Raw genomic sequence first — 282,120 nt, forward strand, 5'->3', positions numbered from 1 at the left:
TTTCTACCTTCAGAATCTGGGCTGGAATAAATTAAACCCAAAGTATGCAAAAAGGAAGGAAAGTTTGAAAAAACAAAGGAACCATAAAGCACAAATGTAGAGGATTGATAAATCTCTGCAAGGCTGAGAGAGAAAATGAAAACTACTACTGATAAGGATGAAAGGTTACACTATCACCACAGAGCCTAGAACAATAAGGCACTATTACAATATTGACACTATGCCATTATTGTTAGCATTTTAGTGAAATTCATAAATAACTTTAAAAATATAACTATTAAGAAGTGTGACAAAGGGGCTGGGGATGTAGCTCAGCAGCATAAGCGCCTGCCTTGCAAGCAGGCAGTCGTGAGTTTGACCCCTGTACTGGTAAAAATGCAAAAAACAAACAAACAAACAAAAAAACAAAACAAAAAACAAAGAAGTGTGACAAAGAAAAATGAAAAATTCAAATGGTCTTATTTCATCAAAGAAATTGAATTTATAAAGATGAATTATACCATGAAGTTGGAGAAGAAATCCAACACCAACCAACCCAACACCAATACTTTATTTTTTTTAAGGCTTCAAAACAAGATAATGGGGAATCCTGATTACCACATACTTTTATGTATTCTTACCATTTCTCATACTAGGGAAACTATTCGGTACTTATACATGTGACTTGGATTTATTTCGCTTACGAGTGTGGTCTCAAGCTGCACCCATTTATTTATAAATATCTCAATGTGATCATTCTTTATAGCTGAGTAGTACTCCATTGTATAAAAATACCACAACTTTTCTATCCATTCCTCAGTTGATGGACACTTAGGTTGTTCCCAAGATCTGGCTATTACAAATTGTGCTGCTATAAACATGGGTGCGCATATATTACTGTGGTATGATGTTTTTAGTTCTTCTGGGAATATGCCTAGAAGTGGAATAGCTGGAACAAATGGGACTTCCAATCCCAGCTTTTTGAGAAATCTCCAAACTGACCTCCACAATGGTTGCACCAGTCCCAGTCTACACTCCTACCAACAGTGCAGGAGAGTTCCTTTTCCCCAAAGCCTCTCCCGCATTTATTGTTGGTAGTTTTCTTGATCCTGGCCATTGTTTCAGGAGTGAGATGGAATCTCAGTGTGGTTTTTAATTTGCATTTCTCTAATGAGTAATGATGATGAACATTTTTTCATGTATTTATTTGCCATTTGTATTTCTTCATCTGAGAATTGTGTATTCATCTCAGATGCCCATTTTTGGATTGGATCTTTGAATTTTGGGGTCTGATTTTTTAAAATTCTTTTTATGTTTTAGACAGAAGTCCTTTGTCTGAGGGACAATTCACTAAGATTTTTCCCAGTTTGTGGGTTTTCTTTTCACTATGCTGGAGATTTCTTTTGACATACAGAAACTTGTTAATAAGATGTGATCCCAGTTATCAATTCTGGGAAGTATTTCCCGTGCAGTTTGATTCCTGTACATGAATTCTCTACCTACCCCTATGTCTTCAAGATTTTTACTCAATTTGTATTTCAATAAATTTGGTGTTTCTGTTTTAATATTCTGATCTCTGATCCATTTAGATTTTAATTTAGTACATGGTGATAAGCATGGGTCTAGTTTTAGTTTTCAGCATATAGAGAGCCAGTTTTTCCAACACCATTTATTAGAGACTGTCGTTCTTCCAGTGAGCATGTTTGGCCCCTTTATCAAAGATAAGGTGGTTGAGTGTGTTTGTAGTTGTGGTTGTATCTTCTAATCTATTCCCCTGATCCTTGGCTCTGTTTTTATTCCAGTACCATGTTTATTTTACTACAGTTGCTTTGTAGTCTAACTTCAGGTCAGGGATTGAAACACCAATACTTTACAATACTAAAAGGACAAAGGAAAAAAATCCCCAAGTTGTTTTATGACATTAGCCTTATCCTGATATCATAACCAGAAGAACTTAAAATAAAATAAAGACATAGGCAACATTAGTCATGAATCCTTTCCAAACAATGGCAAATTTAATTAAACAATTATAAAATGGGTGAATCTTGATGTTAAAATATTAATCCAATGTGGCAACCTTAATGCAACTGTTTTCCATAAATTGCTTAAAGTTCAGGAATAGTTGGGTTAAAACAATCTATATTTAAATGTAATTAGTGAATGACTAACTCTTAGCAATAGTCAAGAGAAGTTGACAAGTTTTACCTTGAGCAATCTTGACAGAGTGAAATCTCAAGTTCTAAAATCCTGTTCTTAAATATTCAGAAAACCTGCAAGCCACTGCCTTTGCTCAAACATGTTGGAATTGCACAAGGGGAGAAATAAGATCATGTAAAATCCACACAAAATATATAGAACGTGCTTTATCGTTGCCGTAAGCACAGAAGGATAATGGGAATCTGTGGGCCTGGTGTAGAATAGGAATCATTCTGTTCTTATTCTTCCAGAAATTTTCAAGGTTCTTATAACTAGCTCATTCAAAATAATTCTTTTAAAATATGATTTTTTTTCTTTAAAAAATTTAGAAGTTAGATTCTTTCCCTCTGGCCAGCCTGGTTGCCATTTTTGAAATTGTCATAGAATTATTTTTTGTGGCTCCCTCTATCCAGTAAAGTACAGCTGGTTAATTTCAGCAGTGTGAGAGCCTTCTTTAGTAATAGAATTATGGCTGGATTATTTTTTATATTTGTATGCATCATAATGGATCAAGAATTCTTTCACTGGGTATCTCCCTGCTCCTTTTTTGACACTGGGAATCAAACTCAGGGCCTTGCACTTGCTAGGCAGGCACTGTGCCATTGAGCTGTATTCCTGGCCCTCCCTCTCCCCTTTTATTTCTAGTTGATTCATAATTTGTACAATGAAATTTCCTTATTTTTGAATTTTTCTCAGGGCTATTTTTAATATTATCTCTCCTCTTGCTGCTATTGATCTGCAAGCAAATCTTTCACTAAATATGGTAGAATCGTGCTTTCTAATCTCTATTAATCACTGCTTTCTCATAGTGAATGAATGCTTGACTCTGAATTTAAGTTCAGTGAACACCTGCATCTGCAACAAATGCCTCACGATATAATTACATCTTGATAAAACCATTCTGAGGTGAACATTTCTGTGGACCATGAATATAATGCACTTAACCTTGTGAACATCATAGTGTAACCTACCCTAACTCAACATGCCCAGGATGCTTGCATCCACCTGCAGTTGGGCAAAGTCATCTAACACCAAGCCTATAAAGGGTTTACTGTCACATGTAATTTTTGAATACTATGCTGAAAGTGAAAACTAGAATGGCAGTGTGAAAACACAGCATCCAAATAACAGTGGCAACAGAGCACCAGCATGCTGGCTGTTACTCCTGATGATCATGGGGGTGGCAGAGAGCTGTAGTCACTGCTGCTGCCCAGCATTATTAGTGAGGATCAGAGTGCTTATCACTGACCCAGGAAAAAATTCAAATTCAAACTTTAAAGTACAGTTTCTACTGGATACATATTATTTTCTTTCCTTCTTTCTTTTTTCTTCTGAGACAAGGTTTCACTATGCAGTTCAGGCTGGCCTTGAACTCACTTTGTAGCCCAGGCTGGCCTTAAACTCACAGCAATCATCCTGCCTCAGCCTCCCAAGTGCTGGGATTACAGGCATGTGCCATGACACCTGGCCATACATTGTAAAGTTGCCTTAAGTGGAACCACGATTATCCAGAGAACTCCTATTTTTGATATTCCTGGGTGGTAAAGGACATGGTACCTGAGTTTGAAGAGACCAGATGGTACCTGATTCAAACATTTGAGATAAAAGTAATTAAGATTCAGAAGTGGTATTGCTATGGCAAACAGAAACACCAAAAGGACACCCAGGGCTTGGAGGCGGATTTATTTTACATTGGACTGGCACTGACAGGAAATCAATCCTTATAAAAATGTCAGGCTACAAAGGCTCAGAGAGGTGCAGAATGTGGCTGTCTCTGAACTGGTTTTTACATTATGCATCACAGTGACCAGCTGTTTCTAAGAAACAGAAGTAACAGGGACTATAACCAGTTTTACCTGGGCACCTAACAAACTGAGGTATACTGGCTGGGGGAGGGATCTGCTGCTGCATTTCCTCTCGCTTTTAATTTCCTCAGCAAATCTTTGCTGGGCATGTTACATATGATCTTCTGAGACAAAATCCAACTAGAAGCAGTAATATTGGGGCTGTCAGTGATGCGAGGATGGGTCCTAGCCAAAATACCCAAGACAGAAAATTCTCACCAGGAATTTGTGGTTTGTTTTATTACTATAGGGTTTCTCCCTAAGGGCCTTACTGGTTGTTTTCTATTCTTTTGGGGCAATCATCCATAGAGCTAAGGCAAAGCAAGGGCTGAGGTAAGAAGCATGAAATGGCACAGATGTCAAGGGGCGTAATGTATTGATGTATGGAGCAGTCCTGTGAATGGGGTCCTCGGCTTTCAGCCATGCATGGACTGGTCAGCATCTGGAGTGACCAGAGCAGGGCTTTGAGTGCATTGTCTCTTCAGAGTCTTGGAGAAGCTATCTAGTCCAGGTAAATTCTCCAAAACTCTGGAATGGTAGATCTAAAGCTGAATGTTTGAAACTTGTAGAGGTAGTTAACATGTGTGTGTGTGCACGAGTGCCTACAGGTATAGCTGATCTTTTAGCTAAACTTTGTGGAGCTAGTTACAAGCTGATTCTGTAGGGTTATGTTTTATTTTCTCAGGTTTTTAGAGCTTGTGATCTGTATGCTGCATATAGTTTTTATTTTATTATCTTTGCCACAAATGCAGACCTGTTGTCACTGCCAGTGATCAAGAGAAGGCCATATCTAGCGATGATTTTTCACTGCAGGACCCTACAGTGGGTAGGTTTTATTATCCTCTGAGCCCAGGTAGGAGATGCCTCAGGCCAGCCCAAGTAGGGGTAGATGAGGACTAAATCTATCTGTATATCTTTACATGGGGGAAGGGCAGGACCAGTGACACTAGCCTAGTGACACAGATGCTAAAGCCTGAGCTGGCTGCAGGGGTATGGGTGTCAGCACTGTGGCTTGAGCTTGCAGAACATACAGTGGGGGCATGTCAGGCTCTGATTAAGATGAGTCTTCCAGGAGTAACATGTAAAGTTTTTCTAGCTGGGGTTGATGTTTCAGTCAACTGAATCCCCAAAGAGGGCTGAGGAGCACAGTTTTGGTGGTGTTGGTGGCAGGTTTCCAAACAGCAGCAGGAAGCAATAGCAGTAGCAGCAGAGCTTTGGCCAAAATAACTTTGTCCAAGGTGACGATAGAATATCTAGCCTGTTTGATTCCACCCCTAACAGAGCTACTTCCATCTGTAAACAGGGTGCACTTAGCATCTGTCAGGGTGTCTACTTTTAGGCTCAGTACAAGTGGGACCTGGACAGTTAGGCCTTGGCCTAAGGTGAGACTGTCAGTTTTCTTGCTCAGAAAGACACTGACTGTTAGAGCATGAAGGCAAACAGGAGAGGTAGCCCTTAGAGACTGGGTCCAAATATTTGCACAGGTAGGCCCCTGGGTGCTTCCAGGGGCTGACAGTCTGAGTAAGCATCATTGCTTTTGTGAATTTAAGGATCCATATTCTATAGAAGCCAGCAGATCCAAGAAATTTGTGGAGTTTCTTTCTTGTAACCAGTTTCATCTAGATATTGCAGCAGAGCTTTTGTTCCTTTCCAGCAGGCAGCTTGGGTGTCATTCATCAGAAATGCAGTGATGTTTCATGGTAGGAAACTAGCAAGGTCAGCTGTAAGGGCTTCTTCAAAGAGAGTAAACAAGTTTTTGAACTTCTGGGAAATGAGTCCAGATCAGTTTATTTTTGAGTCCAGAACTAGGGTCTTTCCATTTAAAGGTAAAGAGGGGCTTGCTGGCAGGAGGCAACCAAAGGCAGAAGAAGTCATTCTTTAGGTTGAGACAAGTGTACCAGCAGGCTGTGGATGGCAGAAGACCAAGGTGGCACTGATAATTCAGAGATCTTGAACAGCACAATATTTTTCACTGAGTTTCTTTAAAGGCAGAAGAGGTGTAAGTGGGGGTTGGCCCAGATGGACAGAGAAACAGGCTGTCTTGAGTCAGAGCATCCCCCAAAATAGTGGGAGAGTTCTTAACTTCTTGTGGTAATTGAGTCCAAATGAGTTGTGTCTTGTCTTCCCAGTTGAAGAGGCTTATGGGAAAACTTGCAAGCAGAGGAAGACTTCTTTTAAATCTAGACATGCAAACCAGGTGGCATCTGGAGATAACAGTCCAAAAAGGGTATATGGGCTGGGAACTGCAGATTAACAGTCTAACAGGATCCCAAACCTGCTTTAGGTGGCTAACGTGTGGCTGGATGTCTGTTTGTGCTTCTCATGACATAGGATATGGGAGCATGGTTGACGACCAGCCTCAGAGGCAATCCTTTGGCCCATACCTCTGGGAGGAGAGTTTCTAGAATTTCAAGGTTGGGTTATTTGTCTCATCTTTGTCTCAGGGAACAGTCAGTACTGGAAGTGCAAGGTTAAACAAGAGGGAGGCTGACTGGCTTGGTGACAAGGAGTGGTCATTTCTAACCTGAAGAGGAAGTTTCTTCCCAGAAGTGAGAAGTGCTCCTAGGCTGCAAGTTTGTGCCTGGCAGAAAGGGCAAGAGGCACAAGTCCTAGTAGACTCAGTGATGGTTCTATGGGCTCCTGGTATCCCAGATGAAGAAAGGAACCCTGTCTGGATTAGTCTGAGCCCTATCAGACCAATGAAAGGATTGTCATCTGATAAGTTTTTCATATTGTTGGGCTTTTTGCCCTCTTCTTTGATGTCTTTGAGAAATGCTTGACTGGGTTATTCTAGGTGGAGAAACCTTTGGGAAAGGTTGTGGCAACCTATTTGTTAGGACTGATATTCCAATTTTTTCTCAGTCAAATGTGGACATTTCTGTGTTGAGTAGACTCACAAGGAATTGCAGACAGTCATATGAGATGGGCCTTGGATGATGCTGTCTGACTGGGATAAGCATGTAAGCAGAAAGCTCCAGAGGGAAGGCCTCTGTGACTGAATGCAGGAAATGCCTAGCTGGAACCAGTTCAATTGATGGGACGTAGATGTCAGGAGGGGAAGAGCAAAGCTATAGGTGTTGGCAGCAACTGCAGTTGGCCAAGTGTGCCAAGGTGGAATCTTCAGGAATAATAGATCTCTTTTTTTTTCATATGCAGGGAGAAGCAGTTTAATTTCATTTTAACTCCATCAAGGACCATGGATTTGGACTAATTAATTCCCATTAATCAACATGTGTGTACTATACCCTTGAATGGTGGTGCAACAGACAAAGGGTGGGCACCCCTTAGAGTGAGACCATTCATATGCCGCCTGGCCATGTCCCTGGTGGGGCTGAGGTAAAACTTAGCTAAGGAGGGTGCAAGGCTTCTGTTATGCCATATGTTGATCACCACAGAACCACAGCTGAGGGCCCAGTCAGCCGGTGTTTCCCAGTCTTGGTGCACAGGCAGAGCAGCCTATTGCTTTCACTGTCTGGACCACTTACTCACGTATTCATTCAATAGGTACTCAGATGTTAAACATTCCAACCCCCTTCCCTCAAGGATGGTCTTGACTAATGAGAGGTGATCAATTTCTCCTTCTTCTTGAGCTGAGCAGGACTGACAAAGTAACTGGGATGCTCCAGGGCTCCCCTTGAAATCAGGCAGGCAGACAGACAGATAGATTGCTCCTCTCTTTGGGGTCTGATGTGATCTGCTCTAGTAGGGAGCCAGGGATCCTTTTTCCAGACCTCTAAGGAAACTCAAGAAATCTCAAGGCACACCTTCCTGTTGGGACCTGGAGAGGTCCTTGCTCCATCTGAGAGGGCACGACTTCTATGGCAAACAGAGATGTGAAATGACACCCAGGATTTGGAGGTAGGGTTATTTTACATCAGACAGGCACTGACAGGGAATTGATCCTTATAAAAATATCAGGCTCCAAAGGCTCAGGGAGATACAGAGGTAGAGTACTTGGCTGTCTTTTATTGGTTCTTACATTATGCATCACAGCGACCAGAAGTTTCTAAGAAACAAAAGTAATAGGAACTGTAACCAGAACTATTACCTGGGCAACTAACAAACTGAAGTATACTGGCTGGGGGAGTGTCATCTTGTGCTAACGTACTAATTCTATGTGCGGGAGGGACTCAGAGAATGAAGAAATCTAGGTGTGCCCAAGATGTTGATCTAGATGTGGTGGCCATGACAATGTACTTAGTAGACTCCAGCTTCAAATGTGTCGTTGACCAAGGGCCCAGCTGCTGTGCTCTGAAATCAGAGCAATATCTGTCCTAATGCAAAGGTATCTGTGGGTTACTTTGAGCTAGTGACAAAGCAAACAGCAGCATAAAATATTTCTTCCTATCTGCCTTCTTCCCTCACAGTCACACATTGGGCTCTCCCAGCCTTATTGAACTCATTCCTCATATCACCCACAGGTATTTCTCTGGGTAAAATCCTCATATGTGTAATGCCATCTAATGACTGCTTCTCAGAGGATCCAGATGAAAAAGCAAATTTCAGGCAGTAAGTAAGACTTAGACATGACCTTGAGAGACAGATAGAGGGAAATTAGAGGGCAGGACATCTGGAGCCATGGAAGATCTTGACCAAATCATAAAGTCAGGTCATGGACAATTGTCTGCAATGGACAGAGAAGGGTGAAATTGAACAGCCAAAGGTACACATTGGGGAAGTTTGGGAAATAAGACATGGCCAGATTGTGCAGGGCACTACAGTATTGTGTTGAGATTGAACTTGCAGCAATGAAAAAGCTTGAGGTACTAAGTCAAGGAAATGGTTCCACAAAAGTAGTCTTCAGGGAAGACAGATGGAAAGTGGTGTATAGGTACAAGGGATGGGAATCAGGATAGTCAGCTAGAAAGCTGATTCAGTGAACTGGGTCTGAAGTTAAAGAAACTGCTGTGTCAGTTGGTGGAATGAAGAGAGAGTGATTTTATAGGAAGATCAGCAGGACTTGACACCTGAGTGGAACGGGGGAACCAGGATTCTGGATCTGTGATGGGATGAGACATGAGTTTAAATTAGTTCCATGGGGTGTAGCCTGAAGGGGTGGAGTCACAGCTCTGTCACTTGGGATGAGGACATTGGAATGGAGGAGGGCTCCGTAGTCCTTTGAGGCCTCACTTTCAAAATGTTTCTTCATCATTCGTTGTTAAGTCTCATAGAACGATCTGGTTTGGGGAAGACTATAACTGGGAAAATATAGAGGGGTGTGTGTGTGTGTGTGTGTGTGTGTGTGTGTGTGTGTGTGACTCAGTAAGTAGGTGATGCCTTCTGATTCAGCCTAACCCAGAATTTATGGTGCATGCAAATGATACAATTTCTTAAATGGTTCTAGCCTTTTCCAGTAATCCTTATGTATACTCAATTTTCTAGGCAAATATCATATGCTTCTGTTACCCCATGTGACACTAGCAAGATATTTCACATTAAATGGTTTATTTTATCAGGTATAACTTAAAACACTTGTCTATTTCAAGAAATAGTTAAGAGAAACTTACTTAGTATGTGTTACATTCAGAGCACAATATGTGGAGCTGGAGAATTATACAGACCTTTCAGGGGACAGCTCAGAGGGCACTGGACACACGTGCATACATCAGTGCTCATGAACTGTGTGACTACTGTCAAAGATCCTCTTTCTAAAAACAAGATCCTCCTTGGGAAAAGAGTTGATATCCATGATGACAAACATGTTGAACGAAATGCTTCCTCCTTGGCTACTCTTAGGTATTTCTGCCTATTCTAAGTTAGTCTTCTCTCTTCTTAGTTTTTATGAGAAATATTTTGATATTTTATATAATCCCTAATATGTATCCATTCTGTAGCCTTTATGATAAAAAGCAATTCTTATGAATCCAGGACAGGGCAAACTGTCGATACTGGATCTGACAGTTGAGCTGTGCTCCAGCTGCAGAGGCCACTGTCTTAGCCTGTGACCTCTTGGGTCACTGGGAAAGTGACCCTCATTTATTTGAGAAATTCTTCAGAGTGACACCTGCATTAACAGAGAAACTGCAGGGATTGGAGTTGCTGGAGCCCCTTCTTGCTGCCTTATAACCCGCAGAAAAATTCCCACATCAGTCCCCTAAACCTCTAAGGATAACAGACCACCCCCATGCAAGCTGAAAAGTCAATCAGCTCAACACCCAAGAGAACAGTGATGCACAGAAGCAGAAGGGAAGATGAGTGACTAGAACATTCCTGCTCTTTAATTCAAAGGCAGAGGGTTGACTCCAGTCCTCAGATTGGAGCCCGTGGTCTAGAATTCTGGTAAAAGGGCGACTGGGTTAGCACAGTCATCCAGCTGTGGAGTACAACAGACAGAAGAATAGACGTGGTGGGGTGTGGGCAGACTTTGACAGGCTGAAATGGTGAGAGCTGTAGTTTTGCCAACTATAATCTGGGCCTGCAGTGAAGAGCTAAGTAGCCTGGCACACCCTGGAAGCCCAAGGGGCTCCCCCTGTTACACCACAGCGCAGGACCTGTGATGGTGACCTCGTACTGCCAGAAGTGAGACTGTGTTCAGAGTCATATGTCTGAAAGACACAATTCATAAATGTTAGAAATATTTTTAACAACACGAATGCAATTATTTTCATTATACTTATAGACATCAGAATTTTCTTTAAAATGTGCTTAGGTTAAATAGCTCATTCTTTACTCAGACTTGACATTTTAACTGGGACAATCACAAAAGGTATCATATGCTACGTTAAGGAGGTTATGTTACTCTGGTAGCCATGAGGAACTTTTGGAGGTGACCTGTTGGTTTGTGTTTGCTTGCCTCTTTGTTGTTGTTTTTTTTTTCGGGGTGGGGGGGCAGGGGGTCCCTGAGGAGTAGTGCCAAGAATGGAGGATGTAGGGGAGGCCTGGAGCTCTGGAGGCCAATCAGGAGGCTTTTATGCTATCCCAGGAAAGGTGAACCCCAGCTGTAGGGCAGGGGAGACAGATGTAGATTTACTTACAGTGTTAGGTAAAACCTGGTGATCAATTTAGATGTAAGATAATACCAGTATGATTCAGATTGTCCTAGGCAACTGGGTGGATATTTGGTGACATCTAAGAAGGAAATGAAAGTAGGGAGGGGCCAGGATGAATTTGGACTTTGATGAGCTGGGTCGGAGCAGCTTGGGAAATGTCCAGGCTGGGCTGTAAGGACTGACTCAGAGGTAGCAGTGCTCATCTCGAGACCACGTCCCGGTACGATAAGAGCCCCAAGGGCAAGTATGTAGAGCAAGGAATGGAATAGTGACTAGGGATTTAGGAAAGAGAATGGAGTTCATCAGAGGCCTGGAAAGTTATTGGGTGATGTGGGTCTTTGGAATGGAAATGCAAATAAAATTTCCTACAGATCCCAGGTGTCTCCATTCAGTGATTTATCTCCACGTTAGTGGTTTTAAACCTTTAAACTCTTTATTTAAACTTTTTAATGTTTTAAGTTACCCAAAATTCTTTTTGAAAGTAGGTGAAGTATGAAGTTATAGATTTTACATTCTTGATTCTGATAATTTTTAAATCTAGCCTTTGTTCTTGAATTTTGTGTATAGAAGAAACATCAATGTCATTATACTGATTTTAAAATTAAATTAAATTTATATTAATTTAATTTTAAAGAACAAGACAGAACAAAGCCAATCAAGACAATGCAGCGAAATTGGTACAGAACTTCACAGCAGGATACCAGGATAACAGTGATAGGTACCTAGTACATCTCATTATCTTCATAGTAGTTGTTCAATTAGGTATAGCGAAATCAAACCAAAACCAGAACATTATAAAACCAATCGAAAGAGAATATTGAAGACAGCAAAAACAATTAATCATAAGGAAACAAAACAGTGAAAACAATATTTGCCTTCAAACAGAAGATAAAAGGAATCTCCCCTATTTGCTATATTGCATACAGTCATCCTCCCAAGAGATCCTCAGACCTCTGCCCCCAGTTGTTAATGGAGGAGGGAAGGGTTGGGATGTTTGATTCTTAGCCCGGCACCCGCAGGCTCACAGGAGCCACTGACTGGGTCTGCTGGCTCATTCCGGGGCGCTTCCCAAAAGGGCTGGTGAATTGCTTTCTTGGTTGGCTGCCTAAGTTCCACCATCTGATTTTTTAATTTTAAAAAGCTTACCACAGTCATTTAATTTATTCAAACAAACATTGTCTTTGTCAAAAAATGACATTTTCAATTTTTTAATTATGTTTATAGTACATAATAACTGCATTCCTCATGCAGAGTTGATACAGGTACATATAACACATCTAAATTCTTTATTTTTTTGTCTTCCTCCTCTTTGCCTCCTTTGCATTACATCTCTCAGTTCTCTTCTGATTTGCAAAAAGATCTATCTCCTAACTTTTGTTATTTTCTTTAATTTTGCTCTTTACTTGTGTTTTGGTTTCTTCATATAAGAAAAACCATGTCGTGTTAAAGCTTATGTGTCTAATTTATTTCACTTAACATTATGACTACAAGGTGTATTCACTTTCCTTCAAATGACTCAAGTTTATCTTTCTTTATTGCAAAGTAATAGTTTATCATGTGTAAATGGCATGTTTTTTATTTACTGATCTGTTCATGGACATATAGACTGCTCCCAAGATTTAGCTATTATAAATTGTGCTGCTATACAGTGAGTATGCATGGATCACTATAATATGATGGCTTTAATTCTTCTGAGAAGATACCAAGGGATATTTGGGTCAAATGGAAGTTCTAGTTTTAGTTTTTTGAGGCATCTCCACAATGATTTCCATAATGATTATACTAGCTGACATTCTTACCAACAATGTATGTAGTTTGTTTTTCCCAGCACTTACAAACATTTGTTATTATTTGATTTCTTGATAATAACCATTCTTTCTGGAGTGAGGTAGAATCTGTGTTTCAATTTGCAATTTTCCAATGGCTAGCAATGTTGTACATTTTTTCAGATATTTATTAGCCATGGATATTTTATTTAGGGGCAGGATCTAAATTTTTGAGGATTGTTTTTATTTTAAAGAGAATAAAACACAAAACCAATCAAAACAAATCAGTTAAAAAGTTATAGGACTTCAAAACATTATGAAATCAACAACAGTCACCATAATGCCTTTTGATGTCTCCACAATCACTGCAGATAACTTTGGACATAGTAAAAATCAAACAGAACATAATAGAGTAGAAACAATAAAAACAAAATAAATGAATGAATTTAATGATTGCATTAAAAAGACTTCAAAACAAGTCTATAGTAAATCCAAAATTGCTACCATAATATTTCTTGCTATCTTTGAAATAGCTGCTCTTGCCATCGGAGTTGACATAATCAAACAAAACAAAGGAGAATAAAATCCAACCCAACAAAACAATGGAAACAATAAAGGACTTCCAAAACAAGGCCATAGGAAATCAACAATGACTACAACCCTCAGACAGAGATCCCTTCTGGACGCCACACTGCCTACCACTATCCTCTGAACTTGTGAACTCTGAACTCTGGCCCTAGTCCTGCAGTGTCAGTGAAACACCAGAGCACCGCAGGCATCCAGTTGCATTTCACCTCCCTGCTATCATCCCAGCCTGTGCTTCTCTGGGTAAGCCGGTTCCTTACAGGGTGGTGGTGGGTGTGGCAGAGGTGGGTTGGTACTTCTTGTTTGCCAGTCTTGCCCCAAAAGGGGCTGTTCCAGCCTGGGGACAGCCTGTGCATGGCGCTGGTTCCCCGATGGGTTCACTTGCTGGTGTAGCTTTGTTCTCTCTACCCCCAGTTTGCGGATGGTGCTGACTCATGGGGAAAGGCTGGGACCTGTCTGCTCCAGTCCAGTGGCGGGGTTCCCAGATTGGGCTTGCTTGAGGTTTTTTTGTTTTTGTTTTTACTATTTTCTAAATCTTTGATCTCTGTCTGAAGAATAGCAGCAGCACCTCCCCACCAGTTTCATATGTCTCTTCATTCTGTTGGTTGTTGTATTTTATGTGCAAAACATTTTAAATTTGATACAACCCATTGGTTGACTTTTGATATTGTTTCTTGTGCAACCAAGGGTCTATTGAAAAAGTCCTTGCCTATACCTATGTCTTTGAGAATTTTACCTGTTTTATCTTTGAGCAGATTAAGTGCTTGTTTTAACACTTAGATCTTTGATCCATTTTGATTTTAGTTTAATGCACGGTGAGAGATACAGGTCTAGATTCAATCTTCTGCATGGGGATAGTCAGTTTTCCCAGCACCATTTATTAAAGAGACTGTCTTTCCTCTCATGTTTTTGGCCCCTTTGTCAAAGATCAGCCAGCTGAATGTGCCTGGAGCTGTTTCTGCTTTCCCTATTCCAGTGGTGGTGAGCCGATGGTATGTGTATTATTTGTTTTTCTTTTCAAAACAAAAGATGTTAATATATAAGTTGTTTTTTCTAAACCAAAACCTCAGCTTTTGAGTTAACTGCAGTGTTTGTACTTAGGAATAAATAGATGGGTTTAGAGCTACAGTTTGGGCACTCCACTAAAAGGCCCACCATCACTGCTCACTTCTATTTCATTGTTCTTTGTGCCTGTTTTTTTTTTTTTTTTTTTTTTTTTGCTTCTTTATCTTATTTCCTTTTTTTTTTTTTTTTCAATGCCTTGCTGTTTTTAATCACTGTAGCTTTGTAGTATAACTTGAAATCTGGAGTTGTGATGCCTCTTGCTTTGCTCCTGTTACCCAGGATTGCTTTTGTTCTTCTGGTTCTCTTTTGATCCCATATGAATTTTAGGCTTGTTTTCTCTAATTTTGTGGAATGCTATTGGCATTCTGACTGGGATTACATTAAATCTCTCTATCAGTTTTAGAGATCTGACTCTTTAGACTATGGGTTTGCACTATCAGGGAACAGGGGATATGTTTTCATTTTCTGATGCCCTCTTTGATTTGCTTTTTCAGAGTACTGCAGCTTTTGTTATAGAAGTCTTTCACATCTTTGACGCAGTTGATTAAGTCTTTCATTTTTCTTGAGGCTAGTGTGAATGATACTGTTTTCCCTAATTCCCTCTCAATGAGTTTATTATTTGTGTACAGGAAGGCTACTGATTTTTGTGTACTGACTTTTCATCCTGCTATGTTACTGAATATGGTTATTAATTCTAGGAGTCTTTTGGTGGAATTTTTTGAGTTTTCTGTCTAAAGGATCATATCATCTCAAACTAATAATAATTTGACCTTTTCTTTCCCTGTACACATCCTTTTAATTTTTTTCTCTTGCATTACTGCTCTGGCTAATGTTTTGAGAACTGTATTGAACAGGAATGGTGACAGCAGATACCCTTGTCTTGTTTCTGATTTTAGAGGGAAAGCTTTCAGTTTTTCCCCATTTAATAGAATGTTGGCTCTTGTTTTGTCATAATGACTTTTATCAGATTGAGATAAGATCCTTTTATACCTATAATTTTCAGGGTTTTTATCAGGAATGGATGTTGGATTCTGTCAAAGGATTTTTCCACATTGATCAAGATGATCACAGTTTTGTCCTTGTTTCTGTTTCTGTGATGTATTACGTTTATTGACTTTTGTATGCTGAGCCATCCTTACAGCCTGCGGTGAATCCGCTTGGTTTTAAAGCATGCATGTAGGTCTGAGTTAGCAGATTTTCCATTCATAGCTTGAAACACTTTACCTCAAGCTCTCCTTGCCTTTAAGGCTTGTGTTGAGAAATATTCTGTGATTCTAGTGGTTTACCTTTTAAAGTGGCTCATTTGTTTTATATAACAGTTTTTAAGGATTCTATATGCCTCACTTATCTGTATGTTTAATTCTTTTCTTATAGTTGGAATCTGTTATTATTCCTGTAAGCAGGTCTTCACGGTATTGCATGTAACCTCCTCCTCTTTTTTTTTGGCCCTCGCTCTTGCCAGGCAGGCACTTGTGCCCTGAGCTACATCCTCAGCCCTCTCCTCTGATTTTTATTAATTCCAACTAGTTTTAGTGTTCTTTGCATCACCCAGCAGCTGTTGGGTCCCTTTTGTGAGTTCTCTTCTGGTGTCTAAGGTACCTTTGAATGACTTATCTTTGACAGCGCCTTGTCTTCTAGTTCCGACACTGTCCTCACATTGGTGGCTTCTGCTCCCATGCTGTCAATAGGGTTTTTAACTTCCTAGATTTCTGATGAAAACCTTTTCACAGACTCTTAATTCCTTGCTAAACGGGTCATTCATGTTTTTATCATTTTGTTGCTCTCAGCTAGCTTTTTGTTAATGTCTTGTACAAATTCCCTGATTCTGTTGTTCATTATACCTCTTATCAGTTGAATTATGTCTTCTCTGAGCTCACAGAGCACCTTATTGGCCGGTTTTTAAATCTCTTCTGTTATCCTCTCAAATCATTCAGCGTGCAGTCCTCATTTTTCTCTCCCTTGATGCTCCAGAGACACCTTTGAAGGCGTTAGGAGTTTTTGGAGGCATCTTGTTGCCTTGTCTTCTCATGTTTCTATTTTTTGTTTGTTTTGCTTTGCGCTGAGGTTTGTGGGTATATAATGGAAAGTTTTCATTACTAGTATGGATGACTTTTTAGTTAATGTCTGATTTTCAGTGATGCATCTGGGAGTAGCTGATTATTGACCTTTGTTCCAAAATGTGACCACCTCTGTTAATTTGGGAATGGAAAATGGAGTGTAATTGGGCTAGCACCTGATTCTCTTGGAATTAATTGTAATATTTTCAATGACATGAAAGTAATCTTCATATTGGAATACAGAGAAAACCTATTGATAGCACCAACTACATGATCCTAGCAATAGCAAGTAAATCAGTAACAATAATATTATCCAATACAAACCAGATATTGACATATCAACAAAACCAATAATGTACTGCTCTTACCCATAGAAAAGTAATAACCATAATACAAACACTCGACAAATCAATTATTGACGAATAGTAAATGTCTACTAAATGTGGCATCTTTGCCTCCACTAACAATAGAAAAGAATTCAACAGTAAAAACATAGTGTTAGCTAACATTTAAAGATTAACGATTAAAGATTAACATTTAAAGATTAGTAGTTACATTATAATGATATTAGGGTGGAGAATGAGAGACTGAAGGAAAGAAACCTTGAAAAATTTAGTAATAAAAGAGGAAAGAAAAGTGAGATAAAGGATTCTATTAAGGAGTAAAAGAATATTAGTAGAATTGGATAAAGGTAACAGAAAGGAACAAACAAGGAAAAGACAATAATAGAAGAAAAGAGAGAAAAATATAAGGAGAAGGAGAAAAGAAAAAAGAGAAAAGAAAAAAAGGGAATAAAAAAAGAAATTCCTCAAGTCCCCCAGAAACCATTGATAAAGACAAAAGGAAAGAGAAATGAGAATGTATATGTATGTTTGATGTCTGTCCTATCTATCTTTTATTTTACTTTATTTTGGTACCGGAGATCGAACTTATGACCTCATGCTTGCCAGCCAGGTGCTTGTGCTGCTGAGCTAAACTGCGGCCCCATCTACTCATTTTAGACAGAATCTCACTTTGAGTCCAGGCTAGCCTTGGATATTTCTCTGTTTTTGAATGAGTGGTTTCTTTCCAGGAGTCACCATGTTGGAACCCAGGAAGTCGCGGTTTCCCCTGCCTTGCTGTAGGCCTCAGGTTTGTGAACTGCCCCACCGTGCCAAAGGCCGCCTCTTGACCCCAGGTGTGGTGGCTGCCAGCCTGTGACTTGTTAACTGGGGAGAGCAATTAGACTCTGGTTTCTCATGCACAGACCACAGGGTGGGGCCGCAGCAGGCTGTTGGACTTGATGCCAGCACCTCCGATCCAGTCCTCTCTGAGTGCCCCGCTCGCCTGACCTGGCTCCTTGCCGTGGAGGTGGGGGCTTATGTCCTCCCCAGCCTGAGCTTCAGCTTCGCAGGTGCTCTGTATCTAGTCCCGCTGCTGTAACAGCTGCCTCCTGTGGCTGCTGCTCACCCGGTGGGAGCTGTGTTCCAGTTGCTCTGAGGCTCAGTCTTAGTTAATACCCCGCTTCCTGAAGAGCACTTGATTAAACACTCGGGCATTACGGCACCAGATTCCCCGGACGCTGTCGCCTGCCACCTGGAAGAAGTCACTGTGGAGTGAAACCCCACCCTGCTTTTGCCATTCTTGACAGCCTGGGCTCCTTCTGGGGCCAGCACCGCCGACCGGTCCTTGGAGCTCCTGGCCCGGTGTTTCCCTGGTGTCTGCAGAGCTGGGTTCTTCTGGGAGCTGGGGCTGAGCTCCCAGATGCTTTGTTCTTCCCTCTGCACTGTGGTCTATTTCTCTAACTTCTCTATAGCCTATGGTTTTCCTGTCAGTTCTTTCCCAATCCCGTGACATCTAGGTTTGTTTGTTTTTTTTTTTTCTCTTAGCCAAGCTGTTATTTTCCAGGTGTCTGGATTCCAGGTCTCAGAGGGGTTGAATTTTGCAGCCTGTCACTGATTTACATTTTCCCATTTCCAAACATCACTGTTTAAAAAGCAAACGCAAGGGCATTGTGTAATGGATACCTTTGTTTTCCAGTACTTCTCATATTTCCATTTGGAGTTTTTAAAATTTAGCAAAATTTAGTTAAGCTTTTTCTCTGTATGTATTTGTAATCACAATGTGATTATTATGTTTACAGTGTCTGTTTGTCCAACAAATACACTGTCAAAAATAGTTGTGTTACTTAAGGAATTTTGCTTTTCTTTTTGTGTAGTTTTAGATGTGGCTGATATTTGTTCTGTTGACCTGATATCTCACCACTACGTATAGTAGTAACGTAATTTATTCTGGGAAGAATTCAGTATCTAGGTCCACAATGAACTAGGCCTTTAAATGCTTACTGAGTGCATAGGAACCCAGGGAGCCTGTACGGCCATGTATTACTTGATGATCTAATATGTAACTCAGTCCCGTGGCAGGAGCTCCCCTGATATGAAATGCATCTGAGTAGGCTCCCTGTGATGGTTCACACTGAGCAGTGTACCTGACTGCTTACCTGACTAGGAAGGAGAAAGGAAACGACCAGTTTGCATTGTATACACGTTCTCAGGCTGAGGCTGGATGATCAGGGACTTGAGAGGAGCATGATTGGAAAACTGGAGACCAGGGGGCCTGAGGGGGAGAGAGGGAGGTAGAACTCTCTGAATGGATAAAAACATGCAGATATACCTGAGTACTCACCAAAGTGTGGTGCAGAGGAGGAGTTTAATGATAGGTGATCTGGAGGATGCATTCTGTGGGTAACAGGCACCTTCTTTTCTAGACACCTATATCATTATCCAGGGGACTCATGAACGGAGCAGCCATGGCAGCAGGGTTGGAGGTTATGTTCACTGGTGATGGCCGCAGTCGAGTACCCCACCTGCCAGTGGCACAGATCATCACCGAGGCCCCAGTATGGCACCCTCCCCAGCAATCCAGCATGTGGATTATACTGGACACCTTCCCTCAGGGAAACAGCAGAGTTTCGGAATAAACAAATCTCTAGGCACAGATTTACCTTCCCAGCATGCAATGCTTCTGCCAAAATGACCATCCACGGATTTGCTCAATGTCTGAGCCACAGTGTGACAACGGCACCTGTTCAATGGAACTCAGATGTCCCCCATCATCCTGATGCAGCTGGCTAGATAGGATTGTGGAAAGGCCTTTGGACAACTTAGTTCAAGTGCTGCCTAGAACTCAGGACCCTGCAGGGCAGAATCAAGATTCTCCAGGAGGCCAGTGTATTTGGAGTTAGCATCCGATATATGGTGCTCTTTCTCCCATAACCAAAATCTCTGAGCTCAGGAATCAACAGTTGGAAAGGGGAGTGGCACCATAGTCACCCACTTGCAAAAATTTAGCTTCTTGTTACTGAGACTTTATGCTCTGCTGACCTAGAAGTCCTAGTCCAGAGGGAGGAATACTTTCACAGCAGACACAACAATGCTTCTATTGAACTGGAAGTTCAGAATACCACTTTGGGTATTCAGTCACTTTGGGCTCCTCATACCTCAGAATCGACAAACAAAGAAGGGAGTTACTGTGCTGGCTGGAGAGATTGTTTTTGACCACCAGCGGGAATTTGGTCTGCTGTTCCACAATGAAAGTAAGTGAGTGTATCTGGGGCAAAGGAGAACCCTCAGGGCATCTCTTGGTGTTTCTGTGCTCTGTGAAAACTACAGCACAATTCAAGTAAGACTATCAATGGCCCAAACCTTTTAGGAATAAAGATTCAAGTCACCTGGCAGGTAAAAATCATCTGCTAAGATGCTTACTCAGGGAAAAGGGAGCACAGAATGGGAAAAACATGGATACAGACATCAGCTGTAACCATGTGAACTCTTACAAAGGTGGGATTTTAATAGTCATGAGTATCTCTTATTTTTTGTGAATGTTAATATATAATATATTTGTTTTATTCTTTTTCATTCCCCTATTATGTTACATAGGAGAATATATTAACTTGATAGAATAGACTAACCCCCCCCCCAAATATTAACTTTTTGTGATAATATTTAAGTCATGAGCTATCAAACAGATGAGTGAACATCATTCAAGGGTTTTGGATTTTGTAAAAGAGTGTATGTTTTATTTTATGTTGGGTACTTGTATCGCTTTAGGCTAAAGAATGATCTGGTCATTACTGGAAAGTTAAGCATAAATTAAGGAGCTGTGTATGGTCGCCAGGTTGAGGGTGGACTGATGGCGGCTGGTTTCCGGTGTCGCCTTGTCTAAGTCATAGTATCAAACATTATTATAGATGTTTTTGTGAGGGTGTTTGCTTGACAGTTTTCCTTTACTGTGACAAAATATCTGAGATAATCAGCTTAAAAGAAGGGGAGCATTCTGTCAGTGGTCACCTGGCCCTGATGCTTTGAACCAGCAGAGGCTCAGTATATCATGGTAGGAGAGTGTGGTGAGGAGGCCTTGCTCGCCTAAAGCTTCTACTGCCTCCCAGTGTCTCTGCAGCCTGGACCTTGGGGAACATCAGATGCACACACACCAGTGTATTTGGATGAGATTAACATTTAAATGGATGGGCTTAGAGAAAACTCCTCTTCCTAGTGGTGGGCCTCCTCTATCCACTGGAAGTCTGAAATGCACCAAAAAGAGCTCCCTTGAGAAAGAAGAAATTCTGCATCAGACACAATAATGGTTCCTCATCTGGGTCTCCAGCCAATATTCACAGTCACCATGGTCATGTGAACTAGTGCCTTGACATAAATCTCTCTCTCACAATTCCTAACAAGCCATGTAATCATCCAACCCCTTGTGGTTTAAGCTACAAATACAACCACAGTTTTGCAAAACTTTGGAGCACATGTTCAACACTGCTGGGGTCTGTGTTTCCCAGTTTATAATCTTACTTCACTGCAAACAATGTAATTTTCTGTTCTTGACTAGGTTGATTTTATTCTTGGTCAACAGAATTCAAATTGTTAAAGTATGTTACAAATTTCTTTTGTTATTCATTGCTGAAAATCACCTAACAATGGCTTCATGTCTGAGTTCTCCTGCTCAGAATATCTTTTAAAACTGTATCACCTTTATGAGATTCCTGGACACTTGGAAGAATGTTGGGAGCCGCGGCCGAGCCCGGTCGCCTTACTTGGCGGACGTGAGGCCTGTAGGAAGGAGCAAAGCCTGAGCTAGATTACCCCTCCCATCGAGTGTGCTAAGATGGCGCTTGTCTCCTGCTTCCTGCTTGGTAAACAACCCGCTCTGTAAGATAGTCTGCCTAGCAACAACTGATGTTAGCCAATCAGCCCGCATCGCGCGCTTTGAACTGATTGGCCACTGTAACCTTATAAAAGTGAGTGCCTCTCCCGCCAGAGAGAGAAGCACGGAAGGAGCCGCGGAGAGCGGACCGGTAGAGGCTTCGGGGCAGACTGTACGGAGAGAAAATAAAGAAAAGCCTGACCACCGCCAGATATTGTTGCGTGTTCTTCCTGCCGGCCGGGAGCGACACCGACAGAAGAATAAGTGGGGAATAAATTTTTAAAAGTACTGGCTTTAGGGACGGGAATATAATTCAGCGGCACAACGCCTGCCTGGCAAGCACAAGGTCCTGAATTTGATTCCTAGTACTAAAAAACAAAAATAAAAACTAATAGATTTAATGCAAGAATTGAACCTGCATACAGACACCAGGGCAAGGTGGGAGGGAAAGTCGAGATGCCAAGGGCAAGAGGGAACATTAAAAAAAAAAAATTAAAAACACTTTCTTCTTTTAAATTATCATTTAAATGTATCAACAAATCTCTCCTTTTTCACAAGATGCCGGAGGCTAGCTTGGGAACTGCTGTGGTGTGGGGCCTAGACTCCTCTCAAAGAGTTTGCCTGGTGCCCTGTGCAGCCCCAGGTGGTAGAACCTTAACGAGCTGGGTGTAGTGGATGAATTTAGGTCCCTGGGGAGGCACACTCTTGAGTAAGAATATTGAGACTGTACCTCCTCCCTTTTCCCTCTTGCTTTTTGGCCACCATAAGGTATGCAATTTAGCTCAGGTTCCTGCTGTGATGTATTGTGTTATTGCAAGAACAAAAGCAACAGGGCAAAGTGACCAAGGCTGAAACCTCTGAAAACATGGGCCAAAACAAACTTCCTGTTGGTAAGTTTATTTCTTACAAGTATTTGTTACAATACCAGAAAGTTGACTAAGGTAAGAACCCAGTAGAATGGGGGCTGAGCCAGGCATGGTGACCTATGCCTGTAGTCCCAGCACTCGGGAGGCTGAGTCTGAGGTCAGTCTGGGTTACAAAGTGAGTTCCAGGCCAGCCTAACCTGCCTGGCAAAACCTTATCTCGAAAGAAAGGGGAAAAAGGAGGAACAAATTTGGGGTAAGTTAAAGAAAGTCCTTCCTATTCTCATCAGAGTAGGGCTCTGGAGGCAGGACCAAAGCGAAGATCTTCGGAAGATGCATGTAGTAGATAAACAGTAAGAAATGCCAGCTGTTTTTCCAGTTTCTTATCTACCAGGGCATGTGTGAACCTCACCAATAAATTCTCAGCGATTTGATGTTTCCTTTCATAGCTACTTGTTGAGAGCTCTTGGGGCTGGAAACTGACCCAGGATGGGAGCCAGATGTGATCCTGCATTGGCTGAGCAGCTCCTTCCTCCGGTCGGGAGGGTAAGGGCTCCACCTGACCTCAGCTTTGTCTCTTCTTTATTTTTCTCATCCTCTCACAGTCCTTTACCCCAAAAACCTCAGGAGCTGCATGGGTCGTGGCATGTGGCGCCAGAACGGGATAAGAGATTGAGGGCGAGGGACACTTCTCATGTGCATGCCCCTAGGGGCGAAGTGCATTGGTCTAGGTCAGCAGTCCTCACTGGAGGGTGTTGATAATGGCTTCATCAGGTATAAAGAGTGGGGCATTGAAGCTCCCTTATTCTCGAGGGCCAGTTATAAATAGGCCTGAGAGAAACCCCTTCCTCCAAAAAGAAAAAAAAAGAGGTATCAGAGATGGCTTATACCAGCTATCTAACTGTGGGACAAACTTATTCAAAAGAATTATAACTATATAAGAAACTGTTTGCTGCATGCTTGATTCCAGTATTTACATTTCTTCTGTGGGTCATAATAATCATAAGCTTCTTGAGACAACCACAATGGAACTGGCTCCAGGCACTGTTTCAGAATCAGGTCCAAGCAGGGAAAAGATGGCAGCATGACCAGCACCCTGGTAACCTTAACGGAGCCACTAACTGTCCAGCAAAACTTGCAACTGTCTGTCCAAAGTGTAGACGACTGTATCATTGGGCCACTCGATGTAAATTCAAAACTGTTACAAAAGAAAATCTTCCAGCCCTGCCAAAAAGTAGGGGTGCTACAGTTTGGGCAGCTTCCCTGAGATGGCACGGCCCTGCTTGGCCCCATAGGCTCTTAATGGTTGGGGGTAATATGGTCCTGATTCGTGGTTTGCTGATTCCTGTTTACAAAATGGCAGTACAAAAGACAACCTCAAATAACCAACACGACAACAACTGACCTTAAAAACTTCTAAAAATTCACCATTTGGCTTTCACTAGCTGATAACAGGCCGGCTCCAGCATATCACTGTCTCACTGTGGCTCTGTGGGGGTCTTGGTATATGGTAGTGTAAGTTCTCATTGTTTTTCAAAATTGTTTACTCCAGGGGTCCTTGTTTCACATTCGCTATTAATGTAACTCTACATTTATTTAGGCCCCTTCTGCTTTCTTAAGTCAATTTTAGTTGTCAATGCACTAACACTACACAGCTTGCTAAATTTCTTGAGTTTGTCTCCAGAAGAAGAAATTTACAACACTTGGGAGGAAATTGGAAAACACTTTAGAGGAAGTCTAGGGAAAAACAAACCAACACAAACCAGCTGCGCCTCTACAAATTTTAAAGTGTGATCATCAGGGAGACTCTGCCGCTTTCTGCTCCTCTCACTTCCCCCAGGCCCCAGGCAGGGCAGGGCACCAAAGAGCTCCACCGAGCCTGAGCAAAGAGAGGGTGTTGCTCGTTTCATCTGCAAGGAGAATGCAGGGTTATGGTTCAGTCTACTCAAAACACAGTTCAAATCTCCCTAGATTATTGGATTGCTCAATTGGTTATTCTTCCCTTGACAAACACTGGAAAGTCTGTAAGTAAGGAAAGGGTACCTACGGATTCTGGATCTTCTGACACGTGGGAGGTGGGACACGGCTCTGGCCTCCCTGAGCCATCCAGTTTTCCCTATCGCCTATGCGCGTGCTTTATGTTTACACCGCACTGGTTCTCAGATCCCCAACAACAGCGCAGCCTCCAGCCCAGAGCAGGAGCACCGCCTGCATGTCACAAGGAGAGCCCAAGGTTCCTAAACACAAAATGCAGTTTCCATTTTCTTTATACTTTACCACTAAAGTTCTTTATAATCTTCAGGTCTTAAAAGGAGTTAAATGTGCTCACAATTTAAAGTTCAAAGAGCAAAAGGGAGGATTCACCTTGTAATAGATTTCACTTGGCAATATATACCATTTAAAATATTTAAATGCTAATAAAGATGTAACTGCCACAGCAAAAAGATAATGCAATCAAATAAAGGCTAAAAAGAGTCCACTAGAAAGATCTTCATACTGGACAATAAAAGCACCCAGACCAGTGCTAATGTGGGGTCAATGATATGCTTATGTTTTTCCAGGAAAAGCTAAATGGTCTATCTAGTTGCCAGTGGGTGCTGTCCAGCTGTATCATGGACCCAAACGCAGAAAAGGAGTTGATTCCTCTCAAGAAGATGATGCCCCATCCTATGACAGTGATGCCTTGGAGACCACGCCACAACCCATAGAAAAGGATGAAGCTAGAACCAACTTTAATTGACCCAAGATGTCCAGAAGATGGTAACAAAAAACAAAAAAGTTCCAAATAGATGATATAAGTGCATGCTAAGTCCTATGACAAAAATATATGTTATATTTGCAGTACATACCATTTAAAATATTTTGTCTTTTTCAAATTCTTTGAGATCTCTGTTAATTGACCTACAGCAAATCTGACTAGTCTATTTAAAATTACAAATTCTACAATTATAAAAATTTTGTGTAATTCAATTTGGCTAAAATATATTTGAGTGCACTCTGATTGTGTCAGATATTTGTCAGTCTGCCTTTGTGTTTGTCTGTCTGTTTGTCCAGTCTGTTAAGCTGCTGTTGGAAGTCACTAGCGATTGTTCACATGTGTGGAACCAGTAGCACAAGCACTTGTGCAGGAGTGCCCAAGTGGCATGGGACACCTAAGAAATGCCCTGAAGGCAGGGGTGCTGGAGATAACAGGTGTTTCAACCCCAAAGACACAGGGCCTAAGAAGCAAACTAGCTCAGTAAAGAGGCTTGAAATAACCCCCAGGAACTTGGAGAGTTCTTGTGGACACTGACAGTTTGTTTCTACATCTGTTTGAATTTGTACAGATTGTCTGTCCATGTGTGTCCATTTGTCCCTTCTATAAGCAGCTATTCCTTTTTTTTAAGCTCAACAATTCTATTTTCTTTTCTTTTTATAGTTTTGGATCTTTTAATCAAGGTTTATTTGGGTTATCAAATTACAAAACATGCTTCCACTTGGTCCAAATGCCATCTGGGTGGCCAGCTGGTCCAAATAATGCAAAGATTGGTTATGTAAGTGTAATATATGTTGTTGTTTACTATTGACTTGAGAGTCTTTCGTTGTTTAAAAAATTAAATGGTTAAATGTTATAATTGGGTTTTTCATAAGTCATTAAAAATTATATTGAGATAATTAAAAGTCCGTTGGGGTTGAGATTACTGGACAGGGCTTCAGTTGATGAACAAGAAAGCAGCTGCCTGGTAACATTTTAAACCAGTTCTTTTTCACTGATTGGAGACCTAATCATCTCCACAGCTTTATGGGAGACACCCGAACTACAGTTAATTAGAATACGATTAGATTATATTATATATTGATAATGACATTGGTCATCATCAAAAGAAATAATACAATAAGGTTTTTGATTTTGAAATGCCCATGCAAAGTTTTTCCTATGGTTGTGACAAATGATTGTTGATAACTTCATGATTTTCACGCTTCCAGACATTCTGGTTTCCCAAAATATAAAACAGGGAGTGTTTATGGTGACAAAATTTTGGTTCAGATTCAGACCTCTGCCTTCAGCAAATGCTTATTGAAAGCTACATTCCACTAAACATCGACAAGTTAGGGAAAAGCTTTTATGTATTAGGTAGGGATAATTGGCTAAAAGGAGATATTTGATGTCAAAATGAAAATTTAAGTGTGTTTAAAAAATGTCATCATGATTGTTATAACATCAGGTATGGTTTTGACTTCTCATTTTCTGTGTAAAATATGTAACTTAATATTCTACAGGTATTCAAATGTTAAAACTTCCATGATATTTAAAAAATAATGGTTTTATTTTATGTTCTAAGATGTTTGATATTTAGGTAAGATAATAGTGTTAAGCTTACTGTGTCTACTACATTGTACTGTTATCAGTTTTTTCTTCTGGATGCTCAACAACTGACGTATAGAGACCAACAATCAGACAGACAGATGGGCTAAGGGGACAGCCACTATTTTGGCCCTGGCCCTCCAACGTCAGTGAGGACCCAGGACATAAGGGAACCTCTGCTGCGTCATCCTATACTCAGTAAGTCCCTGGTCTTCTGATCAAGAAGACAGTGAGACCACTGAGGAAAGTGATCATCTGTGTGTGGTGTGCCTACGGAGAGTCACCAGGAGAAAAGATCTTCCGAGCTTTCACAGAAAGCACCTTGGTCAAGCAATGGCCGTGACTCACCCGAACGGCTGACACTGACAGAAGAACTAAGAGGTGCTATAGCTGGTCCAAGGCTCCTGAGGAGACTTACCTGACCTTGATAGATAACAAAAATTGATTGTTTTTAAAACAGGTCTCACCTTAGCTTGGTCTTGAACATCCTGCAGAAAATCATACAGCTATTAGAGGTATATAAAACAATGCTGAAGCAGGGGCATAAGCGCCTGACTTACAAGCGCAGCTGTGAGTTTGATTCCTGGTACCGATAAAAAAAAAAAAAGCAAACAAAACAATGCTAAAGTAACATATTATAAAAGAAAATCAAATCACTAATACCTTTTGAAACTACCAGCTGCACTGGTAGTTGCCTACTGTCATAGATTAATGGATTGCACAGGGTTTGAATTGCAGAATGCAGGGGCTTAAAATCCTTGGACTGCACTTAAAACAAAAGATCTTCTAGAGTTCTCCACCACAGCTCCTCCAGCTTCAACTGACCACCCATTCTGTGCTACAACAAAACAAAAGAGATGGATATGTTGGGAGCCCTTGAAGCTGGAGATTGACCTAGGGCATGATCCAGACATGATCCTACCAGAAAAACAGAAAGCTGCTGGGCCAGCCAAGTGCAGAAGTTCCTACCGCCCAGGCCAACCTCCTAGACAATCCAAGCAATGGGCTGCTAGGTAGAGGCTGACACTGGCATCATCTTTTTCGATATATAAATAAACACGCTGCGGTGCTTGAGCATCTCCTTTCCTCCCATCTGGAGAACACAGACTCTTCCTGACCCCAGCTTTGTCTCCTTCATTTTTCTCATCCTCTCGTGGTCCTTCACCACAAGAACTTCCCTGGTGCTGCACTGGGTCACGGCAGCTCCTCTGTGGTGCAGAGTGAGTACTGAGAGAACTCACAGGTTTATGATGCTGTGGAAAGATTTACAAAGCATCAAGGTGATGTAGGAGGCAGCACACAGCAGAGCTGGCCCCGGAAATGGGTGTGGCCAGTCAGTTCCAAGAGCCCAGGGCCAAGTCGGAGTCTCAGACTCCACATACAGAGCTTCCAGTGGACTCCCATGAGCTGTGACAGCCTGCGGGAGACCAGGAGAAGCCTGCTGCCCTGGCTTTCCATGAGAGTGATGCAGGGTGCAATTTTATTTTTGCTTTTATCCTTTCTTTTGTTTTTCTCTTTCTCTTTCACCCCTCACCTTTGATATAAACTTGTGGAACTTGGAATACTTTGATTTGGTGAGTCATTTTTAAAGGAACTACTCAACAGTATAAGTACACTATCAAGGAAAAATTTGGAAATCATATTGTAAGAAGGTAGGAAGAACTACTACAACTCAACAGAAACACCAATAACCCGATTTTTAAAAAGAGCAAAGGACTTGGATAGACATTTCTCCAAAGAAGATATGCAAATGGCTAATAAGCACGTGGAAGAAAAAACTCAGCATCAGTAGTCATTAGGGCGATGCACATCAAACTTCTTGGAGATGCCACTTCAGTAGGACGGCTGTAATAAGTACAAGGGGAGAAAGAAATAGCAAGGTTGATGAAGATGTGGAAAAACTGGAATTCTCCCTACATCAGTGTAAAATGGAGCAGCCACTCTGGAAAAGTTTGGAGTCTTCAACATGTTGCAGAAGTACTTTGTGACTCAGGAATTCCACTTCTAGAGATATATTGAAAAGAACCCAAAACCAACACTTATGCAGCATTGCACACTAAAACAACCCATGTGTCCATCTAAAATGAATTAGTCAAACTAGAATACATACACAATATGTGTATACTAGAATACATACAGTTCTGACATAATAAGACACGTTTGGTCTATGCCCTGTATCCTGGCACACATTTCCCCAATCGCATGAAAACACCAAAGGAATAAGTGTGTTTTGCATGCTAATAGGATGACTGGTGGCTGGAAGCTTGTGGACAGCCTCAGGGTGGGGACTGTTGCCAAAGAAACTAACCCAGTGATTACAGGGTTGGAATATTCAGCACCATCCCAGCCCTTTGGGGAGGGCTGAGAGGTTTAAGGCTGGGCTGGTCACTAAAGTCCAATAAAATGGCCAGTCAGACTTCGTAAGGAGCCTCCCTAAAACCTTAAGAGGGCTTCCAGGTTGCAGGGGTGGGGTGGAAAGGGGGTGGGGAACACACATGGGGAGAAGACCCATTCCCAAGTGTGTTGCTGTAAGCCCTAAGAGTCTTCTTGCATTTGACTGTTGATGGATTGCATCTCTTATAATAAATTATAAACATGAGCTCTTCCCTATTATCTGATCTATCCTAGCACATTACTGGACCTGAGTGTCACACCCGATGGGTGAGGCCATTGCTGACAGGCATGGTGAAAATTCACAGAAGAGCAAAGCCATTTCCCTCTGCAGCGCCTGTGCTGAAAACACGTGACCACACACATCTGCCCTACATGTTCTCTGCCCCCCTGTCTCTGCCCCCAAATCCCTCAAGGCAGCAGGCGCTCCCCTCCCCTTTCAATCCCTCTTTCTATCCTCACTTCTTGCTGTTTCCACTTTCCAAACTCAGCCTGCTCCCACAAGAGTGAACAAACAGCGTGGCTGCTCATACAGAGATTTCTCAGCTGGTCTCTTTCCCGCTGAAGAGGGGTTGCTGTGGGAAGTCTGAGCTCCCAGCCAGTCAGTAACAGCGCAGAGGCCTAGGCCAGCCAGGCTCTGAGGAGCAGCAGTGTGTCGGCCCGCTTTTCAGTGCTCCAGGCCTGAGCTACTTGAAGTCCTGTTAGAATTACACTAAAATGCAGGGCATCCAGTTAGAATGGACAGAGACCAAGAGAATTGCTTGCTGTGAAAAAACAACACACAGGGTGTCAGAAATAGTTCCTTCTGAGGACTGTTAATTAGCCATGGTAAGGAATGTACCGCAAGACCGTAATGTTAAGTGAGGACAGTCAGACACAAATGGTGGGCAGACACACGCTGAGACAATATGCTGCACAATGTTATGGGTGTAATCAAGGCCTCATATTGAATTTTACACTTAACGAAGTGGCTAAGGGAGCAAATTGTCTGTTATACATTACTTTACAGTTTACAAAGTTAATAATGTGTTGTTTCCCAGAGTGGTGAATTGTATGGTTTTTAAAGCAGATCAGGGACAGGGAAGGCTTTACCAAACACTGCTGAGCCTGCCTTCCCAGGGCGCTCTCGGAGGCCTCCCCTGCCACGCAGGCACGGTGCACCGTCTGGGAATTTTCTGTTTTGGAGCCATATTTACCTTGCAAAGACATTGCTGGGTTCAGCAGAATTTTCCATATCCACTAGTGTTTTGCTTGCTATTCACTTTCTTACAAAAATGGACAATTTAGATAAAGAAAACAAAAGGTCCAGTTACTATTCATTTCACCTCAAAGCAAAACAAGACTTGTTTTCACTTTTTTTTGGTAGTACCAGGGATTGAGCTCATGACCTCACACTTGCCAGGCAGGCACTTACACTCTGAGCTAAGTCCCGGCCCCCACACTTTTTAATAGGAAGAAATGCCAGACCTGTTTAGAAGTGCTGGAGATGCCCCCCAGACAAGCGTCTTCCCCATGAGCTGTGTCTGCGGGTGATGGTGGGTAAATGCTGCCCTCAGTGGCTGCGAGGACTTGTGAGGCTTCCATCCCTAGCGACACACTGAGGTCAGTGTGGTTGCACACTGTCTGTAGCAGAAGTCTCTAGGGTGCTTGTAGTGTAGGGTCACATCTGCAGTCTGCATTTTTAGCCCGTGTCTACAGATTTGTAAGTGTGCCTGAGAACTACTGGTGTGAAGGCTTTTGGTTCCCAGAGAGATTAAGAGGCTGAACTCTAAATTTAGCAGCTTTATAAAGTGACATTGCCCGTCTCAACTGTAAGCAAAAACCTGTCCTGAATGAACCCTCATAGTAATGCCCTTTGCTACGGTCTGAATGTGTCTCCCCCAAAATCCACTGGGGAAACTTAATCCCTATGGTCATAGGCAATGGCATTTAGAGGTACAGCCTTCAGAAGTGGTTAAGATGAAATGACAGTATGTGGGTGCAGCCCCCAGGACAGCATTAGTGGCTTTAAAAGAGGAAGAGCTCCAAGCTAGCAGTCAGTGACAGAGGCAGGAAATAGAGTAAAAAGACCCTCCTTTCTCCAGCCTGTCCTGTGCGCACGCCATGACAGATCTGTTCATGTGATCTGTCATCTGCTCTGTGCCCTGCTTCTCCAAGCCATTTCCAGGCTGCTCTTGGACCCCAAATTGCCCAAGCCTGAGCTTCAAATCCCTGGTGTTCACCAGGCAGGTTGCCCTAAGCCATTTCCGGTCACGTGTGGCAGAGTAGAATTTTAAGCAACAGAACTGTGCAATGACTTCAACGTAAGGACCGCACGCACCCTGAGGATATTCTCACAAGGCTTTAGGGGTGACACCAAGAGTCAGATGCACCCCCTACCTTTGGGACGAGTCCTCCAGCACTGGCTGCCAATGAACTCATTTAGAGTTGGGCTTTTCTTTGTTTTTTGTTTATTACTAATGCTTCAGTTTCATTGCCTGTTATTGAATTATTCAGGGTTTTAAAATCTTGTTTCCATTTTGGTAATTCCTCTGTACCTGGAATCTATTCTTTTCTTCTGAATTCTCCAATTTATTAGCATACAAGTTTGTGAAGTAGTTGTTAATGCATTTCTTGATTCTGGCAGTGCCTATCATGATTTCATCTTTTTCATTTCCAATTGCATTGATTTTTTTTCTCCTTTTTGGGTTAGATTGGCTAAATTTGTCTGTTTTGTTTATTTTTTCCAAAGAATCAAGTTTTTTGTCTCCTTTCATTGATTTCTGCTCTGATAGTTGTATTGTCTTCTGTTTACTAGCTGTGAATTTGGATTATTCTTGTTTTATCTAGGATCTTGAGGTGCACCAGTAGGTTATTTATTTGGGCTTGCTGTTTCTATGATGGCGTTCACAGCTATAAATTTCCCTTTTAGGACTGCTTTCAGTATATTTCCTCAGTTCGGGTATGTTGTACTGGTTTTATTATTTAGTTTTAGAAACTGTCTTATTTCTTCTTTGATTTCTTCTAGATCTCATTGTTTATTTAAGAGTATTGTTTTAGTTACAATTTGTGTTTTATTTTGTCATGGATTTCTAACTTACTTGCACTATGACCTGACAATATGCATGGTATAATTTCAGTTCTTTTACATTTACTTAAGTTTGCTTTATTGGCTAGTTTGTGGTCTAGTTTGGAGAAGTTGCATACACTGCTGAAAAGAATATGTAGTTCTGTTGTTGGAGGAGCCCTCTGTAGCTGTATTTTGAGTCCATTTGTTGGCAGGTTTGGTTCAATTCTAATATTTCTTTGGGGGGATTTTTTTGTCTAGATGATCTGTTATGGTGTGATAGTGGGGTATTCAGGTCAACCATTTTAATTGTCTTTATGCTTATCTTTTTTTTATGTCCAGTAGGGCTTGTTTTATAACATTGGATTTGCCACTGTTTGATGCATGCATGTAAAACATTGTCCTCTCTTCCTATCGTTTCATTAATCAATGTACAGTGACTTCTCTGCCTCTTTTAACCAGGTTTAGTTTAAAATTCACCTTGTCTAAATATTGGATAGGTATACCTGCATTTTTGGGCTTCTGTTGCATGGAATATTGTTTTCCATCCTTTTCTTCATAGTCTGTGAGTTCTTTTTGAGCTAAATGTATGTTCGTCCCCAGCATATCATTGGATTTTGTTTCTTGGACTATTATGTCAGCCTGTGCCTACTGATTGGGGCATTGGGGCCGCTCACATTGGGAGTCATTGCTGACAGGCCTGACGGTCCTGTCATTGCTCAGTATTCCCTCTGCTGACCTCGTCACACACCTGGTGTGTTCTAGTAGACCTTTTGTTATTGTTGGTTTCGCTATCTCTTTCTAGGTGTCCTTGAGAAATTTTTTTTGGAATGCTGGTTTTATGGTTATGAATTTCTTTAAGTGTGTTTTATCATGAAAGAAATCTCCTTCTCCACAAATTTTGAAAGATAGTTTTGTGGGATATATCAGTCTGGATTATAGACTGTTTTCTCTTAAGGCTTGAAACACTTCACTCCGAGCTCTCCAGGCTTTTAAGATTTGTGTTGAAAAGTCTGATCTAATTCTACTAGGTTTTCCTTTAAAAGTGATTTTGTTGCTTTTCTTTAACTGCTTTTAAGATTCTATCCTTCTATTAGCCTTCTAGGATTTTGACTCTCATTAGTCCTAGAGAAGTTATTTTCTGAATGTGGCTCTTTAGCTTTCTACATGCCTCATTATCTGTATGTTAAATTCTTTCCCTTATTTGGAAAGTTTTCTGTGGTTATGTCAGGAAACAAGTTTTTTTAAAAAATGCCATTTATGGTATGTTTTGATTTTTTACTAATTACAATTAATCTTAGCTTAGTCTTCTTTGTATTACCTGGGAACTGTTACCTCCATTTATCATGTTATCTAATTTTGTCATGAAGGCAAAGAAACATAGGTCAATCAGACTCATGTTTATTCTTTAGGATATTTCTATTGATGAACTATTAATTGTTAATTTTGTGAGTTGTATTATGTTAAACAGTGAGTATGTAACAGGAAAATTATCACAAAAATAAAGTGTTGAATTTTTAATATTTATTGAGTGTTTATAAAAAAGTATCAACATTTTCAACATCAACTGTTTTTTGTGTACCAAATCTAAAAAAACCCAACACAATAAATTCTCATATAAGACAATGAAAATAACAATAGCATTTTACAAAAAAAAACCCTTTTCTTCAGTTATGATACCTAGGGCAGTCTGCACACATGACAATGGCATGTTGCATACACATGGATTGCTTACGCTGACAGCACATGTCTTTTGCTTTCCTGACCTTTTTGTGGGACATACTTGACATCTCAGTGGTCTTGCTATTTTGTCAGGAGGTACTTATTATATTGTACAGTGTGTAATTAACAGGAACATAAAATGTCAGCAAGATAAAGTATTAAATTCTTAATAAGTACTGTACATTTAGAATAAACAACATTTTCATATCAGCTGTGTACTTGCTTACGAAACCTAAAAGATAACATCAGAAATAAATTCCAGTCTGAACTAGAACGAAAATATCTGTGGAACTCTACCACAAAAGTAAGTCTTTCTTCAACCGTCACACCCAAGTCGTCACACATGACAACTATGTGTTCCTTACACAAGTGCTTACACACACAGCACCTATGTTGCTTTCCTGTGCCTTCTCGCAGGGCACAGTCACTCTCCTGTTGTCTTCCTGTTGTAGTAGGTCTTTGTGATGCTGTGCCTGCCTGTTCACCTGTCAGTTCACAGTGTGCTCCACAATTTTTTTTGTGTGTTGTTCCCTGGGCAGAAACATTTTGCTTTTCCTCTGCTATAAATGATCTACTATAACTGTCAGTCCCAATACTCTAAGAAAATTTCTCTGTGGTATCTTCTTTTTTTCAGAGTCTTACTATGTAGTTCAGGCTGGCCTTGAGCTCACTTTGTAGCCCTGGCTGGTCTCGAACTTGTAACAACTCTCCTGCCTCAGACTCTCAAGTGCTGGGATTACTGGCATCTCTGTGATATCTTGCACTTATTTTCCTTGTAAGCTATTAAACTATGCCACACATGTTTAAGATCAAGTAAAACACAGCCAGTGGCCAATGCTCTGTGTTTCAAGTGACATCACAGTTGCTGCATAACTCATTAACAACATCTACTCCACCTTTGGTTTTGTTGTAGAAAGTTGCCATCTCAGCTTCCATTTATTGAGGTTTCCCTATCAGTATTTCCATCATGGTGAACTGCTGACTTTAGCAGTACCAGTTTCTTTTCTTTACCATATATGAGGTCAGTGTTGTATCTTTCTGAAATCCAAAGATTGTACTACACAATTCTCTGATTTGAAAGTACAGCATATCACTTGGAATTCCTTTTTTTTTTCTTCTGCACACAGTTCTTATGCTGGGCAACTTGTGCTGTTACATCGACTGGAAACCATTAAACCAATTGCTGAATGTCACATTCCAATTAGTTTGGGAGATGGGAGCAACAAGTCTGTGCACATCACTCAGTTTATTACTACATAAATAAGGGCTCGATGGCTGAGTTCCATTTAATGTCTAAACTGAAAGTGTAATAAGTCTTTGCAACTACAAGAGCATAAATCTTTATGCCATATTTTGACCCATCACTTTCAATAAGTCTTCTACATTCCTGCAATCACCGTGAGAAATCCCTGCTAAGTACAGCAGACCCCTTAATGCTTTCAGTTCAGCTAGCGAGGTGTCCTAATACAGACATTTTTTAATATGGTTACAGGTGCACGCAGAGTGTTTTACTTGCGTAAAACAGCCTTTATGTATTTCATAGCATCTGGTACCATTTTGTCGGTTACACTTTGCAGCAGTTCTGGAATGATGTAGGCCGTTGGACCCACTGGGACACTCAGGTAAACACATGCTAAATAAAGTTATATGGAGCATAAGTTCGGTAAAGAACCTTGTTTTGTCACTTTTGTACACATGCAAACACCTTGCCACTTGTCGTACCAAATGGATAGACACAGAGACTGTTTCCTGTGTCCCCCACCCAGGCAGAGGTACTGAGACACACAGCCAGTACCCATTATACTACAGTACAAATCTACAGTAGAAAAGTAAAGGGCGCCCCTGCTGAACCCACTCTTACGCAAGGCCTGTCTCATTACTTGGTCACAAAAACCGGCCCTATCCTGTGATTCGGACACTCTGTCCTTACACTGGTTATTTTCGCTGCCCATATTTTAAATACTTTTTTGTTTTGTTTTGTTTTTGAGACAAGGTGTAGTCCAGACTGGTCTTGAAATCACTAGGTCGCCCAACCCAAACTGCCCTGGAGCTCATGACAATCCTCCTGCCTCAGTCTCCCAAGTGCTGGGACTATAGGTGTGTGCCACCACACCTGGTAAGAAACTTCGATTTCCTGAATTTATATTTGGGGCATTTTTATGGTCTCTAATTCTTTTCTCTGCTGCTCACCCCTGTTTTTCTTAGCTCTTCTTACTTTTTATTAGTGTCTCCTATAGATTTCACTGTTTGTTTTGTTTACATGGCCCAATGGGTTACTATTTCTACATTCTATGAGTTTCTCAAATGCCTTACTGCTGTGTTTTGTTATCTACCCTGATTTCATTTCAAACAATCGTGTGGCTTTTGGTTTCTTCCCCTTTGACGCCTCATGGATCAGCTTTGGAAAAGGTAGAAGTTTTCAGAGGCTTTTTTTTTGCCTTGTATTTTCATGTTTCTTTCTTTTTTGTATGTTCTGAGGCTTGCAGGTTGTTTATGGTAGAAAGCTTTGTTTCTAGTGTGGAGCTTTCTTAGTTAATATCTACTTTTCGGTGGTGATCTTGGGGTGCAGTGAGCTTGGCCTTTGTCCCGTTCGAGAATCTAACCACTTCCATTTGCTTAACTTGGGAAGGGGTAGCACATTTGGCCCAGCACCCAGCTTTTGAGAAATGGGCCCCACATTGTGAATGACCCAAGGCAATCCAGATCTCGGTATTCCAAGAAAAGCATTCCTAGCAATGGCTGTGTCAGCTTGGCTATAGTAATAAAACCAGCATGCTTTATAGTATCAAATATGGATGAGTATTGTCAAGCCCTGAGTACCAATAAAGTACAACCTTTAATCATAGAAAAAGTGATTTGTAAGTATAGTATGAACTCTAAAACAAACTAAATATTAACCTCTTAACCTACACTAAATATTTGCTAACTGGAACAACTTTACTTCTATTAACAATAGAATAGTACTCAGTAATAATGTAAAGCTAACTAGGATTCTGGAGATTCCTAAAGATTAGTAGTTATACTGGTAAAAATAGGTGCTAGAGGGAATTGGTGAATGAGAACTGCAAAATCTAAAAAATTAATTAATTATGTGAAGGAGAAGAGGAAATTGAGATAAGGGCTCCTCTTGAGTGAGTAAAACGAAATTAATAGTGATGGAGAATGGTCCCCTGGAGGGACCAGTGAGAAAAAGAAGGATAAAGATCAACAGACGGCAAACACGGGAAATAACAGGGAACACCGGAAAGGAAAGAAAAGCGGATAAAAGAAACTACAAGAGGAAAAAAGGGAGAAAACCCCCAAAACCAATGAAAGAAACATGAAAATAGTGCTAAACAGAAAAATCAAAAAGACTGAGTCAAAGAAAACACTTTGGTGCTGCTGCATGAGAGGTTTCTAAGGAGTTTCTGGAGCGCGTGATGGCAGCCCGAGCTGGAGCCAGCCGGCTCTGTCCCAGGGCCTGTGACCCGGGCCCCAAGCAGGACTGTGGGGCCTCAGCGTCCTTGTTATTTTGCTTCCCCTCTGTGGCAGGAGGTTTCCTACTAAAGTTGTTTAATCAAGCCAGAAAGCCATTAGGAGGAACCTCACATACTCAAAGGACCCCAACTAATGGGCCGCGTCAGCAGTGCCCTGTGCAGCTCCCGGGGTGCGGGGGTTTGTCTCCCCTCAAAACAAACACTCTGTGCTGTTCTTACCTTTATTTTACCTCTAGAAGAACGCTAGGGCTGAATAACATGGACTCAGTCCTGTGGTGGTTTGGGGAATAAACAGGTCTTTTAGGACATGAGATTGCGCTTTGTTGGGGCTATTTTTTCCACAATTATTGCTGGAGAACATTTTATGTCCTCTAGAGCAGCGGTGCCATTAAGTCAGGAGTGCTACAGGCACACGAGGTCACTGTCACAAGCGCTCGCTATCTGTGAAGCAAATAGAAGCAGCAATTTCAAAATCGATTTGTGGATATTTAAAAAAATCAAATAAATCACCAGAGTCTGCCTCTCGGTGGGGACTGGCCTGGAACAAACACAGGGAATAGCTGAAGGGCAAAGAAAAGTTTGCTCTCGGCAAGTAAGGAGACCACAGAAATTGTTTCCAAAGCTGGGCCCCTCCCAAAGCTAGGGAGGCAGGCCATGTTACTTGAGGAGAGGATGTTCACTAAAAAGAGGTGAAGGACAGACAGGATGGTACAGGCCTATAATTCCAGCACTCTGGGAGGCTGAGGCAGGAGGATAACAACTTTCAGCCCAGGTCAGACAACTTAGAGACTTGCTATCTCAAAATAAAAAATAAAGGGCCAGAGATACAGTTCAGCGAGGAGGTCCTGGGTTCAGTCCCCGCACTGCGAAGAAAGGGGGTGAGGAGGGGGAGGGCCAAGTCTGGCACCATGTGGCCCCTGGGTCCCACATCATAGAACGGAGGCTTTCCATCCCTCCAGCATTACAATGAGGCAAAGGTCGCCTAGTGCTCACTGTTACACGCAGTTCTGACCGGTTCTTATCTCTCATCAAGGAATCTCTGAAAAACAGCTAAGAGGAAGTTAGCTGAAAAACAGCTTCACACAGAAAAGCACCTACAAAGGGCATCACCCGAGGATTCCTCGGCCAGGTTTGCTAACACATCCAACACCTCAACTCCCCAGTGTATTTGGACTCTGAACACTAACCCAGAACTGTTAAAAACAACCAAAATTACCCCAAAATTACAACATTTGGAAGTCACTCGTATTTCTTCTACTTCTCAGTTGTTTAGAGAACAAATGAATTAAGTTAATGTCTGAAAGAGTTTTGGCCCAGACAGGACACTGTAGCCGGTGAAGCCTTAGAGGCAGAACCAAGGAGCTCCATCTCCCCCACCCCTAGGAATCTACCTCTGGTGCCAAACCAGTGCCAATGGGCTACCTGTGCATCTCTAATGCCCCTTAGTTCCACCCCAAACCTAGGCTACTTATATGCCTCCACTCCACGTGTTCCATGGAGAGATCGCTGACCTGGGAAGGGGGCAGGTAGATGATGCACCCAGGGGATGGGGGTGTCACTCCCCGCATTCTCAAAATAAAGGTCATTTATATTTCATACTTCTTATCTTTTCAGCCACCGCTGGTCCCCCACAGTTCTATCAATGTCCATTCATTAGTATTGACTTGTCACAATTTTTTTTCATAGCATCATTCTTAAAAAAAATAAAGGGGACTGGGGGAGTTTAGCTCAGTGACGTAAGTGCCTGCTTGGCAAACACAAGGTCGGGAGTTCGATCCCCACTACCAAGAAAATAAAAAAAAAATAAATAAATGACTCGATTACCACTTGATGGTAAATTTTCAACTAGAAAAATCAAACAGTTGGCTTCTGTTTCACATAAATGATCATAAAAACAAACAAAAACCCATGAAAATGTTTAATTGACCTTCCCCAAGGCTCCTGAGAGCTCAGCAGACCTCATGATGATGTGGACTCAGACACACTGACATAGGGGAATGAAACTCCCGACCTACTATGTGTCTGGAGTAAGTTCATGTTCTCCAAAATGAAGTGTGTCAGTTTTCCATTGCTATAATGAAGGACCTCAGAAAAATCGTGAAAGGAAGAAAGATTTATTTGGGTTCATGGTTTCAAGGTTTCAGTCCATGGTAGCTTTGCCTCATCACTGTGGACCTGAGGTAAGGCCCTATGGGTGGGGAATGTGTGGACATCAGTGGAGCAAAGCTCTCACCTCATGGCGGTCAGGAGGGAAAGAGAGATGAGATGGAGATGGAGATGGAGATGATAGAGCTAGAGATGGAGATGATGGAGATGGACATGGAGATGATGGAGATGGAGATGATAGAGATGGTGATGGAGATGGAGATGATGGAGATGGACATGGACATGGAGATGATGGAGATGGAGATGATAGAGCTAGAGATGGAGACGGAGACAGAGACAGAGACAGAGGTAAAGGTAGAGGTAGAGATATGAGCGAGAGACAGAGACAGAGACAGAGTGAGAGACAGAGAGACCGACCCAGGGTCCGCGGACTAAGTACATGCTTCAGTAGCTTGCGCCCTGGCCGTTTCCTCACCTGGGCTGCATTGGTTGTGACCTCGCCAGCGCTATCCCCACCCAGTCCCTCTCTCAGGCCCCACCTCTGCACACGGATGCGCGGTGATCGGGCCTTTGATTCAGGACTTGGAGACCTTTGGTGTTTAAACCATAATGTAAGTATGGGAAGTGACACTTCACTCTTGCTCTTCATTAATTGTGTCTTGATACAATGTTCTATTTTTTTTTTTTTTTTTTTTTTTTTTTTTTTGGTCTTTTTGAGACAGGGTCTTGCTGTGCAGTTGGGGCTGGCCTTGAATTCACTTCATAGCCAGGCTGATCTCGAATTTGCAATGATGTTCCTGCCTCAGCCTCCAGAGTGCCCGGATTACAGGAGTGCCCCACCAAGCCTGGCTATAATGTTCTAATTTATCTTAGTATTTTAAAAATTCAGTGATATTAGTTAATATATTCTCTAGGCTTTTAGCTTCATGGCAGCATTGCCTGGTGGATAGAGACCACGTGAAGGTCCCGTTAAGCTGGGCTCAGATTCCGGTTCGAGCCCAGTGCGGCGGTGCACACCTGTAATCCCAGAACTCTGTGTGGCTGAGAGAAGATGACCTGGCTGGAGGTCAGCCTGGGCAATCTAGGGAGACCCGGCTCAAAATAGAATTTAAAAGGCTCTGGGCTCAGTTCTCATTACCACAAAATAAATCTTCAGCTCTGCAACTTTGGTCATTTTGGACAGAATTGCTTAGAATAATCCTGTCCCTGAAGGGCTAATGACAGCGAGTCCACACCCTGGGGCTTGGCCCAGGGGTCTCAAGGAGTCGGCACTTGGCTGGGCTGTGATTTGCCCGGCAGAGCAGAAGCAATTTGAGAGTGACCAATGAGAGAGCGAGTGCAGGCGTGGAGACTGTGAGCGGACCTCAGCCAGGGAAGCCCCGCTGTGCCAACGCTGAGCAGTGGCCCGAGTGAGCGGCCTCCCTGGGGTGTGGGCAGCCTCGTCCTCCCCTGAAGTTTATGGATTTGGTAACTAAGTGGCTTGTGCGTGTCCTGGGGCGGTGCGTTCACACCCGAGCCCTGACCCGCAGGAGTGGCGCCTGCTGTGGAGGAGTTAGGCTGGCGGCGGCCTCCGGCGTGCAGCTGACGCTCCCCCTACATGTCCTGCCCTACTTTCTGCACCTCGAAGCTGGTCCAGAGCGCTCCAATACTTCCGAGCTCTGAGTGCTGCCTGGAGAGCAGGCTGCTGGTGCCCGGTACCCTCAGCACACACTGGGGAGATCCCTGGAAAGAAGGGCTGCCTGCGCAGCAGGAGGGTCGCTCTCCACTGAGACGGGAAGGCACAGCTGGGTGTTGATGGCAAGTTACTTAACTTCTCTGAGGCCCGATTTGTGGTCTTTAATGAGGGCAGCTGTGAGTGCCGCAGGCCACGCGGAGGTTGTGAAAGCGCTGGCGGTGCTCAGCACAATAGCAGTCAGAGCTTCATTATCAGTGCGGATCCGGGTGAGGAGCCGGCAGGGCAGGTCCCGGGCGCACTGGGTCACCCCCATTTCACAGGACGGCGGCGTGATTCACGGGGTGTCACCGCCTGCTGGGGAGCGGCGACAGAACGGGCCTGATACCCATTCAGTGCTAGCACAGGGAAGGCAGGGCCCCCGCTGACGCTGTCTTATTTCTGGCTCATAGTTTAAGCATAACGAAGCGCTGTGATTAGATGCTTCCCCTCAGAGTCCTTATGTACCTCTTATCTGTGTAGCTGTGTGCCCATCCCGGGAAGGGCAGCGCACTGCCCACGAACAACCAGAGGAATGGAAGGAAACACACCAGGGCATGCCTGGACGGTGACCGTGGTCACTGCATTGGCTTTACCAGCCTCCTGTGTGTGAGCGTGTGCCTGTGTGTGCATGTGTGTGTGGAGACTGAACCCACAGTCTGCACTGAGCCTCATCCTCTGCCTTTAAAAAAATATTTTGCCACTTTCTGACATAAAACACAAATTATACAAAGCTATATGAGTTGGTAGAAACAGAATTTTAGAATTAATTTGCATAGCTTTGTTTTTTATATCAGAAAATGATTAGATGTAGATATAGATATCTGTGAATTTGGGGCCAGCTCATGTATATGAAAAGGACTCACGACATGTGGTTTTGGAGTTCCTTTCTAGCCGAATGAAGGGAGAATCAGTCATTTCCCTGGGTACAATTCCCCGAACATAGTAAATTAAATACTCAACAACTGTGCGTTAGGTATGGGTTATTCAGGAGCGCTGGGTCTCACTGCCTGTAAAACATGAAAGAGCACAGCTGGGGGGCTGGACGTCTGAAGGTCTGGATTTCCGTCTGGTTGTGCATGCACAGCCTTGGGATTCTGGCTTCCTTCTTTAAGCCCTCAGCTCCACTTCCCTGGGCAGCAGGAGATGGCCAGCAGGGCCCACCCACAGACAAGGGCAGCGGGTACGGAGGGTGGTGCCAGTGGAGACGACGCCCAGGTATGTCAGGCCAGGGCAGAGGGGCCCAGTGGCCTGGGCGCCGGCCTCCCAGCTGGAGGGCTGCAGACCGCACATGTGCCATCACTGGACTGGGTCGCCTCTAGGACCTTTTCATTTTATTAATCTGTAACCGTGAAGGTGCTTGGGTTCAGAATTAATTTAGGTGGCTTTGTGTAATTTGTGTCTTATCCCTGACAGTATCTTTTTCTCTGGATTAAGAAATAACAAGCCAGAGACCAACTCACAGGGAGACGTGTTAGTTAACAGGTGAAAAACTCTGCCCAGGTTCTCCGGCCGGCTTAGCAGCCGGATGCTGATACTTTGCACAGCGCTATTTCTCCACTTTGAGGAGAAAGGCTTTGAGTCACGCCAGGTGCAATTGTCTGCCTTGGGTCATCTGCAATTCTGGGTGTATAATTTAGGTCACAGAACTCGTTCAGGTTTCTTTCCCCATGACAGGAGTCGCAGCTGACTCAGGCATCCGCACCTCAGTCCTGCCGCCTGTCCCCCGCGACTGTCACCCACCCTCGTTACCAAAGAACCACAGAGGAATGAACTTCAGTGCAGTTTAACTGCACAAAGAAGGACTGTCACATCCGGCAGCCCTCCAGCCAGAGCAGTTCTCAGACACGGTCAGGGCAGGAAACAGAAGCGCCACACAGAGACTGCCGAGTCGGTGACAGCCTGGCATTTGCCTTCCTTGAATCAGCCGGGCTCAGCTCTGGAGTCAGGAGTCGCTCTGCTCTGTAAGGATGGCATCCACTCTGGGAAGGGCAGCAGGTGGGCACCTGCTTCTGGCCATCTGAGAGCCGCACAGCCCGCACCAGTGCACGTCAGCCCAGCCTGGGCCTCCATGTGATCCAGAGAGGCAGGACAGGTGTGTGATGCCCGTGGGACTCAGCATTCTGTCCACAGTGAACCTTTCAAAATACTCGGGCTCCAACCCAGTGATAAGCGCACAGGGAGCGCAGGGGCCAGCAGCATCCCACTGAGCACTGTGGTTCGGAAGCACGATGTACTGTGTGACCTCTCGTGGCATTTCCATATGCCCAGCAGGGCGGTGGTGCCACCAGATCCATGAGTCCTGTGTGTTGTTGTGCCCTCACTGGGCTACACGGTCACTGTGTGACAGGAGTGCTTCAGCTCATGTTGTCTTCCATGACAACCGTGGTAGCCGCAGCCCTGGCCAGGGACCTCCCTGGCCCTCTCCTAGAGTGGGCTTCTGTGGGTTCCTGGATAAGGTGGGCTGCAGCCTGCCAGGGAAGGGCGTGAGCACAGAGGCTTTCTCTGCCCGGACCCGCCCATCACACTGGACCTGCTGTCTCTGGCAGATGCCTGCTGTGCCCGGCTCCCCGGGGAGGCCTCATTTCTTCCTCGGCACCCGTGATTCTCACAGAAGCTTTTCTGACCAAGCCCTGCATCCTCCTATTTCTCCCCAGGCCACCACCCCTGTGCAGCTGCCTCTGCCAACAGCGGCTGGCGAGGAAACGTCCTATAAAGCACACTCTGCCCTTTCCCCAGCTCTGTTTTCCCTTTTTTGGGGGTGCTGGGATGGACCAAGGCCTCGCACATGTTCGACACCAGCTGCACCCAGCCTCCTCTCCGTACCTTCACGTCAGCCTGGGCCTGAGGTCCCAGCATGTGGACCGGAGCCACCTTTGGAAGGCACAGACACCGCACCACAGAAAACTGGGGGACCTGGACATGATTCCGGGTTTCCTCTTCGTTGGCTGCGTTACCTGGCTTCCTCCTGAGCCGACAAGGGCGGTGAGAAATGAAAGGAAGAGGCGTGAAAGTGCGGGAACAGCCCTGAGCGCCCATCACAGGGGTCCAGAGCGCTGGTTTCCTCCTCTCATTAAAAAAAAAAATCATATCACGGAATAATGGCTTCATGCTGTCACATACCAAGAAACAATCCCGAAGCTAAAAGTTCCTGAAGTGAAAAGCACATGATGGTGCCTGTGGCCGCTGCTGGTCAGCAGCTCCTGCCCCACTGGAGAGGAACAGAGGTCTCCGGAGCCCGTGCAGCTGGTCAAGAAAGGAGGCCACGGGAGAATGGAAGCAAGGGGAGGCCTCTTCAGATGAAGTAAGTATATGAAAAATAAGTATATATTTATAAATAAGCCAAATAATTATATGAAAAATGTTCAACATCATTGGTCATTTGAGGTCTGAAGCTTGAAGCAACTCTGAAGTTGCATTTCCAGAAAAAGTGGCTATTACCAAGAAGTCAACCAGTAACAAATGCTGGCCCGGCTGTGGGGAAAAAGGAGCCCTTCTCCACTGCTGGGAGTGTAGACTGATGCAACCACTGCAGAAATCAGTGTGGAGATTCCTCAAAAAACTAGACCTAGAGGTTTCATTTGATCCAGCTGTTCCCCTACTTGGTATCTTCCCAAAAGGATTAAAAGCATCATACCACAGGAATATATGCACACTCATGTTTATAGCAGCACAATTTATAATAGCTAAATATTTGAAACAAACCAAAAATGCATCAACCAATGAATGGGTAAAAAAGATGTGGTTTTTTATACACGGGAGTACTACTCAGCCATAAAAAAGGATAAGCTTGAGACATTTATAGATAAATGGATGGTGTAAACTTAGCACCACACTTGACTCTCCAAGCCCCCAACCTACTTGCCATCAAGACACTATTCTCAATAGGGTACTCAGTTCAGCACCATGGCTGTCATCAGCAAGCACAGGGCATCATAAAGGAAATAAAAAAAGGACAGGAATTTTGTAGGTCCCAGGACAACTGGGATGACTAAAAAATTTACACTGGATGCTTTGGACACTGAGACACAAGACTTCAGACAACTTTAACCGCAGATGTTTATTAAAATCTTCTAGCTAATATCCTTTGCCCTCTTTTAGTCCCTATAAAAGGGGTCCACTTTCCTTTGTTCTGGACAGATGGCCTTACCGCCCTCTGTCTGTCTGCAGCCTGTGTGTCTTGTTGCTTCCACAGAAGCCTGTGGGGTGGTCTCTGCCTCCTCTGTTCACTTTCTCCAGTCATTACAGGTGGACCTTGAGACCACGCTCTTAGGTGAAATAAGTTGGACACACATGTGTAAACCCTGCGCCGTCTCTCTGGTGTGAGAAACTAAAAGTGAAACGCTAAGAACCACAAAACATAATAGATATTGTGAAATATCAAGAAATTGTTCAAAAGGAAAGAAGAGCTAGGGATGTGAGAGGGGAAAGGAAGGAAGGAAAAGAGGAGAAAAGAAGGACAAAATGGAAGCAAAACTTTGTAAATAAGGAGGGGGAGAAGGATTGCAGGGAGGGGAGGACAAAGGGGAAAAAGAGGAGTCGAGACACATCGTGTGCAGGCACGGATTCCGTGTGCTGAATGTGATCGTCACGTACATCTAAACTGTACCAGTAAACTTAATTTAGAAAAAGCGAAACATAAATTAATATGCTAAAGGAGGTAAACGGTGCAGGCCAGGAGTGGTGCTGGACACGTTTTCATATTAGTGCTTTGGTTCTCTGCACACTGTGTTCTGAGAGGTGCAAAGAGGAGCAAAAAACCAAGCGAGCTGCTCTGGCTGGGGAAGGTGGCGACCCACACCGACAAGCTCTGCTTCACTGTCAGAACCAAACGGTACTGAGCACCAAACTCCACGGGTTTCAAAGCAGCTAGGACCCGGCATGACTGTAGTTGCTTACACCCTCCACTTGGCTGTAATGAGACCTCCCTAGGAAGTCGAAGAGAGGAGCTGGGAGGGCGGCTGCTGGACAGAGATTCTTCTGCAGAGTCAGACCTCCGGGGTGTGCTCCCGCCTGTCCTGGAGCAGGTCTGGGGGGTTGGAGGGCAGCCCCCGAGGGCAGCTTGTTTGAGGTCCAAGGTACAGGGAGCTGGCTGAGACTGAGCCCTCTCAGGCAGATGCTCAGGGCGAGGGCAGCATGGACTCAGGCTGCACCCAGTTCTCAGCCGCCTTGTCACTGTGCTGCTCCTCGTCTGGAAAGGAAGGGCGTGGAGGCTGCGGTTCCGGACCCTGCGGGAAGGGTCTGGGTGACCACCGAGCCCAGCCCGCCCAAGCACCGAGTTCTTTATAGAGAGGAGAGGAATGTCCTAAACGTCCCAGATCCTGGCCTCTGCCCTCATTTCGGTAGATTTTTGGTTCACTTGTCCTGTTTTGGAGACAAGAAACTGAGACTCAAAGTTGTCACAATCACTTGTGCTTTGCATTTGGTGATTTTTCAGTCAACAGTGACCTCTCTGAGAGCCAGAAGCTCAGCGGGAGGACAGACCAAGTGACGCTCCTGTGCAGGGTGCCAGAGAACTCGCATGACTACGGAACAGCTCCAGCACACGGTGGTGCCTGGCGGGGCACCGCATTCCCTGGCTGCCTGTGAAGATGGGGGCGTCCTCCCAGAGCAGTCTGGGGTGCCGGTCAGCGGCCTTGCCGTCCTCCTGCCTTTGGCTTGGGAATTCTGTTTTCTGTGGCCATACTAGGAAATAGCAGAGCTTCTGGCAGAGATCTAAGAGAAAGGCTACAGTCGGTGGAATTGTTTTCTGGCGGCCATCAATGGTCCTAACGAGAGGAGCCCAGGGCTGGAGTGCCCTGAGCAAAAACTCCTTGTCACCACAACTTGTCCTCAGCCCCGGTCAGCTGCTTTTCAAAGCCCGTCTTGTCTCTTTCCTTCTCATTTTGAAGCACTCAACAAGTTATGATGCGATTCAGTTTAAAGTATAGTGTGGAGTCTACTAAATACAGTCTGCAACATCTTCCAGTTTGTAACATAAAGGGGGAATTATTTTTCCCCATCAAAAATCACCACCAGTGAATTTAAGGCAAATTTGCTTTTCCCTTGTATCTGGGTCTTGGTTAGGAGGAGCCTCTCTGCAGGTGCAAGTGCACTGGGAGGGAAAGGGGAGGAGACCAGGGTTTCTGGGATCCCTGCCGTGGCTCAGGGGTTGTGCTGGGTGCTTTATAAGCCTCTGCTCTCCTGGGCTCAAAAGGGACTCAGATAACGGCTTGCATGGGCACAGCATGAAAGACTGTTTCCTATGCTAAACAGGCAGAGGGGTAGACACCTACAAGGCATCTTAATGCTCACGTCTCTGGCCCAAGAAACCCCTGTGCTTACGGATAAACTTGGGATGGGTCTGCCTGGAAACCACTCCAGACACTGTGTAGGTGCCTTGTTTTCCACTCATCTATTTCATGTTTTAAATCCCATTAGACTAACACAGTTCCTACGCCTACTTAAGATTGCTCTAAATCTCCAGCTCTGGTCCTTCCATCTGGATACCCCTAGATGAGCATCATTTGCTTATTGTTACAGCTCTATAATGTCATGAATGGTATTATTCTGTAGTTACAGCTTCCTCTCTATTTACTGGAACACATGAAATTTAAATCCGGAGTCAGGTCACAAAAGCACGCCATCTGGATTTTGACTGGCACCACATTAAACACTTTCTGGGAAATTTTTGCATCGTCACATAATTGTCTTCACCTAGGTGTAGGAAGATGCCTGTCTGTTTGTTCCAATCTTCTTTACTCTGGTATTGATGAACACATCTTTTACAGTCTAGTGGGGAGACTGACAATTTAAAATGTCCTGGCCGACATGTGACATACCAGTAACTGCTGCGATGCTCACAGGACATTTCAGGTCACCTAGTCTCTTGCCTGCTAACACACACAGCACCCGCCCACGCCTGTTCACATGCACACTTGCACGCATGTGCCGTGTGGCCCCACCCCTGTGCCGGGCCATCTCCTCGGTGTGGACTTCTGTCCCTCCGTCCCCAGTCCTCTGCCCTGTTCCCATATGGCCTCTATGACCATTTGCTGTCCTTTGAACGCTGCCCAGGGCCGCCGGGGCTCTCCCCTCTTCTCCCTGCTCCTGGTTCTCTAGCCCTGTGTGGCCCTCGAATCGCCCACGAGGCCCACACCGTGGGTTCCTGGAGCAGCAGGACCCGGTGTGTAGCACTGGGCAATACCCTCAGCATGTCCCGTGCTGAGCTCCTCACCCTGTGGCCTCTTCCTTCCCCTCCACTTCCCCGTGTTGGCCCAGCTCACAGGCTGGCCAGCGTCTGTCCATGGCCAGCGTTGTGCTTGGCATCGAGCCTTCTCCTAGAGCCTCGAGAGCAGATGCATCCCAGGGCACTCCGGCTCCACACGCTCTGCTTTCCTCCCAGAGCCGCTCCCTTTGCAAAACTCTGCTTCAAACAGAAGGCCTACAGAGCAGCAGGCCCTGCCCTCCGGGGCCCGTCCCTCTCCACAGGTGCGCAGCAAGGGCCCTTTGTCCAGAGGGGGCCGGCTGTGCAGTGAGGGCCCATCCAAATATTAGCTGTGGACTCTGTCCTGCCTTAAGAACATGAGACGCTCTGTACTCAGAGTCCTGCCCTCCGGAGAGCACATTCACGTCTGTTTACTTTCTTTCTAGGGGATTGAGCTTGACACCAGCGGTCACCCAGCTTCCCAGGGCTCACGGCTTTGGAAAGTCAGTGCTTAGGGCTGCTAGCCTTGCTTTGCTGCCTGGCTCCCTGCCAGCAGGAGGGAAATGGGGAGCAGGACAGGCGCCTCTCCACAGGTGTCCCGGGAACCCCAGGAGGCAGAGAGCCTCCGGAACTGAGCTCCGCCTCAGGGGGGAGGTTGCCCTAAACTGATGTGCAGTGTTTGCCTCCTGTACCTGGTGATAGGGTGGTTCCAAGATGCACCAACCATCTGTGACCAAGATCAATATTTTTGTGTCCCTATCTGATTACACAATGAAGGTAAATTTATCAACTTAGAAAAACGTTGTGCAAAGGGGGCAACATTGAACCATGAGTTTTCCTAAAGTGGATCCAGCTGAAGCCAGCTTGTGGCTTGTCAGGTTTAATTACCATTTTCCCAGAATGAATTTTAATGCCAAATTGATCTGTGTGTCGAGAACAGCCAGTTCACACTCAGCACAGACTCTAGCACAGTTGTATGTGGATTCCAGAGGGACCAGCTCCTGCCAGCTCAAACCCCAACACCGGTCCCCACCACGAGCCGGGGTGATGCACCAGGGAGGGCAGGTGGCAGCCTTACCAGTAAGTGGACAAATGTGGCTACACAGAGAACCAAGTGCTGGTGCCCAGTGCAGTGTGAGGAGCCTTCAAATGACAAAGAAGCCAGTCTCAGGCACGTGCTGGCCGCTGCGTTTACCTAGCAGGGGCGGCCACAGAGACCGGAGGTGGAGCGGCTTCCAGAGGCTGGGAGATGGGGGTGACCAGTGCTGCTCACGGTCATGGGGTCTCTTGGAGAGGTGATAAAAGTGTTCTACAGTTGGTTGTGGTGATGTTTGTGTCAGTACCCAAGTATACTAATAACCACCCAACTGTACACTTCAAGCGGGTGAATTGGGTGTTATGTGACCCAAATTGCAATAAAACTGATTTTTAAAGAAGCTACATAGCACCCATTATATATACAAATCCATTTAAAGCAATTCCATTGAACAAAGAGTTGATCGATGGTTACTCTTTTTGAATTTTAGTTCGTGGAACAGTAAATATCTTACTTACTCTTCCATCCAAAGATCTATTTGGTCAAAAACAGGAGTCCTAGATATGGCTAAGACTCAAAATAAGAAGGTGCAAATAACCCCAAATATATCAGTCACGGCGATATCAGCTCGCCATTAGAGACAGTTTCCAAGCCCCCGTGCTCCCGCTGCTTTATTGTCCTGTTTGTCCCACAGCTGGCCTCTGCGGCCCACACTTCTGTGCCCTTTCCCGCCTCCCGGGTGTCTCTGGGAGGAGCGTGGTCAGCTCGGAATCCTTGGTGTCCTCTCAGGCCCTCAGCCCAGGCCTCCGCCCCAGCAGGGCTCCCCTTACCTCAGCCCTCTCCTTCCTCCCACAGCTCTTCCCCAGCCAGCTGCCCAACAAATCCTGCCGCTTTTTCTCTGAAACTATCTGTGTCTTTTCCACCTCTCCCACCCCACCAAGTCCGAAGCTTCCAGGTTTTCTCTCACAGGTCCAGAGATGCTTCCTGTGCCTCTTTTACCCTCAGAAGACAGAGTCTTTAAATTACAAAATACTGTAATTATAACAGTACACACTCTATAGTTTAAATGTACCATATTTATATTTAAAATAAAATAACCCATGCCAATCTCTCCCTCAGTGGAAGATTTAGCATGCATTCTTACAAACAGGACCTCGGCGCCTCGTTTCAAGCCCCTGGAGGCTTACACTAAGCTTCATACACAATCCTAACTTCTCTCCTCCCTGTACTCCTTTTGTGCTCTTGTGCCTCTGAGTCACTGGGTTCCAATCTCAATGGCTTCCTCTCTGCTCCTAGAGCATGCCCCAGGGTCTTTGCACACATGCATGGTTCTTTGTGTCCTGAAGCCCTTGGTTCAAATGTGGCCTTCCCAAAGGGGTCTACCCCACTGCTTTATCTTAACAGTATTTTCACGAGTCATTTCATTTCTTTCCAAGTGCTTATCACCACCAAAGGTAATTAATTTATTTTGTTTATTTTCTGTCTCTTTCCCATAAACTCCATGAGAACAGAGGCTTGTTTGTCTGGTTCTTCCCAGGTGTCTCCTCAACGTCTGGGATGTGGTTGGTGCTCCCCAAGCATCTGTGGAGTAAACATGCAAACCCATGCATCTGAGCGCAGTCATAAATGGTGCCTTGTGGTTAACACTGCCTTGTTTATAGTTTCCCTGAGTTCTTTGTTTTGATCCCAGAAACTGTGTAAACCTTAGAGGCAGCACATTGGTCCTGCCCCCCAAATCCGGCTGAGTTTGGAGCCTGAGAGGTAACTGCAGGTTTGAGACTGAGCCCACACATCTCATTCCTTAGGGAAACAGGCAGGTGAGTCGCCTCTTGTTTCCTAAGAGGCCGCTGGAGGCCTCCCTGGCCCGGGTGTTCCCCACTGACTCCTCCAGTGCTTTAAGCCACCCGAGGTCATCCTGTGTTTCCCAGCGAGATTAATGAATGCTGCGCACACTGTCTCTCTACGTTCATGCTGCTTAGGCCACCGGTGGCTTTAGGCCCTGAAATGACCTCATAGTCCCAGGCCACCTCTCATGGTCCCGCTCAGTGGCCTGAGCTTCCCCGCCTCCTCCAACTCCCTTCTGTGTCAAGCAGCGCCCCCTGCAAAGGCCTGGCTACAGCTGGACATAACCACAGTGAGCCTCAGACTTCAGGGCACACAGCGCTTACCTGGATGTTGTTTTAAAACACAGCTTTGTGGGCTCAAGCGACAGTTTTGTGAGGTTCAGTTAAAACTTGAATTTGTACCTTTTATTTCATGCCACATCAAGTCTAGGAGGTCAGCGGGCAACACTCAGGAGGACCCCAGGAACTCGCTGGCATTTGCCAGGGTTCAGACACACAGCTCCTCTTCTCAGGCCCAAAGGAGCAAAGCTTCCAACCTGGTGCCCAGCGGGCCGGCATTGGGGACGTCAGCCCCCTTCCCAGCCCCACCGTCTACAGAAAGATTCCGCTCTGCATAGGTAAAAATTTATTAAAAGTTTATGTTGCCATATCTTATCTCTTTTAACAGACTTTTTTAAAGGAGCAGTTTAACTTTACAGAAAAATTGAGCAGAAAATGCTGGGAGCTGCCCCACGATCATTTCCCTTCTTATGAACACCTTCAGGGAGCGCCACACCTTTGGGTGGAGGTTCCCACTGCTCTCCGTGTCCACGACTCCATGAGCGTCGCCCAAATGTCACGCATTCTGCACCTTTGACAGGTGCCTGATGACATGTGTCCCACAGCAGACTCTCACTGCCCTCAGAGTCCCCGGGGCTCCGCTGCCTGTCCCCCTCCCCCTCCTCTACCTGCAGATGCCTGCAGAACCCAAATCAGCTTCACTATTCATCTGCTTTTTATAAGCATCTTCCGTCAGAAGCTATGAACCTGGATTAGTCTTTGAACTTGATATAATTTATTGGGTTGCCGCAACCAGCGCCTCAGCACCTGAAAGTCACCTGCAGCAGCCTCTGGCCATTGCGGGGTGCATTCCAGAGCCGCGCTGGTGGGCGCTGTGTGTCTTCCTCAAAACGCCTCCCCCGACACCCCTGTGGCAGGTGCGCACATGTCAGCGGACAGCTGGGACAGTCTCTCTTAGTAGCATCCCAGAGAATTGTATTCCAAACTCAAAAGTGTAAATATCACATGCTATATGAGAAATAAAAATATAAACCACTTAAGGAGCAAAATAAAAATAGATGATATGAAATAAGAAGATAGGTCCTCTGCAAATGAGGAGGGGATCAGAGAGAGGGAGGGCAAGGACACGCTGTGTACGGGGCCAGTGCACCACAGTGAACACAGCGCTCGGAAAACAGCAGCGTTCTCAGCTGGAATCCAAAGCCCAAGTTTAGGGTACAGCAAGCCCTCCCCAAACACCTCGCTGTGAGTAGGTCCGAGGAGTTGCCTGGTGCCCTCAGGTGCTGGGCCCAGAGAGCAGCCTTCCCCCTCCAAAGCGCTGGGAAAGGATGAGGGCTGATTCCCCGCGCTCCTGTGGGTGGGGTCTGTCCTCAGGGTGGGGAAGCTGGAAGCAATGGGTCTCAGTAAACCTTCGAGAGGCAGTCGCAGAGCAAGCCATTGGGTCACTGGGGCTGCTGACCTTGGGAGGGATCAATGCCTTTCATCCACCTGGAACTCCAGTTAGTCCCCAAGAGAGCAGGTGCGGTGACAGGTGAGGCCTGGCACTGAGCGCCTGTGACCTCCAAACCTGCTTTCACTGCGATGCCACCCACCATGCCATGACATGGCCAGAAGGCCCTCACCAGAGTGATGCAATGCTCTTTCAACCTCTAAAACTGTGAGCAAAGTAAACCTCTTTTCTTTATGCATTACCCAGCCTCTGATGTTTTATTACAGCACTAAAAAGACAAAGACACCTGGGCTGTCAGCTTCTGCTCCCAGTTACTCTGTAAGTGGTTTGCAGACTCCCGACCCTCCAGCCTCCTAGGACCCATGTTTGACACCAAAATGACGAGGCATATGAGTGTTCTGTGTTTCCAGGGACAGAAAACACCCGTATTTACCATGCAGTCCTTGTGGATGTTACCTCTCCAAAGCAAGAGCAAAAGGGTGTGAACATACAGCCCCTATTCTTGCTGGTATTTTGAAACCTTGTGTGTGCATCATTCTATTTTTAAACAAAAGAAAGGCTACATAAAGAACAATAAATAAGCCTTTCTCCATATGGACAGTGGGGTTCAGCGTCTGCTGCACCCTCTGTGTCCTCTCCTAAGGCCTAGGTGGTTCCTCTGCCCTCAGACCAACCTCACCGCCCCCCGCCAAGGTGCACTGTGTGAGTACACCCCAGCCCACACCAGGGCGCTGCCACCTCCTCTCCCCCGGGCAATGTTCTCAGGGCATCGTTCTGCAGGAGCCAGGGTGAGCAGGGGGCTCCGGCCCAGCGGAGGTGGCCAGGTCCCCAGCAACACTTTGCTGGCACAGCAGAGACCTCGCACACCAAACCCACGGGCTCTCGAGTCTCTCGGGAGACTGAGGCACCCCGGGCTCTCCAGGAAGAAATGGTTCTGGCCTGTGGGGGTGCAAGGAGGAATCCGCATCCAGCCTTTGGCCACGTTGGGGTGCAGTGCGATCTGCAATCCCCTCACCCCAGGTGGGCCACGCCATCTCCTGAGGCAGCAGCAGCCTGGGACCCTCAGACCTGATTCTCTGTCGCTGAGCAGGAGCTCCGGGTGGGGAAAGAGGACGGTTCTGGGAACCCCACGCTCGTGGCGGCTTGGAGCCACGCATCGGGCTTTACGCCACGCTGCAGGGAGACCACTGGAGAGACCACGAGGCACACAGAGGTGACCTCTACTCTGCCCTCAGAGGGCGAGCAGCAGGGGAGGAGCCCTTGTCCCCTCTGCCTGTGCCTTGTTACTGTTTTTTTTATTTCAAAGAGAAAAATCCTGAAATTTCAAGACAAGAGCAACAATCATTAATACATTGGATATTGTTATCTTTTAAAAAGTCACTCAGAGTGCAAGATACAGGCATTTAATTGTGGGAACAATATTAGCACAATCCTTTCTTTTCAATTAATCCTTTAAAAAACTTTGTAACCCATTTTTATTTCTTTATTTTCAAATCCATTTTATTTCAAAGAGGAAAAATAGAAAAATAAAATTTCAAAATCCATCAACAATGGGGGGCAACAATGGTACATACATTACACATTGTCATCCCCAAATCATTCACCCAGAGCACAAGACATCTGCATTCAATTGTCCAAACAATACCAGCACAGATCTTTCTCATCAGTGAACTCAGAGAAATCAGTAGTATAACTATCTTAATTACACACACACACACATACACACACACACACACACACACACACACATATATACACATACACACACATATACATGTTGTTTCTTTCAGCTTCTTACACTAGTGAGACAATACGATGTTTACACATGTGGGTCTGGTTTATTGTACTTATGAGTGTAGTCTAAAGTTGCATCCATTTACCTATAAAAGTGTCTGGTTTATCCTTCTTTATGGGTGAATAGTACTCCATTGTATAAAAATAACACATCTTTTTTATCTGTTCTTAGTGGGCATTTAGGTTGCTTCCAAGATCTGGCTATTAAAAACTGTGCTACTATAAACATGGGTGCCCATATATTGCTGTAGTGTGATGCTTTCCGTTCTTCCAGGAAAATACCCAGAACGGGAATAGCTGGGTCAAATGGGATCTGTGTCCTGGTTTTTTGAGGAATCTATACATTGATTTCCACAGTGGCCGTACTAGTCTGCATCCCACCAACAGTGGAGAAGGGTTCCGTTTCCCCCACAGCCCCTCCAGCATTTGTTATTGCTTGACTTCTTGATAGTAGCCTTTCTTTCCTGGGTAAGGCGGAATCCCCGTGTTGTTTTAATTTGCATCTCTCAAATGACCAGTGATGCTGAACATTTTTTCCTACATTTATTTGCTGCTTATATTTCTTCATCTGAGAAGTGTGTATTTATTCATCTCAGATGCCCATTTTTAATTCGATCTTTAAATCTGGGAGGACTAATTTTTTTGAGTTCTTAGAATGTTCTCGATAGGAATCCTTTGTCTGAGGAACAGCTGGCAAACATTTCTCCCACATTGTGGGTTTTCTCTTCACTCCGTTGGTAGTTTCTCTTACTGTGCTTTAGTAAGATGAGATCTCAGTTGTTGATTCTTTGTGATACTTCTTGTGCAATCGGGGTTTTTGTTCATAAATTCTTTGCCTACACCAGTGTCTTCAAGAGTTTTACCTTCTCTGTCTTCCAGCAGATTTAATGTTTCCGTTTTAATATTAGGATCTCTGACCCATCCCAGTTTTAGCTTGGTGCCTGGGGAGCGCCTGGGCCCCGTGTCACCACAGATCACCGGGAAGGAGGCAGGACTGCGACCAGAAAAGGTGCTGAGAATGCACGTCCTCACCCCGCCCCGCCCTCAGAGCTCCACTTGCACTAGGAACAAAGACTTCATCTTATTTTAAATAAAAGCTTTACCGAGCCACATGGGCACATCGCTCACGGAGTTTATCCTTAGGGTGCACAGTTCCCAGTTTTCATCGTATGCAGAGCTGTGCAGCCCCTCAGCCGTTTCAGAACATTCTCATCACAGACACAGAAACCCTTTCCGTGTCTCTGTCCTGCTGCAGCCCCCGGCGGGCTCCGATCTCCGTTCCGGCTCTGTGGGTTTACGTGTGCTGGACACTTCTCAGGCAGGGAGCGCCCTGGCTGTGTCCCCCTCAGTGTGGCTGCAGCTTTGCCCGCAGTGACTTTGCTGCTGTTTAAAGCTGAGCTCCTATCTCGGGCGATGACGGCCCTGGGTGCATCCATTGGTCAGTCAATGGGCTCTGTGTCATTTCTACTTTTTGGTTCTTGGGAATCCTACTGCTTTCCCTTCTCCAGGTTGTGCAGAGGAGGGGAACTGCGGAGGTCGGTTGTTTATTTACTTACTTACTGGTACCAGGTCTTAAACCTAGAGCTATGTCCCCAGCCCTCTTAAAACATTTTTTGTTGTGTCTTGAGACAAGATCTTGCTAAATCACTAAGAAGCCCAGGCTGGGCTCAAACTTGCGCAGTCTTTTCAAATGGGAGGAATTTGCAGGTGTCACTGCCGTCATGTGCATAATCTGGCTAAATATGCTGGGAATGTGACCCCATCTCTCCCGGGACGAGCCCGAGTGACAGGTGGTGCGTGTTACTGCACACTCCCTGCATGCCAGACTGTGCTGTGTCCTGGGGCGGCGTCTGAGTGAGACGGAGTCTCCAGCCTCCCTTCCGGATCCCCTTACCACTCTGTGCCCCTCCCCTGCCGTGCTCCCGGCGCTGGCATCACAAAGTCTTTAAGGAATCACCTGCCTCTACTTTTGCTCCTTTAGCTCATTGGGATAGCAGGGCAGCCCCTCTAACATGCCAGCTGATAACCTATCACCCTCTTCCCTAAGCCCTGAAGCAGGGCTTCATTACTATGCCTCACTGAGGCTGGCACTCACTGGGCCCAGATGCCAGGAAGGATACAGTCCTTCCTTCTTTCAGATGAAACCAGAGCTCAGCAGCCCCGAAATGTCCCCCACTGCACAGAGCAACCTTCCGCTCTTCACCAGCTCCCGGCTGAGTCGGGCTCTGGGAACCCCTTTCCTTTCAGTCACCCATGAGCAGCAAACACTGGGGTTCGGTGGAAAGCACACGGTCACAGTTCCCTTGAGCTTTCTTCCAGGGCCACCGATTAGTCCATCGAGGCTGCCTGCCTTCTGGAAACTGCCACGAACTTCCATGTTCCCTCTGAGCCTGGAGCACTGCAGGAGGGAGCAATCAGGAGGGACAGACGAGCCCTTGTACTTGGGGAGCAGATGGAGCTCAGATCCCACCTCAGCCTTGGCCCAACTAAAATTTCAGTGAACGTGCAGCTCATTTGTGGACAGCACATGGAGGGGCAGTGCGTGGGGTACATGGTGAGCATGCAAAATGAGCAGCACACGCCTCAGTCCTCTCAGGAAGCTGCTGCGAGGCTCACACTTGTTTTGATCACTGCTTGAGCGTGTTGCGGGTGAACGTCCCGCAGCCTTGTCACGTTGTATTAGTTTGCATACACGTTCCTTCTCCTCAACTCAAGAAAAGAGGGCCGGAACTATTTGTTGTTAACTTTGGAATCTCTCCTCCTAGAACCTTACCGGAAAATAAATCATCAGTTTTCCTTCTGATTAATCACACGTGAGAGACAGAGATCAGATCTCTGCTCAGCAGCTCAGTGTTTCCCTGTAACAGGCAGGATGGGCCCAGGACACAGAGAGGGCGTGGGCGGCTCACAGCTGGGCCCTGCTAGGCTGTCCCGGGACAAGGGGCCTGTGTGCACTGTGGTCCCCACCCAGTCACCGAGCCCCCTGACCTCCTGCCTCCGTGCCTGCGTGCCCACGGGCCTAGCTGCCCACTCCTGTAGAGCTCAGCACACCGCTGGGCCTTGGTAAGCCGGTTCCAGGAGGAGCCCAGTAAAGCCTCTGCTGGGGGGCTGAGCCCCCCTTCACAACAGAATCACCTGGATGACGCCAAAGCTTTGGTCACTTTTGCATGTGTGAGTCACATGAGCATAGAGCAGCTGTGGGCCACAGAATGGGAATTAAAGAGACTCCTTCTGAATACTTCTGCGTTTGTGTCTAGATGTCCCCTCAAAGCCCCACGGGTCCCTAGGGGTTTTTGGAGGTGGCTGAATCTATAGTGTGTGATTGATTCATCCTGCAATGCTGGGGTGAGGGGTGCTGGGCTGAAGGGTGGGTGACTGCTGAGTGGACCGACACCGCCCCAGCCCTGGTGGACTGGGCGCAGCATAAGCGATGCAAAGAGCCTCACCTTCCCCTTCTGCTCTTGTTCCTTTCGCTGTCTTCTGCCTCCATGAACTGCTGCCCGCTGCCAAGCCACCCTGCCTTGGAGCCAGCTGACTATGGACTGAAACCTCCACAGTTGTGAGCTAGATAACTCTTTCCTCCTTTAACCTTAGCTGTTGGGTATTTTGTCTCAGCGGTGAGAAAAGTCATTGAGACAAACATTAGGACAGGCAGGCTGGCAGCTACCACTACAACCCTGAGATGGAAAGTTCTATTTGGTGAAATAATGTAGATTTTCCCATATGGAAAGCCACTTTTTAAAACAAAGAAATAGAGAAAAAGGGAGTTATAAAAAAACTGAAATGGTATTTGCTCCCAGCTTCTCCTCCATTCCTAGCGCTGCTACCCAGCGGCATTGGACACCTGGTCTCGCCCATCCAGGCATCTGTTTTGCTGTTTGGCTGTCAACACCCACACACGCGTGTGTGTTTTGTTGTTGTTGTTTTGGGTTTTTTTCAGAACTAGAGATTGAACCGAGGAACTTTGAGCTACATTCCCAGCTCCTACCCCTTTTAAAATTCTAAGACAGAGCCCAACTAAGCTGCCCAGGCTGGGCTGGGCCTTGCAATCCTCAGTCTCCCAGAGTACAGAGACTACAGATGTGTGCCACCCAGCTGTTTCACTCTCATGCTTTGGAGAAGTTTGGAGACATAATCCCTGACTGCAGGCAGCTTTGCTCTCAGGGGCAGCAATAGACCCCTCAAAAGTGACCAATACCTCAATCTCTAGACACAGTATTGCACAGGGGTAGGAACAAGGTGCCAAGGGGGCACTGGGGAAGAGGAAATGATTCAGCCTGGGATACTGGGCAAATCTCTGAGTTGGATCTTGGGCAAGTGAACACCGAGGAACAGCTTCCAGGTGGGGCAGACATCTGTCCTCCAGGCCAGGTGAGCATCAGGTGTAAGTATGCTGCAATGGGGCCACAGTGGAGGCGGAGAGCGAAGAGGGCTAGGTCCTACGGAGGAGCAGGGGCAGGCCGTGAGCAGAGAACTGGCAGGGAGGACCCCAAGCAGGGAGAGGGCAGGGGCAGGCTGCTGCACTAGTCCAGGCCAGAAGCCTCCATGAGGCTCCGACCCGGGAGCGCCTGCATCAGGGGGACTTTGATGGAAAGTGGAGATGCCACGAAGACCACTGCCAACTGTTTAAAGGCAGCGCTGGCTGTGCGGCAGAGCACAGGAAGGAACACGATGTCCTCTCTAAAGTTGCTGCCCACACATCCAGGGCTAATGCTGCGGCTGCTGGACGACTCGCTGTGCCAAACACAGCCACATACGTGGAAGAAATAATGAGACAGGAACTCATTTCTCCCCGATCGTTTGATAAGATGCAGAAGATACGGCTAATTATCAGGAGCCTGCTCTGTCTCTCTGCCGTGCCTTCAGGGAAGTATGTAATTGTCTTGGCACTGAGCCAGGGATGGGAAACCAAGTGGGAGAACTGTCCCTGGAGTCTGCAGGAAGCCTGGCCCCGCACCTGCGGGCCATCTGGGTGTGGGGGGCTGCAGCTGGCCCCGCACCTGACCTGCGGGCCATCTGGGTGTGGGGGGCTGCAGCTGGCCCGTCAGGACACAGCTCCCATGGTGACCCCGGTGAGGAGCTACCACAGAAACACAAGCGGTGAGGGCTTCATCTGTAACTTCGTTTATTCTCAGGGCCCCCAAACGGGCACCATGTGACTGGGGCGCTGGAGCCCAGGGAGGCCGTACCAGCAGGTGTTGTGGACCTCAAGTCTGCGTTAGCAGGAATAGATTCATCAGGACACTCACCAGCTGAGTGCAGAGCCAGCAAGCCCCGTCCAGATGTGGGTCTAGAAGTGCTTCAAATTTTGAACTTTTTCATATTTTGGAATATTCTCATATACAAGGTGAGACATCTTAAGGGTGGGATCCAAGTTTAAACATGAAATTCATTTGTTTCACCTACATGCAGCCCGGGGCCACTCTGCAGTGGCTCTCCTGCACCTAGACTTTGATTGCAGCTGTCCTCAGAGGTCAGGCCTAGAATTGTCCATGTTAGGATTCGGACTTCTAGATCAGGGATGCTTGGACTACATTACAGAAGGATTGAAGAAACAGAGCCAGGGTTCGGCAGTTACTCCCAAAGCCAGGCCATGGAGGAAGCCTTGCCTCTCCCGGGTGCGGGCACACTCCACACATGCCTGAGCGAGCTCTCTGCTGCGGCTCCCGGAGCAAACCGCAGCTGCTGCAGGCTGCAGCTCGAGCACGTGGAGTCCTGCTGTCCGCTCCTCCTGTTGCCCCGCTCTGTGCTCGGCTCCCTAGGCCTCCGGGTCTCCCGGGCTCCGGGCTCCAGGCTCTGAGCTCCGAGCCAGCAAACAGGGTCGTGCTCAGGTCTGAACTGCAGGGAGCCAGGGAACAGCGCCTTGTGCGGACTCTGCAGAGAGGGGAGTGCGTGCTGGGCCACACCTCGGCAGGCCCTGCAGTCCAGAGGAGGACGGAGACCTTGGGCTGGCCCCCTAGGGCTGGGCAGCTTTGGGCACCTCCTCACAGCAAGCCCTGCTGCCGCCTGGAGTCCTCCATGCAGGCTGACCTCCAGCCTGTGCTCCCTCCTCGGAAGAGACCACCTGACCTCAGAGTGTGAGCCAAGCCTGCAGGGAAAACTTCCCCACTCCGCCAGCCTCGCCAGGCCTCTGCCCCAGGGCACTGTGTCCTCACCATCCCTCCCAGCAAGCCCATGACATGGGTGTGTGAGGTCACTGGCTGCCCTCTATGGGTGTCCTGGGTCATGCTGAAGCTCCAAGCAGGTCAGGAATGCTGCAGGAGGGACCCGGACCAGCCATCTCTGTATTCCTGACAGTTAGGAAGTCAGTGTTGAAGACAAAAGCGAGTCAAACTTTCCTATTCCCAGGAAAGCCTGTTTCCTGCATTAGAGAAGGGGAAATAGTGTTTGTGCCCCCACAGTGTGTGTGTGTGTGTGTGTGTGTGTGTGTGTGTGTGTGTGTGTATGTGTGTGTGTGTGTTGGTGTGTGTGTGTATGCTTTGCTGGATTCTGATCAGAAGAATTACTATGCAAGGTAAAACTGCTGGGATCGGTTCCCGCTGCTGAGTGAAGCCCCAGCCTGAGACCCGGTGCCAGGTCCGGTGCAGGCGCCGCCTCACCTTCGGGCTCTGCCCGCTCTGCCGAGACTTGCTGGGCCACGTCTCCGGCCAAACAGCTGAAGCAAAGCCAGGGAAGCGTGAGCAGGAAGGCGAGAGGCAGACAGCTGAGCTGGCTCGGGCCTGACTGCAGGAGCTAATGAGGGTTGGCAGGACGCAGCTCTTAGCCTACGCGCTGCTCCACGCAGTGGGGCTGGGTAAGAGGGCCTTCCTTCAACACACGGGCGCTGAGCTCTCCTTTCCTCTCCAGGAGGTCTGTGAGGCACCGGAAAGGCACTCAGTCCTGGCAGGCATGGTCTTGGCCACTCCCCAAGCAGGACCAGACTGGCTGTGTGGCTGGTGGGATCTGATGGCAGAAAGATGAAAAAGTTGAGGGACTTCCGTGGTTTCCTTACACCTTTCCTCTCACCCCTGGGACAAAGGGAGAAGCAGCCTAGTCCATTTTTATGTTGCTATCATAAAATACCTGAGATCAGAAACATAGTAAAGAAAAGAGGTTCAGTTAGTTCACAGTTCTGCAGGCCCAAGAAAACGGTGCATCATTCGCCAAGGTTTCTTGACATCTATTTCCACTACTTGTCAATCCCTGCCTTTGCTGTGCTTTTTTCTCTCCTTTTTTTGGAGGTGGTGGGCATGGAACTCAGGGCTGCAGGAATGCTAAGCATTGCTGCTGAGCCCCACCCCAGCCCTCCACGCAGACTCGGCCCATAGTAAGTAGTAGGGCTGTTTCCCAGACCCTGTGAATAACTAACTGCGGCAAAATACCGTGAAAGATAAGAGTGGGTCTCAATATTACAATCCAAGGTACAGGCAGTGAGCAGAGAGTGGCTGTGAAGTTTTATATATTCATTCAAGAAAATGAGCCTGGCTCAGGAGGTGACACCCAACACACGGAAACATGGTGAGGGAAGCTTGCTCAGTGACCCATTCAGTTCTGGAGTTCACAGTGTCACAGTGGCCTTTGGGGCTATGAAGAGTCTGGTGATTTTTAAAAAGTGTCCAGACCCAGAGTGTGGGTGGCCCCCGGTGGAACTTGGGGCATGCAGTGTCTGAAGTGGGTGTCTGCGCAGTGGGAGGAACCTTGCTGCGTCATGAAACATTGTGTGGAAACTCCGGCCGCTCTTCTCGGCTTGAGGGACTCATGCAAAGGAGAAAACTGGCTTCTGGTCGAAGGACATTTTCGTGTTTCAGCTGGGCTACACCCTTCTTTGCCTCCTCAACCGGACTCCTGTCCTATGTGTGGTTCTTATGCTTTACAATCTCAGTACTTTCAAAGCGGTTACAAGTAAGGCACAGATCTTGTGCGGATGCGGCATATTTTAAATCTTCAGTTGTCAAAAACAGGGAAGGAGTTGTTTCCCCATAATGCAGTGAACCAGAGGATCCACAGCCCAGGGTGGGATGAACAGTCTTGAATTGCTTTGAATGACAAGATATGTTGGAGGAAAAGTTAAGATTTTTTTACTATTACGTCTTTTCTAGAAAAAGCAATACTTTGTAAAAGTGCTAACATTGTCATAGTTGACAAGAATGGGTAAGATGAAACCCAAGCATAAATTTCTATGAAAGGGACAAAGACTCTTCCAAGGACTATTAAGAAAACCACAGACTGCAGGATACATCATTTTCCCAGGAACCTCCATCCAAAGTGCATAAAGAACTATAAATCTGTAATAACAAGAAATCCAGAAAGAATCAAGATTCTGAAATCAGAATTTCATGCAAGAAGATGTGTGCATTGCCAAAAAGCACATGATAAGATCTTTAATATCATCATCAGGAAAGTTTAAATTTAAAACCACACTAAGGTATCTTTACATCCTCTAGGATGGCTAAAATGGAAAAGATTCACTATACTACATTAAGTGCTGACCAAGATCAGAGCAACTGAAATTCTCTCACATTGCTGATACAATATAAAATGGTCCAGCCACACTGAAAAACAGTGATCATTTCTTTTTTTTTTTTTTTTAACCAGTGATCAAACTCATGACTTTGTGCTTGGCAGGCAAGCATCTGAGACACTGAGCTAAATCCCTGGCCCCTGAGTGGTCATTTCTTTTGAAGTAAAACATCGACTTACAATATTGCTACAGTTTGGATCTTGAAAGTCTCCTGAAAGGCCCACGTGTGGAAGACTTGGTCCACAAGCAGTGGCACTGTTGGAAGGTGATGGAGCCTTGATGGGCTGGGTCCCCCTGGAAGAGTTAAGATCATTTGGGGTCCGTGCATTCAGGGCACATCAGGACCATGGCCTTTTTCTCTCTTTGCTTCCTATGGTGAGCAGTTTCTGGGCCTGGGACTCCAACCATGATGTTCTGGCTTGCCATAGGCCCCAATGTCGAAGATTCCCTTGACTGTGGACCTAGACCTCTGAAACTGTGAGCCAAACTAAATCTTTCCTCCTTATAAGTTGTTTATTTCAAGTATTTTGTCATAGTGACAGAAAGCTAACACAAGTAGAATTCATTAGTTGCATTTCAAGATAGAAATAAAAACACATTTTCACAAAAAAGACATGTATACAACTGTTCACCAAAGCTTTATTCACAAAAGCCAAAACTTAGAAGAAAAATCCAGCAGTCTGAGTTTTCACCAAGTAAATAAAAAAACTCCAAACTCTTTTGTAGGTGCACACATTGGAGATAACCTTGCAGGTGGTTCTCAGAGCACAATGATGAGAGCCAAAGAAGTCAGATACAAAAGAATTGATCCTGGGTGGATTTAACTGCATGAAGCTTTAGAGCTTGCAGAATACACCCAATGACAGTATCAGGTAACTAGCTGTCTGAGGTCCATGTGAGCGGTAGAATCCACTGCAGAGAACCCAAGGGAACTTCACATGGCGAGGGAATGGTGTCTGTCTGAGTCGTGTGGTGGTTACAAGACTGAACGCTTTAGTCAAAATCCCTGCAACAGGGCTGGTTGGGGCTCACTGATAGGTGCTCCTCTAGCATGCTGGAAGCCCTGGGTTCAGTTCACAGCACTGCAAGAACATAAAAACAAAATTTTCACTGAAACACACGCTTAAACATGCACCTCAGTGTAGGTGAACTACTTTATTGGCACATAAAACAAAGACTTCTGCAGAATCAGCCACCTGGGAAAGGTTCTGTTTCCTTCAGTGTGGCAGGTTTTCATGTGGACAGGAAATTAATCCTTTCTGAGATTTAGTTCCGTTATGATATCGATCAGGATTCACATTTAGCATATGCACCTGGAAGTCAGGAAGTCACACTGTCCAAGACAGTCCAGAGCCGTCCTCAAAAGCACTCACTGTAGGCAGTGCTTTAACTGCTCTGGGCAGTGCTCTATGACTTGAAGGAGCTGCTGATCTGCTGAAAAGTTCGTCAGAAAGGGCTTTTTTTTGTACTAGGGATCAAACTCACGACCTCGTGTTTGCCAGGCAGCTGTCACTGAGCTAAATCCCCGGCCCCAGAAAAGGGCATTTTAAGAAGAAAAATTCAGGACATTGCTTATACAGTTGTGTGTATGGGAGCTTTCTCCTCGATTTACATTGTATTTTCTATTGAAAACAAGGCTGTAGAAATAATCTGCAAATACTGTGCTGTAAACGCGCTTTCAAGAGCAAGCACATCTCTGCCCACAGCCACCCTCACATCTTCGCCCTTTTACCAGCACCCCAGAGAGGCAGCACGCGCAGGGTGGCGGTTTTTTATGAAGCGTTTCTTCACAAATCCTCCAAAGGTAAATTCGGTATGCAGCGGGGAGAGGTGACCAGCAAGGTAGCGCAGTGGGGAGCTGCGGGGCCGCTAAGAGACTGCTGGGCTGAGGCCACGGCACAGAGCAAACCTGTGGGTTCAATCCCCAGCACTGGGGTGGGTGGGTGTCAAGGTTTAGGGCTGCCACTGCAGTTACATTGCAGAAAACTATGAAAAAGAGGCATCACAAAATCAGTGTGGCTCCTTGGCTGCTTTGCTCAGGCACAGAGGTGCTACAGGGAGACGGCCAGGAGCCTGGCGGAAGCAGCAGTTCAGAGGCTGAAAAGCTGCATCCCAACAGGTGCTGAGCGCTCAGAGTTCTGGGTTCAAGTTCCAGGCTTAGGACTCAGCAGGCAGCACAGGCTCTTCCTGACAAAACCAGAAGGGCTGCTCCTGCAAAGTAAGGCTGCATCAGGAACCGAGATGGCAAAGCTAGAGCAGACGTGCAGCCCAGACGCAGGAGGAACAGAAGGCGCCACTGTGGAGAGGAAGCCACGGGACTCCTGGTCAGCGCAGCCACCAGGAGCGAAGCCACACTGACATGAGAGAGACACCCCACGGGAACAAGGAATAAGCCAGGAGAGGAGACCATGACCAGGAGAATCCAACAGAGCTATGGATGCTGAGTTTACCAGACAAGCAATTTAAACCAGGTATTATAAACACATGAGGGGATTTACAAGAAAGGATGGAGGAAAAGGGACAAAGAGAAGCAGAAATGCCAAAAGCGGAAACAAGTGAAAATGCTAGAATTGAAATTACATGCTACAACTATTTTACAAAATCACTTCCTAGACCTCATTAAAGACTACACAGCGGATGAAAGGACCATGAACTTGAAGATACAGCCCTAAAAGGCATCCACTCTCCGAAGCATAAAGAGAAAAGAAATTTCTAAAAAACCCTGAAAATCATCAGTACCAGTACTCTGGGAGGCTGAGGCAGGAGGATTGCAAGCTGCAGTTCAGCCTGAGTACTTTCACAATTTAGAAGAGCCTGTGATAAAATATAACATGATTGGAGACACAGATTGATGCAAAGGCCCTGGTGTTGGAGAAAAAGTTAAGAAAACCAAGAGGAGAAAAGGAAAAGGGTTCCGGGGAACAGCAACAGAGGCTGGTCTAACATACACACAGCTGGAGGCTGGAAGCAAGGAGGAGACAGAGCAGTGAGAGAGCTATGTCTGGTGAGAAGACGGTCTTTTCCCCGGAAAGTGAGATAATGAGACCCACAAACCCAAGGCCTCAGTGACCCAGACACGAGAAATAGAAAAGGACACGGAGTCAAACTTCCGAACAAGAAAAAGAAAAAATCAGCCAGGACAAGCATCGTGTTCCATCCAAAGAGATGACAAAAATAATTACGGCCGGCATCTCAAAGAATAATGTCGCAAGACATTTAAAAGCAACTTTAAACCTACAGGGAAAAAATAATGCCGATCTAGAATTCTGTGGGGAGCATAAATGCCTTTTGAAAACACAGGCAAATAAAGACATTTTCAGGTAAAGAAAAATTGAGAAATTTGTTGTTACTAAATCTTCACTACACGCAAGGCTAACACATTTTTTTAGGCTGAAGGGAAATGATTCCAGGTGCAAATTGATATCTACAAGAGACTGAAAATCACTGTGAATAGTAATTCTTTGGGCATAAATAAAAGGCTATTTTTAAATGTTCTTTAAAGTACTTTTATCCATAAAGTCCAAAAATAAGTACAAGTAACATGTACAAATGCAGTCACGGCACAAAGGGCCAGGGTGATAAACGGAACCCTAACATCACACGCCACACTGCAGAGGTGTAACAGCCACAGAAAGCCTGTGAATGGCTGGGAACGCGCATTGTAATCTACAGGGAACCGATAAAACATCTTGGACAGGCAGACTTCAACCCCGAAGCATTTTAAAATCCTAAAAATGACTTGACTAAACCACAGGACGGCAGAAAGGGAGGAGCCGTCACAAGGCAGTAGACGTCTCTCCACCCTGCCTCTAGCCCTGTTAGATGTGAGTGAGCAGAGCAACTTCCAGCTGTGACAGGCCAGCTGCCCTCTGGGGTGAGCAGGCTAAAGACTGCACAATTGCTTGACCGATACCCGTGCACATGCCTGTGGGCTTAGAAGGAGACCTTGACAGAGTGCAAGGTCTCCCTGGATCGGGAAGACAGAAGTGGGGCTCAGGGAGGTTGCAGCTTGTCAGAGATGAGAGGCTGTCATGGTTTATGTTGGTGGCCCTCAGGCTTCATGTACTTGCATTGTGCATTTGTGATTGTTTCATTGTCTAGAGCTTGGATTGATGGTGTCAGTGCTACACCCACATAGGGGTGGAGCCAGCATACAATGAAATGGCAGGAAGACGGTGTGTCTCTCTCTCTTGCCAGTTTCTGCCTTGCTGTTTGCAGTTGCCATGACCTGGCAGCCTCGCCATGCCACTCTGCTTTGGAGCCAACTGAGTGTGGACTGAAACCTCCAAAAACTGTAAGAAATCAACCTTTCCTTTCCCAACTTTGAGCATCAGGTATTTTGTCTCAGCAACCCGTAAAATGTAACTAAGACAGATTTTGGTACCGAGGAGTGGAGTTGTTGCTGTGACTATATCTGACCATGTTTTTCAAGAGGCTTTGTAAATGGCTTGTGGGAAGAGTTTGGAAAGGTTTGGACATGTTGCCTGGATGCACAGAGCTGGAGCAGCTTAGGCTGTTCTGTATAAGAGATTCTGGTCAGAGCTCAGGAGACCAGAAGGCTGATAGCCTGACAGTAAAGATCAGGCTTGGGAGGTTTCTGCTGGGAAGAAGGACTGCATTGGTTGTTGGACTCCCCACGATGTGTGTTATGGCTTGGCAGATTAATCAGTCCATTGCCCTTAATCTCAGTCTCAGGCAAAGTCTCTGGGCATGAGCAAAATGCAGACTAACTTTCTCCCAAGTCTGGTCTTTACCATCAGGAAATTCAAGGCAGTCAAATGTTGACTTGGCTTGGCTATTGTTGGGGGCTTTTAGCCAGCTTTATGTTGCAAAAAAGTTTTAAAATCTTAGACATGCAGGATAGAATCAGAGGGGAAAATGAAGAATATCATCAAACTTTATGCAACTGGCCACTCCTAATTACCTATAGAATCTTCAGCTCTGCCTGCAGAACATGAGGCTCAAGGCCCCACAAGTCCTTCCTCTCTGCCCACAGCCCAGCTTGACCTGGTTCTGCCAGGAGTGAAGCTACCAAGTCCATTTACCAGAAGCACAGATTTCCCACCCAAGCAGAACCTCTCTTCACACAGAGCAGACCCGACACCCACATCTGTTCAGGGTCCACTCTGCAACTCCTGGGAGCTGAAGGATACCCTACCCACCCTGGAGACTGGAAAGATCCCTGCTTAGGCCCTGCCTGTTTGAGAGAATGTCTGGCAGAGCTGGACCTTGGAATTTCTTTCATGACTGTGCCTCCTTGGTGGTTTCAAGTCGTTGGCTGTTTGAATGTGAAAGTTCTCCCTGGTCTGTTCTAGACCCTGAGCAAGCCACCCAGCACCCTGGGAGCTCAAGGAGAATCTCAGCCTCCCCACAGAATAACAGGACAATGTGACTATATCTGACAGGTTGTTATGAAAACAAGAGAAAAATGTATGTGAAACATTTCCTAAGCGATCAGTTCATTGCACTTATTAGAAACTTAAAAAGATGTTTTGATATGCAGATAATACACAGATCGCATAATGGTGATAAATGCTAAAGTATGCACCTGTCATGGTGCCTTGGGAAAATCACTTCCTACAGTCTGCCACGGCGCAAAGATGGACTTCCCATAGACCCTCTCATTTTGTACCCAAAGAAACTGAGACATGGAGAGGTCACCATCAACTTAGAAATTATGCACAATGTCACGCATGGGAAGGAGAGCTCAAATGACAGCCCAAAATCCGTGTCCATGCCCTAAGCCTCAGAACCCACAAATGGGATTCCTTTTTGGGAAAATCTCAAACTGAGATAATCCCTGGACTACCTGGTGAGCTCTAAGCCCAGGAATAGATGTCTTTATGTGAATGAGGCAGGGAGTGATGAGAGAGATGGACACAAAGACATGGAGGATAAGGCCACGTGAAGGTGGTTGCTTAACGCTGAACGATGTTGCCACAAGCCAAGGACACTTGGCACCACCAGGATCCAAAAGAAGAAAGGAAGGGTGCTCCCCTAAAGCCCTTGAAAGGAGCATGGCCCTACTGTGCTTTGGTCTTGAACGCCTGGGTTCCAGGGCTGTGAAGAGCAAGTTCTGGTCCCAAAGCTCCTGTGTTAGGGCACCTGTTACGGTGTTCCTAGGAAACTAACGCAGACAGCAGAGGCCAGAGCATGAAGTAAGGCTTTCTCTACCACAGCCAGGGTTTGAACTTTTGTATTTTTTCCTAAAACATGACGTTATCCTTCCAGGGTAGGAATGTAGGCATCAAAAACATTCACCCATAAGGTGACTTTACAATTCTACAGCAAAAGGCAGGGATGTTGGCTCACACCTGCAATCCCAGTGCTCAGGAGGCTGAGGCAGGAACATCACAGGTTCAAACACAGACTGCACAATTAGCAAGATCCTTTCACAAGAAAAAAATGAAAAAGAAAGGAACCTACAGCAAAGTCTCAGATCTACACGAAGCCACCTTTGAACTCGCAGCCTTGGAACAAACCCTGGTGCTACCTTGTTCTGTCTTCCCATCTTTCTCTTCCTCCTGTCTTTTACTTGCCGAGGCTTTGTGTTAGGAATCCAGGAAAGAGGCCATGTCTTCTGTGAAACAAATGCTTGAGCCTGAAGGAGCTCTTGGGAGGAGGCTGGGTTGTTTGCTGTTCCCCAGGAGGAACTCAGAAGCACGGTCCTCCGATGATAGAGGGGGATGCTAACTCATGACCAGTTCCTAGTAAGTGACCAGAGCACTGGCTCTGCTACAAACCCTGCCCCAGCTACTCATGAAGTCTGTTTATTCACAGTGGAAACACACACACACTTATCCTGAAAGTGGGAGAACATTCAGGAAATAACAGAAGGGAAAGAACTGGCTTTGAAGAGCTGGTTCTGGGCTCTGATCTCCTTTGCAAACCGGTCTTGAAAGTACCTCCTTCCAGAGCTGTTTCATGAGCCAGAAAAGATGTACACAAATGTCCCTGTTACAGTGCCAGGAATGTGGTAGACAGTACCTAAAATGACATTCGATGTGATGCTTGGGGACTACTCTGGTTTGGATAGTTTGTGCATTTTCTCCCAAGAGCTCATATGTGGGAAGCTTGGTCCCCCAGACAGACGCTAAGAGGCGAAGGAACCTCTAGAGGTGGAGTTTGGAGCCCGTGCCTTTGGGAACACCCCCCTGGATCCTGTGGGGGCTTGGTCAGTGTTTGAGGCTGTTCTAGATCATGCCTGCTCTCCTGGCTCACTGGCTTCCTGTGTCACCATGTGACCATTCTCTTGCATGTTCTCCTGCCATCATGATGCCCTCACTGGAGCAGAGGGGGAGCCGGGCCATCCCGGGGCCTCCACACTGTGAGGTCGGGAAACTTCTTTGCTTTCTAAGTGTCTGATCTCAGGTATTTTATTGTAGGGATGGACAATGACCTAAGATGGGGGCAAGGAAGCCAGTGATTCAGTCCAGTTCTACCACCCCTGTAACTCACACGCAAGGTCCTTCTGTAACATAGGACGAGCAGCCATAAAGGTGAATCATATCCGAGGTGCCAGGAGGAAGCACTCTGATCTTTGAAGTGTCTTCGAATCCCAGTGGTATAAAATGGGATCTGGTGAATGGGTGATGTAGGTCTTACCATGATGTAGACTGAAATAAGATTTACCAGTGAATAGAGTTGCACAGCCATTCAGATGTTGTTGCAGAGTAAGACTTTACTCTGAGCAGGGTGAAAGGGAGCATGCCTAGAATCCCAGTACTTGGGAGGCTGAGGCAGGAGGATTGCCATGAGTTCAGAGCAAGCCTGGACTACATAGTGAGTTCAAGGCTTGCCTGAGCTGCAAAGCATGACTCTGTCTTTAAAAAAACAAACAAAAAAAAAAAAACTTTACGTTGAGATACATACCTTCTGTAACATCCCAGTAAGTTTTCAGTTGCAGGTAAAGCAAGACAAAGCTGCATTTAGGGTGAAAGCTAACACTAGCAGCACTAACACTGTTACACTAGAAAAGCTGGTCCTCACAGCCCTGATGTACAATGCTCTGTGGATCTGCAACCCCAAATCCTCCTGTTGAACTTTTCTGTCAAGCGTCATCATGATATTATGCCTCATCCGCCTGACAAATCCCTTCTCATCATAAGTAAGCAAGTTTTGCTGTTATGGGCTAGAAATGAGGAAGGTGGACTGGCTGAGGAGAAAGGAGATTAGATTATACACACAAAGAACCCTCAATTACTGGTGAATGTAAGTGTCATCCCCCGCCTGCAGGAGTTCGGCATCCTCCCACAGAACTCGGGAGCCCTGGTTTACTCAGCTGTGCAGACTGAGCGAAGTGAGCATTGCTGTTATTCTAAGCACAAGAGTAACAGTGGCCCTAGCGCTAGATGGGCACCCCTCGGGGCGCGTTGTGTTTTCCTGCATCATGCCTGAGAGACTTTCCGGTCTCAGTGCTGGGCAGTGCTGCCAGCTCGGCTTCCAGGGCCAGCTGCCCTGGACACAGCGTCTCTTCCCACATGCAGGCCTCACTCTGCGCACCGATTTCGCAGTGCGGCGGGGACGCTGGTTTCCGGAACCCAGGCCAGTAAATACTTTCCTACCTCTCCCCTTCTAAACTGGGCTGCAGTGAGGGGCCTCTTCCCGCTCTGGGTACCCACAGTGCGGCCAGGAGCACCGGGCCAGGGCTTCTGGGGTCCGAGTGGGCACGCTGGGCAGGTCTCCGGTGCTGTCGGCCTTTGCGGTGTGGACACAGGGTGGCTGCGCGCTGCCTGCACCAGGGCGTGGGCCTTAGCCACGTGGTTTCCTGTGGCTGTGTTTTGTTTTGCTTTGCTTTGTTTGTGATACTAGGGATTGAACTAAGGACCTTCAGGGGGGCCACATCAATAGGCCCTTTTAAGATTTTTTACATTTCTATTATTTATTTATTTTGGCACTACTGAGCCTTTATTTTGGCAAACTCAGGGCTTTTGCTCTGAGTTATAGCCCAAGTTTTTTCTTCTCTTTAAAATCTTGAGACAGGGTCTTGATTAAGTCACAAATCGTCCAAGCTGGGCTCAAACCTGGGATTGTCCTGCCTCAGCCTCCCAGAGTGCCGGGATTATAGGCATGAGCTGCCGTGCCCCACCTAGACTGGTTACTTTTAGGGTACAGAAAGACATGTATTCGTTGCTTTAAAGGAAGAAGCTAATGAAGAGATGGAAGCATCCAGAGGCAGAGAGACAACTGAGGAAAGTAGAGGAAAAGAAGACAGCAACCAGCGAGCGGGGAGAGCGCACTGGAGTAGAGGTCCAGGCAGACAGGAGCGCGGGTGGCCAAGTCACCCAAGAGAGGCGCAGGGAGAGGGATGGAGGCGGCGGGGACGCGCTCCTGAGGCGGAGGTGCTGGGGCAGCGGCCGCGCACACATTCAGTTCTGCACAGCGAAGGGATTCTCACCCTGGACGCACCCAGCCGTCTGAAGGTGAAATAGTACCCGCAGAAAGAAGTCATAGAGTATCAGTGCGCGTTTAGTACAGTCAGTAACTAAAGGTCTGTGACCGCCACCCGCCAAGACAGGACACAGGCCGCTCTCCGTGGGTCCCCAGGAGCGAGCCCAGCGAGTCCACACGGAAGCCCCTGCCAGCTGCTGGGTGGCCCCCGCCTTCCCAGGCGGGCCTTTCCATCCGTTCTCTCTCTTTATGATAGGAATATCTCGTAGATACTCACCTGTGCTGTACATTATACGGTACAAATGCCTGGCAAGGTTGAACTCAGGAGCCCCTGGACCTTTGCACTGAGCTACACCACAATCTCTTTTTGGAGGGACAGGTCTACTAATTTGCCTAGAGAATTTACTCCAACTTGCAGCCCTTTGTCTCAGCTCCCAGTGCCAGGATTACCGGCGGGCACCACCGTGCCTGGTCTCTTTACATTTTGATAATCAGAAACTCGAAGTGTTAACTAATCACGTGTAAGAGACTTCCCCCTTATGGTAATCACTTGGGTAGCTTGTTAGGGAACATCTACCCTCAGCCAGGAGCACATCTGTCCTGCCACGTGCTCAGGAGGCAGAACCAGGAGCATCTCAGGAGAGCCAGGGCAACTTAGACCTCATCTCAAACCAAAACAAAGTTAAAATGTGCTGAGGGTGTAGCTCAGTGCAACATCAGCCCCGGTACTGAAAAAGCAAAGCAAAACAAGAAAGAAAACTCTCTATCTTTAATATCACAGCTAAAAACATCCTGTACTGCTTTTTGCTCCCCTGGGTGTTGGAGCCAGAGCCTCCTGCGTGCGAAGTCCACGCCGTGCCTGAGCCATGGCACCTTGCACTCCCTTCCAAACGCTGAGGTTTCTAACTAACACTCCTTTAGCTAGTGGGGTGTTTTCTTTTCTTTTTCTACAAGTGGGTACCTTTCCCCTCATTCCTTCATATGATCCTTCCTATAAATCAAGTGCACACATCTGCTTGAATTTGTTCTAAGGAACAGAGCGAAGGCTATTTAGTTCCAGTGACCTATCTTTGTGCCAAAATCATACTGTTTTGATGAAGTTTTATAATAATCTTGACGTCTGGTAAAGCAAACCCCATCTTCTGCTTCTCCTTCCTCTTCTGTTCCTCCTTTTCCTGTTTTCCCTTCCTCTTATCCCTCTCCTCCTCCTCCTACCCCTTCTCCAGATTGACTGGGAATTTTTTGCCATTGGCATCTCCAAAAAGACCAGAAATAACTTACTGAGCCACGTGCCTGCAACACAGCCCCGCAGGGCGGCACTTTGGATCTATGTGACCCTCCATGGGCCCGTGTAAGGCTTGGTCTCCAGGAGGGCAGCAGTGGGGGTGGTAAGCCTGTGGGGGGGGGCCTGTGGGTGTTTCAGTGTTTGCCCTTGAAAGGGGTAAGTGGGCCCCGTCTCCGGCCCTCTTCATCTGCATCCCTAGACATGAGGTGAGCAGTTTTTGTGCTACTGTGTGAGCCTTGCACAGGGCCCAGACCAACAAGACCTATGACCAAAAGGGCTGAAACCTCTAAAACCCTTTCTCTTCATAAGACGACTTGTCTTAGGTTTTTGTTACAGTGATAGAAAGCTGGCTAACATAGGGGAACCGACATGATCATAAGATCATTGTTTCCTAATATATGAACCTGGTATACATCTCCATATATTGGTCTTTCTTAACACCTATCAACAATGGCTTTTAGTTTTAAGAGTACAGTTGCTCTGCATCTTTAGTTTGCATTTTCTGGAAACTACTTGTTTTTGATGCTATGACAAATAGTATCTCTTTTGCTATTGTTTCCATTTCTGATTCTTTATATAAGTACAGACTAATTCCTATATATTGACTTCCTATGCAGCAGTCTTGCTAACCCTCATATTAATTCCAAAACTGCATGTGCATATTTGCTAGAGTTTCCACAGAGAGAACCCTGTCGCCTGTGAACACTGGTACTCTGCTCCGTTTCCCTGCCACCCTCTTCCTTCCTCTGCTAGGCTCTCCTGAGGCAGTGTGATGGATTCTGTTAGCAAAAAGGAGAAAGAAAACAAAGGCAGGAGCTCAGGAGGACATGTTTATCTCAGAATGAACCCGAGAGCACCCTGGCTCTCGGAGCTGTATAGGCTGTAAGCTGGGTGTAAGGAGTCGCGGACACCTGCCAAGGGCAAGGTGTGAGGAGCACACGGCGGTGGGTGCCCAGGCAGGAGTCTTGGGGGAGCACAGGGAGAAGCAGGCTGCTGTCAGTAGCAGGGCTGATTAGGATGGGAGCTAGGGGTGCAGCTGTGCTGGGTGGGGCTCAGAGCAGCCTCTGGTCAGCCTAGGAAGACAGTGGTTGGATTCCTTCCTTTCAGATCCTGGGGGCAGCAGCAGTCAGGGTTTCATCTGGACAGAAGAAGAGTGGTCTTTAGCAACTACCCGTGAAGCAGGCACAATCCTGTTGGTGAGAAACCTTTAAAGCAGATTGATTAGACATGGCAATAATAAACAGGTGAGTAAAAGAGGGGACCCACAAAGGGAAGAATCCGCGACACAGTAGTGGACTTCTACGAACCCCATGAACTTTACAGGGAGTCCGGAGACATTTGATGGATTGCCGAACCTCTGTGAATATTTCCTGCAGGGCTGCAGTTACATTATCATGATGATCTGGAATAAAAGTACGTGCTACATGAAGCATGGTGTGTGTGCCCCCTTATGCAACTATGAGGTAATATTAGGCCATGCGATTTTATGAAAGGATCTTTTCTACTTGGTATGTTTCACTCACTAATAATGTGATAGCCTGGTGAGTAGTGTTCAATGCACGGGCTAGGCCTTCACACCCACCTCTACCTTACCAGAAGCTACTCTTGGAAGGGTCAGGGGCTAAAACCATCAGAGAGTGCATTTTTCATGGTGCAATTGTGGCAAACAGCATCCCAATTTGGGGTTTTTCTGGTCTGAGTGAGCTCTCTGACCTGGTCTTGCGGTGTCCTTCCCATTAAAGCCCTTGTATGTTTCAGAGAAAAGTTGCCCTGTTTTAGCCTCTGCTGGAGCAGACACCAGAGCAGACTCCCTCTACACTGGGGGTGTTTCTCCACTCATAGCAGTGGGCTTTGTGCGAGGGCAAAGGATTCCAGGCACCTTGGCGCTGTCTCCATCTGCTCGACCCCTGGATGTTTGGCAGACTCTCGATGAGAGTCAAGAAAATTTGCCAAGAGCTGTTGATAGAGGCATGAGCACCACAGTGGGAAGATAGACGGGGGAAGCAGCCGTGGTCAGACACTGTTCTTAGGGGACAGGAATAGCAATTGTAACCAGCTGGCTAATGGACCTGTCCACAGATGTGGAAACTGTCAGCAGGGTCAGTGATGGGAGCTCCCTGTTTATTTCTAACCTTTGTTACTATTAGTTTTAAATCTTTTTGTACTTTTCTGCTCAGCGTTCAAGCCCAGGTAAAAGTGAAACCTGTGTTAATCAAAATTAGCCTCTTGCTGTCAATCAAGGTCAGTGAGGTTCCTTAGGCACTAACTACAAAGCCTCACAGTTCCTTTGTCAGTGCCACCTGCTGGGATGTGTCACAGCTGTGCTCGACCATGTGGTTTCCCAGGGAAACAGTGCAGATGTGGCTCTCCCTGGTGATCCTCCTCCTGAGCACAGGGTACACTTTGACTTCTGTCTTCCGGGGTCCAACACTCTTCCTGTTTAGAATGTTGGGGGCCCACCAAAGCTGTAGGATCTTGTGGTCCTCTCATGTCCTAGATCCTTATTGACCTTGAAGGTCCAGTACCAAAGTGTTGGCCATCTTTATAGCCCAGTTATCTTTTTTATCTCTGGTCTTCAAGCCTCAGTTGTTGAACATTCAAGAGATCAGCCATATCACTACGGCAGTGGGAGCAGTTGATCTGACTTCATGATCTTATCTAGATAGCAAGAACTTTGAAATGTACTATATGATCAGGGAACCATTAATTCCTTATAAATGATGGTGGTCTTAGAAGTTGAATACTTACAGAATGTTAACAGATAACAATTATAAAGTTTAACCAAGCAAACTTGAGATCAAAGGCAACATTATGTTTTAGCATAACAATCATGCTGACATCATTATATTAAGTGACATAAAGAAACTTCGATGGCTGTCTCATGTTAGGTTGATGTGCACATCTCATCAAAAGTAGCTGGAAAAAAGGGAAACACTGATGCTTGGGCTTAAAATTTTACCACCATAGCCAGTGCAGTGATGCACACCTGTAATTCCAGCATTTGAGAGGCTGAGGCAGGAGGATTGCCATCAGTTCAAGGCCAGCCTGGACTGCAAAGTGAGTTCAAGGCCAACCTGAACCATATGGTGAAACCCTGTCAAAAAAGACAAAAAAAAAAAAAAAGTTTACCATCATAAATAACTTTAGTCTGGAAGTTGCTAGTATGAAATGTTCTTCAATTCTGCACTTCTGAAGACCTGTACACTTGGGAAGTATAAATACATTTAATACACCAAAAGTCACAGAAAATTAATGTCATGAAGCTGGTGGGAACTGTCCAAGGAGGCGGCTCTGTCCAGTTTCCAATCACTAGTCTAGGTATCCCTGCTAGTCATGCCAGATAAGCTCACATCCAGTATCAGTTTCAGAAATAAGAGCTACAGCCTTTATCTGAAAGCATCACCGAGGACAGTCTGGACCAGGGCAGGAGTGACTGATGACCTGAGAGTTGGGGCCACTAATTCAACAAGGAGCTTTTAGAAGGAAAAGCCTGGGCTCAACCACACCCACAGGAGATGTATTTCTTTCCACAAACTGCATCCTCCACAAACCTTCTCTTGACATATTATGATCCCTCTAGTTTTGCTATTTTTTAAAAAACTTTTTTTGTACAAAATCCTCTCACATAAAAAAATACATCTCTGTACTTACAGCTGTCTCCATTTATCTTCTTTATTTTGCATACTATAATGTTTCTCTAACAAACCTGGCATTTGCTGCTTGGATTTCAAAGTTCTTTTTTCTCTCTCTTTTTTCTGAATACTCTGGTTGTCATGTTGCAAATCTGACCAGTTGCCAGTGAAGTCTCCAAGCAGCCATGTACCCTTGTCTTTACTGAAGCAGCAGCAGAACATATTAACCCTGTAATTGTAGCCTAAGAATTTACAAAGCAAAAGAGTTTTAAGCAAGTCAATTAAACAAAAGTACCAGTTCAAGTTGGCTGATTTGAAAACCTATATAAATGGAAATCTCAAAAAGAATGAAAAAGAGGAAAAATTGTTGAGCTCAAAGCAGCAGTAGGTGTTGTAACTGGTTACTAGCACAGGTTGAACAGATAGTAAACACACACAAGAAAACTGCATTTACCAACTAGCATTTAGTATTGTAATTTACAGCCTCACCTCATCCTTTCTTCCAGTGGTCTACGTGTAACTTCTGTCTGTTTATTAGTCCTTGATTGGACCTTCTCTCCAGGACAAGTGGAGCAGTTTTGGCAGAGAGACACAAGCAGAAAGCAAAGAAAGCTTGGGTATAAGGACTCGCTGTTTCTCTGCATTTAGTTATCAAAGTCACAAAGAATTCAGAAATCAAACATGCCAAATCCAGGCCACTGTCTAGCTTGTAGCGAGGCCAAGCCATGAGAGAATAAAATAGGAGACCTTTAGGCTGAATATCTCCTTTTAAAGCCCACTCCAATTTCTCCACAAGTTCATTGCAGAACCTGGCTCTGCAGGAGCAGAGGCCTGGGATTCTCGATGTGGCATGCATGGACCGAGGAGGTTTTTCCAGGATACTGGGCTGCCATAGTGACTGCTAAGAGGGAATCTGGGAGTCTATATAGCCTTATTCTGGAGCATGTCTCACACAGGACTGGGGACCCAGAGATTCTCTTGTGGACATGGCCTGACCATGTCTGAGAATTTTCCAGAAGACTGGGCAGGCTCCAGTTCCTGTACAAGTCTACCACAGAGCTGAGCCCTGTAGAAACACCCTGGGCTCTGCGATGGGGACCTACACTCCCATGTGCCTGGAGAAGGCAGGGGTCATCTTACCAGTCCAGGGGTCATCTTACCAGTCCTGGGCTGGATGATGGGATGTGCAGTCTTGGATAGGGGTTAACAGAAAATGGAAATGACCTGGAGCTTGTGAGCAAAGGAAGAGGTGGGAGACAGTGGGGTTTACTCCCTGCATGGGCCACCAACATGTTTGGAAAAAAGAAGAAAGAAATGAAGGCAGGAGGCCAACAGGAGAGGTTTATTTCAGAACAAACCTGAGACGGGGGCCCAGTTCTCTCGTGTGGGTTATAAGACCTTTTCAGAGTCACGAGGGGGAGAGTTCAGAGAAAAGCAGTCACGGACACCTGCTAAGGGCAAGGTGTGAGGAGCGCCAAGGACAGTGGTTGCCCAGGCAGGAGTCTTGGGGAACACAGGGAAAAGCGGCTGCTGTCAGTAGCAGGCTGATTAGGATGGGAGCTAGGGGTGCAGCTGTGCTGGGTGGGGGGGTTCAGAGCAGCCTCTGGTCAGGTTCCTCAGAATCTGCTTCTCCTGCCTCAGTGGGGAAGTTTCAGCCCTTCGCTCTAGGGGGCTCTTGCTGCGGGTTTTTGGCTGCCTCTTACTGTAAGTTCTTGAATACCCCTTTTTTGCTAACTTTATCCAACAACTTTCCTGTAATAATTGAGAGGGTCTTTCTCTCCTTTTATGTGCTAATGTGGTCACTATAGTGTGAGAAATTTCTGTATCTGAAACCCCAAGTTCACCCCTAAATTCATATGCTAATGACATTTATGGGGCCAAAGGAGGTCATTAGGCTTAGATAAGGGGTGGGGCCCATGACAGCATTGGTGGCTTTATAAGAAAATAGGCCCAGGTAGTGGGAAAAAAATGGCAGCTTGCTAGGAAGCTGGATAGAGAACCTCTCCAGGGAAAACCGCCCAGATGCTAGAATCTGACAACATGGAGAGGGCCAGACGATTGGAGAATGATTCTCACTAACCCAGGAGGAAACCGAAAGAAAAATAAAATTAGGAAGAGGAAGGAAAAGCACAGGTGGAGGGCTGAAGCCCAACATGCTCACTAAGACCCATTCAGCGCTGGGTACGTCGTGGAGTCGGACAATTCAAGGTCATGCTGAAGCTGCGGCTGCTGATAACAGGAGTTGGTGAGTCCCGGGCCCTTGGCGGGAAGACGTGGAGCAGTGTGGAGTGGAGCCAAGGTGGAGAGCTTTATTGGCTCTCAGTGAGTGCCAGAAATTGGGTCCCACAGTGTGGGAGGCTGACTGGAAGACATCTTGGAGTGGGGCAGAGCCCGGCGCAGTGGTGGCATCAGTCAACTGTCCCTGACCCAGACAGGACTGGTGGAAGCAGCTTGGGCTGAACCACGCCGCTGGTCACTGGTTGGGAACCAATAGCCAGGGACAAAATTGCTCCAACCCTGTGACGTCTGCCACAGCACAGGTAAAGTGCTGAGGCAGTCGCAGGTTGACTGCCTCAAAGGGGAGGGGACAGCCCGCAGCGTCCCTGCGCACCACCTCAGATATCAGCAAACTGGAGAGAGCAGCAAGCCCCAGCCAGCATGCTTTAGAAAACTGTAAGTAATACAGAGAGGACCTGAGACCTCCTCCACACACCTGTCTGAAAGAAACCAGAAACATGACAAGAGCAAAAGATAAGACACAAACTCCAGCTGCTGACCTTGGGAAAATAAGCCAAGGGCAGGTAAATACAGAAGAGAGCCAGTCCAGCAAGCATGCAATGTTAGCTACAACATCAACAGACATAAAGAAATACATTCCTGACTTCATAGATGAACTTAAAACTGAAATTCTAATCCAAGTGAGATGAGAAATAAAAAGGTTAATTAAAGAAATGCTAAGCCCCTCTCAAGAAAACACAGAGGGAAAAAGGGAGGAACCCAGAAAAGGAAGAGAAACCTCTGATGAAGAATATAAACCAAATCTAGAATACATGAAACAGATCCAAAGAGCCTACCAGGAAACTAAAAACTCCATTGAAAGCTGGCAAAATGCCTTGACAGAAACAAAAGGTAGCATTTCAAAACTTGAAGAGAGATTTATGGTGTGTGATCATGAAAGAAAAGACCTTTTAAAAATAACAAAGAACCAAGAAATAACAATTCAAAGGCTAGAAGACGACAAAAGGATCTATAACTTAAGAATGAAAAATGTAAGTGAAGAAGCACGAGTAACCACAAATGAATTTCAAAGACTATTCACAGCAATAATAAAGGAAAACTTTCTAAGCATAAGAAAAAGAAATGATATCCAGATAAATGAGGCATACAGGACTCCAGCCAACTACAACCAAAACAGATCTACACCCAGACATATAATAATCCAGAAAAACACCACAAGAACAGAATATTAAAAGCAGCCAGAAAAAAAAAGCAGATCACCTATAAAGGACAAATTATCAAAATAATGACAGATTTATAAACACAGACTATTAAATCGAGAACAGCCTGGGGGGAAATAGTCCAAGCCCTGAAAGAAAATAACCTCCAACCAAGATTAATGTACCCTGAAAATCTCTCTCTCAAAATTAATGGAGAAACAAGATGTTTCCAAGACAAAGAGGAACTGTGGGAGTTTATGGCCACCAACCCAACCCTATAGAAAATACTGAAGGATATTCTAGAGAGAAAGAAAGAAAATACCAGGATTCCAGCAACAGTGGCAGAGAGGTCTCAATGAACAAGGAGGACAGTGGAATGAAGGAGAAAAATGGACAAATAATAGTGGAAAAATAGAATAGCAGAGTTGAGGCAGAGAAGGTGGGCTATAATTTTTAACATAGCCTAGATACACTAACAAAAAGAAATACATGCAGAGTAGATTAGGAGGCAGGATCCATTGAGATGCTTTGATAGGAAATATACTCAACTAGAAAGAAGGTTAATAAACTGAAAATCAAAGATGAGAAAAAGAAGCTCTAAGTGACAGGGAACCAGAGAGAAATACGGACAACTCGTCCAGCAGCCGCAGATAGGTTGGAAAGTTATGACACTTTTGTGTAGTGTAGAACTACAAAGCTAGAAGGAAGGAAAGAAAACCTTGTGGCTTTAGTAAGTAAAAGAGTACAGCTCAAGATCAAGCTCAGTGATAAAAAGGTTCAGCACCACTCAGATAGATAATGGGTTGCCCCCTTAATCTAAAAACTAAAGGAGTTAGTGGGACGCAAAATATACAAAGTATCCTGAGAAAGGGAAAGGTAAGGAATTGCCTGAAAAAGGAAGGCAGAGGACATTGTTAGTACTGTATCAGGATTTAAAAGCCACAGTAATCTTATCGCTCTGCTTAGTTTGATTTTATTTTGTTCAGGTCAGTCTACTCATACTAGATTTGAGGGCTCAGATAGCAGGCCAAAATAGCAGGTTATACCACGGTAAGTATCCTTAATTTCCTATTAACTTAAACTGAAGCTCTGTATTACTTACACTGTCTTACTGTGACTGATCTTATTTGAAGCTGGTTTGTTAAAATGCTGTTTTGCCTTGACTGATTTTATTCGAATTTCGTATGCTTGATAATATTGAGTCTCAGAATAGACACAACCACTCTGAAGATGACAAGATGTAATAACATACCCATTCCGGTTTGATTATTAACTGCTTTTTGAAGTCCTACAATGTCTCTAAAGTTGCGTTTTTATTAAAATAGCTATGTAATGCTATGTTCAATTATTATATGTCTGATAAGGTGGACAACTCTTGAAAATAACAAGAGAAAGCATAGTAACCACTGTAGATCACCTAATAATGTGGTTTTATATGTCTTTTTCATTTCATGTTTTTCTAAGAAATTTTTGTCTTTTTATGATCTATTTTTCCCTATAATACAGAAAGGATAGATATACATGTAGAGATTCACACATGGGGAGAATTTCTAAACAGTTTACAGGAACAGATTATATAATGCATGATGTAATGAACAGATAACTCTGAAGAAGAGACACTAAGAAACCCAATTCTGCAAAAGAATCTGCAGTTCTTTTGAAGATAGCAAGAGGCATTATATTTTTTTAAAATTTTATTTAAAAGGAAAAAGAGAAAAAACAAAGCAAAACAAAACAAAGCAGTGTAAGGGTACAAGTAATACAGAACTACAAAAAAAAAAAAAAGTAAGAAATCATCAGTTAATAGATTACACATTATTGTCTTAGAGATAGTTGCTCAAGTCACAGTATCAAAGCATACAAAGTGAACATTCAAACAGAGAGACTGCAAACAGTTGTGTTCAATGATCCAACCAAAAACATTAATATGGTCAGCTATTTAACACCCCTAAACACACTTGCAGTTGTATCCTTTAGAGAACTTTTTCCCCTCTCTTTTTTACAACAAAATTTACACATTTTGGGGTTTATTACTCCTTAGTTCTTTTTACTTTTTTTTTTGGAAGAGAATAAAGTCAAATATAGCAAAACAAAGCTGTCAGTCAAAATCAAGTATAGACATAGTACATGATGTAAGAACATAGTACAAGGTTATCAACAATGGTTACCAAAATGTCTCTTGTTTCCTTAAAAAGAATTGTGTATCTCATTAGGTCTTATAAAGTTGAACAAAACAGTAGAGAACAAGACCAATAAAACTTAAACATTGGACTTCCGGGAGAACATGGCGGACAGACAACAGCAACTACTGGAGGCTCTCCAAAAGGCTCGGCTCAGAGGCCAGGAATGATGCGGACTAAGGAGACATGAACCGGTAGAGATATGCTCTGCTGACTCAGGAACGAACTGGGCTGAGAGAAACCAACTTAGAATACAGTCATGGCGCTAAAATAGGAACAGAAAAGACTCGGTGTGGAGGCTCGACCCTGCGCCATTGGAAACCGGGATTTGGGTTTCCCGCCGCCAGGCGGCTGGCTGCCTCCACAAGCGGCTCGGCAAGGAGAGACGCGCAGAAGCTCTGGGAACGGGAGTCTGAGAACGGAGTTGAAAACAGGACGGACAAAGAGGTGTACACTGACCAGTGGCGAGGTGAGTGAGAGAAACTGACCCCCTACCACAGTTTGACTCCAGCGGAGGACTTTCTGGGCTCGGGCAGTCCTGTAAGAGCAGGGTGCGGTGGCGACTCCAGCCACACATTCCCCTCGGACGGGATTGGTGAAAAGTGCCTGGCCTGCGTGACACTGCTGGCGGACTCCCTAGGCCGGCCTAACCCAGATCCCAGAGCCTGACGGTGGCCCGGAGGAGCGACTGACTCCCGCATAGGCTGCCTCCTCCGCAACTCGCTGGTGCGCAGCGGTGGGTGGGAACACCTAGCCAGCGCAATTTGATCAGGCTGTGGCTGACAGGCAGGGAAGCCGGGCCTCCTATGTAAGCTTGCATTTTATAAGGAACAGAAAATATGGGGAAGGGAAGCAACAAAAAAGGCTCCTCGGCCCCCAATCCTGAGAAACAGGCAATAGTGGACACCGCACCAATATACATTAAGCGCCATCTAGAGAGCCTCATAGACCAATTCAGGAATGAAGTTATCAACGACCTGAAGCTAGAAGTATGCAGAATAGTTAGAGAAATGCTAAGCACCACCCAGGAAAAAACAGATGGTGGAATGGAAGAACAGAAAAAGAGGAGAGAATTGCTTGATGGAGAAAACAGAGAAAGCATTGAGTATGTGAAGCAGGTTCAAAGGGACTATCAAGAAATTAAGTCTATCCAAGACTGGCATAACAGCTTGAAAGAAACTAAGGACAGACTATCTGAACTGGAGGGCAGACTTGTAATATGGGAGAATGAAATGAAAAACTTCTTAAAAATAACAAAGAAACAAACAGCAATAATACAAAGACAAGAAGATGATAAGAGGAGCCATAACTTAAGGATTAAGAACATAAAAGAAAAAGTAGGGACACAAACAAGTGAACTACAAAAGCTACTCACAGAAATAATCCAGGAGAATTTTCCTAGTTTAGCAAAAGGTAAAGATACTCAGATGTATGAGGCATACAGGACCCCAGCTACCTACAACCCTAACAGAGAAACACCCAGGCATATAATAATAAAAATTCCAGAAATTCAATACAAGAACAGAATATTAAAAGCTGTAAGAGACAAGAAACAGACCACTTACAAGGGAACACCCATCAGAATTACAGCAGATTTCTCTGCACAAACCATCAAATCCCGAAGAGCATGGGGGGAAATAATTCAAGCTTTGAAAGATAATAATCTCCAGCCAAGACTGAGATACCCTGCACAACTGTCCCTGGAAATTGATGGAAAAACAAGGTGCTTCCAGGATAAAGACGAACTGGGGGAATTTGCAACCACCAATTCAACCCTACAGAAAGTATTGCAGGATATTCTAAAAAAAGAAAAATACAAAGAACCCAGAAATAGTGGCGGGGAGGCCACAACGAATGGAGCAGAGAACAAAATGAAGAAGGCGAACTGACAGCTACTGACAGAAAAAGAGCTCAACAGAAATGAGACAGAGAAGATTGGATGATAGGAACAGCTATTTTGGAGAAAATGACATCTTAATAGGTAATACTGATTTAGTACCATCTTGTTTTGAAGTCTCTTCTAGCTTTTGTTCTTCTGTCTCCAATAGTCTAAACAGGTTGTATCTTATTGGATTTTATTATGTATGATAGTATAAGCAAAAACCTTTTAAAGACAAGGAGATTATACAGAAACCATTGTTCATTTTCTGTTAGTCAATTCTAAATACTCTGTAATGCTGTCATTCTCTTAAATGGTTTTACATTGTTTTGATATACTTAATGCTACAGTATACGAAGTTGTACTCAAGGACTTCAAGGAAAGAGTCAATATGGTAACTACTTTTGGGTCGGAATTATCTGGTGGTGAAACACTATTCTGCTTAAATGGTTATGTTTTGAGCTGCCCTGTTTCGCTGTTATGCCCTCTTTTTTTCTCAATCTCCACTCCATTATTTACTTTTTCATTTTTATCCGTTTAATTAAAGGGAAAAAATAGCAGGATATAATATAGTAACCCACTTTGATTTTCTATTATCTCGATTTGAAGCCCTGTATTACTCTCACCATCTTGTTTTTGACTGAGGTTCCTCTATTCTGTTTTACTGGATAGTATCAGGTTCGAAAGTTTAGGCATCAGCTGAGAAGATAATGAGATTCATTATAATGCCCATTCTCATTGACTTTTATCTACTTTTGAAGACCTACAATGTCTCCAATGTTTTGGTTTTGTCGGTTTTGTTCTTTACTGTTTTGTTCAATTGTATTACAACTAATGATATAGGCAATTCTATTAGAGATAGCGGGAGGCATTATGGTAACCATTGTTGATCACCTTGTATTATGTTTTTATATTATCTATTATGTCCACCCTTTTGACTTGACCGATTCTGTTTTGTTATGTCACATTTGGTTTTACTCTCTTCCAAAAAAGCAATAAGAACCGTGGGAGCAATGAAACCCAAAATGTGCAATAGTCATTGTACAAAAGAGAGGAAAAGAAAGTGCTCTAAACTATATAACTGCATGTATATTTAAGTGTATAAGATAGAAAATGATATCACAGTTTTATTGGATCATTGAACAGAACTGTTTGCAGTATCATTGTTGGAATGTCCACTCTACAAGCTTTAATTTTGTGACTTGAACAATTATTTCTAAGATGGCAATATGTAATCCATTAACTAGTGATTTCCTACTGCGCATTTTTTTCTTCTGTAAATCTGTATAACTTGTACCCCTTCACTGTTTTTTTTTCTTTTCTCCTTAAATAAAAAAAAAAACTTAAACATTGTACACATTACAGGACTTCCAAAGGAGACAACAGTCAAACCAGAATGGGCATCTTAGTGAATCTTATTGCCTTCAAAGTAGTTGCCTATACCCCCAAACTTGATACTATCATACTGAATGGAGCAGAGTCTAATCAGTCAAAACAAGATAGTGGGAGTATTACAGGACTTCAAAACAAGTTAATAGGAAATCAAAAAAAGTTACTATAATATATCCTGCTAATTTTTTCCCCTTAATTAAAAAAACCATAAAAAATAACTAATTTTTTTAATGAATAAGGGAGAGATTGAGATAAAAGAGGACATAACAACATAACAATACAGGTCAAAGCATGACTGTTTCAGCAACCTAGTGCTTCACCACCAAATAACACGATTTAATAGTAGTTACCATAGTGTCTGTCTTTTTCCTTGAAATATTTGAATATAACTTCATATACTATTGCTTCAAATATTTCCATATCAAGAAGCCCAGAATAAAGCCTTTCCAATTAATAAGTGAAAACTTTATAAGGCTTCAAGGCCACATAATGGGGAATCATGATTACCACATACTTTTATATATTTGAATCATTACTTACATTAGGGAAACTATTCGGTATTCACACATGCGAGATTTATTTCACTTATGAGTATGGTCTCAAGCTGTGCCCATTTATTGATAAATATCTCAATGTGATCCTTCTTTATAGCCGAGTAATACTCCATTGTATAGAAATACCACAACTTTTTTATCCATTCCTCAGTTGATGGACACTTGGGTTGTTTCCAAGATCTGGCGATTACAAATTGTGCTGCTATAAACATAGGTGCACATATATCACTGTGGTATGATGCTTTCAGTTCTTCTGGGAATATGCCTACAAGTGGAATAGCTGGAATAAATGGGACTTCCAATCCCAGCTTTTTGAGAAATCTCCAGACTGACCTCCACAAAGGTTGTACCAGTCTACACTGCCACTAACAGTGTAGGAGAGTTCCCTTTTCCCCACAGCCTCTCCAGCATTTGTTGTTGTTGGTTTTCTTGATCCTGGCTATTCTTTCAGGAGTGAGATGGTATCTCAGTGTGGTTTTAATTTGCATTTCTCTAATGACCAATGACGATGAACATTTTTTCATGTATTTATTTGCCATTTGTATTTCTTCATCTGAGAAGTGCGTATTCATCTCAGATGCCCATTTTTGGATTGGATCTTTGAATTTTGGGGGTCTGAGTTTTTTTTAATTCTTTATATGTTTTAGACAAGAGTCCCTTGTCTGAGAGAGAGTTCACTAAAATCTTTTCCCAGTTTGTGGGTTTTCTTTTCACTATGCTGGAGATTTCTTTTGACATGCAGAAACTTTTTAAGAAGAAGTGGTCCCAATTATTGATTCTGGGAAGTATTTCTCATGCGGTTTGAGTCCTGTTCACAAATTTTCTACCTACTCGTATGTCTTCAAGGTTTCTACCCAATTTGTCAGCAAGAGGCATTATAGTAGCCATTGTTGATCACCTTGTATTTTGTTTTTACATCATATACTGTCTATTCTTGTTTTAACTGACCCCATTTTCCTTTGTCACATTTGGTTTTATTCTCTTCATACAAAGTAATAAGAACTGTAGGAGTAATAAAACCTAAAAACCTAAAATGTGTAACTGTTATTATAAAAAAGAGGAAAAGAAAGTGCTCTAAAGGACATAACCACATATATGTTTAAGTGTATAGAACTAAGTTTTTGTTGGGTCATTGAACAGAACTGTTTGTGTCTGTTTAAATGTCCACTTTGTATGCTTTAATTTTGTAATTTGAACAGCAACTTCTAAGATGACAATATGTAATCAACTAGTGATTTCTTACTGTTTTTTTGAAATTCTGTATTACTTCTACCCTTTTTTCTGTTTTGCTTTTTTTTCTCTTTAAATAAAATCCTTTATAAAAAGAAAATAGGCCCAGAGCAGGCTGGCTCTGCTCAATGTGTGATGCTTCTGCCATCTTAAAATAAGGCACAAGGTCCTCATGAGAGGAAGAGCACAGGCCAGCGCCGGGCTCATGGACTTCACAGCCACTGAACTTCTATTTTATGTAAATTACATAGTTCTTGGGGTTTTGTTATAGCAACAAGCAATAGACAAAGGCAACAGTAAATGACACATGTTGATTTTCTAATGTTAACCAATCTTGCATGTAGGGTATAAAGCCAACTTAATGATATGTTCTTTCTTTCTTTCTTGTTTTTTTCTTTTTAAGACAGGGATTCACTGTGCAGTTCAGGCTGGCCTTGAACTCACCTTGTGGCCTAGACTGGCCTCAATGTAGCAATACTCCTGACTCAGCCTCCCAAGTGCTGGGATTACAGGCTACCACACCCAGTCTGGATTCCCTTTTCTTGTAGCACTGGCTTGGTTTGCAAATTATTTTTGTACTGATATTGGCAGAAAATTTATTTTCTCATACTGTTCTTATCAGATTTGGGAATCAATATTATCTAGCCTTACAAAATTTCTCCAGCTTAGTTTACATAAGGCAGAAATGAACCCTTTCATGAATGTTGATTCAGAGGAGCCTTGGGGCCTCCAGTTTCTCCCTGGGGAAGGCTTCTGATGACTGAGGCAGTGTTCTTAATGGCTGGAGTGTCATTTGGGCATTTTTTTTTTCTTTTTCTCTTAGAATGAATTTTGGTAAGAAAATATATTTTCTGGAAAACTGTTTCTTTCCAAATATTTATTTGGCAAATTAACTTGTTCATAATATTATCTTTAAAAGGACTATAAAATCAGAAGCGAGGCATTTCAGGGGATGTATAATGTTCGGAGGGTCCTTTTTTGTTGCCTACTTTTATTTGTGCGTTGGGGCTGTGTGTGTAAAACGGTAGTTTTGTAACGTGATCAGTTTTAAAGAGAGTGCTACACAGTGAACCCAGGACCTTGCATGTGCCATGGAAGTGCTTTACCACAGAGCTACACCCCAACCCCCTATCATTCTTAATTTATTCATCTGAATGCATAAGGAAAGTGTGTTTTTCTCAGCTGTTTGCTTATGCTGAGGCACATTTCATGTAAGAAAAGCAGGTGGGTGTTTGAGCCCTTTCCCTAGCTGCCGGTTTTTCAGAACAATGCATCAGAGTGTAAGCAGTCCACAGGTGACTGATTCGCCCGTCAACCTCTTTAGAAGCCCAAGGATGCTGACGCACTGTGGTGCTCCAACACACTGCAGTCTCCTGTGACGCTGACCTTGCCAATCTTTGCCCAGAGAGACGCCTTTTATTTTGGCTCCTGAGATGTTTGGAGGTAGCACGGTGGTCTAGGAACTTCTTTAAGAGTTCCTTTTTTTTTTTTTTTTGTTCTTCAGGTTGTAGCCAAGTATTTTATCACTCTTGTTTCAGCTCTTCTATGCCTTTATAACTTTATTATTCATTTTTTGTCTGTCTTCAGTAGAGATTTGATCCAAATGACCTGGATAGCCATCAGCAGAAGTGGTCAGAACTTGAGGCCCATTCACTGGTGTATTGAACAAGTATTATTGAAGAGTCAACCTTTTCTAGATGCTATGAGGAAGGAGAAAACAAATCAGATACAATCACCACCCTAAAAGAATCGGCATCACCTGGGGGAGTCCCACTGTGGCTGCTGGGAGAATGAAAACATGACCCACGAGACTTCAAGCAGAATTTCAAAGACACTGTAGAGATGGGGTTGGCTTCCAGGAGAAGATGCTTCCCTGGGGCCTCTGGTCATCAGAGGACACTGAGATCACCCAGGCCCGTGCACCAGGGCCTCCTCATGCTGCAGCCACTCCAAGTGGGAGAACACCTCCAAATGGGGTTCTAGATCTCACCCATTAGCCGCATTTCCAGTATTTACAGTCTACTCAAGTAATCCAGCTGCTACACAAAGATACAAGCACAAAGAAAATATTGTCTCATTATCTTCCTAGGAAGCCTCTTTAATATTAATTCTAACAATAGACCTGATGGGTAGGAGAAAAATCTTGATCCAATATATGTTTTTCTACAGTCAGGTCCTGGGATATAATAGAGAGTGGAAGTAATGTTATTTGGGGAATTAGGTAGAAAACAAATCAACATACATGCACATGTACACACACACACACACACACACACACACACACACACACACAGAGGTAGCATGGTTCATTTGAGACCATGAAATTAAATGACAATATAAAAAAATAACAAGATGATTTCAGATACTCATGGAGGTGGGCAGCCCTGGACCTAGGCCTGGGAGGGAACTCTAGGGCCCCCTGGGTGGATGAGAGCCATCAAGCTTAGCCCAGAGCACGGCTAGGCTGGCTTGGGTAACTCAAGGCTCCCTGGAGGACCCTCAGGCCAGAGGGCACGTGAAGACAGAGTTCCAGTTGCACAGATGAATTCTGAGTCAGTGTGCCATGGTTGGTGGAAGGCCCCTAACTCAAACCTAAGTTTGCATTTCAAGATCAAAAGAATGTAGAAATGCCCATGGCCCAGAAGGGATGAAGAGCCACTACAAATGACCTCACCTCAGGGCTAACCTGCCCACCAAGGAACAAATAGGGTCACCCCACTAAACCTGAGATAACCAATCACCTAGGGCCCCCTGGTCCCATGCCTCCACCTTCCCTGGCCTCGTGCTGGTGTCCTTTAAATGTCAGGAAGGACTTTGGGGCACAGTGGCCGGGGTCCTTGTGAAACGGGACTTCACCTGGGCAGACCGTGGGCAGACAGGTAAGTGAATAATGTAAGAGGGTTTATAAATGCTCCGTCTGCTTTAGAGCAAAGATGTGGCATTTGCAAGCTTGGCTGAACTGAAACCTGAGAAACCCTGACTTCCAGCCCCCAGAACTATGAGAAATAAATGCTGATAGAATAGTGCTCAGTGTTTTCACAGGACCACAGGCTAAGTGGCTTAATCAGTCCAAGCAGGCTGCATTACAGCCGGAGAAACTGGCCAAAGTCACAACTGGAGCTCCTCCCTTGGTGTCAGATCCGCTGGGGTACTGTGCAGAGGCAGCATGGTGTCCTGACTGAGGGTCTCTCTCATCCTTTCGGCACCCTGCACTGAGCCGAGAGGGACCCAAAGGGGTATTCAGCAGGGGAACCCAGCTTGCACAGCATTTATCACAGCGGAAGTGACCCTGCAGACCTTGGGAGGGGCATTCCCCACCTCTGTGGCTCTGACTGCCTGGGTCACTCACTTGTCCACAGTTGCTGTTCCCTAGCACAGTTGGCAGCAATGGTGTATAACTGTCTCACTGTAGAACCAGAAGCACTGAGATCACAGGAAGCAAGGCCCAGAGAAGTTAGGCTGCAGCAGAAAATGCCCCTGTCTCCCAGCCAGTATATTTTAGTTTCTTAGTTACTTAGGTAACAGTTCCCATTCCAGTTCCGATTGCTTCTGTGTCTTAGAAACAGCTGGTCACTGAGATGCACACTGTATAAACCAATCCCCGACTGACACGTCATTCTGCCTGTGTACTTCCGGCTTGCTTATCTCATATAAGTCCTAGACCCCCAGAGGTCAGGGCCTGATACTCTGGGAATGATCTTGATCAGTGCTCATCGATGTCAATAAATCTGCCTCCAGATCCTGGGTGTCCTCCTGGCGTTCCTGCTGGCCATTGCAGGGTTACTTTCCCAAGGCCACTGGCAAGCGAGGGCAGCCCCAGAACCTTGGCAGGCACTGTGGCCCAGGGCCCATGCTGCTTATTGCTGTGTTCTGGTGTTTCTCAGAGCCCCTGGCTCTGTTTATCTCCAGGCCATGCCACTGGTACATGCTGTGTCCATGGCAGCAGTGTTATATGGTGGTTTCTTTAGAAATGGCTCATCAATCAAAAGTATTCCAGGTCCCTCTTACCTTGAACAAAGTATTAGACAAGAAGAGCCACAAATAGTGCCAAATGTTTATTTGAAAACTGCAGGGTAAATGGATATAGGAGAAACCAGCTTTGCAGAGTGAACTTGAGCTAAACAAAGAGAAAAAGAGGTAAAAGCAAAAATAAAATTCATGCTGTGCCTGAGACACGTGGCATAGGCTACTGTGCACTCATGTACGATGGTGCGCAACCTTTTAATGCCACCCATAGCTGGTGAAAGCGGAGCAGAAATTCCACATGCAAGGATCTCGCTTTGCCCAGGGATCCTTTAACTGACAGGTCCTGCTCATTTTCTGGCCAGCTTTGCACACTCTGATGCCCCATCTCCTGTATCTGCCATGTACTTTCCTCTCTTCAGCAGGGGACCAGCTCTTTGCTCCCTTAGAGAGCAACTGGCTAGGCTGTGTCTTCTCCACAGAGGTCATAGGACATGGCTGAGCCCAAGGTCAGACTCAGCAACCACAGCCTGGCCTGGTGGGTCCCGCAGAGCTGAGTCCTGTAGGCTCAGTCCAGTCCTGCAAGCTCTGTCAGGCAGGGGTTTGTGCCCAAAGCAGAGCAGCACTGATCTGAGACCTGGATGACAACAGCACTGAGCCACTCTGCACTCTACCCGCAACGTGGAGCCAGTGGTGCCATCTCTGCATCCTTGCTCATCCCACAGCACCCAACCTGGACCCCGCCTGGCTTCTTTCCACCTGCTGCCGCAGCTATGCATCCTGTGAACTGAGTAAGCTTTGTATTCAAATGCTAGGGGGAAAATCAAAAGAGCATTCCATGATATGTACCCTTCAAATGTTACTGTCCACAACAAGTTTTACTGGCATGTGGCCACACTCACTCACAGCAAAGGGACACTCCGTGTCCTCGGCAGGAGTGCCACTAGCCGATTCCACGTCCCACGCTGCATCCCAGCACCGGGGCCCCGTGCCAGGGATAAGGAGCACGAAATGCAGGGCTCCTGGGCTCAAGGCCCTTTCCTGGGGTCCCACCAGACCTCTGTGCTTGTGACCTGCATCTGGAGGCTGCCTGGTCTTTTCCAGATGTCTCTGCTACAGGTAGTGGTCTCACCATCAGTGCTGATTCATGCTGTATTTACATATTCAGCATTTTCCACCATATTTACAGGGCTTTCTAGCTTTTGCTTCTATTACAAAAGTGACAGCATTACAAGCAAAACATCACATACAGAGAAAGATCTGAAGAGAAAATCACATGTTGACAGACAGAACCCTAATGGCCAGTATCACCTTTCATGGTCAACCCTCCAACTCTACAAAACTATCTGGGTGGTGCCAGGTGAGGAAGGTTTGCAACAGGGCTGAAGAATCTTCGATGGGGACTCAATCAGGGCAAAGCGAGTCACCTCTGAATTTAACAGGAGGTGTCTGTCCCAGTGAGTCAGGCTGTGAAACCAAGGACGAGGAGGAGGAAGGAGCCCAGGAAGAACCTGCACCCGCGGCCCCAGCCCGGGAGCAGGGGTCTTCCGAATGCAAAGGACGCCACTGGCCAGGCCACCTCACTGGCCGGGCCACTCCAGCGCACGGTGCTGTTTCTACCCCCACGGAACTCTGCTCTCACCCCCTCAGTCATGCTCCCTTTCACCGATTATTTCCTCAGTCCTGTCTAAGATGAGTGCTCTTCTAGGGGCAGGAATTAACCTTTGCCGCCCGACTCCCTCCGCTTCCTAACACTGACATCTCAGATGTCACCTGCTTCCGGACAGCCCTGCAACACCCTGTCCCCCACCAGCTCAGCTGGGCCCGCGGGCTGCGCTGAGCACTGACCACATCTCACTGCTCTTGAAACTTGATGCTGTCTGCCTCTGTGCTCTGCTCTTCACCACCAGACTGTGAACTTGCTGGTCAAGGTTGACTCACTTCAGTCACGACCCCCAAGCACACAGCACCAACTGGCAACATCACAGACAAAGGGACCTGCAGGCAAATCGGCATATCCACTGCTCTGAAAACAGAATGGCAGCAGCCAGAGGGCAGCTGGAGAGCCAGGCTCTGCTTCTAGCATCCTTGTGCAGGGCCAGGCGATTCCTCCTGCCTGGCCAGGTGCTCCCTGCATTCTGTTGGTAGCACCTGCAGCCGAGGGACAGTCCCAGCTTAGCGCCATCCAGTGCTGCCCTCCCTCAGACCCACTTTCCCCTTAGTCTGATCTCTCTCCCGACCATCCGCCTTCCCAGCCTGCTAAATGGCGGCTCTTCACATGCGTTCTCGACTTCTCTTCTCCCCAACCCAGTTTGCCAGCCCAGCCTTCAGCATCATCTCTGAGACAGCGCCAGACTCTGCCAGCTGCTCACCTGCCCCACTGCTGCCTTTACCTGCAAAACTGCTGCCATCGCAGGGCAGGACGATGGGAAACACCTCACTGGCCACAGCCCAGGGTTCCAGGCAGCTCCTTTCCACACACCGAGAATCCCAACAGTGCGCCACTCTTCTGCTCCCAGGGTGGGGCTCAGACACCCCAGCCTTCAGGCCCAACCTCCTTGTCTCCCCTCAGAATTTTTCTCCCCCTCCTGCCTTTCAGGACACAGGGGTCCAGCTGTCCTCTTCAGGTCCTACCGCAGACCTCGCCATCTGTTCCCTCTCTCTGAGGTGCTCTTCCTTAGATCTTGTTGTGATCACCTCTCCCTTCCTTTTGGGCTCTGCTCACACGTTCTCTTCTTGTCAAGCCTTCCTGATCCCCGTCACCCACTCAGACCCCCTGGTGTCCCCATCCCTCCCCTCGGCTGCTGTCACTCACCATCTGACATGGTCTGCACTCACCCACTGATCACGTTTGCTTCCCACAAGAACCGTAGTGTGGCCGGGTGAGAGCAAGTGTGTGTTCCCCATTTATATGCTCTGTCTTCAACACTTGGGGCAGGGCCTGGTACCCAGGAGATACTTGATAAATTTTCTTAGATGATTCTATTTAAATGAATAAAACTGGCATTCTGGTTTGGGCATCAGTCTTTTGATTTGGATGAGTCTGAGAAAATCTCCTCATCATTCATGAACCGCACATGCATTATTATGCATTAGTAAATTGTTTTCCCGTCACAAGTTGTGGTTTTTACTTTTTTGTCTTTTTCCTTTTTATCGGTACCAGGGATTGAACTGACGACTGCCTGCTTGCAAGGCAGGCGCTTATGCCGCTGAGCTAAATCCCCAGCCCCCGTGGTCTTTACTTTTTAAAAAATTTCTGTACCTTCACACTAAGTAGAAACCATATCAGTCATAGGAACTGCATCACTGGGCTGCAGCTAGGTGTGCAGCCCTGGGCGATCATTCTGACCTTGACGCACAGGGTGTTCTGGAAAACCATACACTCTAAGACCCAAAGGCGAAGAACTGTGTACCATGGGGGTAGATGTTCGAAGCTCTGCTGAGATGAGTGGAGCCCAGCCAGGCCAGTGTCCGATCAATGGGTCCCCCTCATTCACTTCTGCTTTCTAATAGATCATGGTGGCGGGGGGCGGGGGCCAAACCCACTGGGCCTCATGGCCCAGTAACGTTAGCGGGGCACTGTGTGCCCCACAGGCTGTGACAGGACACTCATCGAATCCAAAAGCTGACTCCAGTCTGGTATTCATGAGAAGAACACCAGCCAAACCCAGATGCTGTCTCTCTTCACGTAGAGCCACTCCTAAATTTCCCTGGGAGACCCCTGCGGGGATGTTGGAGGGAACCAGTTTGCAGTTGCCTGAATTTCTTTTTTAAAAATGACACAGCATCCCACAGGACCTGCAGGCATCCTCCTCTGTAGCAGATCACCTCTAGGTGACTCTCAGGCCCTAACACAGTGTGTCATGTAGACAGCTGTTACAATATTATTTACTTAGAGGTTAATGAAAAGAAAATGCCTGTGCATGTGATTTTTTGGAACTTTCTGGAGTTTTGCCAAATCTTTTGATTCTTGGTTGGATTCTGACCTTCTGAACATGCAGAGAGGGAAAGTTGACTGTATCTCAAAATGTGCCTGACACCCACACACAAATACTTGATATGAAAGTGGGAAAACAACTTGGCGTGAAGATGTGTTCCCACCTCCTCTTTCCACTCCTGGCTGCTCCTGCCCGGCCCCTCCTGGGCCTCTGCAGCATCCCTGCCCTGTGGGTGGTCCTGCAGAGCTCCCCTGGCTCACAGGTGGCTCACAGGTCCATACAGGTAGGTGCCCCTGCACCCCAGGTTGAATGGGTATCCACTTTGTAGCACTTGGCAGCCCTTGATTTACTGTAGGCATGGAGGTCCTCAAGGGCAGGCAGTCATGGAGCACCATGGAACCAGCTTTAGGAAGCACTGACCCAAACAGGAGGATTTTTACTGGACAACACACAGAAGCCCCAGAACAATGTATCTGCTTGTTATTTCTCTGCCATGGTCACTCCAAGACATGCCAATGACCAGAGTGGAGTACCAAGGTTCTCAGGAAGGGCAGAAGGAAAAGAATGTCTTTATGGTATCTGAGACGTTTATTCAGAATAAGGGTTAGCCCAATGAAGGTAACTCCCTCATAAAGGCATAGCCACAGAATTCGCAGAAAGGGATTAGAAAATCGATTACAAATAGTTTTTTGATTACAAAAATATTTTTGCCATTGATTAAAATAGCAGGAAGCTACTACAATCATTGATTATACAATGTAGCCATATGTAATCATACAAAATCTTTAGACTATTTTCCCAGGTGGCCGGAAATCAAACCCAAGTGCTGCTATGACATCCAAATCCAGGGCGATGCCCCCCATGACAAAGGGGACCCAGCATCTCTGGATCTCAGTGGTTGAATGGAGGAGAGGAAGGCTTGGAATCTTCAGGCCATGTACTAATGGGTGCTGTCTGCTAAGAGACATGAATCACGTATTTTCAATTTTCCCGAGCAGGACTTCAAGGCTGGCGTGGTGGCAGCATTACTGGGGCTGCACCTGGCTCTTCAGCTTGGCCAGTCTCATGAGACAGTCGTCCCTCCACTGCCTTCTGGCAGCTAAGTGCCCTGGGTCATCTGGGACCTTCCTGCACATAGCCTGGAGAAGGACAGGAAGGGAGACATTAGCAGAAATAACTGCCCAGGAGCATCCCTATGGTTCCTACATTGCTTTTGAAGGCCCAAGAAACAGAAAACCCTCAATAATATATACTTTCAAAATCTTAAGAGACTGAGGGGATAAAGTAAGCTTATATTCACAGGTCACACTGCTTGTAAGGTCTACCAGTGACCAAAGTCAGGAAAAAGGAACCACCAAAATCCAGGGCCAACACTCCCTCCCAAAGACAGAGTCCCACTGGCAGGTGGCAGAGGGGCGGTGACAGTCTGCATGCTCCTCAGCAGTGGGTCCACACACCTGGTTAACTTTCTCAACTGTTGCCCCAGCAAACTCTGGAATGGGTCCAAAAGTCCTCAGGACACGTTTCATCCCTTCGCTGTATCTGTCACAGTAGCTTGCCATCCCTGAAATGGCATGACAAGAATTCACTGTATCAGCAGAAACATCTGTAGTTCACGCTGAGATGCTGCTTCAGAGGGCTTGGTCCCCAGAGGGGTTACCTCTGGTCTCCTCCAGAAAGGTGAGAGATGCGTTGCCTATTCCCCTCAGACACTACTCTGACCTTGCGGTCCCGAAAAGCACTGTGCCCCTTGAGCCTGGTGTACAGCCTGCAATGTGGCATTTGATGGGCATTTGATCAGCTGTGTACTTGCACTTGGGCCTAAGGGGAGGGAGTAATCACAGTGAGGAGTCCATGGTGGGGCAAAGCTGTTTACTTCATGGCAGCCAGGAAGCAAGGAGAGACAGGAGAGGTGGGGTCCCAACAGGCCCTTCTCCCCAAGGCCCTGTATGGACACTTGGAAGACATTCAAATTCCAGATCAGGAGGAAGTGGGAAACTTGTGGCCAAGTCCACACACTTGTAGGAGAGGCAGAAGCTTCCAGACCTTCTCAGGAGGGCTTGTGAGAGGCTGTGCCCTGGGAGTCAGCTCAAGCCACGTTTACTTTAGGATTCTCCAGCTGTGAGGCCCCAGGGAGAAGAGGAGGGTCCCCCTAAACTTACAAGTGCCCTGGAGGGGGGAGGGTGGTGTGGCCAGGAGCCTCTCCAGCCACACCCTCCTCTATCAGTGGCTCCTCACAAACAAATGGCAGCTTTTACACCAATGATCCAAACCCACCAGGCTGTAATAAAAAAACAAAACAAAACAACCCCAGAGATAGTGCAGCACCTAAGAGTAGCAACCACTTCCTCTGGAGGTCAGTTCTGAGGCTCTGTTCCTGGAGAAGGGAACCTCAGAGAAGCAGCACAGCCCACAGTTAAACCAGAGGCTCATTCTCAGTTTCTGTATGGCACAGCAAGAAAAGTTGTAATCTGTGGTCTGCATTTCTTGCTCCTATACATGTTAATCTTTTGGGAAAAATTTTAAAAGGCAGACATACAAAAAATTACAAATAAAAACTTGAAAGAACAATAAAGTCAACAAGGCAAAGCTTGTGAAGGCATCTATTACAGAGTCAGTCCTCTGTGCTCCCTGACTAATGTGGGCTTACTTCCCACACCAGCCTTGGGAGGTGGTTACTGTTGTCTCCATCTTACAGACAGGCAAGTGGAGGTGAATAAAGTACTGGCCAAGCAATACAGCCAGTCAGGGGGAAAGCCAGAGTAGGGATCTGGTGACTGGTTCCAGAGGACAATGCCGAGAGTCCGTCCTTCATGGGAAATACTTTTTAGAAGGGGCCCAAAGGCAGTGAGCACACCACCCTCCTGTTTTTCAGGTACTATTTTATTAGATTAAAAACAAATCCTAAAATATTTGCAAATCCTAAAATAGTTGTGGATAAATGGTAGCTTCTAGGACTACAAAGTTCCTGCAACCCGAGGAGCTGGACTATGAAAACTCTCCTCCTCCCATCTTGATAGGTTCCGGGCGACACTGTGAAGAATGAACTGACATTTCCACTGGTTCCCAGCCAGATCTTAGAACCGTCTAACTCTGCACTCTGGAATGCTCTGAAGTTGAAAACTACATCCGTCCCCATTATCATATTAAGGCAATTAAGTCTTCTTATCATACCAGCTTTGTTTGAAAAATTGTTAGAGGCCTCCTTCCTGTCTACCAGCCTGCTCGACTCTGGAGTTTCTGGTGTCACTGGCTTCTGTTTCTATTTGTTTGAGACTCAACGTTGTTCTCAGTTCTCTCCCTATCAATTTCTCCTGATACCTCAATTATCTTATTTTTCTCAAGAAAAAAAAATAAGAAAAATATGTAGTTATCAGGCAGTGTTTATACACATTTCAAATGCTTAAATATCTTTACCACATACAAGATCTGGTTGAAAAAAGCATGGAATGACCCAAGACTGTATGAATGATACTTTTTCAAGTATCTTGCTTCACTTGCATGTAGGCGTCCCTCCTTACACTGGCTTCCCCGGCTGATGGATGTCTTTCCGCAGAAGCGGCATGCCAGCGCTGGGGGGGTCCTCTCTCGTGCCCTTCAGTTACTCTTAGCAGCAGTCCCCTTTAAGGAAGGCTCATGCCAGCTGCTGGACTGCATTTCTGTGGCACATGTGGCCAGTCTACTCACAGACTCATGTACGAACCCGCCGTGTGTAAGAATGCGTCTAGTGAAACTGCCTTGAGTTACTCATTGGCAAGCATTTCATTAACTACTGTGGTGAAAATCCCCTGAACCAGTGTCTTGGAAACAAAGAGCTGAAGTCAAACAGATTCCCAGAGGTGCTTCCTCCCCTCCCCCCTCAGGGCAGAAGCTTCCTCTCAACACCTAATGCAGCTCCTCAGTGCACCCACTCACACCCGGGCCCTCCCAGACGCGGCTGCAGTTGCTGGAAAGTTCTTCCTGCAGCACTGAGCCCAAACTCATCTGCCTCCCTTTCAGTCTTTCATCTGGTTCCACTCCTTCAAAAACATGAACACACATATGTGACGGCAGTGGTCTTTTTCCGGATAAGCCCATTTCTCAGCATGCTGGTTAAATGTAGACCACGGAGCTAGATACAATGTTCCTTTTTTCTTTCTGCATGTTTTACCAGTTGATGATGTCACTGTTTAAGCAATTACAGAAACTTATGACAAGGCAGAAAAGCAAAGGTAAGTTACCTATGATTTTAGTACTAAAACAAAGATGGCCACACATCTAGGTGGCATCTGTCACAATTTTGATACATAGCATTTTTGATATACTTTAATTTGGTTGGCATTAATTTAGCTTGCCTTTATTGGTTGCTTTACAAATGATATTTTCTTTTTACATCATTCAAAATCTGGTAGACGGAGTTTCACTCCTATCCTCAGCTGTCTTTCAGTTCCCAGCGTACCCTCCCCGGCCTCTGAGCTCAGCTCTGGGCCAGTGGCTGGGCGGCCGGCCCGCAGGCACCGGTCCCTGCTCCTGGGGAGCCCGCAGTCCTGGGGCCTTCGGAGAGGAGGAAACCGCTGCCACCCAGGCAAGCTGCACTGCCAGGAACTCAGGCTCGGCTGCGCTCAGCACAGGGCTGAGTTTTCACACTTTTCCCTCTTTTCCTCCTTCTTTCCTCTAAATAATCTCATCGCCTTCCAACAGCACTTTTCTTCCGCCAAGCAGGAGGAGTCGCAGTCGCAGAGTTCCCATCACAGCTCACTGCACAAAGCCAGTGGGGCAGGGGCTGCAGCTGGGCTCACCTAGGGGCACTGTGTGGGGGCCCCGGCCGTACCTGAGCACCTCCATTTCTATTCAGTAGTTAAAAATGAGGAGGTGAATTTCGGCGGTTCAGGAGACCCAGAGAAATACTCCACAGCTCGGGCCGCAGCCTTGCCGGCGCCTACCTTCCGCATTGAGGTGCATAGTTTCCAGGGGCCCGATGAACGCGTAGCGCATGCCCAGTCCGTCGGACATGACGAGGTCCAGGTCACCGGGAGACACGATTCCTTCCTAGGTGAGGAAGGGGAGCACACAGGTGAGTTCCCTGGAGAGCTGATTCTTACCTTCTCTGGGGCTATATCCCCTGATACTGCTTCAAGGCATTCACTATTGTACTTTGATTAAATTTTGCACAACAAAACTATCATCTACACATGGGTCCTAAAAAGAGAGTATCCTGTGAAATGGGCAAACATGCGCTCCTTTTTCCACACCTGCAATGCATTGACACGCGCCTCCCCTCCCTGCCCCACCCTGCAGCATTTGACTGCCCCAATCTTTGGAGGCAGAAAGGACAGCAGGGCAGAGGAGGGGAAAGATGGAGCACCGGAGGAGAAGGGAGGAGATTTTCTGGATATTGGTCTAGGATGTGGGGAGTAGGGTCTGTGCCATCCAAAGAACCAGAGGTGTTCACAGCTTCACCTGTCTGCACCTCTGGTCTTGTTCCCCTATCAATGAATCTATAAGAAATGCTTATTCTTTGGAATACCGTTTAAAACTATGGCATTGCCCGCCAAGGCGGGGCCAAGAACCTTCTGCAAGGCAAAAGGAAAGCTGTTAGGTGCTCAGCTCAGCCTTCCAAGCCACCATCTGTTTCCTGGCCTGCTCCTGGCCCTTGCACAGTGGCTTTGGGAAGTAGCAGCAGCAATGTGTAAGGTGCTCACTCCCACCTGAGGCCACCGCACCTGGCAGGGGATGTGTGTGTGGATCATCAGGAGGCCAGGCAGCGACTTAAGTATTTCCCCCAGGTATCCAAGAATCAGACCACAGTCTTACTGTGGGACCTGTGCACCAGTTCTTCCCCAGTGGCTTCTGCCACAGAGAGCACTGTGGGGCTGCCGCCCACCCACAAAAGGCCCCTAACCACCAGCAGCCTTAATGGTCCTGGTAGCCCCGAGCCAGAGCCCTGGGGCCCCCTCCCCAGAGACACAGGTGTACACCCAGCCTCCGACTTTCAGGGAGGAACTTGGTGATGGCCGCCAGACATAGGGCAGGGCAGGGCAGGGCAGGCCCTCTGCCTCTCCCCAAAGGGTTGTCTTGCTAAACCCTTCATGGGCCAAAGGTCATCCTCTACCCCACGAAGTGGCCCTGCCTTCCTGAAGCCTGGGCCCTGGAGAGCTGGAGCTCCCCCTGCTATCCTGGCCTCCTGGGACTTCCACGAAGCTGAAGAGGGGACAGGAGACTTGTGACACCCACCACCACGGCTAAGGGACACACAGGTGCTCTTAGGGCTACGTGGGTGTCCAAACAGCCCCAGTTTATCGGAGACACCCTCACGGTGAGGCAGGTTTGAGAGGACGGTTCCACCGACGGCAAGCAGGCGCCATGTCTGACTGAGCACTTTCCATCTCACTGGGTGTGTGTGTGTGAGATATAAACACACAAAGACATGCACAAATCACACAGCATAGGGTAAGTACAAAATGAGTCCCCCTCCTTCCAGGAGACTATCACCCTGACATTGGGGTAGCAGCTCTTGGCTTTGGAGATTGACCATCGATGTTTACATTGCTTGACAAGAGAGCTTGCTTTTTGCCCAGTTCCCATCTTCTAGTTGATAGAATCCTAGACTCATTCTCATGTAACTTGCTTCTGTTCCTCAATATTGTGCTTTCAAGGGTGACAAGGGCTGGGGTGCAGCCCAGTGTTGGAGCACTGGCACGCACCTGGCACACACAAGGCCCTGGGTTCCATCTCCAGCACAGAGTAAAGGGGAGGAGGGAGGGAGGAGAAGGAGAGCAGGGAGGGGAGAAAAAGCTAGAAAGGGACAGCAGGAGGGAGGCGGAGTGAGCAGGATGGAGCCCCCATGTTGTGTGTAGCGATAGTTGTCCATTCCTGCAGATGTGTAAAACCAGGGCTTGCTTAGCCACCCTTCTACTCAGCAGCATTTCAACTCTTGCGGGGCTCTAGTACCCAGTGTACAGAGAACATTCTAGAACACAGCTTTGGCCCCAGTGGAATAGAGCCCTTGGGGCTTACAGCTGGAAATGCTTCCTCTTCCTTTTTATTAGACAATGCTGAGCTGCTGTCTCAAGCACTGCGTCATGATCAATGCTTCCTGCTGCTCTGCGCCTTTTCCAATATGGGTGGTGTAGTGTCACCATTTCCGCAAAATTCTGCTGACCTGGAAGGGCACAAGGATGTTCACCTGGACTGCTGAGAGCACAATAATGTACTCAGTTCACTCAAATGCTAACTACTGCTTCCTCGATTTACAGGAGTGGGGGAGCATCGCTAAGGAGGAGTAACTCACAGCAGGTTCACAGGAATGCTCAGAACCATCCAGAAGCCAATCAGATGGGGACATGTCCTCCTCACCAGTCTTCCCCTCCCTGGCCAGCATCCCTGGGGGGCAAGGGGGGCTGGCTCCTGAGCTCTACCACCCAGCAGCGAGTAGCTTTGACTCCCACCATCTGAGCTTACTGCACCGCACTACAGCTTGAGAGGGACAATTCCTAGATGTTCTCCTCTCCGTCCTACTTCATCTAAGGGAGGGCCCTCTATTTTTCTATCAGTTACTATCCCTGGTGGAGCAAACCAGAAAAGAAAAGAATGTTCTCATGTCTTTGCTTTCTCATTCTTTTCTGCCCAATTTGGGTTCTGTAAAGTAGATTTCACAAAACATGTGGATTTAGCAAGAAGCTAAATCTAGAACAAGGACATGATCACAGGCAGTGCAGTTCAATTCAATACCTTGCTGACAAAAATTTCACACAGCTGAGTAGACACTGGAATTTCTCCCTGTTGCACTTAACATTGAATTAAGTTGCACTTAACATTCACATTTAGGATATATTAAGCTCAGTTTTACTCCTGAGCACAATGTAACCCAGAGCTCTGTGACATTGTGACCTGAAATTATCATAATAATTACAATAAATAGCCATGGCACAAAATGGACAGAAACAAGTGCTAATGTTGAAAGACTGAACTAACAAACGATTCCAGGGAAAATGGATGTCTGAGGAATGCAACCTGACCCTAGGCTAGTTTTAACCTTTATCAGAACAGCTATCAGCACCCTCTCCATTTTGTGGAAAATTCTCAAGTCACAGGTACAAAAGAAAAACCCCAAGTGGTTAGTTAAAGGATTCCCCCAAACTCCCACAGAGCAAGGAACAGTAAGATCACTGTTAGTTCAAAACCTGGCTTTGTACCATGTCCTGAGAAATGATTGGGGGGGCACCCAGAGAGGGTGTAAGGAACCCCCTTTATTGAGAAGTTCCTCGCTTCTGCTTTCTCCAGGTAAAATCCGAGATTCATCGTGTCAGCTGACACACAGGCACAGCTGGAAGGCGTGCTCAGCGCTGCTGCCCTGGGAAAGAACGCCCCGGCTGGATCATCCATGAAACAGGAGAAAACTCAAGGTAGAAAATGAAGTGCTCAATTCCTGTGTAATGAGGGTTAGTAGTCAGGGTTCTGCAGAAGGGCAGATCAGCAGGACACACCCACTCTTATTCAAACACACTCATGTTCACACAGCCACACGAATCTCCTCCCTCCCTGTCTCCATCTTGCCTCAGCATCTGCGGGGAGAGGTTCCAGGACACCCCCTCCCCATAGAGAGACACGCTCAGGTCCCTTAAGCAGCAGGACACAGCATTTGCACAGAACCCACACAAATTTACCCATAAACTTCAAATCACCTCTCGATGACTTCTAATTTAGTGTAAATCTGGGTACATGGTTGGTATTCCATATTGTCCAGGGACTAATGACAAGGAAACAGTCTGTACATGTTCAGTACAGATGCAGTTTTTTCCTACATATTTTCAGTCGACTGTTGGTTGAATTCCTGGATGTAGAATCATTAGTTATAAACAGCTTACTGTGTATGTGTGTGTACATTTATTTCAAGGAACTGGGTTATGTGATTGTGGGCTGGTGAGTCTGAAATCCATAGGACAAACCTCAGAAGGGCAGGGGCTAATCTTACTGCCCACGGTGGAATTATTCTTCCTTAAGGGAGCATCAATTTTGCTTTTCAGGTCTCTCCGTGATTGGCAAAGCACCGTGTCCATGTCCAGACAGCATCTGACTGCAGAGCTGAGCGCCCAGCCTGGTCCAAGGCGTCCAAGGCATCCTCAGTGTAGCAGAAGCTCACAGCACAGGTCTCACTCTCCGGGGTCTGCGATTCCATGCTTCCATGGGTGGGGAGGGGCAGAGGGGCAGGACACGGCTAAGGATCAGCAATCAGTGGAGACACGAAAGACAAACACAATAGGTGCTGTGGTGCCTTGTGTGGCCTCCCAGGACCCAGGAGCAGGGGAAGAGGTACCCGAGGCTGACGAGGGACTCCCTGGTGGCCACAGCCTCTGCTGATTACCAGCTACACAGAATTATTTTCCTTCTTGCTAGTCGCCCCATTCTTGCATATAATTTTCTTTTCAATCCATGTATTTTGCACGGCTCTATTCTCATTTGCTTTTTTCACGTTTCTTCAGGCCTCTTTCTTTATCTAATTTTTTTTTTGCCTTATTTGAAGCTTTTGTCTTATTTTTTGTTTTATTTTACATTTTCTCATACCACCATTCCCAGCTAGAGCACAGTCTTGCTACCTGGGAACATGGATGAGATCCCGAGTCCCCCCAACCCCCTCAACCAGAGACACTAGGCAGAGAGTCTGTTGTCTTGAGAAACAACAGAAAAACAGTTAAAAAGGATAAATCTCAGGTAAATTTCAGGTGGTGAGACAGAGGGGACTCTGCCATCTTCCATCACACTCAGAGAACAGGAAGGATGCTCTGGGCTTGTGTGGATGGCCCCAGTCACGGGCCAGGAGAGGGGATTACACAGAGGGCCACCTCCACTTCTGTGAAGAGCAAGAACAGAACAGACTGAACTTAAAGGTTCAAGGATCAGCGAGTGAAAATAGTTCTAGTACCAAAATAACTTGGGCGAGCCAGTGGCACTGGACAGTACCTCTTAGACATGTCCTCTCCGGAAGCAGTCCAACACAATGCAGGGAGGAACAAATTCCAGGTCTGGAATTTAAATTGAAAATTATGACAATGGCTCATGAGGTTCTTACAAGAAACAGAGTTAGCTCCCTCATCAATATACTGTGACATATTTTTGTTTTCTATTCCCTTGGCCATGCTTTGCCTCTCTTCCATGCAACAGGAACTAATTCCCAAGGAGGGGGGAGAAAGCCGACCGGCCTCCCCCACCCACACCACCTTGCAGGAGATGGTGAGGCAGCTAGATCTTAATAAGGAGAAAATAAGAGACAGCTAAGTGCTGCCCTGCTGTTGCTCACAGGCTGGTGGTTAGCCTGGCCTGTGGCCAATACCTATGAATTTTCTTGGAAGCAGGACAGACATTCCTGCAGAATGACGAGGGCAGATTTTGCTAACTCTGTGAGAGCTCATTAAACACTACCTTTTACTGATTCAACAGGATGCTGAATCATGCCCATAAAACACCTGTCCCATCAAGAGCCCTCAGAGGGGATGCCAGGGGCTGGAGTGGAGGGGCAGAAGGCGAGGACTCCACTGGCCAGGCTGCTGGGAAACGGCCCCACCCCCAGCCTGCAGGCGAGTCTGGTCTCACCTTGTGGGAGACGACTTGGCATCTACGGAATCACCATGAAGATACTGCTCTTGACAGGGCACGCCCAATCCAAGAGCCGAGTCCAAAAACACCCAGCGGAAGCACTGCTGTGGGCAGAGGTCACCAAGGCCTGCACTGCCACAGCAGCACGGCGGAAGTCACCTCAACACAGTCCGACAGATCCTCCTCAGACAGACACACCTCAACACACCCCAACACAGATTCCTTTAAAAACCAACCGTCATACGGCCACTGACAATGGATAAAAACTTGAGCCAAGCATTTATAACAGAGCTGGAAAAGCGCACAGAAAAAGGAAAGCAGTTTGATTTTGGGTGGGGCAAACTTAGGTGGCCTTTTCTCTTTGAATTTTCTTTAAAGTAGCAACAATTCAAAAAACGAACGCGAAAGAAAGCGGAAGATTTTGTTTCAATAAAAGAGATGTCCCAGAGCTCTTCAGGCCCAGTGATAATTCTCTGGTGTCTTTACTCAGTTATGTGGTCACTGCTACATGGTGCATGTAACAGCGTACCAAGGACTGCACGAAGAAAAACTAGAGTATCCTGGAGCTGAAATAATGGGGAGGCCTTGACCTTCAAAGCAAACATAACAATAAAAAGGATATATCCTCCCATCTGACTGTAAGTTGACTACCTTTCATGAAAGCAGTGACGCAGGCTGGGTAACCTATATTTGGAATGCTGGGAGATAGAAGTGTTCCAGAATTTTTTGGAATTTGAAATATCTGCATAGTCTTTACCAGTTGATCATCTTTAATCAACAATGGGAAATTCAAAACTTTTTAGATTCTAACACACTGCTCACAAAGTTTCAGATTTTAAGGCTGGGTGTGTATCCCAGTGGTACACACTTGCCTAGCATGCACCAGGTTCTGGGTTCCTTCCCCCACGCAGAAGTTGCAGGATTTTTAGAGGGACTATATTGGATCTGTAGATCTCTTCAGCTAGGATAGGCCAATTTTCCACTCTCTAAACATGGTTTTCTTTCCATTATTTCTTCAACTTCTTTCATCATTGTTTCATAGTATCAGGGTGCAGATCTTTCATTTCTATGATTAAATTTATTCATAAATATTTTATTTGTTTTTTATAACTATTTTGCTTTTAGGATTTTTAAAAATTTCTTTTTGGTTATTTGTATACATATGTAAATGTTACTAGTTTGTATGTTGCTTTCATGTACTGAACTTCCAACTTCATTATTTGTGAATTGCAACTTTGTTCTATTGGTTTTAGGAGTCTTTAGGGTTTTCTGTAGTAAGATCATGTCAGCAACAGAGGCAGTTTAATACCTTCCTGCCCACTTAGACATCTCTTCTCCCTGTCTTTTGCCTCATCTCTCTGGCAAGCAGGATGCCAAAGAGAAGCAACAGGAGTGGGTGTCCCTGTGGTGCCCCTGATCTGAGGAAAGGCTCTCAGCTTTGAGTTGGAGAGGGATGAGGAGTGCGAAGTTAGCTGTGGCTCTGTCGTCATAAAGGGCTAGGCTGTGTTGAGATGCATTCCTTCTACACCTAATTTGTTGAGAGCTTTCCTCAAGGGTTCAGAATTCTGTCAAATGCTTTTCCTGAATCTACTGTGCGTATGGTTCTGCCCTTTGTTTTGTTAACATGGTGTAGCCTATTTATAGACTGATATTCATGGAGCCATCCTTGCATTTCCGGGATAAATGCCACGCGAGCAGTAGATGGTCCTCCTTTCAACATGCCACTGCTAGTACTCAGCCTGCTAAGAACCCGCTAGCGTCCTCAGGGGAACTGCCTTTGCTGGACAGGGGCTCTCTCCTGGGGGTGAAAGAGCAACAAGGGTCAACCCAAGAAAACCCCGCTCTTTCTTCTGGAGATGCCTCTGCTGTGCAGACATGCTGACCACCCCAGCTCTGGGAGGTGAGGAAGGTTCCAAGAGACCGAATAAGTAATGCCAAAGTAGCAGGGCCAAAGTGGAAGATACTTTTCTGGGAGAAGTGGGACTGGGTACAAGGAATGCAGCTTCGGACACACTGGAGGTGGGAGGCCAGCAGCCTCCGTCTGCACTGCGCCGCATTGGGAGCCAAGAGATGCAGAGAAGGGAAGGAGCCAGGGGCTGGAGCAGCACAGCAACACCCTGCGGAGAGCGGTGAAGAGGGCGGGGCCAGAATGAGGGACCTGCTCCAGGAAGGACCACAGCCATGCAGGCTCACGCGGATATTTTTTGGGGGACACTGGAGACTGAACCAGGGCCTTCACATGGAGCCACATCCCCAACCCCTTTTCCGTTTTTCGTTCTGAAGCAAGGTCTTGATAAGTCTCTAAGTTGCCCAGGTTGGGCTCAACTTAAAATCCTCTTGCCTCAGCTTCTCAGAGTGCTGGAATTATAGGCATGTACCACCAGGTCTGTTTTCACTTGGGTACTTTTTTTTTTTTTAATTTATTGGTACCAGGCATTGAACTCATGACCTCGTACATGCTGGGCAGATGTTTATGCTGCTGAGCTAAACCCCTGGCCACCTTTGGATACTTTAAACATTATTTCTTTAAAAGAAAACAAACTTAACCTTTTAAGGCTAAATTTAAATATACATAAAATGCAGAACACCCTCCAACTGAGGGTGTAGCATGGCAAGCCAGGGCTCAGGACCTCTCCACTCCTCTGACGCCCTGGATGTCCCAGCCTGTCACTCTGCATGACTCTTTTTGCCAGCCACCCTGATATATCACCACGGTCTGAGCTGTAATGCTTTACCCAGACCTCAACTTTCCCCAGACACATTCTTGTGAGCCACAACCTGAAGCACCTATAGCATTTCCAACGCTTTCTCTCCAAAGGAAATGGCTAGCCGGTGCAGCCTTGCCTTCCAGGGCCTGGAGGCAGCCGCCAAGAACAAGCTTCCTCTCGTCATGCCTCTACAGCCTCTATCCCCAAAGACTGCTATAACTTTTCTTACTCCAAAGCCACGAAACAAGAAACTTAGCTGAGTCTTCCCTGCTGTTCTTTGCTCCATCCTGGAACCAGGTTGGTTTATAAGAAAAGCCATCACGGAAATGATGTTCATAGAGAACAGGCCATACAGGGCACTTCCTGAGGTAGCCTCCTGCTTAGAACATGGTAGAGGAAGGAAACTTTTGCCTAGGAATGAAAGTAGAGAACTGGGCCTATAGCCATAGTGATTTATAAAAGCAGAGAAGACTCAACGGACCAACCACCTCCCAGTGAATGCAGGACATGTGAAAGAAATGTAAGAGCTACTTGCTATTTTAGGCCATCTTCCCCACTGAAGTATGTTCATTCCCTGAGTCCCCATGGTGTCTCAGGAGCTTTCTAATTAACATTTTAAGCACAGTGATTCATGACATGAAGGCCACTCATCCACCTGGCTGACAGTACAAGGCCAGCAGCCCAGCAAGCAGGCACCTCCACCTCTCCTGGCTGCACGTAGGACAGACATGACCCCGGCCCCGGCCACACCTTTAAGCTTTTCTGACTGCTGTTCCTCCAGATGTCTGCTCTGCCCACACAGGCCTGTGACCCTGACGGGAAACTGGATTGCAATCTGCACCCCTGCTCAGGAAGCTCCGGGACTGGCAGACTGGGAAATCCCAAATGTGGCTGATGCTAAGGGCGTGACTAGGACAGGCCGGTGCTGCTCTCCACACAGCTCCAAGGGGGCAAAGGGACACTAGGGAGCCAACAATGTGGAAAAGCAATTTCCAGCCCCCTGATAGCCACATTTACCTATACCTTACTTGTTCTCTTATGTTTGTGCTTCAATGAGAAGTAACTACATTTTTTTTATTAAAAAATCAACTTCCACTGTCTTTGGAGGTCACTAGAAGTACTACCTGAACCGAGGACTGGTCGCCAGAGTGCTATCATGACAGTGAGTTCCCACCTCAGTGCATACTAGACAGTGCCACACGTGCGTCTCTCAGGAGCTGGAGTCCAGGGCGACAGATAGATATCTGCTGGCTGGGAACAGTGCAAAGGCAGAAGGCAGCGAGTGAATATGCTGTATCTCACTAGATAAGACTCTATCAGCTAAAAGCTAAATTAATTAATGTTCCATTAAAGAAGAAAAATGCTTCCAATTCAACTAAGAGACGTGCTGTTAATTAGAATATGTGGGTTGACTGGGGGATGGTCAAATGTATCCCTCCAAAAGGATTTATCTTGAAACAGTAGAAACTAATACAGCAAGACTCCAAGGCCAGCCTCAGGGAAGAGCCGCCCTGCTGCAGGCCAGAGGCTCCTGGCTCAGGACAGCACAGTGTCTGGCCTGCAGGACTGGGGAAGGACCTGGAAGGCCGTATTTCTAACCAGCTCTCCACTGGGGCCATGGTACTGCAGCATGGAGTTGCTGGGATAGCCACTACCCACGAGAAGATGGAAGGGCTCTGGAGATAACGTCCTCATGAGCCAGGCTGCACAGACAAGCCCGCTGCACACAGATCTCATTTAACCCTGCCGTCTCCTCGTCATCTTTTCCACGTCAGGGAGTGACCCTGAGACACGCACAGGCATGAACTGTCTACTGGGATGTGGCAGACCAAGCCACTTCCCTTTCTCTTGTTTGTTTTGTTTGAGACAGGGTCTTGCTAGCCTAGGCTGGCCTCGAATTCACCACTGTCCTGCTTCAGCCTCGCCAGTGCTGGGATCACAAATGTGCACCACAGCACTGGGCTTGGGAGGTTTCTTAATGTGTTAAAATAGAAAATAACATGCCTTGCCTGGTGTTAAGGCCTGACCAATCTGAAAATGTCTGAAAATCATCAAAACAGAAAGTACAGTACTCCTCACAAACTCTGAAGTGCCACAAACACTGAGGTGACGGGCAGGAAGCCAGTTCTCCTCGGTCAGCTCTGCTGCGTCCTGATTCCTGCAGCATCCTTGAGTCAGTGACTCAACAAAAGGCCAGAAACTTGCCACAGGAAGCTTGGTCAGTGAACAGATGGCACGGTCTTTGAGGTTCCTGCATTAGCTGGATCAGCTCCTCCCAACAGCCGGCATGCACAACTGAAACGAAGTCTGGTGACGAACTTCCGCAGTCCCAAGCGCCCCATCCAGATGCTGCAGCTCACACCTCCCAGGTCATAAGCCAGGAACCGATTCTGCAACTCAGGGAGGAGGGGGCCGGAACACTGCCCTCCCCACAGGGCAGTCTCCTGGAAGCTGGTTACCTTTAACTATGAGCCCTCCAATCAGCAAACGCTTGGTCAGGCTCTTTGGTGATACTCCCTGACCCTGTTCAAGGCAGTGCTTGCCAAAAAGGAAACAAATGTCTCTCCCTCCCTGAGTCTTCATTAAACTGAGCTTGCATGATAGGAAGGAAGACTGAGAGTGACACCAGACCTGGACAGACTTTGTCACAGCTGTTCTCCATCTCCTGGGCCCACTCAAGTTCTACAGAAAATTATTTACAAGTCGCTGTCTGTCTCTCAGGCCACCCTTCTCCCCTAAACACAATTCACTACCCCTCAAAACTGATCGGTATTTTCCCATCTCTCTCTCCCACTGGGTGAAGGGTATACAATCGTCTCATGGAGTACTGTGGAATACTATGTGCTCTCTGCTCTATGGGGCCCTCGTGCATGTTAGTATGTTGTACGCCTTATCTGCTGTCAATATGTCTATTGTCAGTTCACTTCAGCAAACCTATCCAGAGCAAAAGGGAAACTTTTTCTTTGCCCTTACAGAACTCTTTTAGGAATTGTGTCTCTTACATGGATGGATAAAACTTGAGGTAAGCAGTTTCTAAAGCTCATCACCAAAACATGCCAACAGGCTGAGAACTTTCTAATGGCTCCATGCCTGTCTCCTCACTTACCTTGCCCCAACTGGATAAGAATGCATGAGCAATAAACTCAACTGTTGTTTAGCCAGAGCTTTTAATCAAGACACAACTTCCCATGAACTTGAAATCACATTCCCAGCCAACAGGATGTCGTCACCCAGTGACTCTGCCTCCGTTAGGAAGTAAGTCTTACTAGACTACAGCTAGCCATGCCATGCAGCATTGCCCAGTTCACACAGGGATGATCTGTCCCAAGTCTAAAGCCAAACTGCAAGAGGAAGAAGTGCAGAGAACATCTGTGAGACAATGCAGAAGACCCTAGCACCTTCATTCCTATGGATACTGTGCGCTTATTCTGCTCCAGAAAGTCTAAGTGCTAACAGGGCTGTATGGAGACCATCAAGGAATGGACAAGACTGTGGGCCAGGGCCGGAGCACCCAGAGACAGGACAGAGCTTCTTCCTCCCAGCACCACCTCCCTCTGATCCAGGTCTGCTGACCCCTTGAGAAGCACACAGCGGAACACCTATAGGGCACCATCACCCTGCCGCTGCCTTTTTTTTTTTTTTTTTAGAATTTCTCTTGGATGCTTGCTGTAAAAGTATTCAAATATGCCCTCCAGTTTTAGTAAGATGGAAAACAGGGAAAAAAATAGAGAAAAGTCAATAAAGTAAACAAATTTTGTTACAAATTAGACCTCAAATTTCCCCAAGGCCCAAGTGTTAAAGGCTCAGTTTCAGCTTGGTGCTGTTGGGAGGTGATGGAACCCTTAAGAGCCAGGGCCTCACAGGTCTTCAGGCCTCTGGGGGTGTGGCCTTGAAGGAGATGAGACTGTGGCTCTTCCTCTTTCTCTTATTACTTTCTGGTTGCCATTAAGTGAACAGCTGCCTTACCACAGGCCCAAACTCGACAGTGCCAACCAATCATGGATCAAAACTTCCCAAGTGACGAGTCAAAATACATATCTCCCTTATTAAGCTGATTAACTCAAATGTTTTGTCATAGCAATGAAAAGTGATTAACACAGTTTTGAATTCAAAAAATCAGTACAATTGATAAGCCTCAAGCAAGATAACAAGAAAACAAAGCAGGCGTTTTTTAGTAAGACCCTACTCCTCCATCCCCCAAATTATAATCTTTTACAAAAAACAGAAAGGATGGAAAAATTTTCCAACTCATTTTACATGGCCAATATTATCTTGATATCAAAATTCAAGAAAGATGGTACCAAAAACTATAGAGGAATACTTTCTATGAATTTAAATGTAAAACGGTCTCAATAAATCAAAAGCAAATCAAACCTAGCAATGTCTAAAATGCCTAAATGTCTAACATACTACACAATGATACAGGCATTGTGGAAAAAAGGGTGGACATTCCCAAAAAACTAAAAACTAGAACTCTCATGTGATCCAACAGTTCCGCTTCCAGGCACAGATCCAGAAGAACTGAAAGCAGTGTGCTGAAAAGACACCTGCGCCTCAGTGTTAGTGCAGCACCATTCATATTAGCCGGGATATGCAATCAGCCTTAGTGGCCGTCATTGGATGAATGGATAAATACACACAGATTACGGGTCAGAATCCTATTCAGCCTTAGAAAAAAAGAAAACCCCATCACTTGCAACCAGCATGGACCTGGAGGACATTAGGCTAAGGGAAATCAGCTAAAACAGAAAAACAAGTGCCTCATATTCTCACTTACACGGGGCACGTAAAGCAGCTGAGCTCAGAAGCTGAGAATAGAAGGCTGGTTACGAGAAGATAGGAAGCGGGCATCTTAGTTACTTCTCTCTCCTTGCTGAGACAAAACACCCGATCCCAAAGTTAACAGAGGAAAGGTTTGTTCAGCTCCCAGTTTACAGACATGTCAGTCCCTGTTGCTGGCTCCACAGCAGGGTGGCACAGTAGGGGCAATAGTTCATGGCAGAAAGAAGCTAGCAGAGCAAGCGAGAGCCCACACTGCAGTTTCCACCCCTCATACCTTACCCAGGCTACTCGGGCTGGCAGCACGCACACCTTTACCCCTAGCATTGCACCACGAATGAATCCCAGAGCTACAGTGTTGGTCCACACGCCTCTGAAAAGCCCCACTGTGACTGCATGAGACTTTGGTGGGGACATCTAGACACAGCCGTAACAGAGAGATATGGTCAAAGGCATGGAGTTTCAGTTAGACAGAAAGAGTAAGTTTTCAAGACCTACCGTAACAGGTGACCGTGGTTAATCACAATGTATGCCAAAACCACTAACAGAATAGATTCTAAATGTCCTCACCACAAAAAGATAAGTGTGTGTGATGTGATGGGTATGCCAGTCAGCTTGGTATCACCATCTCCAAATATACCAAGCCAGACAGTGTACGCCATAAATATACACAATTATTATCTGCCAACTTAAAACAAATCTTTACATTTTAAAACAAAAGGAAATGATGGCTAACGGAGAGTTAGTCTTCACCAAGCTGGTCCACACTCAGCAGCCAGTGTAATTTCTGAAGCAGGAGTGAGCGCCACCCAGCGTGCTCTGCTCCTTCAGTACTAGCATCAGGACAGCGCCACAGCTGGGGAAGTCCAGGCCTGCTCAGCCCGGCCCACTGCCCATCCTACTCTAGTCACACCACTCTGGGTCAGACCCCGAGGAAGGCACAATTGGATCTGATCTGCTCCATCTAACTATGGATTTAACAGCCCTAACCAACGAAAGCGCCAAGCTTGGGACAAGCAGAAAAGGCCCTGCCCGCTTCCAGTGCAGCTCTGTGAATCCAGAGAACAGGGAGACAGAGCGTCCTCAAGGAGCCCTGGGGACGAGCCCCACCCGGAAGCTCATGCTGTCTTGTCACTGGTCTGGGCTCAGGAGTCAGTTATGTCTGTTCATAGATGGAACCCAGCCCTGGCCTGACTTACAGGATGTGCTGCAGGGCCTGCAGAGCTCCTGAACTTCAAATGCAACTGGCCTTTAGTCTCGCTGTGCAACTACCTCCAGTTCTGTTCTTTGTGATAGTAAGTTGCTCTATAAGGTCAGTTCCTCTATTTGGTTGTTGTTTTTGTAGTACTGGGCTTCGAACCCAGGGGCACTCTGCCACTGGGCTACATTGCCAGGTCACTTTTCAAATTTTTTAGTTCGAGAAAGGAGCTTTTACGGTTTGCCCAGACTGGCCTTGAGTGTGCAATCCTCTTGTTTCAGTCTCTCAAGTAGCTGTGTTTATAGGTATGCAACACTATGCCCGATGCTTTTAAAAGTTTTAAGATAAACTTGGAACACCCCAAATCTCAGCTCAAACTGAACTGTCAAAATACCCCAAAATGCACGTTCAAGTTTGACTGGCTGGGAAGTGGTGAGTCGGGGGAGTGTCATTTAATCCGCACCTGGCCCGTGGACGTGGCTCGGCACAGGTATGCAGATTTGCAGCAGGGGAGGGAGCAGCCTGGAGAGGTCAGTCTGCTGGCCTTTGCTGACTCGCAGTATCTGAAGAGCAAACAAGCAGCATGGACTTTCTTACAAGAAATTCATGCAATAGTCAGGTGTCCCTAAGCCAGTTCATTTAAAGTGTGCAATGCTGAGCACTTGCTGCCTTCATTGGGGGTGCTTTGCGTCTGGTGCAGGACTGTTGGGAAAAACAAGGTGTCATGTGGTGGCACCCTGCATGCCAGTGTCCTCGGCCCTCCCACGTCACCTCTAGTTCCGGAGAGGCAACCCAGGGGCTGCTGCCAAGCAGAGCCAGTAAAAGGAGGCATCAAAGTGGACTCCCAGCCTCTCCGCTACCCTGCTCTGTGCACTTTACCCCGAGCTCACTGTCACCAGGGCTTCTGTGCCATCTCAGCTCCCACCCAACCTGGACAGAAATACCTCGCCTTCTAGATCAGTCTTAGTCCTCACTGTGCAGAGCACCTTGGTTTTGAACAGACTGTCTTCTAGACTTTTCTATAAGGCAAATCTGTGAGTCCCCATCTCACATCCTTCATCTTTCTATTTCTGTTGGCCTCTTCTCATATTGGCAACAATTTAACCTGCCAGATGTGAGCACTCAGCTCCTTATGGGGACCCAAAGAGTGAGCCCAACAGATTGTCACATTCAGGAGTCACTTCCTAGAAGGACTGTCATCCTGAAAGCCAGCAGTGAGGACATTCTGCCAGCTGCTTAACACAACCTCCCTCAATCTGTCAGGCACCCTGTAAACAGGGTAATCCAAAGAAGGGCACAAACCCAAGCCACCAAGAACTTCAGAACAGCAAATTGTATCTTTCTGGCCTGTCCCTTCCAGCAATAAGAAGACCCCAAAACTCTGCTTGGGTCTTCCCAACTGCAGTCAGCTGTGCTGAGCTGTCAAAACAGTGCACATGTACCTCCCACCCAGTTCTCTTATATCAGTCTCCAAATTCTTCTTGGTGTTGGCTTACAAATTCCACATTGAAGAAAGCAAGCCTCAACTCAAGCACTAAAATGTCTTATAAGTAAAAGTTAAAACTTCTACTCCCCCAATGTTTTATTGAACTAATGAATTATTCTTGAGATCTATCAAATTGTTGTCATATTCTAGATAGGTGGTAGCATTCTAAGTAGGTCTCAAAAGAAGCTACTTAAAGCTCAGTGTTTCCTTGAAATACTCTACCACTGACTGGGCTTGAAAATGTTGTGCACACTTTAGGAAATTAAGGCTGCTGGTGTAACCATGGAAATCCCGTTGTCACATCTTGTAGGTGTGGGAGGGAAGTGGATCTAGGCAATGAATGGTGGCATTAAGCTTTGGAGCCAGCTGCACAGGGCAGGCAGGTCGGGTGATGAATCTAGCAGGAGGAAGGATTGAGTGTCACGTACACCAGGCACATCTGTGGGAGTCTGAGGAACTGCCGGGCACCACTGGCTTTCAGGCTGCAACACAACGCCCACGCAAGGAGAGGCCCAGCTGGCTTCCTGGTGCCTGTCTCCGGTGAGGCCTGCTGTGCTGTCCTGCGAGTCACCATGAGGAACTGTGGGGCTGTGCCAGGTGCCCAGCACCCCATCCTGCCTGGCACTAGGGAGGGCCTCAGGCACTCCCCACCACCACCACCACTGCAGTGTGGTGGGGTAGGGCTGCTGGTGGGCAAGAGCCAAGGTCTGACCCCAGACTCGGTGACTTTCACTCTGTGTCCTGGGGCTGCTCTGACCTCTCTCCTGCCAGGAACCAGAACCGCTGGGCAAATGTGCATAGGAACATACACAGCTAGACATGTCCTCACATGTAAAGTGCTGAAAGATGAGGCTAAATACAGACAGTCATTCCCGGTGTCCATGAGGATACATTCCAGGGCCCGCCAAGGCACCAAAATCAAAGACTGCTCAAGTCCCTCATATCAAATGGTACACTATTTACAAAGGACCTGTATACTCCCTCCTGTACACTTGAGATCATCTCTAGATGACATCAATACATAATACAATGCAACTACATGTAAGTAATTGTTACATTGTACTGTTGTGGGAATAATTGCAAGAAAAAGATCAGGACATGCTCAGAAAATGTTTGTTTTGCTTTGGGTGGTGGGCACTGAACCTAGGGCCTCATGTGTACTGTGCTCTCCACCTAGCTGTACCCTCAGCCTCTCAAATATTTCTGACCTAAGGTTAGTTGAATCTTTGAATGTGGAACCTACGGATATGTTCAGCCAACTATATATATGAGAAAATTAGTTCCTATGTGTATGTAAGAGGGATTTATTGCTAGTAAATTCAATGTTTATTTTTTATTTCCCAAGTTCTTGAAATAAATTAGTTTCCTTCAGGGAATAAAAGTTTATACAAAATATAGCCTTTTTCTCCTGAAAATTTTTAACACTGAGGATGGTAAGAGCCACATCTATGAGAAAATACTGCCTGTCACACACAGGTAATTGTGTGGAAATGTTATGAAAGACAGCAGAGAGGTTGTCACCACGCTCTCATATCAAATAACAACACAAGGAGAGAAATCTCTCAAACAGGGAACTTCCAGGTTGCATTCTGTCTCCAAGCTGCTCTTTCCACAGACAGGACAGAGCAAGGAGCATCATGCAAGGCACCCACAGTGCCTGGAAGTGACCTCCGCTGTCCCACTGAGTGTGTGCATGGGGTGGGCACCAACCTCCACCAGCCTCCAGGCCTCGCTGATGATCGCGTACTGCAAGCGGTTCAGGACGAAGCCATCGATCTCCCGCAGGAGTCGCACGGGGGACTGTCCGATCTTCTTCATGAGGACATGGGTTCTGTCTATCGTGGCCGGGGCCGTCTCAGGGTGAGGGACCAGCTCCACCAGCGGGACATAATACGGTGGGTTCACCTGAGGGAGGGAAGGAGGAGAGGTCAGGGAGGTGGCTTTCAGGTACTGCTCAGTCTCAAGCAGAGGGGCAGACACAGCTCTAAAAGATCCTTAGATACAGTATCCAAGGACAAGTCACTGGAGAAAGAGACACCTTCACAAAGGAGACAGAGGAACGAACTGGAGGCCAGAGTTGTGGTGTATTAAAAGGAAGTCATAACCAACATGCAAGGTTCTGCTTCTACTTTCCAGGCTTTTGGCTAAACCCCAGGCCCTGCTGCTCCAGGGGAGATCTCTGCAAGCAGCCACCTCACCTTCCCAGCCTCCACAGCCTCCCTCTCTCCAGCCTCTGACATCCTCCCTGCATGAAGACGAATGGCTTCTCTCAAAACTTAGTATCTGCTTCCTTCCTCCATGCTGCACCTCAAACGTCTACCTCCCAGCCTGATGCCCCTCTTTGGCTCTGGCAGTCAGCAGGCCTTGCGGCACCACCTCCTGCTGGCATGGCCTGAGCCAAAAGGGGGGCAACTGTCTGAGGGGGCCCCGGGAACATGCTGACCCATCCCAGGACTTAACCTTCAGCTCTGGTTTTCTGGGTTCACTTTGAGAAACTGTCTGTGGCAATTCCCCCCATAAGAATTACCAAACATCAGAAGAAAATGCTGCTGAGTAGAGTCTGTCCAGCCTGCACTGAGCCTGGTGGGCCACAGCAACCTGATCCCGGCAGGGCTGGGGATGGCAGCAGTGCTGGGGCCAGGGGCCTGAGGGTTAACTGAACAAAGTTCCAGTTCCGGAAGATGCGGCGTCCTGGACACGGATGGTGGAGGCAGCTACACGGCAGTGACTGTATTCAGTGCCCCAACCACACACTTTCAGAGTTCAACTTTACGGCATGTGTACTTTATTACAATTTAAAATAGAAAATGAGTTACAACCAGGTCTCTGATCAGACTCCTTTCAAATTTCTGCAGCAATTGCCCATCTCCCACTCTAAGGGGCACAGCGCGCTAGGGTAGTTGGGACCCTTGGCAATTTGGCCCTTTGCATCCCACGAAATGGACCTCAATCTATACTTTCATGTCCCTGTGCACGAGCCAGGGGCTGCTAGAGGGGATTTGAGGTACCTCTAAGCTAGAGTGGGGTCACTCTGGCCAGAGCCTTTGAGTGATGAGGCCAGATCTGTTCCAGGCTCAGAGAAGCAGTGTGACAATGGTGATGGTGCTCCTTAGTGTCACACAACAAAGAGAGGACAAAATGGAAGGGCCCTTGCTTGACAGGCTAAAGGGCAGACAAGCTGCCCAGGACACACTTGTTCCTTTCTAGGGCCCTTATGTCAGGACACATGCCCTCCAGAAATGGGGAAAAGACACAGCCAGGAAAGGAGGCACTGTCTGAGCTGTCCCAGGAGATGGTCCTTGGCTCAGCCAGGGTAGCTGTGTGCGGCTGGAGGCAGAGGGGCCACAGCCGCCAGGCTCTGTAGGAACCCAGGCTGGGCTAGCACAAGGGGAGCATTCTTTGTCCCGTCAGGGATCTGAAACAGAGCCTGCAGCACGTGATTGCAGATAGCACAGCACGCCAACAGAGGCTTCCTTCACCCCTTCTCTGCGGATGGAACCAGTCAGCCCCACAGGGAAGCGGCTGCCCTCCCAGGAGACGGTCGGGCCACTGGCCATTCATCCACGCAGCATGGGGGTAGGGCAGGCCCTCTTCCACTTCCTGGGCACGAAGCACAGGCTAAAGACGCTGGGCAGAGTCCTGAATGCCCTATGTTTTGAGACTTTCTGTAGCCAGCGCTCTCATTCCAGCACAGCTGAAAGGAGTCCTCTGAACAGCATCACAGGCCTGGACCAAGCAGCAACATGCAGATGCACGAGGAACAGAGAGACACACACCCACCCCAGGAGCAGCAAGCCCCTCAGTCAAACATGTAAGTCACCACCAACACCAGGCACTGCCCTCTGCCTGCCCCCAGCTGTGGAGATGTCCAGAAGCCCTGCTCCCGCCCCTGTGAAAGGTGCCTGGGAAAACACATGGATGTCATAATATGCTGGTGAGAGGCTTCCCTGGGCAGGGGTGGAGACTGCAATCTTTCGCAATTGCTTAATATCTATTTTGCCAGGGCCCTTCGGGGGCATGAGCAAACTTCCTTTTCCTTTATCCTACTTCCTGCTCAGGCAGAAATCACCAAGGGCTGAAGAGCTAAGGCTGAGAGCTGAGGGCTCAACTCTCCAGCCTGGCCTGGGAGGCTGAGGAAATACCTGGGAGCCTCCAAGGTTAGCAATGGTTCTTGATTATCAGAACCTATCAAGACAGCTTTCTCCCAGGCTGAAAGGGAATGGTCAGTTCAAACACAGGAAAAAAAATAGGAGTGCAGGATAAAGGAAGGACAAACAACAGGTTATCTAGTTTGCTTTAATTAACACTGATTTTGGTTTTAAACATTCTATAAAAACAATATGAGATTAATTTTTTAAAATAAGGTTTTAGCTCACTGAACAGTACCATGATGGGCCAAGAGCAGGAAGGGGTATCATGTGAATTACTGGCTGTCCTGCTGGGTGTGACAGAGCAGAGAGTGACTCTGCAGGCCTCTGGCCCGTGAGGCACTGTAAGGACAGGAGATGTGGGGAGAGTCCTGTCACAGAGCCTAAGAAGTAGCTTCTAAACAATGTGATGGTTTCTGAATAATTTTTAAAAACCTACCTAGAAGCAAAAACATGGACTAGAAATTGTGCCTCCCGCTCAGTGCGTCCGATGCCATCAGGGTTTCCCTCCTGTTACCTTCCCGACAACATCTCTACCACATGCTGCTGCTCTGCACTGAGCCCATCCCAATTCTTCAGAGTTGCTCAGAATTCTCCATGAATTCTGCTACAAACTGAGCATCTTTAGGCTTAAAATCCAAATGCTCCAGAAACCTTACAACTTTTTTGTACCAGGGATTGAACTCACGACCTCGCACTTGCCAGGCAGGCACTTATGCTACTGAGCTAAATCCCCGGCCCTAAAACTTTTGAGTACTGATATAATGTTTTAAAAAGATAAAAAATCTTCTGGGTTTTACATTGTTTTTGAATTTCAGATTTTTTGGATTGGAACAGTCAACTGGTAAAAACAAATATCCTGAAATCCAACCCCCACTCCTAAATCTGAAACAGCCCTGGTCCCAAGTGTTTCGGATAAGGGACGCTTGACTTGAATTCCTGAGCCCTCTAGACTTCCTCCACTGCTCCCCAAGTGAGTTGCTCCCCAGCGATGCGGTCTCCTCCCCTCCTGCAGCCCTGCATGCATCCTTGGTTTGGGTTTTGCTGTGTCTGTCTGGGACCCCACCCAGGCCAGCCCTGGCAGGACCATGTGGCTCCACCTAACCTTTGCTCTGTGACACTCTCCTGGGGAAGAAGTCTCCTCAGTAAATCCAGAGTTAGGGAACAGGACCCGTGCCTCAAAGTCCAACCTCCTGAATCGGAATCAAGTGTGGGACCCAGAATCTGATGGTTAGAAAACCGATCCTACTCTGAATTGCGTTCAGTAAACTACACAGGACAAGTGACAAATCTCCAAAATCATTCTTGGTGTGCACACTTTCAAGGCAGCACTTTCACCTTCATGGTGGAAGTACTTATTTAGTAATCAGTCAGCCTCCTCCACTGCATGATGAACTGCTAGAAGACATGTTAGGTATGCAGACAAAAACCCGAAGAATTTTAGATTATAGTCTTTTTTAAAATGCTGATAGCATCTCGATAAAACAATTCAAAATACTGGGGGATTTGTTATTGCCCTCCCCCTAAACCACACTGAGATACAATAAACCCCCCAGGTTTATAAAAAATTTTGAAACAGTTTCTTACACAAGTAAGTAACCCCTCAAAGTCCTGGGCTCTAATGATTCTCATGCCTTAGCATCCTGGTAGCTACGACAAGTACTCTCCAACACGCTGGCTCCTCGGGTTTCAAATACTCACTGGATGAGCCACGATGCACTGTTTCACGTGTATCAAACCAGCAAAGAGTTTGGAAGGCAGGAGGCAAGAGCTTGAACTGCTTAAGATGGCTCTGTCGTCCACAATGCCATCCAGCTGGGCAAAGACCTTCTTCTTCAGCTCTAGGTTTTCTGGAACGCATTCCTGAAAAAGTACATTTAAAGGCTAATTCATGATCTTGGAACACAGCAAGGCCCTGAGCGAGGCACTGCATGTTCCCTGTGTTCCTAAAGGGATCTAGCTTAAAAAGCAGGGTTCAGGGCACATGACCCCAACATACAGCAGTTTGGATTTGAGAAAACAGCTAAAACAGGAATGTGTCCCTGACCTTTATTCCCCTTTCTTGGAAGCCAGCTTCAGTAAAGTTCTCTGCCTGCCCCCAGCAGGTCATAGGACCCTCACGTGAGTGGCATCCTCCCGGTAACAGAGGAAAAGAGCATCCTTGTCTCTGAAGACACAGGGCGCAGGAAGGATCCCAACACACCCCTGCTCATCTCCAGCTCGTGACCGCTGGGTCAGATGTCCTTGTGCAATTGCACTCTGTGCAGCTGTGCACTTGTCACCAACCAAACCTGAGAGTTCGGGACACAGACTTCCCCGTTTCTTTGGGTTTTCATTTCTCAAAGTTCCACGTCATGTAAAATTCCTTTTAAATAAACTGTACACGTTTCTCTTAATCATCTCAATTTTGTTAGAAAAGCCTCAGCCTTGAACCCCCAAGTGGTACAAGGAGATTACTTTTTCCCCCTACGAGAACCACCAGGGAAATTAAAGCATGGAAAAGATCACGCAACACATGAGAACTCCTCGCTTCTGGAAAGGGAGTGATCAGTATCCATCTTTTGTCCTTTTGTATAGGGCTGGAAATTCTCACCATCAAAAACCTGCTGGGGGAAGCTGGGGTAGGACTCAGTGGTAGAGCATCTGCCTAGCAAGTTAAGGTCCCAGTTTCAACCTCTGGCATCACAAGTAAGTAAATACGTAAGTAAATAAAGAAATGAAGTCTGTCAACCAAAAACCCTTGCCATAAAGAGTGCCACCTATCTGGGGACAGGTCCCACAGAGAACCCTCAGCAACAGCCCAGCAAACTGCTGCCAATCTCGGTTGTGCCATCATGCTTCTCCTGCCTTCTCCTGTCCTGACCATCAGATCACCAGGTCTACAAGAAAAAAAGCTTATCTTAGAATTAGCTCAGCAGTGTAAGTGCCTACCTGGCAAGCACGAGGTTGTGAGTTCGATCCCTGGTAACATTAAAAACAAAAGAAATCCCTGAGAATCCATCTCTAATTAGAAGCCCTTCTGAAAAAGACCTTTCTTTGTTTCTAATCACTGAAAATTACTTTAATAGGGTGGGGTGGAGCTAGAGAAATAAATTTGATTAATTACTGATGATAACTGTGGCTCAGAGATTCTAATTACAGAGCTGGGTGGGAGTGCTGCGATGACAGCCTCATACTTCATGGGCAGCCTGCCCACAGCAGGGTGTGGTCCCAACAGCCCAGGGCAGGCAGACCCCATCCCAGTGTGGATGCAGACTGGAAGCACCAGGGTCATCCCTGTACCTTTTTTGAAAGTCTATACAAACATAATATTGACTACCTCTCCTGTAGCAGCCACCTGTACCTCTGGGGATCACACCAGGGTAGGGTCTGGGCTCACCTGGGGCAACAGGATTTCAGCATCATGAGTCTCACTATGAGCCAATAAGCACTGGTCAACTGACAGGATCTTAGCTAAAAGCGCAACATCTCAGGTCCCCAGCCCAAACCTGCTGAGTCCGTCCTGGGGTGACAGTGCAGCCCATACATCTGCACTTTTAACAAGTATTCTAGTGACTCCCAAAGCTTGGGAAGCAAAATTCCAAGCTGTGGATCCAGTGTGAATTCTCACTACCCTTGAAAAAAAAATGGTTGTTCTCCACATTGGTGCCACCAAATGTAGCCAACAGGATGTTCTTTCTACCATCAAGTCAAAGTGCCCTCCTCCACCATACATGCCCTAAAGGGAAACAGAGGTCTACTGGCTTCATGGTCACTTTATGGCCTCTCACCACCTGGATAACTTCACTGAAATGCTAAGTTTCTCTATCATTTAAGATAGTGAAAATAACCAGAAGTGTGCAAGAATAGAAATTCAGTGTTGAAGTACTACTATAAATTGTATCAGAATCAATCCTCAAAAGTAAAGCAAATCTTTCCAAGTTTGATTTAACTTCATCTAATAGCTCATAATACTGCAGTCTCTAATATACTCAAACCAGCTATGTGGATGCAGGACACAGGAATTTATTTCTACATCATCTGCAAGATTTTTTAAAAAGATTTATTCAAAGGAGAGGTAGTCAATATTATGTTTGTATAGACTTTCAAAAAATATAATCAAGCCATGTGAAATTGTATTAAGAACAGAAGGTCACATAAGCACCACATTTCAAAGGCAAGAAAAAAAAATGGAGTCATTTAAGAACTGTAAAGCCCATTGTGTTAAATTTCCTTATCAAGTGGGGAAAAAGAACTACAGTGGCTGGCTGGACGTAGTGAGTCATTCCTGGATCAGTTAAGTCTGCAAGTTGGGTTAAGTTTAAATGGAGCCTTGTAGCCATGCCAGAGTCTAAGAACCATGCAGATCACGGGGGAGCGAATGAAAGGGTGGCGGTGAATGGCTGCATTGTGAAGCTGTCATGCAGATTCTCCCCTGAAATTCTATGCCTTTCTTCAGATCGTCTGATTATCAAAGAGGCAAGAAAACTTGAACCAGAGGAAACCCAAACCTGCTAGAATTATGTAAGAGTTTTCAGCAGCACTTTGGCTTGCAGGCGGTTTGTTCCTATTGCTGTTTTTAAGGGTCACCCACTTTTGTGGGAGGTGTCTGGCCTGGGCTGCCACACCTCTGGCGACACCACACTCTGAGGTCGCTCCTTACTTTTCACTCAGGCATCTGCTTGAGAACCGCTGATGCCACACACATCACAACTCCGTCCCTGGCCGGTAGCACATCCCTCATTGCGGAGAGGGTGCTGTCCTGCTTCTAAAGGCCTGTGAAGAAAGGCCAGGAAGAACGGCAGACACACAGATTGGCTTAGCGCAGCCCGGGTGCTCCGAGTCGCCTGCCATCTTCTCAGCTCGCCCTGCCTTTGGGGCCTTGCTGGAGAAAGCCGCAGTGTGCCGACTGCGCAGGCAGCAGTCTACTTGCCTTTGCCTCTGTCGGCTTCCGCAGCGCCTCTCAAGCACTGATGTTTGCTTGTCCACTCAGGTTTTGTTTTTAAGGGCAGAAGACACAACCCATGCATGCCCGGTTCTGACAAGCAAATCAAAATTCTGGGAAGTAAAGCATGATGAAATTTCCCCAGTATTCACAGTGTATGGAAAGGAGCTTCCTCGGCCTCCCTCGCACAAGCTCAAGCAGAAGCAGTAGGTGAGGTTAAATTTCAACACATCTCTTTCCTCTCCCTCCAGAAGGGAAAAAACTGATAATATTACAAGTATAACTAACTTTTTTTTTTTTTTTTTTTTTGGTACTGAGAATCAAACTCAGGACCTTGTGCTTGCCAGGCAGGTGCTTATGCCGTTAAGTTATATCCCCAGCCCTCATTCTTGCCTTTTTAGTCCTGAATAAATGTCCGTGTTTTATAGAAAGCACCCAGGTAGTTTAATTCATAAGGACCCTGCTTTGGAAAAGCAGCATAGCTGTGGTAAGTCAGCTTACTGACTCCTGAGGTAAGTAAACACTTTCTGAGCTGACCTGTTGCTATACAGCATATATTTTCCAAAAGTGTGTGAAATAAATGAAAAAGAAAATTGTGCTGAGCCTCCACCATCAATGTAGGCACTTTGAATAGGCATCCTGTCCCTAGAAGATCTACATTAGCTAAGGCAAAGTATCTGGAAGCCACCTTCAGTGTGCTCTCCCGCAAGAAAACCCAAACAGGAGACTTCAGTACTTCAGGTATCAACATGCAAAGAACTCCAGTGGCCAGTTTTAAAGGGGAGGAAGAGAGGGCAGGAAAGGACAGGGGAGCCACACTCCTGCTGAATCACAGCAGCAGGAAACTCACTCTCAGGGAGGATGAAAGCGCTCTGCACTCCGGAGGTCACTGGTCTAATCTCTGTAACCATCTGTGGAATTAACACTGTGGGTTCCTTTTCAACTTTGTCTTTCCTAAGAGCACAATCTCTAAATTCTGCCAGATTAACAGACTGCTATGACCTCACTTCTCCAGAGGCAGACGTGAGGGTGTGGGAGCTGTGCGAGGAGCAAGCCGGGAGGAAGCAGAAGAGGCCGTGCTCGTCCAGAGGACAGAGTGCGATGTGCTAAGGAAAAAGAAAAGGAGCAGTACCGTGCTTTTCTACCTCACAGGTGGTCGGTGGCACCGTGCCCTATCTGAGGGCTCGTTTTCTTTCCTTAAAAATCAAATTTAAAAAATGGAAAGCCTATTATAAATATTAAAGCTATCTCTACAGTTATCCAGGACAAATTCTACCCAATCCAGAGAGGCCTTTCCGCAGTGAAGCTCAGCGTAGAGTGTATTCAGGAGCTGACGTCCCGAGGCTCAGGTGTTCCCCCTTCAGGGATCACCTCTGTCAGCTTTCAGGAGCAGCCCTTTCTTGGTGACTGTGAGAGACCCCAGGGCACAGCATGCACAGGTGTCGACACCACCTGCTCATGTGACTGTGTCACAGTACTTTCCTAATTCCAGTGATATTCTAGGGTATCATCCTCATTCCAAGAATATGTTAGTTTCTTTTATGAAATCATTTATTTAGAATTTAAATGCCTGACATGATACAATAATGCAATTAAAAATAGTTCACAAAAGCCTGCAAAATTACCACATAGTTTTATTGCACTTCTAACAATGCTAATGAGAAAGAAGTACGATCATTTTTAAAAGCCAGGGTTTTTCTGCTTTTAAACATGGTTAGGAATAGCATGAAACAAAACTGGGGAAACCTTCTTGACATAACAACTGAAAGCTTTTGTTTTGTTTTGTTTTTTGTCTTTTTGAGATAGCGTCTCACTATGCAGGCTGGCCTCGAGCTTACTTTGTAGCCCAGGCTGATCTCAAACTTACAATCCTCCTGCCTCAGTCTCCCAAGTGCTGGGATTACAGGTGTGCGCCACCACGCCCCGTTATGAGGAATGAATTTTTAAGAAAAATGAAAGCAGAAGGATTTTTGTAACTCACAGTAGCTATCACAATTATCAGCGAGCAATAGCTTTGAGCTGTATTTGCTAATTGAGACTCTGTGAGAACTACGTAAGTTATTTTTATTGACCTGTTTTTCTGTTTCTAGACTAGACACGTTAAGGCATTTCCATCAGTGACCTCTGTTCATGGTGAGGTGATTTACAAAGCTACAGAGAGCAGAGGGTGAGCTGCTTATGGTTTTGGGGGGAAAAAAGCCAATGAAGTTAAACTTTTTTAACTGAGAGAAATTTAACAGAGCCTTAATAAACATATTTTGTTATTGTTTTACATAAGACAGCTTTCTGTATTTGGCGTACAGTATGTTCTTAGGATAAAAAAACTCAGGTGTATTTTTTTAGTACTGGTACCATAAACCTAACTTCACTTGTGACCATAATTTTCAATCATAAAACAAGCGTAGCCTATTTTCAACAGGAATAACATCTTCAAGTCAATAGTTGCATGTATCTTAGGTCCATCTGTCCACAGTGGAAAGGAAAAGTGAGGCCATTTGTGCCTATGTTGCAAAAATGCAACATAGTTTGTTAAAAAGTTGTTCTAAAGGCAGTTTTTCTCAAAGTGATTCACTCTCTCTCGAGGCTAGTATAAGAAGTTGTGGTAAACGGAAAACTGGTATTTTAAGTATAGAGCTTTTCAAGCTTAGCTGTACTTACAGGCTTCAGGTAAAAAAATTCATAGCTCTTTCTAGGAGGCATTCTGGCTATTTCCATGAGTTTTTAAAAATCTACATGGTGTTTTTTTTGTTTTTTGTTTTTTGTTTTTTTACCCAAAGCACTAGTTTTCCTGACAGTAAGAGGTTATGTTCCCCACTTTCCTGATTCCTCTCTTAGTTGCTCAAACTCTCTTCCTTATCCATGTCACTAAAAACACCAAACTCTTGCTGTCCTTTTTAAAAGAGATTTTTGATGCTGCCCATTATAATGAACATTTGTTTCATTTTATTTTAAATTTGTTTTCTCCTTATAAAATGCAATCAAGTTACCTTTTCCATAATGGTCCTTATTTGATCTTTTCTGCAGCTAACGAGCTCTTAATACAAATGGTGACTCTGGTCTTGTATTTTCAATGTGATTCTTTGCTCTGTGGCAATGAGTCTATGTTCAGGGCATGGAAAGTGAATGAATGGATATTACGATGGCCATATAACTGCCCCAGGTCCTTGACATTGAGCCCTCCCTTCCCAGGGCACATCAGGTGGGGTGAGTACCTGCTTGGCAAGTACAAGATCATGAGTTCGATCCCTGGTACCAAAAATAAACAAACAAATAAATAAATCAGAATTTTTCTCCTGCAAGACGGGTCATAAAAGCTATATTTCCCTTGCCTTGAGCTGGCTATAAAGAAATCCCAACCCCACCTTGTATGATCCTGGGTCACAGGCCCTCCTTATTCCAATGGGGTCCTGCCCCACACCCTGGAGGCAGGGGCCACACAGAGGCAGGGCAAAGGCTGGTAGCACAGGGTTACATTCTTTTTGTCTGATCACATTTTCAGATGGTTGTTCATGCTTCAATCATGCCAATACAATGACCCATAAAAGCTCAAATGACAGGTTCTGGGAGCTTCTGGACAGCAAGAAATCTGGAGGGTTCTGGAGGAGCAGCTCTGGAGAGGGTGGAGACCTGTCTACCAGCTCCTCTCCCCCACACTCCTGTCATGCATCCCTTTACCTGCCTTCTTTGTAACATATGTTATAATAAGCCAGTAAATGTGTCTGCTGGGCTTTCGTGAGCCACTGACCAAATTAACCAACCAAGCCCCTGGGATCTGGGACCAGCTGCTCTGCTGGTTGGGGGACTGGACGCTGTCTCTAGGTGGGTGGTGTCAGACCTGATGCAAGAGGAAGCCAGCTGGTGTCTGCTGCTGCAGTGTGGGCTGCTTGCTGGAGCAGGGCAGGTCTAGAGAATAGAAGGAAAAAGGACCCCTTGGTTGTGACCAGCATCATCCTCTATGTAATAACAGTCCTGATGTTTTACTTCCCGTTAGGAAAGATAATGGGCAAATTAGAAAAAGAAAATTAATTTAAAGGTATATATGTATTTCTTTATTGATCTGTGTATTGAAAACTGATCTTTAGCCTATAACAGAACTGAACTAAAATTAGCATTCTATCAGCTTTCCCCATACGTAACCACAGGGCCACCAAACAGAGAAAATGTCTTTGACCTTGAAAACAAAAGTGGATAGGCAATTCTATGTGAATATTTTCTGAGAGAAAGAGACAGACAGACAGAGACAGAGACAGTACTAATAAATTTTCTCCCACAAACTGATGAAGACTTCTGGTTCTGGCATGTGGATAGACTAGAAAACTAAGTATTTCTGGATACTTCTGTATAAAACAAATTATCCTTTGAAAAGAAGAGCTGAGCTGTCAGGAAAGTAAGGAAAAGCACCAGGTGGGTAAACAAGGAAACTGAAAATCAAAGCAGTCAGCATAAAAGCCAGGCTAGGACCACTGGGTAGGGAGGAGACGCCAGTGTCTGGAGTAAGGGATCAAAAGCTTCAGGAAAGGGTGAAACCATGAGTCTCATGATTCAAGGAACTGGAACCAAGATCTGTAAGACACACCCAGGACCCTCAGAGGCTGCATTTTTAGGGAGCTGGTCCAAGAGTTTAGACAAACAGCCCACCTGCTGAGTGTACAAGCTGGTCTAGGCCTGGGCTCTACCTAGGAAGGAGGGTAAATTAGGGTGTATGTCCAAATTTCACCCAGGGTGGCAGCACTCAGAGTTATACCACAGAAGGGGTCTGGACACTCCCCAATCAAAAAAGTAACACCAAGTTGTCCTTAGGCTATTGCCAAGCTCAACAGAGGTAAGTACAGGCCCTGGAGGGATACTTTCTAAAAGAGGCCACTTCATTCTTCAGTTTCACAAAGGAACAGCCCTACTGAAGAAAATGCACAATCCAAAATTATAAAATACATGAAGCCACCTAGACAGAACAAAGAGGATCTGATAGCAAAAAGTTCAGATAGCTATAAAGGGAGATACCAATATAGTAAGAAAAGCATCAAAAGGAGTAAATCTTTAGAAAAAGCACTAGAGGAAATTCCGGAAATTAAAGTCAATGCAATTTTTAAAATGTAATAAAATCATAAGCATAGCTAAAAAGCAAATTACTAACTAGAATGGAGTTAAGGAAATCACACAAAGACAAAATCTGTACAACAAAAACAGCAATCAAGAAGGCGAGCAAACATGTCCATCACTGTGGTACAACATTTCAACATGGCTCTCAAGTAGAGACAGGACAAGCATAAAGCATTCAGAAAGCACATGGCAGAAATGAAAGCACCATAGCTTTGACCTACTGGACATACAAAGAGCTGGGACCCATCCCTAAGAAATATACATTCTTGAGTTTCAAGAACTCAAGGCATATTTATAGAATGCCTATATTAGGCAATAACGCAGACTGCAATAATTTCAAAGATTCATATCACACAAACCAGCTTCTACCACAGTGCAATTAAGACAAAATTAATTTTAAAAATTAACCCATACTCTTGGAAATTTAAAATGAACTTATAAACAGCTCATGGATCAAAGGTGATCATTATAGTTGTGCAATAACCAAAATACTGTTTATTAAAATTTGAAGAGCAGAAATCAATAGAATACATGCTGAACGCAAGGAATCATTGCAAAATTAGTTCTTTTAAAAAGACCGATAAGATTGGCAAGTCTCTGGATATGTCTCCTGTATCTGTAAGACATAATAGCTTAAGCTGCTCCGCTGCCCACTGTCTTCATGGGGATGCTTCACAGGGACCTCAAATTGACCTCATCTGATCCCCACTTCCAGTGCCAGTTCGACTATAAACCTCCCATAGAGAAAGCAAACCTTTAAATACACTATTAATGTAATGACCTATAAGAAAATTGCACCGTAATTCTAGTCCTTTGCCCACAAAGTACTGGGCCCGCACTAGTAAGTCTTACTAGTTTGTGAAGTATTTGTACATTAAATTCATGAGATAAAAAATTGTAAAATCAGCACTATGGATTATATCATCATAATGCCAAGCAATACATTTTTACTGAAAATTTTTCTAATTATCTACAGATTATTATATACTTAATGATACTTAAGGCCATTAGCCACCCCAATAGAGATGAATGTAGGGTTATGAATAAACATGGTACAAACTCCAGAAGCTTTTTATTTCTGTATTTTAAAAGGTTGTATCTCATATACAGGAGAAAACAAAATATTGGTCTCAGAGTTGAGTACTTGCCTAGAGCGTAGGATTCAATCTCCAGCACAGCAATAACAAAAAGAAAATGATCATCATACAACTCATATTGAGGACTAACATGGAGAAATGGTCAGATATAAACAAACACCAGTAGTATAAAACAGAACTCAAACATACAGAGATTGTATTTATATATTTTTTTGTTTGTGGTTATATTTGTAGTTCCCAGGATATCATCTGATACAAATAAGATGTTCAGTGAGCAACTGTCAAATCAATTAATGAATGAAAAATGCTGTGATTGTTGCAGCTGATTTCATGCATTGTTCCCAGACTTGCTCATTTTACTCATTTACTCTCCCCAACCCTAACCCCACTACATTACTTCAGAGGAAATGGCTCAAGTCAGCTGAAGGAAGAAACACGAGACATAGCCCTGGCATCCAGTAGCCTACAGGGCAATCCCAGGCAATCCTGAACCCACATGTTTAAATATACTCTTCCCAGCCACTGACTGAAAGTCTGTTCTTATCCTGTGTTTCCACTGACCTAAGTATAGTAAATGAATTCAGTGATGGACCTTGAGACGATCTGAGTCTAAAACGGACAGACAGAACACAAAGCCTGGCATCAATGCATGCATTCATCTGCCAAGGAACTCTGCAAGGTTAAATGGACAAGCCACTGTCTGCTTGTAAAAAACCATGTCCTCAAGGGGCTGAGAGACACAGAACAAGTCACTGTAACAGTGCAGGCAGCATGTGCTAACAGTGCAGGCAGCATGTGCTGTAACGGAAGTAACCGAAGGCCAGAAACGTTCTAACTAAAACTAAGCACAATCCTAGAAATGGGGCAAGAGGAAGGGAAAGAGAAAGAAAGGTGGGAAGAAAGGGAATGAGGCAGAGAGGGAAAAAAGGAGAGCACAGTACACCAATGAACACCAGAATGGAACAGAAGCAGTGAAGTGATAATTTCCAAAACTGATTAAGCAAATTACTATAAAATGAGTATGAGAACTTAGCCATCAAGAATGAGATACAAGGTCATTAAAACCAGCCAACTTTCTGTTTCCATTGGTTGTATCATGTAGTATCTTATTGGATTTTATCATGTGTGGTAGTACAAACAATTTTTTATGGACAAGAAATAATATAGTAACCATTGTTCGTTTTCTGTTATTTGGTTCTGAATGCCCTGTAATACTTTCATTCTCTTGAATGGTTTTATATTATTTTGTTATGTTTGATACCATTGTGTATGAAGGTATGCTCAACTATTTCAAGGAAAGAGACATTATGGTAGCTACTGTTATATCGGGTTGTCTTATGGTGAAATACTGACAGTGTTGCTTAAATTGTTCTGTTCTCATCTGCTTTATGTCCTCTATTACCTTAATCTCTTTAAAATAAAAAATTTTTTTAAAAACAGCCAACTTATTCAGTATTTAATGGATGGGAAAATACACAACATCCAATGGTAGGGGATAAAGAATATAACAGTCCTTAAAATTTTATGAAATGTACATAAAATAGTAGAAGGAAATGCACAAAAGAGTAATAGAGAAGTAGACGTACTAATATTTTTCTTTATTTTTTTTTCAATTTTCCAAGTTCATTCAATTATCATAAGCTATTTATACAATCAGAAATGCTGATTTTTAAATGCAGGATATGATTTTGTATTACAGAAAGATTAACATTGTGTTATAGTACATAATTTTATGAATCACCCCTCAGTGTACATAAGGGGATGGGATCTAGCACCCTTCCTGACACCAATACCTATGAAGGCTCCTTCATAAAGTGGCTAGGTAGACCCTACACACACCCTCCTGTGTGCACAGAATACCTCTATATTATTTATAAAGCCCAATGCAATGTGAATGCTATGAAAATAATTATTATACTGTACAGTTCAGGGTATGACAATCCAAATCCAGCTTATTACACAAGACATAGTTTATTCCCCAACTGCTTCTGATCTGGGTTGGCTGCCTCCTCAGATGTGGAACTTATGGATACAGAGGACCGATTGTATTTGAAAAGAATGGGAAGAAGTACCCAATACTATCAAGATAATGGTCTCAGAATTATGAGATTAAAAGTTACTATTTCCCTCTGTTTTCAATACTTTGATATTAACCATAAGGCAGGGCAGTGATTAAGAACAGTGGCAAACACAGTGCAGGGCCTGAGATCCCTCCTTATCTGCCCAGGCTTGTGTACTCTGGGAGAAATCACAGACTCATGGGGAACAAGAGCTCTATCTGTGATGCACAGAGTATCTGGCAGCATGAGTCCCCAGCCCCATAGGAGTGATGCGAAGGGAGATCTGGGTGTGTTCAATAGCTGAGAACTCAGAGCTTAGCACAAATATTTTATAACTGATTACAAGCAAAACCACCTGCCCTTTGCCCCAGAAGGAGCTCTGTCTTCCAAGGCTGTTAGTTATACAAACATCCTTGAAAAAAACGGTCCTAGATCAAAGGGGTACTTGTGTACCTCTGCTTACAAAAAGTGCAGAAACCCAAGACTCGACATGGAGAACCAGCACAGCATCCTTCCAAGCAGCCAGCCCTCCACATCATTGAGAAAAAGTGGTTTTTAGGCTCTTATCCCCAAATGCACTAAAACAAAAAGATAATAAATAGTAGTGTCTTGGCCCATAGATAAGTTTGAGGATTGACTAAACTTCTAGACCAGTTCTAAATCTTTAGTCTAAGAAAGGAAAGCACTTCCTTCCTTCCTTCTTTCCTTCCTGCCAAGGATTTTGAAAGGTTTCTCCAGTGCTAAGGCTCTAATCAATGCAAAGCTCATCCTGACAAACAGGTGAGAACACACACCCCACTTACAGGTATGTATTACTCAGAGCTTCTAGGCGAGCAAAATTACAATCCTTGACTTAAAAAAATAACGACTTCTGAAGCTATGAGTCACAAGTCTTAAAAGAGGATGAGTTATGTTTTGAGAACTGAGAACTTGTGTCAGCAACTTTTCACCCTGCCACTGATCACCACTTGACTTGCTGGTCTAGCTGGTTCTAACTTTCTGCTCCGTTGGGGAGCTCAATTCCCTCAACAAAGAAAAACCTCTCCTCTTTCAAACATGTACAAGTACAAATGTATATCACTGGGATCTTTTCCCCAGCTATCCACATCATTAAGTCAGTTTGCTACAGGACCAAAAAGAAAAATAAAACAAAATCTACTAAAAGCCCTTGGCCAAAAAATTAGCAAACTAATTAAGCATGTGGTATGTGCCTATATATCTCAGCTTTTTGGAAGGCAGAGGCAAGCCCAGTGTCTTTGAAGCTTTCCACAGTACACAAGTGGAATTTGTTATGCAGTTATACATGTCTCATTATTGCATTCACTTAGCAGTATTACTGGCTGTAGATATCTAGAAAGTGAGCTCAAAGACTACAGTAGTGATTAATAATGTCTATACATCTGCCTTTCATTTAATCCAACAAGTCACAGAAAAATTCCTTGGTATTCCCACGATACACCAGCTGAAAATTAACTTTACCAAGTGCCAAAAAGAAGTCTTTGATTTACAGCAAAACCACTTTATAATGTAGCTTGACAATGATCATTTCTTTTAGGTGCTCTAGAAAGACAACCAGGAGCTGAACTATTTTGTTCCATATTGCAAATGCTATTGGTGCTGAGGACAGATTGGTTACTGCTGTCTCAGTCAACCCTTCCAGTATGGAATGTGGCCCAGTGACTTCCCAGTTTAAGTGGCAACAGGAAAACTAGAGGAAACAACTGGTATAATTGAGCTTACTTGTTACATTAAAGATGAACCCAAATTCTGATTCCTTCAATATGAAGTAGAAATACTAAAGTTTTAATTCACTGAGATGACTGGAGATAGGAGTCAAAATACAGTTCCTTTACTGAGCTGAACTAAAAGGAATTGAACCTAAAATCTGTACCCCTGAGTATACATACTCCGCCCCCAGGAAAGCCAGGAGCACTGAATAGGCACCCTCAAGCACCAGGGACAGGATCCCTATCCAAGAGGAAGGCTAAACCAGGCTCTTCTCTAGGTTGAGAGGAATTAAATATGTAGCACGTAACTGATGAATACTTCCTGAAGGGGGAGAGAAGGACAACATGGAACAAGATCCTCTATGAGGGAAGTGCAAAGGGAAAACCAAAACTCAAGAATACAGCAGAATCCGAGGCAGAAAACCTCACAGGATCCTCTAGCCAGCCAGTCCTCATCTTAGACACACAGCATTACCAGAAGAACTGGAAATCTTTAGTGCACCTAGGGTAACCAATACAACTACAAACTTCAAAACATGCGGGGGCTGGGGGTTTAGCTGGGGGCTGGGGGTTTAGCTCAGCGGCATAAGCACCTGCCTTGCAAGCAGGCAGTCGCGAGTTCGATCCCCGGTACCGATAAAAATGAAAAAGACAAAAACCAACCAAACAAACAAACAAACAAAACTTGCGACTCCTAACTGGATTAACTCAAATCCCCACAATGAAAGCCTAGCAGCAGTAAAGGTGAACCAGCTCTCAGACATTAAAAACTCTTTACCTCAGCCCAAGATGGCTCAGAATTCAAAAGTGAAAAAGTCAGAGGCATATGAAAGGGCAAGACGAAACAACACCCAGAAGACAAAGCGATCATTAAAAGTGGACTCAGATATAGGAACAATCTGATGGCAAATTTTAAATTATTATGATTGATATGCTAAAGGCACTAATGAAAAGTGTGGACAACACGCAAAATCATATGAGCAATTTCAGCAGAAAAACAGAAACTACTGGAAATACCTAGCAGAATACTAAACTGATAAAGTCACGCACATAAAGAATGTCTTTGACCAGTTACCCATGGCAGCATCATGGTAAAGAATCTGTAAATTAAAGACTGGATTAGTTACCTGAAAGCATTCAGCATGAAAAACAGAGAGCAAAAATACTGACTCAAGACAGCATTTAAGACCAGCATAAAAATATCAAGTTATCTACATATATGTGATTGGGATCCCAGGACAAGAGACAAAAAAATGGGGCAGTTGAAAAATTAAAAGAAATAATGCCTAAGAATATTACAAAACTAGTGAAAGTCACCAAGTGCCAGGTCCAGGATGTTCAAGAAACACAAAGGAGAATAAATATTATATCCCTTTAAAAACTCCCACATGGTTTGATATATTATACTGAAATTACCAGGAACAGAAGACAGAGGAATACTGAAGACAGAGGAAAAAGTCACATATATAAAAAATGGGGTAAGAATTCCATTAGAATTTTTCTTAGAAATCATGCAACATAGACAACAACAGATTGATATCCTCAAGTGCTGAAAGAAAAAAGTGTGATATTTATGCACACACAATGGAATACTCCACCATAAAGAAGGACAAACCTGAGTCATCTGAAGGAAAACGGATGCACCTTGAGCCTATAGTGTTAAGTGAAACAAATCAGACACACAAGCTTAAATATCCCATGGTTTCTCTCATATGAGAAACCCAACACATAAATGAAGAGAAAAATAGTATATAATAAGCAGTAGGCAGATGGATTTTTTCAGACAAGAGGGTGATCAAGAGATGGAGGAAGGATGTGGAGGGAAAGGATAAAAAATAAAGAATTGCGATATGTCATGCACATGTACATCATCAACTGTGATACAAGTATATACTGATAAAAAGGGAAAATGGTCAAGCTAAAATTCTGTACTCAGTGAAAATGTCTTTTAAAAATGAAGAAATAAGTGCTTCTAAGAAAACTAACAACTCACTCTGCATATTTAATGCATCTACAAAAGTTTAAAGGAAAGTCTTTAGGCAAAAAGAAAAAAGATACAGAAAAGACAGAAAATGGAATTAACATAAGCAAAAAACATTAGAAATAGAATAAGGTAAGACTAATGTTTCCTCTAAGCTATAACTGATGAGCCAAAGCTAAAATAGTTGCAATCTATTACAAATGCACATGTAAATGTTAATGTAAGGTAACATAGTATGAATAATGCAAAGCACCACAGAAATACTTAAACGTAGACTCTGAGGAACTAAAGATGTATTCTTTAAATACTACTGACATACTTTTTTTTAAAAAAAGGAGCATAGGGCTGGGGATTTAGCTCAGTGGCACAAGCACCTGCCTTGCAAGCAGGCAGTCGTGGGTTCGATCCCCAGTACCGATAAAAAGGAAAAAGACAAAAAAAAAAAAAAAAAAAACCCTCTATGGAAAAAAGGAGCATAAGTTGGGATGAAACAGAATCATGGAAATAATCAATGAACACAAATGCAGAAAAACTGCAAACACGATGTAATATTTAAGCCATCTCTATTAATAATCAGAATACATGTGAAAGGTCTAAACACATCAATTAAAAGGCAGAGGTTTTCAGACTAGATAAAAGACTAAGACTCAGCTCTAAGCTATCTAAAATATACATACTTCAAGTGTATAATTTTAGGTTCCAAACTTAAAAAATGGGAAAACCACTATGGTTTAAATGTCTCCGAAGGGTGCATTGTGGTGGTGTTTCAGCCTAGTGCAAGCTAAGTGAGTTGCTGGCAGCACAACCCTAGGACTGATATAGTTTTTATTGGATCCTGGCTACTTATCAAAAGAAGGTTGTTTGAAAGACCAATCCTGGCTCTTCTGGGTCTCTCTTTGGCTTCCTATTTTCTCGTATGATGTCTGTCTCACATATATCCCTGCCATGAAGTTATCCACCAAGATGTGACACAGGCAAGGAGGCCCCAGAACCAGAACAATTCTGTTTGAACTTTCAGCCTCCAGAACTATGAGCTAAATAAATGTCTTTTCTTAATACAATTTCCAGCCTCTGGTAATTTGTTATACTAATAGAAAACAACTAATGCAAAACACATTCCTTATAAACATTAAAAAAAACCTGCACTGACTACTTAGATACCTTATAAAGCTGATCTAAGAACAAGGAATACTATCAGAGATGGAAAGGAGCAAATATAATGATAAAAGGGTCAGTGTTTCAAGAGATAGTACAGTTCTAAGTGTATATGCACCTAAAAACAGAGCTTTGGGGCTGGGGATTTGCAAGCAGGCGGTCATGAGTTCAATCCCTGGTACTGATAAAAAGATTTTTTAAAAAACCAGAGCTTGGGGTAGAAGGATGAACAGGCAGAGTACAGAACATTTGTACAGCAGTGAAGATACTCTGATACTAGAACAATGGCTACATGTCAAAATATGTCAGTCCAAACCTATAAAATGTCTACTATCAAGAATGTACCCCAACACAGACTATGGATCTTCTGGTCCATGGATTGTATATTTCACTTTGTAAGGCTCTTTGACCTACGAGTTCTAGGAACTATGCTTTCCTCTAGAATGTCCAAGTGTTTTAAAAAATATTTACCCATCCTGTGCTTAGTTTTTTCATGCCTGCTTATATATTAAGGGGGCCACAGTGGAGGTAGATGAAGAAGAGGGCTGGGTTCTAAGGAGGAGCACAGGCAGGCTGTGAGCAGAGAACTGGTAGGAAGGACGGCACGCAGGAAGAGGGCAAGGAGGGGGCTGCTGCAATAGTCCAGGCCAGGAGCCCTTATGATGCTCAGGGAGTATTTGCATCAAGGAGGCTTTAAAGCATGATTCAGTTCTGCAAAAATTAGGAACCCACTGTGTATAAAGTGGAGACACCATGCAGGCAACCTGTGAGATGTTTAAAGACAGTACTCAGTCTTGCTGCCGAGTAGCCTCTAAAGGGGCAGAATGTCCTCTCCAGACCCCCATGGTTAATGCTGCTGCTGCTGCTAGACAGCTGGCTGTGCCAAATACAGCCTGTTGGAGACCATCAAGCTGCATTCCCCTGAGAATGAAGCCCTTTGTCTTCATCTTTACCTAACCTTTCCTTCAACCCTATTTGCTGACATACACAGAGCTACCTGCATGGGTCAAAAGAATGTGATCAACTCTGGCTGACAGGCCAATGCGTCTCATTGCAGCATGGGAGTAAGAACTGCCTACACTGCTGATGACTGCAATGGAGGCTCAAGCAAGAGCCTGTGAGATTCCAGGGCTAACATATGAGGTTAGATCTCTGCCAAGGCTATGAGACTCAGAAAGAATTATACCTTCCTGGGAGTAAAAATGCCAGCTTGCATACATCAAGTTGTCCTCTGCATCACTAATAGGGGAGCCTCAGTGCCTGGTGCAAAAGTGCTCTATTTCTCTTCGCCTTACAGCCATGCCTGCTAAGTATCTCTTGTCATGTACTCTGCCATGACCCCCACCCGCTTCCCCAACTGATACCATTAAAAGCGTTGGGCATTTAGACTCTTGGTCTTTTGTTCTACCGAGAGCATTGGGTCATCCCAGAGCCTCTTCAACTACAGATTTTTCTCTTTGTCTTCTTTCTCATCTGTGGGGCACGCTGCTGAGTGGGAGACCTGAATCCTCCATGGGGGTTTCAGTACAGTCATGGACATATAAGTGACAGGAATTCACTTCTTCATTGATCATTTGATAAGATACAGCTAATTATTAGGAGGCTGTTCCTCTGTTCTCATGGGAGATGCTGTCAGGAGACTGCTTAAAGACTACAATATGTACGTGTATTAAAACATCACATGGCATCTCATAAATATGCATAATTGTTATGTTTTTATATATCAGCTTAAATATAAGTTTAGGAAAAAGAAAAGTTAAAGGAATGAGCTGCGAATGATGATGTATGCTTTATAAATCCCAGCTATTTGAGAGGTTGAGCAAGAGGATCACAAGTTTGAGGCCAGCCTTGGCAACTTAGTGAGACTTTGTCTCAAAAAATAATTAAATAAAAAGGACTGGGGATATAGCTCAGTGGTAGAATGCTTGCTTATCATGCACTAGACCCTGAGTTCAGTCCCAGTGCTAGGGGGAGGAAAGTCAAAGGAATAGCCAAAACCAACGATTTTGAGAAATAACAAAGCTGGATGACTCCCTGTCCAATTTCAAAACTGACTATGAAGCTAGTGCAATTGAGATAAACACACAGTGGGCACATTAACTGGAGTAAAGGTACACAAATTTATTATGTGTATGGTGGTATCATAGGGAAAAAAAATGGATATTCCAAAACCCAGTGAAATCTAGAAGCTTTTATACCATAGTCTTCACTGGAGACAGTGGTGGGGGTTGTGGGCAACTTAAGTGACATAAAATTATTTGAGAAGAAAATAAAAGGGCCCTCAAAAGAATATACAGAGGGAAAATGAAGAGATGAGTCACAAGAAATTAGGAGAAAATGTTTGCAAATCATATTCAAAGGACTTGTATCTAGAATATAGAAAGAGCTCTCAAAGCTTGCCAGTAATATAAGGGATCAAATTTGTAAAAGGTGGACAATATATGAAAACAGATAATTCACTACAAAAAACAGATGGACATCAAGCACATGAGAAGACCTTTATCACTAATGCTTAGAGAAGTACAAATGTAAATCACGTTTGTTACATTTTTTTCTATTTTATACACACAAAAATGGAGGGTTTTTTTTTTCCTTTTAGCAAAGTAGTGTTTATTTCATACATTGTTCAGAAACTTGCTCCCCACACTTTAATATCCCTCAGCCCCCTTTAACAGCTACATGGACGGACCCTCGCTAATGGATGTGCCAGGACAAGCATCTCTATGCATATTTAGTTTGTTCCCCACTTGTCATTATCACCAGGAAGTCTGTGATTAAATAATGCAACATTTTTTGCAACATAGGTTACTAGAGCATAGCAATCAATAGTTTATTTTTTCATTACTAAGTTCCAAGTTATCCTTCTTTTTGGGAACACACTTGTGGTACCAGTTTACCCCCTACCAAAGACACTGTAAATAACCATTTCACTATGTCCTAACAGTTTCTCGATTCAGTAACACACTGAATAGCACACACAAGGGAGAGCGCACACATGATGAGTGTAGAGCCATATGTATTCTCAGAGTGGGAACAGCAGAATCCTCCTGGCACCATGCAGTCCCCACTGCCCACCATGGGACACTGTCCTGCCCTCCACATTCAGAGTTATATTAGTCTTCATGTTCCTGACTATTTTAAAGTTTATCACCTTTCTTAGATTTACTGACTACTTGGTTTTACTCTTTGTGAATTGTCTGGTCTTGTCCTTTGCTCATTTTTCTATTGGATTCTTTGTCTTTTTCTCATTGAGTTATATTGTTTTAACAGGATTTAATCACTGCAAATATTTTTTTTCCTGATCTGCTGCTTAGCATTTGCTATTATTCACAGCATCTCTTGCCTTACAGAACTTAAATTCTTACAAACTCAGAATTTGTTTTTCTGGCCCATGGGCTTTAGATCTCACTTTGTGAATCTCCTCTACCTCCAAAGTGAAGAAACTATGCTTTCTTCTACAACATTTGAGTGCTTTTTAAATGTTTAACCCATTTTGTGCTTATGTTTTTGTTCTTAGATACATAAAATACAGTAAAACCTATTCATCTTTATTAAAAAGACCTATCAATTCTAGGTATCTGTCTCTTCTTAGATACCTGGCTTGAGTACTAGGACAATACTGGTGTACTGAAGTCAAGTAGACACGGGCTTGCCCTCCATCAGCTCAGAATCAGGAGAGAAGCATCTAGTCAAACAAATGACCACAGCGTAGCAAGATCCGTCCCATACCAAGATCGTGGAAAGAGTTTAGTCCTGGGATACAACCTGATTATTTTTAAAGTGTGTAAATGTAAACAAGAACAGACTTTCTCCAAGTCTTTAAGAAATTTTGCTTTTTTAAAAGTACAAAATGCTATTTAGAAGCCATTCACACATTCAATATTATTAAGTAGTTTTCTTTAAAATTAACAACAACAAAAAGGTCTCACAGAAAGCACAGGACCTCTCTGAGGACAGAAGACCAAACCCAAATGTGCGACAGCTCCTGGAGCTCAGTTCTGTGAGCAGATACAGTGACACAGGGGCCGTGCACAGTGGCCGCAGTCAGTGCCATGCCGAGGGGTCTACTCTGTGTCCTGTCAGTAGGAGAAAGAGAAGAGTGTGAAACTCTGGAGGACTGAACTGGCATGGCTATTTAGAAAACCAAAGTGACGGGAAAAGAGAGAGAGGAAAACAGACCCCTGACTCGCCGGGCAGTGGACTGCGCCCCAGCAGCTGGCTGGCGTGGGTCTGAGTGGAGAGGGCTCCAGGCATCTGGCTCATGTGCACCGAGGGCGGCAATGCCCTGGAAGTTGCTCAAGACTCTGGGTGCAGATGAGCACCTTTGAGTAAGTGGCTATAAGGGCATGTTTTCAGCACTCTAACAGTAAAAACCATGACCAAATCTGTTGCCTGAAAATACTACAACAACATTAGTTATGACAGGTTTGAGCACTGCCCTAAGGAAAGTTCTGGAAGCCAGCCAGGCCTCTCAGGAAGAGAACACTTTCAATGACTTGCCGGTGTGAATATTTTCTTGGCAGCCTCAACCACCTAGGAGGCCATTACACACCAGAACCAGGCATTTAGCAGCCCACATTTAAAATAATACCAAGACAGTTGTTTCGCTCTTGGCCACATTCTCAAGGAGAGGTCAGACGTTTCACCCACTTGGCTTTGTTCGGGCTGTGGCTATGGCCTCCACCCAAGGGTCTCTGCAAGGGAGCCTTGCATTTGGCAGTCCTGTCAATTCCAGTCAGCTATAGGGGAAGAGGGCGCTGAGTTTAATCCTTCCCAGAAGCTACGGGGGTGAGGTGAGTCTTCCTAACTTTTTTAGGAAATGCACCTTTGTACAGTCCCCAAAATCAGAAACACAGTCATGGTCACTTGAACACAGAAAGTAACCTGGCACGTCACTCACGCCTCCCAGGCAACCTGAGGGTGAAGCCTTTTAAAAAGCAAGCATGCTTTTATCCCTACGTTCGCTGTTAGAAATGCAGACCACGCTGACGCACGCTCTGCCTCCACAGGGAGTTACTCATCACAGACCTCGCTTCTGTTTCAAACAGTGCTGCTGTTTGAAAAAACAGGTCACCGCGCACAGAGCTTTGCACTTCGTCACCTTCCGGTTACTGTGGCATACATGGTTCACCTGAAGTGAGGTTTAGTTAAGATGTACTGGGCTTAACTTTATTCTCTCTACTTGTGTGTAACTGTGAAAGGAGTCAATTAGTATGAAGACTCAGTGATGGTAGCACTTTCCTTTGTCCTCCAACAGGCTGGAGAGATTTACCATCCCCTTTCTGAGTCCTATTAATTTCCCAAAAGAGGTAGAGGCTTCCCAAATACAAAAGCTACCCAAGCACTTGCTACCTTTCGAGCCTATTCCTACCCTTCCCTTGAACAAGAAGTGGTTGTTTAAGTTCAGTGTTAACTACGGTAATGTGAATTAAAAAACATGGTCTATCATTTCATATTCAACACATGGCAAAAACTAAAGAATTTGTTTAAGAGGATGTGGAGAAATGAAAAGCTACTTAGAAACATATAAATGTGTTCTGACACATTTTAGGCATTACAACATGACATTATGACATAGGAGGACATCCTCAGAAGCTGAAAACTTCAGCTTCTATACGCTATAGAGCAGGTACATGAACTCTAAGCATCATGTGGAGGAACTCTCTGGCATGCCCACATGGAGGCACAGGAAGCCAGTGTATCCAACAGTGAGAAGTAGGGAAACCTCAGAGTCTATGTATGTCATAACCTATTAACTGACATAAAAATGAATAAAAAACAGTTAATGTATCAATAAGAATACATTTCAAAAGTGAAAGACTGAAAAAAATTCAAAAATATGTACAATTCTGCATATATGAATATGTATGATAAAGTTATATGTAACATTTAAATGAGATTTAAAACATACAAAATGACACTACCATTCTTTACTGATGGTCAGAAATATGTGCGAAGAGTATAGAGTATGGAAGAGTATGAGCAGCAAGGACACCCATCAAATTCTGTGTATGGCTGCCTTTGAAGAGGAGGGAAAAGAGGTGGTATTGGTGATGCTCTGTTTTAATATAATAAAAGAAGGATCCACAAGGAAAAGAGAAATGCTGGCATTAGTTAGTTCAGGATGTTAGGTATGTGTAACCGTTGTAGCTAGACATAACTGATGCCACCTTGTGTCCTGTATATAACTTGTGCCCCTGTATTTGACTCAGTAGAGTGAAAAATTACTCAGGGTACAAAGCCCATGAGAAAAGCAGAATGAGCTGTACCCATAGGACAAAAATTAACCTGTTCAACAAAGAATTTTGGTGTTAACCAAAATTAATGTAAGATTCCAGCTGGTTTTCTTCTTTAAATGCCCTGTAACCCTCCAGTTTGGGGCCACTTGTTTTGACTTTGAAACAGGGGTCTACAGGTGGTTATTGAGCTCAGCTAATAAAATCCCAAAATTTGTCAGTTTGGCTGCTTAGATCCCTATATTGTTTCCAAACCCACTTCAAAAAACATCATTCTCTACACTTTCCTGTTTTTGAAATTTTTCACAATTGGTGAAAAAATAAAGACATAGGGTAAAGCATTTATGAATGAATATTAACATACTTTCAAAACATGTAATTTCTGCATCCTATCAATATCAGGTCAAGACAGAAATATAGAAAGCCTTTCAACCTATTGTATGAAACAAGTCTGTTGCAAGGCCAGGTAAAAACTGGCCCTTGGTTCCTCATCCTAATTCTGGAGGTAACTACTTCTAATCATATGGAGTGCTTTCTTTAGTATTTTTCTGGCTCAAACATAACACACCATATCTACCTACACATATGCAGGGAGTTGGTCCAGCCTTAGACATTGACATGCCAGGAAGACAGACACAGAGATGGAGCTGGAGATCTGAAATGCCACTTTTTAAGTCAATATGACACTTTTAAGTTAGTATGTATGGAGCTACCTCCTTCTGCATGATACGCCACTACATCAATAGTTTCCAACTCTCCTTCTGAAAAACATTTAAGTTGTTTTTAGTTTTTTTAGTCATTATAAACAATGCTGTGATAAACACTCTAGCAGGTACACTTCTGTGCAAATGGAGACTATTTACATACAGCAGAAATCCTACGATGAGACTAAAATGAGGGTCCATTTCAAACACACAGGGTGTTGTGGGTTGAAATGCACCCTCCTCCCAACTACACTGAAGTCCTTATTCTCATACCTGCAGATGCAACCGTTATTCAGAAACAGAATCTTTCTGCAATAAAGTCAAGATGAGGCCTCACCATGGATCTTTTGCACCACAGGTTTGAGGAGATCTTCATACGTGCAAGGAGGAGATTTGGACCCAGAAGACACACCAGCCAGAGGCCTAGTGCAGACCAAGGCAAATCGGAGCTGTGTGGCTCCCAGCCACAGCTGCTACTGATGGCCGCACAGGAGGCAGGAGGGGCAGAGGGAGCACAGCCGTATGGCCACCTCGACTTGTAAATTTAGAAAGAAAATATGCTGCTGCTGTTTTAAGTCACCAAAACTGTGGTAAATTTTTCATGACAGTCCTAGGAAGTGGCAAGGGAGAAATCAGCCCTAGTCCCCCGGACCAGGACACTGTTACCAGGCCTGTCTATATACACACCGAGGCCCCATCACCTATCTCTCCTGTCCTCCCAGGTTCACAGGGCAGAAAGGCTAACAGACTTTCACAGTTGTTGGCCTTTGTATAAATGTTGCTTGTCAGATCCAGCCATTCATAATGTCATCCCACCACTGGGATGCTTCTGTCTCTCTTGATTTATAGCAGTTCTTTACAAATTATTTTGAAAAAGTTTTACTGCCATAAATTCTCTCCAAATCTTCCATTTGGTTTTGCTCAGCATCTGCTTCAAATAAATGGTTTAATCTAATGATTTGTCACATTTGATTGAGAATCCATCTCACATTAGGAAAACCCAGACAACTTTTAAGAATATAAAAACATTTGTTTAGATCAAAAATCCCTTCCTGATACCGTCTTTGCCACAGCCCTGAAAGAAAATGTCTTCACTTGTTTCAAAAAAACTTTCATGATGCAATAAGTCCCTCTAAGGAATCCTTTAATCAGTTAGAAACGTATTAATGTTTCTTCACATTGGATTAGCTCTTTTTTGAAAAAAAGATTTATGAGTTGAATATCCTTTATATATGAAATGCTTGGATTTGGGGGTTTTCAGATTTTGGAATATTTGCTTGTATAGGATGAGACATCTTGCAAGTGGCACCCACATTTAGGTTCACCTATGTCTCACACACACCATGCTGCAGTTTGCGTCCAGTGTTGCCCAAAGGCTCATGTGGCTCTACTGGGAGGTGATGGAACCTTTGGGAAGTAGGACCTCATGGGAAGAGTGAATCTTGGGGAGCTGCCCATTGAAGGGGAGACTGATTCCCCTATTCTTGCCTGTCTCTTTGTTCCTTGTCTGCCATGAAGTGAACTGCCCTCCTCTGCCATGCCCTCACCATGACACACTGTGCCACCATAGGCTTAAAACCACAGGGCTGAGGGACCACGGACTGCACTCTCTGAAACTATAAGCTAAAATAAATGCTTTTTGATTGCTTCATGCATTGTATTACAGTAACAGAAAACTGCCTAACACACACCCTCTACACATGACATGAATATAACTGTATACAATATTTTACATAATTTTAATTTTAAATACTTGAAGTAATTTCATGCAGAGGAATTTTCCACATGGGACATCATGTCAGCATTCAAAAATGTCTCTGTTTTTGAGCACTATAGACTTTGCATTGGAGGTGTCTGACTTATACCAACAACCTAGTAGTTTATGTACAAGAGCATAATAATTTCTCTTTTTGTTTTTTTTTCTGAGACAAATGTCTTGCTACATAGTTCAGGCTGTTCTTAAACTCACAGTGATTCTCCTGCCTCAGCCTCCTGAGTGCTGGAATTACAGGTGTGTGCCACCAAGCCCAGGTTAGAATAACGTCTTTAACAGTCCTTTACAAACATTTTGTGGCTGCACAATATCCACAACTTAAAGAATATCAGTTTTTTAAAATATTCCAACTATTCACAAAGCTTAGTGGTCCAAAGGATAAATAAACAAAGTTCACAGCAGGAAATTGCTTGAATAAAGCAAAAAACTAAATCAGGAGACACAGAAACCAGTCAACTATTCCCCACTCCCTGTTGCCATGCTGTGTGACCTCAGGCAAGTCAGCGACCTCTTTGGAGCCCTGAGCATGGAGAAACAAACATGCAGTGATTTAGCAATGAACCAAAACAGAAAGGTGTCAAGGGTTTCCTGGGGCTGGGCCTGGGTAAAAAGTTCCTAGGGCTTTGCAGAAGGTTAAGTTTTGTTTTCTCCCTTATGAAAGGAAAGAGCCACAAGTAAGACAGTTGGAGAAAATCACTGCTGGATCTCATAGCGGACAACAACCAATCCCTTGAACAAAGCCAGAGGAAATGGCAGGTATCTGTCACACTGCAGCTCTGCAACACAGAGGGTGGGCTCACTCCACTCCTGCTCTGCAGCATTATTCTGAAGGTCCTCTGCTTGGCCAAGACCAGGCATCAGCACACGAACTTTTCCAGAGCACTTGCAGCCGTGGTATGCCACGCTTTCCGACAGGAACAGCTGCCTCAGATGCCCCAGATGCAGAGGAGACGACGAATTCTTAAACAACTGTCAAAAAGCATAAACGCTCAAGGAAAAAATTGAGAACCTGGACTGCACTGAACATTTTTAAAAGTATTTGTGTAAAAAGACGCCATAATCACAACAAGACAACTTGTGTGTGATCAAATATAACATAGAATTTAGGATGCATGGTTTAGAAAGAATTGCCATAAATCAGTAAAAGAAAAGTTAAAAGAATTTAGGTAAAGATAGGCAAAGTATACAACAGGCACTGCACCTTCCCAAAAAGGAATAAAAGAAAAGGCGGCAGCTAAAATAGTCAACCTCTCAGGTAATGAGGAAAATATAGATGAAAACAGTGAGTTGTCACTGTATGCTGAAACAATGGCAAAAATTTAAATGTTTTCCAGATAGTTCTCATGAAAAACTAAATTGGTACACTACTTAGAAAAACTCTGTGTGTGTCTATGTGTGCATGTGTGTGTATGTGTGTGTGTGCCCGCACACACCTGTGAAGGTGAAGCTGCACCTGCTGTACAGGAGAGAGGGTTGTGACTAATTATACACCCTAGTTATACATGCAAATATAGAAAGATATAGATGAATACTTGCAGCGGTCTTTATACCTCAATATTGCTGATACTATTCATACATCTATCAACAGTGGCACCGATGCATAAATTGTGGTATTTATATATTAAACGTAATGATGAGTGAAGTTGCACAAGTCACACAGTAAGAAAAATATTTAAATCAAAAATATTCAAAATCATACGTATGATACTATACACTGTTTACAGCTGTTAACATGCAATTATAGTACAGGTAAGGGCTTGAGGTGTTCCTCAGTGGTAGAGTTCCTAGCATGTACAAGGTCATAGGTTTAGCCCCCTGTACTACAATAACACACACACAACATGTAAGTAACTAATTACATACAGCAATGTCTTAGGAGCTATCTGTATTTATGAAGTTTGGCGGGTTTTCCCTTAAACTGGGTAGATATACAGGGGCTTTCATTATATCTTCTATATCATTCTGTACATCTGAAATAGTTCATTAAAAATGATACAAGATCATCTTAAATATACTGGGAAAGACAAGACATCAAACCTCAACTTGGTTGTTTTCTGTCATCTACAACGAAACATGTTAACTATTTGAATTTTAAAGAAAGAATTAAAGAGTCCTGTAATTTTCTAGTTTTGTAATCAATGAGTGCATTAGTCCTAATTCTCATTTCTTCTCAGGACTTGGTGTTCATGTGAAGTCGTGCCTCAGCCTCAAAATAAACCCAGTACTGCAGATAATAAAGCCTTCTTTCCAGAGACACCAATATCCCCATCTTGCTGTCTTGTTTTCTAGTTTCTAACACACTATGAGAAGTGAAGAAAGCAAACAGCATGCTGACCATACGCCCTACTCCCGTAGACAGCCTCCCTAGCACAGTTCCACCCACAGTCAGGTTCCTCGCCAAGTCTGAATGCTGATCAGACACACAATAAAGGACTTTCTCAAGTTTCCAGGGGCCTTGTGCCTAAAACAAGGTGTGAAAGTCTTAAAAATCTTATGTCACTCCTTGAAGAGATGAACTATCTATGAAGATGTCAAGGAGAAAAAGCAAGTTTCAAATCTACGAGTTTTCTTTTCAATTCCTTTACTTGTATCATTCAAATCCAGGCCCAACAGTGATTTACAAACTCAACTTTAATCTTCATGTGAATCTGCCAATGAAACAGGCAATGTTTTATACCTCCAGACCTACAGTCGGGTTCCAAGAATTACCAGGAAGCCTTCAGAAGTTCAAGTCTGGGTCAGCATGTAATTTATCATATTTACCAGTCAGGATGCTTCCAGCTACAAGTAATCAAACACCTTTCAACTTGGCTAAACAATGAAGAAATGGATTTGCTCACATTGTAGAAAGGTTGCAGACAGAGGAGGCTCAGGGTTCAGTCCACAAAGACAGCTTCTGCACATTGAGAGTAATTATTTTATTTTATTTAGCAATAGAGCGCATGCACGTGGCTCCCTAAAGTGAGACTACTGGCCCAAATGATATGAGCTCCAATTTGGACAAAACAACACACTGTAGGACCCTGGGAGAAGTATGTTTGGGGATTAATGTAGTTCTTCAAAATCTCTTTCCCTTCCTTTCCATTGTTATCTGTAGGATAACAACAATGAATTGGCTTTTTGTGTCAGTTCAAGGAAGCCTGCCAGTGTCACTGACCCTTGAGAACTGGATCGCTATTCCAACCCAGGTGGCTTTTGCTCTCAACTGCTGGGGACCTTGCGTGGTCTCCCCTCAACCTGGGCAACCACCTGGGCTCATGGAGGGCGCTGTGGGGCTGCATGGACCAGCGCTCGCCCACGTTTAAACTGGCACCCAGGCTTGTGCCTCCAACACAGTTGGGAGAGCTCCCAGGTCTGGAGGGAGGTCCGAAAGCCTCGCCCAAGGGCTTTTTCTTCACTTGTGCTGCTACACTGATTTTTGGCAACAAGAGGCTGCTGTTCTTAGCCCGTCTGAGAGAGAAAGAAACCCTGTTACTAGAGGACTCTGATTTAGCTTCACACCAAAACTCCAGGATGGCAGGCTGTCAACAGCTGCCTAGACATCCATGAGGTGTAAAAGATGGAGCTTGTAGAGTGGCTGGCCTCTGCTCACACTAAACTTCATGCTGAAATCCAGTTGCCTTTTTGATGCACCAAGCAACAGGACCAGGTGACACCTTGAAGAGGTGCCTCCTTCCTCATACACTGACTAATGTATTCATCTTATTCATGGGTTGCATCATTATCTTATACCTTTAAGCTGGGAAGGCAAAGGGTCTTTGTTACTTCAGGGGGCCCAGCTGGTGGCACAGGGTGGGGGGGTGCAGCACAGATGCTAAGGTCATTACCAAGGTCACTGCCCAGGCCTGCACAGCCATCTTCTCACTGTGACAACACAATCTCTGTAAAAAAAGTACAAACATGCCACCAAGTGAGACCCTGGCTACAGTAAGGCCTGGGAAGCACGCTATAAAATAATGCAAAACCCATAAAGATTAAAAAGAAGACAAGAAAACTACACACAGGTTATTTGTGAGAGTAATAGGACTCATAATAACTCATTTTTCATTTCTAATTTTATCACTGCTTGTTCAATAAAACAGTGAATCTTACCTATTCTAATATCTTCTTAGGAAAGTACCAAAAACACAAATTAATGAAGTAGAAGTAATAGGGTAATTTTTTTGATCACTTACCAAGGCTATTAATGGAAGGTATTAGTTCTCACTTCTCAGTCTCTAAGGAAGGGGATCCCCTACTTGTAGGGTGGAGGAGATAGCAAACACAATAAATACATCTGGCACAAACAGAAAAGCACAATTATATGGTCCTGAATTCTATAAGAAACAGCAGTTGGATGCTGATTACAACTACAGAAAACTGTTCCATGTAAGGACAGCTTTTAAGGTAGTGACAATACATTTTTTAAAATTTTCTTCCAATTTCAGCCATATAGTAGTTTCTGAAGTGCCTGCTAAGGTATCTCAAGTCCACAGTGCCCACTGGCCAGGCTGGGCCTTCCCAGTGACACAGAAAGGAGCTGTTTCCCCTTGGGTATCTCTGCTGGTGTATGAGTTATGAACACTGCACGTGTTCCACAGGCAACAAATAAAGCACAAAGCCCGGGAAAAAGCTCAGGGAGCCAGCAGCCAGAGAGCGCACTGAGGGCCAGCCTGGGCCAGCCCACACCTGACAATCCCCGTAACTACTGCACAACAGGCCTCTCCATGTCAGTGACTATCTTTAGCAATATTTTTCCACAGCCAAATCAAGCACGTCCAAGGTTGGCTTGAATAAAAAAATGAGAGGAACATTTGGGGAGGAGTAACTGTTCCCAGCCCCCGGTGCTGTCCGGCTCTCTGCTGCGCTGCTGAGAACAGCGCAGGCAGCTCGGGGTCAGCCTGCCCGCCCCCTAGGGGGACACTTTCTCCCTACTCACTCACAGCCACCCCCGCACCCCAGAAAGGTCTGTGGGAGAGACCTCTGCCTGCCTGTACTACGTAAAGGAGGAGCTGGCTTCATTGCAGTCACCTGGGTTTCCTGGGCTTTGGAATTTTGTTAGTAAGCTCCCAAAGACCCAAGGCTACTACTGTTGAGCCTCAGAAAACTATCTCAGAATATGGTGCTCTGGCGTGCTAAACACTTTGAATTAAAAGAAACTGGGAGGTCTGGGGAGCTGCCCCTGACACCAGGTCTCTCCAACCTTCCTTTGCTTCTCCCTTAAGTGTGGGGAGATCTCTCAGAAGTTCCCTCATCTGACCTAAGGAACTTTTCCAAGAGAAACTCAACTGTCTGAAGTCTTCTCCCTCGGACTCTCATCAAATAGCAGGAAAGAAGTCAGGATGCTTGCCGGCCACCTTTTCACCATTCCTCTGAGAACAGCTCCCAGAGACTGCCCAGGGGACTTCGATTTGCACACCTCAGACCTCCCCTTCCCACAACTTGTCTAGAGCCAAGAGGAACCTGTCCCCGGCTACAGCCTGTTTTCCAGACTCACTTATTTCTCCTAGAGAATCACCTTCCTTTCACCTGAATTTGTCCATAGGCCTCCCTCGTCCCCCTCTGCTCTATGGATAAAGCTTCAACACCCTCTAACCACCTGACTTGTTCTGACTTTCATGTTTCATGTGGCTACCACAGACATGTGCCCATAGCTAACCCATGTGCTTTTCTCCAATAACCTGCCTGTGGTCTGTTTATTTCAGCAAACTCGACCACAACTGCACCCCCTGCTCTGCCTGGCCTGCCTCAGAACCCCTGCTCGGCCCTCTCCAGCTGTTCCAGGCATGTCTCCTCTCCAGCGCACACAGCAAAGAAAGCAGGAAGCAGCAAAGTTCTCTGCTGGTGCTCAATCCACAGAGTGTCACCTCACAGGTTCTGCCTGGCAGCCAGCCTGCATAGGGCTGGGGTGGGGAGCAGAGACCACATGAGGAGAAAGACAGCCAGGGAGAAGGGTCTCCGGGGCATTCCAAGCTCCTGTCCTACCCCCAAGGGAGCTGGAAGGATGAAGCTGCACACTGGAGTCCATAGGACCTGAGCTTAGATTCTGTTCCCACTACTTCCTACCTGTTAGACAGACTTCGAGCCTCTTCTTGGTGAGTGGATAATACACTCAGCCATCAGAAAATGACTACGTTCCTGGCACATGTCAGGTACTGTTTTAGTAACTAAGGGAACAATGGTAATAAATACAAGTATCAAAAGTGCCCCTGGGAAATGCAGGTGACAATTGTGGACAGGGAAGTGGACAGGTACAGAATAAATAACAAGGTCCCACTTGCTGATTCACAGCACACTGCATGGGGCCCAGCTGGTAGAAAGGGATGGATGCACTGTAGCTACATTAGCAGCAGCTACTAGTACGGATGACAAAGAGCCACACAGTCCCTGGAGCCCTGGGTACTCATGCGAGTCATTCTGCTTTGCCTGCTCCAGGCACCACCCACCTCTGAAGGGCACTAGGAGCAGGATGGTTCCTCCTCCTGACAGAGCATCCCACAAGCAAACCTACAAGCAAAGCAAGGCAGCCTAAGAGTCCGAGACAAGACCTTGCAGCATATGAGCAAACCGGAGCAGGGCCCCTCGCACAGGCAGGCTTGTGCAATGTGCTCCTCCAGAGGAACCATGCACAGAATCAGCCTATCAGGGAGGCCCCATCCTGCCTGCATCCCCCACAGTGCACATGGCGCTGCCTGGCAAGGACAGTGCAGGTGTTGCCACCCCTTCTCGCTCACACACGGACCCCCAGAGGAAAGGTGACCACTATGCCCGCTCTGGACGCATTCCTCCTCCACATGTGCAACTCCACGCTGGCTCACAGGCAGGGCTCCCGCGTGACACAGGCCTCTGCCAGGCGCCAGCCCCACATGGCACAACCACTCCTGAAAGCTGAAGCCACCGACTTGAAAGAAGCTTTTTGATGCCTCCACCCTAGGTTTAAACAGATCCACTAGGCAACAAGTCTCTGAACATTGACTTTCAAATGAAAATAAACACAACCAAAGCAGTACAGTCAGTCAGCAGATACAACTCCCAGCGCACCAAGGCCCCAGGGTGAGTGGTGGGCCGTCCTGATACTGGGGCCAACCCACGGGTGACAGTGGGAGGGGTGCTGCCCAGCACACCCCAACATTGGGCCTGGGCCTGGCCCAGCACTGAGTTCCTCCTCAGGGCTCCTTTCTGTTATTAAGATTAATCCCACACAGCCTCCTTTATCTCCCTTCTAAGGACTCTTCCAAAGGCAGGTTCCATAATGCACTCAGTAGGAAACACAGGATCAGACTGTCCAGGTCAGGAGCAATCAGCCACCACCCACAGCAAGGAATGAAAACACTCTGGGAAAAACAACCAGGAGCAAATGTATAGTTGCTGAAGTATTTGCTGTCTCCAAGCATTGCACATGTATGCCAGGCCCACTTCCAAATGTGCTTACGTTGTTTTAAACTAGTGATAAGACCAAAGTATTTCCTTAGCTTTTATTTATGCATTCCATTGAACAGACTTTACAAGAAATAAAAATGTTTATGTTGGCCACTTGCTTATTTTGACTAAGGGTATTAATTTAACAATTTACAACTTCTGCAGCATAAAGGATAATTAGCTTTGATCTAGGCTGACTATACACGTAACACAAAGTTTATGTCAGAAAACCCCGTGTCACCCTTCAGAAAGGGCTCTGTGGGGCCTTTCCACACAGGTATGTGGAGCCGGCTGTGGTGGTGCACCCCTGTGGTTCCAGGAAGCTGAGGCATGAGGTTCACAGGTTTGAGCCCAGCCTGTGCAACTTTAGGAGACCCTGTCACAAAATTTTAAAAAATAATAAAGGGCTGGGGATACAGTCAGTGCACAGGCCCTGGGTTAAAGTTCAGTACCATGAAACATCAGAAATCCAAAACATGGAAGAACGAGGAACAGGGATGAGCTAGCATATACATATAACCTGTGCAGTAACGCACAGTACTGAGTGATAGAATTTTCGGCGTGGAAGGGAACCATCTGATAGGATTTTGGCGCAGATGAAAAGATAATAAGTATGAAATAAAAAAAGACCTTTATTTTAAGAACGTGGGGAGAGACCCCCTGACCCTCCGGGGTCTGGTATTCTCTCCTCCAGACCGTGGTATGGGGGCTTAGGTTTGGGGTGGTGCCTAAGGGGCATTAGTGACGCACAGGTAGCCCATTAGTATCCATTTCTCGGCACAGGTAAATTGCCTAGGGCAGGAAAGATAACCTCAAGATAGAGCCCTTGGTTCTGCCTCCCAGCTTCACCAGCTACAGTGTCCCATCTGGGGCAAAAACCTTTCACCAAGGAGTATCAATGAAGAGAAGAAATGACTGTATAGACTGGTTGATCTGTTGGGCACATCTACTCCCTTAAACAGAACATCGTTGCACAGTAGGTAAAACAAGCAGAATATGAAACTGTACAAAGACATATCATGATTAAAGTATAAAAATTACATGTGGAAGGATTCATGAAAGAAATAAGTAAAAATGGGTCAATCGAATAGGCATGCTCTCCCCTTCCGCCATCTGAACTTTGTTAACATTGTGTTGCTAACTCACGCTTTTTAAATGGATAGTGTGTGCACAAAAGCATCCTCCACAGACACTGCAGCTCGGTCTCAGGACTGCAGAGCTGCTGCCAGGACTCCTGCTTCCCTCACCTCCTCAGGGCTCCACACTGCACCACACACACCTGCTTAGTCACCAGAGCCAGGTCCTCACCTCCAGCCTCGGAGAATGAATAGAAGAGACAACATAAAGCCTTTGTTTCATTTTTATTTGCACACATCTGTAGTGCATAATGACTGCATTCACTGTGGAGAGTAGGTACCTGTGCGCGACACAGCTTCTTTCTTTTTATTCTCCTTCGTCTCCTCTCTCAACATGTCCAGATCTCCTTTCCAAATAAAAGATCTAGCTCTTTTTCCTGTTGTCTACCTTTTCTTTTGCTCTTTTAATTATTCATATTATATCGAAGAGAAATGATGCAATATTTAAGTTTGTGTGGTCTAATTTATTTTAGTTAATTAACATTACAGTGTCAAGATACACCCATTTTCCTACAAACGATTCAAGTGTTTCCTTTCTTATGGTACAATAGTGTCGCACTGTGTATAAATACCACATTTTCTTTACCTGTTCTTCTGTATATGGGCACATAGGCTGTTTCTAAGATTTAGTTAGCTATCACAAGCCGTGCTGCTACACCCATGGGTGTACTCGTATCCCTGTTGTGTGACGTCTCTAACTCTCCTGGGAAGACACCTAGAAGGGGGACAGCTGGGTCAGATGGAATCTTGCGCCCATTTCCCTAGTGGCTGTACTAGTTTATTCCTGACCAGAATACACAGAAGGGCCTTTCCCGGCAGCCTCCCCAGTCTCTTTGTCTGATTTCTTTTTGGGGTAAGACAGAATCTCCGTGTTACTTTAATTTGCATTTCTATGCCGGTGGGTGATGTTCAGCATTTTTTCATGTATTTATTGAGCACTTGTACTTCTTCTACAAAGTTTCTGTTCATTTCATCTTTTTTTAAATTTTGTTTTGCAGGTCTAATTTTTTGAGTTTTTTGTATACTCTACGTAGTCTCTGTCAGAGGAATAGCTGGCAAAAATTTTCCCATAGTTTGTCTTCTCAGTCTGTTGATTGTTTCCTTCATTATACAGAAGTTTCTATATTTAACATGATCCCATGTTGATTTTTGATGTTATTTTTTGTGTAACTGGGGATCTGTTTGGAAAATCTTTACCTATGCCTATAAGAAGACAATATTTAATTCCTGAAAATGTTTAATACGTACCATTTGCAGCTTGTGTGGAAAAAAAAAGCTAATGTAAAGTAAAAATTCAGACTGACGCTGACCTTAGGCCAGGTTTTCTGGCTAAGATGAAAGCTTGCTGCCTCCTGACATTTGGCCCCAGCACAAATAACTATACTCTCCATCCCACAAGGCAGAGGCCAAAGAGGACAGACCAGCAGAGTATCTCCTTGCGGATCTCGCAGGCCCCAGGAGTTCTGGAGTGCAGGCCAGTCCCTGCCTCCTTCGTCACCCTGGGGCCTGGGAGGCCAGTGAGGATAGCAGTACTGCGTGGGAGCTGGCCATATGGTTTTCCCCCTTCCTGGACTAGACTGAACAGTGAGAGGCCCTCCTCTTCCAGGATGTGATTCCAGTTTGTTTGCCTTTGTTGGTTTTGGTTAATCACATTCTCAAATCTATTTAACCACGGAAAGAAACGTAATACAGTCGCAAGGAGGAGAAGGCATCATGAGAACTGCACTCCTGGCTGATTTCGTGAGCACATGGGTGTGCGTCCACACCTGCAGGCGGGGTCCAATGCGCGGCGGTCCCTCAGTGCCCTCAAGAAGCGCAGAAGGGGATGGGTGCAGCTCAGGGTTAGAGGACAAGGCCCGGATCAACCAGATAAAACCAGAACAAACAGGACATCCGAGAGGCTGCTAGTCCCACATGCGCTGTTTTAGGGAAGCTTTTTTATGCATATGCTCTAAAATAATGATAAAAAGTATAGGATGGGGGAAATAGTCCAAGCCCTGAAAGAAAATAACCTCCAACCAAGACTAACCCTGAAAATCTCTCTCTCAAAATTAATGGAGAAACAAGATGTTTCCAAGACAAAGAGGAACTGTGGGAGTTTGTGGCCACCAACCCAACCCTACAGAAAACACTGAAGGATATTCTAGAGAGAGAGAAAAAAAAATACCAGGATTCCAGCAACAGTGGCAGAGAGGTCCAATGAATAAGGAGGACAGTGGAATGATGGAGAAAAATGGACAAATAATAGCGGAAAAACAGAATAGCAGAGTTGAGGCAGAGAAGGTGGGCTATAATTTTTAACATAGCCTAGATACACTAACAAAAAGAAACACAGGCAGAGTAGATTAGGAGGCAGGATCCATCAAGATGCTCTGAATGGGAAATACACTCAACCTGAAAGAAGGTTAATAAACTGAAAGTCAAAGATGAGAAAAAGAAGCTCTACGTGACAGGGAACCAGAGAGAAATACGGACAACTCGTCCAGCAGCCGCAGATAGGTTGGAAAGTTATGACACTTTTGTGTAGTGTAGAACTACAAAGCTAGAAGGAAGGAAAGAAAACCTTGTGGCTTTAGTAAGTAAAAGAGTACAGCTCAAGATCAAGCTCAGCCATAAAAAGGTTCAGCACCACTCAGATAGATAATGAGTTGCCCCCTTAATCTCAAAACTAAAGGAGTTAGTGGGACCCAAAATATACAAAGTATCCTGAGAAAGGGAAAGGTGAGGAATTGCCTGAAAAAGGAAGGCAGAGGACATTGTTAGTAGTGTATCAGGATTTAAAAGCCACAGTAATCTTATCGCTCTGCTTAGTTTGATTTTATTTTGTTCAGGTCAGTCTACTCATACTAGATTTGAGGGCACAGATAGCAGGCCAAAATAGCAGGTTATACCACGGTAAGTATCCTTAATTTCCTATTAACTTAAACTGAAGCCCTGTATTACTTACACTGTCTTACTATGACTGATCTTATTTGAAGCTGGTTTGTTAAACTGCTGTTTTGCCTTGACTGATTTTATTTGAATTTGGTATGCTTGATAATATCAAGTCTAAGAATAGATGCAACCATTCTGAAGATGATAAGATGTAATAACATACCCATTCCGGTTTGATTATTAACTGCTTTTGAAGTCCTACAATGTCTCCAAAGTTGTGTTTTTATTAAAATAGCTATGTAATGCTATTTTAATTATTATATGTCTGATGATGTGGACAATTCTATTGAAAACAACAAAAGAAAGCATAGTAACCACTGTAGATCACCTAATAATGTGGTTTTATGTGTCTTTTTCATTTCATGTTTTTCTAAGAATTTGTTTTTTGTCTTGTTATGATCTATTTTTCCCTATAATACAGAAATGATAGATATACATGTAGAGATTCACACATGGGGAGAATTTCTAAACAGTTTACGGGAACAGATTATATAATGCACGATGTAATGAACAGATACTCTGAAGAAGAAGAGACACTAAGAAATCCAGTGCTAATTCTGTAATATTATGATATAAAATCTAGCAAAACTATTATTCACTGTTCAGCATGATATTAGTCTAGTCTCTTATGTTCAATTTCAGCATACGTAAAGATAAGGACAGCTACTACAAAGAAAATGAGGGACACTATGGCAGTCACTATTGACTTCCCCAATGTCAGGTCTTAAAGACCTAAAAAGCCTTCATCACCCTGTTATGATCAGATTAGTTCTATAATGTTCAGTATGTATTCACCGTGTATGAAGATGGGGATAACAATTTGGAAGAAAACTAGAGACTATAAGACAGACAGTGAAGATCTCCAGTGGACATGCTTTGAAATCAGTGTTTCTTAAAATTGTTTCCTTATGATCTGTTGTGTTCTGTTTTGGTATGTTTAATCTTACCCTCTTTAAGATATGGGCAATTCTTTTGAAGACAGCAAGAGGCATTACAATAGCCATTGTTGATCACCTTGTATTTTGTTTTTACATCATATACTATGTCTCTTCTTGTTTTAACTATTTTGCTTTGTTACATTTGGTTTTATTCTCTTCAAACAAAGTAATAAGAATTGTAGGGGTAATAAAACCTAATATTACTAAGTTTTTGTTGGATCGTTGAACAGAACTGTTTGTGTCTCACTGTTTAAATGTCCACTTTGTATGCTTTAATTTTGTAACTAGTGACTTCTAAGATAACAATATGTAATCTATCAACTAGTGATTTCTTACTGTTTTTTTTTAAGTTCTGTATTACTTCTACCCTTTTTTCTGTTTTGCTTTTTTTTCTCTTTAAATAAAATCCTTTATAAGAAAAGTATAGGATAGTAAATACATAAAACAGCACCACAGCCATTTATACTAAGATTTACACAGTGTACATAATGTGCTATGCTTTTTTTGAATAACAGTGTAGGAGGTGTGTTTACACTGCATCACATAAAGAACTATATGCTAACACACATAATGAATATGTAACAAACTGTACTAACAATGTCAGGACAGCTACACCACTAGTCAACAGGAATTTTTCAACTCTTTATAATCCTATGGGTACTACCATCTTAGTATATGCAACCTGTTTGTAGTAGTCCGAGGTTACAAGGAGAACAATTACAAACAGGACACAGAATTTATAATACTATTTTATGATGGTTGTCCAGAGTTAAACACAAGGAAGTGCAGGAAATCTGTCCACAACACTAAAGACCTAGAAAATCTATTCAAGGGCCTGAATCCCATGGCAATATGAGTCTAGCTGAAGACCTACATCCCATGACAATGCCTCCCACAAGTCCAACTGGAGGTCCAGAGCCCATGACAAGGACTCATGCCAGTCTGTTTTACAGATCTGCTAGTAAGGCTCAAATGTCAGAGGTAGAAGCCAAGAAGTCTATGCCAGCAGGTGAAGGATCTGTGCCAATAGGTTGAGGGTTCTACACTGGAGCCAAGAAGCAACACTCAGAATAAGGACCAGGGCTGCCCTGAAAAGTACCACAGCCATCCTCAACGACAAGGAGGTCCCAACTCTTCCAAAGATGAGAACAGTCAAGTACGTGTCAGGAAGCCAGCGTGACAAGCTTCTTCTGGAGATTAAACAGCTTACATCTTCCCCTCTGGAGCCACAAAGCAATGCTCAGTGTAAGAAACAGAGCTCCCCAAAGTGAACCACAGCCACCCTCACCAAGGTCCCAACCTCCTCCAATGATAATGGCTGAATTCATATTGGGGAAGCCAGCATGGCGAGCTCTTCAGGAGAACCAATGACTCCAAACAACAACACTTACAAGAACCCACAATGCGCCACTTTTCTTCTCCACATTTCTATTTATGCTGGAAACTTTCCTCAGGTGGACCATCTACACTCAGCACCATACTAATTTAATCCAGCTGGTGTTAAGTTGACCACTAGTTTTTGATCCATAGCACTGTTGTTGACTGAAATGTTGGTATGCAGTGCATTACTGTGTACCTCAATTACAGAGTAAGAGAAAACCTTGCCTATCTCTCCAGTGTAATATATCTCACTCCTTGCTCATACTATATCTTTGAAGCTGCACATGCCACAAAATAAGCAAATAAATAAAAATGAGATATACAGAAACAAGAAATATGACCTTCTGCCCAGTTCTGCAAACATACTGTCTGAGTACAGCAAGAAGAAACCATCAGAAAAGCAAGGGCTGCAACCAGAAGAAATAAAAAATGCTTTCACTCTGCAAGTAAAAACAGAGAAACTGCCTGCTTCCATATCTCCCTGTGAGTACTCTGAAGTGCACCCAGCGCACAGGGAATCCCAGCTCCTCAGGACTGGAACCTCGTGCCCTGCGAGGTTCTCAATACCTCCATAGCTGCCTGGGCTCTCTCTTTCCATCACCACCCTCCCCACTGCCCCCCGCCCCGCCTTCACAGCTACTACCCAGATTTAAGCTGAGACCCATGCTTCTTCCACCATATCCACATCCATGATGCACAACAAAGCCAAAAGACCCATCATCCTTGAAGTGGCTTTCATCACACTGTGCTTCTGAAACCTCAATACACATGGTCACCCACAGAGCATGGTACCCTGATGCCTCAGCCCCAATTCCACACCCTCTGCCCACAGTACAGCCCTGGATGACCTGCTTTGCCTTATGTAAGTCAGCCTTTTGAGAAAAGTGCTGGAATCAAAACAAAGTCCTTCTTGTCAGACAGAGGCAAAGTCCAGAGGCACAAGGAGCCCTGCCTAAAACAAAACTGCTTCAAGGACTTGCTCAAATGCCTGACCCCGCCCTATGCTGTGCTTGCCTCCCAGGTATGCTCAGATTTCTTCCTTTCTTTTGGTGGGAATGAGGGTTGAGGCAAGAGGCCCTGCACTGACTGAGTTACCATCATAGCTCATTTTTATTTTTTATTTTAAGACAAGATCTCATGAAGTTGCCCAGGATGAGCTCTAACTTACCATTCTCCTGCCTCAGCCTCCTAGACTGCTAGAATTATAGGTGTGTACCACCTTGCCTGATTTATGTTCGGATTTCTATAATGAATATTATCTTTCATATTCTGTAAGACTGGAAAATTCAGTAGTCTTCAAAACCAATGGACTTGGAGCCCAAGTAGCTGACTAAAATTTCCCCTTTGACCCTTCTCCTCTTAGGTATTCCCATGGAGTATAAGCCTTTTCTCATTGCTGAATACATTTCCTATACTCACAGAAAGTTTTTTCTCTGCATTGTCTTTTCAGATTTGACTTTTTCTATGCAGGCTAGGAACTCAGACATGCCCTCCCAGCATGAGTTCATCCAATTCAGTCCTAATCCTGGAGGAAACAAAATTCAGAAGGGTCAAGCAAGCAACAATTTTTCCTCATATTAAAAAATATATGAAGGATTATTTCTGTGAAAATGAAGCTTCACCCAGGAGTCAAACAGATCCCACAGAACCAAAACTCACCAAGAAGTAGCTATATGGGTGGCTTGGGGAGATACTCTGCTGCTCTGCTGTGGCATTTGACTACAATCCATATTTAACAATCTCATAACAATTCCCAGGCTGGGGCCCTCTAAAGTCTTTGATTTCCCACCCATGGAGCCAGCCAACCATGCACCAAGAATATTCAAGAGCTGGCATGTAGCTCATAGCACTGATGAAGAATGTGCAAAGCCCTGGGTTCAATCCCAGCACTAGGAAAAAAAAATTCATATTGGGCATATGCAGACTTTCTTGTCATTATTCCCTAAACAGTACAACTATTTACAGAGTTTTCTCTCTGTGTCTGCTATTGAAAGTAATTTAGGGATGGTTTAAATATAGAGATGGCACATAAGAGGATGCATGAAAATTCTATGCAAATACTGCCATTCTCTATAAAGGACTTGAGCATCTCTGGAATTTGGTATTTGCAAATGGTCATGGAACCAGTTTTCCATTAATGCTCTGCAATGAATATAATAAGTTATTAGAAATATTTGTGATAGATGGCGTGGTGGCAAACGCTTATAATCTCCACACGAGGAGGCTGAGACAGGAGGACTGCAAATTTGAGCTCAGCTTGGACAACTTAATGAGAATCTGTCTCAAAATAAAAAGTAAATGTAGCTTGGGGATAAGATCCTGAGTTCAATCATCAGTACAGCAGAAACAAAATAAAATTCTTGGTGAATAAAAGCATGGTTCTTTTAGGAGGGTCAAATTGAAGGGCCAAGAAGTTAGTTTCCAGACAAAAGTCACTGCTGAGAGGTGTTGCTGGTATAAGGGTTAGCTTAGCTGCCTTCCAGAGGTCACTGTTGAGTGGGAGGGCTGAGACCTGACCTGAATTCCAGAGCTGCTTACACTCCTTTTTTGTTTTTAAAACATACTGGAAACTAAGCTTAGGACTTTTGCACTGAGCCACATCCCCAGGCCTTTTTAAATTTTTAATATTGATAGAGGATCTCAATAAGTCATTAAGTTGCAGCAGCTGGGCTCAAATTTGTGATCTTTCTGGCCTCAGCTTTCCAGTGCTGGGATTACAGGTGTGTTCCACTACTCGGCTCAGAATTTATACTTTTAAGGATGAATATACACTAAGAATGGTGAACTGGGGGGAGCAGGGCTAAGGGGACAGCAGAGTGGAGAGAATGCTAGGGAACAAAAGCATACCCAACAAACTGAAACAGGGACCCTGGCTCAAACCATGACCCCAGGTCAGATCTAGTCCATGCCCTATTTCTGGATGGCCCACAAGTTAGCAAGGGTTTTATATTTTTGAAAGACTATGAAACACAAATAGTCAAAAACAAGACAATGCGCCACTGACTGTACCTGGCCTTCGAACCATAAGGTGTTTGTGATGAACCCCTTTATAGGAAAGATTTGCTGATCCTGTATTACAGGAAGCTTTATTAGCACTTTAAAAGATAAACTGAGGCACACTAACCTTTTAAACAGATGATTTGAGCAAACAGCAATTCATGAGTCAGCAACATACCAAACAATGTTCAAGGCTCCAACAGAAGAGTTTGAAGGGAGTTTATGAACAAAGAAGTAGATTAAAGAAATTATTTGCATGGGCTAAGTTAGAGCACCTGCCTTATTTGGATTATTCCAATGTAAGGTCTCTCCATATATAACTAATGCTCACTGCCTCTTTAGGACCAGCTAAGATTGCTTTACTGTGTTTATGCAGAGAAGCCCAGGATTCCACTAATGTATTTTAATATACAAAAATTTACAGACCAACAAATACTGTCTTAATTCACTTTTAGTCTTCAAATCATAATATGTTAAATTATTTTATTTCCTAGACATTAATGTTCAGTTGTAAGTACACATTATTTAGCTAATGATTGAGTGGTATGTGTATAAATGATTGCCCAGCCTCTGGAAATACACAGATATATCAGTATATAATGACATAGAGAAAATGGTCATAATAGTATTAAGTACAATTTTAAGTTATAAAACATATTATAATAGGATTCTCATTCATGTGTTAAGTCTGTAATATGATTGTAAGAATTCTAGAAAAATAAATAAACTCTAAATTCTTCATGGTATTCATCTTGAGAATGGGAGGTAAAGAAAAAAAGGGATTTCATCTTTCACTTTGCATACATCTTCAACCACTTTTGAAACACTTAACACAAAATGTTTGAATGCCTTACTTATTTAAATATGGGAACTATACTCCAGTTTATAAAATTAAAGATAATAAAGAACTCATAGGATTCTACTGCCTAAGATATAGAGAGCATACAGCAGCACTGTTCCACCCTGAAATCAAGTAAAAGTCAGATAAATTATAGAAACCTAACTTTTCTTTAATTCATTAGAGCTGGAGCATAGAAAAATCAAATACAGTTCCTCCTCCTCCACAAGGAGTGAGGTCCAAGACCCCCAGCGGCTGCCTAAACTGCTGATAGTGACAAACACCATGCACACTGCTTTCTCCTATGAGTTAGGGACAGTAGACACTAATAACAGTAACTACCAATCATAAAGATGTGACATAATAAAAGTTATGTGTATGTGGTCTCTCTTGAAGTCAAGATAAATCTGACTGCTAAAACATAAGACTCTTTCCGCCACACAAGATCATCCAACACAAGAGGGAGATGCTGACTGCTGTCATGGTTTAGATCTCCTAAGTCCCCAAAAACCCAAGTGTGAAGGATGTGATTGGATCACAGGGCATATACTCACCAGGGGATTCCCCTACTGATTAGTTCAGTAACTAAATGTGCTGTGAGGAAGTGTGTGACTGGGGTGTAAATTGGACGAGTATATTCAAATCCATGGCTCCTCCCTTCTCTCTGCTTCCTGGCTACTATGAGTTGAGCATCTTTTCCTCTGCCATCCTTCCTGCCTTGGAGCTAAGCAACCAAACTGTGAGGCAAAATGAACCTCTCCTCCTGTGTCCAGAGACAGGAAAGTAAATAAGACAGATTTTGGAATGGAGAGTGGGATTATCGCTATCATTGTATCTGACCATGTGGTTCAAAAGCTTTGGAAGTGGTTTGCAGAAGGACTTTGGAACAGTTTTGGATAGGCTGGCTAGAGAAGCCCTAGAATGCTATAAACTGAACTAGATGGAAAATTGAGGTCAGTGCTTAGAAGATCACAATGTTTAAAGAAGTGCAGTCAATAAAAGCCAAGTATAGCAAGTTTCAGTTCAGAACAAGGACTCAATTTTCAGTTGAACTAGAGGCCGGATATGTTACGCTCTGGCAGAAAATTTGTCTATGTTTTGTCCATGTCCTGAGACTTTTGTGAGAGACTTAGATTAAAGATGGCAGACAAATTAACCCAGCAGAGAAAATTTCAAAACACCCTAATACTGTGACAGGAATACTCCTGGCTGCTTTTAGCCAGATCCTCATTGACAGTCAGAAGCAAAAAGCAAATGTAAAAGGTTTACAGTTTCATCAGAAAGGGAGCAATTTGCAATTTTGGGTCCATGGCAATCATGGTTTCTAAAAAAGATTATCTTTGAAAAGAAGTCAAGTACTTTGCATTAAAACAATAGAAAAGATGGCTTGAGAGCATCTCAGAAATCAGCAAGTTCCCACTCTTTGCAGGCTCAAAGGTGCAAAAGTGTAAGAGTTCACTTTGAGAAGAAAGCCTGCTTAATTCAGTACAGAATTTCTTTAAGTTTGAAATTTGACAACCAGGCATTCTGAGACAGCTCAGGCTATTGCTTGAGCTGGCAGCTGACTTTGGAATCATCCACGTGGTGCTGATTTTACATGAATTCAGCATGCAAGAGTTGTAGGGTCAAGGAGACTTGCAGTCAGATTTCAGAGGAAGACCTCAGAAGCCAGGCAAAATAGCCCTGAGGGGCAATATATGCAGTCATGCAAATGAAGCTAAAAGTGGAGAGGAGACTGTAGGAAGTTGGAGATGGCAGGAAAGTGGAACGTCAGCTGAGAAAAGTCACAGGCTCCACAGAGTGGAGCCACCATAAAAGAGAGACTCTGAGGACTATACTGGCCATGCTATAGGGTAGGGCCACCCGTTGGAGTTTACATCCAACTTGCCTAGGATGCTCAACATGGAACTGTAGGATTTAATGTTCGTCCTGATGGGTTTTGATTTCATTCCTTGCTATACCCCTATGTTTCCCTTTTGGAATGAGAATGTTTACCCTGCGCCACTGTTTGCTTAAAGTGTTTAACTTTTATTCTGATTTTTACAGGGGCTCACAGCTAGGAGTTTGCATTAAGTTCTGAGTGTAGCTCTATTAATTGTTTCATTTCCTGACAAGGGATTGTTTTTCTTGATTTTTCTTTTTTGTGTGTTTTTACAGTTGTTAAATGAATATTGACTGCTAGATTGTCTGTGGAAACTGAATCCATCTACTTAAAAAGTCAGCTGCAGTGATATTTTGTTGTTTTCATGGTTAGTGTAGAACCCACTACCAGCTTCAAACATTTCTATATTATGTTGTGTTTTGGGGAGAGAAGTAGTCTCAGAAGAGATAGACCCCAGTGACCCCAACCTCCTGGAATTTATGCCTCTGCAATGTTGAATTGGCCTCGTTAGTGTAACCTATAGGGTACTGTAGAATGAGGCCTATGACTTCTAAGAGTTTGTCATGGGAGACACTGCAGCTTTTGCCACATGGTCTCCAAAGTCACTCATTTGTTACCATGTCATGAAGATATCTAGGCAAACCTATGGAAGAGTCCACAGTGGACAGTACTATGAGATCCAGCTCTAAGGTGAGGTCTGGGATTGGGACCACAAACTCCAGACCTATGCAGAGGTCCACAAGGGATGGGGCTATAAACTCCTACGAACTAATCTAGCAGTCATTTGAAGAATCCATCTGGAGAATGGTCCATCTGGCCAAACCAACCCTTGGGTAATGGCATACCTGGCAAGCATTAATGTCTAAAGCCAAACCTAGTCAGTCAAGGCATTCCCAACGTAATTCATGTTTATTGTCACTTTAAGCCACTAAGTTTTGGGGTGATGTACTGTTACACAGTAACAAATAACACACACAGCCTCATTAGCACACTCTACAGAGATGAAGAAAGACTCAACAAAACTGAAGAAAGTTCAATGGAAATACCCAAACAAAACAGAGAGAGAGAAAACTAGTGATAGAAATTCAAAGGTTGCAGAAACCATGAAATGTGCTAATATATTTTATATTTATATATATAATTGTAATCCCAGAATGACAAAAGAAAATGAGGCAGAAAAAAATGTGAAGAGATATTTCCAACAAAAACAAATCTACAAATCCAACATCCAAAAACACCAAGCAGGACAAATACCAAACACACTCACACTCACACACACACACACACACACACACACACACACACATTTGCACTGCTAAAAACCTAACATGAAAAATCTTGATGTGAGACAGAGGAAAAAAAAGACACATTATATAAAGAGAAATAAAGACAAGAATTAAAACAAACTTGTCAGAAACTAGGCAAACTAGAAGGCAATCTACTGACATCTTTAAAGAACTAAAAGAGGAAAATAACTTCACCAGAAAACTCTACACAGAGCAGTCATTTAAAAATGAAGGAGAGGAGACCAAAATGGCAGAGCAGTAAGCAGCAGAGACAACAGCTTCTCTGAGAGCCGTGTCGAGACACTGGAATAGTATCATGAGGCAAACAAGAAGCGGGGAAGTGGGCCCACTGGACCCAGGTAGAATCTGAAGTACAAACTGAAGCCCATGCAGAGAGTAAAGAGAGAAACTCCAATGAAGAAGGAAGTAGCCAGTGGCACCTTCATTCTGAGACAGGACTCACTGCACAAGAGAAGCAGATGAAACCTGTAGACTCACAGTGACAGTGACGGTGACAGTTGGAGACCCTGGCAGTCTCTACTGAGAGATACAGCAGTAGAGCAGCAGACGTGAGGAACCACACTGGCTGGTGGTGAGTACAGAAGGCTCAATCCTCCTGTAGGCGACAGTGACTAGCTGGGAGCCATCCTGGAGATGGGCCAGCTGAGCTCAGAACCCAGAACTGCTGCAGGCTCCATCTAGCAGAGCCCCACTGGGCTCAGAGCCACAGAAATTGCTCAGGTGGCAGTGAGCCCAATTTGTTGGGTCTTTGGAAAGGCCTACTGAGACCCACTACCTCGCCAAAAAGTTACTGCTGGCTTGCTGGGTGAGATCAGCATGATTCAGGACACTGTCTCCACAGGTTGTCTACTAGTGACACCAGATAGAACTCTGGAAGGGGACTCTCTCTCTTTCTTTCTTTTTCTTCTTTTTCCTTCATTGTTTGATCTTGTTTTTCTATGAGTGTGAACATGATTTCTAGACTCTTTGTGGGTGCAGCTCTGTTCTTTATCTCTTCCATCTCTCTTTTCCTTCAGCCTTCTGCACTAGTTTCGCAAAGTTGGCATGATCCGGCTTTGTCCTGCAACATTATTTCTAATCTCTTGCTCTTCTTCTACTTCTCTATTTTCTCCTTAATCCATTTTAAATTTTAACACCTGAGAACAAACTTGACTTGTGTACTGCATATAATTTTCTGATTTTAGATTTTGCTATATAACCACAAATGTAGTTCATACAGTTAAAAGTGGCAAATTAAGGGTCAGCTCAGTTTGTCATTTTCTAGGATGTATTTGATGCTATCAGTATCACTATAGCCAAAACTGATATAATTCTTGTAACACCTGTTGGACCTGATAATCTATGACTGATATTGAATAAGGGTTACAGAAAATACTGTGGCACAGTGCCAAAGAATTGGGGACTGCATCAAACAAGCAACAACTTCTCCACTCCAACAAATTGAAGAGGTAAGACCTTCCAATAGACTAAAATCCAAAAACCAGCCACACCAGGAAGATACCTCAGGGAAGTAGCCATCATCTAGGGATTGACAATTTTCAAGCATCACCCCAGGAATTAAACTAAAAAAACAAAGAAAAAATGAAAGGACACTTGAGCAAAATGAAAGATCATCAACCAAAATCAAATTTACCAAAGGCAAAGGGGAAAATGAAGTAGAATAATCTGAAAGCCTCCCATCAGGTCTCATTGAAGTAGTAATGACAAAACATTGAGTTAAAATTAAATCAGAAATAATCTCTCAGATAAACTACAGAGATTACCAAAATACACACCACATCTCAATCTCTGGCCTCCAGCCCAAACAGAACAGGCCCAGGAGACATGCACATGGATGAAAGTGGAAGTTGCATGCCTGAAGTTTCTGGGATGACGGCAACTAAAGTAAAGAAACTACTTCATGAGGCTGTAAAAGAAATCAGATTTTTAAAAATCAGGTAAGAGAAGAAATGACAGACATAATAAAAGTATTGCTGAGCATATCTAAAGAAGACATAAATTTTTTTTAAAAAGTTGCCAAAACCACTTAAAAGAAACTGATGATCTGGGCGAGGGACTTCCAGGAGAACATGGCGAATAGATAACAGCAGCTACGAAGGCTCTCTGAGATAGCTTAGATTCCAGGAATGGTGCGGTGTGGGGAGTCCTAAGCAGGGGGAGATATACCCTGCCGACCCAGGAACAGACTAAGCTGAGAGAAAACAATCGGAAATGCAATCCTGGTGCTACGACTGGAACAGCTGAAGTATCGGTGCCGAAGCAAGAACCCGCACCTCTGGAAACCGCGGTTTGAATTTCCTGCCACCGCAGCTGCATCTGAATCAGCACAGCAGGGACAGAGATGCAAAAGCTCTGAGAGCGGGAATCGGTGAACCGAATTGAGAGCAGAGCTGGCGGGGAGACCTCCATCAACCTGCAATGAGTGAGAGGAATAGGGACCCTTTCATAGACTAGGAGACTCCAACAGAGGACATTCTGGGACCGGCAGACTAGCTGGAACAGGACGCTACAGTGACTTCAGTCACATAGTCTCCCCTCAAGCATGATTGGTGGGGAGCCCTTGACCTAGGTGATGCTGTGAACTAAGACACAGTAGGCTAGCCCAAACTGGGTCCCTGCATCTGGCAGTGCACCCTAATGCAGTGAAGCCTTCAGCAGATTGACTGACCTGGAGCGGGGGGCCCAGCATAGGCTGCCCAGGTCTGAGTCTCTCTAGTACACTGCAGTGGGTGGGGATACCTAGCCAGCACAATTCAAACAAACTGTAACCAACAAAGAAAGAAACTGGGCCTCTGATATATGCTTGTATGGAAGGAACAAAAAAGTATGAGAAGAGGGAGCAACAAGAAAGGATGCAGTCCCCAATCCTGAGAACACTGATCCAGGAAAGGTAAATGCAAAGGAGAATGAGGACAGAAAACGTGCAATATCAGGCACGGCACCAATAGACATAAAGCAATATCTCCGGGACCTCATAGATGAGTTCAAAACTAAAGTATTTAACCAAGTAAAACAAGATATAAGTAGAATAGTTAAGGAAATGCTAAGCACCTCCCAAGAAAAAACAGAAGGTGGAATGGAAGAACAGAAAAAAAGGGGAGAATTGTTTGATGGAGAAAATAGAGAAAACATAGAATACATGAAACAGGTTCAAAGAGATTACCAGGAAACTAAAAATTCTACTGAAAGCTGGCATAACAGCTTGAAAGAAACTAAGGATAGATTATCTGAACTGGAGGACAGATTTGTAATGTGGGAGCATGAAAGGAAAAACTTCTTAAAAATAACAAGGAAACAGTCAGTAACAATACAAAGGCTAGAAGATGATAAGAGGATCTATAACTTAAGAATTAAGAATGTAAAGGAAGAAACAGGGATACAAACAAATGAACTGCAAAGGATATTCATAGAAATAATCAAGGAGAACTTCCCTAATATGGGAAGGTAAAGATACTCAGATCTATGAGGCATACAGGACCCCAGCCACCTACAACCCAAATAGAACTACACCCAGGCATATAAGAATCAAAATTCCAGAAACCCAATATAAGAAAAGAAAATATTAAAAGGTGTCAGAGACAAGAAACAGATCACTTACAAGGAAACACCCATCAGAATTACAGCAGACTTCTCAGTACAAACCATCAAATCATGAAGAGTGTGGGGCAAAAAAATTCAAGCTTTGAAAGACAATAACCTCCAGCCAAGATTGATGTATCCTGCATAACTGTCCCTAGAAATTAATGGAGAAACAAGGTGCTTCCAGGATAAAGAGGAACTAGGGGAATTTGCAACCACCAATTCAACTCTACAGAGAATACTGCAGGACATTCTAAAAGAGAAAAATACCACAATTCCAGAAACAGTGGCAGAGAGGCCACAATGAATGGAGCAGAAAGCGAAATGAAGAAGACAAACTAACAACTAATGACAGAAAAAGAGCTCAACAGAAATGAGGCAGAGAAGGTTAGATGGTATGAACAGCTGTTTTGGAGAAAACAAGACATCATAATAGCTAAGTGCTGATTTAATATCATCTTTGAAGTCCCATCAAGCTTTTGTTCTTTTGTTTCCATCGGTCTTAACATGTTGTATCTTATTGGATTTTATTATATGTGATAATATAAACAAAAACTTTTATAGACAAGGAGATAATATAGAAACCATTGTTCATTTTATGTTAGTTGGTTCTAAATACCCTGTAATACTGTCATTCTCTTGAATGGTTTTACATTGTCTTGATATGTTTGATGCTACAGTATATGAAGTTATACTCAAAGATTTCAAGGAAAGAGACACTACAGTAACTACTTTTATGTCGGAATATCTTGTGGTGAAACACTATTTTGCTTAAATGGTTATGTTCTAACCTGTGCTGTTTTGTTATTAGGTCCTCTTTTATCTCAATCTCCTTTTTTATTATTATTTTTTATTTTTATCTTTTTAATTAAGGGAAAAAATAAAAAATAGCAGGATACATTATAGTAACCTACTTTGATTTCCTATTAACTTGATTTGAAACCCTGTATTGCTCTCACCATCTTGTTTTGACTGATTTTACTCTATAGGCAACAACTGTGAAGACAATAAGATTCACTATGATACCCATTCTGGTTTGACTATTATCTTCTTTTGAAGTCCTGTAATGTCTCCAATGTTTTGGTTTTTTTGGTTTTGTTCTTTACTGTTTTGTTCAATTTCATTATAACTGATGATATAGGCAATTCTTTTTAAGATAGCAAGAGGCATTATGGTAACCATTGCTGACCACCTTGTATTCTGTTTTTACATTATGTAGTATGTCCATCCTTTTGATTTGATTGACTCTGTTTTGTTATGTCACATTTGGTTTTATTCTCTTCAAAAAAAAAGTAATAAAAACTGGGAGTAATAAAGCCCAAAATGTGTAATTGTCATTGTAATAGAGGAAAATAAAGTGCTCTAAAGGATATAACTGTATGTATATTTAAGTGTTTAAGATAGATGACCATATAACTGAGTTTTTGTTGGATCATTGAACAGAACTGTTTGCAGTCTCATTGTTTGAACGTCCACTTTATATGCTTTAATTTTGTAACTTGAACAACTATTTCTAAGATGACAATATGTAATAACTAGTGATTTCCTACTGTTTATTTTTTTGAAATTCTGTATAACTTGTACCCTTTTTCTGCTTTTTTTCTTTTTCTCCTTAAATAAAATTTTAAAAAAAGGAAAAAAAACTGATGATCTACTTTAGACCTATCAGAATCATGGCAGACTTCTCAACACAAACCATCAAAACAAGAAGAGCTTGAAGTGTTTTAAATTCTGAGAGAAAACAACTTCCAACCCAGAGTGATATATCATGCAAAACTATCCTTCAGTATTAATGGAGAAACAAGATACTTCCATGACAAAGAACAAACTGAAGGAATTCATGACCACCAAACCAATCCTACAAAGAGTGCTGAAGAATACCCTAAAGAGAGATAAATAGGACCAAAGTTCTGGGAACAGCATCAGAGGGAGTTTGCCAAACAGGGCAGGCAGTTGAATGGCGGGGAAAAGTGGGGGGCCAACAGCAGGAGGATAGCGTGGCAGAGATAAGCCAGTGCATGTTGGTGGTAACTGTTAATGTAGATAGCTTTGATTCACCAATAAAAGGAAACACAGGCAGAGCAAATCAAGAAACAAGATCCATCCACATGCATACAAGGAACACAACATACACACAAGAAACACATTTAGCTCAAAAGAAGTTCACAGACCAATAGGCAAAGGCAAAATAAATGTTCCATGTGACAGAAACCAGAAAAAAGCAAGGGTAACTTGCTCATCAAAGCAGAATAGATAAGAAAGATATGGTATTTTTATATAGTGGAAAGCTACTCAGCTAATAAAGAAGGATAATCTTGAGGCTCTTGTAGGTAAATGGACGTACCTGAGATCATGTTCATGGTTCCAACTCATAAAGGTGAACATCATTTGTCTCCCTAGCATAAAAAACTGGAGGAGTTAGTGGGATCCAAAATGTACAATAGATATTGTGAAAGTGATGGGGGAGGAAACATCTAAAAAGGAAAGGTGATAAGCACTGTTAACTTCTTATTATCTTGTTTTAAATTCCTATATAGTTTTCATGGTGTTGTTAGGTTTAGTTTTATTCTGTCATGTTTTATTTGATTTTATTATGTCTTATGGTATGGGCAGCTATTTTGAAGATAACGAGATATAGTATGGTAGCCATTGTTGATTTCCTATTATTTTGTTTTGATTAGTTTTATTCTGTTTAGTTTTGTTTGATTTTATTATGTCTGATGATATGGACAGCTATTGCAAAGAACACAGGAGACATTATGGTAGCCATTGTTAATTTCCTATTATCTTGATTTGAAGTCCTATATCACTGTCATTGTTCTGTTTTGATTGGATTTATTCAGTTTTATTCTCTTTTAAAAAAAACTGTAGTCTTTTAGGCAGAAGGAATATACCAAGATTTTTCAATTTACACACACACACACACACACACACACACACACAAGGAGCTTGGGATGGTGAAATTAAATTTAAATTTAATCACACTAAAAGTTGACTGTATAAGGGAAATTATGTTGTGTAACAGCATGTGTAAAAGGAAAATCTGAAAACAGCACAAAATATAGAAGAAACTGTTAAGTATACTGTTGTAAGATTCTTACATAATAGTGGAGTGTATGGTTAAACATGATTTTATAAACCTTATGGTAAACACCAAAAATATTAAGATATAAGTAATAAATCAGTCAATAAAATAAAATGTAATGATAAAACACATTCAATCCAAAATCCAGCCCAAAAAGAGAATGGAGAGATTTTTTAAAAGGACAAATGGAAAACACTGAGCAAGACTGCATGTTTAAATCAAATCTAATCTATAATTACATTAAATTTAATAAACTAAACACTAATTTAAAAAACAGACTGTCAGATGGGATAATAAAAGCAAAATCCAACTATCTCCTTGGTTTGGATTCACTGAAAAATGAATCCATAGTTAGAGCTGAAGACTTCACTATCTGTCTCTCAGTTGTAACACAAGTAGACAGAAAATTCATTAGGACAGTAAAGTCCTGAACACACTGCAAAGCAACTTGACCTAGTAAATATTATTGTTCCCCACATCCAGTAACAACAAAATACATATTCCTTTCAACTAAATATAGGATATTTGCCATGACAGGTCATGTGCTGGGTTATAAAACACACCATAACAAACTTAAAAGAATTAAAATATAAAGCGTATTCTTGGACCATAAATTAAATTAAAAAATCAATAACAGAATATATCTGGAAAGCACCTAAAAGTTATAATTTAAACAATATATTTCTAAGTTTTCTGTAAGTAAAAGAGTAAGTCATGGAGTAATAAGGAAGTACTTTTAATTCAGTGACTACAAAAATAATACATAAAATTTGTGGGAACTAGTTCCAAAGTGGAAATATATATTAGATGCTTATATTAAAAAAAATAGGCCTCAAACTTGTAAAATTTTTTAAGATTATACCTTAGAAAATAAAAATAATCCAAAAGAAACAGAAGGAAAAAATAAAGCTAAAAGCAGAAATTAGTGAAATATAAAATGCATATAAATATATATATAATATAAAAGTCCCAATGAAACCAGAAGTTATTTCTTTGAAATTATTAGTAAAACTGATACAACTACTTCAGGAAAAAACAGAAAACACAAATTAATATCATGAATAAAGAAGAGATACCAATACAAACACTAGACATTAAAAGGCCAGTAAGAAAATGTTATCAATAAAGATATCTCTTATAAATTCAAAAATTTAGGGGCTGAGAATTTAGCTCAGCAGCATAAGCACCTGCCCGGCAAGCGCAAAGTCATATAACAAAAAATACCAAAGGTTCAATGCCAAAAAATAAGTAAATAAACAAAGTCAAAAACTTGGATGACATGCAGAAATTCCTTGAGAAATAAAAACTTTTAAAGTTTATTCAGATGGAAAAATAACCCAAATAGTACTGTATCCATAGTGAACTCACTAAAATCTCCTAACTCATAAAACTTGAAGCCTAGATAGTTTCCCTAGTAAATGCTTTGAAACATTTAAAAAGAAATAAAATCAATCTCACAAAAGCTCTTTCAGGAGACAGAAAAGGAGGTAAGATTTTCTAACTCATTTATAAGACCAGTCCTATAGGAAAACCAGCTGAAAAAATGCCAAGAAAATAAAATTTCAGATCAATATCTTTCATAAACATAGAGAATCCTCAAAAAATATTAGCAAATTTAACACAGAAAATTCAAAAAGGATAAACCATGACTAAGTGAGATTGATTCTGGGTATGCGGGTTTGTTCGAGAGTGTAAAATAATCCCCTAACATTCACCATATGTGAAAGGTCCTAGGAGGGATCCCATCCTCCTGGAAGAAAAAAATCACCATAACAACAGGGAAAAAAGGGCAAAAAACACATCATCATCTTAGTTGAGAAAGAAACCACATTTGACAAAAATCAAAGTTCAACATCGATTCATGGTACCAAATCCTAAAAAAATAGGAATTAAAGGGGACTTCCTTAACCTGATAAAAAGCATTTAAAAAAAGAACTCTGATATCACAATTAGCAGTGGAAGAACACTTTCCCTGCAGTAATCAGAAATAAGGCTGGATATCTGATTTTATATTCCTGTTCAATAGCAGTAGACAGTCTAGACGGTTCAATAAGCTAAAAGTAAATAAATGAAGGTCATATCAATTGTAAGAGACAAAATAAAACTCATTCTAAAGAAAGTGAAAGAGAAGAAATAAAACTCATGACTGTTCACGTCAAAAATACAAAAGCTGTACAAAAAAGCTACTAACGAGAACTAATGAGTGAGTTTAGCAGGGTTATAGGGTACAAGATCAATGCGCAGAACTTAATTTATATTTCTATATACTAATGAACTGGAAATTGAAAACTTTTACTGTACTTTTTATAATGGCATTAAAGTCATTAAATACATATGTATAGAACTAAGAGAACATGTGCAAGATCTATATAATAACCGTAAAAACATTGAGAGAAATTCTTAAAGACTAAATACCATGAATAGAGAGATACAACATGTTCTTTAGAAAACTCAATTTTGTGAAGATGCCAAGTATCTCTTAAACTGCTCTATAATTTCACCATAATACCAATCAAAATGTCAGCAGGAATTTTTTTTATAAATTTACCTACTAAAAAAGAATAGACTTGAATAAAAATAGGTAAATGGATACAACTTCACTTATATTCATAAGTGAAATAAATCAGACTCACATGTGTGAACATAGTATTGTTTCCTAAGTGTAAAAAACTGAAAGAGTAAATAAGATCCAAATGTACAATAGTTTTAAGAAAATAAAAGGGAAAGAAATTGTTCTTTCAAAGAGAAGCAACAACTGGGATATCGGAAAAGACAAAAGAAAGAAAGAAAAAAATATAGATAGATAATAGATAATTATACTACTAATCTGTTCATCAAAAAGAAGTTTGTGATTTCATTGTTTAAATGATCATTTTTTCATGCCTATATCTTGTAATCTGAACAACTACTTTTAAGATAATAATGCACTGTATATTAACCATTGTTAACCTATTATTTTGTTTTGAAATTCGGTATCATTGTTTTCTGCTTTCATTTTAAAAGAAATTGATTGCTAATTCTAAAATATAAAGCAAGCTGGGCGTGGTGGCATGACTGTAAATCCAGCACTCAGGAGGCTGAGGGAGAATCACCACAGGGCCACCATAAGGCCAGCTTGAGCTCCATAGTGAGTTCAAAGCCAGCCTAAACTGCAAAATGAGACCGTCTCCAAAAAAAAAAAAAAAAATGTAAAGCAAAGGAACTAGAATTGTCAACACAAATTTGGAAAACTCACACTATCTTCAAAATTTACCAGACACAAAGTGTCAGAGACCCCCAGATCAATCTAGAAAGAAGCCCTCATACACGGCCACCTGGTTCCGAGCAAAGGCTCATGACACTTAGCTTGCAGCCTCCTTCTCTTTCCTCTTCTCCCACTGCCTGCCCCAGTGCTGTTCTGCGTAACAGATGAGCTTACTGAGCTTACACAGACACAGGCCGAGGAAACACAGCAGTTTCAGCACCCACTGTGCATGAAACACTATTATGATTGTGATTATGATTATTTTGTTCTATGTCATTTGTTCATTACCAAAGCTCTACACAAAAGACCATGTCATCAGCACAGCATCTGCCTTACAAGTGTAAGAGTTCAATTCTTGGTACCAAAAAAAAAAAAGACCATATCATAAAATACTGATCATTTATGGAGCATTTTCCATGCGCCAAGTATTGTGCTAAGCACTCAGTACTTTACACAGTAACATATTCCCAGGTAGCAAGACAGTGCTCTAGCTAGGAATGGTGGTGGTTACACACACAAATGAGGGTTCAGGACCAATGTGGAGAAATGTAAAAGGAAACAAAATATAAGACAAAAGCTGCAAATTAGTAGGCAAAAAAAAATTAGATAAGAGGCCTGAAGAAACATGAAACAAGCAAATGAGAATGGGGCTGTGCAAACACAGGTATTGCAGTTTATCTAGAGGATGCAAAGAGAGCGTCCGCAGGAGCTGTGTAGCTATTACATGGCTGTCCAGAAGGGTCCCGAGCATCTGACTCCTACTCCAGTACTGCAGGCCTGTCTTTCAGCAGAATCGCCTTCCGCATGAACCCGTGCAAATCCTCACACCGCCCCAGGGCTACAGCTATCACTTCATTTTACAGATGAGTAGAGTCTCCAAGGTAAACTTGGCAAAGCCAAACCCATGCTAAAGGCAAAGTGCCCAAAGTGGGTCTGAACCGCACACTCCTAAGCAAGGGGAGCCCACTGGCCTTGGCCACTCCCCCTGGTGGCCGACATAACAGCAGTACGCGAGCCTTTAAAGCTAATTCCACAGGAAGAAGCTTCTCTGCCCTCCACAGGCAGCAAGACCTTTGTCACACCCATGACTTCAGCACGCAGGAACCAGCACCTGAAAGCTCACGCTGCAGGAGGCCTCTGAACCCCAGCAGGGCCTGCAGCTCGTGTAGCCTCACCCTGCACTGCAGGAGGGACAGAGGACACCAGCCCTTTACCCACAGGGCTCATGCCCTGCACCCCCAGGGTAGCCTAACTATCACTGGGGGAAGTACTGGCCTACCCATACTACATCCCTTCATGATACAGTTTAATTATAAACTAGCAATGGTAAGAGATTTATAAGTAATAAACTAGGCCAGTTATAACAAGATAACACTCTAAAAGTTACACGAGTATGTCTTTCTTGAAATGGTCAAAACACAACACTTTTGAACTGCATTAACTGCAGGTCAATACAGATAAGATCTGCTATATACTGGAAAGATAAAAGGAATTAAAAATAGACCTTACCTTATGTTCTGTCTTCATACATAATTCTTAAAGACACTACAGAAACATTAGAGCCACAAAGACTTAGAACCTCCAACTCTTCTATTTCGACCTCAATCAGAGAGCAGCAGCTGACCACAGAACATGCATAGCCACTTTGGTTAGCTCGAAAATTCTCAGACTATCACCATAGGAGCAACATGGAATGTATGACCCAGAATACAAAATATCCAGGAGAGGTCCTAGGAACAATGACTGAGTTTCAGGTAAATGTACTTAACCCTACAGCAGTAACTATGTCCTTTCAGAAGATGGCGTTATGTCTGGGTCCTTAGGACAGCCAGCACACCTGTGGGCACAGGATCTGCAGGATAGACCAGCCCAGGAGCTGCCCCAGCTCCCCTGTGACCCAGTAACAGTGCCTGTGAGGATGACTCTTTACCTAAGCCAAGCTGCTGTAAAGGCTGAACACAAGTGAAAGGAGATTTTTTTAAGCTTTTAATTATATATGACAACAAGAATATAATCTTTAATTTCTGAAGCTGATAAAAGAAAATAGTGCTAGCAGTCCAAAATATCTATTTTTGCTCTAAATTATAACACATCAAAGATACAAGCTTACACAGAAGTTTGCTGAGAACCTCTTTGGGATGTTTGGAGGGCCCTGATTCCAGCCACTTTGAGGGCTCACGATTTTCACATTACCCTTTGCCTTTTATCTTGCCCGTAACTTCCAGATACGAAGGAAGCCATCTCAGCGCCACACACTGGGTGTTGGTTCCCCGCTCACCTGAATGTGCATGGCTCCCTCTACTGCTTCTGCAATGTTAGAGCAGCCGCTGATGAGTGACAGCTGCTGATCGACGCTCAGGGTGCCTTTCAGGGAACCCGACTGCTCCAGCAACTTCATCTGCTTTCTTAGAAAGAGAAAGAATAGTCGCTGTGAGTAATCATACACACATCTAGAAGAAAAGTTGAATGTGACTATCAGGGAAATGCAAATCAAAATCACAGTCAGATACCACATACACTATTAGAATACTGTCAAAAAAACAAAAAAGAAAAATACCCAGTGTTATGAGGATGTGGAAAAACTGGAACGCTTGTACACTGCTGGTACAGTTTTAAGTGGTGCAGCCTTTGTGGAAAACAGTGTGGAGCTTCCTCCAAGAGTTAAAAATAGAATTGCCACATGGTCCAGAAACTCTGCTTCAGATATGGACCCAAAAAACTGAAAGCAATCTTAAAAAGACTTTGGTCCACCCACATTCACAGCAGCACTACTTACAACAGGCAAAAGCAGGAGCAGTGCAACAGTCTGTGGATGGTTGAAACAAAAGAAAACAAGAAAGTGTCAAAAGGAAGTTCTCACACCTGCCACAGCATGAATGAGTCTTGAAGGTGTTATGCTGAGTGAAGTAAGTCAGACACAAAAGGGCAAATACTATATGATTTTATCTACATAAAAAGCATGGCAAGCAGTCCAACTCAAGGAGAGAAAAAGCACAGTAAGTTTTCAAGGCCAGGGAGTTTGGAAGAATGAGAAGTACAGAGTTTGTCTTACGGTGTACAAGAGAAAGGATGTAATACAGGACACATAATTTACAGGATTATTTTATAATATTCGCCAAAGAATCAAATGCAAAAGAGTGTGGGAAACTTGTCCCACACTAAGATCCAAAGAATCCAGCTGAGAGCCTGGAATGTGCATCATCTAAGGAAAGCTGCAAAGAAGCAGCAAAACCAACCTACGAGAGAAGCTGTGGGAGCTACACCCACCAGAAGTGTCATAGGGTGGAGCCCACGAGCCGTTTGGAGCTCACAGCTTGCCAGGGATTGCTTCAGATGCTGGACCTGTAGGCACAGGATTTACTGTCTTCCTTGCTGGATTTTGGACTCACTTTGGCCCCATGCTTTGGTTTATCTTGTGCCACTGCATGTTGAAGTGTCTGACTTTGTTTTCATTTCTGCAGGGGTTTGCAGCTAACAGTCTGCCTTCCATCTCCAAAGAGACTTGGGACTTGAACTATTTAGCAATGCTGAAACCTTTAGGACTTTGGCAACTCTTGTAGATGGACTAAATGCCTTTTGCATAAAGGGATGTGTATGAGTCTTTGGGAGTACAGGGACAAAAGGTTACGATGCTAATGTAATATAATGTTAATAGACTAAATGTTGGTTCTTAAGGGTTGTTAAACCTATGTTATAATATTCAAGCTTTGTGAAATGGTAAGAAAAAGCATTTCTTTGTATCCAAAGACTAATTTAAAGAAATGTGTCTGCTTGCCAAGTTGACAAGGGGTAGACTGTTATGGGTGATACCTAGTGTCAACTTGAGAAGTTTAGAAACTTAACAAGAGACTCAGCAGAGAGCCAGGATCCTTACTTTGTAAACATCCTCATCCTGTGCAAAAGGACAACACAGAGGTGGTGTGAGTGCCACACCCTTCCTGGGTAGGGAGCTAGCCTGTTTATAATAAGGCCTGTTCCCTTCCTTTTACTCTGGCAGCTTTTACTGGCTGCTGCCTTGAAGTGTTGCACTGGTGCCATGCCACGTGCACTGTAGCCAGCTGACTATGGGCTAACACCTCCACAAACAGTGGGCTAAATAAGCTTTCCTTTGCTCATTTTGAGTGTCAAGTATTTTGTCCAGCAACAAGAGAACAGTAACCAAGACAGAGACACAAGTTATACGGCCAATTCTGCTTATGATTCAAGAAGCACTAAATAAACCAGGCAAAATCTGTACACAAAAGCAAGTTTGTTGCTTAAGGAATAACAACTGCACCTCCCAAAATATTCAGTGAATGTTTTAAACCAGTAAGCCAAGTAGGTCTTATATCATTTCATGTCACTTTTTTTTTACTAATAGATAAAAATTATACATATTTGCAGGATATCATGTGACGTTTTGGTACATTAATACAATATGTAACATTTAAATCAGTGTAAACATATCTATCTCCTCTAATGATTATCATTTTTTATGGTGAAAACATTAAAAATTCCTGTTTTAAATATATAATATATATATATAATACATTATCTATCTTCATGTTGCTGTGCAGTAGCACTCCAAATCTTATTCCTATCTAAGTTAAAACTCAGAGCCCGCTACAGCCTCTCCTCTTCCCTCCTCCACCCCTCAGCCTCTGGGAACTGCCACTCTGTGGACTTCTATGAGATAAAAACTGTTTCAGACTCTACAAAGGACTGAGGTCATGCAATGCTTGTCTTCTTGTGATGGTTCTTGAAGATGTGGATGTTTCTTCAGCCAAAAGCCAATAGGAGCACACGGCAGGGGAGGACATCAGATTTGCAGAGTTGGGGAGATCCGCACAGGGCTCTCAGCAAGGCTTCTCAGAAAGAGGGTCCCAGACTTGGGCTCTGGCTCGGACATCACCAGGAGGCCAAAGGAAGTGGGGCACACTGCCTGAGATGCTGTCAGAAAGCAAGGCAACTGGGAGATTGAGTAAGTAGCTCACTAAATCTCCAGAGAGAAAGGACACCAGACAAAGATAAAGTTAAAACCAAAAAAGGGGTGCTTGGTGTAAGTCACATGGCTCCCTTGTTCTTGCCCATACTCAGCCTGATTTAGGAAGCTTGCCTCCTGTCATGACTAAGAGTGACCTTGTCTGAGGGTGGCATTCTGTGAGGCCACTTGGAGCCCACAGGAGAACACCAGCACAACCAAGCATGCTCTTTGTTTTGGTTTTAGTTTATTCTCTTCCTTAACACTGTGCCTTTGTGATTGCTTTTAGATATAATGGGGTCACTGTCTTTACTAAAAAAGGGACATGACAAAGTATAAATGAGTTTCTCTATCATCTTAAGCAAAAACAGTCTTCATGGAGATTGTGAATCCCCTGCTAACGAGGTAGACAGTGTCTCCTGCCTAAGCCATAAAAAGGGTAAAGGACAATGTAGGTCAAAGGAGCTTTGACTTGAATTGTTTAAGAGGGAGAGAAAGTATGAGATTTTTCTCATACAAGTCATTTGGAAGATCTGTAGTATGTCAACTAAGGTGTGTGTGGGCAGCTCTATAGAGGGGCGTTAATATCTGTACACACATACACTTTAAAATGTTAAAATGGGGCTGGGGATTTAGCTCAGCGGCATAAGCGTCTGCCTTGCAAGCAGGCAGTCGTGAGTTCGATCCCTGGTACCGATAAAAAGGAAAAAGACACAAAAAAAAGTTAAAATGGGGTAGAGGGATACAGCTCAGGGGCACAGTAGTTGCCTAACATGTGAGGCTCTGTGTTCAATCTCTAACACCACAAACAATAAATAGAACAAAGTAAAATGGGTCATAAATTGGCTTATTTTGAATGATCAAAAGGATCAGAAGCTTTCCTCAGAGGTCATCACACACAAAACAACTCAAGGTGGAACCCTAAATATCCCTGGCCAATCCTTCCCCAACACAGAGGCATTTTCTTTCATACAGAATGATTTCTTGGAGCAGAAAGTTATAAAGTCAGTTCATGAAAAATGTACAAAACAACATGTTTTTCTTATCCATTCATCAGGAAGTTTATATTAAGCTGTAGGGGTTCTGCAGCATCTTGGTAACAGATTCAAAATTTAGAGATTTGTATGTTTGGCAGCTAAAACTCAAGGAAGAACCAATTTGAGGTCAATACAGAAAATACATATTAGAAACACTTTTGAGGGAAACACAACAGAAAAGGTTACAAGGAAAGGCTCCCCGCTAAGAGGAAAAGGAATGGCTACGTTCACTGCCCGTAGCAGTCCTGTGAGCAGGCACTGGGTGCAGGCCGCACAAGTCCATGCGCCAAAACGGTACTGGTTACCTACATCAGCACCCGTGTAGAGCTCCATCTGACCAAATATCACTTAGTTTTCATTTCATAGAACACTCTGAATCTTCCAAAACTGTTTAGTACACACTTTTGTGAATATAAAAAAACCCTAACTTACATGCTTTACAAGTTGATTTATGGTATAGAAATTGCATTTGAATATAGTTGTTGTACTGATTTTCCTAGGCTACTAAAACAAGTTACCAGAAACTCTTGTTTTGTGGCTTACACGATGCAAATGCATCATGTGACAGTTCTGGAGATCAGAAATCTCCAGGAGGCTAACATCTGAGTGAGTGGGGCAAGCTCCTTCTAGGGGCTAATGGGCAGAATCCATTCTCCACTTCTCCAGCTTCCAGAGGCTGCCCACATCCCACAGCTCAGGGCCCTCACTCTCCTGCCTCCTGTAATTTTGTGTCGAGCCAACCTGAATGCTACAGCCTATGTCTGAAGTATGCAGCAAAGGCCCATTTGTTAAAAGGTCAGTGCCCAGCTTGGTATTATTGAGAAATGGTGGAAACTCGCCAGGTGTGGTGGTGCAAGCCTGTAATCCCAGCACTCTTGTGGCAGGAAGACCACTGGACCAACCTGGACAACTTAGCAACTAAGCAAGAGCTGTCTCAAAAAAAAAAAAAAAAAAAAAAAGAAAGAAAGTAAATAAAATATAAAAATGGCTGAGTATGCAATTCAGTGCAAAAGCCCTGGGTTCAATCTTAGCACAAAAAGAATGGCAGAAACTTAAAAGAGATGGGACATAGTCCTAGGTCACTGTGGGTATGTCCTCAAAGGAGATAATGGGATCAAAGGCCTTTCCTCCCTTTCCCTTTCCAGCTACCATGATGTAAGTGCCACCTCCACCCTGATGCATTGTGCCAAACACAGGCAAGAGCATTTGACTTTCATGGAATGAAATCTTCAGAACAGTGAGCCAAAATAAACCCTTCCTCTTCATAAACCGATTGTCTCAGGGATATGTTATAGTGATGAACAGCACACTAATAAATTATATAATCTAGGATAATCTCCCCATCTTGCTGTCCTTCATTTAACCAAATGGGAGTCAAATTTTTAGGTGAGCAAAAGTGGTTGGGGGTGTGCAGTGTTACAGCACTAGCTTGGTTCATACCAAGGACCCAAGGCAGTCCCTAGCATCACAAAATAAATGAACAAAAACAAATAAAAATGGAAAAATAATCTGAATAGACAATTCTCAGAAGACCTAATATAAATGGAAAGGAGATAAGAGATAGAGGGAGGTAATAAAGGTGATTATTATGTGTACCTAAAGGTACCAATAAACTTAATTAATAATTTTTTTAAAAAGAGATGCGGTAGGGGGATGAAAAAAGGAAAGGGAATGAAAAAAGAATTAACATGTATTTGTTTTAGCTATTTTTCTCCTCATAGAGGCAAAATACCAAACATCCAAAAGTTAAGGAAGGAAAGGTTTATTTATCTCATAGATTGTGGAGGTTTCAATCCACAGTTGGCTGGTTCCAAGACAGGGTGGCATGGCAGAGGAGAAACAGCCTAAGTCAGACAGAAGATAGCAAAAGCAAGCAAGTGGCCCAAGACAAGCCTCTTTCTGCCCCTTCTGTTTTAACCAGGCTATTTACCCTCAGGGTGGGTAGCACCCACACCCTTAATCCTACCAATTTTAATCCTAGCATTGTACCATGAATCAGCCCCAGCATCATGCTTTCCAATCACCTCTGAAAAGCCCCACCTACAACTGCATGAGGCTTTGAGGGGACATTAGACAAAAGCCATGATGTTAAATGTACATGTACCACCTCCTCACAAGGAATATAATTGTATGCACTACAAACACATACTAATTAGAAAATAAAAATTGAAAAAAGGATAAATACAAATGGCAAAAATACACGAAAAATACTCAGTATCATTAAGCATGTATTATTTTTTAGAGCCTACAATATGTATATATATTGGGCAAGTATCCTCAAATATTGTGAAGTGAAAAGGGTTTTCCTTTGTCATATCAGGAATAGAACTCTAGACTCTAAACTTTAAGGTCTGATATATTTCTACACACAATGCATATCTTATACCTTATAAGAAAGATAAATACTTACAGCATACAAGTATTGATTGATTACATCCTAGGTATTGTTCTCCTGTACAGAGAAGAAAATCACTGCTGATTTAAGGGTTTTCAACGCTGTGGTCAACTCTTCTGAAACCCAGTTTTGACATTTGAAAACATAAAAATATAAGTAATACCTGAGTTCATCTGAATCTAATCAACTTAGCTTTAAAAATAACTACAGATACCTGTGAAATACATCAAAACAAAAGACATTTATTATCTTTTTTTAGTGCTGCCTATTCATTTTAGTGCCCAAGAAAGCAAGGACCACAGCCAGACACATAGTCATCCAAGGAAAGGAGCGGTTAGGACCAGGACTGGGGTGAGAAAATGTCTTCTGGGTCTTTCTCTTAAATCAAGGTAAGTTGGAACCTCTACTTCCCTGCTCTGCCTTATGAGTCACATGTCTCTCACATTAAAAAAAAATCCCTGTGCAGTGAGATTTACAATAGGACTAACTGGCACAATTTATTGGCTTAAGATACCCAAGATACCCAACATACTGTGGAGCACAGTGAGAGAGGGGTGTGCACACAGTTCTCCCTCATGAGGCCTACCTTCTCAGGCCCACACTGTGAGCTTATTCTAGAGCCTCCAGGGCTCCCACCTTCCCTTGGAAGGCGGGATGTTATGCCTGGCAAACCCACTGTGTCCTTTCAGAACCTCATTACCAACAGCTGGCCATACTGGATGCCATGCTGGTTTCTACTCAAGAATCTCCAGAATGGGCCTGAGATAGGCGCAGACCCAAAGACAGATTCCACAAGCTGACCAGCTTGCTCTCATGTCAGGCCCACGGGAGCCTTTGCCAAGTGGATGGCAGCCAGATGGTTGGCTGACAATGAAGACAATCTGTGGAACAGCAACAGTGGTCCAACCAGCACAATCACAAGGATGGCCCTTAAAAAACACCAGAAAAAAACTGTTCAGGAAATACTGGCTCTTAGAAAGGCAGCATGTTAACAGAGCCACTGTGTGACTGTCAGCAACTCAGGCATCCCTGAACAGTGTCCTGCTTCTGCCACAGAGACACAGCAGCAGAGGCAGTTCCTGTCTCCCTCACTCTTCACAGAGGTTTGCAATCCAGCCTCCTGAAGAGAGGAGGTCCAGGTACCTCCATGTCTCACTACTTTGTTTGAAGATCAGACAGGCCTCCCAGCTGAGGGGAATTACAGCACTTCAAAATTAGTTCTGAATTCCAAATACCATTTATACAAATTAGATCGACAGTGATGGCTAGGCCTAAGAATCCACAATGTTGGTAAAGTCAACCACATTGCCCAGAATAAAAATATCTGTTATCTCTGAAAAGCTCTTTCCAGCCACCATGTGAGCTGGGGTGTATCTCAGTGGTAGGCAACTTCCCTAGTATGGACAAGGTCCCTGGGTTTGACCTCACCCATAACAGGAAAAAAAAATTTATCTGGTGTTACAAAGCAGTACATAAGAGAATTAATACAAAATCTCTTATTTTCTCAAACCTATCTTCATGTTTTAAGAAACAAAAAAGTAGAAATATTTTCATATTTCTACCATCCACTATCAATCCTGTCATATCTGCTTCTTGTCATTTTTTGATTAGACAAAACATTAAAGGCAACTTTTTAGCCACCACTCCCATTTCACCTTTCTACTGGCACATAGCATCTTTACATGCATTTATTTATTTATTCATTCATCCATTTATTCAGTGCTGGGGATTTGTCATGTGTAGCAAAATGGATCAAATCCAAGGCCTGGTGCATGCCAGGCAAATGCTCCACCACTGAGCCATACTCTTGGCTGCATACAGTGACTCTCAAGGTTCAAGCCTGGCAACCAGATGAGGAAGGATGACACCTTTTGGAAAACATGACAGAAGGGCCAATATGCTCCAAAGTACCAGCGTCAAGCTTTTGCTGGCTGGCTGTGTGGCTTCAAGTTTTTATGAATCCAGTGCAAATGTCTGGCCTTTCTTTCAAAAGCACAGAGTTAGACTAGGTTAAGTAAAAAGGCGCAGTAATCTCTTACTGCTTGGCTCCCCCGGGGAGGAAACAGCTCTGTGGAGACAGGGAAGAACTGGCAAGAAACAGCCAAAAGATCACTGGCTTCCTAAAGATCAGACTCAGGATGATGAACCTCCAGCACTGGAGGGCCCCAAGGCCCTTCCTTCCCTAAGCATGACACAGTAGAACGGAGAACAGCGTGGGCTTGAGAGGAGAAAGACTGCTGGACTCCAGGATCCTGATGTAAAGCACCCTGAGGGAAAACCCAGTGAGAGTCCAGAGCACCCAAACAGATATCCATGTTCTCGTCCAGCTCAGCCAACCTGTGTGCCACTCATCAAACCCAGCCATTTGGCAATCTTTGGTCCCAGTTACATTGATTCCAATTATTTGTTGAGTATTTAAAGAGTATTTTAGAAGAATGTCTGCCTTGAGCTTTGAAGAAGACACAGATAATCACCTGGAAAATATAGTACTATCAAATGAGACTTTTTTTATTAACACATGTTAATTGTATATATTAATAGGATTCAGTGTGATATTGTGATACACAAGCACAATACACCAAAATCAATTCAACAACTCTTTTCCTACGATCCCCTTCTAACCTCTGGTAATCATTATTTTATATTCAGGTCAACTTTTTTTTAGCTTCCACATATGACAACGTGCATATCTGTCTTTATCTGCTTTATTTCACTTACTGTAATGAGCTCAGTTCTATCCATTTACTACAAATGATAAGCTCTCATTCTTTATGGCTTAATAATATTCCACTGTGTATATTTTTATTACATTTTCTATGTCCATTCATTTGCAGATGTAACCGAGGCTGACTGTATACCTTAGCAATGGTAAGTGGTGCTGCAATAAACTGGCATATAGGCCTCTTTCTGGAATGTTGACTTCATTCCCTTGATTATATATCCAAAAGTAGGATTTCCAGGTGATCAGCAGCTCTATTTTTAGTTCTTTTAGCAATCTCTATCTCTAATGACCATATTAGTTTACATTCCCAGTGACAGTGTTGGGTTCTTTTTCTCCATATTGTTCCCAGGATTTGTATTTTATTTGTTGTTTATTTGTTTTGTCTGTACTTTTATAGTACCTATTCCACACACGGAAGAAATCTGCACACATCCTGGTAAGTTGCAGTGCTTGCTGCCCTTAATATTAACCCCACAGGACATAACACTGGGTAACAACAATCCATCCCATACTTTTTACTGTAAAGTTATGCCTTAGCATAGTAGTATCCAGCTGTGCATCTCAGTAGCTGCACCTCGGAGATACAGGAAGCCATTTTCATGTTTACCCTATTGGTATGACGAACAGTAAGGTGTGCTCATGTGTGCAAAGGTGGCAAACCAGGATTTTTAGATACATAATACTCCATCTAACAGGTTTTGCATATATTTACCTGGGCATCACAGGGGGTAAAATATACTCACAGCATTCCTCTGTTCTGTAAACATGTATGTTACTGTAAGTGGGATATAGGTGTGACTCACAGTAGCTTCACCTGGAGGAAGCAAACACCCCTCTGTGCATTCACTCACTTGGCAGATGAACAGCAAGGTGTGCATAGGAGCTTTACAGCAGCAACAGGTGAGTTTTACCCATGAAATCCTCAATGCTAAATTTCTGAGCATTTAGGATTTTTTTTAAGCTTTCTTCTGATTTTTCTGGAAGAAGTGGCCCAGTTCAGTACAATGGCACATGAAAAACCAGATTTTCAAGTTTTGGAGAAGGTTAAAAATGAATCATCAGATCAGCTATGCATGCATGATGATGATAATGACTTCACGCTAACCGTGTGAGCCAAAGTTCCCATGACAGTGAAATGGAGCAAGAATCAACTGATTAGACACAGGGACACAGGAAACACAAATCTTCTTAATTCAGATGATGAAGAAAACAGCAACCTAAGTACATATTTACTAGCAGAAATGATTACACAACCAAATGGAAAGATCCTAGTTGTTGGAACTAGATCTGAAAATACAGTAAGGATCTTGGCAGGGGTGAAACCTGTTGGACAGAATGCCAGCACTGCCATGCAATGTTGGAAACTTTTTAACAAATAAAATGCTACAAGATGTTATGAAATACACAAATGCTGAAACACAAATAAAATGTTTGGTTACATTTTACATAGCTAAGCATGATAGGGAGCAAAGCTATATTCAAAAATGTTTTTATTATGACATCCCATTAGCTGAACTGAAAGCATTCATAGACCTGCTGTACTTAGAAGGGCTTTCTCATGGTTGTTGCAGGAATATAAAAAACACAGAAAAGTGATTGGAGTCGGCTTGAGGTTTATAAAATAACAGTGACATTGAGGAGATTTGGTTTCCTTTGAAACTGCCTGAAGATAAAACCACTTGCCAGGAAAAAGATAATCTTGTTGCTATTCACTCAGAGTTTGAGAGATTTGTGGGTAACTGTCAAACAATTTACATATCTGAATACATGACTATTGAACATCTTGAAGCATTTCATGGTCGCTGTTTCTTCAGGCAGTATATTCCCAAAAAACTTTCAAACATGGCGTAAAAATGTATGCCTTTATCCATCACCCATACAAAACCTTATTATGCTTTCAGTTTATTTATCCTGGAACTCAGCCACCAGTCTTTATTCATAGTGTAATAAACCAAATGATGCTGTAAACCGACTTGTTGCCCCCATCTCCCAAACTAACTGGAATGTGACATTTGACAACTGGTTTACCATTTTCCATTGATGTTACATTTGCTAACAGAGTACAAGTTGATCAGCTTAGGAACTATATGCAGTAATAAAGCAGAAATTCCAAATAAAATGTTGCAATTTCAAAACAGAAAATTATATAGCATGTTCTTTAGATTTCAGAAAGATTTAACACTGGCCTTGTATATGGCAAAAAAAAAAAAAAAACAAATTGGTACTGCTGCTGTCAACATTTCATTATTTCATGGAAATAATGATAAGGAAACCTCAACAAACTAGAAGTGTAAGACAGAAACTTTCTACAGCAAAACCAAAGGCAGAGATGTTAATAAGGAAGCAACAATTAGGATGTCACTCAAAACACAAAGAATCAACCGACTGTGTTTTACTCAACCTTTATATATGTAGTAGACATAGCCTGACAGTTTACCAAAAAACAGTGCAAAATATCACAGAGAAGTTCTCTTAGAATTTTGGAAGTAGAATGCATAAGATCATTTACAGCAGTGAAAAAAACCAAACTATTTCTGCCCAGAAAACTATGTTAAAAAAAAAAAAACTTGTGGAGCACACAGGGTGAGCTGACAGGTGAACAGACAAGCATAGCATCACAACAACAACAGGAAGACAAAAAGATGTCAGCTGTTCCCATAAAGGAAAACAAACTGTGTGCACTATCAGTGTAAATGAAACCAGTATATACCGTGACAGTTGAAGTAAAGATTATTTTCGTGGTAGACTTTTGTTTGTATAGCATTATAGTTCATATGGGTTTTTATTTCTGATGTTATTTAGGTTTTTTTAAGCAGGTACAGAGCTGATGTAAAAATGCTGAAGTTTATTCTAAATATTCATTATATACTTGATATTTTATTATTGATATTGTATTTATTTTTGATATTTTAAGTGTACACTGCACAATATACTAGGAAACTCCTGACAGAACAGGAAGACAAAAAGGTAACAAGGACGGCCTGAACCGGAGGAAAGGAAAGCTAAGTGCGCGTGGCTTCGGCGTGAGATGTACATGGAGTACGCAGTCGCTATGTGTGAAGGCTGCGCTGGGTTGACAACTGAAGCAAAGACTGTTTTTGTTGTACAGTTCTACTGGTATTATCATTTTAGTTTAGGAATTTATTTCTCATGTCATCTTTTAGGTTTTATACGCAAGTATATGGCTGATGTGAAAATGTTGATGTTTATACTAAACATGCAATACCTATAAAAAAGTAATGCTTTATTTTACTGATACTTTATGTTTCTGTTAACTACACATTGTATAATATCATAAGAACCTCTGGGCAAGATAGCAAGACCACTGAGACACCACGTATGTCCTACAAAAAGGCCAGGAAAGCAAATCATACGTGCTGTCAGTGTAATGGCACGTGTATATGGAATATATGAGTGTCACGTGTGAGGACTGCCTTAGGTGTAGTAACTAAAGATTATTTTTGTAGAGTTCTATTGGTTTTTTATTATTTTTATTAGTAAACTTCAGGTATACATAATGATCACATTGATCACAGGAAATTTGTACCAATATGAGACAATTTTATTCTATTTTTTCTCATTCCTATATCCTCCCTTCAACCCTGCTTTACCTCCTTATTTACAAAAGCTTTGTATCTTCATTATAGTTCACACAGGAATTTATTTCTCTTGTTATTTGGTAGACTTTGTACACCAAAAAATAGCCAATATTGAAAATGTTGATGCTTTTTTATAAACAATAAATATTAAAAATGCCATACTTTATTTATTTATATATTTACTTTTAGACAGAATTATGTATTTACTTTGTCTCTGAACTCCATACGTAGCCCAAACTGGCTTTGAACTCACAGCAGTCCTCCTGCCTCAACATCCCAGGGTGCTGGGATTACAGACATGCGCCACTAAAAGCCTGGCTCAGTACGTTATTTTGTGATATTTTTTCCTATTAAGTACTCGTTGTTTAATATAATCAAACTCATAAGATTAAGATTAATATTGCACCAATAGAAATACTGTGAAGAATAAATGTAAGTATACCCCCACCGTGCACCTGACAAAACCGGTTATTAGGCCCCACGAGCTACCAGATGAGGGCGCGCTAATAAACGGCTGTGATGTTCCAGTTCCACCTCTAAAGGGCAGCCTAACACTCACAGACTACAGCAGCGAACTGTACTTAAACCCTAACAAAATTAAATTTTTATATAAAACGAGATGGAAAAAACATTTATAGTTCTCACTGTAAGACAAAATATGAATGAATGGAGTGATATTTATATTTTTAAAGTTTTATTGAAATTTTTCAATTATTCATTTAAAAGGTAAGGGCTGATTGGAGCCCTTGGACACTGATGGTAGAAACGAAAGATGATTCAGCTGCTAAGGGAAACAATAGCGTGAATATTCAAAACTAAAAAATAAATCTACCATTGATTTGGGTCTAGATCTAGAAGAGCTGAAAGCAGAATCTGGAGTTTCCTACATGGCCATGTTCACAGCAGTGCTGTTTTGAATAGAGCGAAGCCGGAGGCAGCCTGCATGGTCTCAGCCACATGAAAGGGGAAGCCAGGCGCAGCATGTGCACACCTGGAAGAGCCTGCAGCCTCAAGGAGGAAGAAGATCCTGTCCTGCACACAACACAGGTCCAAGCAGCCAGTCACAAAGGACAAGGACACCACAGTTTCCCTTACATGAGACACCCAGAGGAGTCAAATTATAGAAAACAAAGCAGAACAGCGGCTGCTTGCACCAGGAAGGGAAGGAGAATGGGGAGTTGTTACTTACTGCAGTCAGAGTTTCAGTTTTAGAAGATGAAAAGTATCCAAAAAGTGGCTGCCAAACAACATGCATGTACTTTAACGTTACCAACCTGTACACTTAAAGTGGTGAGCCAGTAAAATGCCACATGAGTGAGAATTCAGAAATGAACTGATTTAGGAAATAACTTCTTGTAGATTTTAAATAATGAGTTACAAAATCCATTTGGCTAGTATATTCCAGTTGGTTCACATAATAACTTAGGCCTTAGACTTTACACTATACAGGGTAAAAATATTAATTTATATACATAAATTTATCTCTCCTCCCTCCACAAACCTTAAAACCAAGCCAAATATATTACTAAAAAGTAAACAAAAGCCAGAAGCCATGGTGGGTCTAGGAGAAGCACATCAAGAAGCCAGTTCACCCTTCTGGTGAGCCATGCAAACCATGCAGGGCCCAGGAAGACAGAAGCCAGATCTCCTTTCCCGTGAGCCAACCAGTGCATGGGCGAGCATCAAGAGCTTCCTCCCACCTGTAAGCAACCGGCTGGTTCAGAGTACAGCTGAGCCGACAGCAGCTGAGGTACAGAAACAACTGAATGCTCGTACTGTTTGACTGACTTTCCAGACCTAAGGCCACACGTCACACATATTGCACACCATACCACATACAAATATATCACATGTGTAACACTGTGCTACCTACCACAGTACCACCACAACACACACACACACACATTCTGCTCCAGGTTCTTTCTTGTAGCAACCAGAATGATGGACAGCGAAAATTCTTCCTTCTTAGCAAATTCTTTCTCTAGAGAAACTGAAGAGTCAAAGAAAGGAGAAGACACACAGATAGTGATGTTTGAGAGTTTCAGTGAAGCGGGACTAGTCGGGGGCACCCTGTCCTGCACAGTAAGTCACATGAGTTTCTAGAACCTTTCATGATGGACAGCATAGTATCCCCAGGCACCAGATGGCCTCTGCAGATAAAGATGGGGGAGGGGGACAAGACATACCTATGCACAGCACTCTGAGGAATCTGGCAGCTGCAAGGAATGAAAGAAAACGTTACAGGTAGAAACCTCAGTGAGAGTAGAAAAGGCATCACATCCAGGATACCACAAAGAAAAACCCAAACAGAAAGAAAACTGGACACTAACTTTGCAGTAGTTAAGATGGAAATTTTAATAAAAGGGCTGGAAGATAAATTTATGGAAATCTCTGAGGAAGAACAAAAAGACGAGTGTGGAGTGATTAAAAAAAAAGAAGCTATGAGAAAATTAAAGGATTTTCCCAAGTAGCCCAACATCTGATAAGGGAAGTTCTAGAGAGAAAGAACACAAAGAAGTGGTAGGGACAAACTTATCATAAAACAACACAAAAGGACTTCCGAAAACCAGAAGCATGTGTGTTTCCAGGCTGAGTGTGAGCTCTGCATGTGAGAACAGACACCAACAGGCTTCAGGCCTGGATAGTAACCCTTGTATTAAACCAGGTGGTGCTTTAATTTGCAAAAATGTAAATTCAGAATGTATCTACCTCATTCCAAAATCCAAAATGCTCCAAAATCTAAATTTTTGAGACTGACATAATGCCACATATAGAAAATTTCAAACCATGAGACTGCTTCATGCACAAAATTATTTGAAATTTTGTATAAGAGCACTGTTCGCATACAAGTATAAGGTATGTATCAGTTTTATGTCTGGATTTGGGTCCCCACTTCAAAGATAAATATAGAGACAGAGATAGAGGTAAGGATAGAGACAGAGACAGAGACAGAGATACGAATTTTGCAAATATTCCAGGGTCCAAAAAATCTGAAATCTGAAACACTGCTGATTCCAAGGATTTCAGCTAAGAGATACTCAGCCTTGATAACAACCTATACCTTTACCCCAACCAGAGTATCACTATTCAGAGTAGCACCAATGTCCTGTTTACGATATCACACAGCCTCTTTCCTTCTGTATCCTCAGTAGACAACAGCTCTACTGCAGTGATGTCAACCAACTCTGGCTATCACCTGAAATTAATAACTTTCCTAAAAAGCCTAGCAAAGGAATAAAATTTTAAATTCCACACATGAGCCAATACTTAGACACATGTCTTAAACCTTTCTCACACCAATATTGAAATGTGATTTGAATCAGGGATGTTAGATGACAGACTAAAGCAGTCCTCTTCTGCTCTAAAGTGGACACTTGTGTAGCCCTGGATCCCATTCCCCTCTAAAAAACCTCCAGAAACATTTCTCCTATATAATTTCCTGCTAGTTGTCTGGACTGACCTCTGTTTTCTCTTCACGACTGCCCCATCTGCAAACCTTCTCAGCATCCAGGTTCCTCTGCCCCCGTCATGATCTGACTCAGCTATACATGCCACACTCCTCTATTTCCTACTCTTCTTCTTTTTTTTCTTTTGTATTTAAGGAGAAAAAGAAAAAAAACAGAAAAGGGGTACAAGTAATACAAAATTTAAAAAATAAACAGTAAGAAATCACTAGTTAATAGATTACATATTCTCATCTTAGAAATAGTTGTTCAAGTTACAAAATTGAAGCATATAAAGTGGACTTTCAAAAGAGTGAGAGTGCAAACAGTTTTGTTCAATGATCCAAAAAAACTCAGTAATATGGTTATCTATCTTATACACTTAAACATACACGCAGTTATAACCTTTAGAGCACTTCCTTTTCTTTTTTTTGTACAATGACAATTACACATTTTGGGTTTTATTACTCTCACAGTTCTTATTACTTTTTTTTGAAGAGAGTAAAACCAAATGCGACATAGCAGAACAGAGTCAGTCAAATTAAAAGGATGGACGTAATAGATAATGTAAAAGCAAAATACAAGGTGATCAACAATGGTTCCCGCACTGCCTCTTGCTATTTTAAGAAGAATTGCCAGTTATAATAAAATTGAACAAAACAGTAAAGAATAAAACCAAAGCATTGGAGACATTACAGGACTTTAAAAGAAGATAATAGTCAACCGGAATGGGCCTCATAATGAATCTTATTGTCTTCACAGTTTTGCCTCTACTTTCGAACTTGGTACTATCGAGCAAAGCAGAATAGGGGAAAATCAGTCAAAACAAGATGGTGAGGGCAATATAGGATTTCAAATCAAGTTAATAGGAAATCAAAGTAGGTTACTATAATGTATCCTGCTATTTTTAATTTTTCCCTTAATTAAAAAGATAAAAAGAAAAAAGTAAGTAATTTTTTTTTAAAAAAAAGGGGAGTGAGATAAAAGAGGGCATAACAACAGAACAGCCCAGGTCAAAACATAACCATTTAAGCAAAATAGTGTTTCACCAAAAGATATCCTGACATAAAAATAGTTACCATAGTGTCTCTTTCCTTGAAATCTTTGAGTATAACTTCGTATACTGTAGCACCCAAACATATCAAGACACTATAAAACCATTCAAGAGAATGACATTATTACAGGGTATTTAGAACCAATTAACAGAAAATGAACAATGTTTCTGTATAATATCCTTGTCTATAAAAGTTTTTACTTATATTATCATATATAATAAAATCCAGTAAGATACAACCTTTTAAGACCGATGAAGACAGAAGAATACAAGTTTGATGGGACTTCAAAACAAAATGATACTAAATCAGCACTAGTTATTATGATGTCTTGCTTTCTCCAAAATAGCTGTTTTTACCATCCGATCTCTGCCTCATTTCTGTTGAGCTCTTTTTCTGTTGTTTGTTGTCAGTTTGTCTTCTTCATTTCGCTTTTTGCTCCATTCATTGTGGCCTCTTTGCCACTATTTCTGGAATCTTGGTATTTTCCTTTTTTAGAATATCCTGCAGTATTCTCTGTAAAGTTGAATTGGTGGTTGCAAATTCCCCTAGTTCCTCTTTATCCTGGAAGCACCTTGTTTTTCTATCAATTTCTAGGGACAGTTGGGCAGGATATATCAATCTTGGCTGGAGGTTATTATCTTTCAAAGCTTGAATTATTTCCCCCCACACTCTTCGTGATTTGATAGTTTGTGCCAAGAAGTCTGCTGTAATTCTGATGGGTGTTCCCTTGTAAGTGATCTGTTTCTTGTCTCTGACGGCTTTTAATATTCTGTTCTTATATTGGATTTCTGGAATTTTGATTATTATATGCCTGGGTGTAGCTCTGTTTGGGTTGTAGGTGGTTGGGGTCCTGTGTGCCTCATACATCTGAGTATCTTTACCATTTGCTAAATTAGGGAAATTCTCTTGGATTATTTCTGTGAATAGCTTTTGTAGTCCATTTGTTTGTGTCCCTACTTCTTCTTTTATGTTCTTAATTCTTAAGTCATAGATCCTCTTATCTTCTAGCCTTTGTATTGTTGCTGTTTGTTTTTTTGTTATTTTTAAGGAGTTTTTTATTTCATGCTCCCATATTACAAATCTGCCCTCCAGTTCAGATAATCTATCCTTAGTTTCTTTCAAGCTGTTATGCTAGTTTTCAATAGAGTTTTTAGTTTCCTAGTAATCTCTTTGAACCTGCTTCACGTATTCTATGTTTTCTCTATTTTCTCCATCAAATAATTCTCCCCTTTTTTTCTGTGCTTCCATTCCACCATCTGTTTTTTCTTGGGTGGTGTTTAGCATTTCTCTAATTATTCTACTTATATCTTGCTTCAGGTCATTAATAACTTCATTCCTGAACTCGCCTATGAGGCTCTGGAGATAGCGCTTTATGTCTATTGGTGCCGTGTCTGATACTGCATGTTTCTCAGGATTGGGGGCCGAGGACCCTTTCTTGTTGCTTCCTCTTCTCATATTTTTTGTTCCTTTCATACAAGCGAATACAGGAGGCCCAGTTTCTTTCTTTGTCGGTTACAGTTTGTTTGAATTGCGCTGGCTAGGTGTTCCCGCCCACTGCAGTATACTAGGGAGACAGAGACCTGGGCAGCCTATGCTGGGCCCGCCCCTCCAGGTCAACCTACCGAAGGCTTCACTGCTAGGGTGCACCTCCAGGTGCTGGGATCTGGTTTGGGCTAGCCTACTGGGTCTTAGTCAGTGGCATCACGCAGGCCAGGCACTGCCCACCAATCCCGCTTGAGAGGGGAATATGTGACTGAAGTCACTGCAACAACCTGTTCCAGCTAGTCTGCCCAGTCCCAATATGTCCTTTGCTGAAGTCTCCTACTCTAATGGAAGGGTCCCCGATCCGCTCACTCACCGCAGGTCGATGCAGGGCTCCCAGCCAGTCCCACTCTCAACTCCATTCACCGCTTCCCACTCTCAGAGCTTTCGCGCCTCTCTCCTTGCCGCGCCGATTGGGATGCAGCAGTGGCTGCAGGAAATTCAAACCGCAGCTTCCAGTGGCACGGGGTCCAGCTTCCGCTGGGACCTCATCTGTTCCTGTTATATCACCGGGATTGCGTTTCCAGTTGGTTTCTCTTAGTTTAGTTCGTTCCTGGGTCGGCAAAGTATATCTCCCCTTGCTTAGGATTTCTCACTTGGCACCATTCCTGGATTTTAAGTGTGGTTTCTCAGAGAGCCTCCAAAGCTGCTGCTATCTATCCACCATGTTCTCCCAGAAGTCCAAGAAGTCAGGCTTCACGTCTGTTTCTTGCCACATGGAAGTCTGTTTGTTCCATGCTCCTTCCAGTGGTGACATTAGATGGGAACCTGCTTCTTTTCCCAGGGATCCATGCTTGAGGCCCACACCTGCTCCTACTCCACCCTCCATCCCTCACTGGGGAAAAAGCAGAACTCAGGCTGCTAGTGGTTAGTGCAGGAGACTCCGCCTGTCTCTTCCAGGGCAGGCCACAGGGGTCAAGCCTATCTAGCTCTGTTCAGTTATCAGGAAACTGTACACTGATGTATCTAGGATTTGCTTCAAAAATAATCTAGGAGAGAGATCACTTCCAAAATGGCAAGTAAGCACCTCCAAACGTCCACCTCTCCATAAAAGCAAAAACAACTTAGCAGGCAGGGGAGTCAAGATCAAGCTCAAGAAATTAACTAGAACTCAAGAAATTAACTCAAGGCATGCAAGAATCCAGGGAGCACCGATTCAAAAAAAAAGGCTGGAACCCACTAAAACAGATGTGGGGTACTCTGACTTGTAACAGTGGACATTGGTCCCACCCACCCTCCTCTCCCTTGCCTACTGTAGGCTTGAAAACCTGTAACCTAGTAGCCACCAGAGGGGGCAGTGCAAAGGTGGAACTCCCCCAAGCTCCATTCTCCAGAAAGCCATGACTTACCAGTCACCTACCAAGTGCACAGAAAAGCTAGACTCACCAGGCCTGTCTTTATTTGACACAACTGGAGCGCCGGCTGTGTGCACGGCCCCACCCCCAAAGTATCTGCCAAAAATGACCATCGGTAACAACTGTTGAACATCACAAGTGTCTAAGCTGGGGCTGACAAGAACAACCCCCCAACAAAAGGAAGGGAGAGAGAAGAAAATGAGGAATGACATGTCTGCAGGGGGCCTTCAAAAGCTCTGACAGGCTTCCTGAACCAGAAGGCCCGCCACGCAGGGCTGTGTGCACCTGTGAGGCTGAGACAGCCTCGCCTCCACCTCTAGCTGACTCTAGGCTGTGAGCCTGCAGGAAGTGGAGGCAAAGGCAGAGCTGCAGACCGCCCACCAGAGCCTGGAGAGCCCCCTTAAACACAAATGCACAACTTCTAACAAGGACCAAGGCTCACTGGTCCAAGGCACTGCAGGAAACCTCTACAATTATACAATGACCAGAGACCGACCAAGTAGAGTCTTCACCACTCACTAACAAGAATACAGACTGCAGAACTGATCTGGAAAAGCCACTATAAACACATAGCAATAATACTGACCCTCAAGGAGTAAAGTACAGTAAAGTACAGCCCACACGGGCCTCCAGACCAGGTATTTTCTTCCCAATCATACTCTTCCTCCTAACATCTCACATTTTATTGCTCTTACCACCAAACTCCAAGGCAGCCATGATGAAAACCTATACCACATCCTGACACTTTCCTTGTCTTATTGCTACCTAATTATGCTTCCTCATCTGCCCCTCCTCTTTATCTTCACTGCAGACTTATCTTCACTGCAGCATCTGCAGCATCACACCAAGACTTCTGTGTGTGGTGGCCTCTGTCTGTCTTCGGATCCACCTATGTTTTCCCATGAGCTCTGACATCACCCTATCAGCCTGTGTAAAAGGGATCACAAGTTTCGCATCACTCAGACCAATCATGGTGCCTACTTGACATAATAACTTTTCAAATATGGAGGCATTTACAGGATAAAGTGAAAGTTTCTAAGATGTGTCCTCACATGACAAAAAGGGCAGGTGGCACAAGAGTGCTCCTTCAGCCTTGAGCACTTGTGCAAGGGTACTAGACCCATTAGGTCCCACTGCTTAATCCTGCTGCCTTGGGAGTTAAGTTTCAGCATGAGTTTTGGGCCATCAGACAGAACCTTCCTTTTTTCTCCCCTGGCTTTGCACAGGAGCAGTTTTGCATACCAAGAGGCCCAACGCAATGCGGCCACTCAGTCAGGTTCTAAAACTCCAAACTATATATTCTCTTGGAAGTTAATTATCTCAGCACAGAGCTAGCCAGGAAAGCATTCCAGAAGAAGAAAGTGAGGCCCAGCTGGAAGGGCCATGTCAGATCTGACTCCAGAGTCTGGAATCTGATCCCTGAGCTACACTGATCCCACTCACTCTGCATCCCTTCTTGTGTTTCGTACTTTACTGCCCACTTTTCATCTACAGTACAACTCCGAGTACAATGCAATCTCCCACCAATAAAGGTCACAGCTTACAGTTCTTTTACAAATCTCAGTGCCTATCACGAACTCCTAAGGAAATGTCTGGAAATTTTTTACCTCCTACCTACAGTGTAAGTCCTGAGGGGCTGAGCCAGCTGGGCAAGGAGGAGGGGGCAGATGTGGAGCACTGGGTAAGATAAGGTTCAAGAGAGCCACAGAAACCCTGAAACACAGAGGCAAGGAGCAGAGGCTAATGAGAAAGAAAAAGGCCAGTGCCTCACCCCGGAGCTGACCATGCTGTGCTGCCTGCTCTCATAACAATGCCCATGATCTGGCCCCACATGCAGAAGGGGCCCCATGATCATTCCATCTACACATGAGCAGATAAAGTGGATGCTCCACAACTTCATTAAATATTACAAAGCCAAAGCAGAGCATGAGAACACAAATCCAACAGTGGGGCCCATATACTGCAGGAGAACAACAGAAAGAAACTATATCACAACATTTGAAACACGAAGCAGAGGCAGAATTGCAAAAAAGCAGCTCGAGACTTCCTTTTTTTTGGAAGCACAGTATTTCTTAAGTCACAGAGGTCTTCCACCAAAGAATCCCTGAAGTTTGCCCAGGGCTCCATCCCACTACCATCTTCTATACCACTACTTGCCGAGCACCCTCAGCCCTCAGAATCTGAAGGTAAGTGAGGTGTGGAACTTAAAGAGAACAGCCTCCATCTGGAGTACAGGAGGCAGGGGGCTGCCACCCACAGGGCTGTCCCTACTCCCTTCTCCCCTTTCCTCTTTTGGGCTGACTTCTCTCTGCAGGCAGGTAGGAAACACTGAGATTAGAAGGGATGAGAAGCCCAGAGGAGAGGTACACATAGCCTCAGGCAATCAGTTCTCCCGAAGTTTAAAGCATCAGGCACCAGCCTAGTTAACAGAAGTACTACTGTGGAGTCCCGTGTATCACTGGCCGTGACCTCACAGGGAGACCTGGCTGCTCCTGGAAGCCTGGCCCCTGGTGAGGTGGTATTGAGGGAGTAGACCCTTAATAAGGTAGGCCTGCGGGGAGATGACAGGATCATAAGCACCTTCAGGAAGAGATGGATGCTATGTCAGGAATATTCCAGGTCCTGCAGGGCCAACAGTAAAAGAGCAAGATGGGTCCTCTCACATCTCCCACGTCCTGTCTCACCATGTGACACACCCCCTCATTCACCAGAGCCAGAGCAAAGAGGGCAACCAAATGGACTTCTAACTCCAAAACAGTGAGTTAACCCTTTGCTTATTAAAGTACCCAATCTCAGGTGTCTTCCTACAGCAACACAACACAAACCAAGACAGTCAATGATGAGGCCGGGCTCACCCCATTCTCAGGTCCACTTCCCTATACCACCTAAGCCACACACACAAGCACAAGGGCTGCCGCAGGAGCGCATGTCCTCAAAACCTTCAGCAAAAGTCACCCCTGAACCTAACAGCTAGTGAAAGCCAAGTATTCTGAGCCCTAGGTGTTTAATGCCAAGTTGACACTTTCACATTTTCCACAAGGCCATGTTTGTGTGAAAGTCCTTAGGGAGCAATTTTGTTTTTCTTCCTCAGCTAAAGGTTGTCCCCTGCCTCCTCCCTAAAATTGAATTAAGGTTGTTTCTATGACTAATTCATATGATTCAAACAGTTAAACCTTTTTAAATGTAAAATCTGAGAACTCTGGCTTTAAAACAAATTACATGAAGCAGGGTTCTTTGGAAATAGGTCACTGGTCATATTCTATAAAGCATATATTCTAGGATTTGCTTAACTCCAATACACTAGAAGCCCAACTTTACGAGACGCCTGTTTCTACTGCACAAAGCTGAAGTGCTTCCCTTGCAGATGGCATATTTGAGACTCCTGTTAGACCCTGAGAAGGCAAGTCTCTGTTGTTGCTTTTCACATTTAAATTCCCTTTGAAAGGCCAAAAAAGGCTTTCACAAATCACATAAGGTAAATGTATTTCTGTTTGTAAAGAAAGGTAAGTAAGAGAAATGAAGCAATCATTTGAACTGTCCAAATGACAGACAAGTGACAGCAGAACCTGTGAACACACAGATCGATCAGGCTGAATGACCAGCCAAACCCATGGCCACCATGTGAACTTCCAACCACACAACTTCACGTTACTTCTGACTGCCTCGATCCAGTCTGGTTTTGCTCACTGCCCCCTGTATCCTACACTTCCAGGTATCTGTCCTTCCATAACAGAAAAAAAATTCTCCATGAATGTCTTCTGCATTTTTCTTGTATTTACACCTAGATTTAATTTGTTGATACCTGTAACTTTTATTAATAAATTTGCCAATGTATATACATACAATCCCAATAACTTGCCAATGTATAGAAATACAATTGGTTTATTCTTCTAACAGGCATGTTTTCTCCATTTATGTACAAAGTCTATGTTCAAAACCGTCTTTTCCATGAACTACCCTTTCCACAACTGATAAAGGTAGAACTGTCTTGCTCTCCTAAAATCTCACAGTATGGTAATTACTACTTACATATCACCAATCTACTTCCCTTAACTGTGTGTGTCTCACGAAAGCTTTATTTATGGCATGTTCCTTTAAGACAAAGATTGGGACTGAAAGCTCCATTTGACTTCCTACAGAAGTACAATTCCCTCAGTGGCACAAACACTGTGGAAAGACAAATCCAGAAGTCCCCAGACCGTACAATCAGAGGTGGCTCCAAATCCTAGAAGCCTTGCCAAGACTCCGTGCATCTGTTATCAGTAGCTGATAGTTTCCGCTCACAGGCCCGGGGGTTGGTGAACCTGGCTGGGTTCAGGTGGGCTCACTCATGCGGCTACAGTCAGGGGCAGTTGTTTGAGGGCTACTGGCCCACTCTGACTTCACTTACCTATCTAGTAATTCATGCTGGCTGGTGCTGGCCAGCCAGCCAGAGGTGAAAGGAAGAGTTCCCAACCGCAGGTGAGAGGAGTCACGCTGATCAATGTCCCTCCAGTCAGTGCAAGCTTATGGCCAGGCCAGGGTCAGGGGTGAAAAGCAGCAAAATCACATTTCAGGGAATAGCAGACAGAGAGGGCAACAATTTGTCACTTTTATGGTCTGTTGTTCCAGTTACTCTGGTGAAAGACGTGGGAAAACTTGAAGCACCAAAGCAGAACAGAACAGACTACATCAGCAGTATCCAGATCAAAACAGAGTTCAAGACATAACTTAGGCCAGGGCAGAAAGGAAAGTGGCAAGTTAAAAAAAAGAGATGTGGTTGGGTTCAGGAGACAGTTTAATTACTTAAGAGACGAAGTACAGCATAGCCACCTTTTTGCAGAGATAATGCCTGGTGGTTTATTAACTCCCAGCCACTTTAAAGCGCTGAGTCACTGTCCAGTGAATGAGTATCAGAGCCACCATCTGCAGCCAGCCGAGACACAGCAGGAGGGAAACTGGGAGAGGAGAGCAGGAACACTACATACAGTCAGACCGGGCTCAAGCCAGGCACAGCAGCATGCTCAGCCCTGGCCAGGATGGCTGGTCACTGCGCCGTCCACAAGGATTCTGTCAGAGCCTCCTAGTCCCATAATGGCCAGAATGGCCTTAAACCAGCTCTGAATCCAGATCTAGTAGTCAAGTTACAACTTTGTTTACTTGATTTTTGTTTCTCTTTTTAAAAATGCCTCCTTTGTCCTCTGAGGCCTAATGTATGCCAACCATTAGGCACTTGGTAGAGGACACAAAGAGCAGAAAAGTGACTGCTAACAAGGTCTTGCACAGCAAGCTGCCTTTCCAGCATGAGATATAAACATGCTAAATTTTAAGTTTCTCACTGTGTCCTTCTGCTAGAGACAGATTAGTCTTGGATGACAATTCTATTTTTGGACTCATTGAGATTCCTGGGCATATTATAAGTTGTAAGGATAATTTCTTTAAACTTCTAACATCTTAATATTTTAAAAAATCAGCTTCGCCCAGTTTATATTTACTTTTTTATAAGTTCAGAATCAAGATATACCATTTCTACTGTACTCTCAGTTATTCATGAGACTGAGGCAAGAAAGTCTCAAGTTCATTTCCCACACAAACAACTTACTAAGACTCTGTCTCAAAATAATAAAAAGGGCTGGAGATCTTGCTCAGTAGTAGAGAACTTTCCTACTATGTTCAAGGCCTTGGGTTCATTTACAAACACCAAAAGGAAAAAATTAATGCTTAACAAACATAGGATTTTTGTATGAGAAATAGTAAAATTTCAACTACATATTTTCTGCTATAAAAGGTTAAGAATAATTAGCATATAAGAAGTGAAACAAGTGTGGGACAATCGGCAAGAGAAAAGTCTATGAAAATATGGCCAGGAGAATTATCTTTGAGACTCTACAGCATGTTGTGATTCAGCTAAAACAGTCATCACATGCACACTATTCCACCCCAGACTCGGGACAAAAACTTCATGTGCTCATCTCTGTGGTCCAGAAACCACACGCCACCCGACAGAGAGGGATACTGAGACACAATGCAGTCTCCAACTTGGGGTAGAGCAGTGGTGTTAGGAAACAGTGTTAGGATAGACGCCCACCCGCCACTTATTCTGAGCCCTCAGGCAGTTCATCCCACTGGAACATCTATACACAGCAGTCCTCCTGTATCTGCTGTTCTGCTTACCATGATTTCTGTTCTCTGCAGCCAAAGCACTCCAAAACTATCCATACTTGTCTTCACTCTTTGCAGACTTTGCAGCGATGCTCTGCAAAGTCATAACTTTTTTATTATAATATTATTCTATTATTGTTGCTAATCTCTTACTTGGCTTAATTTATAAATGAAAGTTTATTATACATGTGTGTATGTTGGGGGAAATGTAGTATGAATGGATAGATTTTAGTAAGGTTTCAGGCATCCTTTTATTTGTGTGCATGGCATTAAGGACTAACCAGGAATGCGGTACCACTGGACTACATCCCCAGCCCTTCATAGATAGCTTTTATGTTGAAACAAGCTCTCACTAAGTCATCCAGGCTGGCTTCAAAATTGCAGTCCAAACTCCCAAGTAGCTGGTGTTACAGACATGTGCCAGTACACCCAGTGTGTCTTATGCTCTTACTGTCTAAGGTGGTCAGGGACTTTTTTGTCCTAGATTCTTGAACATGGAAACATATGGCTACTGAATGTGCTCACAGTTATTGTTAACCAGTTGGGTGACAGTGTGCTGACTGAGGGAAGCAGCAATAATTTTACCCTGGCTGAAAAAAACTTGAAATGCAGAACTCATTGCACTGAACAAGACTATTTACAAAAACAAGGTGTGGGGAGGACTGAGAAGATGGTGGATCGATAAATAGCAAGGTAAAGAACCTCTCTGAAAGAAAACAGCTCAGATGCTAGAATTTACCACCATGGAGAAGCCTGGATGAAAGGAGATGTGGGAGACAACTCCTGTGACTCCCTTTGAATCCAAAACAATTGCTGTGACTTTGATTACTTGGAGACTCATTTCCTTATACTGATGTGTAACAGGCTGCCTAGGGTATTTCCTTCTCTCTTCAGTTGGCTCTGAGCATTGCAAATAAGGCTAACTGAGGTGCTAATGTGCAAAGTCTAGCCATCAGACACTCCTGTTTCCTCGCATGGTGCTCTCCACAACAGGACTGAGCTGGCTCCAGGAATGTCAACTGGATATAAGCCTCAAGATAAGAGGCTATGACTCTCCAGGGCACAAGAGTGTGTATATCAGAAACCGAAGCCATAGCCCCTCAAAACAATTCCATTGCTGCCTTAATTGGGTTATATAAATTGATTCTTCTACATATCTTTATCTCTACAAATTACAGAGATGCCATGCTTGCACCTGGCCAGCCAGCACATAATTCCCGCCATCCTCACTATCACTCCTCCCTGAGCCATCTGCCTTTCTTCCCAAGAAAATAAATACTGGGAGAGGTCTAGGATTGAGGCCTTTGTGCACATGTCCTCAAAGGAATTAGACTTAGGATCCTTTGGCTCCCTTAACTTGGAACATGTCTTGATGTCTTTACTTTCCCTTGGGTTGGATTGGTGATGGTAGATTGGAATTAACTTGCTAAGATTCCAATGACATCTCGAAGGGATTATAAATATAACCTTTTGGATTGTGAGGAAAACTAGAAAGAGGATTACAATACTTGGGTAACTAAACTCGATATTTGGGTTTACAATAGGAGAGGGATTCTCATGACCCAGTAAGAAACTAAGGAAAAAGAAAAAGAAAAGAAAAGAAAACCGTGGACGGAAGGTTGGAGCCAGATGCACTCTCACCAGAGCTGATCTCATGCTGTGCAAGGTGCATTGGAGTCAGACAACTGGCAGTCACGCCGAAGGCGCTGACGTCGGGGGGTGGTGAGCCCAAGACCCTCGGCTGCAGGACGCATTGCAACAGAGAATGAAGCTGATGTGGAGATCTGCACTAACCCACTGTGAGTGCTTGGAATTTGGTCTTCCCACAGGAAGGGGTGACCAACTGGATGACATATTGGAATTGGGCAGAACAGGCCTGAACCCGAAACTCCAATGGCTTCAGTTGGGCCCCTGACCTAGAGCAGACTGGTAGGATCTGCTTGGGCTGGGTCACACCCCTGGTTGGAACCCAACAGCTAGGAATGAAATTACCCCCAAAATTGTCCCAAACCAATTCTGTCCACATGGCATACACTAACATGGTAAAGGCCCTGCTGATTAACTGGCTCAGAGAGGAGGGACCAGCCTACATCGCCCCCGCTTGTACCTCAGTGACCAACAGCAAACTGGAGAGGGCAGCAATCCCTAGCTAGCACACTTCATAAGAACTGTAACCAATACGGAAAGGAACTGGGACCTCCACCATACATCTGTCTGGAAGAAACCAGAAACATGACAAGAGAAAGAAATAAGAAAAAGCTGCCAGCAGCCAACTCAGGGAATATGGGTCCAGGAGAGGCAAATATAGAAGAGATCAAGGGCAGCAAACATGCAATATCAGACACATAAAGCATCAGCTGACATAAAGAAATATCTTTGTGACATTATAGAAGAACTCAAAACTGAAATACTAATACAAGTAAAGTAAGATATAAGAAGATTAACAAAAGAAATGCTAAGCACCTCTCAAGGTGCCTGTGCTAGGCTCAAGAAGAATAGAGGAACACAGAAAAAGGAGGAAACCTTCAATGAATAATATTTAAAAAAAACTAGAATACATGAAACAGATTTAAAGAGATTACCAGGAAATTAAAAACTCCATTGAAATCTGGAAAAATTTCTTGAAAGAAACTAAAGATAGATTATCAAAACTTGAAGATAGGTTTGCAATGTGTGGCTGCAAAAGGAAAGGTCTCTGAAAAATAACAAGGCAACAATCAGTAACAATGCAAAGGCTAGAAGACAACAAGAAGATCTATAATTTAAGAATAAAAAAATGTGAGTGAAGAAGCAGGAGGAAATACAAAGACTATTTACAGAAATAATTAAGGAAAACTTTCCAAGCATAGAAAAAGGAAATGATATTCACATTTATGAGGCATACAGAACTCCAGCCACCTACAACCAAAACAGAGCTACACCCAGATATATAATAATAAAGATCTCAGAAATTCATCACATTAAAAGCTGTTAGAGAAAAGAAACAGATCACCTATAAAGGAAAACCCAGCAAAATCGCAACAGACTTCTCGACACAAACCATCAAATCAAGAAGAGCTTGGAGTGAAGTATTCCAAACCCTGAAAGAAAATAACCTCCAACCCAGGTTAATATACCCTGAAAAACTGTCTTTCAAAATTATTGGAGAAACAAGATGCTTCTATGACAAAGAACAACTGTAGGAATTCATGACCACTAAGCCAACACCTACAAAAAATACTGAAGGACATTCCAGAGAGAGAGAGAAAAAAAAAAAACACCAGGATTTCAGAAACAGTGGCAGAGAGGCCTCAATGACAGTGGAAGGAAGGAGAAAAGTAGACAACCAATGGCAGAAAAATAGCATAGCAGAAATGACGTAGAGAATGTTGGCTATGATCTCTAACATAGATGGCCTTGATTCACTAACAAAAAAAAACACAGGCAGAGTAGATCGGGAGATAGGGTCCATCGAGATGCTCTGTGTAGGAAATACAATTAACCTGAAAGAGGGTTTATGGACCGAAAGTCAAAGATGAGAAAATAATGCTCTATGTGACAGGGAACCAGAGAAAAATAGGGACAGCTCATCCAGCAGCTACAGATAGGTTGGAAAGACATGACATTTTCATGTAGTGGAGAACTACTTAGCTAAAAGGAAAGAAAACCTTGAGGCTTTTGTAGGTAAAAGAATACAACTTAGGATCAAGCTCAGAGGTTCAGAACCACTTAGGTAGAGAGCAGGTTGCCTCCCTAATCTAAAAACTAAAGGAGTTAGTGGGACCCAAAATATACAATGCACCCTGTGAAAGTGAAAGGGGAGAAATTGTCTAAAAAAGGAAGGCAGAGGACATTGTTAATAGTGTATCAGGATTTAAAATCCATATTATTCTCATCACTCCTTAGTTTGATTATATTCTGTTCCAGTCTGTCTACTTGTACTAGATTTGAGGGCACAGACAGCTAATCCAAAAATAACAGGATATACTATCCTAACTATCCTTAATTTCCTATTATCTTACTCTGAAGCCCTGTATAACTTACACTGTCTTAGTATGACTGATTTTATTTGACTCTTGTTTGTTAGATTGCTCTTTTGTCTTGACTGATTTTATTCGAATTTGTTATGATTGATAGTATCAAGTCTGAGAGTATAGGCAACTACTCTGAAGATGACAAGATTCACTAATATACCCATTCTGGTTTGACTATTACCTGATTTTGAAGTCTTATAATGTCTCTAATGTTTTGTTTTTATTAATATTATTATGTATTGTTATGTTCAATTATACTGTGCCTGATGATACAGATAATTCTATTGAAGATAACAAGAGGCATCATAGTAATCATTGTAGATCACCTTGTATTATGGTGTTTTATGTCTTTTTCATTTTGTGTTTTTCTAGGAATTTGTTTTGTTTTTCCCTCTAATACAGAAAGGATAGGTATACATGTAGAGACTCATGCATGCACAGAACTTCTAAACAGTTTATGAGAATTGATTATATAAGACACGATGAAATGAACAGCCACTTTGAAGAAAAAGAGACACTAAGGTACCCAGTGCTGATTCCATAGCGTCATGATGTGAAATTCAGTAATACTATTATTCTTTGTTCAGAGTGATTTTAGTCTGTTTTGTTTTGTTTAATTTCAACATACATGAAGGTATGGACAGCTATTTTGAAGAGAATGAGAGACACTATGGCAGCTATTGCTAACTTCCTTATTGTCTGGTCTTGACCTAAAATTCCTTCATCATCCTGTTCTGATCAGTTTTATACTATTTTGTTTGGTATGAATTCACTGTGTGTGAAGATATGGACAACTATTTGGAAGAAAACAAGAGATAATATGATTGACAGTGAAGATCTCTGGTGGTCTTGCTTTGAAATTTGTGTCTCTTGCATTGTTTTCTTATGACCTATTTTGTTGTTTTATTATGCTTAATTTTATCCTCTTTAAAATAAAATTTTTTTTAAAAAAACAAGGTGTGGTGTCTATGCTTTGAACTTAATCTCTCTGTACAGGAATAGCACATTTGAAGATCTTATGATTCAAGAAAGGAAGGCAGGTCACTCAAGACCAAGAATTCAGTATACTTAATATGCTGTGCAGGGGCAGAATTCCATGTGCTGTGCTAGCAATAATATGAGAAGAATGAGGGGTCACCAGATCACCTTGAGATCCCTGCTTCCTGCCGAGGAGGCACAACCAGTTCTGCCTGTTTGCATCAACTCATGTGGGCTTTAAAAATAAAGGCATGGTTCTTGAGAAAAAATTCGGATGTACCCCTTTTAAAATCTCAGTTACATAAAGAATTCAGTACACTTACTCCTTCTATAATATGGCTGCTATTAGTAATGCATATACTTGGAGGTGTGGATCAGTTGTAGAGCATTTACATATTTCTGACACCAGCTACCAGTGCCACCCCCCAAAAAAAGATAGAAAAAGAAACCTCTCATGTACTACTTGGCACCTGAAAGGACTTTAAAAAGTAACCAAAATCTTTAATGAGATACCTGAAAATACAGCCTAACATACAAATATCCCAAGAAGTAAAATGAACGACTTTTCAATTTAGGAGCCTTGAAGTTATTCTCTTGCTAAAACAGTTGAAGCCGGCCTCACAAATTCAAAGATGAAAAGATGACAGAACTGGGAAGCCTGATAGCTCGCAGACCAAATCTAGTCCACCACCTCTTTTTACACAGTCAGTGAGACAAGGGTGGCTTTCAAACATTACATGGTTTTGAAATAATAAAAGAATAATTTTTTAACATGAAAATCCCATGAAGGCCAAAGCTCAGTTATTATGCCAGAAGATAAAGTTTTATTGGAACACACCTGTGCCCTTTTGTTCAGAGATTATCTATGATTGTTTTCACTTGGCCACAGAAGCTGAGCCAGACCATACAACCCCCAAAGCCTATAAAGGATTCACTCTCTGGCCTCACAGAAAGTCTGCCACCTCCCTCACCAGAGACTTGCAGTCTCCATTTGCCCGTCTGCTCACTCCTCCAACACTGAGCCTGCTCTGAAGTTAACGAGCTCCAGACCTCCAGGCCACAAACACCTGCACCAGAAACCCTGGGTCAGGCCCGCTAACGACCCAGGTGACCAACGAGGACAGGAGGCAGGGACATGTTACCAACCATTTCAAAGTCGGGCTGCCAAACGTTCCCTAAAAACTACTTAATGTGGAAGGAAAGATGAATTTTAACAAAGTACAATTATTCCTCCCTGCCCATGGATTCTGCATCCTTAGACTCAACCAGCTACAGGTGGAAAATACATGGAAAAGTTTTTTCTGGTCTGTACTTAACAAGCACAGCCTGTTCTCATCATTAAATGCCCAAAGGATACATCTACTTACGTAGCATTTGTGTTAGGTATAATAGCTTGTCTACAGGAGAGGTCAAATGTACGTGAGGACTGCAGAGGTTCCACACAAATACGATGCCGTTTCATATGAAGGACTTCAGCATCTGCTGATTTTGGTATCATGAAGGGAGTGTCTGAGAAACAACTCTAAATATGACTTTTCTTTATTCAGGAAGACCATGAATTCCTTAAAGTTCTTTACAATTTTACTCCCCTAATAGCTTTTTTGATTCTCAATACATGATTGGTTTACGTATTTAATCAGTAGTCTCTCAAGAGGTACATGTGCTCCGAAGTTACAACAACAGGACTATGTGGCTTTTGGCTTTTTTTCCTGTCAGTACTGAGTGTTCAGTCCAGGACCTCTGCACAGAGCTACACCTAGCCCTTTTTATTGAGATAGGATCCCACTAAGTTTGAGCCAAGGCTAGGCTCCAACTTGCAATCCAACTGCATCAGACTCCAACAGTGTTAGACATACAGGTATGCACCACCATGCCCAGCTCTGGCTATTTCATTGAGGTGTAATGAACATTTTTACTCTGACATCCCTCTTCAGAGAGCTTTATATTCCAGCACTATAGTGAGTAAGAATCACTGAAGGATACCAAATAAGAACAATGTGTATGCATTGGGGAGTCACGGCAAACAAGGATAATTTTCAAGGTTCCTCCTTTGGTCAAAAACACTTTTAAATTTAAAAACAAAAGAACTTGGAAGTGGGGTGTAGCAATCCTCAGCACACACACAAGTCAAGGAAAATCTAAAGATGTAGGTGATCCATATCATACATCATTAGTAAATTAAAACAAGATATTAGACTAACATCTAGAACACTGACAACATCCAATGTTGGTAAAGACATGCAGTCCCTGGAACTCTCATTCACTGCTGGTGAAAATGCAAATGGTACAGGCATTTTGGAAAATAGTTCAGTGGTTCGTTATGAAACTAAATATATTCTTACCACTTAATACAACTATCATGATTCTTAGTACTTATTCAAAGGTGGCAAAACATGTCCACATGAAACTGCACAGAAATATTCAGAGCAACTTTACTCATAATTGCCAAATCTTAGAAGCAACCACAAATGTCCATCAGTAGATGAATGTATAAACTGTGGTATTCTAGCCAACACAATATTACTTAACACCAAAATGAACTATCCTATCAAGTCCTGATAATATATGCAGGAAATTTAAATTCATTACCTAATGAAAGAATCTAATCTAGATGAGTTCTATGATTCCAATTATATGACATTCTGGAAAAGATCAAACTATGGAGACAGCAGATTGCCACAGGCTGAGAGGAAAAAAGATGAACAGAGAGCCCAGAGGATTTTCAGGGCAGTCCACCTCCTGTATGACAGTATAGTGCAGGACTGGACATGTGTCAGTATATACTTGTCCAAACCCACAGAACAGACATCAAGAGTGACCCTTAATGCAAGCCATGGAGGTTGGATTGACAATGATGTAACAATGTAATTTCACTTGTTATAATCAGTGTGCCACTCAATGAGTATGTCCTACCTCTGTACTTATTGGGACAGGAGTTATGTGTGTCCTAAAAGCTAAAAGCTCTTTTATAAAAACCCAAAAGCCCAAAAATTGAAAAGGCAATAAAAAATATCAGATATGGCCCCCTTGCCACGGTGTGTCAACCCTTGCTCTAACACATCATGTCTCTGAGTGCCTTGTTTTGTATTCTCTACTTCTCTACCCTTCTTTCCCACACTGAACGTGAGTTCTACATGGTCAGAGATCATAACTCTATTCTGCCTCCTGCTTAATCCCTAGTGCTTAAATGTGCCCAGAACATAGTAGGTAGTTTGCCAGTATTTTTACATAAAGGAAAATATAAAATTTTAATTTAAATCCCCCAATATAGTGGCAAGGTGTGGTAGTGAAGCCTACCAGTGCTCCAGAGCACTATTATCCCTCTCACCAGCACTAGGTGTTACAGTTCTATGCTGCTAGGGTTCAAAGCCTTACCCAGAATATTCCCTGGACCAAGCCAGGGACCTGCAGATACCTGGAGTTTATATCCACCCAGGGACAGCCACTGCCAATGGTGGATACAGGAATATGAAAGCTTGGCTCCTTTGCCTTGAGGGAAAGCAGCTTTGCAGTACAACCTATGAGAAACCTCCTGAGCACCACACCTCCTGAGAAACACTGAGCAGCCCTGGATTGCTAAAGCCACACCTTGAGCTGGTTCCCTCCCCTTCTTTATCCTATCTTTAGTGTTTCCTCACTGGCTTCTCCTGGAAATGCTTCCTTAACACATCACTTGCCCAGGAATTCTCACTTCAGGATCTGATTCTCATTAATCTGATATAAGACACCCTCAGATACTGTAATTGTCAGATATACAGTACAAAGCAACTGTGTACTAATTACCCAATGATTTGAAAAACTAGAAGAAAAAAGAATAAGTAATCAGGAGAGACTATGAAATGAATACATTTGGAGAAGAAGCAAATTTAACTTTTAAAAAATTAAATTATTTAAATAATCTTAGTAAATGGCTTAAACTGCAGATTAAATGCAACTAAAAAGAGAATTGGCAAAATAGGAGAAAAATCTAAAGAATGTAACCAGAATATATTTCTAAAAACACAGGACAAAAGGAAACATGAAAGAGGTTAAAAGTTGAAAGAGATGAATCCAAATCCAGGCCATCAGAACCTTTTCTGGTAACACAGATCCAGCAATTTCACTATGAGGTGTAATCTATTGAAACTCTTGAACTTATTTATAAGGAGAAATAAATACAAGAATATCAATTTTAGTATTATTTACAATAGTCCCAAGCTCAAAAAAGCTACAATGGTCATTAAAAGGAGAGCAGATAATTATAGTAGTTTGAATTCATGTTCCAGGGCTAGAAATACAGCTCAGTAGTATAGCACCTGCCTGGCAAACAGGTTGTGAGTTTGATCCCCAGTACAAAAAAAAACAAAAAATGCATGTTCCAGCCCCCTTTGATCTTCTCTTTATCAGCCTAGACACTAGAAGTAAAATCAAATAAAATGCGTGATCACAAATATTTACAGCCTTGAGGATATGAGAGAAAAGAGTACAAAAGAGAAACAGTGCTATTTAATTCCTACAGGTTGGCGCCATCTGACCTACCTGATGTTTTCAAGGGCATTTGTTATCTGTTGTTGCTCAATATCGTAGAGTTTCACCTGGAAGCCTCCGCCGGCAAACAACATTGCCCAGCTTTGTCCAATGAGTCCGCTAAAAAGAAAATTAATAAAAGACTCACATTAATTTAATAATTGAACAGCTTTTCATTTTTCCTCTTAAAGGAACCTAAAAACCATACAACACATTGTTCTTATAATGTTTCATAAATCTCTTTAACATACACACTTCAATCACTGTACTAATTTAAAATGTCCATACTCACTAGGAGCTCCTGAGCCCCCAACTCCAGGACTGGTACTAATATTCTCATGGAGCACAGTGACACATCAGCCACACTCACTGTGGTCTCACGCACTAAAACAAACTTTTACGGTTCAGAGGTATCAGGGTATCACAAGGAAAAGGACTGCAGAACCCCAATGCAACTGTCTCAGGCAAGACAGAGCCAATGGCCAACAGTTAGCCATGCCCGAAGGGTATCACCAAAAAGTAGACAAACTAAAGAGCTCTCCATACTAGAAACGAAGCCTTCTACTACAGTCAACTCAGAAGCCTCAACACACAACACACACACACACACACACACACACACACACACACACACACACAAAGACAAGCCAACAAAATAGGTGGCAAAAATTCCCATCTCCTCCGATCCACGTGGCACTGAAAGGAGAAAACCAAAAGCCACACAAACAAAAAATATGAAGAGATATATTAGGGGAGATTAAGAAAAACAGATAAGTAAGGCATTTGGCAAGCTCACAGAAGACATAGGTAATGTGATACTGGGTGAAATAAAACAATCTAAAGAAGAATTAATAGAAGATAGAAAAAGCTAAACAAAATAATCCAAAATATTCAGGAGAGCATAGAAAAGAATGAGGATCCATAGTAAGGCTCCAAAAAGAAATTCAGGAGATTAAAAATTCTATTGAAAGCATAGACAGCAGAAGTGACCAGTGTGAGGACACAGCATCAGAACTAGAGAACAAGGATGTTGTCAGTGACCAATTAATACCTTAAAAATAACAAGAGAACATGAAAAAATACATCCAACAGCTCCTGGATGTCACAATGGAGACTAAGCGAAGATTAACTAGGATTAATGAAAAAATCAGAAGACAACACACACAACATTTAAAAATCTATTTACTGAAATAATAGCAGAAAACTTTCCTATTTGGAAAAGAATTAAACATACAGATAAATGAGGTGCCCCAAATAGGCACATTCAAAAACACACTTCTCCATGATATACACCATAGTCAAAATCCTGGGAGTCCAACTCAAGGACAGACTCTTAGTTTTCCTGTGTTATATTTTGGGGTTTTAAAAAAAATTAAGTTTATTGGTACAATTTAGATAAACATAATGATCATATTCATTGTAAGGAATTTGTACCTGTATATGATGTATCTTGATTCCTCTTTTTCCCCAACCCCTCCTCCCTTCAAGCCCCTTTTCCCCTCATTTACAAAATTTTGTTTCCACTTTATCCTTCTTTTATCATTTCTTTTTTCCTTTCCTCCCTCTTCCCCTCACCCTAGATCCTTTTTATGAACAATTTCTTCCTGTGTCACAATATCTATTGTACACTGTGGTCCTTATTTACTCTTTCAGTTTTCTATACCGGGGAGACATTGAGATATTTACATGTGTGTCTGATTTATTTCACTCAAGTTTATCTTTTTCTATAGCTATTACTACATTATATATTTTTTAAAACACTTTTTATCCATTCCTTGGTTGATGGATCTCTACATTGTTTACAAGATTCAGCTATTACAAACTGCTGCTATAAACATGGGTCCACATATATCACTATGGTATGATGTTTTTAATTCTTTTTTTAAAATTTTATTTAAGGAGAAAAAAAGCAGATAAAGGGTACAAGTTATACAGATTTACAGGAAAAAATAAACAGTAGGAAATCACTAGTTAATGGATTACATATTGTCATCTTAGAAATAATTGTTCAAGTCACAAAATTAAAGCTTGTAAAGTGGACATTCCAACAATGAGACTGCAAACAGTTCTGTTCAATGATCCAACAAAACTCAGTGATATCATGATCTATCTTATACACTTAAATATACATGTAGTTATATCGTTTAGAGCACTTTCTTTTCCTCTCTTTTGTACAATGACAATTACACATTTTGGGTTTTGTTGCTCCCACAGTTCTTACTACTTTTTTGGAAGGGAGTAGAACCAAATGTGACATAATAGAACAGAGTCAATCAAATCAAAAGGGTGGACATAATAGATAATGTAAAAGCATAATACAAGGTGATCAACAATGGTTACCATAATGCCTCCCGCTATCTCTAATAGAATTGCCTGTATCATCAGTTATAATAAAATTGAACAAAACAGTAAAGAAAACCGACAAAACCAAAACATTGGAGACATTATAGGTCTTCAAAAGTAGATAATAGTCAACGAGAATGGGCGTCATAATGAATCTCACTATCTTCACAGCTGTTGCCTAAACTTTCGAACCTGGTAACTATCAAGCAAAACAGAATAGGGGGACATCAGTCAAAAACAAGATGGTGAGAATAATACAGGGCTTTAAATCAAGATAATGGAAAGTCAAAGTGGGTTACTATAATATATCCTGCTATTTTTTATTTATTTTTCCCTTAATTAAAAGGATAAAAATAAAAAAGTAAATAATGAAGTGGAGATTGAGATAAAAGAGGGCATAACAGCGAAACAGCGCAGATCAAAACATAACCATTTAAGCAGAATAGTGTTTCACCACAAGATAATCCTGACATAAAAGTAGTTACCATATTGTCTCTTTCCTTGAAATCTTTGAGTATAACTTCGTATACTGTAGTATCAAATATATCAAAACAATGTAAAACCATTTAAGAGAATGACAGCATTACAAGGTATTTAGAGTCAAGTAACAGAAAATGAACAATGGTTTCTGTATAATCTCGTCTTTAAAAGTTTTTGCTTATACTATCGTACATAATAAAATCCAATAAGATACAACCTGTTTAGACCAATGGAGACAGAAGAACAAAAGCTTGATGAGACTTCAAAACAAGATGATACTAAATCAGTATTACCTATTAAGATGTCATTTTCTCCAAAATAGCTGTTCCTATCATCCAATCTTCTCTGCCTCATTTCTGTTGAGCTCTTTTTCTGTCACTAGTTGTCAGTTTGTCTTCATTTTTTTTCTGCTCCCTTCATTGTGGTCTCTCTGCCACTATTTCTGGATTCTTTGTATTTTTCTTTTTTAGAATATTCTGCAGTATTCTCTGTAGAGTTGAATTGGTGGCTGCATATTCCCCTAGTTCCTCTTCATCCTGGAAGCACCTTGTTTTTCCATCAATTTCCAAGGGTAGTTGTGCAGGATATCTCAATCTTGGCTGGAGATTATTATCTTTCAAAACTTGAATTATTTCCCTCCACACTCTTCGTGATTTGATGGTTTGTGTAGAGAAATCTGCTGTAATTCTGATGGGTGTTCCCTTGTAAGTGGTCTGTTTCTTGTCTCTGACAGCTTTTAATATTCTGTTCTTGTATTGAATTTCTGGAATTTTTATTATTATATGCCTGGGTGTTGCCCTGTTTGGGTTGTAGGTGGCTGGGGTCCTGTATGCTTCATACAACTGAGTATCTTTACCTTTTGCTAAATTAGGAAAATTCTCCTGGATTATTTCTGTGAGTAGCTTTTGTAGTTCATTTGTTTGTGTCCCTACTTCTTTTATGTTCTTAATTCTTAACTTATGGATCCTCTTATCATCTTCTAGTCTTTGTATTATTGTTGTTTGTTTCTTTGTTACTTTTAAGAAGTTTTTCATTTCATTCTCCCATATTACAAATCTGCCCTCCAGTTCAGATAGTCTGTCCTTAGTTTCTTTCAAGCTGTTATGCCAGTTTTCGATAGAGTTTTTAGTTTCCTGGTAGTCTCTTTGAACCTGCTTCACGTATTCTATGCTTTCTCTATTTTCTCCATCAAACAATTCTCCCCTCTTTTTCTGTTCTTCCATTCCACCATCTGTTTTTCTTGGGTGGTGCTTAGCATTTCTCTAACTATTCTGCTTATTTCTAGCTTCAGATCATTAATAACTTCATTCCTGAACTCATCTATGAGGCTCTCTAGATGGCGCTTTATGTCTATTGGTACGGTGTCCGCTATTGCCTGTTTCTCAGGATTGGGGGCCGAAGGGCCTTTCTTGTTGCTCCCTCTTCCCATATTCTTTGTTCCTTATATATGCAAGTGTATATAGGAGGCCCAGCTTCCCTCCCTGTCAGCCACAGCCTGATCGAATTGCGCTGGCTAGGTGTTCCCGCCCACCGCAGCACACTAGGAAGTTGCATACCAGGCAGCCTATGCGGGCCCGCCCCTCCAGGCCACCCTCAGGCTCTGGGATCTGGGTTGTGCTAGCCTACTGGGTCTCAGCCAGCAGCGTTATGTAGGCTAGGCACTTCTCACCAATCCTGCTTGAGAGGGGGATACGTGGCTGAAGTCACTGCAGCGCCCCACTCCTGCAAGTCTGCCCAGTCCCAGAATGTCCTCCGCTGGAGTCTCCTAAACTGTGGAAGAGTGTCAGTTTCTCTCACTCACCTTACCGCAAGTCAATGCACAGCTCCCCGCCCGTCCTGTTTTCAACTCCGTTCGCAGATTCCCATTCTCAGAGCTTCCGCACGTCTCTCTCCCTGCCGAGCCGATGTAGATGCAGCCGCCGCGCGGTGGAAAACCCAAATCGCGGCTTCCAATGCCGCAGGCTCCAGCTTCCACACTGAGGCTTTTCTGTTCCTGTTATAGCATCAGGATTGCATTCCAAGTTGGTTTCTCTCAGCCCAGTTCGTTCTTGGGTCAGCAGGGCATATCTCCACTTACTTATGATTCCTTACTCCGCACCATTCCTGAATTCTAAGCTGGGTCTTTCAGAGAGCCCCCGTAGCTGCTGCTATCTGTCCGCCATGTTCTCCCGGAAGTCCCGATGTTTTTAATTCTTTTGGGAATATATCTAGAAGGGGAACAGCTGGGTCGAACAGGACCTCTGGTTCTAGTTTTTTGAGGAATCTCCACACTGATTTCCACAGAGGCTGCACCAGTCTACATTCCCACCAACAGTGGAAAAGGGTTCCTTTTCCTCACAGCTGCACCAGCATTTGTTATTGTTTGATTTCTTAATAATAGCAATTCTTGCTGGAGATTGAATCTCAGCTTTGTTTTAATTTGCATCTCTGAAATGACCGGTGATAGTGAACATCTTTTCATATATTTACTTGTCATTTGTATTTCTTCATCTGAGAAGCATGCATTATCTCAGATGCCCATTTTTGGATTGAGTCTTTAAATTAAAGGATTCTGATCCTCTTCAATTCTTTACATGTTGTAGATATTAGTCCTTTGTCTGAAGTCCTAGTCCTTCAAAGGAACTGGCTAAAATTTTCTCTGACTCTGTGGTTTGTCTTTTCACTCTGTTGGTGATTTCTTTTGCTGTGCAAAAGCTTTTTAAATGAGACCCCAGTTGTTGATTCTTTCAATTATTTCCTGTGTGATTGCAGTTTTGTTCATGAACTCTTCACCTACAACTACATCTTCAAGAGTTCTTCCTATTCTCTCTTCCAAAAGATTTAGTGTTTCTATTTTAATATTTAGATCTTTGATCCATTTTCATTTTAGTTTTCAGCATGTGGAAAGCCAGTTTTTCCAGCACCATTTATTAAAGAAACTATCTTTCTTCCAATGAATGTGTTTGGCTCCTTTGAAGTACAGAATCTTAATAGTGGTTAGAGAAAAGCAACAGATCACTTATAGACGACAACCCACTAGAATTACAGCAGACTTTTCAACACGATTCTTAAAGGCCTAAAGATGTTGGAGTGACGAGCTTCAAGCCCTAAAAGAAAAAAATTTCCATCCCCAAGTTAATACCACCTAAAAACTTTCAAAATTGATAAAGAAATAAGACACTTTCATGATAAAAACCACTTTAAAAAGCTGATGACCAATGTACTATCACTCCAAAAAGTTTTCACAGATATCCTAGAAAGAAACAGTGAAGCTAAAAATGAAGACACCACATAGGATGAGCAATGAAGTAAAAGGAAAAGATAGGGAATCAGCAACAGGAAAATATGACAATGGCAGGAATAAGTCAATGCTTATTGGTAATAACTCTCAATGTGAATGGTCTCAATTCTACAATTGGAAGACACAAATCGGCAGAATTCATCAAGAAACAAAATCTAATAGTATGGCATACACAAGAAACACATTTAATCTAAAAATAAACACATAGACTAAAAATCAAGGATGGAAAAATATTCCATGAGACAGAAGATAAAAAAAAAAATCAGACATAACTATCCTATGCTCAAAGTAGACTTTGAGTCAAAACTGATCAAAAGAGGCAAAGAAGTCACTACATGTTGGTTAAAGGAAAAATCCAACACGAAGCGATAACAATTATTAACATACATCCACTGAACAATGGCATACCCAACTTCATAAACAAGTACTACTAGACATAAAAGACTAGATAAGCATAAACATAATTATAGTGAGGGATTTCGATACTCCTCTATCACAAATAGACAGACTAACCAGACCCCCCAAAAAATCAAAGAAATATCATAGTTAGACAAAACCTTCAAGCAAATGGACTTAATAAATATCTACAGGGTAGTGTTCTACTCATCAACAACAGAATACATGGTCTTCTCAGTAGCACATGGAATTTTCTCCAAACAGATAACATGGTAGCCAAAGAAGCAAGGTTAAATAAATGTAAAAGAACTAAAATTATAACATGCATATTATCAGATCATAGCACAATGATAGTAGAAATCAGTGACAAAAAAAACCATGAAGTATGCAAATGCATGGATATTCCTAAATAAACAACAGGTTACAGAGAAAATTTTTTAAAAGACAGTTTCTATAAGAAATCAGTAAGTCCAGTACAACATAGCAAAATGAATGGACACAATGAAAGCAGTCCTAAGAGAAAAATTTGTAGCTGTGAATATCCACATCACAAAAATCAAGCAAATCCAAATAAATAAACGACGTACCTCAAGTCCTAGAAAAACAAAAACAATCTAAACCCAAAGCCAGTACAAGAAAGGAAATTACAAACATACAGGCAGAAATCAATGAAATTGAGATTTTAAAAAATACAAAGACTTTATTAATTGAATACTTCAGTCTTCAAAAGAATAAACAAAAAAATTCTTAGCCTATCTAACTCAAAAAAGGAGAGAAAAGACCCAAATCTATACAACTAAAAATGAAAAAAGTAAAATTACAATGTACACTGCAGAAATCAAAAAGATAATTAGAAACTACTTCACAAAACTGTATGCCAATAAATTGAAGATTCAGAATACACAGGTAAGATTCCTAGATACATTTAAGTACTAAAACTGAAATGAGAGGCTTTAAAAACCCTGAATAAAGGCTGGGGATACAGCTCAGCAGCACAAGTACCTGCCTGGCAATGCAAGGTTTTGAGTTCAATCCTGGTACCAAAAAATACATAAATAAATGTCTTGGTTACTTTTAACTCGTCACTGAGACAAAATACCTGATGACCAAAGTTGGGAAGGGAAAGGTTTATTTCTTACAGTTTTTGGAGGTTTCAGTCCATACTCAGTTGGCTCCAAGGCAGGGTGGCATGGCGGGGCTGCTGTTCATGGCAGCTGCAAACAGCAAGGCAGAAACCAGCAAGAGAGCAAGACACACCTTCCTGCAATTACATCACATCCTGGCTCCACCCCTAGGCTGGTTTAGCATTCACATCCCCAATCCAAGCTCTAGACAATGAACCAAACACAAATGCATAATGCAAACGCATGAAGCGTGGGGGTCACAGACATAAACCATGACAATAAATAAGTACAATAAAAATTTAAAATTCTGAATAATCTAATAAAATTGAAGCATTCACAAAAAACCTATCAACTAAGAAAAGCCTAGGTCCAAATGGGTTCTCTGCTGAATTCTACAAAACTTTTAGGGAAGTTCTAACAGCGATACTCATCAAGCTTTTTAATGAACTTGAAAGGGAAAGTGTACTCCCAGATGTTTTCCTGGAAATTGTCATTATCCTTATTCCAAAACCAGACAGAATTCAATCACATCAGAGGACTACAAACTAGTCTCTTTAATATAGAGGTGAAAATCGTCAACAAGAAAATAAAAAAGCTTCTGCACAGCAAAGGAAATAATCAACAGAATGAAAAGACAATCTACAAAATGAGAAAAAAAATTGCCAGCTACTCCTAGATAGAGGACTAATATCTAGAATATATGAAGGTGTCATAAAAATTAGAACCCCCTAATACAAAATAATCAAAATATGGGCAAGTGAAATGAATATACACTTCACTTCCAGAAAAAAGTAAAAATGGCCAATAATCACATAAACAAGTGCTCAATACCACTGGCCACTACAGAAATGCAAATTAAAACATCCCTGAGATTTCAGCTTACCTCACAAAGAATGGCCAGCATCAAGAAATAAAATAACGAAGCGTCTGCAACGCGGGCCAGGAGGAGAACAGAGCTCCAGAGCTCCGGCCATGGAGGGACTCGGGCAGCCTATTCACCTGCCCTCTCGGTAAGCGTCTGCAACGGGTCAGGAGGAGAAAAAAGAGTTCCAGAGTTCCGGCCATGGAGAGATTCAGGCAGCTTATTCACCTGCCCTCTTGATAAGCACCTGCAGCTTGGGCCTGGAGGAGAACCATTACTTGTGAGCCAACTTCCAAGGGAGCTGAAAATCAAGCACCCTTCTTCCACTTGCCCCCTCCCCCCTTACCTACTGGGGATAGATATTTCAACATCTCTTGGGAGGATTACCATATGCAGTATAGCAAATATGGGGGATTTCCTTCTATCTTCTGTTTGAAGGCATAGGTTGTTTTCACTTTTTGTTATATTTCTTTTGCTCTATTCAGTATTCTCAATTCGTTTTACAATGTTCTATTTTTGGTTTGATTTAACAATACGTAATAGCTATTGTTAAATTAAAGAGATACACCATAGTACTTAGTACTACTATCCCAGTATCTTACTGTGAAATCCTGTACCAATTTCACAGCATTGTCTCGATTGGCTTTGTTCTGTCTTAGGTTGTTGCACAATTGCTACTTTCAAAATTAAAAAAAAAATACATGTTAAGACCCATGCATGTTATGTCGAGATTATCTTGTGGTGAAACACTATTTTGTTAAATGGCTATGTTTTGACCTGCACTGTTTTGTTGTTATGCCCTCTTTTTTATCTCAATCTCCTTTTTATTATCTACTTTTTCATTTTTATCCTTTTAATTGAGGGAAAAATAAATAAAATAGCAGGATATATTATAGTAACCCACTTTGATTTCCTATTAACTTGATTTGAAACTCTGTATTGCTCTCACCATCTTGTTTTGACTGATTTTCCTCTATTCTGTTATGCTTGATAGTACCAAGTTTGAAAGTATAGGCAATAACTATGAAGACAATAAGATTCATTGTGACGCCCATTCTGGTTGACTATTATCTTCTTTTGAAGTCCTCTAATGTCTCCAATGTTTTGGTTTTATTGGTCTTATTCTTTACTGTCTTGTACAATTTTATTATAACTGATGATATAGGCAATTCTTTTTAAGATAACAAGAGGCATTATGGTAACCATTGTTGGTCACTTTGTATTTTGTTTTTACATTATGTATTATGTCCATCCTTTTGATTTGACTGACTCTCTCCTGGTATGTCACATTTGGCTTTACTTTCTTCAAAAAAAAAAGTAGTAAGAACTGTAGGAGTAATAAAACCCAAAATGTGTAATTGTCATTGTACAAAAGAAAGTTCTCTAAAAGATATAACTGCATATATATTTAAGTGTATAACATAGATAACCATATTACTGAGTTTTGTTGGATCATTGAACAAAACTGTTTGCAGTCTCACTGTTTGAAAGTCCCCTCTATATGCTTTAATTTTGTAACTTCAACAACTATTTCTAAGATGACAATATGTAATTAGTGATTTCCTACTGTTTACTTTTTCTGAAATTCTGTGTAACTTGTACCCTTTTTCTGTTTTTTTTCTCCTTAAATAAAATTTAAAAAAAGACCCATGCATGTGTAGAATCTATGAACAGTTTATGAGAACTGATCTTATGACAACTGATGAAATGAACAGATACTTTGAAGAAAAGGAGACACTAAAATACCCAGTGCTGATCCTGGAGGGTTATAATGTGAAACCCAGCAACAGTGTTATTCTTTGTTCAGAGTGATATTAGCCTGCTTGGATTTATTGAAAGTCAACATAATTGAAGATATGGGTAACTGCATATATGTTTAAGTGTAGAGGATAACCATATTTCTAAGTTTTTGTTGGATAGTTGAACAGAGCTGGTTGCAATCTCACTGTTTGAATCCCCACTTTATATGCTCCAATTTAGTATCTTGGATAACTATTTGTAAGAAGACAATCTGTAATCATCAACTAGTGATTTCTTACTGTTTATTTTTCTTTGAAAGTATGTATTATTACTACCCGTTTTCTGTGCTGATCATGGAATGTCATGAAGTGAAAATCCAGCAATACTATTATTCTTTGTTCATAATGATTTTAACCTGCTTTAGTTTGTTTAATCTAAACATAAATGAAGATATGAATAACTGCATGTATGTTTAAATGTATAGGATTGACAACCATGTTACTAAGTTGGACAGTTGATTAGAACTTTATGCAGTGTCTCTGTTTGAATTCCCACTTTACATGTTCCATTTTTGTACCTTGAACAACTATTTGTAAAACGACGTCAACTAGTGATTTCTTACTCTTTTTTTTTCTCTGAATGTATGTACTATTTCTGCCTATTTGCTGTTTTGTTTAATCTTTCTTTAAATTAAAAAAAAGAAATAAAATAACAAATGCTGGTGGGTGAGGAATCATTTTACCCTGTTAATGGGAATGTAAACTAGTACAACCACTGTGGAAATCAGCATGGAGATTCCTCAAAAACTTAAACTAGAAATTCCATTTGACCCAGCTAGTCCCCTTCTAAATATCTTCCCAAGAGAGTTAAACAGACCATATTATATATATATATATATATATATATATATATATATATATCCATGTTTACATCAGCACAATTAATAATAGCTAAATCTTACAAGTGGCTTCCATGTTCATCAAGAGATGAGTAGATAGAAAATGCGATACTTGGGGCTAGGGATTTAGCTCAGCGGCATAAGCACCTGCCTTGCAAGCAGGTAGTCGTGAGTTTGATCCCTGGTACTGATAAAAAAGAAAAATAAAAAATAAATAAATAAATAATAAAAAAAGAAAATGCAATATTTATATACAGTGGAGTACTACTCCGCCATAAAGAAAAATACACAAGTCATTAACAGGAAAGCAGATGTCCCTTCAGCCCATAATGTTAAGTGAAATAAATTAGACACACAGGGTTTAAATATCAAATGGCTTTTCTTAAGTGAGAAACCCACAGTATAAAAAGCAAAGTAAAAGACAGTTGATAGAAAGTAGGGAGGTAGATCTTCCTAAAAGAGAAATGAGATCAACAGATGAGGGGGATGAAAAAAGGAATCAAGGTATGTTATATACATGTAACAATACTCACAAGGAATGTAAATATTATGTACTACAAATATGTACTAATAAAAAATAAAAGAAATAAATGTAACTTGTTATCGTGGATGGGCTCCTAGCACAAAAAATGAACACTGAGTAAAAATGAAGGAAATCAGAATCACAACATGCTGGTTCTTCAACAGTCAATAATATTGTCAATCTCTAATGAATAATATTACTATTAACAGGTAACTTATTAGTTCATTAATTATAAGAAATCATGCTATACTATTAATGTTCTATCTTATATGTTAATGTTCCCCCCAAACCTTATGAGGCTTTTGGGAGTGATGGGACCATTAGTGTATGATACTAGACTAGTGTACTGATTGGTTTAGCACGGTTCTGGGTGTGGGTGACACCAACCAATAGGTTTGTGGGTAGATGAACTAAAAAGAGAAGGAAGGCTCACTGTCTCTGCCTGCCAGGCCATGGACTGTTTCTCCTCTGCCATGCCCCACTGCCATGCTGCCCTGCCTTGGAGTCAGCTGACTATGTACTGAAACCTCTACAAACTGTGAGCTAAAAATAAACTTTTCCTCCTTTAACTTGTGGATGTTGGGTATTTTGTCCTACCAATAAGCAAGTAAAACAGTTAACAATAGGAGAAGCTGGGTGAGGAAGTATATGCACACTGTCTGCTAACACATTCACAATTTTCAGTAAATTTTTAATAGTATTCCTTTTTCTTCAAATGAATGTATGTAGCAATAATTCCACTCCTAGGTTTGTCCCATCAGAAATGAAAATACATCTACAAAAAAAATCCTGTAATAAATGTTTATGGAAACACAAATGTCACACCAATGAGTGAATGAATAAAGTAGTGTGCACTCTCACAGCAAGTTATCCACCCATAACTGACACATGCTTCACGGATGAATGTTTAAACATCATGCTAAGTAAAAGCAGTCAATCACAAAGCTCTTAAATTATATCACTTCATTTACATGAAATATCCAGAACAGGCAAATCCACAGAGACAGAAAGCAGAGCAGCAGTTTGGGGGGGGGGGGGGTGAGGAACAGATGAGAGTGACAGCTAACAGATTTAAGGGTGAGATGATATGAATGCTGCAAACTTGACTGTGCTAAAGAACATTCAATTACATATACTACCTGGTCTTTTATCACATTTTAAATGAACCATACTTTTAAGCCAGACTTTAAATGAGTGAATTACACCTCAATAAAACTGCTAGTGTGTGCAGCTCGGTGGTAGGGCAGGTAGGGCATGCCTACTTGGCATGAATGAGGCCTTGGATTCCATCCCCCACACTGCAAAATAGCAACAGTAATAATAAAAAATAACAATAATAAATGTGAACATGCTTTGAAAACCAACTGCAGCACGAATGTACAGCAGTAATGCTTAAACGTGGTTGAGTAGAAAGGGAATAAACTATCACTCTTGACATAATATGAGGTCACTCTGGAGTACAGGAACAAAGAATAGCCCTACACATGCAGCACCTCCCAGTCTAAGGATAAATACTAAGTTGCTCAGCCTTTAAAAGAAGGATACACACTACAGCATTGATAAGCCTTGAGGACATGCTGCTACATGAAATAAGCCAGTCACAAAAGGACAAAAACTACATGATTCTATTCAAGTATAAGAACCTCAAGTTCAAAGACAGAAAGCAGCATGGTGGGTGCTGAGAGCTGAGAGGAGGGGGAAATGGATACAGAGCTCCACTTCAACAGGATGAAAGCCTTCTGGGGATTGATTGAATAACAATGTGAATATACTTGACACTCACTATTGAACTGCACACTTAAAACTGTTAAGATGGCAAATTTTATGCTATATATATTTTAGAACAATCAAAAATTAAAATACATGTATTTTATAAATGGACAACTGACTCATCCTGCAAAAGGCTGATTCTGAGTTTGGTAAGGTTTCTTACCCCACCCAGGGGTTCTCACTGACCAAGAAAAATACATACATTTAACACGCTGCACCTCAGCTCCAGGGGTCCCTCTCCAACTCTCACCCCATCTCTTGCTCTCCTGTGGTCTGGCTCTCAAAAGGCAACCCCATCCACTCTCTCTAAAAGCCTCTTCCCTGGGACCACGCTAGAACTTCCTACCGCTGCCCCATCTTACAGTGCAGGCATGAGGCAGCAAGTGGAGCCACGGGGAGAACAAATTTCAAACCTTACTTTCATCTTAAATCTCCGGGTCTGAAAGGTCAGACACCTCTCGTTTGTTTTGAACTGTTCCATCTTTCATAATGGACATCTAAGTGCATGGATACAAACCACAATCAATTTGCACAAGGAAGAAGGGGAAAGCCACGCTCATAGGCTGCTAGCTTTAATCTGTGTTTTATTTAGTCAAGCTCTGTGCACCAGAGCTATCTCATTCACCTTTGTATTCCTGGCACATTGGAGAGTTTGGTGTTAGTTGCTGACAACAAAAACGCTGACGTGTCCCGGTAACAAACACAAGATAATGAAAGACCAGCAGGCTCTTCCTGGGGGGTAATGCTAGGACAAGGATGGTTCACTGAAGGGACAGGGCAATGTCCAGTATGTGGCAGACACCATTCTAGTTTCTGTCCCCCTGTGGCTTACAGTGATTAGGCAGGCAACAAATAAAACAAGTAAAAGTGCTAGGAAAAGAGACCAGGGAAGAGGGACAGTGAGTAGGGAGTGGGGATGGGAACCACAGAAACCTGAGGTGCAGCACCAAGGACCTTCTCACTGGGGAAGGAACATTTCAGCAGAATGGAAGGAGCTAAGTAGCCAAGTCACAACAGCACCTGGGGGAAAAGTGTCCCCAGAAGAGGGAGCATGCTTGTGAGGTCCACATGGACTAGGAGGGAAGGCTGGAGTGGAAAATGGAGGAAGTGGGGGATGAGGTCAGATGGGAGGCCTCCCAGGATGGGAAGCCCCAGTTACAGGAACAGTGCCTTTGAAGCCATGAGGGGGGATTTTGACTTTTATTCTGAGTGAAACACGTGGTTAATCAGAAGTTTTAAATGAAAGATATGAACTGATTTAAATTTTTACGAGGAAAGTTCTAACTGCTTTCTTTAAGAGCATACAGTTCCCAGCTAAAAAATAGTTTGACTTTATGATGGTACAAAAAAAACGGGCATTGAGTGGAAACCATATAGGGAACTGTGAATTTGGATTTTTCTTGGGCTGGCACTGTGCAGTCCAACATGCTCTGTGGATGCCAGGTAGCACTGGGGCAGCAACAGCAGCGTCCCACCGGCCCCAGGATCACAAAGGGTGCAACCAGCAGTATGCGGTGCTAGGATGTTCACTAGGTTGGTGTATGGAATCCATGTGCACTTCTCATATCTCTATCCCATCCAGACGCTGCACTGGACATGACCCTGCTAAGTCAAGGAACATCTGTACTGATGGCGGGCGGAGATGAAGGAAGGAGTCCAATAAGGAGTCCTGAGGCCGCTGTGGGGTATGATGACAGCTTAGACCAGGACGACAACAGAAGAAATAATGAGAAATAGTCAGCAGAGTTTCAAACATAAGACATTTTCAAAGTATACCCCAAACAACCTGCTGCAGGTTCCATTTGGGGTATGAAATGAAAAAGAACTAAAGATGATGCCAAGTTTCTTCTGGAGAGCAAGGAAGGATAGAGATGACATTAGCTTCACTGGGAAAGACCGTAGGAGAGCAGATAGGAGCGCTTCAAGGGTGAGGTGTCTCCATGTACTAAATTAAAATCTAAATGGGTCAAAGATCTGAATATTAAAACAGAAACACTAAATCTATTGGAAGACAAAATAGGTAGAAACCTTGGAGACATAGGAGTAGGTAAAGAATTCATCAACAGGACTCAAACCACACGGGAAATACTTCCCAGAATCAATAACTGGGACCACTTCTTATTAAAAAGTTTCTGCATGTCAAAAGAAATCTCCAGCATAGTGAAAAGAAAACCCACAAACTGGGAAAAGATTTTAGTGAACTCTCTCTCAGACAAGGGCCTCTTGTCTAAAACATACAAAGAATTAAAGAAACTCAGACCTCCGAAATTCAAAGATCCAATCCAAAAATGGGCATCTGAGATGAATATGCAATTCTCAGATGAAGAAATGCAAATGGCAAATAAATACATGAAAAAATGCTCATCATCATTCGTCATTAGAGAAATGCAAATTAAAACCACACTGAGATACCATCTCACTCCTGAAAGAATGGCCAGGATCAAGAAAACCAACAACAAATGCTGGAGAGGCTGTGGGGAAAAAGGAACTCTCCTGCACTGCTGGTGGGAGTGTAGACTGGTACAGCCTTTGTGGAGATCTGTCTGGAGATTTCTCAAAAAGTTGGGACTGGAAATCCCATTTATTCCAGCTATTCCACTTCTAGGCATATTCCCAGAAGAACTGAAAGCATCATACCACAGTGATTTATGTGTACCTATGTTTATAGCAGCACAATTTGTAATCGCCAGATCTTGCAAACAACCCAAGTGCCCATCAACTGAGGAATGGATAAAAAAGTTGTGGTATTTCTATACAATGGAGTATTATTCAGCTATAAAGAAGGATCACATTGAGATATTTATCAATAAATGGGCACAGCTTGAGACCATACTCATAAGTGAAATCAATCAATCTCGCATGTGTGAATACCGAATAGTTTCCCTAATGTAAGTAATGATTCAAATATATAAAAATATGTGGTAATCATGATTCCCCATTAGGTGGCCTTGAAGCCTTATAAAGTTTTCACTCATTAATTAGAAAGGCTTTATTCTGGGCTTCTTGATATGAAAATATTTGAAGCTAGAGTATATGAAGTTTTACCCAAATATTTCAAGGAAAAAGACACTATGCTAACTACTATTAAGTCAGGTTATAAGGTGGTGAAGTACTAGGTTATTGAAACAGTCATGCTGTGACCTCTATTGTTATATTGTTATGTCCTGTTTTATCTCAATCTCCCCCTTATTGTTTCAAAAAAAATTATTTAGTCATTTCTTATGTTTGTCTTAATTAAAGAAAAAATTCAAAAAAATTAGGATATATAAATAGTAACTCTTTTCGATTTCCTATTAACTTGTTTTGAAGTCCTGTAGTACTCCCACGATCTTGTTTTGACTGATTAGACTCTGTTCCATTCTATATGATAGTATCAAGTTTGAAGACATAGGCAACTACTTTGAAGACAATAAGATTCACTAAGATACCCATTCTGGTTTGACTATTGTCTTCTTTGGAAGTCCTGTAATGTTTACAATGCCTAAGTTTTATTGGTCTTGTTCTCTACTGTTTTGTCCAACTTTATAATATCTAATAAGATAGACAATTCTTTTTAAGGAAACAAGGGACAACGTTGATAACCATTGTTGATAAACTTGTACTCTGTTCTACACCATGTGCTATGTCTATCCTTGGTATTGACTGACAGCTTTGTTTTGCCATATTTGACTGTATTCTCCCCCCCCCAAAGAAAGTAATAAGCACTAAGGAGTAATAAAATCCAAGATGTGTAAATTTTGTTGTAAAAAAGAGAGGGGAAAAAAAAAAAAGAAAAAGAGCTCTAACGGATATAACAGCAAGTGTGTTTGGGGGTGTTAAATAGCTGACTTTATCAATGTTTTTGGAACATTGAACACAGCTGTTTGCAGTCTCCCTGTTTGAATGTCCACCTTGTGTTCTTTGATACTGTGATTTGAGGAACTATTTTCAAGAAAATAGTGTGTAATCTACTAGCAGGTAATTTCTTACTGTTATGGTTTTTTGTTTTGTTTTGTTTTGTTTTGTTTTGTAGTTCTGTATTGCGTGTACCCTTACGCCGCTTTGGTTTGTTTTGTGTTTTTCTCTTTTTCCTCTTAAATAAAAAAAAAAAAAAAGGGTGAGGTGTCTGAGAGTTCGTTCTAGCAAACAACTGGATAGAAGCCTTTGGTCCAGGACCAATCTCTGTGCTGAAATATTAATATGGGAGCTACATACTGCATAAGACATGGCATCCAGACTGTGACAGAGATGAGATTGCTAAGGAAGTAAACAATGATAGTTCAGAATTAAATCATGAAGCTGGGCATGGTGGCATACACCTGTAATCCCAGTACTCTGGGAGGCTGAGGCAGGAAGACCGCAGAGTCTAGTCCAGCCTCAGCAACTCAGTGATTTAGTGAGAGCATGTCTCAAAATCAAAAATGGCCAGGGAAGTTGCTCAGTACAAAGGCCTCAGGTCCAATTCTGAGAGGCAGAGAGAAGAGACAGACAGGCAGACAGAGGCAGAGACGGAGAGAGAAATGAGTAATTGCGTACTCCAACTCTTCTGGGTAAAGATCATCAATTGAGAGGTTCAGGGAAGTGGAGGGGAACTGAAGGAGAAGAGGAAGAGAGCACTCACCTGTGACAAAAGTGGCTGATGCAGTAAGATCTGGACTGAGAAGGGGCCAGTGGGTTGAGCAGATGAATGGAGGCGGTGACCGTAAGAGCAGTTTCAGTGGCAAGGAAAGCTCTCCAGGGTAGGATTAAATAAATTAAGCTGGGTGTGGTGGTGTACATCTACAATCCCACACCATGGGAAGCTGACGCAGGAGGATCACAAATTCAAGCCCAACCTGGGCAACTTAGTGTCTTAATGAGATCCTGTCTTAAAAAACAAAAAAGGGCTGAGGGTGTAGCCCGGTGCATGTGCGCTGACTTCAATCTCCAGTTCCCACTCCCACATCCACACACATAAAGTTATGTTCATGGGAGTGTAACTTGCCTAGCATGCAGGAGACCCTAGATTTGGTCCTCAACGTATATAGCATTATGTCTTTTTCTAAGACAGACAGACAGACAGAAAGAAAGAAAGAAAGAAAGAAAGAAAGAAAGAAAGAAAGAAAGAAAGAAAAAAAGAAAAAAAGAAAACCTGTAACCCTTAATTAAAAGACTGGACTGGGCCCAGCAGCACAGACCTATAGTCCCGGCCAGGATACTGAGGTAGGAGGGTCAGAGGAGCTGCTTGAACCCAAGAATCCAAGATCACCCTGGGCAACACAGTGAAACCAGAGGGGGTGGGGAGAGAGAAAGAGAGAGAGAGGAGAGAGATAGATTTTACTGCGAAACAGTGTTAACAATCATAGGAGCTGCTGAAAAAACAGCCAGTAGGCCTGCTCCATACAAGACTGCCACAACCCTCAATTTCTAACAAGCTCACCATCCACAAGGCACAGTAACTCACGGTAGGTATGTCTGCAAGATGCTCTGCTAGAAGTGAGCCTCTGTCCCAACCCTACTGCTTTGGCTGTCTTCTGTCCACTACAAACTGTTTCTCCTCTGTAGTGGCCCTCCACCATGCCACACTGCTATGGCCTGAAACCTCTACAAGCTGTGAGCCAAAATAAATCTTTCTTTCTTTAACTTGGTGGTCAAATACTTTGTCTCAGCAACAAGAAAAGGAACTGCAAGCATATTAGTGCTTCAATCTCTCCAACTGTATCCTACAGTTGCTTATTAGGCAAAAGGTAAAGTAAACTGTTCCTACATTCTTCATCTACATCAGCTTTGGAAAATCTGCCACTACAAGCTGTTAAACAATTCCTAGGAAGGGCATATTAGTGTCTGAGCTGACTCAGAGGCAACCAGAACACCGCAGCATTCCCTCACCCCGTGTGTGCATGTGTGTGTGTGTGTGTGTGTGTGTGTGTGTGTGTGTTGTATCATAATACACTGAAGAAAATTCTTATCTCATAGAATTTATTTTTTAAAAAACAGTACACAGTCAGCCAGATGTTGTGGCACACATTTGTAATCCCAGCACTCTGGGAGGCTAAGGCAGGAGGATCACAAATTCTTTTTTTTTTTTTTGAAAGTAGTAAAAATGCAACAGTGCAAGACAGAACAAAGCCAATTGAGACAATGCAGTGAAACTAGTACAGGATTTCACAGTAGGACACTGGGATAGTAGTAACAGTTCTATGGTATATCTCCTTAACTTCACAATAGTTGTCCAGTCAATTAGGTATAGCAAAATCAAACCAAAAATAGAACATTATAAAACCAATTGTAAAACCAAGAGTACTGAATTATAAAACCAAGAGTACTGAATAGAGCAAAAGAAACATAACAAAACAAAACAGTGAAAACAACCTTTGCCTTCAAACAGAAGATAGAAGGAAATCACCCATATTTGCTATACTGCATATGGTCATCCTCCCAAGAGATGCTGAGACATCTATCTCCAGTAGCTGGGGGGGAGCTTGATTTTCAGCCCATGTGGCATTAGGCTCACAGGTAATGGTTCTCTTTCTGGATAATGCCATGGGTGCTTACCAAGAGGGAGGAAGAATAAGCTGCTTGAGTCCCGCCATGGCTGGATTTCATGAGTTCTGGTTCTCCTCCTGGCCCATGCCGCAAGCACTTACCAGGAGGGCGGGTAAATAAGCTGCCTGAGTCCCACCATGGCCGGATCTCGGGAGTTCTGGTTCTCTGAGGATCACAAATTCAAGCTCAGCCTAGGAAACTCAGTAAGATCCTGTCACCAAGTATAAAAGTACTAGTGATGCAACTCAGTGTGAAGGCCTTGGGTTCTTTCCCTAGTGCCACAAAAAAAAGTATACGGTCACCCAAAAAAAAATTTGGAATAAGAAAATGAAGATGACTCTAGTGCATAAGATACCTTGCTTGATAGAAAAAACAATTCCCCAAGCTTCACACTATACTTCTGTTATGGATTAAGAACTGATGGTCAGCTTAATGCCAGCTGGATTACATCAGCATGGCATTGAGCGAAGATGCTCCACCTGAGGAAAGTTGCCAGGATAAATAGGTGGAGAAGAAGGGAGGTGTTGAGGGGTTGAGGCATTGTGGGTTCTCCTATGAGGTTAGTTCTCCTGGAGAAGCTTTGGTCCTCACGTCGAGCATTGCTTCCTGGCTCCGGAGGGGAAGATGTGTGCCACTTGGTCTCCAGGATGAACTCATCACGCTGGCTTCCTGGCATGTACCCAACTGTGCTTGTCATTGGAGGAGCTCGGGGCCTCCGTGTCGCTGAGGATGGCTGTGGTGCCTTTCAGGACAGCAGGGGTCTTTGTTGTGAGCGTGACTTCTTAGCTCCAGCGTAGAACCCTCATCTCACCAGCACACGTCCTGATTCTACTTGTTCTCCACATAACCCCCACTGGCATGGACTTTCTGGCTTCTACCACTGGCCTTTGGGTCTTCCCGGCACAGATCCATAAAAGAGACTGGCATGAGTCCTTCTTGTGGATGCTGGACCTCTAGTTGATGGAAGGCACTGTCATGAGCTCTGGGTTTTTATCTGGACTCATGTGGGACATTGCTGTGGGATTTAGGCCCTTGACTAAATATTCTATGTCTTTGGTGGTGCAGATAGATTTTCTGCATTTTCTTGTGTTAACTCCCGGTGACCATTATAAAAATAATATTATAAAATCCATGTCCTGATTCTACTTGTTCTCCGCACAACCCCTAACTACAACTTCAGATACACGTGCACTAAAACCTGGGGTTGTGAGTAATGTGTGAGTGTTCTCCAAGAGAAACACTTCTAATAAATTTTAACTTGATGAACAAGAAGCGTCTTGCAGTACCAGTAGTATGTGATGCCAAATGTCACATGATGACCACTCAGCCAACAGTTCTTCACCCTACCCTCTGCCCACCCCTGGGTGGCAGGACTGTGGGTGATCATCGCCCCACCGAAGGAGATTACGACAGACATCTCTGCAGCCAAGGAAGAGAAAAAGGCAGAGGGATCCCTTACTTCAGATGAGATTGGGGAGATGTGTAAAGTTTGAGAAACTGCAAAATTTTGTAGAAAAGCACTACCCAAATGAGGCTGTAGACCAACTGATGAATCTAATGACAATGCAATGTCACATTTCCACAAAACCCTCAAAACGAAGCAAAGGAAGTGTCCTTGGATAGGTTCTTTGTTAAGTTTCGAGAAAAGAAAAAGAGTCCATTAAGCCAACAGACAGCAGTGATTCCATCAGTGATAGGGAAAGTCGCCCTCCCCTGTCATCTCCCTCACACCAATCCTGAAGGCTTTCAAAGGTTAGTGCAAGTGGTTTTCCTTTATATTGTGTATATTACCTTTATTATTTTGTATGATGTTACAGAATTATAATCATTTTTACATATTTTTTGACTTGTGGAGCTAATCATCTGAGTCTCCATTACTTCTTATGGGGAAATTCCCTTTGCTATACTAGTGCTTTGGATTACAACATGTTTCCAGGATGAATTGTGTTCACAAACCAAGGTTTCACTGTACATATATGTTCTCCAATATCTGTTATAAACACTTAAACGTAGTGGAAATACAGTCCCAATCAATGTATTTTCTACTCTCAGAGGAAAGTTCTAGGAGCAGAATTTTTCCTCAAGATAATCCCTAGGCTGATCCCTGAAGGAATGTGTCCCTAAAAAAGGAAGCATTAGACAGGGCAATGCCAGACACATGCACAAAGTAGGCCCTTTCACAGACCGAATTCTATTTTAAAGAACTTCAAAACCTAAAATTTGGCCCAATGAACAATGCAGTATGTAAATGCAGATCTCATATTTTAGTGGCTCACAACACAGTGAATTGTATCATGATTCTCCTGACTCAGCCACCCAGAGTACTGGGGTTACAGACATGTACCACCACACCAGACTATGTACACTTTTTCTAAGAAATTTTATGAGACAAGAATTTTAAGGTAAGGCTAACAGAATAAAAGCCAGATGTGGTAGATTAAAAACTGGTCAACTTAACACCAGCTGAACTGAGTCGGTGTGGTGCTGAGTGTAGCCCACCTGAGGGAAGTTGCCAGCATACAAAGGAGACCTGGAGAGGAAATATAGCACTGTGGGTTCTCCTAACTGTTGCTATTTGGAGCTACTGGTTCTCCTGGAGGAGCTCATCATGCTGTCTTCCCTGATACGAACTTGGCTGTTACCATCAAAGGAGCACAGGACCTTGCTGCTGAGAGTGGCTGTGGTTCACTTTGGAGGAGCTCTGGTCCTTACTTTGAGCATCACTTCCTGGTTGTGGAGGGGAAGATGTGTGCTGTTCAATCTCCAGAAGAAACTTGTCATGCTAGCTTCCTGATACGTACTCGGCTATTATCATCAATGGAGGAGCTCAGGACTTCATTGGCACTGAGAATGGCTGTGATACTTTCCAGGGAGCTCTGGTCCTTACTTTGAATGTTACTTCTTGGCTCCACTGTAGAGCCCTCAGCCTAACTGGCACAGATCCTTCACCCGGCTGGCACAGACTTTCTAGCTTCCACTACTCACCTTGGACCTTCCCAGCACAGATCCATGAAACAGACTTGGCGTGAGTCATTGTTGTGGGCCCTAGGCCTCCAGCTGGGAGACACTGTGGGCTTAAGGCCTTCAGCTGAACACACAGGACACTGCCATGGAGTCCAGGCCCTTGGCTGGATTCTCTACATCTTTAGTGTGCAGACAGATTTCCTGCACTTTCTTTGTAGCTGACTGCTTGTGTGACCATTATGAATGATACTGTAAATTATGTTGTCCTGTGTTGTCTTGTTCTCCTTGTAAATCCCTGACTATAACACCAGAACACTATGCAAATGCAAATTTATCTTTAGGATACACATTTCTACTACCTTTGCTAAAAGTTGTTATTTTGTATCTTTTACTTTCTACAGCACCAGACTCTAGGGCTGATACAGGATATAGGGCCATAGCAAAACTGGTTGGGGAAATGTGCAGGTCCTGTCAATTATAAGATCCTAGGGTAATTCAAGGACCCCGTATATAGAACTTCTCCAGACCTCCCACCAGATGTGGACAGCATTAAAAAGACTGGCCTGATTTTTTTCAGTTTTTTATATGTTCTAGATAATAGTCCTTTGCTGAGGGCTAACTGGATAAAATTGTTTTCCACTATTTGGGTTCTGTTTATACTATGTGATTTTGTTTTCTGAGCAAAAGCTAATAGGATGAGATACCAATTGTTCATTCTTTGTATTATTTCCTATGTGATTAGTGTTTTCTTTATGAAATCTTTGCTTATACCCATATCATCTAGAGTTCTGCCTATTCTCTCATGTAGCAGATTTATAAAGAAAATCAGAACCCCCAAACTTAAAGACCCAATGAACACACTTCTCAGATGAAGAAATACAAATGAAAAATAAAATATATGAAAAGAATGTTCAACATCTTTGGTTATTCAAGAGATGTAAATTAAAACTGAGATTCCACCTCATCCCAGAAAAATTGGCTATCATCAAGAAATTGACCAATAACAAATGCTGGCGGGGCTGTGGGGAAAAAGGAACCTTTTCCCATTGTTGGTAGGAGTGTAGATTGGTACAACCACTGTGAAATCCGTGTGAAGATTCCTCAGAAAACTAGAATTAGAGGTCTAATTTGACCCAGCTATTCCCATTCTGGGTAGCTTCCCAAAAGAATTAAAACCATCATACCACAGTAATATATGTGCACCCATGTTTATAGCAGCACAGTTTATAATAGCCAGATCTTGGAAACAACCCAAAGGCCCATCAATTGAGGAATGGATAAAAAAGAGGTGATATATATGAGTAATCCTCAGCCATAAAGGATAAACGAGATATTTATAGGTAAATGGATCCACCTTGAGACCATACTCTTACATGAAATAAACTAGAAACACATATGTAAATATCAGAATGTCTCACTGTTGTGAGACACTGAAAAAGTAAACAAGGACCAAAATGTACAATAGACACTGTGAAACAGGATAAAATAGTTTAAAAAAGAGAGAGAGAAGCTAGGGGCTTAGTAGGGGGAAAGAACAGAAAAGGGAAAAAATGATAAAAAGGATAAAATGGAAATAAAGCTTTGTAAACAGGGAAGGAAAAAGGGGTTGAAGACAGGAGAGGTGACTTGGGAAAAAGAATCAAGATATATAGGGGTACAAATTCCCTATGATGATTATAATCATTACCTATACCTAAATTGCACCAATAAACTTAATTTTTAAAAAATGATTTTTGGGGGGAAAAAAGGCTGGAATTATGGAACACCATCATCCTATGTGCACCTGAACAAGCTGAGTACTTTTATTTTTGCTTTTACTCTTTTCTCTTTGTTCAGCACGTTTGCTCTGTAGAGGTGATTTCTCCCATACCCATTTACACCATATTTTTCAAACTTTTGAGCAGTTATTAGCTTGTCTTGTCCAATTCTTTGTTTAAGGCAAGAAGAATCTGAAATACTTTTGACTGAGAAGCTGTTTCTGAAGAAACCATCTCGTAAACGGCCCTCTCCTCAAAACCCATTCTTCTCTTGTAAAGCAAGTCAAGTGGTTCGCTGGGGGTGCTTGTACGAGTAAGTGGCCCTGAAGTACTAGGGGTGTTGGGGGGGGGGTGAAAAAGAATCACGTGCAGACTGTGTTCCCATTAAGTACACTTAGGAGAGAGTCTGGAAACTCCTACGACAGAATCCATGTCCCAGTGCATTGAAATTGATTGTTTTTTTCCGGAAGTGTATTGAAACCAAGAATGAAACTCAAGGTTTAGGGCGTTAATTTACATTCTAAGCACCACTTGCTAAATACTGTAGGTGTTCCCTGGACTCTCCTATGGAGCCACGAAAGAGAAAGAGCAGGAAGGGAGGAAGGGCAGTGGAAGGGGGAAGCATTACAAGAAACCAGCACTCCCAGGAGCAGAGCTGGGTGCTGTGGAGGTGCCAGGGGGAGAGAAAGACAGGACTTTCAAAAGAAGTAAGAAAACAAGCTGAGGCCAGGGTAACTCATATCATCCTGAAAGTTTGCCAACCCTCTGCTTTGTCCAAGACCCTCAAGGAATCAGAAATAAACTGACTGACCACTGCAGGTCCTCAGGAGTCTAATCCACAAAAGTTGTTAACATCCGTTAGGAGCAGGCAGAACACAGTTCAGAGTGTGAGAGAAGATAGGCAAAGTTCTAACTCCAGCTGTCCCTAAATAAAATGCAAGGCAGACATAATTACGGGTCAAGTGCAAAGTGCACTTTCATATCCCATCACTGTTTCACCGCAGGCACCCAAGGGCCTGGAGAGGAAGCCTTTCCACTGCTGTGCAACCAAAAGAAAGCAGGGGCCAGGCGCCCTGGTGCTCTTCTCTCATGGGCTCTGCAGGAAAACCCGCTCTGGGACCCGGTCCCCAGAAGGCTAAGAACTGGTGCAGGGCCGCCCAGAGGCACAAGGGCGCACCAGCAGGCCCCCAGGTGCCATCAACCTTCAACTGCAAGTATGAGCCGTTGACAGAACTGCGAGGAGGGGTACACATAAGCGCCCGGTGTTTTAAAACAGCTCTGATGAAAATAAAACTATAAAGGGGCGTGGGCGCACACCCTAGAAAGCAACTGGCACGCACTGAGACTGTTAACACTTGTACCCAGCCAGGGTCTCTCCACGCCAGAACCCCGGCTGTCACGGGACAGGCGCTCTCGTACGCCAAAGCCCGGGCCGGGCCGTGCCCCGGGCGCCCGCACAGCGCCGGCATCCGCGCGGACCGGAGCCGCACCTGCGGGCCGACGCACGCGCCCCGGCCCGCGCCACGCAGCACGAGGCCGACTCGGCACGACGGGCCTGCAGGGTCGCGACCACCGCGACGGCCGGAGCGCGGCGCCGCGCAGGCTCCAGGCACGGCCGCCTCGCGCCCCTCACCTGCCGAGGATCGCCACCGCGCCCTCCGCCGACGTCGCCATGGCCGCGAGCGCCGCACCGGCGGGGGCGCCACGGAGCGGCTCCAGGGGCGGGCGGGGCGTCCGGGCCGCGGACTGCGCACGCGCGGGCGGGAGGGGGGCGGACGCCGCAGCACGGGCGCCCCGTGGGCTCTCGCGCGGGAACTCTGGTGTTTCCCAGGTGGCAGGGCAGACGCGAGACCTGCGTGAGTCTGTTTTTGTCTCTGCTGCGCGCTAAAAGTCAGGGGCCCCGGCGTTCGCGAGCGGTCGGGTCTCCAGACTCGAGGGCTGCAGCGCACGCGGGCGGGCCGGCTCGGGCGGGCAGCGCGGCCTCCAGTCTCCCCGGAAGGCGCTGCGGCAGCGTCAGGGCTTCGCGCCACCGGGCGCAGGAGCTGCCAGACGCAGTGCTTGGAGAAGCGGAAGGACTGTGGGGTGCTGCCTGCCGCGCTGTGGCTGCTGTGAACCCTCCCCGCCCCCCCCACTCCAGCTCACCCCAAACCCCTCACCCCTGCTCCTCCCCCACTCTGCGCCCCCCCCCTTCACCCTCTCCACTCCCCTTCCTCCTGCCTTCCCTTCGACCTCCTCCCTCCCTCCCTTCCATTTTTCCCTCTTCTTCCTTTCTACTTTCAGGAAATGCCCTCGAGCCCTGCACCCACACGGCACAGCAGAGGGACAGCCCACGTCCTCCGGTGCAGGCTGATGAGAGGCTCTCAGGCTCAGACTCTGACACTGAACCAGCCTGAACACCAGCAGTGTTCTTCGATGTCTCCGTAGCCAGGATTAGAAACAGAGACCCCTCTGAGAAGTTAGAGTTTTAAAAGTCACTTGAACACAGAAATATGAGACCCGTTTCTGGGTCTTTTTCTGTCCCTCCATGTAAACCTGTAGGAATTGGGACTCCAATCACCTTATCAGAAGCCCCTGTCCTAGTGCAGGCCTGTAACCCTGACAACTCAGGAAGCTGAGTCAGAAAGATTGCTTGAGACCAGGAGTGCAAGGCCAAACTGGCCAATATGACAAGACTTTTTTTTTTAATTTAAAAAAGAACCCTTGTAAATATGTCAACCTTGTAGTTATTATTTGTACTTTGGAATCATAAAGTTTTTAATCTCACATCTTTTTGTCAGCATCCACAATGGCAAGTTAATCTGTTGGCTTAAAATTAGGTGAAAATTTAGACCTCTCACAGTTCACACATACCAAAATTTTTTGAAGAGAAAACCAAGGAATATAAACCAGAATAAAACGTATCAAAACAAACCAGAGCAAATGATACAGGACTTCAAAACATTACAAAATCAGTAATAGTTACCATAATGCCCTTTGGTGTCTGCAAAATAGCTGCAGATACTTTCAGACGTAGTAAAAATCAAACAACACAATCGAATAAAAACAATAAAAGCAAAACAATGAATGCAATAAAGGGCTTCAAAATAAGCTTATAGTAAGTCCAAAATGGCTACCATAATATATCTTGCTATCTTTGGAAGTAGCTGTTCCTGCCATAGAATTTAACATAAAAGAGAATAAAACCCAACAAAACAATGAAAGCGATATAGGACTTCAAAATAAGACAACAGGGAATAAATAATGGCTACCACCCTCCAAAGGAGACGCCCTGGATGCTATGCTGCATACCACTATGCTCTGAACAGATGATCAGAGCACTGGCCCTAGACCGGCAAGGTCAGTGAAATACCAAAGCACCACAGGCATCCAATTGCATTTCATCTCTATAGCTATTATCATAGCCTCTGTTTCTCTGGATCAGTTGCTTAGGGGGAGAGGGGATACTGGTACTTCTTGTTTGCCAGCCCATGAGCCAGGAGGGTCTGGGGTCTCGCTGTCTCCACTTCTGAGGTGGCCAGCACATGGCGCTGGTTCCCAGGTGTGGCTTGCTTTCTGATGTGGCCTTGTTCTCTCCCCCCACCACACATACAAATTTGAAATGCATGTGCCTTTTGACTTAGCAACTCCAATTCCAGACAGCTATTGTGCAGAAATACAAGTGGACAAGAAGATAAGGCTGCTTATTTCAACATAGTTTTAATAGAAAATATTGAAAACATGATTAATACATACAAATGAGTAATGGCTTTAAATATTAAGACATTTTCAGACAGCACCTGCTTTGGACCAAGATGAAATAACAGGTACAAAAGCCAAATGGGCAGAATTTGCAGAATCAGACAGAAGGAGGATGGCCAGGGGAGAGGACTCTAGGGGTCTATAAAAGATGCCCCTCAAGCCTTCAGCTGAGTATCAATCTGTGCACAGGAGAGAGAAACTAACAATAGGCTGATCCCGGAAAGGAGTGGGGTCAATCCCTGGAGTTAGTACAAGGCCAAGAAGCACTGTGTCTCCACCAGCCATCTGGAAAACCTCGTAATACACAGGACCTCAGCAGAATACTCAGAAATATGCTGCCTAAGTAGTGGTGCTAATTTAGTCCTAAAAACTTATGTGGAATCACCCTAAGAAAAACTAAAAGCAAGCCTCAAAAAGACCAGCCTGATTCCAAGTAATTAAGTGCATCGCAGAACAAAACCCAATAGTATTTAAAGGAATATAACAGGGTTAGCGATATAGCTCAGCAGCACAGCATCTGCCTGGCAAGTGCAAGGTCCTGAGTTCAATTTTTAACAAGAAATAAATGAGTGTAATAATATTAGGGGGAAAAATTAGAACTGTACCTGATTTTAACCTTTCAGGCTAACTCTTCAGGAATGTCTGGTATAAAATAGACAAGACTAGGGGAGGGGAAATGGGAGCTACTGTTTAGTAGATGTAAGTTTCAGCTTTGCAGTCCTGGGATGTAATTTAAGAAATATATCATTTGTGCCCCCCATCCATGGGTTTGCTCTCCATAGTTTCAGCTGCCTGTAATTTGGCACAGTGAAAATATTAAATAGAAAGTTAAGGGGCTGGGGATTTAGCTGAGTGGCATAAGTGCCTGCCTTGCAAGTACGTGGTCGTGAGTTCAATCCCCGGTACCGATAAAAAGCAAAAAGACAAAAAATTAAAAAGAAAGAAAGTTAAAGAAATAATACATAAGCTTTAAGTAATTTTTATTAAAGTATATTTTTATACTTGTTCTATTTTATCATTGTTATTCTGCCCAGTTTATAAATTAAACTTTATCATAGTTGTGCATGTATGGGGAAAAAAACAGCGTATGTAGGGCTGACCATTCCATGGTGGCAGAGCCCCATGGGTGGACTGGGAACAGCTATTTCCTGTAAGAGAGGGGCTATGGTTCCAATGCGGCTTCTCCTCCCAGGCTGATGTGCTGGCAGCTTCATCCTTGGTGTGGTGGTGTTGTTGGAACCTTGTAGAAATGGAAGCCAGTGAGAGGTGGTTAGGACACTAGGGGCATCACCCTTGCGAGAGAGGAATGTGCTTTCGAGAGACCCTGCTTAGCTATGGAAAGGGGGATTTTATGAGTAGAGCCCCTCACTGGGTCAGCCCTGCCAGCACAGGCCTCCTTCCCTCCTGTTTCTCAACCAAACTAAGATGCAACCGCAGGACCCCCCTGCCCACCAGAAGCCACACAAGTGCAGCCACAGACTCATGGAATTTCAGCCTCCAAAACTGATAAGATAGGGGCTGGGGATTTAGCTCAGCGGCATAAGCGACTGCCTTGCAAGCAGGCAGTCGTGAGTTCGATCCCTGGTACCGATAAAAACGAAAAAGACAAAAAAAAAAAAAAAAACTGATAAGATAGTAAACTTGTCTTTACAAAGTACCTAAGCTATTTGTTACACCAAGAGAAGATGGGATCCTGCCAGGATTTTGTATTTGGTCTTTGTTTCCTGCTTCTGCACCGAGTGCTGAAGTGGGGGCAGTTTGTGGACTAAGTCCTTAACTTAGTTTCAAAATACAGTTAAATTTTAGGATACTTGATCAATGTTTGCTGAAGAACGGAATTAAATTGTCATGACAGAGGAATCCATGCATCCATTGTCTGCAGTGGGGCATTGAAAGCAGAGCATAGTGATCTTATCAAATGAACCGTGAGGGGCTGTCTTCCCTTTTTCTCTCATGTAGAAGAGGGCACACATCAGACCTCAACATTGCTATTACACTGGTTTCTGATTTCCAGACTCCAGAACTGTGAGCAATAGAATTCTGGTGGTCATAAGCCACAATGCCAGTGTGGGTACTTAGTACAGCAGCCAGAGCTGACTAAGACACATACAAAGATAGTTCCATGAGAAGAGGCTAGTCTCTAGCAAATGCTGCTGGAGCAATGAGATGTAGGAATGATCATGATCACCACTACTCCCTAGCTCCCACCACACACAAAAACTCCTTCAAAATGCACCCTACACTTAATATGAAACCTAAAACTGTTAAATAACTAAAATAAAACATAGAGGAAAACTTTGTGACCTTGTAGTAAGCAACTATATTTTTAAGTTGGTTTTTCAGCCCCCTTCTATCTTTTGGTCCCCTTCCCGTTTGTGAAAGGTCCATCTCCCCACTTCTAATTATTTTTCTTGTATGCTGTTCTTTATGTATATTTTGTGTTTATCAGATAGCACCATGTGATATTTAAATTTGTGTGTCTTATTTCACTCAAGGTGCATCCTTTCCTACAACTGTTTGACGTTTATTCTTCTTTATGGTAGATATCCATTGTGTCTAAATATTATAGTTTCTTTATCCATTTATCACACCTCTTCCAAGCTTTAGCTATTATGAATTGTGTTGCTTTAAATATGGGTCCGTAAGTATCACTGTAACACAACGTCTTTAAATCTTTCAGGAAGATAGCTGGGAAGGGATAACAGGGTTGAATGAAATTTCTAGTATTAGTTCTTCAGCAATCTCTACACTGATTTCCGTAGTGGTTGTATTAGTTTACATTCCCACTAGTATTGTGAAAGAGTTCCTTTTTCCCTGCCAGAGTTTGTTATTATTTGATTTATTGATGATAGTCACTTTTTCGGGAGTAAGAGGAAATCTCAGTGTTGTTAAATTACATTTCTCTAATGGCCAGAGGTAACGAATATTTTTATGTATTTATTGGCTTTTTAAACTTCTAATAAGTGTGTGCTCTTTGCATTTGACCATTTTTTATTGAGTCTTTTATTTTTGGAGTCTAATTTTTTTAGTTCTTTATATATTAGTCCTCTGTCCAAAGAATAGCTCACAAATTTTTTTCCAATTACATGGGTTGTCTTTTCATTCTGTTGATTGCATCTTTTGCTGTGAAGAAATTTTTAATTTGATATGATTGAGTTTGTTAATTTTTGGTATTCTTTCTTCTGCAACAGGAGTTCTGTTCAGAAAGTCCTTTGCTATGCCTCTATCTTCAAAATTTTACCTATTTTATCTGCCAGGAGATTAAGTACTCTGTTTTAACATAGAACTTTGATTCCATTTGATTTTAGTTTAGTATATGGGGAGATACATAGGTCTAAGTTCATTCTTTCCCTTGATCCTTTTGTGAATAATGTTGTTTTCCTAATTTATTTCCTGGTGGTTCCATTACTGATGTAAAGAAACACTGTTCATTTTCACATAATGACTTTATATCCTGCTAATTTGGTTATTAATTTCTGGAGGTTTTTTGGTGGTTTTTGAAACTTTTATGTAGAATATCATGTCATCTTCAAATAATGATAGTTTCTCTTCCTTTCCTATCCCTTTTATTTTTCTTTTGTCTGATTGCTCTGTGTAATGGTTTTGAGAACCATATTGGAAAGGAATGGTGATAGTGGACATCCTGTATTCTTCCTGATTTTAGAGGGAAGGCTTTCAGCTTTTCCCCATTCAATGTGATTTGGTTATTGGTTGGTTGTAAATGACTCAATCTAATGATTGAAATAAAGTCCTTCTATGCCTGTTTTCTTTGGATTGTTTGTCATAAATGAATTCTGGATTTTGTAAACAGAGTTTTTCTGTGTCAATTAAGATGATCATGGAATTTTTTCTTCTTGCTGCTTTTGTTTATGTGATACATTACATGTATTATTTGTGTTTGCTGGACCATCTCTACATCTTTGGGATGAATTCCACTTGGTCATGATGCATGATTTTTTGATTATTTGTTGCATTCCATTTGCTAATATCATGTTGGGGATTTCTGCATCTATGTTAATTAAAGAAATTAGCCTGTAGTTCTTTTGTTTTGGGGGGGGGTCCTTTTATGGTTTTGGAATTAGGGTAATGCCAGCTTCTAGGACTGACTTTAGGTGTACTGCTTTCCTTTCAATTTCATTAAAGGGTCTGAGGAGTATTGTCATTAGTGCTCCCTCCAATTTCTTTTAGAATTCAGTGTGAATCCACTGGGATTTGGGCTTTTTTTTTCTTAGTTGATAATTTTTAATAATAATGCTTTAATTTCATTATCTGTTATTGGATTTTTCAGGGATTTTGTCAGCTTTGGCATTTCACATGTATCTGAAAATTTGTGAATCTCTTCTGATTTCTCTGATTTATTAGAGTGCAAATTCTCAAAGAAGTTAAGAATTGTCTTCTGGATTTTGATCATCTCCGTCGTGATTTCACCTTTTAAAATTTCTAATTTCATTGATCTGAGTCTTTTCTTTCCTTTTGTTTGGTAAAGTTAGGAAAGGATCTATCTATTTTTGTTTATTCTTTCATTAATTCTTTGTAGTTTTTTTAGCCTCAATTGCATTAATTTATGTTCTGATGTTTATAATTTCTTTCCTTGTATTAGCTTTGTATATGGATTATTGTAGTCTTTCTAAGACCTTGAGGTGTTTCATTAAGTTATTTATGTGAGTTCCTTCTGTTTTTCTGAGGTGGACATTCACAGGTATAGACTTCCTTGTTAGGACTACTTTCATTGTATTCTGATAGGTCATTGTAGTTATACTGGTATCATTACTTGATTCTAAAAACTGTCCAATTTCTTCTTTGATTTCTTCTATAACCTATAGATTTTTCAAGAGGGTACTATTTCCATGTGTTTGCATGATGTTTAGTGGTTACTTTAGTCACTAGATTCTAGTTTCATTGCACTATGGTCTGGGAGTATTAATTGGATAATCTTGATTCTTTCAAAATTTTGGCTCAACTCCCATTTCTTGTTGACTTTGTCTAGTTGATCTCTTTGTAACATTGGAGTATTGAGGTCACCTGCTATAACTGTGTTGGCGTTTATATGATTTTTATGTCCAGCAGCTTTTGTTTTATGAAGTTGGTCATGCCAGTGTTTGGAGCACGTATGTTTATAATTGTTATTTCTTCTTGTTGAATTGTTCCCTTAACCAACATCTAAATGACATTCTTTTCCTCTTTCTGATCAATTTTGGGTGGAAGTCTAAAAATAGAATAGCAGGGACAGGAGTTTAGCTCAGCAGTGTAAGTACCTGCCTGGCAAGCATGAGGTTGTGAATTCAATCCCCAATACCAAAAAAAAAAAAAAAAAAAGAATAGCAAATCCTGCTTTTTGGGGAGTTCCCATTGCATGAAACATTGTTTACCATCCTTTAGTTTTTAGTCTGTGAATTACTTCTTGGATTAATTGTGTTTCTTATATGCAACAAATCATTTAGTTTTGTTTCTTGATCCATTATGCCAATTTGTGTCTTTTGATCAGATAATTGAGATCATTGACATTGAGAGTTACGACTAAAAGGTATTGACTTATTTCTGTCATTGCATTATTTTTCTTCTACTGATTTCCTTAGAGTTTTCCTCCCTTTGCTTAGCTATATGCATTCTACTAGACCTTTTGGGAATTATTGGATTCATTGCCTCTTTCCAGGATATCCTTGAGAATTTTTTTATAGTCCTGATTCAGTGATCATCAATTCCTTAAGGTATTCCTTGTCATGGAAATACTTTATTTCTCCATCAATTTTGAAAGATAGTTCCAACTCTGTATTGGAAATCATTGTTTTTAGGGCTTAAAACACTACACGCCAAGCTCTACTGATGTAAAAGTTTGCATTGAGAATTCTGCTATAATTCTAATGGGTTTGCCTTATAAGTGATTCATTGCTTTTCTCTAAAAAGTCTTAAGACTCAGTCCCAATGTCAGATTCTAGGATTTTGACTGTGGTGTGAAATGGAGAGGTTCTTTGCTAACCATGGCTATTTGGGGTTCTATATGCATCATCTATCCATATGTTTTATTTTTTCCATATATTTGGAAATTTTTCTGCTATTATAATGATAACTTGGTTTGCAAACTTAATTCTAAACCAAACTGGTCACAAAGTGAATCAAATTCAATGATTAAGTCCAACGTTGGCCATCTGGGAAGATTTGATTTTGTTTGTAACCAATTTGGTTTGTGACCAGAATGGTAGAAAAAATCAAATTTGTGAACCAAGTTACCACTGTATTTTTTAACAGGTTTTTAGTCCATTTATGCTGTGTTCTGATTTTTCCACTAATTCAAATAGTCTTATTTGTCATCTAGCAATTGTCTGATCCATTTCCCAAGTTCTTCTGTTTTTAAGGTATATCTGAATAACTGGTCTCCAACAGCAGTCCTATCTTCTATTTCTGACACTCTGTCCTCAATATGAATCACTTCTACTGCCTAAACATTCAATAGTCTTGAGTTTCTGTTGAGAATCTTTTAGTGAGGTAACTTTTTGCTAAACTGGTCATTTATGTTTCATATCATTTTATTTAGCCCAATAAGCTTCTTCTTAGTGTTTTCTGTAAACTCAGTGATCACTTGTTTATTCTGTTGTCTACCATATCTTCTTCTTAAGTCTTTCTTACTGTTTTGATAATTTGGTTGTCTGGCTTTTGATCCCCCCTCTATACCCCATGGATCAGTTTTGGGGGAGTTTGGGGAGCATTTTTATTTTCTCATGTTTCTATTGTTTTTTGTTTTGTTTTGTGCTGAGGTTACAGGCATATTTAATGGAAAGACTTTATTGTTATTGCTACTGTGGAGATCTCTTAGTGTTTGCTTTCCAGCAATGCACTCTAAACATGGTTAACAATAGGCTTTTGCCATTGTCCCAAGATGCAACCAACTTTGTCAATTTGGGAAGGGAAGATGCAGTATAATTGGCGCAACCTCTACTTTTTGGGAATGGACCACAGTATTGTTATGATACAGAGGCAATCTGCATTTTGATGTGCAGAGAAAACCTATTAGTAGCAACAAGGATGCATCCCCGATAATAGCAAGTAGATCAAGAACAATAATACAATCAAATGCAAACAAGATATTAACATACTATCAGAACAAATAATGTGCTATGCCTACTCATAGGAACAAAAATTTGTATTTATAGTATAGACACTAAGAACCAAAAAGTGACATACAATACCTACATACAACCAAACCCACACTGATAATAGAAAAATATTCAACATCAGTAACATAGTCAACTCACTACAAGTCAGTACATTTTAATGGTTATACTAATAAGAATGGGAATGAGGTGGGAGAATGAATGAAAGGGGAGTATTTTGAAAAATTAATCAATGGAAAACAAGAAGAAAGGATAAAAGTGAGATAAAGGATCCTACTAAGGAGTAGCAGAAAATTAATAAAATTATGTAAACTGAAAAGAGCAAACAATAGAAAAAAAGAAAAAATGCAAAAGGACAGAATAAAAGGGAAAAAGAAAATCCTGTAAGCCCCTCCCCAAAACAGTGAAGAAAAAGGAGGAAAAATGAATTTAAAAAGTAAACAAAAATTCTTTGCATTTTTGGAAAGAGTAGTTTTTTTTCAGGATCCATAGTCTTACAATCTAGCAAGTCACTGTTTTCCACCTAGCTTTACAGGGGATCCTCTTTCCATGCACCCCAGGATGAGACAGCCATCCAAGTCAAGTTGGGTTCTTTCTCACACTGACAGATGCGAGAAGCAATCAGACCTCTAAACTGTGCTGGGGGCAGGTAGCAGTGCAGCGGATCAGGCAGCCCTCTGTCCTGAGTGCCAGCATTTTCAGATCCAGATGATTCTGAGAGTCACACAGGTGAGCCTGGCTTCTCACCACGAAGGACAGGGCCCCAGATCTGTGCAACCTGAGTTTAAACTTCTCAGGGTTAAGGTTCTGGTCTTGGAGAAAGTAAATTTTGTTTCTGATCACTACCCTCCCATTTTGGTTCTCTCCTACTCCTACTTATTTACCCAAATGAAATGAAAACTTAGGTTACCCAGAAACCTGTATGCAAACATTTGTATTTATACTACTTAAAATAAAAAAAAAATAGAAACACCTAGCAATCATTAAACTAACAAATGGAGAAACAATTTCTGATGCATTCATATGATGGATGTTAGTTTTCCACAAAATATATAGTTTAGAAACTGACTAGATAGGATTTTAAACCTAGATTTTCCTAATATCTTGGGTAGTTTTGGAACATCTTTTTGTTTGTTTTTACCGCTGGTTTTTTTGAGACAGGGTCTTGCCATGTAGTTCAGCTATGTAATCACATCTTTTAGAACTTGAACTCACAGCAATCCTCCTGCCTGAACCTCCTGAGTGCTGGGACTACAGGTGTGTACACTACATCAGGCTAGTTTTGGAACATGTAAGAGAACTTTAAGACTACTTTTGTAAAAAAAAACAATAAAAATTAAATTAAAAAGAAAAAGACTACTTTTGTAAGCCAGGCGCGGTGGCTCACACCTGTAATCCCAGCACTGGGGAGGCTGAGGCAGGAGGATCGTTGCGAGTTTAAGACCAGCCTGGGCTACAAAATGAGCTCAAGGCCAGCCTGAAGTGCATATGGAGACCCTGTCTCAAAAAGACCAAAAAAAAGACTACTTTTGTAATAGTCATAAGTTTTACTTATTAGGTTATAAGCCTTAGTATTTCGAGAGTTTTTGTTAAGTCAGACTAGTTCAAAAGCACAAAGAAGAAATTTAATACAATGTATTGTATTAAATACATTGCAGCTTTAAAGATATTGTGGGTGTTCGGGTTACAGCACAGTGGTAAACTACTTAACTAACATGCATAGGTCAGGGCTGGGGATTTAGCTCAGTGGCATAAGCGCATAAGCGCCTGCCTTACAAGCAGGCAGTCTTGAGTTTGATCCCTGGTACGGATAAAAAGGAAAAAGACCAAAAAAAAAAAAAAAAAATGCATGGGTCCTGGGCTTCATTCTCAGTACTGCAGAAACAAAACAGTCTTCTAAATACTGTGTTCAGTTAATTTACTAAAGTCTAAGACCCCTTAAAAGTTATTAATATATTTTCCTGTACTTAAAAAAAATGTGATTTGTTTCAAAATATAAGGATGTTGGTATTATAGCTTTAATACATTGAATTATAATCATTAAATAAAAAATAAGCCCCCAAATCATCTTTTCTGTATGGTAAAACAACCCCAAATGTCTATCAAGGGTGGAAAACTAGGATAAGTCCAAAAGATAAGGCCTCAAGCCCTGAGATCCTTGGAGAGAAAGATAGCTGTAAATCTCTTTAATCAGAAAGTGCTTGAAGAAATAAGGAAGTGTTGAATCCATTTAACTCTCCAGCCTAAAGGAACCAGAGCTGGGCAGAAAAGCCCAGGGCAGAGAGTCAGGTCCCTGTAGCAAGAGGAGAACTGGACCCCAGGTCCAGGCTGCCTCCCCACCCGCAGGTAGTCAGAGTGAGGACATTCAACTCAGCTTTCCTCAGCCTCACCAGCCTGCAGCTGCAGGGGAGTTCAAGGCGAAGATTTGATGAAATAAATCAACAGCTATCCATTTTGTACCCTAAGTTATTCACTGGTAAGATAAAGGCCTCGCTGTGTTGAAGATGAGCTATTACTGAAGCCGTTGGCTGGGTTGTGTCTAATGAACTAATTGTGTCTGTGACCTGAAAGTACCTACTCCAGTAAATAATTTGTACAGGCAAAAGTGAAGGCTAGGAATCTTGCACGATGGTGTGAAGTGTAACCAGGAGGTTGAGATGGATCTTTAAAAATTAGGGTTTATTTTTAAGAGCGAGGCTGCTTCTCCAGCTTCCCTATACAGAGAGCTGGAATGTCCTCTCCTATCCCTCCTCAGTACAGATGGATAGACAGAGAAGAAGCACACCTATCAGACTACAGTGCACCTAACTGAAAAGAGAATGTGGATGTCATCCTAAGGAGGCTCAGGTTTGGGGAAGGTGAATATATTGATTTTTGTCTGCTTTTGCCTTTGCACTGACTAGGAAGAAACAGTGTGAAAATTTCCTGGGCTGTCTTCTTACATTCTTCTTCCCTGTCCTCACAATGCAAGCCCTTGCACACTTGGACACAGGAAGACAGAGATTTAAGGCAAAGACTTCTTAGTCCCCTTCAGCACTAGCTTTGAGTAAACCCCTTCCACCAAAAATTGTCTCCCATGAATCTGGGGAGCGATGGTCAATAAGGACATGAACCTCCAGTAATGAGAGTACTCAGCCTTGTGACCTTTCATGCGGCCAGTGTACTGGTGGGAGGAGCTGCAGCTACAAACCAACAGGAAGGTGCTCCTGAGGAATCCACATGGCAAGAGCTACCCACGTGGCAAAACCTGGCAGAGGGAACACTATGAGTTGGTGGAGCTACATAAAGACTAACCAACCAAAGTCTTCTGGGGTGCCATAAACAATTTGATGTCTTTTGGATTCTGACCTTCAGATATTTTTTTCAAATTGTGAATCTGAATACTTTTGGGGATGCATTGATGGGCTGATTATCAGCAATGCCAAGTTAGTCCCTGGTAGAAGTGGCCTGTAAAGGGTCTCCAAGTAGCATTGTCAAGGAAGGGTTTCAAGAAAATCATATATGTTATGTGGGTCAGGGCAAGAGCCAAGCAAATCTGAGTCTTTCCAATTTTCACAACCACTTTTGCGTGCATAGATTCATGAAATCGGGCTGGGGATTTAGCTCAGCGGCATAAGTACCTGCCTTGCAAGCAGGCGGTCGTGAGTTCAATCCCCGGTACCGATAAAAATGAAAAAGACAAAAAAAAAAAAAAAAAAGATTCGTGAAACCTAGAGAAGCTTGAATTACAATAATAAAAATTCACATCGGTCTCATTATTTGTGCATGAAGCATTTCTCCTCATTACTTCAGTGAATCCTCACAACATTTGTTGTTTTTGTCATATTAAGAAAACAAGAGTTAAAAAGGCAGATTCAAGAGCTTTCCTTTATTTAACATTCATTCATTAAATATTTGTGGAGTACGTCACTATTGTAAATCAGTGCTGCCCGAGACAACGTCCTGTGTGGTGGAAACATTCTCTCCTTTGAATCGGTTGTCTCAGGAATTTTTTCCATAAGGATGGAAAGCTGACTGCTGTGCTTCCCAGTGTGGCTGTCACCAGCCACTCATGACTGCTGGCGCTTGAGATAGGGCTGAAATGGCTGAGAAAATGACTCTGTAATTTATTTTAGTTAATTCTAATGTGAATAGCAACGTGGTTACTGTGTTAGATATCTCAGTTCTAAATATAGTGGACAAAGTGGTGAGCAGGACAGATAGAACCCCTCTAGCCTCAAGGAGCTTATATTTTTGTAACAGATATAAGAAATAATTACGGAGACAAATAAGTGGCAAAATAAATTTTAAAAATTCAGGTCATGATTATTTCTAAGATGGTAATATGTAATCCATTAACTAGTGATTTCCTACTGCGCATTTTTTTCTTCTGTAAATCTGTATAACTTGTACCCCTTCACTGTTTTTTTTTTCTTTCCTTTTCTCCTTAAATAAAAAATTTTTAAAAAAATTAAAAAAAAATTCAGGTCATGATAAGTGTCATGTAGGAAATAAAGCAGAGTCAGGGTATTGAGAATGCTGGGGGGGAGATACTTTTCAGAATAAATGGTCGGGCGAGGCCTCTTTTTATTTTTAATTAAGTTTATTAGTATATTTTAGATATAAATAATGATCACATGCATCATAGGAAATTTATACCTGTACATGATACATTTTGATTCCTCTTTTTTCCAAATCTCCTGTCCTCCCTTCAACCCCAGCTTCCCCTCCCTGTTTACAAAGGAGGCCTTTTTAGAAAGTGAGATAATCAAATCTCCTACAGACCAACAGCCATTCCAGATCCTTTGTTCTCTTTGCCACAGATTATCCGAAATATCCACTCCTCTTACACAGACCCAAGCCACTTCTCTCTGCCGTTAGGACTACTTTGCCCTCGGTGGCTGCTCTTTACCTGACATCTAGCATCCTTATTTTCAGGGCTGCATGGTGCAGCCCTGGAATTCACTCAGTTTTTTTAAATCGCATAAGACACCTTGTTAAGACAAGCTTAATGTTTAGTCATTAACTAAATAATACAATTAAGGTTAAGCCCCATGCTTCATTTTCCCTTACTAAGCACATAATGGATATATTTTTAAACTAATGATACTCTGGAAGCTTTCTTCTGCTTACTTCCAAAAGCAAGGAAAAGAATACATTATTTTCCTATTATGTTCACCTTTGCAGTTCATATTAATTCTATATGGACCAGCACGTGGATTCCAACCTCACCTCTAAGTGTTAAACTAACATACTGCACCCCCTCCCATAGAATGCAAAATCAAATTAACAAATCTAAAAGTAGAATACAGAACAGAAGTGTAAGAGTCAGAAAAAGAGAAAGATTATATTCAAAACAAGCTAGGATAAAATAAAATTCAAAATAATAGACAAAAACTTGATTTTCAGGGTTCAGTTCAAACTCTAAGAATGAAACTATTTTAGAAACAATGGATGCCTTAAGAGTTTTAGGAATGAAAATATTGTATTAGCAAAATATCATACCATTTTAATGCATCATAATATTTTTAAGTGACTAGAAAAAAGTAATCAATTATAGCAGATCTAATTTAGACATGAGGTAAGTCGTTATAAGAATTTCAAGCTTTATGAATTTTCTCATAAGGATTAAAGTTTTACTTAAAAAGCCAGGCATAGCAGAGAATATCTATAATCTCAGCACTCTGGGAGGCTGAAACCAGAGGCAAACAAATTTGAGCCCATTCTGGGCAACTTAATAAGACCCACTCTTAAGACAAAAGCCAAAAAGGGCTGGGCATGTATGTCAGACTGCTTCTGGCTTTAATCCCCAGTACTGCCAAAAAAAAAAAAAAAAAAGGAAGAAAGGAAGCCCTGCTGGCCTGGCTGATCCTCTTGTTTTGGTGTTAAATCGTCCCAGGGGTCTCTAAAATGGTCCTCATCGATGCCCATAAGAAACAAATTCTGAATTTTAGCCAATGCTCCCATGACAGCGATCTGCTGGGCCAAACAACTGTTTGGTCCTCCTGCTCTTTAGATTTCCTAGGTAGGAGTCAAACGCTAGTCTTTCTACTAAACCTTAATCCTCTGAGGGCCTTTTTCAGCCTCCTTGCCTCCAGGTGTGAAGTCAACAAACACCTGCACAGCCCATTGAGAGTTGAGTACAGAACGGTATTAAGGTGCTATTATTCTGGAATGTGGTTAGTCCGAAGGTTGGCAGGGACCTCTTGAAAGGGATTAATGCTCTTATAAAAGAGGCCCAGGAAAGACCCCCTCACCCCCCCCCACCCTCCCACCTCCGCCCAGCCACGTGAGGAGACATGGGAAGAAGATGGCTGTCTGTGAATCAGCAACCCGTCCTCACCAGACACTGCGGGTCCTTGATCTTGACCTTCCAGCCCTGGGTAATGTGAGAAGTATCTGTTGCTTACATGTCAGCCAGCCTGAACCAACCAAGAGACTATACAACACATAGAGCACACTGATATGATTGTGTTAACAAAGATTAATTAAAACTCTGGTATTTTGGAAGCCAGAGTTTCAGTACAGATATATGTGTATATATCTGTGACTTGATATTATATGTGCCCTAACCCAGTGACAGCGCATACCATACTTTCATATAAATCACTGAAAGATACTTCTCCGTTAAAACACTATAATCCCAATCTGTAGGAAATTCAGTTTGATCTTTAAAATAAAACAATACTGCCACCTTTTGGCAAGTTATTATTATTACTACTGAGTACCAAATCCCTAATGTCTATCATGCGATTAAGACCCCCTTACATGTGTCCTCCGTGTGTACAGTACAACCTATGACCGTACGTGATGGAAGCTCTGATGCACACACTGCCGAGGGAAGCTGATGCGCTTGAATATAACTATGTGCAGACAGATGGTAGCTCTTTGTCAGAAATTAGTTTTTTATAACCATTCATAAATACTGTAGCCTCTGCAAATGATTTCTGATTTTGCTCAGAGAAGGTGACATTTATGGATGTTATCTTTATCTACACTCAGGATTCTGGGGATTTCAGGAAGATGAGAAAGAGAATGGGTGATAGACATCTTGAATTTGAAACCTACCCAAGTTGGGAGCTGAGAAGCTAAGTCAAGAAGCGTGCAATTTTGCTCAAGGAAATAACAATTCAAATCAACACTTCGAGTGATCTCTGACCCTCTGTGTGTGCGCGTGCATGCGTGTGGGTGCGTGTGTGTGTGTGCATCTAGGTACATGTGCACACACACTGGGGATTGAACTATGGATTTTACATATACTAAGCACATGCTTTACCACTGAGCTACATTACTAGCCTTCTTTGACTTTTTTTACTGTAGTTTCTGAGAAAGAACTTAAATGCCTCTTTCACCCCTTTCAAAGTTGTTACTAGATAAAGTTTCCCTCACAATGGAGAAAAAGGGTTATCTTTGCTGTTCCTTGGTATATATGTCTGCCTTGGTTTTAAAAACAAGGACAGTGATTCTTGAAGTAAGTGAACCATCTTAAGAAGACAATAGATATTGTAATGCTGTGAATGTGCTCCTCAAATCTACATGTTGAGAACTTGATCCCAGTTCAACAGTATTGAGAGGTAGAACGTTTAAGGGATGATTAGGTCATAAGAGGAGGGTCCTCATGGAATAGACAATTACAATATCCACTGTGGAAGCAGATTAGTTATGCCAGGAGCAGGTTCCTGAAAAAGAATGAATTCAGGCTCCATTGCTGTCTCTGTCACCCTGTCTTGCCCTCCTGCCTGCCTGGGGGGGATGACTCAGTAAGGAAGTCCTCTCCGATGTGGCCTTCCAGTCTTAGACTTCTGAGGCTCCAGGACTGTGATTCAGGTTCTCTGTTACAGCAACAGAAAAATGACTAGGATACCTACCATCTTCCCAAACCTCTCTCATGTTCCCTGAAATTACAGACATTCACACCCATCAGAATGAATAGGAGATTCCAAAGAAGTGCTTCAAAGAAGTGATGTCTAGTTCTTTATGAGAACATCCCAACATTCTGTATTGTTGTATCAGAGATCTTTAGAAGACTGTAATGGTTGATACATTGCGTCAACTTGAGAAGTTTGAAATTTAACTGACTCCGCAGGGGGCCAGGATCCTTACTTTGTAAACATTTTCATCCTGTGCAAGAGGCTTGGCGTAGAGATGGTTTGGTTGACCTAGTTGGGAGGTAGCCTGTTTACAGTAATTAAAGAAGGAAAAAGATATTTGTCACCAACTCTTATTGTTCTTGTTGCTTTTGCTGTCTTCTATTACTTTGAGTGTTGCCCCTGTGCTATACCACTGTGCTTTGAAGCCAGCTGATTATGTAGTGAAACCTCCACAAACTGTAAGCTAAATAAACGTTTCCTTCTTTAATGTTGGGCTTTGCATATTTTGTCCCAGCACTGAGAGAAAAACAACTGAGACAGAATTTGGTACCAAGAGGAGGGTCATTGCTATGACTATACCTGATCACGTGGTTGAAGAGCCTTTGGGAATGCCTCATGGGAAGTGTTTGGAAAAGTTCAGAGATATCACTTGAAAGACAGAGCTGAAACATTTAGCTTTTCTGTGGGAGATTCTCAGCAGAGCTCAAAAGACAGATACCTTGAGCTCCCCACGAAGGTTCCACTATTCAGGCTGTGGGAATTTCCGCTGAGAAGAAGGCTGCATTGCGTGCTAGACTACAGAATATGTGTGTTATGGCTTGACAGAAAATTTGTCTGCATTTTGCTCATGTCCAGAGACTGCCCAAGAATGAGATTAAGGATGGTGGATTGACTAATTTGGCAGAAGAAATTTCAAAGCAGTAGAATGTTAAAGCAATGGCATGGCTGTTGTTAGGGGCTTCAGCCAGATTTATGTTGAAAATCAAGAGCAAAGAGCCCATGAGGATGATTTAAAACGTGTTTTGCCAGAAAGGAAGCTCCAGTAAAGCCATGGACTGCAAAGATATACAAGACATCTTGATTGCTAAGAAGGAATAGGAGGATAGAAAAGATGGCCCAACAGCATCACAAGCAGCAGCAATTCTCCACCTTTTACAGCCTCAAGACTGCAAAAGTTAAAGACTTCACACTTTGAGGAGAAAGCTGCAGAGCACCATGGTCCACAATGGCTGCCACACTACATTCTAGAATGGCAGCAACACAGAGAATTTGTTCCTCAGAATTGGATTCAGGGTGCCCATCAATCCAGGCACTTGACCCCTACAGTCAAGAGAGAGGAAAGCCTGGCTACTGCTCCAACTGGCAGCAGACCTTGGCATCATCCACATGATCCTGGTTTTAGGTGCGTGCAGAGTGTAAGAGTTATGGAATTGAAAAGGCTTCCCCCCAATTTTAAAAGGCCTGGGAGGCCAGGTAGTGTGCCCCTGAGAGGACAATGTGTAAAGCTGTGAGGGTGAAGCCAAAGTTGCAGTGTAGACCCCAGAAGTTTGGAAAAGCCAGGAACGTGCATCATATAAGGAAACTTGCAAGGAGGTGCAAGGTAGGACTAAGAGGGAAGCTATTGGAGCTATAACCACCAGACGTGCCACAGTGGTGGATTCACTGGAGCCCTTTAGAGCTCACAATTTGAAACAGATTGCTGGATATGAAACTACAGTAAGTAATATTTGCCCTATTGGATTTTGGACTTGCTTTGGTCCCAATCTTTTGTCTCCTCCTGCTTATAACTTTTGGAACAAAAATGGTTATCTTGTGCCATTGAATGGTGGAAGTGTTTAATTTCTCATTAGTACAGGGCTTGCAGCTAAGAGTTTGTCTTATACCTCTAAGGTGACTTGAGACTTGGACTTTTTAGCAATGCTAAAACTGTTAGGACTTTAGCAACTGTTAGAGATGGACTAAGTGCCTTTTGCATAGAAGAGTACATGAGTCTTTGGAGGTTTGGGGTGCAATGTTATGATTCTAATTAATATAATGTCAGTAGACTTTAATACTGGCTCTTAAGGATTTTGTTAAACTTGTGCTATAATGTTCAGATTGTGAAGTGATAAGAATAAACATGTCTTTGTATCTGGAAACAGTTTAAAGAAATGAGTCTGGTTGACAAAGGATGGATTGTAAAGCTGGATACATTGTGTCAATTTGGGAAGTTTAGAAGCTTAACTCAGCAGAGATCCAGGGTCTTCCCTTCCTTAACATCCTCATCCTGACCAAGAAGAGGGCATGGAGATGGTCTGAGTGCCACCCCACACAGCGGGTGGTACGTGATGCAAAGGACTTGCCCCCTCTTTTGGCTCTTGTTATTTTTGCTGTTTTCTGCCACCTTCAACTGTTGCCCCTCACCATGCCACCGCTGCCTTGGAGCCAGCTGATTATGGACTGAAACCTCTATTAACTGTGACCTAAATAAACCTTTCCTTACTTAATTTTGGGTGTTGAGTATTTTGTCTCAGCAATGAAAGAAAAGTAACTAAGACAAAGATCACCTCACACATCTCTAAAAAATACCGTCAGGTCACTAATGATTCCTCAGACTATGGTTAGAGGCTTACAAAGACAGTTGATCCCAAATTGTTTACCAATAGTATGCTCAAGTGACTTAATATATTCCATTGTGGCAGCACTGTCCAGTAGAACTCTGTGCAGATGGAAGTATTCCATGTCACCCTCTCGAGTACGGCAACTACTGGCCCCTCATGGCTGGCAGCTATCATGTTGGGCAGTACAGTTTGTACATACTTCTCCATCTGCCAGAATGTTCTTTCTGGCAAATCCATGTGTGAGACGTTTCCAAATAAATGAATGGGTCTTATTACTATTAGACCCTGTGTATAGCTGACTAATGCCAAAAATATTATGCACTTAATTTCCTTGGCTTTTGGTTTTTGGTTTTGCCTTTTTTTTTTTTTTTTTTTTTTTTTTTGCAGTACTGGGGATGAAACCCAGGACCCTGTAAATGCTGGGAAAGCACTGTACCACTGAACTACACCACTAGCCCAGTTTCACTGTTTCTTATCATTAGATTTCTTCATACAATATTCCTTTGGCTGTTTGAGCAGTGTTGAGTTTTGGTGACTTTGGAAGCTGAGCAAGGGGGAGTTTGTTTTGAGTTGGAAAGGACAAACGGTTTTATTTCCAAGCCACATTCCAACCTTCAGGATCTCTTTCAAGTTGGAAAGCTAAATTCACATGTGTTATTATGAAAGTGATTTAATTACTGACTCAAGCAAGCAGGAAAAAGCGGACATGGTGTGCTAGAGAACAGGATTTTTGTAAGCAAGAACTTCTAAAAGCAGAAGGAAACCCAGAGCAATAGAAAGTTACTTTGTGCCTCTTCTGCACAGACTGCCCTTTCAGAAATAGGTTTCATGGCCACATGTGGCCTTGGCTGCAACAAGGGCACAGTGTGCAGGCTCATAAGAGGGGCAGATGGGCCTGTGGAGGACCCCCATCTGCACCCTCACTATGCTCCAGGCAGGGTCACGTGGGTAGCAGTTAGCAGGAACCACAGGCCAGGTTCTTTTGCTTTACATCTTTAAGGTGGCCCGAACATTCAGTAGGGTAGGTTCCACTTTTTCCCCTCTGTCCTGATCCCCTATTTTATTCAATATCTCTTTTTACACTGAATATAGATATCACCTGAAATCCTTAACATTCTACTGGTTCTTTAAAGAGAGAGATGCAATCTGGGCAGGGTGGCACACCCTATAATCCCAGCACTGGGGAGGCTGAGGCAAAAGGATCATTGCCAATTTGAAACCAGCCTGGACTACAAAGTAAGCTCAAGGCCAGCCTGAACTGCATAGTGAGACCCTGTCTCAAAAAGACAAAAAAATTTTTTAAAGTTTTAAAAAATTCTTTAGTGATGTCTAACAAGAAAAAAAAGTTTTAAAAAATGAGAGCTTCATGTCAAGAGTAATCTCACTTTTGAACTTAAAGTAAAAATTTAAATGAACACAGTGGTTTCTTGGTTCACATTCTTAATTTGTTTCACGATACTGATTATGAAACCAAACCTAATCAAATTTCCCCATATGATTCAGTGTAAACAACATTACCCATTCTGAACAAAATATAACTTTTAACCTTGAAAATATGAAACAAAGTACAGTAGAGTACCTACAGCACAGCATGAAGAGAGAGAATACTGACCTTGCATGTGCTGACTTCTGGCGTGGAGGACAGGAAGGTAGAGAGGAAGTTATTGTTTTCAAGGAGAGGCCCCTCCATAAGGACACTGGAGAGATGTCATTCAGAGGGTACCTCTCTTTTTTGTCTCTTAGCTGCAGGGTCAATTTTGATGAAATGTGTCTAATGTCACTAGTTTTTTCCTACGCTCCATAACCCTCTAGAAATGAGAGGCCACGTTGTTGTTCATTAGATTCAATACTCTGTTATAGTTATGTTGGGGTAGTGCTTCTCAAAGAAATCCTGACACTCATTCCACGTTTCCATAATGGGTTTCATCACATGACTGCTAATTTCCTCCCTGCCTTCCTCTTCCTCAGTGAATACTCCTCAACAAGCACCTTCTACTGCCCACTCTGGAGCTGAGCGAGTTCTACTCCCATCAGCTCCTCCTCGTGATTCTCAACAAGCTCCTCTAATGCCTGCACCTTTAACATCCAAATCCACACTCTTGCCCATGCACACAACTCCCCTACTAACTGTGCAACAGACCCCTTCAAAGTCACATTTGGTGACACATTCTGATCACAGTTTCCTCCAGGCTGAGTTTAAGTCCAGTACATAGCCTCTTTCCCAGCTTTGTCAGTGAGTTGATGCAGTGGAGGACATTGAAACGGTTTCCCCACAATGCTTTCAGAGTCAAGGGCATCTCTCTTCAGCGACATTAACGCACCCAGGGAGGCGTGCCTTTGTGTAGTTTCTTGAAACTGCAAGCTCACTGCTTGTCCATGGACTACAGAAGAGGGGTCATATTGGGAGGAGCACCTGACCTTTGTGAAGTCACAGCATCCTCGTCATCCACCATGACTGGAGAGTGTGCGAAGGGTGCTGTCCATCCGAAGAAGGCACCTTTGAGGAGCTGGTTGTCAGAAAGATATTTGAGTGGGTGCAAAGACCTCTTGCAACCATTCCAAGAACAATTGATTGTGACCCCAACTTTTGCTTTGGCCTTCCATAGGAGAGGGAGCCTGGCCTTGTTTACATTCTGCTCCTTGTATACATGAGGGGTCTGAGAATGGTGCACCAGTAGTGGCTTAATCTTCAAATCAGTGCTTCCCTTCCCACACAGCACAAAGCTCCATCTGCCTTTCATTGGCTTTACCCCAGCAGTGCCTTTTCCTCCTGTGTGGTGCAGGTTCTGCTCAGCATCTTCTTCAGAAGAGCCCTGCTTCTTTGCAGTAGAACACTTGTGAACAATGTGTCCTTTCCCAGATTCCTTCTCATAGGCCTCTACAGCTGCCTTGTCAGATCTGGAAGCCTCGCCATGTTTCATCACACTGTGGATGCCACTTCTCTCATGGGATTTATCAAACCTTCCTCTACAGGGCTTACATTCATCACCTGTGCACTCTCTTTCTGGCTGGATCTGCTCATGATTCGCAACTTTCCTCCCAAGACATTCCGTGCTCCTGGCATCTCTGGCTTCCTGGAGTCACCATGGTACCTGTGGCCTCATTTCCAAAACCTCTTGGGTCTTTTTTGAAATGTGGGTGAAGCTTTCCTGATCGGACCATTCTCGGGTGACAATGCGCAACTGTAGCTACCCAGAAGACGAAGAAGGTAACTCAGAGACAGATTAGTTCCCACACCAAGAACTCAGAGGGCTTCCTTCCTCTAAGGCATTAGAGAGCCTCAGGGAAACACCCCCGAGCTGAGACCTCTAGGGTTATTTGTGACTCAAGGACATGAAAACAAAGACATAGAATAAAAAGTGGTTTTCACCCTACCGTATGAGAGTTTTGGGGACATGGCTGACCCTGGATGCTTGTTATGTGTCATACATTGATTTGATTTAAACAGTTTTGTTGGGAAAGGGAACACATCGGCCAAAGCAAACAACTTTAACAGTAATCTGCTGATACCTCTGCTGCCTGCCATCCTGCTGATTCTAAACTCTAGCCATGCATTCCAGGAGCATGGGAACTTGTTTCCAAAGTCTCTTCCTTAGCACACACAGGTTCAGTTGTGAAGGTGTTTGTAACCTCCACCATTTGCTTTCTTTTCTCTGCTTGTTCTCCTTTTGAAACTCATCTAACCCTAGTCTTTAAAACTTCATTAATTTCTGGCCTCTAAATTGTAGTTTAGATACTGGTTAGCAGTTAGACCTCAAACAAGTGAACTTTGACCAAATCCCCCAAAAGCCTCCTCCCCTCCCTTAACTGGCCATAAAAACTATGGAAAGGAGAACAAACAGTTTTATCTCAAGACACCAAACTGTGTGTCAATTTGCCAGATGTATAACAGGGTCTTAGACCATTCCAAAGCAATGATAGTGCTGCAAAGGTGGTATCCATGGAACACCTCCCCCACCCCGACCTTGTGAACTCATACAGGGATTCATAGCAGAAGGGAACAAAGGAATTGACATCAGCCAGCAAGTAGCCACACATTTAGTGGCAAAAGCTGAATGGCCACTGCAGTTTGAACTAAACTTCACTTGTTTCTGGAACTCAGTCCCACATGGGTTAATTTCTTGAGAATGCTGTGAGATAATCACTTCTTGGCCAACTTTTGCCCCACAATTGCCCTTTTTCTTGTCTTATAATTGAGATTGGACAGAGGGAGGAGAGTGTAAGCTAGAGGGATATTGGGCTTGGTGCAGGCAGGTCATCACGGTTTCTGCAAGGAGGATCCATGGGAACAGCATGCAGTTTTCTCAGGAAGATTATTATTATTATTATTATTGTTGTTGTACTCTAGAAAAAATAACTTTGTTATATTTGTATCATATCAAAATACCTCTAATGTGACCATAATGTATATATGTTTCCCTTCCCCCTTCTCCCTCTGGGTGACCTAATTGATATGTTAATCAATGCTCTCCTCTGTAAAGAATCCTCTCCTAAGGAAAACAAAGGTTGTTAATTGCTGCTAGACTTCTCTATTCTCTGCTGAGGAAAACAGGATGTCTTCCTAATCTAAACTTGCTTGTTTGCAGGGAAACTTGCTTGTTAGCCCAACCCTTACCTGAACCTTGCTCTTCCCAAGAAATGTAATCACCATGTTCCTGTTCTGTAGTGTGCCACAAAGCCACCCCTCTCCTTGCATTGTGAGACCAGCAGCTGTTTTCGGTTTCACAAGATAAAAGCTCTGCCCTTTAGCTGTTAGGCGCGCAGTCTTCCATATTGGCTACCGGAGGCTGCATCGCCAGGCCTGGCCTAAAATAAAGCCTTTGATCCCTAAATTTTAATTTCTTGCTTCCTTGGATTTTATTCCAGGGTCTGAGCTATCACAATTATTATCATTATTCTTATTATTATTATTTTGTCTTTTTGAGATAGGATCTCACTATTCAGTTCAGGCTGGCCTTGAGCTCACTTTGTAGCCCAGGCTGGTCTCAAACAATCTTCTTGCCTCAGCCTCCTGAGTGCTGGGATTACAGGCATGCACCACCATGCCCGGCTTAAAAAATAAAAGGTTATTCTAACAGCTATAAGAATCTAAATGCGATAGTCAAGACCTGAGAACCAATGTTTAGGATTGACCCAGTTGGCAGTATCTTCAAGATGATCTAAAGTAATGTTGCAAGACTTCATTGGAAGTGTATAAAGCTAGGCCTAAAGTCAGCCTAGATTTGTCATATTCCACTCAGATTGATGAAAGGTACCATGGAGAAGGTGTGGGTACTTCCCCAGCCTCTCAGGCATTTCTTTGAAATCTGAGTGCATTCTGGATTTCAGTAAAACCAATATTACCTGGACAAGGCCAAAGTCTGCTTTCAGAGGAAGGCATAGCCAGGGCTCCTTGTGGCATGGGCACAGTGGCTTCTGAGTGCCTGGATGGCTGAGCACAGGGACATGAACCCGACGAAACCAATTCCCTAGGAGACCCTTCTCAAGCAGAGGTCTCAGGGATGCTGCTGAAATGAAAGGTTTACAGTTTTGCACCCTAAGCCTGTGATGGATGGCATCTTACTGATCCCTTAGATGCCCTTGAGGAATCTCTCTTCTTGTCTTCTACAGGATATTTGATTTCTTTATAACGGTGCTAATCTCTTTAGCAACCACACTTCCTTTGGCTCCAATTCTACATGTGGTTCCTTTTGGGGCAAAATTTAAGTTTTTCAAATTGTTATGCTTTGCTTTGTGCTCCCAATTTTTACCATAAATGTAGCTAAAAGCAATGGGCTATGCCCACACCACAGCTTATTATACATTGGGTTTCCTTGAAACTTCCTTTACCAGAGCAATCAGTTCATTGGCCTGAATCTCATGTCTCCCAGAAAGTCGTGGGATGTGAGCAAAATGTAGGCATTTTTAAAATCAGGGTGTAACAGACATGAATTGTATTTCAATTGCCAGTGGAGTCCTTGTACTAACTCAAAACTGTCTATACCTAGGGGCTGGGGATTTAGCTCAGCGGCATAAGCACCTGCCTTGCAAGCAGGCAGTTGTGAGTTAGATCCCTGGTACCGATAAAAATGAAAAAGACCAAAAAAAAAAAAAAACCAAAACTGTCTATACCTGAGCTCTACTGTTAACATTCCTATCGGCATTCTGGTTTTCTGAGCTCTAGCTAGAATAGTCCATCAGGCTCTGCTTATAGCAATCTAAGTCTTCTTCAGTATGCATTTTCGAGCCTTTCAAAACTTCTACAAATCACAGACTTCTAAATCACATGATCATAGCAGTGACAGCAATCACAGCAATGGCACCACTTCCCTGGTACATATTTTCTGTATTACTCAGCTTCCCTATTCCTGGGATACAATACCCCAAACCCACAACTTACAATGGAGGTTTATTCTGGCTCATAGTTTCAGATGATTCAGTTCATGGTCAGGGGCTCCAAAGCAGGAACAGGCAGTACAGTTAAAATTGTTTCTGGTACCTGTTGTACTCTAAGAAAATAGCTTCATTATATATGTATTATAGCAAACCTGTAAAGTGGCTTACTACATGTGTTTTTTATCCTTTTTCCCTAACTGATATGTTAAGTGACCTAATATGATATGTTGAGCAATACTCTCCTCTGTAAAGAATTGCAAGAATCTCACCTAATTGATATGTTAACCATTGTTGCCCTCTACAAACTACAGAAGTTGTGCTAAAACAAGCTAACAAGGGTTTTTAACCACTGTTAGGTGCCTCTATTCTCTGCTAAAGAGCTAAAGAAAATTAGAATGGCCCAAATTATAACATTTGGGGGCTCGTCCGGGATGGAAGCAAGACCCCAGACTCATTTTTGAACATTTGAAAGTAAGTGCTCTGGAGGCTTTGTTTGGGCCATGGTCAATTTGTAATTTTGAGGGGACGCCCTCAATTTGGGAGTGGGAACCACCCGAGGACAGAGTCAGTTGGTTTGTTGGACAAATTCTGTCCATTTGTGACTCTGCCCCGGGTGGGGAATCGCTCCATTTGGAAGGGGATGCCCTTAATTTGGGGAGTGAAACCTCCCGAGGACAGAGTCAATTGGTTTTTGCCATTTGTGACTCTGCCCCGGGTGGGGAACCACTCTGTTGGTTAATTTGTTAATTCCTCCAGATCCCAAAATTTGACTAAGTTTTGAGCAAAGGCCATTTTGCTACAGCTTGTCTCATCTTGTCCATTTGTTCTAATTGTTCTCCTTTTGGTTACCCCAAGTTTAACAGAACATTCTCTTCTAGGAACCTCTTCTACGAGCCCAGAATGGACTAAGGGATTTAGATACTTACGTTCAGAGTGTTTGTACTTTAGAATTGTTTGCCCGTTTAAATTTGTTACTAACTTAGGGACTTGTTGCCCATTTCTGTTGCAGGATCCATATGGCTTATTATATTCAAGGTTCATAATAAGAAAAATTATTTCCTTTAGCTCACCAAACTGTGCAAGAAACAACCTTTGTTTGTGTCTTTAATGTTGTGGTGCCTTGTTTAATATGTAAGTCTTCAATTGATTGCTTACAACCTCGGCATGCCTTTTAAAAGGAGTATTTTTCTTTCTGGTTAAAAAGTAAACATATGTGCACATATATGTGTATATTTATGGTTTTTAAGAATCATATCAACTTTACCAAGTGAAAACCAGGTAATACTGTAATTGAGCCAGTAAAAAGGTTATAGTTTTTTTTTTTAAAAAAAACAGCATTTTAATGTGGTAAAAAGACATAAAATAATTAAATATGTTTTAGACTACTAGAAGGTGACTTCAAGGGTTTTGTTGAGAGTTTTAATGTTGTCTGAGAAGTGAGAGAAAAGGTAATTGACTGGTGATAGTAAAAAGGAGGGACAAAGAAAGTGGTTTGTCTTCAAGTAAAAATGTCTGGCTGTGCCAGAATATGAAAGAAGATAAAACTTAGAGGTATATTGTAAGTTATAGAAAGCTCGAGATGATGTAAATTTTATTTGTCTTGGTTTATAGTACTGAAAACAACAGGTTTGACAAGAAGTAAATGTGTTCAAAATTTGACAGTATTAGATCAGTTTTGATAGATTTATTTATAAGAATCTAAACCTTTGCTGCAAAGTGTTTCCATTAATATGAGATTATAGATGATAATAGAGATGAGATATAAGTTCTTGCATGTGCTGTGGACATCTGGGAGATTATATGGCACAATTTTGTTACCTATGAAAAAGCTTCTTTTTGTTAAGTATGTAATTTCAGTAAAATGATGGCCTGCCATGTGGCACCCTAGGACAAAAGGTGGTGTGCCATCCAGAAAAAGCCTGCTCTCTGATCTGGAATGCCAAAACCATGTTTTCCCTTTGTCCCACCCCGATTGGACATCCAGAGGAAAGGAGGTTTCCCCAGTATCGTTGTTCTCTTTGCAACTCAGTCGGCCCCGCATGTTAGAAAAATGGTTACAAAGGTTTGAGAGTTTTGAGAAAATGCCCCTCAGCCAGTTGATAGAGATAGCACAAAAGGTCTTTTAAAACAGGAAAAATTACCGTCTACTGGGAAATTTGTCCAGCGTACCTGAGTCGTCACAACTGACTTAGAGTTAAAACTGTTGAGCAAATGAAATCAGGAGATTCCAGAAGTCTGGGCAGAAGATAATCCTCCAAGGCTAGCAATTAACCAGGTTCCCCTTGTGGTGGAATTCTTAATAAGCCTGCAGGCCCGGAAAGGGATTAAAGTCCACATACAGAGACTAAGAGACAATGATATTCTCATTCCTTGTGCCTCTCCCTGGAACATGACCTTGCTTCCAGTCCAGAAGGGACAAATAACTATCGCCCTGTACAGGATCTCAGAGAGGTTAATAGACGAGTTCTGAGTCTATACCCAACAGTGCCAAATCCTGAGAACACCTGGTACTCTGTTCTGGACCTGAAAGATGCTTTCTTCACTTTGCCTCTTACTCTGGTGAGTCAACCCCTTTTTGCCTTTGAATGGACTGACCCAGATACAGGGGTAAAAGAACAGCTGACCCGGACAGGTTTACCTCAGGGTTACAAGAACTCTCCCACTCTTTTTGATGAGGCATTAGCAAGAGATCTTTTAGATTTTAGGGAAAAACACCCTGAGATAGTGCTCCTCCAGTTCATGGATGACTTGTTAATAGCCTCGACCCCCACAGAAGCTTGTAAGCTTGTCAAGAGACAACTGAGGAACTGTTAAGGACTTTGGGGCAATTAGGCTATAAAGTCTCGGCTGAAAGGGTCCAATTGTGCCGTCAGGCTGTGACTCATCTGGGCTACAAGTTGCGAAAAAAAAAAAAAGGTGGGGGGGATTTTGTCTAAAGAAAGTGTCCAGGCTATATTGCAGATCCCATTCCCAGAAACTAAGAAACAGGTGCGTGATTTCCTGGGAGCTGTCGGATATTCCAGGCTGTGGATTCTAAATTTTACTGAAACAGCTCACCCCCTATATGGCTCCCTTAAGGGAAAAACTCACTAAACTGGACTGATAAATGTGAACAGACCTTGCAGCAGCTCAAGTGGGCCTTGACAGAGGCCCCAGCCCTCAGACTCCCTGATGTTACCAAGCCATTCACCTTGTTCATAGATAAACTCAGGGGCATTGCCAAAGGAGTCCTAACCCAGGACATTGGCCCTTGGAAGAGGCCCATAGCCTATCTTTCCAAAAGGCTCAATCCAGTAACAAGAGGGTGGCCTCCATGCCTAAAAATTCTGGCCGCTGTGGCAATGCTACTTAAAAGAGGCTAAGAAACTCACTTTTGGACAGAAGATTTCTGTAGTGACCTCCCACAGTTTAGAGACTCTTATCAAAACCCCTCCTGAAAATGTGAGTGCTAGAATCTCACACTATTAGGCCCTGCTCCTAGACCCAGAATTGGTAGTTTTCAAGACTTCTTTAGCTTTAAACCCAGTCACCCTTATGCCTGACAACAACCTGAGAAATTTCACAGATGGAAGCAGCTTCATCCAGAACGGCAGAGGCAGATGAGTGGCTGGGGCAGCAGTGACCACCAAAAAGGAGGTACTCTGGGTTAAACAGTTAGAGCCTGGCTTCTCTGCCCAAAAGGCAGAACTCATTGCTTTGACTGAGGTACTAAAACTAGCCACGGGAAAGAGGGTAAACATCTATACTGATAGTAGATATGCTTTTGCTACTATACATGTACATGGAGCCATCTATTAAGAGCCAGGTCTCTTAACCTCGGCCAGAGCTAAGATTAAAAAAAAAAAAAAGGGCTCCACAGGTCCTAGATTTGCTGGCAGCAGTCTGGCTGTCAGCAGATTGCTGCTATTCACCTAAGGAAACAATTTGGCAGATCAGGCCGCTCAAAGAGTAGCAATCACATCAGAGGGGCCAGCCAAGAAAGTAACTGCTCTGATGCGAGTCCTCCCGATCTTGTCAGAACCAGTTTACACAAAGAAAGACTGCACTGGTTGTTGTGAGCCATCTGACAGATTCCAGTCCCTGTGACTAAAAGACAAGTGCAAAATTTCTAGGAGCCACAGGACTGATCCAGAGTTTGGGACCCTGGCAGAGGCCTGTTGCCTACCTTTCCAAGAGACTTGGTTCTGTGGCAGCCAGATGGCCACCCTGTCTGCAGTGATTTCCTCAGTGGCCCCCTCATAAAGGAGGCTTAAAAATTGACTTTTGGACACAAACTCTTAATTGTTTCCTCCTATTCGCTGGAGACTCTCATCAAGGTCCCACCAGACCGATGGATGTCTAATTCCCAAGCCATACATTATCAGGCACTATTTCTGGAAACAGCAGCTTCAAACTTGGCTACTTTGCTGACTGAGGACGACCCCTCATTGCCTCACCACAATTGTACTGAGGTCATTGATCACCTCACGGGACGTCGACCTTATCTAGTGGATAAGCTACTATCTAGAGTTCCATCCTACTTCTCTGATGGAAGCAGTTACATCTATCAAGGTAAGCGGGTCGTGAGAGCTGCTGTTACACAAAATCTTAGGTTCTATGGGAACAAATCTTAGAGCCAGAGACATCAGCATAGTGGGCTAAACTCATTGCCCACACTGAGGCCTCAAGTTGTCTTTATCAAAAATGGTGTTTATTGTCTTCTGGGGTCAAAAGATTAAAAATGCTCCCCAAATTTGGACTTGTTGGCTGCCATCTAGATGCCAAGGAGAGTGGCTACTATCTGCTGTATAAGCCATTGGGCAGAAGGTGATCTTGTTATAGGAGAAAATAACTTGGCAAATGCCACCTTCCACAAGACAACCAGAAAGCCCCAAAATCAGTGGGTGTTGGGAGCCGCGTCTGTGATAGCTCGCCTTGCGCGGCGGACGTGCGGCCTGTGGTAAAGAGCAAAGCCTGAGGTAGATTACCCCTCCCATCGAATATGTTAGTTTCCTGCTTACCGCGTAAACAACCCGCTCAACAATATAGTCTGCCTGGCAACTGATGATGTTAGCCAATCAGCTTGCCTTGCTTACTTTAACATGATTGGACACTGTACCCGTATATATACCGGTGCCACCCCTGGGCGGAAGTAGAAGCCAGGTAGAAGCCCGGAAGTAAAAGCCCAAAAGGAGCCGCGGAGAGCGGACCGGTAGAGGCTTTGGGGCAGACTGAAGCACAAAAGGAGCCGCGGGGAGCGGACCAAAGGAGGCTTCAGCTGGGAGAACCCAGGGCAGGCTATACGGAGAAGAAAAATAAAAAGAAAAGGTTGTCCACTACCAGACTTTGTCGTGTGTCCTTCCTGCCGGCCGGGAGCGGACATCGACATTTGGTGGCCCGTACGGGGACTGATCACCCCCGAGACGTGGAAGTGGACAACGCTCCAGTACAGAGCTGCGAGACAGGTGAGTTGGGGATAAGCCTGGGCTCTGGGTGGCGCGCACCTACAGGGCTTTTAGACTCCCCTCAGGCTCACGCGTAAGTGGCGGATTCCTTGGGCCTCACGCGGTGAGTAACATATTAAAAAATGGGAAACATGCTAGGTAGCAACACTAAGAGCGAGGGTGGTTGTGGAGAAAGCTCTCAAGAGCTTACAAAAGTACGCAGGGTATCTGAGCAGGCCCAGTCAGGGAGCTCCCGAGAGGTGTCCGTCAAGGGGAACAAAGATGCTAAGGAGGAGGACGGGGCTCTAGCCTCGGAGTCGTCTGACTCCGAGGACGAGGGAAAGTTGAATGGCAGGGAGGCCAAAGAGACCAGCTGTCAGGAGCCTAAGTCGCTCAATAAGGAGTCGCAGGGTTCTTTTCCAGCGTCGCGCCGCGAATTGCGCTCTGCTCAACCTGGTCTGCGGAGGAGTAGAGAGCTCCTGAGTGCGCCCCGGCGCGAGAGGGAGGCGAAGCCTTCCGCCCCACCTTGGGGGCCGTTTCCGGAGGCGGTCCCTCGCCACGAGGCGGCCGCCTGGGAGCTCCCTCCCCTTTCGCCAGAACAGGAAGTGATGCACGGGCCCCCATTTTCCGCCCAATCACGGCCGCCGTCTTATGCTCCGCCGCCGGCGGGTCGGTATTTTTACAGGCAGCTTTGGCAGGAGGGACGCTTGTTTCATGAGGTACATCCACCTGGGATAGATAGTGGCCCCTACGGGATATTTCCTGTACAAGTAGCTATGGGCCAGGGACGCAATGTATGGGAGCCTTTTGAGATAAAGCAGATTAGAGAACTTAAAAATACAGTTACAACCTTTGGGCCGACTGCGCCTTACACCATTGCCATGCTGGAGAATCTGTCTTCTGGGCCCCTCACCCCCGCGGACTGGATTCAGCTGGCAAAGGCGTGTCTGCCCTCGGGTAGTTACCTGGATTGGCGAGCCTGTTATGCAGAGTTCTCTGCAGAGCAGGCTGAAAAAAACGCCAATCGAGGAAACCAGGGGTGGAACAAAGAAATGCTTATGGGAAAAGGTCGACACTCTGATGATCAGACCCAGTTCCCCGGCGCTGTCTATGAACAAATCAATGCCATAGGGCTCCGCGCCTGGAAGCAAGTAAGTGGTGCCGGAACAGCCTCCTTGTGTCTTTCAAAAATAATTCAGGGTACCACAGAGCCATTTGTTGACTTTGTGGCCCGAATGCAAGATGCTGCCGATAAGATATTTTCTGATCCGGGAGTGGCTCGACCGCTGGTAAGGCAGCTGATTTTCGAACAGTGTACAAAGGAGTGCAAGGCAGCGATAGCTCCTCATAAGAACAAAGACCTCAATGCCTGGATTAGGATATGCAGAGAGATAGGGGGGCCGCTCTCCAACTCGGGAGTGGCTGCTCTCCTGGCCGCGGCTGTACAGCAGAGGGGACCTCGCGGGTCAGGAGGGAAATGTAAGGCTAAAGGGTGTTTTGCCTGCGGGGAGCCAGGACACATTAAACGTCACTGCCTAAACAATGCAGATGCTAGGCCTCGTCCTAGGAATGAAGAGCCATATGTTTGTGGGCGATGCAAGAAGGGATCACACAAAGCTGAGGAGTGTAGGTCGGTCTTTGATGCTCAGGGCAACCGTATTTGTGGACAAGATGCTAGAGAGCCAAAAAACGGCCAGAGGGGGCCCCCTTCACAGGCGGGCCCCCGCCCCAGAGACAGGACAGCTCAGGATGACAGCCTTCAACAAGGGCCACCCCTGGGTCAGCAGGTGTGGACCTCAGTGTCGCCTCCAGACTTATATGGGTGTTCATCTTGTCATTTGTCACTCAGCACCCTATAATTTTTCCAAAGGTTACTGCCTCTGAGCCATTAGTCCCAGCAACTACAATATATACAGATGGCTCCAAGACGGGGATAGGCGCCTATGTGATCCTAGGCAAGCCCCCGGTTACCATACAATTTAAACCAGATCAGCCTCAGGTGGTGAAACTGCAGATCATTAAAATGATTCTTAAACGGTTCTCAGAGGCCATTAACATTGTCTCCGATTCTAGGTATGTGGTCAATGCTATGCAAGTGCTTGAGACTGCCGGTTTAATTAGATCCACTTCCACAGTGGCTGGGCTGTTCCTGTCTATCCAGACATTGCTTCAGAACAGGCACCATAAGGTCTTCACCACCCACATAAGAGCACATACATCCCTGCCAGGGCCTATGGCACAGGGGAATGCGGCTGCTGATACTGCCACTCGCCCGTTATGGATTTTTACCTTACTAACACCAATCGAGCGAGCCCGTGCCTTCCATGATAAGTTTCATGTCAATGCCAGGACACTAGCAAACCATTTCCATGTTTCTAGAGCAGATGCACGAGATATCGTGCGACTATGTGACTCCTGTGCCACATACAAACCTGCCATACCGATGGGAGTAAACCCTCGAGGTTTGATCCCTGGTGATGTTTGGCAGATGGACATCACACATATACAGGAGTTTGGGACTCTTAAATATGTTCATGTTTCCACAGACACCTGTTCTCGCGTCATATTTGCAACAGCAGAAACAGGTAAAAAAGTGTCTAATGTGATCAATCATTGCCTGGCAGCTTGGGCCGCATGGGGCAAACCAAAAATATTAAAAACTGATAATGGACCAGCCTATATAGGCAAAGCTTTCAATGAGTTCTGCAAAATGATGGAGGTTCAATTAAAACATGGTATCCCATACAATCCCCAAGGTCAAGAAATCATTAAGAGGGCTCATAGAAGCCTCAAAAAAATTTTACAAAAACAAAAAGGGGGAGTAGGCCAAGGCCTGGCCCCAAAGGCACGATTATCCATGGCACTATTCACACACAATTTTTTAAATTTAAATAATGATAATCGCTCCCCAGCTGTGGAGCACTGCAACCCTTCCCCCAACCATAAAGGGTGGGTGAAGTGGAAAGATGTCCTGACAGGACAATGGATGGGCCCGGATCCAGTGGTCAGCTGGAACCGAGGCGCGGTTTGTGTTTTCCCACAGGAACCGGGACGAGAACCACTGTGGATACCGGAGAGACTGACACGGGCAACAAAGCCCTCGACTGAAGATCAGACCTGCCCTACTGGAGATCCATCACAGACCAACCAACAAGATGAATAAAAATAGCGGTAGCCCGAAATGGACAAGAAGATCCTCAGGCATATGCATGGCTTGCTCGATTGGCCCACGACCGAGTCTAGATATGGCGGGCATCCCTCATTCTCCTCCATAAGGTGACAATACACAGCAGGGTAGGTGAGTCAATGACGGGTAAGAGCGTGCCTCCCCAGCACGACTCGACCTAAGCCAGGCCCTACCCCATCCTGCACGTAAGCCGCTGGACTGTTAGATGCTGCCCAGGTCTAAATTTCTCTCCGAGGGGATTTCTTTACGGAGAGAAAATGAGTGCAAGCTTGTGTGCATCCAGGTTCCTTCCAGTTTGTGCCTGGCCCTAGAAAAAGGACGAGGGCCTCAGGGCCTTGGCAGACCATGGGACGGCCGACCAGGGTCTAAGCCAAGGACCTACGGTGGGCCTACACATAGGGCATAAGCCTCTACACCCAGTCCAGAAAGGGCTACGATGCGCACATTCATAAAAAATAAAATAGGGGGAGATGTTGGGAGCCGCGTCTGTGATAGCTCGCCTTGCGCGGCGGACGTGCGGCCTGTGGTAAAGAGCAAAGCCTGAGGTAGATTACCCCTCCCATCGAATATGTTAGTTTCCTGCTTACCGCGTAAACAACCCGCTCAACAATATAGTCTGCCTGGCAACTGATGATGTTAGCCAATCAGCTTGCCTTGCTTACTTTAACATGATTGGACACTGTACCCGTATATATACCGGTGCCACCCCTGGGCGGAAGTAGAAGCCAGGTAGAAGCCCGGAAGTAAAAGCCCAAAAGGAGCCGCGGAGAGCGGACCGGTAGAGGCTTTGGGGCAGACTGAAGCACAAAAGGAGCCGCGGGGAGCGGACCAAAGGAGGCTTCAGCTGGGAGAACCCAGGGCAGGCTATACGGAGAAGAAAAATAAAAAGAAAATGTTGTCCACTACCAGACTTTGTCGTGTGTCCTTCCTGCCGGCCGGGAGCGGACATCGACAAGTGGGGATTGAGATAAGCTTGACATTACTGCTGATCCCACCTATTTTCTTTGTCAGAGCCCATTTGCACTTAAAAAGACCAGCATCTGGTAGCTCAACTTCCAAGAGATCCCCGGGGGCTAATATCAAGCTAGCCCAGTCTGTGAGCTTCAGATGCCCTCAGTGCCAATTGGTAAATCTAAAAGTACTGCAACAAATAGAAACCACTGGTTATCGTGGGACTATGCTTAAAAAACACTGGAAAATAGATTTTACAAAAATAAAAAGCCTGAACTTCAAAGATATAAGTGTTTACTTATAATGGTTGATATTTTCATTAGATGGGTAAAAGCGTTTTCTACTTAGTCTGAGTCAGCTCTGATAGCAGTTTCCCTGATTTGGTCTCCCTTTTTATCCGTGGGGTCTGACAATGGCCTGGCTTTTATAGCCTAGTAACTCAAATTAACCTAAGCTTTGCAGATCAATTAGAAAACTCGATTGGGCTTACCAGCCTCAGAGTTCAGGAGAGGTAAAAAGATAAGTCAGATTTTAAAGACCATAATTACTAATGGCCTTGAAAACTGGCGAAAACTGGGTGAGTCTCTTTTCCTTTTGGCCCTTTTGTGTGCGTGATGCACCCCCTATGTTGCAGATATTTCCTCTTTTGAGGTTTTATGTGAGAGATCTTCCTCTTATCCTTAAAGGTTTCTAGAAATTAGCTGATTTAACTAATCAAGATCTTATTAAGTCTCCCCCAGACTTTTCAGCTAGCTCTGACTTCCATCCACTGGTTATTTTGCTGCTGCCCACTGCGAGCTAAAGAGCCTAGACACCTGGACAAGCGACCTCACCGTGAATCTCTTGAGCCGCAATGGACTGTCAAAGTAGCTGAAAGCCTACTTGGATTCAACGTTCCCACTGCAGACAGGTCCCAGCTTCAAAAGACCATCAGCCTGCAGATAAGTGAACTGTCATTTCCTCCAAGGACACTTTAAAGCTTAAGATTGTCTAATATAAACTGATAATTTTGTGTTCTCCTCCTTTGTAGAGACCCCAAGGAGGCCTCTGTCTGACTTAAAAATTGTTACTTGTATGATAAAACAGAGTAAATTTAAATGTTGGTTTTCTTTCTCCTTTGGGTTAACAGCTTTAATGACAGCTGCAAGACCTTTGTTAATCCTCCTACTGGGCCTTGTGTTGTAAACAAGTTGATAAACTATGCGAAAGTTCTTAAAAGCTTATGATTTTAAAGACACATGCAAGGTTATAAACAGATGCCAATGAGTCAATGATTTGACTCACTGACTAAAATCAGTGGGGAATGTTGTACTGTAAGAAAATAGCTTTGTTATATGTGTATTATAGCAAACCTGTAAAGTGGCTTACCAAATGTGTTTTTTTATCCTTTTTCCCTAACTGATATGTTAAGTGACCTAATTGATATGTTGAGCAATACTCTCCTCTGTAAAGAATTGCAAGAATCTCACCTAATTGATATGTTAACCATTGTTGCCCTCTACAAACTACAGAAGTTGTGCTAAAACAAGCTAACAAGGGTTGTTAATCACTGTTAGGTGCCTCTATTCTCTGCTAAAGAGCTAAAGAAAACTAGAATGGCCCAAGTTATAACAGTACCCATGAAGTAACCCAGTGTCCAGTAGTAATAAGGTTGAATGTGTCAGAGCAGAGAGTATCCTAGTTTATTATCGGTGTTCCAAGGCAAAAAGGCAAGTGTCAGTCAGAAGAGTGGCTCACAGCAGCAGGCTGAGTAGGGGCTAACCCATCTTGAGCAGAGCTGGAGAACTGGTCTTCATAACTGAGGTACAGTTTGGGATGGGCCTTACACCCTGAACTTGTGCTGTTTTCCCAAGCCTTGTTCCTTATCACTTCTTTTCCTATTCATAGTTGCATGATGGTTTTTCTGAGTAAGACCACAGGGATCAGCAATATTGTAAAGGGCCTTCTATACGAAAAGCCATTAAGGAGTTTAGACTTTGTCCACAAGTCAGGCCTAGAGGAGACCAAGCAAGGATACTAAAAGGGGTTGAACGGGAAATAATGAGACCAGATTTTCACTTAGTGGTCACTCTGGGTAGTGAGGGAGAATACATTGAATATGAGCAAGAGCAGTAAGGAAAATTAGGAAACTTAGGGTAATAAAATACGCAAAAGAAGATGGCTACCGAGCCCTTCTAGGTAGCAAAAGGGACACAGAGGGCCGAACAATGATAGAAATGGAGGCTCAGTAGAACTATTAATGAATATCAGGCAGCTGAACTGACCCATAAAAGCATGAAAGCATCAACCTCATGTAGAAAATCAGACTAAACATGCCTATGCTTTGTGACCTTCTGCTGAATAAAGGTCTTTGGGCTGGTTCATGGTTCTTGGTTCCTGGCTTCCAGCCAAGGTAGGTGGCCTGATACATGACTACCTGACCATGAAAACAAAAATCTCTATTCTCTATGGAATTTTTATTCAGTAATAAAACAATATGTGACCCTAACATTTTGTGTGGTAAAAATAGGCATGTGTTCAATAAACGTCAGCTGCATTACAGTACAGTATGTAGAATGAAAAGGTGATGATCACTGTCTGCATAAGTAATTCACTTTGTCTGAAGAGCAACCAGACCAGGCATGATGGCTCATGTCTACAATCCTAGCACTCTGTGATCTCAGGCTGAAGCAGGATGATCACAAATTCACACCCAGCCTGGCAATTTAGCAAAGCCTTCTCTCAAAATAAAAGGGCTGGGGAATTAGTTCAATGTAAAGGCCCTGGGTTCAATCTCCAGTATAAAGGAAAATAAGACACCAAGTTGAAAGAACTTGAATTTGTTTCCAATTTTTAAAAATTGAGGAACCAAGCAACCAGCTCGCCTCCCTGGTAGAGGCGGTGGCTGTAAGCCTACCAGCATGTGGGCTGAAAATCAAACATTCCTTTCCCCCCACCCTCCTTAGCAAATAGGAGCCAGAGATCTGAGCATCTCTTGGGAGATTGACCCATATGCAACATAGCAAATAAGGGGGATTTCCTTCCACCACCTCTTTGAAGGCAAAAATTTTTATCACTGTTTTGCTTTGTTCTGATTAATGGTATTGCTCTATTCAATATTCTATTTTGATAAGCTCTATAATGTTCTGGATTTTGTTTGATTTTGCTATACTTGATTGAAAGAACAATGATTGTGAAGATAACAAGATACATTATGGTACCTATTGCTGTTATCCCAATAACCTTTACTGCACTGTCTCAATTAGCTTTGTTCCATCTTGTTCTATTGTATTTTACTACCTCCAAAATAATCAGAAAAAATTGAGGGTTCTGAACATTTATAGCCTAGAGAGCTTAAAAGGAATGAAAGATCTCTACACACTAAATTGCAGTAACTTGAAACAAGAGCTCTACAGTGTTTGCTAATTCAACAAATATTTACTGAACATCTGTTGTGAGCAAGGCACAGTAGCTTGATATTATCAAGAACTGTGTTAAGATTTTATCCTACCTGTAACCTAGCCAGCTAACCTAACACAGTTACATGAATGCTGGCAGAAAACATCCTAATCAGAGACATAGAACTTTATTCTACCCAACATAGCAAGCAGTTGAGCTTCATCTTTAGTGTGCTTTGCCTGCCATGTACCATTGGGATAGTCAGACAGATGCTGTTCAAGCAATGAGTATCACTAGCTCAGTTTGTGAAACGCAAGTTTAGGAAACATCAATCTTTTATTTATTATTTATTTATTAGGTACTGGGAATTGAACCTGGGGCTTTCACACTGAGCTACAATCTCAGCATCCTCCCTCCCTTTTAAAATTTTGATGCGGCTGGTGATTTAGCTCAGTGGC

The 282,120-nt window shown here is 43.2% G+C and overlaps 2 protein-coding genes and 3 long non-coding RNA genes across 10 annotated transcripts; 2 read left to right on the top strand and 3 right to left on the bottom strand.

Annotated features, from left to right (window-relative positions):
* Nucleotides 1-64,038: 64,038 nt before the first annotated feature.
* Nucleotides 64,039-72,378, bottom strand: LOC134472037 (uncharacterized). Its single transcript, XR_010041861.1, has 2 exons — nucleotides 71,982-72,378; nucleotides 64,039-64,499 (listed from the first exon to the last, which is right to left on the bottom strand). It is a non-coding gene; the product is annotated as an uncharacterized LOC134472037 (long non-coding RNA).
* A 24,488-nt stretch (nucleotides 72,379-96,866) lies between these two features.
* Nucleotides 96,867-242,922, bottom strand: Cryl1 (crystallin lambda 1). 2 transcript variants are annotated; one of them, XM_003477233.4, is made up of 8 exons: nucleotides 242,685-242,922; nucleotides 216,423-216,530; nucleotides 180,943-181,069; nucleotides 122,890-123,051; nucleotides 118,751-118,945; nucleotides 101,220-101,325; nucleotides 97,755-97,861; nucleotides 96,867-97,436 (listed from the first exon to the last, which is right to left on the bottom strand). In XM_003477233.4, the coding sequence occupies exons 1-8, from the start codon at nucleotides 242,723-242,725 to the stop codon at nucleotides 97,323-97,325; spliced, it is 960 nt and encodes a 319-aa protein (XP_003477281.2). In that variant the 5' UTR covers nucleotides 242,726-242,922; the 3' UTR covers nucleotides 96,867-97,322. The 2 variants fall into 2 exon arrangements, with proteins under 2 accessions (XP_003477281.2, XP_063088551.1); XM_063232481.1 differs by lacking the exon at nucleotides 122,890-123,051 and having other exon boundaries at nucleotides 242,685-242,837.
* LOC134471950 (uncharacterized) lies at nucleotides 106,026-118,744 on the bottom strand. The gene is made up of 3 exons (XR_010041715.1): nucleotides 110,702-118,744; nucleotides 106,237-106,298; nucleotides 106,026-106,126 (listed from the first exon to the last, which is right to left on the bottom strand). It is a non-coding gene; the product is annotated as an uncharacterized LOC134471950 (long non-coding RNA).
* On the top strand, nucleotides 120,535-133,748 carry LOC134471949 (uncharacterized). 3 transcript variants are annotated; one of them, XR_010041712.1, is made up of 4 exons: nucleotides 120,535-120,851; nucleotides 123,766-123,876; nucleotides 123,962-126,322; nucleotides 127,096-133,748. It is a non-coding gene; the product is annotated as an uncharacterized LOC134471949 (long non-coding RNA). The 3 variants fall into 3 exon arrangements; XR_010041714.1 differs by having other exon boundaries at nucleotides 126,161-126,322; XR_010041713.1 differs by lacking the exon at nucleotides 123,962-126,322.
* Nucleotides 242,923-271,081: 28,159 nt separating the features above from the next.
* Nucleotides 271,082-277,300, top strand: LOC134471951 (endogenous retrovirus group K member 7 Gag polyprotein-like). Of its 3 annotated transcripts, none has more exons than XM_063232483.1 (2): nucleotides 271,082-271,282; nucleotides 272,289-277,300. In XM_063232483.1, exon 2 carries the CDS (start codon nucleotides 274,290-274,292, stop codon nucleotides 276,003-276,005), a length of 1,716 nt encoding a protein of 571 aa, XP_063088553.1. In that variant the 5' UTR covers nucleotides 271,082-271,282; nucleotides 272,289-274,289; the 3' UTR covers nucleotides 276,006-277,300. The 3 variants fall into 3 exon arrangements, with proteins under 3 accessions (XP_063088553.1, XP_063088552.1, XP_063088554.1); XM_063232482.1 differs by having other exon boundaries at nucleotides 272,742-277,300; XM_063232484.1 differs by having other exon boundaries at nucleotides 272,836-277,300.
* The last annotated feature ends 4,820 nt before the right edge of the window (nucleotides 277,301-282,120 follow it).

Source organism: Cavia porcellus, unplaced genomic scaffold (genome assembly GCF_034190915.1).
Source record: "Cavia porcellus strain 051 isolate PalLab524CR breed Dunkin Hartley unplaced genomic scaffold, mCavPor4.1 scaffold_21, whole genome shotgun sequence".
Taxonomy (NCBI): Eukaryota; Metazoa; Chordata; class Mammalia; order Rodentia; family Caviidae; genus Cavia; species Cavia porcellus.

What these genes read in the sequence shown, in the direction of transcription:
- LOC134471951 (XM_063232483.1), top strand. Translation starts at nt 274,290, where the DNA reads ATGGGAAACATGCTAGGTAGCAACACTAAGAGCGAGGGTGGTTGTGGA.
- Cryl1 (XM_003477233.4), bottom strand. Translation starts at nt 242,725, where the DNA reads ATGGCGACGTCGGCGGAGGGCGCGGTGGCGATCCTCGGCAG. An exon ending in AGGGAGCCATGCACATTCAG is followed by an intron (nt 123,052 to 180,942) that starts GTGAGCGGGGAA and finishes GTACTTTTTCAG; the next exon opens with GAATGCGTTCCAGAAAACCT. An exon ending in AGTGCATCGTGGCTCATCCA is followed by an intron (nt 118,946 to 122,889) that starts GTGAGTATTTGA and finishes TCCCTCCCTCAG; the next exon opens with GTGAACCCACCGTATTATGT.